This window comes from Lytechinus pictus, unplaced genomic scaffold (assembly GCF_037042905.1).
Source record: "Lytechinus pictus isolate F3 Inbred unplaced genomic scaffold, Lp3.0 scaffold_19, whole genome shotgun sequence".
Lineage (NCBI taxonomy): Eukaryota > Metazoa > Echinodermata > Echinoidea > Temnopleuroida > Toxopneustidae > Lytechinus > Lytechinus pictus.
In genome coordinates, this window is record NW_026974140.1 from 11,038,201 (window position 1) to 11,303,318 (window position 265,118).

At 36.3% G+C, this 265,118-nt stretch overlaps 5 protein-coding genes and 2 long non-coding RNA genes across 10 annotated transcripts; 5 read left to right on the top strand and 2 right to left on the bottom strand.

The window, feature by feature from the left end:
- Positions 1-8,426: 8,426 nt before the first annotated feature.
- LOC129260908 (UDP-glucuronosyltransferase 2C1-like) lies at positions 8,427-23,892 on the top strand. Its single transcript, XM_054898912.2, has 4 exons — positions 8,427-8,507; positions 9,161-9,395; positions 14,427-14,646; positions 23,152-23,892. Exons 1-4 carry the CDS (start codon positions 8,427-8,429, stop codon positions 23,537-23,539), a joined length of 924 nt encoding a protein of 307 aa, XP_054754887.2. The 3' UTR covers positions 23,540-23,892.
- Positions 23,893-49,139: 25,247 nt separating this feature from the next.
- Positions 49,140-59,683, top strand: LOC129260907 (centrosomal protein of 135 kDa-like). 3 transcript variants are annotated; one of them, XM_064114547.1, is made up of 6 exons: positions 49,163-49,228; positions 53,135-53,294; positions 54,162-54,349; positions 55,365-55,517; positions 55,945-56,104; positions 56,783-57,237. In XM_064114547.1, the coding sequence occupies exons 3-6, from the start codon at positions 54,191-54,193 to the stop codon at positions 57,031-57,033; spliced, it is 723 nt and encodes a 240-aa protein (XP_063970617.1). In that variant the 5' UTR covers positions 49,163-49,228; positions 53,135-53,294; positions 54,162-54,190; the 3' UTR covers positions 57,034-57,237. The 3 variants fall into 3 exon arrangements, with proteins under 3 accessions (XP_054754886.2, XP_063970617.1, XP_054754885.2); XM_054898911.2 differs by lacking the exon at positions 53,135-53,294 and having other exon boundaries at positions 49,140-49,228; positions 56,783-59,683; XM_054898910.2 differs by lacking the exon at positions 49,163-49,228 and having other exon boundaries at positions 52,807-53,294.
- Positions 59,684-60,593: 910 nt separating this feature from the next.
- LOC129256431 (uncharacterized) lies at positions 60,594-65,716 on the top strand. Its single transcript, XR_010296734.1, has 3 exons — positions 60,594-60,647; positions 63,611-63,727; positions 64,287-65,716. It is a non-coding gene; the product is annotated as an uncharacterized LOC129256431 (long non-coding RNA).
- Positions 65,717-70,246: 4,530 nt separating this feature from the next.
- On the top strand, positions 70,247-105,904 carry LOC129260906 (testis-specific gene 10 protein-like). Of its 2 annotated transcripts, XM_064114548.1 has the most exons (22): positions 70,247-70,726; positions 73,659-73,787; positions 75,985-76,266; positions 77,992-78,142; positions 79,111-79,400; positions 80,119-80,265; positions 81,091-81,183; positions 83,903-83,965; positions 85,265-85,438; positions 86,433-86,510; positions 87,339-87,490; positions 88,668-88,783; positions 89,616-89,826; positions 90,553-90,721; positions 94,075-94,185; positions 95,309-95,494; positions 96,815-97,024; positions 97,808-98,010; positions 98,975-99,079; positions 99,458-99,747; positions 102,713-102,755; positions 103,100-105,904. In XM_064114548.1, exons 1-21 carry the CDS (start codon positions 70,679-70,681, stop codon positions 102,715-102,717), a joined length of 3,213 nt encoding a protein of 1,070 aa, XP_063970618.1. In that variant the 5' UTR covers positions 70,247-70,678; the 3' UTR covers positions 102,718-102,755; positions 103,100-105,904. The 2 variants fall into 2 exon arrangements, with proteins under 2 accessions (XP_063970618.1, XP_063970619.1); XM_064114549.1 differs by lacking the exons at positions 70,247-70,726; positions 73,659-73,787 and adding an exon at positions 74,772-74,861.
- A 2,307-nt stretch (positions 105,905-108,211) lies between these two features.
- On the bottom strand, positions 108,212-118,156 carry LOC135157747 (uncharacterized). The gene is made up of 2 exons (XR_010296735.1): positions 117,740-118,156; positions 108,212-110,218 (listed from the first exon to the last, which is right to left on the bottom strand). It is a non-coding gene; the product is annotated as an uncharacterized LOC135157747 (long non-coding RNA).
- A 2,609-nt stretch (positions 118,157-120,765) lies between these two features.
- LOC129260667 (cAMP-dependent protein kinase regulatory subunit-like) lies at positions 120,766-131,025 on the top strand. The gene is made up of 7 exons (XM_054898620.2): positions 120,766-120,978; positions 121,525-121,809; positions 122,720-122,897; positions 123,826-123,930; positions 125,203-125,387; positions 125,646-125,892; positions 130,437-131,025. The coding sequence occupies exons 1-7, from the start codon at positions 120,766-120,768 to the stop codon at positions 130,736-130,738; spliced, it is 1,515 nt and encodes a 504-aa protein (XP_054754595.2). The 3' UTR covers positions 130,739-131,025.
- Positions 131,026-132,151: 1,126 nt separating this feature from the next.
- LOC129260665 (gamma-aminobutyric acid receptor subunit alpha-2-like) lies at positions 132,152-166,034 on the bottom strand. Its single transcript, XM_054898619.2, has 9 exons — positions 165,934-166,034; positions 165,161-165,369; positions 147,057-147,124; positions 143,590-143,813; positions 140,399-140,481; positions 137,850-138,002; positions 136,821-136,973; positions 135,041-135,264; positions 132,152-133,786 (listed from the first exon to the last, which is right to left on the bottom strand). The coding sequence occupies exons 1-9, from the start codon at positions 166,032-166,034 to the stop codon at positions 133,460-133,462; spliced, it is 1,542 nt and encodes a 513-aa protein (XP_054754594.1). The 3' UTR covers positions 132,152-133,459.
- Between the last annotated feature and the right edge of the window lie 99,084 nt (positions 166,035-265,118).

Sequence of the window (265,118 nt, forward strand, 5' to 3'; positions counted from 1 at the left end):
TTGCCTCCATTTTTTTTTCTTGTAAAAGTGACGTGATATTTATATTACGTATTTGAGAGGTGGGGTTGGTATATAGTTTTTGGTCCACATCACAAAGCAAGGTCGCTTTCTGCATTTACATACCCTTGCTCTTGTGTCTCATTTATTATTATTTTTTTTTTAACACTAGACTATTTTACACATGTGCAAACAATTTTAAAAATGGCCATAATGACCAAAACTTACCATTGGTATTCATTGAATTCCAACAACCAGAAGTTAGCTACAGTTGTTAGATTGTGAACTTGATTTGCTTTCAAACATCCACATACAAATCGCACTCATCGCACTCATGCCTATTCGCTATTTGTATACTACTACTACTGACACTCCTAACATGCCTACAAGTGCTACTGCTGCTACTCCTACTCCTGCTGCTGATGCTACAACTACTACTTCTAATGCTACTACTGCTACTACTACTACTACTACTACTACTACTACTACTACTACTACTACTACTACTACTACTACTGCTACTACTACTACAACTACTACTATTACTACTACTACTACAAATACTACTGACACTCTTACCATGCCTACAACAAGTGATATACATCTTCTACTCCTACTCCTCCTCCTCCTCCTCCTCCTCCTACTACTACTACTACTACTACTACTACTACTACTACTACTACTACTACTACTACAAATACTACTGACACTCTTACCATGCCTACAACGAGTGATATACTGCTTCTACTCCTACTCCTCCTCCTCCTCCTCCTCCTCCTCCTACTACTACTACTACTACTACTACTACTACTACTACTACTACTACTACTACTACTACTACAAATACTACTGACACTCTTACCATGCCTACAACAAGTGATATACTGCTTCTACTCCTACTCCTCCTCCTCCTCCTCCTACTACTACTACTACTACTACTACTACTACTACTACTACTACTACTACTACTACTACTACTACTACTACTACTCCTCCTCCTCCTCCTCCTCCTCCTACTACTACTACTACTACTACTACTACTACTACTACTACTACTACTACTATTACTAATACTACTGCAAATACTACTGACACTTTTTCCATGCCTACAACAAGTGCTCATGCTGCTACTCCTACTCCTGCTGCTGCTGCTACTACTACTACTACTACTACTACTACTGCTGCTGCTACTCCTGCTGCTGCTACTATTACTACTACTACTACTACTACTACTACTACTACTGCTGCTGCTGCTACTACTCCTGCTGCTGCTGCTGCTACTACTACTACTACTACTACTACAACAACAACAACTACTACTACTCCTACTATACTACTACTGCTACTACTACTTCTACTACTACTACTACTACTACTACTACTACTACTACTACTACTACTACTACTACTAATAATAATAATAATACTACTACTACAACAACAACAACTACTTCTACTACTACTACTACTACTACTTCTACTACTACTACAACAACAACTACTACTACTACTACTACTACTACTACTACTACTACTGCTGCTACTCCTACTCCTGCTGCTGCTACTACTACTTCTACGACTACAACAACTACTACTGCTACTACTTCTACTTCTACTACTACTACTACTACCACTACTACCACTACTACTACTTTTACTACTACTACTACTACTACTACTACTACTACTACTACTACTACTACTACTACTACAACTACTACAACTTCTACTATTACTACTACTACTACTACTATACTACTACTACTACAAGCATGGGCGGAAATCCCAGGGGGGACAGGGGGACGCGTCCCCCTACCATTTTGGAAAGGGGGGGGGACATAATATCAAATGTCCCCCTACTATTTGTGGTCTTTTATTATGGAAAAAATACATAATTCAAAATCGAAATTATACACATGGGCATTTTCACGGTAACTGACATTACAAGGCACAATTTTACACACTTTTCATTGTGTGTATGATTATCTCTAAAACAACAAATGATGGGAATTTTGCTTTAAAGCAAACCATCTTTCGAAATATATATAAACAGATAGCTTTTGTTAAGAACTTGGATAGGAAAAAAAGACATACCGGCCCGACTATTCTCGAACTCGCATCTAGCCCTATATGCCAGCCAAAGAGTGGTGACATTGATGGCCATTGTCAATTTCATAACTAATAAAAATGACGAAAAAAAAAAATCACCTCTGGATACTTATAAGTAAATTTAGTGCATAGATAGTAGACGAGAATGTTCTATACCCCGTAAGAACATACCTTTGTTAAACAAATTCATTTTCCCTTAATTCCACATTTACTTGGAATATAAGAATATTTTCTATGTTCGCGTACTCAGTAAAGAGAATAGTTTTCATGAGTTATGATGAATCCTTCGCTATGAGTTTGAACTATATTTAATCCCCAAAATTTGTTTTTAAATACTCTATTAACGAGACTTTTATATTCCATTTATACACGAAATTCCTGCCGTGGGATGGGTCATCATAGTCAGGCGCGGATGCGGGGGGGGGGGGGGCACTGGAGGCACGTGCCCCCCCCCCCCCCTTGAGAAGCAAAATTTGTAATGTAAAAATGCCTTTAAAACTGAAGACCTTTTTTTTTTTGCTTGTCAATTTTGTTTCGGGTATAAAAGTTCCTTAATTTGTGATTTTTGGGGCTTGTCAAAATTTTCCTCCGAAAGTTTGCCCCCCCCCCCTTTTGGAAAATCGTGGATCCGCCCAGAAATCATAGGTAGATCAAGGGGGCGAAGAGGTGGCCCGCCCCCTATTGGCGGCACAAAATAGGAAGGTGAGGAGAAAAATAAGAAGAAAGATAGGACTAGGAAGAAAATTAAATGATGGAAGGGGAGGGTAATAATTGGAAAAAAAGAGAAAACTTTCAGGTCATGATATAAATATAAAAAAATCGCTCGCGCTTTGCATTAATACACAGCCATCTCTTTATTTCAAAACGTGCTTATTTTTTCACTTTTTAGATCGCAATATATAAAATCAAATCATTCATTTAGGAAGATATCCATCTTTTTCCTTATTATTTTGTAGGTTTAAATCTTAAAAAAAAGAATAGCTCGCGCTTTGAGCTCGCATTGCTTATTGAAATAAACTACTTGTTCTTTATTTCAAAAGTGCTTGAAAGATCCAGTTTTCAGATCTGAATATTAAAAAATATTCATTTCGCGCTTCACGCTCGCATCAGTAATTATGGTTGAGTCAGATACTATTCTGTTCATTGCTCTAAGGTGAAAAGAAGATGACTTTTTTGGTCGGAAAATAAAAAGAATCAGGATACGCTTTGCGCTCACATTAATCAAAATTTAGTGAGATAGCTACCCTGTCCTTGATTTTAAAATATGCTAATAATACAAATTTTTAGGCCGGAAATGACATATCTTAAGCACACACTTCGAGTTCGAATCTAAAATTGTTTAGTAAAATTTCTATCCTGTTCATGATTTGAAAAAGTGTTACGATTGTCCAGTTTTTAGGTTGGAAATACAAACTTTCAGCTCGCGCTTCGCGCCCTCATTAATTGTTTAGATTCCTATCCTGTTCGTTTTTTAGGTGCCAGGTAAAAATGGCAGAGGTAATAATGGCAGAGGTAAAAATGGCAGAGGTAAAAATGGCAGAGGTAAAAATGGCAGAAGTAAAAATGGCAGAGGTAATAATGGCAGAGGTAAAAATGGCAGAGGTAAAAACGGCAGAGGTAAAAAGAGCAGAGGCATAAATGACAAGAGGTAAAATGGAAGATGTGATAATGGCAGGGGTAATAGTGGCCGAGGTACACTATTAGAAAAAACAGTAGATTCTACAGAAAAATTAAAAAACAGGTTTTACAGAAAAAAAAACAATAATTTTCTACAGTTTTACAGAACAGATGTTTTAAAAAGGGGAAAACAGTTTTATTACAATAAATTTGTAAGGGTACGCGCACAAAATACCAATTTTCTGTAATTTTACACAAGTGCATGTAAGATTACACAGTGCAGTAAGATTACAGGTGTTCTCCAGACTCTGTTGCAGGAATTTTTTATTTTTAAGTATAAAATTTATAACAGTGTAAAAAATGGCGGAGTTGAAAATGGCAAAGGTAAAGATGGCAGAGGCAAAAATGAAAGAGATATTGGGTGCTGGTTTGTTAAAAAGCCGAGAAAAAAGTTTTCACTCCAAAATGAAAGGGGATTTGGTTAAGGAGGAAAATTACACAAAAAATTATTTCAACTAAATGAAGTTCTTTTAGGTCAGAAAAAGAATTACAACAAAAATAATAACAATAAGATAATAAACAATGTTTTTTCTTCTGTTTGAAAAATAACAGAGATTTGTATCAAATCTCTACATTTGAGCATACCAAGCTAATTACCAAGAGGGTGCTGCTTATGGTGTACAAAATACCCAACAGCACTTCCGCTTCCAAGGGTTATGACCATCAAGCCGTTTATATCATATTGGATGCAGTGGTAAAGGTTCAGGGTCTTCTTTTATGCAAAGAATCTGAACCAGACAGTCCCCCTCGATCGACCCCAAATTGGTTTACCAGTCAAAACAAGATTATTATTGATTTTCATAATCAGTTACATATTCAGTTCCAAGCCTGGGAACGCATGCTTAATATTGTCATTCAAATATTCAAAAAGAATACCAGTAGTACAGACGACATTACAAATAACGAAATAATATTTAACCACAATCTTTCGTGACAATTTCAACGTCTAAGCTTTCCCCGCTATGTTCTATATGTTTTTCCCTGCCCCCTAACCCTCTCTGTCTCTCCACCTCTCTTATGTCAACTCTTCCTCCTTTTTGCATCGGTAAACCTGGCAAAACTTTAGATATAAAAAACCAGCCAGACAAATGTTGTAAAATGATGAATGAGAATAGTGCAGTTTCATTTGGCTCCTGATAAATTGAATGAAAAAATATCTGTCGTTTGATTTCTTTTTAAAAAGCGTTCACGGTACACCTCCAACGAATTCGTAAATAGCATTGTTAGGCCGATGAAGACATAATGATATGATGAAATGTCTAACCGTGACATGCACTTCTAAATTAATATATGTACGTGCGGGGGCTTTTTGACAATTCATTGCATGGGGGTTTAAGACTGGCCATATTTTACCTAGAGCTGTCAGCTATTATTTAGTTGAATTCCTATTCTGTTCATGATTCGAAAAAGTATTACGAATGTCCCAGTCTTTAGGTAATTCCTATCCTGTTCATGATTTGAAAAAGTGTCACGAATGTCTAGTTTTTAGGTTGGAAAATCAACAACTTTCAGCTCGCGCTTCGCGCTCGTATTAATGGTTTAGGTAGGTTCGATCTAGTTCATGATCTCAAAAAATGTTCAGAATGTTCAATTTCCAGGTCACAATTTCTGAAATATCAACATACTTGGGCTAGCGCTTCGCGCTCGCATTATTTATTGAGGCCTTTCATCTTTAGTTAGGAATACCTCCCTTCTTCGAAATATGTACTGTATATATATTTACATACATACATACATACATATATATCATATTTTAAGTGCGCTTTTTGCCTTTTTCCCCTGTGTTCCTCTCCCACTTTAAAATTTTGCCCCGCCGCTCCTGATTTTTTCCTCTTTCTTCATATTTCTATAAATTTGGTCAAATATAAAGCGTGAGAAATGACTTGCGGACAGAACGTCGCTGGTGTTTCATGACAATACAAATCTTGTAGCTTCTTTCTTGTGCCAAGCTTTGATCGAAAGCTTGGTGCAATTAAAGTGATATTATAAGAAGCTACATAGGCGACGTAAGCGGGGGGGGGGGTGGGGCGAGGGTCCTGTCCCCCCTAAATTTGAGGTGTTTTTTTTTAATTTTATTTGTTTTTGCTTGTCAAATTTTTTTCCTGTGTCCAACCATAAATTCCAGGTAGACCCCCCCTAAATTGTTTGGCTTCCGCCGCCAATGAGAAGCTATACGACCAATTTTGAGTCATTCATTCACTTCTAAATAAAATATATATATAGGGCCTTCATGTGTGTTATTAAATGTCAGCCAGGTGCGGATCCAGGAATTTCCAGGGGGGCACTTTTGTCCAGAAAAATTTGACAAGCAAAAATTAAAAAAAGGGTTAGCACTTGCACATATACGGTACTTTCGACCACTTTTTTTTGGCTCTCAAAGGGGGGGGGGGGTCATGAGCCGGGTGTGCCCCCCCCCCCGGATCCGTGCTAAAGCACCCCTCCCTCGAGCTTAAGGTCAGTTTGGTGCCCCCTCATAACGAGTCAAGTTGATGCCCCCTAAGTTTAATTTGCCCACCCTCTCCCCCCATGTGACACATGAATGCGCTCCCGGTCAAACATCGAATTGGCACCCCAAAGGTCGAGCATCATTTCTGCTCCTCGCTAGGTCAAACTTCAAATTGCGGGCGCGCCCATGCACGCTCTTTTATTATTATTATTATTTCATCTCCCCCTCTTTTCCCCCTTCATTTTCCTTCTCCCCCCCCCCCTTTATTCCCTCTTCCTTGTTTCCTTTTCTCATATACTCTTCCCCATTTTTTGCGATCTCTTCTTCCTACGTTTTTTTCTCTCCCTTTTATTTTCATATATTTCCTCCTTTTTCGACTACCCGGGTCCCGTGCCCCAACGCCCCCCCCCCAAAAAAAAAATATGCGCATAGTGTGTGTCTCAATAAGGTGTCACTGAGAGTTCCCTGTGTTTTTGGCAGCCTTATTGTTGGACTTAGTTTTCTTGTATTGATACATTCATTTTGATTTCTACTTGATTAATCAAATGGGGGTTCGAAGAGCATGCAGCAGTGTTTACCTCCACCCCCCATCACCCTAGTCGCCAATCCCATCCTATTTCTTGCTTGGTTATGAAGACCAAGACAAACCAGCCATATTGGTGGATATATCGACGTTCACACCACGAATAGCACAAAGGGAGCACGCAGTGTGAATAGGGCTTCATGGCTCCACACAGCAGCAATCGGCAACTGTATCTGTTCTGTGGGTGCGGTTGACTTGGAGGAGCCAATTGGTTGAAAAGGACGACTGGAATATCACATTCTTGCTGTAGGGGTGATAATGGTGCATGAACAGCCTACTGGAACAAATCGCCTGGTCGGAACAAATCGACTATGACGATCGCATCACACAACAAAATTCGGAACTAATCGGCGGGTAAAAGAGCCGCCGATTAGTACCTCCGGCCCCGATCGACTACCCGGTCCAAATCGCCTGTGACACCGGCTCCAATAAACAGTCGAATAATAAAAAGTCCAGGTAAAAAGTTCAGAGTTCTCGGATCGGATTACATTGTCATGTTTTCATGTGTCAATTATTCTCTGTCAATTAACAACTATCGTAGCACACTCACTTTACTGTTATTTGGCTTACCAACACAAATACTGTTTAAGTCCGCAAAACAGTACAAAACTGTCACCTACACAAATCTAACTTGCCCACAATTACTAAATTTTGCGAAAATATTCACTCCGTCATGACCCTTTTATGAAAGCTGAAACATACATTGCGCCTTATGTGGCTTAAACTTTATGACGTCACAATGGTTACCATGGTTATTAGTAAGTATTTGACTCAAATTTTGCTTAATGAAATAAAAAAAAATACTTAGATGTGATTTGAATACGAGTTTAATCATTATGCTTAGCCAAGTAAAATGCTAAGAAAAACTTTCTTTCTTCTTTCTAAGGAAAACACCGACCCAGTGCCGCGTATTCTTGTTCACATTTTCAATGCATCTGTAAGGATAGAAAGGGTAAAGTTAATTCAAATTCACATGAAAGGTAAAAGGCATGATAATGGTGAATAAAACTCAAACCCCGTTTATCCACATTTTCTAAGGTTAGAAAAATTATTAAAAGAATAAATTAAACATATCTATGGCTTCAGCAAAAACATATCAACTACGTAATGTCAATGAATGGTGGTTAATAAATGAGCTACATCCATTGAATAAATTCTCACCCACGTTTTTATCTTTCTGGATTTTTTCAAGGCCTTCGATACCACTCATCATAATATCGTTTTTTTCTATGAATCATCACACTGTTCTCCCTCGCAAACTTTTTTTCATTACGATATTCAGCATGTTCAGGGAAACTGAAATCTTCTGGGTTTATATTGTAAATAACGACTCATCTATCTTCTATCCAAGAGCTCTGTACGATATCACCGGAAAATATAGCTACGCTAGCCTAATTTTTTCTTACCGATAATTTCAATGGCTCCATTTATGAGAAAGCGGCATTTTATGGTCTTTCACCATAGACAAACTCTATAAATGGAATGCGTAATGGCAGTGGCGGACCGTGACCCGGAGGAGACAAAGCATTGGGGGGGGGGCACAGTATTGTTCACAAACAATACAGTGCCCCTCCAATCAATTCTCTCCTCCGGGTCACGGTCCGCCACTGCGTAATGGGGAAAATTCCATCAAAGACACACATGCACCAGAAGGGTGGAATTCTTGGAAATAACTGGAGATATTCAGCATGTTCAGTAAAATATATTCTATGACCTTTCAGATTCAGCACTCTCTAAATAAATTCATCAGGAACTCGTTTCATAAAGACTTGTTATTGTAACAAATGCAACATTTCTATATCAAATTTGCCATCAGCCAATCAGATAGAAGGATTTCAGTAGCTTTTAACTGCTATTGCAAATTTGATTTTATAACAAGCTTTATGAAACGGGACCCTGATCTAGATTTCTTTTCCTCTTACTCTTCCGAACAGAAATCGTGTCAATTGGGCTAATATCCGTCATTTTTCACAACTTTAATAATATCTATAGGGTTTTCATATTTTGTTAACAACTCGTTATATTCATAATTCATGGAAATCACTATTGATTTTTATTCTTTTATGTTTTGTTGTGTTCTTCGTAGTATTTCGGGAGCAAAAATAGTAACTTCTAGTCGTTTAATGTACTTAAATGTGAGGCCATCTTGATTCCGAGCTCCTCGAGTCTTTGCACCCCCCCCCCCTCTTCACCTTCAGACTATTCTATTTGTACGATTTCACCGCTGTATCCAACTTGGCTGTATCATCAACTTTAGAATAGAATGCCATGTTTGAATTTTTAATAAAATTGTCGGCATAACGGTTATGCCATCTATCAACTCCTATATGTTTTTTTCTTTTGTGCAGACATGGGCAGCGCTTATGGATTCAACTGGCCATCATGGAGCAGTACTGTTCACACTCGGTACATATGCTGGTTCAGCTTCGACGTTACCTCTGTATGAGATGGAAAAGCTGTCTCGGGCATTCAGTGCTATTCCTCAGCTTGTCATCTGGCAAATGAAGGGAAAACCACCCCCAGAACTTCAAGTAGGAGAGAATACCAAAATCATGTCATGGGTACCACAGAATGATTTGTTAGGTAAGGCAGAAGAGTATAGTGTCTTTTCAACCAAGGCTACAATATCGAAGAAGACGGAGGAGAGAGATGGGGCTTATTTATGATCTCTGCATACCATTGCTAGGGTGTAATATCAGCAGGATCTAAGTAATTAATCAAAATGGAAGATAAAAAAATTATAAGAAAAAAGTGGATGATAATAGAAAATTAAAACGAATTATTTCGAAATGAATGAAATTATTCAACATGAAAGAAAAGTATGCCCTAATGATTAAAAAAAAATAGAGGGAAATCGATAGGGCCAATAATGAAGGCGAAATAATGACTTTACTTGGAAACGTAATAGACCTTGATAAGCATTCTGATACCCCCCCCCCAAACAAATACCCTAATATTTCATTAAAACATAAAGGATATGTTTTTCAAACTTCCGATTTCCTGTCAGGACGATGATAGCTTGTAACATGATGATACGTGGCATGGTGCCAATTTGCCATGAATAATAACTCTTTATGACGTAGGTACGTGTCATGTAGCTAACCATAATACTAACAGTGTATTTACCTTGGTAGTTATTACCATGGGTGGTAGGGTTCATGGTTTCCAGTGGCATACCGTGGGTCACGGCATTGGGGGGCACCAGCAAAAATTTTGAGTCACTTAGTGAGCGCGCGAAGCTCGCTCAGTTGCCAGGTATACTGACCCAATAGAGATATTATTTTTTTTTTATATTCAGACCTTAAAAGGGACATTATAAGCAATTTTATGCAATCATGATACGTACCTATCTTGCTAAACAAACAACGCGAGCGCGAAGCGCGGGCTGACATTTTTGTATATATTGACCCCAAACAGGGGCATTTTAAGGACTATATTTTAGGAATCCATTAAGAGTATACATGTCACCATTGTCATCTAATGCGAGTGCCAAGCGCTTGCTGATTTTGTTAGAATTATGTACATCTAAATACATGAAGCACTTTTTGTAGTCATTGTAATCATGATTATCACGCATCTCACAAATCAAATATTGCGAGCGCGAAGCGCGAGCTGAAAATCTAGGAACTTCAGACCTGAAGAGGGGCATTATAAGGCTTGTTTGTAGGGATTCTCGAAGACCATGCGTATTTCACTAACCAAATGATGCGAGCGCGAAGCGCAAGCTGAAATTTGTGATATTCAGATTAGAAAAGGGGGCATTTTAAAGACTGATTTTAGGAATTCATGAAGAGCAGACATATCTCACCAATCCACTAATGCGAATGTAAGCACGGACAGGAAATGTTTTATATTAAGTCCTTAAAATGGGGCAATCACTTTAAGTAGTCATGAAAAAGAAGCATATATCACTACATAATAATTCGAAGTGCGAGGATATATATATTTGGTGTATATTGACTTGAAATCGGGAGGTTTTAGTACAACAGGAAAATTATATATCTCGTTAAACAGACAAAGCGGGCACCAGGAAAAATGAAGACATAGGCCCTGAGCAAATTATGTTTCATAAAGTTATGATTTTTTTATTTAATAAAAAATTATAATATAATATAACATTATAATGAACAATAATTTCTTCTTTCCCACTACGTTTTTTCCCCTTTCTCCCTCTTTTCCTCCTTTCCCCTTTTTTTGCCAGCCGATTGGGGGGGGGGGCACGTGCCCCCCCCATGCCCCCCGTAGTTACGCCACTGATGGTTTCACAAACCTTTGTGGTGAGTTGGGTCCAGTAAATGCATCACGCGTTGTCCCGTTTCATAATAAATAATAAGTTTGCCTTTGTGGCAACTTCCATGAACATGATGAAGCATGGCACTGCAGACAATCACAATATAACATATGGAAACGGTCTTCAGATTATGCTGTTTTGACACACACTACCGCGTACTCATGAGAACACTTTTGGGAACATAGATAATGTATTGTTAATGCCCTTCATAACAATGAAGTCTTTGTCGGGGTTGGTGAATCGAAACAGCAGTTTCGTCCTGGTGGGTGTTTCATAAAGCTGTTCGTAAGTTAAGAGCGACTTTAAGAACGACTGGTGATCCTTTCATTTGGTATATGGTATATGCATTGGCAATGGTTAAGCGCATAAAAAAAGATCACCAGTCGTTCTTAAAGTTACTTTTAACTTGCGAACAGCTTTATGAAACGGCCCCCTGGACTCTGTTCGACAAACGACATATTTGCGCTTTTTCGTCAGCTCCGAAACTGTTGTTCAGATTCACCACTTTTCGACAAAGACCTCCCAGCTTCCATTGTGATTTAACTTGCATTTTAAATGCATTTGCTATGTTGTAGGATTCGTTCTGAATCGCGATGCGAAAATTCCCAACTAACCGTCTGGATCGACTATAATATAGGGCGTGCAAGAAACTTGCGTTCAATTCGAAAACAAGCAAAACAAGGAAGAAAAAGAAAATAATAGGAAAGGGAAAGAGTAAAATATTTTAACAGGGCCCTGGGAACGATTTTTTTACAGGGGGTGCTGATGTTAATTTGACAAGCGAAAAAAAGAAGAAAAAAGGGTTTCACTACAAAATGTACGTTATTCATTTTGGTCCCGAGAAATTTGACAGGCTTCCCAGGGCCATGTAATATAATACCTTGTGAATATTATGACAAAATTCACCTACTTTGATTTCTGTAGTAAAAATTTAAAAATATTTGCTCACTCGCTTTTTATCTCGCATCGTTTTCGAACTTTTCTCCATCTGCCATATCTAACCCCCTCAAAAATTGTGGCTCATTACGCCACTGCATGCGCGAATGAATTTCCCATTGTTTTGCCTTCTCATGCATTGTTTCACACTGATATCCTATGTTGATTTGTGCATGGAACATTCTTTGGTTCACAATAGATTGCCAAGAGGTGATTTCCTGACCTGATTTCTCGTAGCCTTTTGGACAAAAGGCCCCGTGACTTAGCTATATTAATCGTCAAGTAGTGACTGAAATGAGACTAGCGGTCGAAGACTGTCTGAGGGCCACAAAGAGGAGGAAGGGCCCCCTCCTACAAGGGCCCTTACATTTTCCCTGGAGCAGTGGCGTACCGTGGGTCACGGCATGGGGGCCAGCAAAATTCTGAGTCACTTCGCGCGCTCAGTTCCCAGGTATACTGACCTAATAGAGACATTTTAAGGACAGCGCATTAAACGGATATGTATCTGACTGATCAAAAAATGCGAGCGCGTAGCGCGAGCTGAAATTTTTTGATATTCAGACCTAAAAAGGGACATTATAATCAAATTTTTGTAATCAGGATACGTACCTGTCTCGCAAAACAAACAATGCGAGCGCGAAGCGCCAGCTAAAATTTTTGTATATATTTTGTTAGAATTACATCCGAACGCATGAAGCACTTGTAGTCATTGTCATCATGTTTAACAAACGCATCTCACTAATCAAATTCATTTATTGAAAAACCTTTATACAGGAAAAACATGCTCAGATAATATATACAGTGTTTTCAATATAGTCCTGTTGACATAGGAAATATCTAACAACATACATAAAAATGCATTAAACAATTCATATTCAGATATTGCGAGCGCGAACTGAAAATGAGGAAATTCAGACCTGAAGAGGGGCATTCCAAGGCTTGTTTGTAGGAATTCACTAAGACCGTACGTATTTCACTAACCAAATGATGCGAGCGCGAAGTGCGAGCTAAAAATTGTTGATATTCAGATCAGAAAGACATTTTAAGGACTGAATTTAGAAATTCATGAAGAGCAGACATATCTCACCAATCCACCAATGCGCACGTAAGCACAGACATGAAATGTTTTATATTAAGACCCTAAAATGGGATAATCAATTTAAGTAGTCATAAAAAAGAAGCATATGTCACTACATAAAACAATAATAACTCGAAGTGCAAGAAAATTATTTGGTGTATATTGACTTATATATCTCTTTTAACATACGATGCGAGCACCAGGAACAATGAAGACATAGGCCCTGAGCAAAATTATGTTTCATAAAAGTTATGAAAAACGTTTCTTATGTAATATAAAATAACATAATTATTATATAATATAACATGATTAGAACAATAATTTCTTCTTTCCCACTACGTTTCTCTCCATTTCTCCTTCTTTTTCTCATTTTCCCCGTTTTTTTTTGGCCAGCCGATAGGGGGAGGGGCACGTGCCTCCCATGCCCCCCGTAGTTACGCCACTGACCTGGAGGTAGAAATTGAATGCGATAGTTCCCCTGGAAAGATCAAACCTCAAGATGTTGATGGATCTGAATCCACCGACGCGACAGTCGTAACCCCGCAACTCTGGTGCGGGTGTGGGAGGGGGTTCTTCCTTCTTTGCCTGTCCCTCTTTCAGTCAATCCAAAGCAGTTTTTCTTACCATTTCTTGATTACATAAATCCCTTTTTTCTCTCTCTGTATTTACCTTTATGGGTCAAACATAACCCCAGAAAATATGTCATACTGAGATTATTTGGAATGTGTACCATATCTAGAAAATTACGCTGTGTGTATCACAAATCTAAAGATTAATACAGATAAGTGATTATAATAATGATGATGATGATGATAATAATAATAACAAATATTTTTTTAGCGCTTAATACGCATTGTTTCTAAGCACTGTTATACTGATAATTTTAAGTACTTAAGAACATCAGGATTGTTGAAATGTTATCCCCTATTGTTAGTCAGAATGTTCTTTTTATCATTAATTTAATCGATCAACAACCCTTATGAATTAAAATAAATAAAAAAATACTTCAGAAAAAAGAGTTTTTAAATTGACATCAATGTGTGGCAAAAACAGTCACTCATGACATATTGCCAAATAAAAACAACGAATAGATATTTCAGATAAAGTTTTTTCACCCACATAATTTTTGGGTTGTTTTGGGGGTTGGAATATAAATTTGATACAAATTTGGAATATTCGAATATCATCGCTTTGACATATTCATGCTCTAATAATGTGGCTCAATTTATTGATACTGATCTACATGTATATTAACCAAATTTCTCGATCTATTTTGATTTTTTCTTTAATATTTGTCTCTGTGTATTAGGGCACCCCAATATGAAGGCGATGGTCTTTCACGGTGGTAATAATGGAATGTACGAAGCCCTTTACCATGGTGTGCCTATGGTAGTCATGCCTCTCATCTTCGACCATCCCGACGTCGCAACCCGTGTCGTCGACCGCGGAATGGGCATTGAGGTCAATTTCTTTTCATTCACCAGCGAAGAACTTGCGAAAGCCATTAATGACGTCATCCACAATTCAAGGTAAGAGATGCATTAATAAACAAAGCAGTAAATATCGTGCCCATGCATCTATGGATGTAAACTGGGTTCCAGAAGAAACTAATCAAACTTAACAAGCGCAATACACATAGTCCAATCATTCAAAATGAACAAAATTTTGACACAGGCTAGATTCAGTGACTTTTACGAAGCATATGTCAATAATTAAGAGATTGGGCCAATAACAGAGAGGCTGTAGCCCCTCAATTTATTGGTTCCTGAATCCAAAGTCACAAAATGGCAATGAGATGGGATCAAGCCAAATGGTCACTACTTGACTGAGAAGCACTGTTACTATGGTAACTGTCGAATAAAACGGATCACAAGTCCTGTCTAAGGGATGGAGGCACTGTCACATCTCAGTCTTTAGACAAATCCTTTCATGAAACGTTCCACAGATTCGACCACCGTCTTGTAGGGGAAAAATGTTAATGAAACGTTCCCCATGAAAGTGTGAAGTTAATTAGAATGGCAGTTGATGTTTTCAATGAACTAAGGTCCACCGGTTCGAATCCAAGCCATGGCGTTTGTATCAAGATTCAAGGTAATTGATTGTCAAGTAAAATCAGAAAATAACTCTAGAGTCGGCTCACACATTAATGTTAAACTACTCTTAAGGAGTCTTTATGGGCGGAGTGGAATTGAAAGAGGAATCTGCATGGAAAGCATTTCAAGAGAAGATAACGAGAACGTGTTATGAACGGGCAGAGCAGACGAGAAATGATGTGATAAGGGGGAAATGGACAGTGTTTAATTGATTGAGTGATAGATGGGGCTTTCAAATATATTGTTGCACTGTTCAATTCACTTCAATTCAATGAATGGTTTATTCAGCACTAAAATTCAATACATGATTTACAGCCACAAGACTGAAACTATTCATGTTCACAATAAAAATGTATAAAGTTCATCAATGGGCAATATTAAGACAAAAAAAAACCTGATCATACAGGTACATGGAGAAGTTATGGTAAGCTAAAAAACATAAATATATACATTTCTTAACAGTCTTATAATAAAGCTATTCAAAATTTAAAAAAAGTTTCGACAAACTACTTCTAAATGTCTATCCTCGTTCCGATCCGAGTACTTAAAGACTGATATTACACTTTAAAGTTTCGCTTAATTTCACAAAACAGTTATCTGTACATCCTTGGTCTGTATGCAAATGAGGGGACTGATGACGTCACCCCACTCACTTTTTCATTGTACTTTATTGAATGAAATGTTTTGATTTTCTTATTGTCTAGTAAAACAAAGTTTTATTGATTGGCCGTTGACGCGTGATGAGCAACTGATGTCATGAATGTTATAGATGATTTCTGATTAATACACAATTGTATCGAAATGAAAACATATCATTGTTATGATTGTTGTCGTTTCTTGTTTTGTTTTGCATCGACGGATAAGATTGACAACCGTGCCATCGATGCGTTAACTCTGAGATATCGTCGGTTATCCATTTTTAAAATCAATTTTCTTGAGGATGATCAGTGTTTTGCTACATTTAAATCGACAACATGGCCACACAGTTTTGGACACAATCATGATAGCCCATTTTCAATACTGTCTTCAACGCGAGAACGTCCTCATCCTAAAATTCAAAACGATGTATTCGCAGAGGACCCGACGGTATATGAGATACCCGTCGTAAAAGCATCTCTCGTTCGAAAGCAATCTATTCTCCTTGGGAGGGGGAGGGTATAACTGATCAAGACTCTTCGTCTTGTGATTCACTGTCATCGGATGATGTGATTTACTGCCATTTCTGCTTTCTGATACAAGGGTCACACTCGTACCCCGAACCAGTGGCGTACTGATGGGGGGGGGGGGGCTTGGGGGCTCTTGCCCCCCTCCCAAATCTCTCACGGTCGAGAAGAAACGAAAAGGAAAGAAAGAAGGGTGAAATATGATATTATTTTCTGAATATTATGTCAAAATCTATCACAAAATTTGATCTTATAACAATAATGTCGAAATTTTTGCTCGCTCGCAACTTTTTTTTCCATATTACGCGATTCGCTATACCCAGCCCTCTCAATTTTTTTGCTCATTACGCCACTGCCTCGAACGAAAGGGGTCTGAAAGAAATGTAGTTCATATCATATCACTTATACTCCGAAGATGTGGAATTCCATGGCGGAGAGTGTTGTAAATCTTAGGGAGATATACCTCTTCAACCGTTCTCATTTACGAACATATTTACAATTTCACCATGCTCACGGAGAATCGTTCAAACCAATAAGAAAAGAAAAAAAAAATCGCCGACCATGTACGTAGATGTACGCTGTTACCAGGGTGCACGAGATGTCGTTGGAGTCGTTGTCGTTTTCTGGAGGTTTTTTCAGAAATTTATAATAGAAAGGTAATGCAGTGACAGAATCGGTTTGGTAAGCCGGGGAACTATTTCTCTTTTTCCAAGGTTGCAGGCCTGTCCATGCTCATACTGTTCAGTGAGCAGTGGACTAATGAGCCAAACATTTTGAGGGGGCGAGATATTGCGTATAATCATCCTCCCTTTCACTGTATGAATAGATTTTGATTCATTTCTTTTAAATCGCTTAAACGATTTAATTACTAAAAGAATATAGACAAATTAACATGCAAAATATTGAACGTAATAGAATCGGATGTTTAAAAAAGGGAGAAAAAAATCGCAGCAAATAAAGCCTACATAGAGATAACATAAATGAAAAGGGAAGGAAAAAATGAATAAAATAATATGAAAAGATTAAACGACGCTTTTTCAATTTTTCTTTTAAAAATCTGTTTCTCTCTTCCTCCATATTTGAGTATTTTTGTCTTCTCCACCCATCCCACACAACTTGAGAAACTGAAATCATAAGGGCTCACCCCCCCCCCACAAAGGCCCAACTCACTGTTAGTAAGCCTCGGGAACGAGTTGACTGATTAAGTCGTGAGAACGTAAGTAAATCGAGTGAACAAATTTGTATGTCGAGTTATATAAGTCGATGAAATAACTAATCGAGGGAATTAGTATTTCGTGCAAGTTGGAAGGAATTCTTGGGAAACTGCATACGGTGGCTCAGTATATATACAGTGGTGCTAAAAAGCTAGTGAACCCCACCAGAATATTTACATATTTCAAGTCTAGTTCTGCCATGGTTAGATATTTAATTGTGAAGTCAGGTGATAAAATATCAAAGTTTGTTTCTCCGGGCTCGCCGAATATTGTAGTGTTGCTTACATTCAACTCTCAGCATGAAGGGGTGAATCTTCTGGTGTGGTTCCTTTTTAGCACCACTGAATATCAGTTGACAGAATAACCGGGTGTATCAAGCAAAGGAGATATCACCTCTATATAATCCCTCTGCAAGTAGCTTCCTATTATGTTGCTGGACAGGGAGTATGGTTCATTCTTTTGTACTAGTTGTTTACTTAGTACATACCTGACTGCTCTCAAATGATTTTAATCTGTTATATTCCAGTCCCCCAAAATAATGGTATTTCACTCTACTCGGTAATTGAAGGGAAAGTTAGTCATTCAGCATGATTTGGGTAATTGCCAAATTTTACATATAATGCGTCGGCGCAAAGTTCAACAAACTTTCTCATAGAGAGAGGGTCCCGAAGGAGGGTGCTGAAAATAATCATGGTCCTGGTATCCATTAATAATCAACTTTATAATCCCAAACTTTCCGAATCCATTCATTCGGTGGCGAGCCTTTGGAATCTGATTTTAGGCTTCAATCAATTTTTGTAGTGCACTTTTAAAACGCTGTTCGACATTTTAAGCACGTTGACTGTGACTCTTAACATCTCTTGTAAGCATTTAAACATTTTTTTTTTACTTTTGAATAAGATTTTTAAAAAGTTTTAACAATAATATTGTCGGGCTCAAACAACGTGCTTAAGATTTTAATCGAACGTTTTAACAGCGTGATCAAGAACAGTTCTAATATTTTTTTATCCATTCATTGTTTTACTGTATTTGTTTTGAATTAATTGGCAGCACTGTCTGATAACATGTTTTTATGCTCCGTTTTGAGTTTTTACAATGAGTAATTTTATCTTTAAAGGACTAGTCCAGCCGGCCTAAATAAAGTGCATATGAATATAAACAGAAATTTAAACAAGTATACAACACTGAAAATTTCATCAAAATAGGATGTAAAATAAGAAAGTTATGACATTTTTAATTTTCGTTTAATTCCGGGGGGGGGGGGGGCACTTCCATTGACCAGTGGATACCATGCGTGACCATGGGGTTTCGAAAAGTACCCTAAACAAGTATTTTCCATGTTCTGAAAATGCACTCATATTAACAAGTATTGGCGTGTGAAACCCTAACCTTAACAAGTATTGGGAACAAAACGGTACCCTTGACAGTATATTCCATGAATTGACCCCCTAAACAAGTACAACGATATCATATAAATATTGTTATGTCACGGACGTGATCACGGACATCGGCTTTACCTTTACTTTCATCGGGTTTAGTACCACCCATATATCGGACCCTAAACACGTAGTGTTGGGGCAAAAAGTACATCCTCTATAAAACATTTTAGTTTTTTTTATACCCTCGCAAATTGGACCGTAAACAGGTAGTTTCCTAGCGAAATATATACCCTTTTTTCATTATCTTAGTGTTTTTCACACCCTTAATTACGTTACGTACGTAACGTGCCCTATCTTGAAAAAGAGATCCTCAGTTTTTGGTCACGCATGGTATCCACTCGTCAAAGGAAGTGGCCAACGGGTTTAATTTTACAGAAAAACTTTGTATGCAAATTAATGAGGGGACTGATGACGTCATCCACTCACTATTTCTTTTGTATTGCATTTTATGAAATAATGTTCTCCTCATTGTCCCGTGAAAGTTCTATTCCTCCATGAACATTGGGTGTTACCATTGTTTTTACTTTTTATGGCTTAGTCAAGTAGGTCCTGATCGAATGTCAATATGTAAAACTAAAAAAATATTGTATGAAAACAAATCAAACTAGAATTTAATTCGTCATGCGGACGAATTAGGTGGTCTGTTCTTATTGTCGGCATCATGATCACTATCTCCATGTTCATGTAGATCAATATGATCATCATGATGACAACGGAATGTTCATTATGGATGGAATAGTTGTGAAAGACGGGAGATGAGGGGAGATGATAAAGCACTGCATGTGAAAAGGTCCGACTGACAATTGAAGTATGAAAAAAGTATAATCTATTTTATCTTGCTAAATTTTAACTTTTATACCTTTTAATTGTCATAAAGGATCATGTACGAGGTGGTAAAAAGAAAAAAAAAAGAAAAAAATCATCTTGTTCACCCCAGGGGCGGTATTCTGAAAATCGTGTTAACTTTGGTGTTAAATATCGTGTTATCTTTCTGATTTAACACGCCCCTAACATACCCCCAAATCGGTATTCTGAAAACCGTGTTATCTGCGTGTTATCTCATTTCGTGTTATCTTCGGCTCCTCCCACTCTGCATCTATTTAATCCAATCAAATGCGCTGTTACAGAAACAAATCGCGCAAAATTTTCAGGAAAAAGGGGAGTGCGCGCTCGGTGACACGAAGCTTGCATTGTGACATCATTTTTGAAAGCGCATACAGCTAAATAAAAAATAGAACAAGAAAGAGACGTCGGGAGGGGTGATTGTGACAATGTGAAAGAATGGATTATTTCAGACAGCATGGATACAAAATTATGACAGGAGACAGAGGCCTCGATCGATTGTGGAACAGGCAGGGGACGATCGCCCCTAAAATATGTGGGCAAGCATAATTCATACATGCCCCCAATAATTTTAAGTACTTGAAAATATAAATATGCAATGTAAATTTTGAAAAGCATGAAAAGCACTTCAAGAAAAATTAAACCTGACATAGAAATATCAAACATACAAAATTGTATTTTTTAATTAACATTTGATGCGTATAGCGATCAGCCCCCCCCCCCCAAAAAAAAAAAAAAACCTTTTGCCCCCTCCCCTATCCAAAGCATATAGATTGACTGGCGGGATAGATGAATTAAGGATAACCTAGAAGCATTGAGAGTCAAAAGAAGTGTAATCATTGGAACTATATAACCATTGAAAAAGGGGGGGAAAATTGTGAATATTATAGAAGAGTTCCCCAATCGCCAATTCTATTCCTTTTAATTTCTGTTTGTGACTTTTTTTAAGACGTTTTAAATTTTATTCCTCTCCTTCTGTCTTTTTTTTATTATGGCAAAAAGTAACTAAATAAATAACTCATGGGCATTTATGATAGTGATTTTTAATTAATACAAATTAAAGATGCGTTTGAAGTGTATTTTCACAGAAAATTCCAAAGAAATTGTTGTTTATTCATTGTTAGTAGAGAGACAGGTAGATGGAAAATAAAGCTGGAAAAATGAAAGAAAATTACAATAAATTCTGCCAGACGATAGTTATATGCCCGTTTATGTTCTTTTTGATGTTTGCGTCTGCTAAAAAAAGTGCAGCCATCGTCATTCCCAACTTAACCTCTCCTTAACGCAGTGTTAAATGTTCGCGTTATCTTTGAACAAAATGTTAGCTAACACCATTTTCAGAATACCAAATTTCGTGTTATCTTCCTCCCTAACACCGCGTATGGGGGTTGCGCGTTGCGCTCTGCGTATTTCATGACCTGCGCGGTGTTACCACTTGGGCCACGTGTTTTTCATGCTAACACGATTTTCAGAATACCAATCGTGTTAGCTAACACCGTTTTTGTGCTAACACGGTTTTCAGAATACCGCCCCAGGAATCGAACCTGCGCCCCCGAGGACGCTAGTCAAGTGCGTTATCCATTGAGCCACGATATTCCCCATAGTAATTGTACGTTTCCATAGAGATTACACGTAAGGAAATTTGAGAATTGCAAATCCAATTTTGCAAGCGAAAAACGGGCATGATCCCGGCATCTGATCAAAAAATGGAGGGCACACTTCCGAAAGCTTAGAATCTCAGCTACAACTTACCAAAAGCTCAGGGATAACTGATAAGAAAAAATGGAGATATAGCTCACGAAAAAGAGGAATGTAGAATCTAGTTTTCAGAAAAAGTCATGTCCCATAGAGATTACACGCAAAATGAGGAAACATGACATGCCTCTTTTCATCGCTGTTTTACGCTGTTTTAAAATGAAAATTCATGGCTACTAAGAGAAAGAATACATTCTAAACTACAACATATCGAAATCTGGGCGAAAAACAATCAATATTTCCGGAGTTATGATCAAATTTACATAAATTTGATGACGTCATTTTTGAAAAAATGAAATTTTCAGTTTAGGCGCAAATTTGATGACGTCATGACCAAATTGAGGGACAATGGTGACATGAAATCAAATCTACAACTCATACTCTATCGATATATGAAAAAAAAATTGGGGTCAACGGACTATTTAAAGAGCTACAGTGAATTTTCAATAGACATGTTTTTGCCCATATATGGCCTGTAGTGAGTGAGAGCTCGCGCGCACACGTGCTGCAAACTTTAACGGGTGTTAATTTCGTTATTAATGGTTGTAGAAGGTTAATCAAGGTATCAAATTGCTCAGAATTTTAACATCAATGCATGCAATGGTATAAAAATAACGGTGTTTCTGCGTTGCGTTAAGGAGTTACGCGCGGAAACGCGCGCGCATACAGTGCGCTCGCGCAAATTTTTGAAATGCTTAAAATGACCTGAAACGTACCCAAAAATTTTTATAGGCCATTTGGAGAATTTTTTTTGCTTTGACGCGCGCGTCATGACCTTTACATGACTTTTGATGACATTGACAAATGACCTTTAACCTTAGTTTATTTGATATGAATATGGTTGATTACCGTTATGTTGATATGATCAAATTGAGAATTTTACAAAATGGCGCGTAGATGACGTCATCGTAATCAGATGACCTTGAAAAGCTTAGTATGCCGTCTCTATGATAGACTCTATATATGACAAAAAAATCTGCCAATTCGGAGAAAAGTTGGCGACAAACAGGTGCTAAAAATAAATAAATAAAGAAAATTCTGACGAAATTAAGAGGTGATCTGTCATTGACAGACCACCTAAATAGTGAGGGAAGTCATCGACTCTTTCATGTGCATGTCATTGTTGCGCATAACTGTTTTGAGAAAAATATAAAATGTCATAACATTCTTATTTTACATCTGATTTTCATGAAATTTTCAGCGTTATGCTTGTTAGATTTCACTATTGATTCAAATCAACATTTTTCTGGGGTGGACTTATTACTTGAAAGATGTTTAATAAGGTTATGTTAAATGCCCATTCAGACGCGATTCTATTTGGGCTTGCAGTCATGATGTGTAAATCAGTGCACATTACATGGCACAAACATACTTAAAAAAATAAATCATGTCAGCTCACTATGAGTACAGTTCAAGACATGATGTAACAGATATATTGATGGCACTATAACAGATCTCGAGTCAACATTGATAAAAAGAATTGATGAATATAATTGTAATAGAGTTACTTTTCTCGTTTTTTTACAGCTACAAAGAGAACGTCCTTCGATGGTCTTCCATCTTTAAAGCCAATCCTCAGCGCCCAATGGAGAGAGCTGTCTATTGGATCGAGCATGTCTTAAAGTATGGTGGAGATTACCTTCGAACGTCTCGAACGGATCTCTATATGTGGCAGGTCTATTCGATCGATGTCTACGCCTTTCTCCTCTTCGTCATCTATCTGTGCTACCGAGTCCTCAAATTCATTTACATCAGGCAGTATTTTCGAATTGTGTGGAGCCGGTTTTGCATCATCATAGGTTATCCGCTTCGGAGGGTTTGTCCGGCGTCCCTCCGATTACAACTCAACATGAGTGGCAATCTTGGTAGGCGATTCTGGAGAAGGCATCCTCCTCGGGAGAACGGAAAAGTGTGAATTCTGTTCTGAGTTGTTAAACTCTGGTAATTTTTTAGAGCCCATTTTTAGACAAGAAACAGTTTTATGTTTTAAGAATTTCGCCCAAGTTAAATTATGTCTCAGCTAAGGCCAGTCCATCAGATGAGACGATTGTTTGTGTTTTCCAAAGATGCCATTGATTTTCATATTATCATGCTTGACTTGTCTTAATATTATTTGTATGAAAAGAATACCAGGGGCCGCTTCATAAAAGCTGTAAATTACGCTTGATTTTACTGGCCGTTTCTTGCGGGGGAATATTATACCCCTAAATGTGACTGTTGAATAGTCGTGCGTAAACTAGTCTGTAACTTACGAAAAGCTCTATGAAACTCTCCTACCTGGCAATACTGCCTTTTGCAAATGAAAAAAAAAAGGAGAAACTCCCCGATCGATTATAATCCCGGCCTGTCTATGACATTTGCATGTAGGCGAATTGAGGTAGCCGGTATACGTAATTTCCAATATCAATACCCAATGAATATAATGTATATATGTGTCTAATTGGCGATGGTAGGTTGATCAATTTGCGAAAACGGTACCAAGGATTATGTTTAATATTGAACCCATAGTTTCAAGTGAGAGGCTTCCTGCAGTTCCTTTGCTATATTATGCTCAACTTCAACATTGCTTGGGTGATATATAGCTGGTTTATTAACACGATTCGGTAGATAGGGACAGACTGTGGTAAAATTACGATCAATCGATATTTAGTGTTCTGAATATTGAGCTAGCGATGGTTCGTTCGATCACCAACCCAAACACACTATGTTGATATACTTTGAACAACTTCACAACTCCAGTAAACTGAAATCGCGAAAATCCTACTTTTTTCATTTGTCCTCTTTATACTGTTATCATTATTATAATTATTATTATTATTATCATTGTTATTATTATTATTATGATTATTATGATGATGATGATGATGATTATTATTATTATTACTGTTATTTCTTTTTATAATTGCTATCATTATAATTATTATTTATTATTATTATTATCATCATAATTATAATTAGGATTATCGTTATAGGGTGGTCCCTAAGACTCAGTTTCTGAAATCTTGGATCGAATGGGCCGACCTTGCCGAAATCCCTTGCCTTTATTCCTCGGTTGAAGTCTTTCCCTAGAACTTAATGCAATTTGATGTAATATTTGTGAAATATTGTACTTTTATGCTTATGATTTCATCATGCACCTTATTTCATGCACGAATGATCTGCAATTATTTCCAAAAGCATGTGATTATTAGATTTCGAGTATGGAACATTCCGCATAAAACTATTAATACAGACTGAAAGGAATGTATGTCGTATAATGAAAGGTATACTTATGAAACATGCTATTGATATCGATAGATATAAACTATTGTTGAAGGCATGTTGAGGTACATTATGTGAATTGTGTGTTTCGATCAAGATTTTTAGCATTATTGGGTCACGTGGGGAGATGCTATATAAACTTAATTAAATCTGTAAATATTTACCAACGAATCGTGTATTATTATATTCCACCGAACATTCTTGTTTTTATGCAATATTCGTCTTTAACCCAACCTTTAAGTGTAACTTTCGAGGCTGTGCATGTTTAAAGGTCAAGTCCACCCCAGAAAAATGTTGATTTGAATAAACAGAAAAAACCTAACTAGCCCAACACTGAACATTTCATCAAAATCGGATGTAAAATAAGAAAGTTATGGCATTTTAAAGTTTCGATTATTTTTAACAAAACAGTGATATGCACAACTGAGTGGCATGCAAATGACATAGTCGATTTCTTTTGTTTTTTATTGTTTGAATTATACAATATTTCATTTTTTACGGATTTGACAATAAGGACCAACTTGACTGAACCATATAGTATTAAGCAATGCTAATTCCACATGTTCAGGGAGGAATTATTCGTTGTTTCACTTGGCAATGAGGAGAAAATTAGAATATTTCATATTTCATATAATAAAATACAAAAGAAATAGTGAGTGGATGACGTCATCAATCTCTTCATTTGCATACAGACCAGGATGTGCATATAGCTGTTTTGTGAAATTAAGCGAAACTTTAAAATGTCATAACTTTCTTATTTTACATCCGATTTTGATGAAATTTTCAGTGTTATGCTTGTTGGATTTTTCTCTTTTTATTCAAATCAACTTTTTGTTGGAGTGGACTTGTCCTTTAAAAAGAAAATATCGCACGAAAGAAATATAAGAAAGATGACACTGCTCTCGCAAAGTTAACAGACAACTATGCATACTAGACGGTTGGTCTCATATGACTGCATGGATTTAAACCCGTCTCCGACATGGCTAGGCCGACGGTTCCTTGTTTTTGGTTACTTTCACTTTTCTTATAAAATCATGATTGCGCTTTTTTATAAATGCCTTCCAAGGAGATTCATTCTAACATAATTCAGTGAACATCACCGTGACGTAAAGTAGTATTAATTATTAGTTTAAAAGTAAACAACAACATTAGGGCTCCCAAACTCTTTTCTGCTCTTACGTGACATCTCGTTTGTATCGTGTTGTACTTCCAATGCAGTCTGTTTGTATCTCCATGCTTTCACATTCTATATACTCCTCTATATACGACAAGGGTACGCTAGATGCAAATATTAGTTTTGTCACATTACAATATGTTTTAAATCAAATTTATATTTTGAAGTATTTTTAACGTGATAAAAGTCTCTATTAAATATGATTTGTCATATAAGTGCACCCAACTGATAATCTAGTAATTTTAAGTACATGCGGTTTATTTTAAATGACATTTAAAACAAATTTTGTTTGAAATATATTTGAAGCAAAAAAAAATATTAGGATAGGGCCTACACGTCTAAACCTGTGCCATTGGCGAAGTTTGAAAGCACATAAATGCGAATAAAGATGTGTATTCCATGTTGTGTGTACGTATCACAAATAAGGCCTTAGGTGGCAAACTTAAGATGTCTCCATTTGCTAGCCGAAATTTGACTTGATTCATAATTATAATTATCAATGCTAGGGATGCCAAATACCATTTTAATATCAACAAGAATTCTTAGAAATGAAATTGTTGAAATGTCCGAACCCCGTTTTAGAGATTTTTGCGAATCTTTGAAGCATGATATGAAAAGGCACACTGTGATTGAAAGTCATGTTGCGTAATGATTTCATAACTTTCTACAACGAGTGCAGGGTCCGATTTCATAAAGACATGTTATATTAATTTTAATAGACGGAAAATTTCTTTTGCAAGTTAACTATATCAGCCAATTTTAATATTGAATGATTTCAGTAGCTTTAAACTGTAATTGCTTATTATACAGCATGTTTGATGAAATGGGCCTCAGATGTGTCTTTACGGATATAGGCCTACTCAAATCTTTACAAAGGAGATTTTTATTTTTACTTTTAAAAGGGAGACAAAATCAGACCATATTTAACGTTTTAATTTATTTATTCAACAGCAACATAATCGTTGAAGAGAGATGTGTGTGCAAGGTATATGTGTTTCCCTATTTCTTCAGATATGAAGGGTTGTAAAAATATACTTCAGAACTTTGAGGCTTTGAAAGTTTGGTATGCAATGTTTGGCTATTTTTTATATTACAGCATGCAGTTTTTGAATTTTGCTCTTCTTTGTTACTCGATTTTTTCCTAAAAACTTTGCAGGTCGTGATTACTTCGCGATTTTCTTTCCTTTTCGTAAAAGTGCAATAAAAATCTTCAAGACTAGATATTCAAAGGCTGCATTAGCTGTCATTTTTTATTAATGAAAGCGTTATTAATTGTAAATGACCAAACCATTTGGCTGCGACTTATGTTTTTAATAAACTTTGAATTGAATTGATGATGATGATGATCCACAGCATTTATATTGCGCCATATTTCTGTTAAAAAACATTCATAGCCGCAGGCTCATCCAAGTAAGCTAAGTATTACACATCTGCTGAAATAAGTAAGTTTTGAGAGACGATTTGAAGTGTTCAGTGTTTTCACTGTTGAATTATGAATATGTGTAATTAAGTGAATTATTATGTACTGCCTGGTGATTGATACACACAAGGATATGGTAAAGACTCTTGTTTTTTTTATTTACTTCATGTTTACTTCTGATTCGATAGTAGACTTGATTTATGAGTCTCTCTATGACGATGCTGAAATTAATACATCTCTCTAACATATTATGCGTGTCTCAACTACCAGAATAGAAGAACTGTTTCTGCCTCACTGCCTTATCATTTTAAAGACTACGCATTTGGCAAGTGATCTTACAAGCCATGGTATATTTACTTGCCATAAGTATTGTAACACGCAATCACACCCGAACACATCGTAAGTACTAATTGGGATGATTAGCAACTTACCTTTTCAAGGCTATAACTAATTATGCGGGAATGCGGTATGTAACCACACAAGCGCAACGCTGTTTTTTGTTGTTGTTTTTTACAAAAAATCAAACAAAAATAGATAGTGAAATTTTTTTTTTTTTAAGGGAACAAGTGTTAAAGCCTGAGGTAAAAACGTTTTGGTGCTAGAGATTCACATTTGAGGCAAGAAGCCTTGATTTATCGCCATTGCTTTTCAGGGGAACGTTGCAGAAAGATTTGTAATCAAACGCAAATTGATTTTAAACCAATCAAAAAGCGCTCATTCGGGGCTTGTGCTTAACATTTTTTAGTTGCGCGAAACTCTCTGCAACGGACCCCTGATGCAGATATGCCTAAATCATCCCTTTTAACAATGCATACCTGTCAAGTAATACTACTGATTTACTACTGAAAAATGAGAAAAATACCGATGGTTTCATGCAAAATACTGATTTCGAAAGTAACAGTTTTGTGTTGTCCTATATGATGTTTCGTTGAAAATACTGCATATTTCCTCGCCGAAATACTGATTTTCAGCTTTTAAAATACTAAGATGTTCTTGTCCATGTTTGCAGCTCTGACAATGGTTGCATCATCAATTCCTTCCATGGGCTGCATTCTTAGTTAAATAGGAAATCTTCAATAATAAGTAGGCAATATTTACATTCCAAAAGTTAGACGTGTTTTACTTATACTGAGAAAAGAAAACAGAAAAAAACATCAATAGCAAGTTGTCCTTTTACCATGTTGCAATTATAATAGTTTGGGAAGGTATATTGAATGAGATGCGAAGGAGTGACGTATTTTTAAGACTTGCATTCCCGGCATGCATTATTATGTATTGACGCATTCAATGAGCTCATTAAAATGACGGTCTTTGGCCTATATACTGATGTCATTTACTTGTTGTTTATACGTTATTATGTGATCATGAAGAGAAATAAAAAATATATGAAGACGAATTCATTATCCGAGTATGGTCTCATTTATATTGTGAATGTTAGCAACCACTGTTGCTTTATGACTTTCCACACTGATTAATACTACAGTCAGACCAACAAAATTGACTATAAACCGGTCGATATAACGTCATTGGAAATAACGTGATAAATTTGATCGGCCGTTGAGTCAGTCTCTGATTCACCCCGATCGGCTGCTCGAAGGAATAAAAGTTTTTTTTTTTTTTTTTTTTTGGGGGGGGGGTGTCCTAACGACTGAAGGTTAAATACTATTTGTCTTTATTTAGAAACATTTCTAGGTATCCCATAATACGAGCGCGGGTTGTGTGTTCTGACTTGTATATACTGACCTTGCAATGTGACATTTTAAGCACTGTTGAAATTTATGAACACAATATCTCAATAAACAAAAAATGCAAGCGCAAAGCGCAAGCTGATGATTCTTTTTTATTTGACGTAATGACTGGATCCTTTTGTCATCAGTACCAGAATGTAACTAAAAATAATGATGCGAGCGCGAAGCGCGAGTAAAATTTAGATACACTGATCAGACCTGACAAGTGTGTAAGGGTGAACAGGTTATGCCTACCTATCTCACTTAACATATGGTGCGAGCGCAAAGAGTGAACTGATTTTTTTTTTAATATTTAACCCCGATAAGAGGATATTCTATGCTTGAGGGCCATGTAACCCCTCAAAGTTTCACGACCAAGAAAAAAAAGAAAAGGGTGAAATATGACAAAATTCCCTGAAAAGTAGGGGTCTATGTCAAAATCTATCACAAAATTATGTTCTAGTATTAACAGGTCAAAATTTTGCACCGCTTGCTTTTCTTCCTCGCAGATTTTAAGAAATGTTGTTCCTTAAGGCATGTCTACCCCCTCATTCCTGGCTCATCATGCTACTGGTCTCTGTAAGTCTTTTTGCCCTAGACAATGCCAAACACATGAAAATCGTACGACAACCGTAAATAGTATTTTTTAGGCTTCGTCAGGCATCAGCTCCCTATCACCCTCTCATTCTCATTTACCTTGCAACGCACCACGGCAGCTCTGTTCACTTATTATGATACCCTCGCAAATTGTTACAATAACATATTATGCATTTCACAGTAAACCTTTGAGTGACGGTGAGGGCTCTTCCCTTTCATAGATAGGGAATGCCGTTTTATTTTCTTTATACATAATACAGACTTTTCTAATTACTTGAATTAACCCACATGAATTTTCTCAAGACTACTATTATAATAAGTGAAGGTGGCGTTTACCCCCGCCACGTCGCATTGCCTTTACTTGCCACCACTTTCGCAATCATCACGGACGCTAATATTAGGGTCCCCTTACACAAAAGTTGACGCTTAATCATACACTTGATTTTTAAGATTGATTGTACATTATAGTCAATAGAATCAAACGTAGAAAATTGCTCTACAATCAATGCTAAGATTTGTGTTATAGGGGCGTTACAGGCCCTACAGATCTGCTTTTCGTGTGCAAAATTCTTTCCCGCGACACCCGCGCGCCATACATGCATGTATTACGACTGATGGCTGGAGATATTCGAAATGCAGGACCTAAAATGGAATATGACATGGATAATAAAGTGGTTTTTCAAACAAATCGAGTACATATTGAGTGAGGAAAAACTTACTAAATTAAGTCTTAGATATAGATCATTACAGTCCATCGAATCGATATTGCATTTAATGTGGATTATTGGTGGATGACTGGCAATTGATTCCATGGGTCAGATCAACTCTGTAGCCGAACCCATTTCGCATATGTACACAGCGTATGCAATACGTTTGCATGCGGGTTTCTTTTGTTTCTTTTGTTCACTCCTTCTACACAAACGATACGCCTCTAGCACACGATGTAAAGGATTTTTTGTTTTACTTTCCCCGGAAATGGGGGTAGATTCAAATTCCGGGGGGACCACCTCCATTGATGAGTGGATACCAGGCACGACCGTGGGGTTTCGAAAAGTACCCTAAACAAGGGAAGCAAGTCTTTTCCAGATTATGAAAATGCATCTTTTAACAATTATTTGGCTTGTGAAGCCCTACAAGTATTGGAAATATATCCCTTTTTCAGTATTTTAATCATCGTTTTTGACACCTTTATAACGTAACATAGGCCTATACGTAACGTACTTACCCACTCTTTCCCTTTTTACGCGTTGTTGCGCCTGGTATCCACTCTTCAATGAAAGTGGGCCCCGCGGGCGGCCTCTCGAGCTATGGGAGGAACCAAATGTGGATTTGGAAAGTCGTCCTAAATCGGATATATCGCTGTTACAATAGTAACAACCAGAATTTTGCACACGAAACGCAAATTGAATGTTTCCGTTCCAGATGCGAAACGAAAAAAAAAATCTCATGTCACACAATTTGCATTGCAGGACAGAGTTTTAAGACCATGACGACGGGCCCAAAAGTCTCTTCTAAAATCAACTTACGTCGTAAATAGGCGTTCGCGTTCTTCCAACGAAAGGTCGGGACTATTACTACCTGGAACGGCAATGCCGACACCGCCACCCTGCCTGGTGCGTTGACATACTTAAGAAATTCTGTAGTTAATTACTTAATATATGGACCGCATTTATTGACCCTTGCCTTTGTGAAAAGACTTAGTCTGCCCAAAGAGAAGAAACCGTGGCATTGAAAACAAGAACAAGATACCGGGTAGCTCAAGCACTAAACAACAAATGCATGTGCCTTTAATGTCAACATCATTAATATCTAAACCTATTGAAATTGAAAAAATGCCAGATTTATGGCTGCCAACATGTAGCATGTATGTAAAGCTTTAACGACTTATCCAAACTTATCGAATTGAAACAGCGCCATACTTACATGTATGGCTTCCATCATGCAACATGTATGTACTTTTAAACAAAATATCCAAACTTATGGAATTGAAACAGTGCCAGACTTATGGCTTCACACATGTAACCTGTATGTTATATAAATCCAGGTATTATTTTTTTTTTTTTTTTTTTGTGTGTAAGCGTATAAGCAAAATATCCAAACTTATAGAATTGAAACAGTGCCAGACTTATGGCTTCACACATGTAACCTGTATGTTATATAAATCCAGGTATTATTATTATTTTTTGTGTGTAAACGTATAAGCAAAATATCCAAACTTATGGAATTGAAACAGTGCCAGACTTATGGCTTCACACATGTAACCTGTATGTTATATAAATCCAGGTATTATTATTATTATTCTCAACTTATCTAACTGAAACAGTGCCAGACTTATGGCTTCTAACATATAAGATGTATGTACACTTTTAAAATCTTTAACCCAACAATGAACGGTATTATTACAACTTAAACTTGAAAGTGGCCATACAATACAAGCTACCCGTTTTCCCTGGCCTATGAAGCTTGTTCAGGGAACAGGAAAAACAACATGTTGGGACTCCCGCCACTAATGTTGGTTTTCCAAGTATTTGGTGCGTCCGTGGGGACATAACTCTGGCCATCCAATACAAGCTACCCCTTCTCCAAAGCCTATGAAACTTGTTCAGGGAACAGGAAAAACAACATGTTGGGACTCCCGCCACTAATGTTGGTTTTCCAAGTATTTGGTGCGTCCGTGGGGACGTAACTCTGGCCCAGTCAGTCGGCAAGCCCTGAAAAAGTAGCTTCTTTTATCCAAGTGATATCCATGACTCGAGGGTTTTTGCATAGTTAATGAGCTTGGTGCGAACCAAAACACCTCTTTTTATTCGGCCATTGCTGCTCTAAATATTGACAAAATTTCATGTTTTTGGTATCTTTGTAAAGAAGAAGAATCATTCTTTCAGGTCATGTGTTTGGATTTTTAAAAGGATGTTGTAATAAAGGAAAAACTTTTGATCTAAAACATGAAACAAAATATTTTTTTCATGCAACAAAAGTTGTTGTTTTCACACTTAATTTCTGTTTGGGCACAAATGATTTTTAGATCATGATAAAGCTGAAGATCTGATCTTTAATATGATATAATTTTTATAAGAATATGTATTTTAGATGGGTCAGCAGCCAGCATTTCATAGGCCAAGTACATTTTGCAGCTCAAAAACAAGAATACTGCGCTCTGATTGGTCATAGAGACCACAAACCCACGCAAATTCCAATGTTCCCCACACGGAGCCTCTGCAAGGTCACACTACCATGTGGTAATCTCTTCAAATTACCCGCGCCTGTTTATTTTTAAAACAGTATTCAGCCAGTCAGAACTCTGGATTTTATGTTACTCAGATATTTCAGAAATCTCGTCTTGCATCTTGATGGAAAAAGCTGGCTGCTGACCCATCTAAAAGATGCCACATATCAAGAGTGACATTGTAAGAAAGTATAGAGTTTGAGCTTTCTGATGATATAAATAATGTTGGTGCCTAAAACACAAAATGTTGCACAATTTGCAAGTGAAAACAGAGGAAGAAAATTCTGTTTGATGCATCTTTTAAGGTAAAAAAATCACTTATTTATCAAAATATTTCATTCAAAAGAAATGACCAATATAAAAGAGTAACATTTATTCTTGCCCATGGTACAAATATATTCAATATTACTCAAGGAAAAAGTGGTTAAATTCTTTGAAAAAGAAAGTCTCACAATTCACGAGATTTTACAGGGACATGAATTCAGCCACGAGAGGACTTGGATAAATCTTGCTCATTTGCTCAACACAGGGGCTTGCCGACTGACTGTTGTACGACGATTAGATTGGGGGAGGCCACATGATGCAAAGCATCGGTTAACGATCCCGTTCATCTGTTTGCGTAGGATGGGAGCCCCACGCTGATGTTGGAAAAGGCATCCCGGGTTGGTACCTCGCGACCTAACGTAATGATACATTGCTTTCACCGCATGTTGCTGAGCCCGTGAACTTGACGGGTACAAGATATGGCTTTTGGTCGGTGTTGTGCGTGAAAGAACGGAATGTGACCAACATTTCGTGCAGCTGATTGTTGCGTGAGACAAATTGAATATCCGACAATTGCAAGACTGAGCTGCTTTCAGCTTGTGTTGATCGAGGGTACAAGTTCTCCTATTCGGGCCAGTGCATAGAAGGCCAAGGTGAAGGCAGCAGCAAAAAGCAATCTGTCATATTGAAGGGGGACAACATTTCCAAGCACTTGCAAAAGGCGCACCAAGATAGCTTCAGTTATAGGACATCGTTGGGCCCGTTTTGCCCCCTGCAAAGCTTTTCTCACGAGAACCGTTTTGGATGGATCGATACTTGTATAGATTTGGTGAATGCATGAGATTGCCGAAATATGTGAGGAGATGGTGCTATAAGCTATAGCCATTTCGTGTGAAGGTATGCCACGTAATACGCCACATCAATGGCTGGCACTGGTAAAACTAAGGGGGCGCGTAGATGTGCCTCTTGGAAAGCCAAAAATTCTTGCCAAACCTTAGTGTACAAGCGATGTGTCGCCCCTGACAGCGATTGTGTGAGCAAGCCCATTAGGGCCGCAGTAAATGTGTTTGAAGCGCTTCCGCTGGGAGCGAAGTGGGCTCGGGCTCTGCTGTCGGATGCATCCTTTTGAAGCTTGCGACCTGTAGGCGAGATAGAGCATCAGCCTGATTATTGAATAAACCTGGAATGTGTTTTGCCCGAAACAAATATTATGCGTAAGTGTATACAGCACTAGTATACGGATCATGTGCATGATGCATGCATTATGAGCAGTTTGCTTATTGATCACATGGACAATAACTTCATTATCTGTATTGAAGGAGATGCAGTAGTTGGCTAGTAATTTCCCCCATGTGATTACTGCAAAAATCGGATAGAGCTCCAACTCGTTAATATGACATTGTTTTGCTGCGTGTTGCCATTTCCCAAAGAACCATTTATCTCCCAAAATAGCAGCGTAACCATGGAGTGATGATGCATCAGTGTACATATTAAGATGAGTACTGCTCAACCACTCATGATAAGAAGAAAGTCTTGCCTTTATACTCCCTGAGGAATTTTAGCCACATGTCCATGTCCTCCCTTGCGCCCACTGTCAGCCGGATTTTGTTATTTTTTCTAGTTATTCCCATTGTTCTATCTATTAGGCGTCTTACAAAACGTTTTCCTGCTGGAATAACAGATGTAACAAATTGCAACGTGCCTATAAGGGACTGCAGATTCTGCAGTGTAATTTTCTTTTTAGTACGATGGAATTGCAGCAACTCTTCACAGCGCTGGAGCTAGTCTTCCGGCAGACGAGCTTCCATATGGTTGGTGTCTAATGTAATACCTAAAAATTGCATGTCCTGCCCCGGGCCAATTGTTTTTCCAGCTGCGAGTGGAATACCAGCTGCTTCGCGCATGTTTTTGAAGTCCTGAAGTATTTGCTCGCAACGAGCTTGTGTTTGCTCGATAAACAGGAAATCGTCCAAAACATGTACGACAGCTGAAGCATCCAGTTTCTTGTATGCCGCCCATTCAATAGCTGTACTTAGTTCTTCGAAAATCTTACAGCTTTCAGCTAGTCCCATAGGCAGGCATGTATCATAGTAAAAAGCACCCTTCCACTGCATACCCAAATAGCAATGCTAGTCTGGGTGGACCGGCACTATGCGAAAAGCAGACTCTATGTCGGTCTTCGCCATGAAAGAATGCTTACCTAACTGAATAATATGCCGTACTGCCTCTATAGCATAATGAACCGACGTGTGCTGTGAAGCGATGCTGTCATTCACGGAAGTCCCTTGGCGGGAGCTCAAGTGTTGTATAAGCCTGTAAGAGCCAGGGGATTTCTTTCGAATGAGTCCTTTTGGGCTGACATGGAAAGAAGGCAAAGGAGGGAATGGAAATAGGCCTGTTATGCGCTGTTTAGAAATGTCTGCTTGGAGTTTATTATCCACAATATCTGGTTGTTCCCTTGCAGATTGTTAATTCTTAACACTACACTTTGTCTGAGTCATGTTTATGTGTAAGTGGAAACCTGACGTAAAGCCATCTATTAAGTATTGTAGTTTGTCATGGTTATAACCTTGAATAATTTGTGCAAGAACATGCATGGGGCGGACTGGACTACCACCGAGGCCTGTTTGTCGCGAATCGCGGTCGACCGACTGGGGTATTGTTTGGTGACTGTTGGAAGGGACTATTGTTTGGGCCTTTGATAGCTCTTTGGAAGGGGGCAGAATACCGAAATCGGGGGGCCCCAAATCTTTGAAAAGCATATGGTTGCTGTCGCTGACCTGATAACGGAGGTGTGAACGTTGGGCAGTCAACCCTTGGATGAGAGCCCCCGCATTTCTCACAAGCATGCTGATATCTACAAGGTAATATACAGGGCACCCTCTTTTGATAGTTGAAGCAAAAGCCTCCTCTGCTTGGCCTGCCTCTTACTGACCTTTGCTGGTCCTTATAACTGGCTTCTTGCCATAGCTCCCACTCAATTTGATGCCATTGCCCTCCAGCCGACCAGCCCCAGCTGCTCGAAGCTGCCGGAACCTGGTGTCATAATATGCCCAGTCCGCCCCTTGCTTTGCGAGCTTACGTATGGTTGACAAATACTGCAATAGCACACTGGACTCCTGCGGGTTCCGTTCGCACCGGACCGCCATAAACAGCGTAAAGCTGTCTGTCCACTGCGCTACCGTGATCTGTTTTTTTTGTTTGTTTCATTGCCCATTGTAGAGCCGGAACCCCTTCCCGCTGCGTCATCTGCAGTTGGCATCATCAGCCATATCTGTACCCAAGATCTGTGCCATTTCTATGAACTGATCTCCTAAGATTTTCTCCCACACTCTGGGGGGCACTCGATTTGCCAAAGGAATAGCTGTAGAAATGAACGCAGTTGATGGCGGAGGGGTTACGGCATTACCCTGGGCAACGGCCATTGCGGGGATGACGTTTATAGGTGGGCACGCACCAAAAGCCTCAGAAACTGCTGAATTAGTCTGGGACGTCAGATCTACCTCAAGTTCATGTGCTAACTGAAGAGAATTGGAGAGAGGAGCTAACTCTTGCATCCTGTTGTCAAAGGCTGAGCCTGTCTCATCATCGCTGGTTGCCTGTCTGAACCTGCCAGGAAGGTTGTAGTTGATGGTGCCTTCGAGGGGTTGGAGGGGTTGACCCGTTTTCTCGTTGTCCGAGTGGAGGCCGGGGTTGGCACGGCATCGGTGTCCGCGGTAGCTGGCTCCCCGCTGCTCCTCCGCTTCTCTGCAGAGTGTGTGGATGAGGGGTTGACCCGCCTTTTTGCTGACCGGCTGGCCTTGCATGGCCTTCGGCATTTTGCTTGGCCCTCTGAAGAGAAAACACCGAAAGAAAAGAAACCACCAAAACTGGCACTTGCAAGGAGCCTAACACTTCCCCTTTTCTTACCTATTCACTTCTATTTCTTCTGTTTGTTTGTTCTGTTTTTGTTTTGTTTTTTTATATTATACATGTTCTATTGCATAATTATGTTCCCCCCTTTTTTTTTTTTTTTTTTTTAATTCAGTACTACTTCTATTACTATCCTTAAGTCCTAATATATTCATTTAGTTTGCTATGTTCATGTCTAATCAAATACCTTACTTATGTCACATAGGCCTATCAATACTTACACACCCACACACACACCCCTACAGACAAAACATGCCTGCAGGCCTATCCATATTTTTTTTTTTTTTTTTTTTTTGTACGTGCCTGTTACCTGTGTGCCTATTGAGTTATTTAGGATAATGGCCATTCAGAGTAACCCCAAATTGAAGCAGTTCAGGCACCCTCCTTCCCTGACGCACCCCTCCCCCTTTTTTTTTTAATCATCCATCCTGGTCTGTTTCCCCGGCAACGAACTCCTGTTGCCTATTTTGACAACCACCATGTCGTTGTAACACTTCATCCCTTGGCAACAATACCGATATACCAGGACACCCATCAAACAGCTGGAACTACCCAATACCTGTTCCAGCGCCACTGGCACTATCATTGCCTTTTCATCCCCTTATTGTGCCATCTATTTGTTTCATGTCTTTTATATATTTATTTTATTATCATCATTATTTTTTTATTTTTTTATTTTTATTATTATTTATTTACTTCTTATTTATTTACCCATATTATTTTCCATTTTATTTTTATTTTTATTATTATTTTTTCCCCCAGCACTTATCCCATTCAGGGATACCACAATATCTTGCTGCATTATTTGCAGCCACCACTCACAATGCAAACGGGCCAATGCCTCACAAAGCTGCATAATACCGGCCCCAAGGAACCGTAATGGCACTTTGCACCTTAACAGGTGCACAGGAGAGGAGGTGCCCAAACACAATAAAGCTGCTAGGACCACTTGTCCCGTACACAGCCACACCACAATCTTACATGTATCTTCCTATTTTGTATATCTGTATTATTATTATTTATATGTTATCATTATTTTTTTAATATCAATTATCGTGATTTCGATCTTCTGCCTCTATCCAAGCATAATGGGGGGGGGGGGGTGAGGGTAGGGAACAGTCGATCCTGCCTGAGCTTCAATTAAATCACTTTGTTTCTAATGGACAATGAGCCCTTATTTGATGCCTACACAGATATGTTGTAATTGTGAACCGGAAAAATTGCTAAGGAATGAAGTTATGGAGTTATATGCGCATGCGCATACATTGATGGTCTCGGCTGCAGCTAAAGCTAAGCCCAGCTCGAAAATCATGCCTATCTTGCATAAAAAGCTGTTTTTGCCAAAACAGTTATTATTAGTATGAAAACTGTAGTCACCTGCGATGCACCGTACGATGATAGTTTCGCAAGTATATATACATGAGGCATTGCGCACTATGCTCCCAATTACGGTAACAGATGTGCTTAGAACTTAATTATTTGAAAATTTCAGCTTCGCCCTTGGAATATTCATAATTTAGTTAGGGTCGTTACTGCAAAATCCTTTAAAAAATGTCTTGATCAAAAATTCAACTCTCGCTTTCGGCATGAACGTGATGAATTCATTTTCTATTGAGAAGCATGACCTCTTTATTGATTCTGACACAGGCGCTTAATTGTCCCCTTTTCAAATCAGTTTATAAAAAAATTATCAGTTCGCGCTTAACTCTTGCATCAATTGTACTCATCATGATCATGTTTACAAAAAGCACGTGCACAGAATGTCCTGTTTTCAGGTCGATATAAATTTAATTTAGATAAGATAGTACCAGGCCCGTAGACAGGAAGCGTCCCGAGGACCCCCCCCCCCTCCACCACAGCAAAAAAAAAAAAGGGGGGGGAGAAAAAAAGAAAAAAGAGAAGGAGAAAAGAAAAGAACGAAATAATGTAAGACGGATATAATTGGAAAATAAAAAATACAAAAATCAGGTTACCATAAACAAGCAAGAAATTTTCTAGCGCTTCGCGCTTACATTACCTTAAGTGACACAATGCTCTACTCAAGAAGATAACACGGGATGTTAGCTCGAGCTATTTTGAAATTGGATAGCCGGGGGGACTGTCCCCCTCCCTCAGATATCGGCCGTTGATCGCGTGATCGCGACGAAAATTGATACGCACATCACCCATAACGTAATCTCAACAATTCGATTGTCAATATTGTACCAAAATTATTCAAATTTATTTTTAATTAATTGATTATGCTAATTTATATCAACAATTTTCTGCTTGCACTTCGCGCTGGCATATTGTTTAATCAGATACCCATCCTGTAAAAAAATGCTCAGAATATCCCATTTCTAAGTCTGCTACAGTCTCATTTCAGTTCGCGCTTCACGCTCGTAAACTTTGTTCTTTATTAAAATGTGCATAGACTGAGTATAGGTTGGAATAACAAAATGTGTAACCTGCTCATGGAGTGCCGTGGCCGAGTGGTCTAAGGCGCGTGACAATACATGGAAAGTCCGGAGATCGATACCCGGCTGTGGAACCTATATCCATGAGCAAGGCATTTAATCGACAGCGCTCTTTTATCCTGCATTCAAATAAATGGAAATGCTAAACGCATGTTTGGTAACTAGGTGTGCACTTTTTTTTTGGTAACCTCGCGCTTAGCGCTCGCATCATTATTGTTTAGTTATCGATTCCAATCCTGATCATGGTTACAAAAAGTGCTTAGAACGTCAAGTTTTCAGGACAGAATAAAAAAATAAGCTCGAGCTTCATTCTTGCATTTTTATTTATTTATTATTTTTTTTTTCTTTGGGGGGGGGGGGGGTGAGTTGGTGAGCCACTCATGAGCCACTGCAAACAGTCCTAATTAACAGGTCCTATTTCACGACAGTACATTACAAATATCAGCCCGTGCGTCTTGCTCGCATTATTTATATATGCTATATGAGATACCTTATCTTGTTCTTAAGAAAATTAAGTTACGATATACTTAAAACTTCAGCCTTTAGTTAGCTTTTAGCGGCCGATCGGGAAAAATGTGGATTAAAATATTTTCCCTCCTCCCTCCCTCCTAACGGAACTGAACACTAAGGTACTAGCAGGGACCTGGGAACGATTTTTTAAGTGGGGGTGCTGAAATCTCTCCTCAAAGGTGGGGGACACAATTGAGTTTTCCATAATTACACACACACACACACACACACCTCTAAGGGCACCACACACACACATATATATATATGGATATATATATATACACATATATATATATATGACAGTCACTTCTTATAAAAGAACATAGATATATAATTAGATAACTCGAGCGCGAAGCGCGAGCTCTTTTTGTTTGGGGGGGATTTCATGTATTTTGTTCTACAAAGCGTCGTTAATTTTCATTACATTTCTGTCATTTATCATACCTACCACTAGCTTTCCAGGAGGTACTGCCTATGGAAAATAACACATGCAGCACCCCTAAATATTGGGAGTGCTTCACCCCCAGAATCCCCGCTTCCCAGGGCCATGGGGCAGGACGAAAAAGACTGTGAAATTTGATTTCTATTGTCTGACTTGTAATTGTTTATACAAAACACGGGCGGTCGTGCGCGCGCACACTTGATTCGACATAAAACCTGGAAGTTTCAAGTCCAACCACACCCATGTCCCTCCCTGCTAATATCAAGTTAGTGTAAACTAAGGTTATCACGTATCGCCTGCGACCACGTCTGTATCGGAGCGCCGGAGCTTGATTGAGTCGCGTTATAGGATGGATGTTATTGGAATATGTGAAAGACTATGTAAATGATTTGCGATTGTCGGATGTACAGTGATAATTATGTACATTATAACATATTAAAAAAAATACGCTTACCAGGTCCATGGGTACGGGCCTCACTAGAAAAGTCAACTTGTTTAGCTCCCCCCCCCCGCACAAATGATTCAAGGGCGTTTACTGAATTTAAATCAAAATGCAGTATATGCAGGTATCTCTTCACCTTGCCTTCATTTCCCTGCTATCGAGTTTCTCCCTTCGCTTCTGGTTTTCTTTTCTTTTTTTGTGTGTGGAACCATTTTGTTTTGCAGACTGCCCCCTGTCGAGTTACAAGCAACAACAAAAAAGAAGCGAAAAAAGGGAAAGAAAAAGAAGAGGAAAAAGGAAAGAGAGAAAAAAGGTGGAAGGGGATAAAGAAGAAAGAGTTGAAGAGAAAGGGGAAAACAAAAACTGGACTGCAGACTGTCGGAAAAAAATTATGTCGGGCACACGGGGCTGTTCCAACTGATTCGGTTTTTTAGTTCCACCATCTTTGTCGGTAAATGTCAATTAAACTGTACACTTTTATCGGTAAATTGTGATTTTTACGCAATGCGACTTTTAGAGCTCTCTGTACCGATAGTGAGGACGGATTGGGCTGACCAGGGACATGAAAAAGTTAAAGAACAACTTTTAGGTAACATAATTATAACAATAAAAAATTCGCGCGTAGCGCTCGCATAATTTTTTTAGTTGGTTACCTAAAATAAATGTCTAGTTTTCAGGTGGAAATATCAAAAATTTTCAGCTCGCACTTCGCGCTCGCGTCAATAAATTGATTAGTTAGAAACCAATTTGTTCACGGTTACAAAAAGTGCTTATTATATCCAGTTCTTAGGCCGGAATATCAAAAATTTCAGCTCGCGCTTCGTGCTCATATATAACTTTTGAGATATATCCATCCTGTTCATGGTTAAATAAAGTGCTTAGAATGTCCGGTTTTCAGGTCGGAATATAAAAAATATCAAAAATATATCATTAAAAACCAATTTGTTCACGGTTACAAAAATTGCTTAGAATAACAAGTTCTTAGGTCGGAATATCAAAAATTTCAGCTCGAGCTTCGCACTTGCATAAAATTCCATCCGGTTCATAATTAAATGAAGTTTTCGGGTCGAAATGTAAAAAAAAATTTAGCTCGCGCTTCGCGCTCACACCAATTAATTGTTAGAATGTCCACTTTTCAGGGGGAATATCTCAAATTTTCAGCTCGCTCTTCGCGCTCGCATCAATTAATTATTCAGTTAGAAACCACTTTGATCATGGTTACTAAAAGTCCTTAGAATGTCCAGTTCTTAAGTCGGAATATCAAAAGTTTTAGCTCGCGCTTCCCGCCCGCACGACTGTTCAGAAACCCATCCTGTAACTGCTTAAAATGTCTAGTGTCCAGTTAGGAATATAAAAATTTTTAGCTCGCGCTTCGCGCTCGCATAATTAATTAAGGAAGATACCCATCCTTTTCATAATTAAGTGCACAAAATGAATCGTTTTCGGTCTAATTTTTTAGAAAAAATTTAGCTCGCGCTTCGCGCTCGCAATTATTAGTTTTATATTATTATTTTTAACTGATTTCAATGTCAAATACCTCTTCTATAACGTCTTCAAATGAGCAGAATTGGGAACATAATGTAAACACCTTTAAAGAGGAATAAAAGAAGTATTTTAATATAAACATTGCAATTACCACTTGCTAAGAAATATATCGATCACGATCCAATACATTTCATTTCTGGAATGATATACAAAAAAAGAATTAATTTCGACAATAAAGTGCAATCGCCCGATAGCAAATATCAGTAGTAGCAAGATCCAGACTGTTTCATTGGGCACCCCCTGGGTAACCTTTCCCACCTTCAGTGCCACTGCCAGACCTACACATCTAAACGTGTATGGGGGGTGCGCTGCAAAATGCAGGACAACGAGGACTGCGAGGTGCCCAAATATCCTCGTGTATTGGTAATTTCATGACCGAATTTATAATTTCTGCACGTTTCACATCATGTAAAAAGGCTAAATAATAATTGAAAAAAAAAATCGCTCGCTTCGCTCGTTCGAAAATTAAAAACTGTGAAGTTGGTATTTGGGCAATGATTATCAGCCCCCCTTGAATTTTTTTGCCTATATACGTCCATGCCTACCACCTCCCCCCCCCCCACCTTGCTCATCCTTGTCGATTGCCCCCCCCCCCCTGACGAAATATGCCAGGTACGCCACTGCACTGTCCCCTGATTATGTGCCTCTATGGTGTATGCCAGATTGTGGAAAGGTCTTGCTTGCTTGCTTGAAGAAGTACTCTCCCAAAAAGCGTACACGCTGTCCTGTCTTTACAGTTTTAGTGAACTATTTAATTCATTCATGAACATGAGACAAAATTAACTCTTACAAGTCAGTCTGTCTGAGCCTCTGAGGTGGATGAAATATGTTTATCTTATTCATGCACCTCCATGGTCTACACATTGTGAATAGATCTATGACGTGTTTTAATATGGAAGGATATTTTTTTCCCCGACACTGTTTTAAAACATGAACATCTCTTAAATTTCACAAAAGTTTTTGTAAATATTGTTCCTTATCTACTCTCAAATGTCAAAATCTCATCAAAGTTACACTCCGTAATTCCGAAGATTCGTTATTCCGAAGGTTCGTTATTCCGAAGGTTCGTTATTCCGAAGGTTCGTAATTCCGAAACACGTAAATTGCCTATACCTCGATGTTCGCTAATCCGAAAACGAAAAACGGTTCGTTAATCCGAACATTTGTGGCGTTATTCCGAATGTTCGTCAGTCCGAAAACGAAATAAGGTTCGTTGTTCCGAAGGTTCGTTAATCTGAAAACAAAATAAGGTTCTTTATTCCGAAGGTTCGTTAATCCGAAAACAAAATAAGGTTCTTTATTCCGAAGGTTCGTTAATCCGAAAAATTAAATAATTGGTGGCGAAGCCGGGTAAGCGTGGTGGCGCATACATTCGTAATTCCGAAGCTTCGTTATTCCGAAGGTTCGTATTTCCGAAGGTTCGTTATTCCGAAGGTTCGTTAGTCCGAAAACGAAATGAGGTTTGTTATTCCGAAGGTTCGTTAATCCGAAAAAGAAATGAGGTTCGTAATTCCGAAGGTTCGTTAGTCCGAAAACTAAATGATTAACTAACCTTATTTCGTTTTCGGATTAACGAACCTTCGGAACATCGAACCTTATTTCGTTTTCGGATTATCGAACCTTCGGAATAGCGCCACAAATGTTCGGATTAACGAACCCTTTAACGTTTTCGGATTAACGAACATCGAGGTATAGGCAATTTACGTGTTTCGGAATTACGAACCTTCGGAATAAAGAACCTTCGGAATTACGAACCTTCGGAATTACGAAGTGTAACCGCGTGGTGGAGGGGGGGGGGGGAAACACCGTTGCTGTTCAATTTTTATGAGGATGGGGAGGCAAATAAAAGAAGGGCAGCCGAGCAAAGTAGAGTAAAGAAGAGCGAAGCCTTTTTGAAATGATATCTTATGGTTTATCGGCTTATTTTATTCTATATATAAGGGTGGTTATCTCGACAAACCTTGATAACTTTTTATGACCACCTAATTCCAATATTGTATCTTTTTATTGTCATTTGTATCTGTTTAATACTTGTTTTACATGTACTTTACATTTTCTTGCCTTATTATTGTACATTGTATTTGTTATTACTGTATTCTATACTCTGTATTGATTTTTATTGGAATTGAATAAAACATTGAATTGAATTGAAAAATGGTTAGATATATATTTAGGCTTTATTTTTCGCGAGAGAGTGTAACGAGCGAGCGGTTTGGAAAAAAATTCAAACCTGATGTTATAAAACCCGTTTTTTGGTCAATTACTGTTAAAATGGCATCCTTGTGAGGTGTTGCGAGCGTGAATTGCAAGCTCAAACTATTGAACATATCAATAAGAAATGAAAATAAAATATTATGAGCAGTTTTTGCAATAATTGAAAAGATGTGCATCTAACTGAAGAATTAACACGAGCGCGAAGTGCGAGCTGAAATATACTGACCAGAAAAGAAACCTATTAAGGACGGCCTTTAGTGACTCATGAATAGGATACATTGAATAATGCGAGTGCGAAGCGCAATCCTGAAAACAGGACATTCTAAGCCTTTTTTATAACCATAAACGGTGAGTACCTTACTAAACAATAACTGATAACAATAACCAAAAAATTCGGATTTTCTAATCTAAAATGTATACTTTAAAAGGGTATTTCATTTCGAAATAAAGGCGCAGTTCATTTTGGAAAAAACAAGGGAATTTCCCATTTTGGAAAAATAGTATTTCGTTCCTACGGGGATTTTTTTTTTGTTGGGGGTGGAAGTGCCCCCTGCCCCCCCCCCCCCGCTTTCACTGCCCCCTTTGGAAGGGGATGATCTATCGTTACCAGGGGCGTTTACGTACGCAGAATTCTCTCAAAGGGATGATTATTTATGAGGCTAGTTCATGTTTTATGTATTTCTCTCATCGCTAGACCTGCAAATATTTGTTTTATTATTCATTTTATTTATACGGTTTAAACATAAATAAATGTACATGATACAAAGGTACAAGGATCAAACTGAACATGTTTATAATAAGTACAACTTTAAAACAAATTCAGACTATTGAATATCAAACAAATAGAATATAAATGTATTCAACGAGAAAACTACTATTAACCTATTAACGAAAACCAGTATAAGAGCAGAATTATTATCATATAAGTTATCAAATCAAATATCGATAGGGGCGTGTTGATGCATTTTGAAATTGTTTTGTAAAAGTTCAAAATGTCTACTGAAAGATCAATTCTTGATTAATGTTTACCACTTATAAACCTTTAAAAAAATCGCTCTGCGCGGTGGGGGGGGGGTGATTGTTTGGACCAGAATAGGGGTGATAAAGACCCCTTTTTTGCCGGGTTGGGGCAAAAAAAGCCAGCCGCAGCCATCGTAGCCAGCTTTTCGGAATGAGGGGGGGGGGGAGGGGTATTTCGCATTAAATTTGTATGTGTATTTATACAGATGTGGATCAGACCTGAAAAGGAAAATTTTGAGACCTGAATATAATAAGTACTTCAAAGAACGAACCTTATTTCATTTTCGGATTAACGAACCTCATTTCGTGTTCGGACTAACGAACCTTCGGAATTACGAACCTCTTTTCGTTTTCGGACTAACGAACCTTCGGAATTACGAAGCTCTTTTCGTTTCGGACTAACGAACCTTCGGAATTACGAACCTTACTTCGTTTTCAGACTAACGAACCTTCGAAATTACGAACCTTCGGAATAACTAACCTTTGGAATATTCGAACCTTTGGAATAACTAACCTTTGGAATATTCGAACCTTTGGAATAACTAACCTTTGGAATATTCGAACCTTCGGAATAACGAAGCGTTGGAATTACGAATGTATGCGAAAATGGATAGTGAAGGAAAAAGCAAGTTCACTTGCATTTTTACACCACTGAGTCTTCTTCTTCTACTACTACCATTACTACTACTACTACTACTATATTACTACTACTACTTCTACTACTACTACTACTACGGCGGCGGTGGATCCAGGGGGCCAGGAGGCCCGCCCCTCCCCCTATTGGCGGAGCAAAAAAAAAGGGGGGGAATGAATAAAAAAAAGTAAAAGGGAAGGGGGAAAAAGAGAAAAGGATAATTAGAGGAGGATGACGATTAAATAAAATAAGAAGAGGGGAAGACTTGGGAAATAAAAAGATCTTTCATGTCACTATATTACATTTTTGCTCGCGCTTCGCGCTCGCATTGCCTGATCGATGATACATATCTTGCTCAATATGATTAAAATGTCAAGTTTGAAGTCAACATACATAACATTTTCAACTCGGACATCGTGCTTTCATTATTTTGCTTGATTTACAAATTAATTTGAAAAAAAGGTGCTTCGTAAAATGTCCATTTTATGGTATGAATATCAACATTTTCAGCTTGCGCTGCGCGCTTGCATTATTTAATATTTTATTTGTCAAGTACCTATATCTTCTTCGCGCATTCTATAAAGTTAAAAAAATATCCCTTTGAGTTATATATACCTCTATATTAATTCTATAACAACCTTCTTAAAATTCCCTTTTCATGACAGTTTATAATGAACATTTTCAACTCGTGACCCATGCATCATATTTAATAATTACGAAAGTGCTTAAAGTGTCCAGTTTTCAGGCCTTGATATCAACAAATTTCGCGCTCTCATTAGGCTTATGAGAATAATAAACAAGATAATAATATTTTTACAAATTCCTATATAATCCAAGTGTCCCTTTTTTAGAATGGAATATCGACAAGTTCCATCTCGCGATTAGGAAGAGGAATAGGTAGATATCATTTTCATATAAAGAAGAATGTTCTTAGAATATCCCGGTCCTAGGTCGAAATTATAATAAAAAATATCAGCTCTCGCTTCGCTCTCGCATCATTTATTAAGTGCAATCCATATCTACTTCGCAATTTCCCTACACAGTGCTTGAAATAGTGCTTAAATTGACCCTTTTCAGATCGGAATGTCATATATCTTCAGCTAACGCTTTGCGCTCGCATTATTGATTTTCATGATAAAAATGTACATGTATTTAGAATGTCCAGATTCTTGGTGTAAATATAAAATATGCGCAAGCATGTTCATTGAGATACGCAACTTGTTCTTTATTCAAAACGTGCTGGAATTATTCAGTTTCAAATCAGTATATCAGAAATTTCTGCTCGCGCTTCGCGCTCGCATTATGAGGAAAATACCCAATTGCCCAGTTTTAATGATTTACAAAGCATGGATAGAGTGTCCCGTTCTTAGGTCTAAAACACAATTTTCCCGCTCGAATCAAGCGTTTAGTTATATACCTATCCTGTTCATGATTAAAAAAGTTCATGGAATTACATTTTTTAGGTAAAAACGTCAAAAAATTTCAGCTCGCGCTTCGCGCACACATAATTTGGTCGTTGAAATATGTTTTGTCTTCATGGCTAACTGCATTCCCGAGCAGGTCCCTTTTCGATCACGCTGGAATTTAATACTTTCTGCTCGCGCTTCGTGCTCGCAGTAATAACTTAGTTAGATAAGCATCTTGTTCAGGATCAGAAACATTGCCCAAAATGTCAAATTTTTAGAACAAAGTACATGAAATTTTCAAAAATTTTAGCTCGCGCTTGCGCAATATAAAAAAAAGGCATATAGGATTATTATATATCATTGTTGTTTTAAAAGAATAGCGCTATTACTGTTACGACTACCCCAGGCCTTCAAGAAACAAACAAAAATCAATTTTGAGCGGCTGATCGGGGAAAATATGGGTGAAAAAAAAAATCGGGCCCCCGGCCCATATTTGCGAAAGCTGGATCTGCCCCTGTACTAACACTACTACTATTACCTGGTACTATCTCGTCTGAATTATTTCTACCTGAAAATGGGACATTCTAAGCACATCCTGGCTTTTTGCAAACATGACCACGGTGAGTACAATCAAAGCTGATATTTTGATATATTAAAACCCCCCGGGGGGGGGGGCAATCGACCAAAAAAGTGGTAGTAGTTTGCCGCGGGCGAGACAAAAAACGGGGGCCTTGGAGCGGGCTTATTGTAAAAAGGAGGGTCCTCGGAACCGGCTTCGGAACTACCAATGTTTGTGAAAACGGGGGTCCTTGGAACGGATCGCCAGCGTGTGCAGTGCATCCCTATATGGAACGGGCATGCAGCTAGCGCGGCCTCCGCCGGGTGCGCTCGCGCAGAGGCGATGGTCGGACAGCGCTCTGCGGCAGCTTTTCACCAAAATTGCAGCTCATTGTAGCAGATCAATGCGACCGGAGCGGCGTAATGAAAAATATGCGAAGCTTTGGAGCGGATTTTCTTCTTTTTTCTCGATAAGAAGAAAATGCTATGCTTTGGAGCGGCTTTCTTTGTTCTTTTTCTCAATAAGACAAAAATGCTATGCCTTGGAACGGAAATTTGAGTGTAAAAATGGGGGTCCCCTCCGCGGCACATACCCACTATGCATTATATACTGTGTGCCCCCCCCCCCCCCCGGGATTAAAACGGGGCAATTTCAGGGACTGTACCGTGTTTGCCGATAGATGGCGTTTACATATCGACAAATTAATTCGGCGGATAATTCGAAAGCATAAATTTTACGAGAAAGAGAGATGCCGATGACAAGCTTCAAATCAAGGAAATCTGACTGATTTAATGCGTGAGTAAAAATTCGTGGCGTTTTTTTATTATTAAGTAATGCCAGCTCGGTGATATGATGAGGCAAATTAAGGTAATGAAAGTGTATGCAAAATGTGTGAAAAATGGTGTGTCAAATCGCCAAGCCTTAATTTATTTATGTGTCTGTCCGCCCGTTACAGAGAACGGGCTTTTGAAGGTTCTTCTCGCCCCAACTCTAGGCATCGGATGTTGCTTGTCACCGCTCATCAAATTACTCTGGAAAGACGCGTCGTGCGCGCCCTTAATAGCAATCTGAATAAAAACAAAGACAAGTTTAATCACCGATAGTGGTTTAGCCTGAGGAGCTTGAATTTTAAAGAATATCATGTTGGAAAGAGTTCCCCTAGACCAAAAGCTTCGGTCTCTGTTAATGTTATGTTGGTTGTTCAGCTGAATTTGTTGGCCGTTGGCTTCACTCACCAAATAAAGAGACAGAAGTTCTAGTGCGATCTGTACAGGGGACTCAATGGCCATATGTTTATGTGTATTAAGTTTGGATAAAACAGGGCAGTGAAGTTGCGCGACAGCCGAGGTAAGTCACTGTTTTTGTTCCTTTTTAAGTTTTAACTTGATTTTCCCCGTTTTTTGGCAATTAATGCCAAGACACGCAAGAAGGAATATTAATTTGCATTTCGGTCGTGTTAATTTTCAAAAGTTTGATTCATTAACCCTTTCCATGCGTACTTCGCACGTATGCACACTTGGTGCCGTGCGAACTTCGCATTTCACGCTCAAGCAAACAATGCATTGTTTCCCTCCCTGAAAAGAATTCAGCACAGAGGGGTTCGTGGCCCAGCGCACAAAGAGTTAAAGACAAAAATTGAAGAGCCCCGACGGTGGGATTTTGCATTGTAAGTCCCCTAATGGTGGCTGCACGATAGCGAGCCATCTGTGTACGAGGAGAAATTTAAAAAATAAAAACATGTTAAAAAACTCAATGAGAATTTGTATTTTAATTATGCCAGATATAAATTGGCAATAATACTCTGGTCCACCACTATCAGATGTAATTATTACTACAGAAAAGGTAGAAAAGAAAGTTCTTAACTCTTTGCCCGCCACGTACGCTATCCCCCCTGCGCCACATTAATTTTGGGGTGCCACATTCAGAGGGGGTTTGCGTGCACTGTCTTATATTCAACTCGCAATAACTTTTTACTGGTTTGTCGTATTGAAAAAAATTGTGTAGCAAAGTTTTAGAGAAATGAATACTCTTGCCAATGGCATCATTTTTGCTATGTATAAAATCATAGATTTTGAGAATTTCAACTTTACATTCTGTTTCCAATTTTTCGTTTACGAGGGTATTTTATACCTCTTATATTCAATACTTCCTAATGAAGGTTAAATTTCTAAGTTAGTCCATTGAAAAGATGTGTTCTTTAGCTTTCATTACATACCAAATCCATGTCTTTATGGTCATTATGAGCTAAGCAGTTTAGGATTGAAATGGGGCATTCAAAGAGAGTAAACTGACAATGAACTAAACTCTTCTATTGAAATTGTCCCTGGCTTCTTCTCAATAGACTTCCCGTCCTGGGAGACTTCGCATCTATTGATACTTTGATCCCCTTATTGTTATAGGGAGGTGGTATTTTGTATCATTCTTTTATTACAAGGAAAGCAGTGCAAGCTATTGAAAGCTCATCGAAATATATCCTAAAGCAGTTAAAAAAACTAAATTTTACGCGAAAAATGTCTATGTAAACAACGTCGGCGAAAGCTATAACACGAAAGCTAGATTCGTAAACAATGCAATACACGCGTCGCTATTGTATGTGTGTGCACACAATTACAATTAAATGCGTTCCGTATGCATTGTGCGAACTGTGACTTGAGTCGTCGTTGGCAGTCCGCTGTATGTGCCGCGAGTCGTCCGTGGCGGGCAAAGAGTTAAACTGAATGGAAGCAAATCTCCAGGTCCAGATGAAATGCATACAAGTCTGTTGAAGGAAACTGCTCGTTCCATTTCTGTTCCACTACAAATCATCTTTGAGAAGTCATTTGATGAAGGCATGCTTTATAGTGATTGGAAAGTCGGTAACATAACTCTGCTATACAAAAAGGGAAGTGGCCATGCGTTTTTATGTTGGGCCCACACAGCTTGTATCGTTACATTTGCGTGACAAGCATAGCACAGAAATGATTAATAGTATAAAACTTTAAATACATGTGCTACATGGGTATATTTGGTATCACATTAAAGGGATTGGGAATCTTTATACCAATTACTTTAAAGAAAAAGAAATGCCTGAGGCTGAGATTGACCTCGGAAAATATGACGTATTTCCGGCAGTTCGTGTTGAGTGTCATCTGCTGAACCCAGCACTGCGGCTGGTGTTGACGATCTACGTGCAATTTCCCCATTCACCAACACCAACCCCCAGGGATTGGGTAAAATCACGATTTCAAGTTCGGTGTTGGTGTTGGCAATCTCAAGCTCGTGAACAGGCGGCGAACACGATGAGATATCCCCGTAAAATTAGCTTTTACAGTTAAGATGAGTACAAATCATTTGAGCTGTATATATTTTGATGAAGAATAATGTTCACTCTTTCGAATTCTTGAATTAATTAAAACATTGGTATTCTGTACGATGAGAATTTAATGCATTTCTCTCCGATTTCATTTTCGTCGTTGAGACTTCTCGCGTGAAGTTGAGATGATTTAGCAGCGCAGAGGCAGGACGTCATGTGCTATCGATAACGCAATCGGTATCATTCCTCTGAACCCAGCTTGGTGTTGGAGCTCGGTTCAGCGGCCTTTTTACGCTCTCAACACCAAACACTGAACTTGAAATCACCCATTGTCTTTTTCATCTTTATAAATTATTTACCTAATATTTTGGATAATTCTGTGTATATTTTTGCCGACGATACCAAAATCATCGGTGATGTCAGTTCTGATGTTAAGCAAAAAAGACTCTTCAAGCCGATCTTACGCATGCTGTCGAATGGAGTGAAACCTGGCAACTCAAGTTTAATACTAAAAATGCAAGGTTCTACATATTGGAAAGAACAATTCAAGAAGTGTTTATTCTATGAATGGAGATGAATTAGAACCATGTCAGCAGGAGAAAAATCTCGGTGTTATGGATGAAGAGCTCAATTTTCACCAACATGTCTCAGCAGCTGTTTTGAAAGATAACCAAATACTTGGAATAATACACAGGACTTTTTCTCAAATAACCTCTGAAATATTACCAATTTTGTTTGTAACTCTGGTTCGACCTCATCTGGAATATGGGAACATTTTATGGCATGTGAGATTAAAAATGGATGCAGACAAAGTAGAGAAGGTGCAAAGGAGAGCTACTCGCATTATGAGGGGGTGTTTCATGAAAGTTGTCAGCACTGACTAAATTGTCAGTGCTGACTATTTCAGTTACATGTAAGTCCTTGCTTTTGATTGGCCTAGAAGCCCTGGCCTCTGACTGTTACTATGGTAACTGTTGGAGAAAGATGTCTTGTCAGTGCTGACAACTTTCTTGTAACGGTCTCCAGAGCTTACCGTATGAGCGACGTCTAGAGAGACGTCTAGAGAGACTAAACCTTAACTCACTGTTTTATAGAAGAGGAGATATGAATACTGTTTACAAACTGTTAAATGGAAAGTTTGGGATCTCGAGTGACACATTCTTCACACCAGCAATCCATTCAGCAATAGAGCGCACAAGTTCAAACCTTTCACACGACGATCTCGGTTGGAAGGAGTAAATTTTTTTGTCAAAGAGTAATTTCTGACTGGAACATACTGCCTACAGAAGTAGTGGAAGCTAAATCAGTGGAAAGGTTTAAACATCTGTTGGATAAATTTTGGTGAGGGGAAAGATTTAAAACCTCCATTTCTCAACGCACGTAAAGTTTCACAAGTTTAAACTGTCTAGATAACCATCAATTACCAGAAGTAAAGACCGGAAAACCTACAGGAGAAGTCCTTCATTTCCGTACCTGATGTGATATCCTGAGTCTGGGCTGAGACTGAGACTCTGAGTAGGCTCTGTCTCTTTGGACTCCCTGGCTCTGCCTAGCCTAATGCGTATGAAGGTACGAAAAAACTGTTATTTTTATATGAAAAATGATAGGTTTCTTACCAGATCGTGTAGATCCCTTGATCCATTCGTAAACACCACAAATACAATAGGCTTGACCCTTCACCGCTTTTTTATGACGTAGCTTTGATAAGCATTGTTACGAATGCCGTTTTGAAGAACAATTTATAGATAAAAATTATTATTTGACAAATAATAAAATTTGAAACTTAATTATAAATAATTATTATTGTAATAAAAATTCACAAAATATCAACCAAAATTACGAATACGAAATGAATGGCAATATTCCACAATACTGTAGACTAAATATGGTCATTATATTCTCTAGAAAGTGTATTGTTAGACCCATTGTCATTGCAATCCTAATAACTAGTTGAATGGAAACTGGTTCAGGAAGCCATTTCGGAGGATAGCTTTGCTAGCGTTCCCATCTGATCACCCAAAGGTGGTTTTTAAACACCATGTAAAGCGGTCTTTTCAATACAGGAACACTCTCATTGGGGTGACTTGTTTCGTGTAGCCATTCTACACAGTGTGTGGAGTAGCGCACCAAACAAAATGTGCAAAGATATGTTGTGTGCTCACCTACCCTTAAACTAGTAAATGAGGCAAAGCGGTCGTGTAAACCTCATCGCGAGGTGGTTTTCCAAAGTGGTTTGGAAGGCTTCCAGTGTTCCTTTACACATTAAACTAGTTTCCACTAAACTGGTTTTTACTAAACTAGTTTTAGGACTAATGAGAATGGGATCTTATTCCGTATAAACTCATTTTGAAATCGTCACCACACCTGGCATTAATATCTTTAGGATTTCTTTACTCTGAGCATTTTCCTTTGCTTATATTTTATTATTTTATTTAGGAATGTTGAGATGAGCGAGACAAGCTGCAATGACGACCGCACCTGAGAGAAAGTACACTGCGCTACGGAAGAGGCTAGATCAGCTAGGCTACCGCCAGGCCTTGGGTATAGAGTCTGTGCCTCTTGTCGAGAAGCTGTTTAGTGACCTGATTCACACTACAGAAAGTCTAAAGAATGCCAAGTTACAGGTAACATATTTTCTTTATCAGGAGAAACCATCAAGATAAAGATTTGAATTTTCTGGGTCCTTTAGTAAGTTACACAGTCTGCAAAAGTTAGCAGTTGATTATGCAGTTGGTTTGCATGATAATGATTAACAAATACAATTCTTCATTAAAATCAGGGCCCCGTCTTACAAAGAGTTGCGATTGATCCAATCAATCGCAACTATGGATGGCCAGTAACGTCAACATCTACTAAAAAGTACTATGCATGTTTGTTCAAAGTATTATCTAGCTATGATGTATATTCATGCATTCATTGTTTTCTTGAAAGTTCACTGTGCTTCTCTCCGGTTACAAAGGACATTGTGCAAATTTCCTGTAGAAAAAATTATGACATTGATTGATTTCCATAGAGTTACAATTGAATGGATCATTCGTAACTCTTTGTAAGACAAGGCCTTTATAGTTATAATACCCTGAAGACCCTCATTTTATAGTCTTTCAACTTAGATGTCCTGCTCCACAGATTTCCTTATTCTGAACTTGGCTTTAATTTAAACTCTGGTCCTAACTTTTTGTTTTAATTGTGTCATAAATCTCAAAGAGTAGAATTCATTCTGTTCATTCATTACTGTTTTGAATAATAGCTCTCATAGTTTTTTTCTTCATTTATGCTGAGAAAAAAAAATGATTTTAGAAACATACACTGTTATTATAATTTTAGCATTTGGAGCTTCTCTCATAATTTTACAACTGACTTAGACCATGTCTAAGATATACTTGACTTCAAAACGGAAAAAAAATAAACGGGGGCTCCGGGCAAATTTTCCCCAGAAGTGCTTTGAGGGCCCTGGAAAATTCCCATTTACTGCAATATTAAAGCTTATCCAATGTTGTATGGAGCTTAAACAGTCAATAGCTGAATATCCATGCACATGATGCATTTTTATCTATGCAGTAAGTGCACATCCAATTTCAAAAGATATATTTGACCTGTGGCATCTACATCCACAAAACCTTTGACATTCATTGATTTTAGGCAAACAAGAGTGTAAGAGAAAAGGGGAATTGGGAGGATCAGATTGAGCCATATCGCAGCGAGAACGCAAAGCTACACCGGGAGAATAATGAGCTACACTCACAACATATCCGGCTAAAAGATGAGTTTGATGCTAGATCCAAAGACCACAAGGTATCGTAGTTTGATCACACAATTCAAAATATTATAGGAAATTAAGTTACAAGTAGCAGTCTTAATTAATTGGGAAGTCCCCCCATCCAGCCAAAAAGTTGATTTGAATGAAAATAGTAAATCACTCGAGCACACTGCAGACATATTACTTTTCAACAGATTTGTTTGAATATGCTCATCTTGTTAGGTATGAAAAGGATGGAACTGATTGTACAGGCAGATTGTATCACCCACTCACGAATCATTTCAATTTCTTCGTTTGATTCCTCCCTGAACATAAGGATTGTCATTCTTGAAACTGATTTTGATCAGATGAAGATCTTGCTTATTATCAAATTGTATAATTCATATGATGTTGTATAGGTAGGCTTGATTTTGAATTTATATTTTGATATAAATTCATATTTTGACTTCTTTCCATTTTCAGAGCACGATAAGGAAACTTGAGCATGAGAATGCAGATCTGCGCTTTCTGAATTCACAGTATGTCCACAAAGTCCGAGCAATTGAGAAGGAATGCAAGGCAAAGAATGATCGTATAGGTGACCTCCAAGAGAAAAATTTCCATGCTGTGGTTCAAACTCCAGGTATTCTTTCATGTTGCTTGTGGCTTCAAAAATGGTTGACTCAATACTCTTGTCATACTTGGGTAATGTTATACACAGTAAAGTATTGGATATAAGGGCTGATTTTATGCTTGATTACATACATGTAGAGACCCAAATTGTGAAATGTTTTTCTTTTGCATTTCAACATTTTTAATACCATATTTCAGTAGAGCATGGTGAAATACCTCCAAAATTGCAATTTGGTGGAAATCAGTGCATGGAGCTCCAGGATATGAACTCATGAATACATAATTGCCCCTCTAAAATCAATGTATAATTGGCCTAGTTCTAAATGTCATACCATACCAGTCCAATAATGCGTACACTTTGTATGGGGCTGAATGATGGTCATATCTTGGGCCTCCATAGGGACCAGTTCCCACCTAATTTGGGTTGTGGGTGTTATTCATCATGTCCCACCAAATGGTATAAAAAATACAAGTTTGCTCAAAACAAATTCATAGACCCTTCGATGATCTTGAATCTGTACGAAAATCTCCACCTTCAGGAAATCGTAGGATAGGCAGGATATCATTGCCCTATGGTGATCGTAGACCTGATGTTAATAGGAAATTAAATACATGCATTACATGATAGTGGTGCAATCGGGAGAATAGAATTTTAACTTGAATTCCTCTGTTTTTTTTTTTTACCAAGGTGGCCGCAAGAAGAACATTCCATTTAGAAGGCAACGTATGGATATTGATTGCTCTGTCCCTCCGGCCGATTTCTACCCCACCACCCCTTCTCCCGGAGTGGATGATCCCTATGTTGCTGACCTTATTCACGTTGCTGATGAGAAGCTTGATATAATGCAGAGAGAGGTTGATGGTATGAGGGACCAACATGAAGCAGACCAAAGAGCAATTAAGAGCCTTAGGAAACAGGTGAGTTACATTCTTTCTTGAGTCGCCTATTGCCACTACCCACCAAAGGTGTTTGCTGCAGGCATTTTGTTTTAGGGTCATTCGTCTAGTCATTTGTTCATCTACGCCTATCTCATTCTTATTCTCACATTGACATATAAACCATTCAACAAACTCAATTCAGATTTGGATCATGCATATACACATACATGTACGTAGGATGGGTGATGATTTCATCAGGGTTATTTTTTTTTTTTGTGGTGAGTATCAAGGTCGAGGCTCGAAGACGTCAAGACAAGTATGTACAATGTCAGAGGTACATGTACAGTACCTGGAAATATCTCGAAATGGTTTGTACTTGCAATAATTCATTAAATCTATTAAACAAATCAGATATAAAGTAAGATTATACATAATTCATACCCATAGAAACCCTGTTTTTGTAACAATACTTTGGTAAATTTTGGGCAATGAGTACTTGTCAGCCATGATGAACTTTCATTATCTGACAGTTACTGTAGTAACAAGCAGATACCTTTGCTTCTCAGCCAATCAAACCAAGGGAAGTTGTCTGATCTGACGACTGGTCTGATGACAAATTTATGTTGATGAAATGCTCCCATGGTTATGTAAAGTGTTCAGACTTCAAAATTAATGTACCAAAACACAAATATTTTACTCTAATTTCAAATCATGATTTTTGAGAGAGCTGGATGAGAAGATTAACAGAAAAACAGTTTAATCTGTTCTGAAGTTTAGCTATGAATTTGTTTTTATTATTTGTATGGATTGTCATTGTGCAGGGGAAAAAGAAAGCCTCGTTCTAAATGTACGTACATTGCCTTTTTCATGAAGCAATCGCTTGGCACTTGTTTATCATGCAAATGTAACATCTAGTTCTGTGCAAAAATTATGTGCTCAGTGGGGAGGTCAAAATGCATTTATTTCAATTCAGTTTTAGTTTGTGACTTGAATATATCATCCTGCTAAAAAGACCACTTCTGTGAGCCAATCACAGTTGAATTCTTTGATAGTGATGCACATTGCACTCTGCATGGTTTAATAATTGACTACCATATTTCATTATTTTTTAATTGGTGATTTTTTTTTTACCTGATTGCTAAGAAAGCATGAATGCATGTAAGCAAGCAACCAGAGGACCAATGGCTTAAAGTCCTCTTTGAATGACCTGGTACTGAGGATTAAAGGAGAATGAAACCTTTGGATCAAGATAGCTTGTGTGAAAACAGAAAAATTCAAGAGACAGATCAACGAAAGTTTGAGAAAAATCGGACAAATAATGAGAAAGTTACGAGCATTTGAATATTGCAATCGCTAATGCCATGAAGATTCTCCCATTGGCAATGCAACAAAGATGTGTGATGTCACATGTGAACAACTTTCCCTTTGATGGACCATAAACTACCACCAAAATGTTCCTTTTTGCTCTTTCTTATGGTGATACAAACTCTTTATCCACGATGTATTCTTTAAAAATCTGTTTACATGCCCTCCTATAAAAAGAATACATGATCTACTTGTAGATGTGATAAAAGAGGCAGTTTAAGTGAAAAATATACTAAAGTAATGGGGAGAGTTGTTAAAAAGTGACATCACACACATATATGTCGCATTGCCAATATGAGGATCTCCATAGCATTAGTGATCACAATATTCAAATGCTCATAACTTTCTCATTATTTGTCTGATTTTTCTCAAACTTTTGTAGATCTGTTTCTTTGATTTTTCTGTTTTCATACAAGCTATCTTGTTCCAAAGGTTTCATTCACCTTTAAATTCCCTTACCAAAGGGCACTAGCACACCAAGTGGGAATCAAATCCGGGTCACTGGAATACGAATCCCCCGCTCTACCGACTGAGCTTTGTAATTTCTATATCATCCATCATATCTTTAAAAAAATTTCATTTGTCAGTTTATATCAAGAAAGTCTTCTCTTTAATAATTTGAGAGCCTGAGATTGTAAGAAAGTTTCCATGGGAGTAGGAGGTCTACTCTTAATAATTTGACAGCCTGAGATTGTTTGAAAGTTTCCATGGAAGTACATGTAGGAGGTCAATTCTCCTGTCAACCAGTGGTGTTTTCCTGATAAGTTGGCCCTCTGGAAAAGCTCTCCTCTCAGAAAATTGTCTGTCATGTGGAGGGAGGGGAGCCATGTTCTCAGGAAGTTCTTTGGTGGAAATAAGTTTTCCTCTCACAGGAGTAATTAGTTCTGAAGCTATTCATGATTTATGTAACAGTTTAGATGAATGTACATATATACGCGCAAGTAAAATAAGTATGATTGTACTCGTGCTACATGTACACTGTAAAATATATTGGGTAAAATTTTAATCAGCACGAGGGTAATTATGTGTCCAATCAATTTGGAGCAGTATTTTACCCTATACGGGAAGCAAGATTAAAAAATAAGCAGCAATTACTTTAGAATGGGCAAATTTTCATCATGTTGGATGAATAAAAATGCCCAATGTTGGTCGGACACATAATTACCCTCATGGAGCATTTTTACCCAATATTTTTAAGAGTGTACATGTAGGGCCTATGTCTGTATAAACATGTCATATCACATAAGTTTTCTTTGTTTTTCAGCAAAATATGTTGACAAGTTCAGTAATGTCTATTCAAATTTTGTCCTCCAAGACCAAGAATAAAAAAGAAGATTGATCACTGATTTCATGTGTAAGATTTTTGCTGCGACTTATTTTGTTATCAAGGGAACATACATGAAATAAGGTAACTCTGCCTTAGAAGTAATTTCTTTTAGGAACACAGAAATATGTTTGACTTACAGGACATATATGTTTTGAATAATCTGGGGCCCGTAACACAAAGCTTAGCAATGATCATAGAACATTTTTCTATGATTGATTGCATTGACTGCAATGTGCAATCAATCATGAAAATCAAGCGTACAATTAATCGCTAACCTTTGTGTTACGGCACCCAGGTCTAAAAATGGCTTGACTTTCGTCATTATTTGACTTATGACAAGTTTACTTACATGTAGGCAGAGTTACCTGTAACTACATGATTTTGTGTAATAAAATAAGAAAAGGAAAGTGGTGACAGGACTTCATCTGCCCCCTATTGCATATTCATGACATCATGCATATTAATGTTTTCACAATTACAATTTTGCTTAACTTTTAAAATTCAATAACTTTGTTATTTGTTATAAGATTTTTTAATGATTTTTTTTTGCATTTCACTTGGTGAAGAATTATTTTCAGCCAGTAGTACCCCTTCATGATTCAAAATGTAATTTATGATCGTACCAAGACTAGCTGATATGCATAACAAGATTTGGTGTCTCAATTTGACCATTAACATCACCATTGATGTCTTGTCTTGCCCATTGTCTGTCTAGTTGAGTTTTGAACCCTGGACTTCAGCTTAGGAGTCTTATGGGGCGTTGCAAGAAAGTTACGTTGCAATTGATTGCAAATCGACTGCAACTTTGCAGCCGATCCCGATTGACTGCAACTAGCAATCAATCGCCAATTTGCGTTGCAAGAAAACAGCTTGCGATTGAACGCAAGTTGCAGCTGATTTGCAGCTGTAAACAGGGTCTGCAGCACAAGACTAGCCGAAAAAGCAAAATATTGGCTTGCAACAATCTTGAACCTGGAAGAGAGTAAGTAGAAAATATTCATTTTTCAGACAATTCTTTCTCCATTATGTATGTTTTCAGAGAATTTATATATTTTAGACCTATGCCAGGGAAAAAATTATTTTGATAAAAGTGAAAATGTATCTTTATCGCCGGTCGAAATTTCACCTTCAACAAATTTTCTACTGCACACTTTTAATCCCAGTCCCACACTTGACTTTTTGTGTCGGTAATGCACGGTTGTATCAACAACATGCAACACGGCAGGTCATTGCCGGTGCAGTGCTGTTAAAAATCACCCTGAAGCAAGTAAATGTGTAGGCTCTAATTATGTATGAAACATCGAAAATGACCTTTAAAGATAATTTTTGTTCCTATTGGAAATGATTTTTAAATTATATCGGTTTCAACGGCGAATAGCCATCCAGTAAATAGAAATAAAACTAAAAGACTTAATTCCATTAATTTACCTTCTATTTTTTTTTCCACAAGAAAAAAAAATCCTCTCCATTTGTCTCTTATTCTTAAGAGTCTGTCTAACGTTAACCTCCCTTTTAGGACTTTCCTTGGCCTGGCCTGGGATAAAGTGAAAATATTGCTGTTTCGACTTTTGTCTTTGGAGGATTTAAAAAAAAATTATTATTATTATTTTTTTTTATTTAGGCCTAGCCCCCTATTTCATTTTATTTATTTATTATTATTATTATTATTTTTTTTTTTGGGGGGGGGTTCTCCAGACTCCACATATCTCGCCAGACAAGAAAAAAAAGGAAAAAAGTATAGGGCCAGGGGTCTACATGTATTGGGCTACTTTTCAGAATCTATTGGCCACATCTGCCTCATTCTTGGGGAAGTTTTAACATTGAATAGGGAGTTGCCCGCCCGGGGCTCTTTTTAAAATTTCTTACGGGCAGATTGCACAAGTCAAGAAGTTCTTTGCAAGGGCAGTCTATTTGTGTCCTTGATATGTAATGATGTGCCGTATGAGTCACATTTTTAATATCCATCACATATAAATATAAAAAGATATACATGTAAGCCTAAATACATCTATTTTTTAGATTCAATATGTACGTATACTATGCGGGGGGGGGGGGGAGGTACTTAGATTTGGTTTGGACAAAGGTGTGCGGCTGAATGTTTGAAACCCGTACCCATATTTACAGGTCATTTTGGCTAAAAAGGTACCCATTATTGGGGATTCAATGCAGGGGAGGATCCAGGATTTCCAAAAGGGGGGGGGGCACATTTTTGCCTGGAAAACTTGACAAAAAAAAAAGAAAAAGGTTATCGCCCAAAATGTAAGGTAATTTTGTATTTGCACCTAAGACATTGGAGTAGAATATGGACCCATGTTTAAGGCCAGTATCTAAAAATTGGGCCATGTTTAGGGATTTTCCAGCACAAATCCATACCCCATGTTTAGGGATTTCTTCAAAAAAGGCGACCCATTCCAGCGGCACATCCCCATATGCATTATTTCGTGAGTAACCCCCCCCCCCCCCCCCCCGGGCTACTATGTAACTGACTCTAGTCTTAACTTGATTTTTATGCAAGCACATGAGGTGCTATATAGATGACAGATTTTTTTTTCACTTTAAATTATTTAATGGATGATTACAATGCTTTTCCAGGTGCTTACAGTAAAATGGTGTCTCATATGGTGCATCATTATTAATATTGAATGCATAATCATGATTTTTTTTTTTACATCCTTTTACATCAAGCACAATACTCGGGGGGGGGGGGGGGCATATGGTCCCCCTTGACATTTTCAGAATAAATCTGCCACTCAAAATTGTATTACTGCACCATTGACTGACGTTTTACTTTCAAGTCTCACACAACTTTTGAGACCAAATTTGCAATTCCCAGGTACAGGGTCAGGAAATTTTGCAACATTGTGTTTGTTTAAAGGAGAATGAAACCCTTGAAACCAGCTGAATCCATATCAAAGAGAAAAATCAAAGAAACATATTGTTGAAAGTTTGAGGAAGATTGAATGAATAATAAGAAAGTTATGAGCATTTGAATATTGAGATCACTAATGCCATGTAGATCCTCCCATTGGCAATGCGACCAAGATATGTGATGTCACACACGTACAACTCCCTCATTACTTTAGTACTTATTTCACTTATATTCTCACTTTTATAGAGTCTATCACAAGGTGAGATGTTCTCTTTATGAGAGGACAAGTACAGAGGTTTCACAATATTATATCATTGATGAATCGTTTGTCATATGATTAGAATGAGCAAAAAGAGATGTTTTGGGGTATATTTTCAGTGTCCAAAAGGGGAGAGTTGTTCATCTGTGACATCATAGATCTTGGTCGCATTGCCAATGGGAGGATCTCCATAGCATTAGTGATCTCAACATTCAAACGCTCATAACTCTTCTATTGCTAGTCCTATTTTACTCAAACTTTTGTTGATCTTATTCTTTGATTTTTCTGCTTTCACAAAAGCTAACTTGCTCCAAGAGTTTCATTCTCCTTTAAGTACATGTCAGACAAAAACATGATTACATGTAAAAAGTCAATATTCATAATTTTTTTATTGACAATAGAAATTTAATGTCACTGATGAACTTTGTCTTGAAAATAACAATTAAAAGAAATACATTTAAGAAGTTAAGAAAAAATATTTTAAAAAAAACATGAAAGGAATTTATTTTTATACCAGATTTTTTAAAGTAAAGTTGTTAGGAATGCTCTAGAAAGGAATATGTACACCAAAGTTTAGCATTCTATTACGAGCTTTTTTTAGTAAATTAAAGCGAAAGGTATGATTTCATAATTTTTTTAATTGCACCGCCCATGGATGAGGAACCATAGTGCCCCTCCCCAGGCCAGAAGCGACTTTAATCAAAACACCCTGGGACTACTATAATGATTAACACCCTGGCAACTGAGCTTAACTTGTATATTAATTTCATGAACATGTTTTATCTCTTTGCTTTTTGCTTTTAATTGCTTACTACAGTTATGATGCCAAAGAAGTCTGGAATAAACAAGAAACCTCCAAACCACCATAACTGTGTCTGCTACAATGTGTGTTCTTGCAACCAGCTGATTGATTCATTTTATCAACTCTCAAATGGTAGGTTACATGTAAACTGTATTATTAATAATTCACCATGATCGTAATGCGGATGGGGGTAAAATCTGAACACATTAACCCAAGGATAATGCAAAATGAAAAAGGCAAATACAAATCTCTATCTTGACTTGGACTTCTCAGCAATGAAGACACCCCCATTGATGGGGGGGGGGGAGGGGGTGGTTGTTGTGCTCATCCAATGTGTACTGTATGAAATTGTGAATTTTGCTTTCATTGATTTAATTTATTGCATATTTTAATTTCCATGATTCATTTATTTGGGGAAAAACAATCAGTTTTCACACTTTTAGATTACATCATGGCAAATTGCCAATTATTATGGTCTCAGGAGTAAGCCACTATCCCTCTATCATATCATCTTGTCGTTGCAAACAACGCCCTTACCAGCAGGCATAGGGGCATTTCTGCACTGATGGGGTGCACAAAAATGTTTTGCTAAGGGCGTTCTTGCACTGAAAGGACAAAATTTGAACTAACCAAAGCTATGTATGGTTATGGGCTTGCATTATTTCCTATATTATTATTTTTTTATGAACAGGTTGATTATCAGAACTGAATTCAGAGCTGCTCCTGTCTGTAGTAACATCTTATTAGAGTGGACTTCAGAATGAGGGTGTTGCTGGTTTAAAAACTTCACTCCATGGAGCTCTCCAAAGTCATCTCAAATTAGACTGCTTCTGGAAACCAAATTTGTTCCTTCAAGCAGAGAAGCTTGTGGCTTTCCTGACTGGACTTCTATGGATTCTTCTTGCCAACATTAAGGACTGTGGGCTGACATTCAGTGGTAAAACACTTGATGAAGATGATATGAATTTTTATTTGATATAAATGAATCTCAGAAGTAATTCCTCAGGAGTAAGAAACAATGAAAATTAAAAATAAAAGGTCAATCAATAATGAATGTCTTGAGCAGTGTTCTTTTTGTGCATAGATCAATGGATCTTTTCATTTCCAAGCAGGGATGTAGTCAATGCTGACCTCGAGACAACATTTTGCTGGCCTTGGTCCGAGTCACTGTACAGAATCTATGGGAAGTTCTCTCAAGCTGCCTCATGACTCGGAAGAATCAGCCTCGACCTCATCCCTGTATGCAAGTGTGATATATATCTACCATGCAATCTCATGATTAAAGAGAGAGAAACAAGAGAGCTTCAGATTTTGAAGTGTAGCAATCTCCTGAAATGTATGTTTTATTTGAAAATCAAACTAAAATAACTTAATTGGGCATGTTATTCATTATGATATTTATGAATGAAAGCATTGAAGCAATTTGGTGCTCTTGCAAAACAAATTCTGAGTTGTATTTACTGCAAACCCTCAGAAATATTGATAAACATTTGCCAGTGCATGAAGTGTTTTAATGAAGAGTGGCTTTTTTGTGCCTATGGAGAATTGATATTTCTTCAATATTTTTTTATACAAATTATTTCAGAAATCACAATTTGAATATTCCATGACCTCTGATAACAAGAGCAGAATATTTTTGGTGATTAATTGACACACTTTAAAATGATATTAGGAGAGAATGTAGTGAAATTGTGTGAAAATAATGGCATAATTGCTGAAGAGGCCTATAAGATTGAAAATAACATTATTTCAAGTTTTTCTTGAAAAAAACCCATGGAAAATTGAAAATGGCATAATTTACACAATTTTTCAAAACAAAATACAAAAAGAAAATTTTTGCAGAATTTTTAGTACACAAGCCTATGGACAATCAATTGAACGTAAATCAAACGCAAATTTTGCGCATCCTCCAAAATCTCACATAAGTTACGTTCGATTTGCAATCAATTGCAAAGCTTGCGCTTGATCTACGTTCAATTGATCAAACGCAACTTCTTCTTGCAACAGGATTGAACGTAACTTGCGTTCAATTGCAGATTTGCGTTTAATCGGAGGACTTACGCTCAATTTTGGGAGTTGCGTTCGATTTGCGTTCAATCGCAAGTTTCTTGCAACACCCCAATAGTCAGGCACATTAGACTTGTCAGTCATTCATAGCACCTCCAGCCCCACTAATATATTGTTTATATTCTTCTGTTTACAGCAACATAGTGATAAATATCTTTTTAACCCTAACTACATGTAGGCCATTTTATTGTTATTATTTTTATTATTGATTAATTAATTAATTAATCAATCAATTCATTCATTCATTCATTTTATTATTATTGTTTTATTTAATTAATTAATTTATTTATTTATTTACTTACTTACTTATTTATTTTTATTTATTTATTATATTATTATTTTTTTTTTGTTGGGGGGGGTGATCAACTCCCAACCTTCCCCCTCCCGAGATCTTAGCCGCCGATCACGTGAGCGCCGCAAATAATTGCACGATTTTAGTGTGATATGTAAATCAACAAAGCTGTGTTGTTAATTTTGGGGCTTTTTATGTTGATGTATGTCTGTGTTTAATTCTTTACATGTAAACAAAGTTTTTAGAATGCAGATGTCGCATTCCGAACAATTATGTTTAAAATGAACTAGGTTTGAAGATAAATACCAGTTGTGGACTTGTGGTAATGATCTCAAATGAGTTCGAACAGAATCCAATGAAATTACCAGCAAAGTGTTTGTGATATGTATAAATATAAAATATGTGCCAAACAGCTCTTAGAAGAACATGCGTTATTGCTGAGAAATTTGCAAAATGAGCACGGAATTCCATCAAATGTCGGGTTAACATGTATTTCGAAGCAATATTAATACACTGTCCCACATGCTTTTCATCAAAATTATCGATTTTGAGCTAATATTTCATTATTTTACAAAGATTAGTTTACATTAATTTTTGTACCAGATCTATGTGTAGGATGATACTTTGACAATTAACTTGAATTTCAAAGACTTGCATGAAATAATTGTTCGCTGCAACTACTGTCTTTTACCTTTAAAATGAATTTCTTATCTGTTTTATTTGTAGGTTTTAATTTTAAAATCCCTTCCCGGCCGGCGGCCGTCACAAATTTTATTTAGAAAGACTTGATAGTAAAACTAAAAAGTAAGCAAGCGGTGTAGTAAAAATCGCCGCATTAATATGTCATTTGTTAATCTAAGGTTTGGGTAAATGTAATCATGTAAATAGATAAAATGAGATCTTTATATGGTTTTCATTGTCGGACAGACGGTCATCACTCTCAGCATGCGATAAATATTTAATTCTTTTATTTTGGAGAGTGTGTTTGGTTTCACGGTACACCATCTATTCTTTCGTGGGCATATGTTGGTCCTGAAAAGGACCACCCAAACTCGACGTTTCGACAAGGGTGTTTTTGTCATCTTCAGGAGAATGAGCCAAAATTTGTGAAAACAGACCTTCTCTGTCAGGGTGTCGCATGTATCTTTTATTTTGCTTGTTTGAAAGTATACATGTATGATGAAGAAAAGGAGAAGAAATAGTAAAGAAACAGACCCTGTCCCAACAAACAATATTCAAATTAAAAAAAACAGTGAAAAAAAAATATGTGAGGTGACGGAAAGAATAGGAAATGACTTAGTGAAGAGGAATAAGTACATTGTAAGTAATAACAATGAGGAAGAATAGATTAGAAAAATATATTTAGGGCCTGATCGAAGTTGGTCTCTCTGATAAAAGAAACATCTTCAAAAACAAGCATGAACAGAAGAGAAGAAGAAAAAAAAAATTGTGAATGATGGGGGGGGGGGGATGAGAATGAGAAGAAAAGTAGAGGAGTAAAAATTCAAGAGAAATGACAAGCAGCAAAAGAGGGAGGATTAGGAGAATGAATTTATAAGTGATATGATATCGGGGAAAATATTGTGAAAACAAATTTCAGGAACAGAAGAGAATGAGAAGAAGAAACGAATATCAGGGAGTAACCTGCGAGCTCCCTGCGAACATGAAGCAATATGCAACAGAAGAGGAGAATAAAGAAAAGCGGAGAATGAAATTGTAAATGATGATCAAAAGGATGGGGGAAGAAATATTACAAAAATGCAGGAATAGAAGAGAAGTTGAAGAAGAAATAAAAATGCAAAGGATATCTTGTAATGGTAGGATAGAGAAAAAAGAAGATTGCGAATTCCAGGAAACAACAAAACTTTAAAAAATAGACATGCGGGGGGGGGGGAGAAATGATGACTACACTGTATAGGGTAAAATTTTAGCACGAGGGTTATGTGTCCAACAAATTTGGGGCAGTATTTTATTCAATGCGGGAAGCATATTGTCCAGTAAGGTTAAAATATAAGCAGCAATTACTTAAGAAACTGAAAGGCAAAATTTTCATCACACTGGATAAATAAAATTGCCCGAAAGAAATGCCCAAAGTTGGTTGGACAAATAATTACCCCATGGAGCATTTTTACCCAATATTTTTTTTTAGAGTAGATGAATCTATTGTGTATGGACTCTGGAGACAACATCTTGAACATGTAAATAAAAAAAAATCAAATAATCGCAGAAAAATGAAAGAAGAAAATAAAGGTGGGATGAGAAAGCCAAGATGAGTTTTTGAAATTTTTAAATCAAAGAAATGATGTAGGACGAAATAATTATTTTGCAAATTTTGGAAATTTTCCGGGAAATTTCATGTACCTGAAAAAGGAACATTCTTAGGACTCGTTTGTAGGAATCAGTTAAAATACATATTTTACCAATCAAATAATGCGAGCGCGAAGCACCAGCTGAAATACTTTGATATTTATAACGTAAAACGGGACGTGTTACGCTCTTTGTGCAATCATAAACAGGATCCTTATCTTACCAAATGAACAATGTGAGCGCAAGGTGCGAGCTGAAATATTCACATCAAATGCTGTTACAATATCTTTGAAAACCTATCTTCTATCTATCTTCTATCTTCAGTCAATTACAAGCCCCCTTATTCTAGGTGAGTAGGTCGATACAATTAAAACAAAATGACGCCCCTAATTTCAAGACCATATTAGAATTAATCCCTAGATATTTTTACAACCCTTTTTTTCCTCTTTTTACGGTTTCACCATTTTTTTCCTCTCTTATTTTCTCTATTTCCCTCCCCGTTTTGATATACCTACTGTATTTCGCTTACCAGGGCGGGCGGGGTGAACTCCCAATACTTTTGAAGTGATTGTGCTCCTAATGTTTTACGTCTATTTTCTTCCCGGGGGGCCACTTCCACTGACGAGTTAGTCTAGTTCTAGACGATTTTAAACGAATCTATTTGCACCACGATATAATACGTTCTATTCCGTGCGTACGCCCAGCCGAGTGTGCGCGCAAAACCGAGAACCTGTACTCCTCGGACTATTTGCACCACGATATAATACGTTCTATTCCGTGCGTACGCCCAGCCGAGTGTGCGCGCAAAACCGAGAACCTGTACTCCTCGGAGTACAGGTTCTCGGTTTTGCGCGCACACTCGGCTGGGCGTACGCACGGAATAGAACGTATTATATCGTGGTGCAAATAGATTCGTTTAAAAGAACCTGTACTCCTCGGAGTACAGGTTCTCGGTTTTGCGCGCACACTCGGCTGGGCGTACGCACGGAATAGAACGTATTATATCGTGGTGCAAATAGATTCGTTTAAAATCGTCTAGAACTAGACTACTGACGAGTGGATACCATGCGCGACCATGGGGTCTCGAAAAGCACCCTAAACACGTATTTTCCATATTCTGAAAATGCACCCCTTAACAAGTATTGGCGTGTGAAACCCTACCCTTAACAAGTATTGGAAACAAACGATACTCTTTGCAAGTATTCCCTGAAATGAACCCCTAAACAAGTACAGGAATATTTTATTATGTCACGGGTCCTTCGGTCGTCGGTTTTACCTTTACACATCATTTGGTTTAGTACGACCCCACCTTCCACACCTCGTGCAAATCGGACTCTAAACACGTAGTGTTGGGGCAAAAAGGACATCCTTTATAAAACATTTTAGTAGGTCCATGGTTTTATCATCCCCGCAAATTTGACCCTAAACACGTAACTTTTCTAGCGAAATAGATACCTTTTTTCATTATTTTTGTGTTTTTGACACCCTTATGCCCTATCTTGAAAAAAGACATCCTTTTTACGTGTTTTTTGGGTCGCGCATGGTATCAACTCGTCTCAATGTAAGTGGCCTCCCGGGATTTTTTTACATTACATTTGTCAATTTTTTTTTATTTATCACAAAATTTTTAAAAGTAAGTGGTGCTCACTCAAGGGGAAACATGTCGGCATTTATGTTGTAATAAACATGTACCAGTATAAAGATATGGAAAGGACTCAGGATATCACAAATATTATTTTGTTTTTTAGTTTTTTTTTGTGGTATACTTCTTTTTATACAATGCATAAGAAGAGTGGAAGAGGCCGCTATTACTGCAGAACCAAAAATTTGGAATATTAATTTTGTTTTTACCAGGGAATTAGTTTTACCATGCGTTGGGTCCCCCCTCGAAATTCCAGTTATGTAATATTTACGAACTACTCACCAGATTAGTTGATCAAGAAACTGATAAATATAAAAGAGTTGCTAGGCAAGTGTAAACATTTATATGCAAATGATTTCATGCTGGCTGCGCTGCGAATTTCGATGAATTTAATTTAGCGAATATTTTGTTCCATTCAGGATTTTTCTTTTAATAGCGATAGACGTCGCGTCATAAATCATCACTTTTGTTGGAGACCATCGAAGCGTGGACGGGTGTCCTTGTAAGAGATACGAATGAATGAAGAGAAATAGAGAGAGAGCTAGAGAGAATTCAATGGATCTTTTTTTACTTTACAATGGGAAAGGCTTGGGTCAAAGGGCACACCGCGATCGTTGAATGAATGCGGTGGTGGAAATTCAGTTAGGATTTGAATGCAAATACAAATACTACGAGATCAGCTGTAGCTTGCGATCGCCTTGTCGGCTGCTAGTACTACAACGCTCTTGGTCGATTCAAATGTCTTTTTTTATGGATATAGATATAGGAGCTTAAAATGTCAGGACGACACGGGAGCGGAAGAAAATCCAAATCGAGGACTAGGGTGAGATAAATTGCTGTTGCTTTATTGCTGGGTGAAGTTTTGATCATTCTTTGAATTGACTTAGCTGTATTACACACGTAGAAGAACATGAAAAACATGTCGGCAGGGACGCTTACTGAACCACAGGCTAGTAACGGTTCGATGCGATGGCAGGTGTTTTTCTGCTTGACTATTCACTGTTCACCTTTTTTAGTTCTACTTCCCATGGTCATACAATATGGCTAGCATCGAATTTATTTTATGAATTGTAGATATAACATCACTCAATCATGTTGATTTTTTTTGCCTTGCATTGCAAGAAAATTCCTCTTCATTTACTGGAAAAAAAATGGTTATGAATTTATTTCATGAATTGTAGATCTATATAACATCACTAAATAATGTTGAATTTTTTTTGCCTTGCATTGCAAGAAAATTCCTCTTCATGAGACTTGAGTCTGAGAAGCGTTCCCCCCCTCTTTCAACATGCCTCAATCTGATACAAAATATGATTGGATAAGGAAGAAGAGGATGTGGGGTGGGGTGTTATTTTCTACATCTGCCATTTTACCCTACTTCATTAGATATGCATCATTGAGAGAAAATAAAGGTGCAGCAAGGCAATTAAATGGGAATAATTAAATGGGAAGCTACCACTTTTGGTTTTAGGACTCTTATTCAGATCCAGATAAAAAGGCCCGAATTCACAAAGGTGGTTTTTAAAACCCATGGTTGAGTCCATGGTTTATGCAGATTTCCTGTATAAATTACGCTTATTTTACCACGTATGTTAAAAAATGTCCAATGCTGATGCACGTTTTTGTCACAGTGAGCCAAATTGACGCCTGTGAATTGCGGTGGTTATCCACGCTATTTTATTCACGAGTCCACTGTTTTTATTCATGAGTCCACTCTTCAAACAGTGGACTTGTGAATAAAATAGCGTATCTAACCATGGTAACAGGCGTCAATTTGGCGCACTGACAAAAGCGCGCATCAGCATAGGATATCTTTAATACACGCACCCGATACGCGCTAAATTAAGCGTAATTTATACAGGAAATCTGCATAAACCATGGATTCAACCGTGGGTTTTCAAAACCACCTTTGTGAATTCGGGCCAAAGGGTCCGTCTGAGTATGTTATACTGTATGCCCAGTTTCTGAAATGATTTGGGTCATATGAACTTTTTTCATGGAATATGACCATTTTAATCAGAACTTGGAAATCAGATTGAAACATATCCATTGAAAAATAACAGCTAATAATTTGTTAATATTTTATTTTGTGACATGTGACCAGCTGCCAATATGTCATGTGATATATTATTAACCATTTAATTTCAATTTTAAAATAGACCACTTTTACATGTTAAAGGAGAATGAAACCCTTGAAACCAGCTGAATCCATATCAAAGAGAAAAATCAAAGAAACATATTGTTGAAAGTTTGAGGAAGATTGAATGAATAATAAGAAAGTTATGAGCATTTGAAAATTGAGATCACTAATGCCATGTAGATCCTCCCATTGGCAATGCAACCAAGATATGTGATGTCACACACGTACAACTGTCCCTCATTACTTTAGTACTTATTTCACTTATATTCTCACTTTTATAGAGTCTATCACAAGGTGAGGTGTTCTCTTTATGAGAGGACAAGTACAGAGGTTTCACAACATTATATCAATGATGAATCATTTGTCATATGATTAGAATGAGCAAAAATAGATGTTTTGGGGTACATTTTCAGTGTCCAAAAAGGGAGAGTTGTCCAGTTTTGGACACTGAAAATATACCCCAAAACATCTCTTTTTGCTCATTCTAATCATATGACAAACGATTCATCAATGATATAATGTTGTGAAACCTCTGTACTTGTCCTCTCATAAAGAGAACACCTCACCTTGTGATAGACTCTATAAAAGTGAGAATATAAGTGAAATAAGTACTGGAGTAATGAGGGAGTTGTACGTGTGTGACATCACAGATCTTGGTCGCATTGCCAATGGGAGGATCTACATGGCATTAGTGATCTCAATATTCAAATGCTCATAACTTTCTTATTATTCATTCAATCTTCCTCAAACTTTCAACAATATGTTTCTTTGATTTTTCTCTTTTATATGGATTCAGATGGTTTCAAGGGTTTCATTCTCCTTTAATATGTGAAAATGAGCATTCACTAAATCATTCTGGTATTAGCAAAATGAGTGGGATTTTTTCATTGGGCAGACCTATATCAAAAGTGTGATATATAAAACTCACATGCAGGTGCTTTGTTGCTCTGTTGATGACTTACAGCAATTTTGGGATTTTGGTACAATTACACCACTTAATTCTCTTCTATTCTTCTTTCATTGACTACTTGTACAGCCATGTGTGTAGGTATCGACCTCCAGGATACCATCAGGCCTATTGTCATTCGCATCACTTTTATTATTAAATGTGTTTGTATTACATGTATGTTGTGCTCTACTACAATGTAGTTGTATTTTGAAAACTTGAAGGTATATCTGTATTTTGAATGTACATGTATTTCAGAATGTATTTTCATCAGATTGTGGAAGCAATTAAACTGGTACAAAATTTTAGAACATGTCCTAGAATTTTTATGTTGCTATCATTAGGACACATGCCTGATGCTATATATGTAGGATTTTTAAAATCAGTGATTACATGTATATTATGGGAAAAAATCACACAAGTTAAATTGTTTTTTATTGATATTTCTCTCAATTTCAATTTGGTTTTAACTTTAATACCAGTACAACCTGCTAATAAAACACAACAAATGAGAATTTTTTCTCAAACTCTGATTTAAAGAAAAGCACATCAGATGCTGCATACATTAGGCATATTCCTTTCCTGAATTTCATTTTGTTAAATCCATTCTGTTTGATTTTGTCTTCAATTTTTAACCATCATTTTCATGTTTTTCTTGTCTGTGTTTAGGTTGACAATCGAGATCAAGAAATAACCCGTTTGAGTCGTCAACTAGAAGGTGGTCGACCCCTTGATGTGATGTCAAATGAAGCCAAGAATCGTAGCAATGAAAGGCTTATATCCCATCTTAATATACAGGTAGGTTTATATTCATTTAGTGTGATGTCAAATGAAGCCAAGAATCGTAGCAATGAAAGGCTTATATCCCAACTTAATATACAGTGCGTCCCAGAAAAAACGAAACCGAGATTAAGCGATGATTTATCATAACTTAATCACAAATACAATAGACAAATGACCTACCAATGTAAAGCTTAGAATCTCTGCTTTCATCTGATATTACTTAGATTATTCCCCATTCACGCATGAGTGAGCGAAAACAATTTGAAGAAAGGATACCAAAAACTCATTTGGCGGGGGGTATCTGAATTTCAAAAAGAAAATCACATGCCTAAAAAGTTCAATATCTGCTCTTTTATTTGATACCTTAATCACAAAAAATGGTCAAGAAGTAAAAAATTTATGTTCCCTCGAAACAATGCTTGTATTTCCATTATTTCATTAAATAAACGTGTTTTCATCGGTTTCCCACAAAAGCTATCGCATGGTTAACAAAAGACTTAATGCATGGCTGATCGTCAACAAAACGGAGTGTCAAGTGAGTTTGAACGCTAGCCTGTAGAACCTCTTAATTTTATGAAATTATTGAAATTCAAGCCTTATTTCAAATAACCATAGCTTTGTTATTTCTTGACCATTTTCTGTAATTGAGGTATCAAATTAAAGAGCAGATATTGAACTTTTTAAAAATGTGGTTTTCTTTTTGAAACCCAGATACACCCCGCCAAATGACTTTGTGGTATCCCCTCTTCAAATTGTTTTTGCTCACTCATGCATGATTGAGGAATAATCTAAGTAATTTCAGATTAAAGAGGAGATTCTAAGCTTTACAATGGTAGGTCATTTGTCTATTGTATTTGTGATTAAGTTATGATAAATCATCGCTAAATCTCGGTTTCGTTTTTTGTGGGACGCACTGTACAGGTAGGTATATATTCATTTAGTGTGATGTCAAATGAAGCCAAGAATCATAGCAATGAAAGGCTTATATCCCATCTTAATATACAGGTAGGTTTATATTCATTTAGTGTGATGTCAAATGAAGCCAAGAATCATAGCAATGAAAGGCTTATATCCCATCTTAATATACAGGTAGGTTTATATGCACTTAGGCTACAGCAATGTGGTTTACTTTTCCAAACACATTTGGTCTACTATCTAGTTGATCTAATTGCAACGAAAGGTTTGTTTCCTTAGTTTCAGGTAGGTTTATATAATGTCTACAAGCAGCATTTTCAGATGGTCTAGTACCACATCGGCTAATCCCGTTTGGTCTACACTGCATTTGGTCTTTTACCCACTAAGTCAATTCTCACTTAGTCTAATACTCAGTTCTAATTTCTACTTAATGTACTAAATATTGTTGTGCTCGAAAGTTAGTGAAACCCACCACAAAATGCACTCCTTCATTCTCAGTTGAATGAAGACAAAAAATTTACAATGCCCAGTGAGCAAAGAGAAACAAACTTTATTGAATGTATTTTTTATCACCTGACTTCACATTTCTAAAACGTGGCCGAACTTGAACACTTAAAATATGTTCATTTTCTGGTGGGGTTCACTCACTTTTGAGCACCACTGTATACTTATTATTTTCTACTTTGTCAAATCGAAAATTTGGTTCTGAAACAGTTATTTTTATACACCACTTAGTACGATGGTATAAGATAAAGAGGATATTAGGCAAAATGTGTATAGCCTAACTGGAAAGTAGACAAAATGTTTAATTGACTAAATGACAATTAAACCAGACTGGTTGGAGTGTAGATGCAGGATTAGACCATGTGGGATGAGACCAGGGTCCCATAACAAAAAGGATAGCGATTGATCGTACGCTTGATTTTCACGATTAATTATCAATGCAATCAATTATAAAAAGAAAGGTTCTACGATCATCGCTAAGCTTTGTGTTACGGTCTCCAGCTATTTACAACTATTGTTAATTTGCCATTATGACAACTTCCTCAGAAACTTTGATTGTGATTGGCAGCTAAGTAAGCAGTCACCATAATGGCACAGTTACCCTAATTGTAACTCTTTATGAAACAGCTCATGGTCGTCTTCTCCAACTTCTCATAGACCATGCCAGCAAAATCATAGTAGAACATTTCTATATGAATTAATCTGTTTTAAGGGCAACTCCAGCCCAGTAATAGTTAATTTGCTTAAAGATTAAAGAAACCAAGAAACATATATATTTCTTATATTGGAATAGATTGAGTACCTTCAGCAAGCCAACCGTGAGCTTGACCGAGAGTTGAAGGACACACGCCTGGCACGCGAGTCGGCCATTGAGGAAAACATCGTGCTTAAAGGCCGTAATGATGAGCTTGCAGGAGAGCTACGTGATGTGGACAGATTGGCCAAACGGTTACAGGCGGATAAGGACAGTGTGGTGGCTGTTGCTGATAAGGATCTGTTTGAGGCTAAAGCAGAGATCAGAGGGTCAACAAGGGAGATTAAAGATCTTGAGGTGGAAGTAGAACAACTGAGACAGGTAAGCATTATTGCTTACTGAAATATATTGGTCTATGTAATCGTCGTATGGGGATTACAGAATTTAGATGTCCACAGGTTTATTAAAGGGATGCTCTTGGCTGAAAATAATCTGATTAAAACAGATAAAGAAAAATCAGACAAACAAAACTCTGACAATTTGATCAAAATCGGACAAGGAATAACAAAGTTATGGCATTTTAAAGATTTGCATTATTCCGGTTAAACAGTTCTTGGCATGTATTCATGAATATTCAATGAGAAAATTGATGATGTCATCCCACTTGTTCTTTTGTATTTTATTATATGAAATTAGGTTTATTCAAATCTTTTCTACCAAGAACTGAAAAAATTGGATTGGCAACTGATTTAGTGCATGAGATATTCATTGCTGTAACTTATTTCATTATAAAGGAGACACATTATTCACACATGAATGTAAAAATGAGGCAATTATGATTTCATGTAATAACATTAGAAAAAGGAAAGTGGGGATGTGACATCATCAGCCCATCTAATGAATATTCATAATGATGTGCATATAACTATTTTCACAAAATACTGCTAAATTTTAAAATTCAATAACTTTATTATTTGTTGTCTGATTTTGATGAAATTTTCAGCATTTTGCTCTGTAAATTTTACTCTATTTATTTAGATATTAATATTTTCAGACCGGAGTACCCCTTTAAAGGCTAAATCTGTGATTCCTCGGAATTCAATTGCCGTTTTTAGTCAGTCTTAAGTCATTGTGAAGCATCGCCCTGAAGACCAGATCAAAATAAAAATAATGACATTCAGAATGTGGACACTCATTTGTTAATTCCTTAAAATGCTATAACGCCTTATTGGGTAATAATTATGGATAATGGAGCGCCAGGATTGTTTTCTCATTCATTCCATTTAAGTTTATTTCCACAAATCTAACATTACAAAACTTTGATATGATAATGCTAAACAGCATTTACATACATACGATAAATATGAAATATGATTAACAAGCATTCACAATTAATATGCTACATGAATGGAGTGCATAAAACATAAAAGTAGAGGAAACCTTAGAAGCAAACTGCTTGTAGATAAGGTTCCCTTTTTTTATATTACTTTTTACAATTCCTTATTTTAATGCACGTTACAACACAATTGTGATGTAATCATCTGACATACGTAAGCGCTATGTAGATGTAGAAACCAATTTTCATTCGATGGTCAGATTGTTATTCTACTCTGTTGCAATTTATTTTAAATATAATGCTGCACTTTACTACTTCTGTCTAAGGCACTCTTTATGCATTTCAGGAACTAATCATCCCAGGTACCCATTCACTTCACCTGGGTTGAGTACAGCACAAAGTAGATCAATATCTGGCTGAAATAAATTACACCATTCCTAAGATTGGAAGTGGGGGCCCTCTATTCCAAAAGCAACATTCATCTAAGGACCAGACTACAATTGTTCCCCATTTTCTTTCTGATTGTGTAATATCATAATGGCATTGCACCAATACACAGCAAGATTCCTAACTTTCTTGCAAGACTAATGATAAGTTTTATGTTTTGTATTTGTATGTTTATAGGAGAGTAAGAATTTGTTTAATTGTAATATTTAAATTCATTTGCAACTCGTTTTGTGAACTATAATGTAATAATGACATTGAGTCAATAGAGGAGGAGATCATGCACTTCGTTTCAAGATTAATGTCTTGTATTTGTATGTGTTAAGGAGAGGAAGAATCTTCTTGATGATATTGATTCACTGAGGACAGAGGGTGCGGTCAAACAGCAGGAAAACAAGAGACTTCAGAATCTAACAGATAAGATACAAGAAGACAAGCGAAAACTTAGCCATCAGGTCAACAAACTCACTGCAAATGGTAAGAGGAAAATAATTCTCTGCTTTGATCGTCAATGTAAACCCATTTATGGCTCATTCGGTAATGCGTCTGCCCGTCGAACCAAAGATCGTGGGTTCGAGTCCACCCCGGGCGGACAACTGAAGCCAGTGCGTTGTGTGTAAACGTCTCTCCCATGTTTCATAGATGCAGGCTATGTTACAGTGGAAAACACTCCGTCCCTCGGATAGGAAGTTAAATGGAGGCCCTGTGTAGGGGAGAGTCACCACCTTTGCACGTTAAGAACCCACTGCACTATTCGTATAAGAGTAGGGGGAAACCCCGGTGTAGTGGTCCACCTGCACTCCCCCCCAATCAGTTATATCGGGAGGAGAGACCTGCGGGTCACAGTGATTCAGTTCGCTTTGCGCCTCCCAGGCACAGGTGACGCCAGACAAATAATAGTAATAATGTTTCAAGCCTCAATTGATTAACTTTTCTTCAAACCAGCAGCATCAAGATTTTTGTTATTACCATTGCTTCATTTTCATTTTTAAGTTCAGGTGGCAAATAATGAAGAAGTAAGAAATTGTCCTGTTAGCATGGGGAAATAGCGACTTTGAATTTTAATTGCATTGCCAAATTATCTCGAAAAGGATTGGGCTGTCTGGAAGGTATTTTACATGTAAGAAGGGCTGGGGGTTGACATGAAATGCCCCTTCTATCTTTGGCTGCTGAACACAGGGTCACAATGAAGCTCAGCTATCACCATGCACTTTCCTCACAACATCAGTTACAAGCATGTATAATAATTTTTGTCAGATAATCGTTTACTGATTTATTTTCTTTTTTAATTATGCAAAATTGATGCATGAAAATGATTATTGAAATGTGAACAAAGAATTTCACTAATATTTTTTCGTAGCTGTAATCTTTACAACGCTCTTAAATGTTTTCCTTGTGTATCTCTATGCTTATTCAAACTTTTTCTTGTTGTGACATCATTCCAGAACGTGAATTGGTTCTAGAGCTTGAGAGGATGCGGAAGAAAGTGGGTGGAGTCAAATCCAAGAAGGACGGACATTCCACCAAGGTAGAGAATTACATGAAAGCCCTGGAGGAAGAGAGAGATTACTACAAGGGGGAAGTGGAGGTATTGAATAGGATTCTACGTACCAGAGAGTTACCCTCCTCTACCCCATCAAGCAGGGAGAGGAGCCCCAAGAGGACTGGTAGTCCAGGGAAAGGAAGCAGGACTACTAGTCCTAGCCGGTCATCTGCCAAGGATGCAAAGAATAAGGTACAGACAAGCCAAATCATTTCTTGTTTGTTTATTTATTTATTATTATTATTATTATGAATATTATTATTATCATTATTAATTTTCTCAATATTATTGTCATAATTAAAAAGAAGTCCATCGCTTAAAAAAGATTGAGGTGAATAACAAAGAAGAAAAAAATTCAAGGAAGCCTAATGCTGAAATCAGTATCAGATATAAAACAACAAAGAAATTACATTTCAAAATTTTGCTTAATTTTAACAAAGCAGTTCCATAAACGTTCCAGTCAATGTGCAAACGAGGGAACCTCAGACGTTTCCCGTTCTCAGTTTCTTTAGTATTGTTATATGAAATATGGAATATTTTTATTTTTTCTGCACTATGGTGTGAAGCAATGTTTGATTCCTCCCTGAACATATGGAATTGACATTGTCAACATACATGTATGGTGATTCAATGATAATAATTATAAACACTTTTGATTAATATATGCAGTACGATTAGAAGTTAACTCTATTTTGCTGGAGTTAGGTTCACTGGACATGAAAGTAATTGTCGGGGACTGTAGATATATATTTTTTTCTCCTAACAATTTGGATTTTTTGGATATCTGAAGAGTAACCATTTCTACTGGAACTTTCAACTGTATTATTCTTTCGCAATAATAACGAATTAAAATAACTATTGTTTATTGTCTGCACCTTTCCTGAAACTTACCTCTTCCCTCTAATAACAGAGTGCAACCCACTATGAAGCAATCATAAGGGTACTAGAAGATGAGAAGAACTTTTACAAGAGGGAATATGAAACCCTCAAGGTACTACGAGCCGCTCAGAAGGCCAGTCCAGCTAAGAAGGATCTTACCTCATCATTCAGAGACATGGTATATTATTTCCAATAATCCTGTATTCTCTGGTGTCTTGTGTGACCCAGATTTAAGATTTATTTCATGTTATATTTTATGTGAATTGTACTACACATATGACAAAGTAGTTTGTGGTTATGGATAGGGGGAGTGGGGGGGGGGGGGTAAACACCATGTAATTGGTGTTCATTCTTGTAATTGACCATGGTGCATTTCATTGAGGTTTAAGTCTGACTAAAAAAAAAATCATGCTTAATATTGATGATGATAAGAGGCATTTGATAATGCACCATCTATCTAGAAATAATCTATTCTGAGGGTCATTATTATTATCACCCCGCCTTTTAAGCTCGAGCTGCCTTCCAGTGCGCTACATTTGAGGAATTGATGTGGCTGGGTACCCATTCACGTCACCTAGGTTGAGTGCAGCACAATAAAACCACTACACCCCTATTAGACGATTAAATTTGCTTTTCTCATCATTGCATCGGATAGACCAAGTTCATCAGATGTGCTCGGACATGTATATTAATTAATCAATGACATCGCACATCAAATTTCTTGTTTGCGTTGGCACTTAATTGTAGGCAAAACTTTAAGTCATTTAATCCCTCTGCAGCACTCCTGTCCTTTGGCAAGGAGTTTTTCTACATTTGCCACTCTCCACCCAGGTGTACTAAAATGTGTACCCTATAGGAAGGAATTACTCACTGATCAAGGTAGCCATGCTAAGGCCAGGGTAATAATGTGCAGCGCTTTGAAACTTCGTATTCAGCACTGTATATATATTGCACTTAATTAATATTAATCAATACATTGTGTATTCTGTTTTCTCTTTTTCAGAGTATTGCTGATGAATCTGAGTTAGTGAATCTTAAGAGAGAGAGGGATGATCTTCAATCACTCGTTGATAAGTTTGAGAGACATATGTCTGAGGTAAAGAGTTTATATAAAATATCCAGCAGCCTATTGATTTTGAGGTCAAAAGGTCAAGATCACACTGACATGTTCTCATCTTACCCTTCTGAAGTCCTTGTAAACGCGATAACTTTAGTTTAACTTAACCTAGGCTCATATAATTAGGTGTGTATGATACTAGCATGGATCCCAGGAAGCCTATTGATTTTGAGGTCAAAAGGTCAAGGTTACACTGACATGTTTTTCATCTTACCCTTCTGAAGTCCTTGTAAACGCGATAACTTTAGTTTAACCCTAACTAGGCTGGGCTTTTTTGGCTGTTCTGTGGCCGGGGGGGGGGTTGATTCAACCCCCCCCTGAGATCTCGGCCGCCGATCGCGTGAGCGCCGCAAAAATTTGCACGCTGGTAGTGTGCGATGTAATCTACAAGGCTGTATGGTAAAATTTTCCAAAATAATGAGATTTTATTTTATATGAATTAATTATGCTAATTTATGCATAAATCATACTTTTTGCTCTAATTCACTAAATAAAGCTCCTAGAATGCTAATTTTTGGTAAAAATATTCTTTGTAGCATTCTTAACAATGGCAATTGAAAAAAACTTCGGTTTGGAAATCAATTTCTTATGTATTTTATTGTTTTATGAATTTCTTATGTATTTCTTTGTTTTTCAACCTTTTGTTTTTCTTTGTTTTTTTCACCAGATTTATTGCACAACCTTTTTGAAGCATAATTATGCTAAAATCAATTGCTTTCAGCTGTTTAAAGTAGAAATAATCATATCTTTATGAATAAGATGAGAAAACTCAATTTGCATTGACTTTGTACACAAAATCACGTTTTGGAACAATTTTTGGTCTGACATGCACTTACAAAATGTTGCGTAATTTCGAAACCGTGTACCCGGGCGTCGTAAATTTGGTCTCAAAAGATGCGCGAGACTTAAAAGTATAAACTCTGCGAGTGGCGCGGTCAAAAAATTTCGCGCGGCGGAATGATCGCAGAAAATGTTGAGGGGGGGGTTGATTCAACCCCCCCCGGCCATTTTAGGGTTAACTTAACCTATGCTCATATAATTTGGTGTGTATGATACTAGCATGAATCCCAGGAAACCTATGGATTTTGAGATCAAAAGGTCAAGGTCACAGTGACATGTTTTCATCTTACCCTTCTGCAGTCCTTGTGAACGCGATAACTTTAGTTTAACTTAACCTAGGCTCATATAATTAGGTGTGTATGATACTAGCATGGATCCCAGGAAGCCTATTGATTTTGAGGTCAAAAGGTCAAAGGTCAAGGTCACACTGACATGTTTTCATCTTACCCTTCTGGGGTCCGTTTCATAAAGGACTTGCAACTGTTGTAACTTTGCCATTATGGCGGCTACCATGGAAACCTTGATCCTGATTGGCTGCTGAGCCCTGTTACCATGGTAGTTGCCATTATGACAAAGTTACAACAGTTGCAAGTCCTTTATGAAACGGGCCCCTGAATTCCTTGTAAATGCGATAACTTCAGTTTAACTTAACCTAGGCTCATATAATTAGGTGTGTATGATACTAGCATGGATCCCAGGAAGCCTATTGATTTTGAGGTCAAAAGGTCAAGGTTACACTGACATGTTTTTCATCTTACCCTTCTGAAGTCCTTGTAAACGCGATAACTTTAGTTTAACTTAACCTATGCTCATATAATTTGGTGTGTATGATACTAGCATGTATCCCAGGAAGCCTATTGATTTTGAGGTCAAAAGGTCAAAGGTCAAGGTCACACTGACATGTTTTCATCTTACCCTTCTGCAGTCCTTGTGAACGCGATAAGTTCAGTTTAACTTATACTAGGCTCATATAATTTGGTGTGTATGATACTAGCATGGATCCCAGGAAGCCTATTGATTTAAGGTAAAAAGGAAGTCACACTGACATGTTTTTCATCTTACCCTTCTGAAGTCCTTGTAAACGCGATAACTTTAGTTTAACGTAACCTAGGCTCATGTAATTTGGTTTAACGTAACCTAGGCTCATGTAATTTGGTGTGTATAATACTAGCATGGATCCCAGGAAGCCTATTGATTTTAAGGTCTAAAGGTCAAAGGTCAAGATCACAGTAACATGTTTTCCTTTTACCCTTCTGTAGTTCTTGTTAATGCGATAACTTTAGTTGAACTTAACCTAGGCTCATTTAATTTGGTGTGTATGATACTAGCATGGATCCCAGGAAGCCTATTGATTTTGAGGTCAAAGGGTCAAGATCACAGTAACATGTTTTCATTTTACCCTTCTGAAGTCATTGTTAATGCGATAACTTTAGTTGAACTTAACCTAGGCTCATATAATTTGGTGTGTATGATACTAGCAATTCTATCGATTTTGAGGTCAGAAGGTCAAAGGTGAAGTCGCCACCTTCCACTTTTCTTGCTTGACCAATAACTCCATTTCCGCGTTACAGACGGGCGTATTATGTGCTCGCCTTAGCGACACTCTTGTTTTGTGGAGTGATAAAAGAAGAGAAAAAAAGGCCTGCTTTTATATTAAAATCATTTTTTCCAAATTATTTGTCATGCAACTACTCAAAATGGTATAACTTATATATACACTTTCCTTTTTGTATGATTTTCATTCACTTCTCATCTTTTGTTTCTATTTGCAAATTTTATTGAAAGATGTTGCAATAAATGCAATTGTTTTTGTACTAGTTTTCATATTTTTTCACATGTATTATGTTTCTTATTACAGATTCAAACTAATGTAAAGGTCCTCACCTCAGAAAGAGATAAAGTCAACTTATTATACCAACAAGTAAGTGAGAATTTAGTGTCATATAGTTATAGGAAATTCAAACACTATGAGAGATCAGTTTTATTGATAACCATGATGCAGAGAAAGAGGAGAACTGTAAAAAGTTTAAAAGCTTGCAAAGGTTGAATTTATGTTTAAAAAATGAGTCAGAAATTGACATTATTGTTATAGAATTGAAGACTTTAGTGGACAGCTTTCCATTTGTTTTCACCTGTTGCATGATTTGTCTGTCTCATTCTGAAATGGTTTTGTGTGGACACAATGTACATGTATGCAATGTAGAAATAATGTTCCCATGGCATGATGCAAAGAGGATGACCGATCTTTACCATGAAATATGATGATAAAAATCTTCACATTAAAGTGCATATAACATATTGAAAGTTGTCTTCATTAGCCTGCCATTTCAAAACAACAATTGTAGGCAAGTATTGCTGTATAAGCCAAACTGATACATTCCAGAACTCTCTCATTTGTTAATTCGGTTTGATGAAACATGTCTCTCTTTATCTGTACTGGCTGCTGCATTGAAATTTCCCCACTTGTTTCTAGAACAAATAGATACAAATTTTTTTATACTTCTCAACTAAGCTCAAATACTTCTGATACATGAACATATTTCTAACATTCCATATGACTCTTCTGAATTTTTGAGATTTTTAGGGCAAGTCCACGTTTCTATTAGGCACATTTATATGTTACAGAACAAATGGGAAATATTTCTTAGTGTTAAAAAAATCTCCAAAGCTAATGAGAGGGGCTTGATTTTTTTACCGCACAAGCTGCAAAAATAGGTTTTCAATGCTATGGATTTGGTGAACCTGGATTAAAGGTAAAAGAAAGTATTAGCAGCAAAAAATTATTTCATCAGAAAGTCTTTAAAATCAAGTTTGATTGTCACTATATTATCATATATATAGATCTGGAACATTGAGGTAAACTGATTTTTGTGAAATCTTAGCTGAACACCTATAATTCTGATGATCACTAGCACAAAAAGGCATATGTGGGACAGTGGATTATTATTACTTGCAAAAATACCTGACATTCGACGGAATTCCGTGCTTATTTCGCTTATTTCTCAGCAATTACATATTTTCTTCCAACTTCATTTGGCATATATTTTGTATTTATACATACAAACACTTGGGTGGTTATTTTATTGGATTCTGTTCAAACTCATTTGGAAATCATCATCACAACTGGTATTATCTTTCATAGGTAATCCTTGGATTAATTTAAGACCTGGATTAATTATTTGTAGTAAAAGTAAAAAAAATCTTTTGATATGTTATCCAGGCAAATGTTGAGTTACAGAGATTGAGACAAGAAGTTCTCAAGACCCCCCAGTCCTCCCGAGCATCTCTGGCAGCTCAGTCCATTTTGAGGAGGGTTGAAAATGAAAGGGACGATGCCATCGCTGATTTACGCCGCATGACAACAGAGAGGGATAGCCTGAGAGAAAGACTAAAGGTAAGAAAAACAGGATGTTCAGTAGGCCTCATCACGTACATGTCCATTCACCAGCTATCGTGTGATATTTCTCCTGTCCATATTCATGCAAAGGAAAGATGGTACTCACACACATTCATGTATATAGTCACGCATGTTAAATGCAATGTTGGGCAATATCAAAATATTACCAACCTTTTTGTATTGCCGGACCCCCGTTTTTCTCCCTTTCTACTTCCCTTCTTGTACCACTCAAGCCATAATCATTTGAGAGAATTACAAATTTTCCTATAAAGGAGCACAAAGTTGAGACAATTCATTCTAAGAATATGCTGTATATAGCTGGTTGGATGTACTATGGAATTGCTCCTATACAAAATCCCACTGAACAGCTCTATAACATACTACCATCAGTGTGCATGGCCTTCTGGAAACGAGTACTTTGATAGTTTGATTGCTCCAATAGACAATCGACCAGTTTAGTTTAATTCTTTGTTTCATTCTGGTGCTGTGATGATGTATAAATCAGGCGTACACAAAAAGGCAGGACTGTAGCCTGAGTTTTATGTTGGCTGGGGGGTTACCCAAAGTTAAAATCATTGGAACAGATTTTTTTGGTGGCATTTAGGCCTACCTGGCACAACGTATCATGAAATGAGGACTGATATGGGCAAGTAGACACATAATTACCCTCACTCAGTTACACAGACCCCACATATTTAATTTTCTGATTGACATATAAATTATGATTATGTGGGCGTGATACGTGAGCTGAGTTTCATTGATCTGAAAAAGGGACTTTTTGTAGCATTTGAAGGTTTCAGTTATCATAAATTCTGAAAACAAGGTGCTTGATATAATGTATGATATTGAAAGTAGAATGCAATTCAGTTATTTTGAATATGAAGAGTTAATGGTACATATGGTTTTATGAAGCCTATGGGAACGTCTACATGCCTGTCACAAAGCAAAACACAGAACTTAAAATCCTTCATTATGAAACTCTTCTTATCAGATATCAACAGACACTCACCTGAGTGATAAGGCAAGGTTAGAGCAGAGGGTAGAGGATCTTGAACACCTTTTATTAGGGGTAAGTAACAAATTAACACATTCCTTTCATAACTCTTCAAGGGTTGGCATCATCAATCGACAGGAGTTTGATGTAGCATGTTTATCTATAACAGGTTTTCTCAATCCAATGCAGTGAAATCAATATGTATAACATTGTTTGAAATACTAAAATGAATGATCCAGCAAACTCATAAGATATCTTCCCTTAAATCAATATCATTATTTTCATATAATCCACATCATAACAGTTTTAAAACATAAATGCTTGTACAATGTAGTAGAAATGAAACGGAACACTGACATTACCAAACCTAAGAGAGGCTTTGATAACATGTAATTTACACTATCTAGTCTGAAAAATTGCATAAGTGTATTTAATTTATGAGATGTTACCTGAAAGATATACATTGCCTGGATATGATGGCGCTATTGGACGGTTTTGTTGTGTGCTGTACTTGCCGCCTTCTTCACTATGAAGATAATCAATGTCAATCCTCAGCCAGTCGCGCAGCAGATGCACACATTCACAGTACACATACGCTATGCTGCTGTTCGCTGCACTGGCATTGGTCCAAACATCTTCTGACATCACTTCACACAGTAGAAGAAGGTGAAGCCAATATGCCAGGATCTTTAAACAGCTGCCGAAGCATACTCAAACTGAGAATTGTCGGGAGTTTGGGCATTCAGAACATGGCATCTCCGTAAGAGTCATATAACATTGGTGCCAATGGGCAGCTGGCACCGCGTGCAGTGGCTACATATGTCCAACAGCGCCCTCTTGAATCCCAGGAATGTATACCTTTTACTTTACTGATTTTCATCTTCCATATTGTTGTTGTTTCAGGCGGAGCAGGAGCGTAATAGTAGTCAGTCAAGGGTGTCATCTATGCAGGCTATGATTAATACTCTAGAGGAACAGGTTCGTACCCAGGTCTTTAGGATAGAAGAAGCTAAAGAGGATGCATCATCAAGCAAAGCACAAGCATCCAAACTCAGGTAATAATATATCTCTAATGCTTTGTCTCAATAAGGCAACAAAATTTTTATTTGTGTATTTGTGTAACCACACCGATCCTAAAATCACCCCCAACTCTGAATAATGTTTTTACAGCGATCGTTGTGCTAGCATTCTTAATTTTTTAATGTGAGAAAGTATGCAATTGCACTAGAGCCGCTTTTTACCATACACACACACAAATCAAAGGGAGATGGTCTATTCAACAGGACGTGGTACATACATTACTTTTAGACTTTGTTCTAACTATGCTGTGGAAATGTCAAAATTTCAATCTGTTTTCTTATTTTTTAAATTTTGGCCATCTCCACGGTGATTGAATTTTTATCGTAGTACCATTTGCTCAAAATTTTGTTAGTAAAATTAAGATAGGCGTACCTAACCTTATTTTAGGGAGCTGATAATGCCAGTATAATTTTTCTTGGCCTAATGTAGTCTTCCAACTTCTGTCTTATCTTTAAAACTCACACATTCTAAAGCGGACTCCTTTAGTTGATGTTTTAATTCAAACTGTTTCTACTGTCTGCAGCGAATGTGGCTAGTTTTAACATTATTGACAAGATTTTTGCAAAGTCATTGGTTGTAGTATTCTATCATGTGGTCAGTATAGTATACAGTCTGACCTCTGTAACTTCGAGGGAGGTTTCCAAATTTTTGCACATAGCTTTTACTAAACTGATGTATGTTTCGATTCATCCTGGAAGAAAGTCAAAAGAAAATAAATCTATTCATCTGGACTTACTGTTTTTGAAACTGAGACATTCATGTCCGATCCGGGACGCTTCTGTAGCTCGTCTGAATTGGCTTTCACTACCTATCTATCAAGATCCTATATTATGTACAGTATTGTACAAAGCCAAATGAGCATACTTTTTATTTGAGAATGTAAGGCACCTGTAGATAAAAATGCAGTGGAAGTCCTTGAGTATTTTGTTAAAAACCATGATCAAAAGAATATAGGAGAGTGTTTCATCATTGCTTTGTATCTGACAATGTAATTGATCAAAGAGCACATGTGTCTGACCCTTACTTTGGTAACTGTTGGTGAAAAAAAACCCTAGCTTATTGAAAATCTGACAAGTCCTTTCATTCAACTCTCCCCAGGTTTATTATTTCTTGTGTTTTAAAGATCACTTATTCTATCTTGTTTACTCCCAGACTGATAGCAGATCAGACAGAGCATTCAGTAGAAGAATATCAGAGACGTCTTCACATCAAGTCAAATGATTTACAGATTGCAGAGGAGAGGATTGTAAGGCTGGAAGAACGGATCAGTAAGTTCAGTTTCCTCAATAAGTGCTTTGAAACCCCTGTCTGTGACCTCACTTGATAAACTTTCTTGGACATGAACAAGAACAATTTGAGCATTCTTTTGCCACCATTATCATACCTCTGACGTAATTGTCAAATTTTCTCTGATTCAGCAGGGAATACTTTTCCTGGCTTTGCATCTCAATTCACTCCACATTTTTTACTGACTTCTACATATAATGTCTTCTGTTTTGTAGATTTTTATACCCCCGCCAAATAATGTTTGTAGGGGGTATATAGGAATAAGTGTTCGGTCGGGCAGCTGGTTGATCGGTTGGTCCGTTGCAAATCTTGTGGATCTATCTACTTCCTCAATTTTTAACCAATTCTCATGAAAATTTGCTCTCACATTGGTCATGAGCTAAAGATGTACAGGATACATTTTTCCATGTGTCGGAAATTGTGTTGCCATGGTAACAACAAATATGTGAAAAATTAAGCAAAAATCTTGCTATTTGAGTCTTTGGTAAAAATAGGCAAGACATTTTTCCATGTTTTGAAACTGTTGCCATAGTAACAATGTATGGGGGGTATTAATCACCTTCAGTGATAGTTCTTGTTTTATGTAGGACTATGCAGAACAATGCAGTTACAATCTTTTCTCTTTTGACACAAAATACTAATCATATTTGGGGTGCAAAAGTATTCCCTGTTCATAATCACTTGCCTGAAAATCAGATTGTGTGTGATTGAAATAAACCTCATTGATTTATTGGTAATATTTCCTGGAAGATGAATGCATGTAGTTCATTATGAAAATAAGAATTCGTTTATCAACATTTTTTTCCCAATCAGCTGATATGAACGCCAACAATGCTCTTCTGCGAGAGGAAATAAATGAACTCCGAGGGACAGTATCATCCATTGACAGGGAGAAGGATGCCCTCCAGATTGCAGTGGATGAGAAAACAGAAAGATCCCTTGATCTTGAGAGAGAACTAATGGACAGAGGTCGAACTATCGCTGACCTCAGGGCAACGGTCACTGACCTGGAGGCAAGATTAGAGTAAGTTTAGAAGGGTTTACACCTATTATTATGTGCCCCTTCATTTTTTCAAAGATAAGACATTGAAGCTCGTAAAGTTCATAAAGTTTATTTCCACATTCATACATGTCAATGACATTATTACAGTAGGAAATTACAAAACATCAGTATACAAAGCAATAAATATTCAAAATACTTTGATTCTAAAAGACAATACAGAAAGATATATATATAATATATGTATATATGTATATATAATATATAGAATGTGGGGGGCATAGCAGCAAAGGTCAAAGACCTATCAAGATATTGAAGAGTGTAAAAGGTCCAAAGAGAGTTGTTTCATAACAACCTTGTGAATATTAGACTCATTTTGATATTTTGCAGGAAATTGAATTTTTGTAACTTTCTTCCTTTTGTCAAAGTAGGGCAGAATAGCACTCACTACTCATCCCCCATAAAAGACAAGACTGTGTGGCTTGAGGTGTTTGAGTTTAGCATTTCATGCTACTGGTGTTCCTGGGGAGCATTTTATGAAAGGACTTGTCAGACGTTTCATTCGACAAGTCCCATTTAATCTGACAGTTGCCATAGTAACAGTACCTCTCAGCCAATTAAAATCAAGGAAAGTTGTCAGTTCTGACAGCTTGACAGACAAAGCTGTTGCACAAATGTTCCCCTGCTTATCAGTGTATTCAAATTAAAGATTTAACCAGGTTATTTCTATCTTTTTTTAAACTTCATCAGACAAGCAATAAATGATCTTGGAAGCAAAGATCGTGAGATCCGTAGCTTGCGTCGTCAGCTGGACTCTACGCGTGACGAGCTTACTGACGCCTCCAGAGGGCGGGATGTCACCATACGGGAAAACCGCAGACTGCAGGAAGATCTAGCGACCATGACCAGAGAAAACCAGGTCAGAGTGGAAATATGATCTCATTCTCAAATATCAAGTTAAATGTTTATTTTTATCAATATTCTGTAATAAAAATATACATAAAGAATGAGATATCATCCTATGTACATGTGCATTCAAAATATAGATAATGTGAAGAAAGCTGTGTAGTGATCCAAATATCCACTATCATACAATCAAGGTGTGGGCTGCAGATAAAGGCTTATCTGTGCTGTTACCCTAAATGTAAGCAACGTTTTTGATGTGACGAGATTACAACCAGTGGTTGCAAAGCTCCTTACCACATATATCCTCTTGTCTTGTTTCACTCCTTGCTTAATTATTTATTTTTTATTTGTGATAATGTTGATATTAAAGGGATACTCAAGGCTGAGAATAGTAATATCTAAATAAATAGAGTAAAATTCACAGAGCAAAATTCTAATAATTTCATTTAACCCTAATTCTCCCGGGGGGGGGGGGCCATAATGGCCCCCCCCCCTCGACAATTTTCGCGATATATCTGCTGCGCAATTTTTTTTGACCTCGCCGCTCAGTGACTTTTTACTTTCAAGTCTCGCGCAAATTTTGAGACCAGATTTGTGACGCCCGGGTACGCGGTTACGACATTACGCAACATTATGTAATTGCATGTCAGACCCAAAATTGCTCATAAACGTGATTTCATGTACAAATCCAATGCAAATTGTGTATTTAGCCAAAATTCATAAATGTATCATTATTTCTACTTTTACTGATTAAACTTAATTAATTTTGCCTTGTTTATGATCAGAATTAAATCTGGAACCATTTCCATTGAAAAAACAATAAAAAACAAAAAGTAAAAAAACAAAGAAATACATAAGAAATTCATAAAACAATAAAATACATAAGAAATTGATTTCCAAACCAAAGTTTTTTTTAATTGCGATTGTTAAGAATGCTACAAAGAATATTTTTACCAAAAATTAGCATTCTAGGAGCTTTATTTAGTGAATTAGAGCAAAAAGTATGATTTATGCATAAATTAGCATAATTAATTCATATAAAATAAAATCTCATTATTTTGGAAAATTTTACCATACAGCCTTGTCGATTACATCGCACACTACCAGCGTGCAAATTTTTGCGTCGCTCGCGCGATCAGCGGCTGAGATCTTAGGGGGGGGGCCATAATGGCCCCCCCCCCCCCCCCCCCCCCCCCGGGAAGGACAAGAATCAAAATACCCCGGGAGATTGAGGGTTAAATCGGATAACAAATTACGAAGTTATTGAATTTTAAAGTTTAGAAATATTTTGTGAAAACAGAAGCATGAGATGATGTCACATCCCCACTTTCCTTTTTCTTATGTTATTACATGAAATCATAATTGTTTCATTTTTCATACATGTGTAGATGATTGATGCAATAAAATGCAGCAATAAATAACTGTTGCACTTAATCAGTTGTCAATCCAACTGTTGTGGTATTTGGTAGAAAAAAATTTGATAAACCCAATTTCATATAACAAAATACAAAAGAACAAGTGGGGATATGACATTGTCAGCCCATCCAATAGATATTCATGAAGACATGCCTAGAACTGTTCCACAAAAATAATGCAAATCTTTAAAATTCAATAACTTTGTTATTTGTTATCCGATTTTGATCAATTTTCAGCATTTTACTCTGTGAATTTCACTCTATTTATTCATTACGAAAATACCCCATTTGAGGCGTCACCGCAGTTCGGATCGCAAACTGCGGTTTTAGACCCCATTTTTCATTTGAAACTCTCATTTTTCATTTGAACATTTCCAAGCCCCGATAAACCCATCTTGGCCAGGTAATCCCTGTTGTCTCAATTTCACCTCCACAGGCCAGTAAAGCCAAGGACGAAATGATAAACAACAGCTGTGCTATTACGTAAGACTTCTCTGCCTGTAGAAGGACCTTCGGAATGAAATTATTGTATTCGATATTTAATCACGTTTCCACAGGCATATTGTATTCAGACATCCAATATTAGTCCTTTTTCAATTTCGAACGAAGAAAATCGACCTTGAAATAAGGAAAATAAGAAAAATTACGGTATGCTTTGCATGCAGGGACCGCCCTCAGCGCTGCGATGCATCCCATATTTTCTGTCCGTCCAGCAAGAAAATATGGGATGCATGCCGTTCACTCGCGCAGCCAGACAGAAAGAAAGAAGGAAAGAAAGAAAGAAAGAAAGAAAGAAAGAAAGAAAGAAAGAAAGAAAGAAAGAAAGAAAGAAAGAAAGAAAGAAAGAAAGAAAGAAAGAAAGAAAGAAAGAAAGAAAGAAAGAAAGAAAGAAAGAAAGAAAGAAAGAAAGAAAGAAAGAAAGAAAGAAAGAAAGAAAGAAAGAAAGAAAGAAAGAAAGAAAGAAAGAAAGAAAGAAAGAAAGAAAGAAAGAAAGAAAGAAAGAAAGAAAGAAAGAAAGAAAGAAGAAGAAAAAAGTTGCACTTCACCGCGTGTATACACGGAACTCCATAGCAGGCTCTTAGACACGTTGCAATCCATCGTGTGTGGCCCCCTGCTGTGACTGTATGTGCTGGGCTGTTGTGTTATCTTCGGACCGAGGTCAAGAAACAGGTGTTTTGATACTTAAATTGCTTGCTTGGGGCCTATAGTACTTGGAGAAGAGAATTGGTGAAAAAGAAACTGGGGTATAGTGTTCTCAAATGGAGGTTTTTCGTCATGTTGAAATATGAATATCTCCAGCCTGGAGCATCCCTTGAAGAGAACAACAATAAATCAAATTTGAGAGGAATCGGGTGGGGGTGCTTTGCAGCCACTCTTTGTAGACTCACTTTATCAGATGCATTATTTATGTTTAGCGAAACAACCTAGCTTCAGCCTCCACACCTTGATTATGAAGGTAGATATTCACCAGACTATGACACCTCGAAATTACTCTTTATTCAGGATTGAGAGATCAGTGGTATGCTTGATAGTGAAGCCATTGGCATATATAGGAAGAGCTCTTACAATAACACAAATGGCCTGGAGTCAGGTGTAAATTAAACTCTCTTACGGTAAACTTTCAATGTATCAGCTCATTTGGCTCTGAAATCATTCTTTACTGTCTCGGAAGGGTAAATAAAACAGTTGTCTTCACCATTCAAGACTAGGAAAGGGCAATGTTAACATAAAAACATACAGGAAATTTTGACATATTTAGCTTCCAATAATCTTAGCACAGAGTTAGACCATGGTATTAGCTTCAGGTATCTGATACACACCAAATGTCACTTGATATGAAAGAGCCTATTCTGAAGGAAAATAAAGAAGCTATCTGACATCTGTACTATCACAATGCCATGTCATTTACCCAGTGTTGTACAATGATTTCCACCTTTCTGTTTACTTGCAGACTGTTAATCATGAGTTAGAAAGCACATTAGAAGAGAAGGCATCACTCAAGACCCAAGTCCAGGAATACATCGCTGAAGTAGCTCGAATTGAAGACATGCTGGCAGGAAAGGTAAGGTCTTTCTCAAAGATTACACTAGGATCATTCAATTCTTAAGAAGAAAATATGATTCTCCTGGTAAAAGATGCCTAAAACATTTCTTTTCAACTTTTCCTTATATTCCTCATAATTTGTTAATATAACCTTGAGCACTCGACAAAGTGGATTTGGCACTATTCAAGTCCAATATGCTATTACTATAGGTTATGAAAGTAGCAGTGTTATGTAATTAATAATTAATGGAAAGTATAATTATTGATTCATTTATACTTTCCTGGAAAAGGCAGATTTATTTTGTTTATATATTACAAGCAGTTGATCTAATTTCTCAAATAGGTTATGAAAGTAGCAGTGTTATGTCATAATTCATGAAAGTAGAATTATTGATTCATTTATACTTTCCTGAAAAGGCAGGTTTGTTTTGTTTACATACTATTAGCGGTTGATCTAAATCTCATTTATTTAGACTATTACCCAAAGAGTCTAATTTCCACTTCGTATATATAACCATTTGGAATAACTGGTTTTAGACAAAGAGGATACTAGATAAAATGGGTAAAGGCTGACTGGAAATGAGTCAAAGTTTGAAATGGTTTAAATGGCAATCAGACTAAATGGATAGTAGACAAACTGGTTGTAGAGGAAATAGGATTAGACCATATGATATGAGATCAAATAGAAGAAAGATAAAAGGTTACACACCTAAAGCAGAAACAGATGCTTTTGTAGGGGATTTTACCCAATGCCTATGATCCACTGCCTAGATACTCCTCTATTATAGAAATATAGATAGTTTATTCTATTCCATAGCTTAATGATAATAATAGTCAGTTCTTGTATAGCGCATAACACATTATGAATAACGTCTCTATGCGCTTCCAAAGGACTTGAATATTATTACCCCGGCTGTAGCTCAAGCAGCCTTTCCAGCACTTGGCATTTCAAGGAATGAATTCCTGCCAGGTACCTGGGTTGAGTGCAGCACAATGTGGGTACATTTCTTGCTGACGGAAACTACGCCATGGCTGGGATTTGAAACTCACTGTGTTTCAAAGTCCAGAGACTAATCCACTGGGCCACAACGCTCCACGATTAGACCGTGACATCTCTCTTATTTTTCTTTGTTCTTTGTCAGGATCGAGAGAATCGTGATCTACTCGACAACTATCGAACGGTGTCGGCGGAGGCACAACGATGGGAGACGGAGGCTACAGAGAGGACTAGTGAGACGTCTAACATGAGACTTGAATTGATGGCTAAGGAGACGGAGATGAAGAGGCTTAGAGAGAGGGTGGATGAGACAGAGAGAGAAATTCATGAGGTGAGACGTGGATAGTAATTATAGTATATTGGATGGCTCAGAATGGAATACAAGAAATATTCGGGAAAATATTCCATGAATCGCAGATGAGCGGAATATTGGCCCTAACGAGTTGAATATTTCTGGTATTTCATGAAATAACGCCATCCAATATAATTATTATCATCTTTCCCGACCCCCCCCCCCAAAAAAAAAAAGAGGGAGAAATTTGATATATCACGTCATATCACTTATCACTTTATGCCATTATCACTTCATAGGATCATTTTTGGTCGTTGACATGCGACTTGCATGGAGTTCATTATGACGTCATGGAGCGTACAGATGTAGTTGTGCTCTATGCTGTGCATCGCATTGCTTTCATTTTTGTACGCGTTGTATATTTCACGCATTCGCGCACGCGCCCTAAACTGTTGAATAAGCTCTCATATTCAATAGCAAATTTTGTACAGGAGCCTATGGGATATTCATCGGATTTCGGTCCTTTTAAGGGATATTCTCTGATATTGCACGGGCAATTGATGCAGACCAAAATACGCGTTTTTAATGCATCGCTAGAACACTATATATAGATGATAATTATATTATATTGGATGACTCAGTATGGGATACCATAGATATTCCTTGAGTTATATATTTGAACGAATGAAGCATAGGGGGAATGCCTCTTATTTTGGTGCATAAGCTCTGATATAACAAATGCAGACCAAATTGTGTTTTGTCAATGCACTGCTAATAGGCCCCTTACCTGTATCATTATGACAAATGCACAATGTCCATGGTGACACTAAATGGTCGCATTACAAATGTGCACATGTGATATGATGCATTGCATGGCACAACTTTATTAGCAAGTTGTAGCACTTTGATTCAGACTTTATCATAACTTTTTATCCGTAGATGTGATAGATTGTGCGTGGGGATCGATCGCCACTCACGATATTGGAGCATTCAGGGGAGCATTTCATCTACATAATTTTCTGTAAAGTTGTCGGCTCTGACAATTTTACCTTATTTTGATTGGCTGAGAAGCACTATTACCATGGTAACATTTAGATAAACTGGGACAAGTCAGATAAAACGTCTGAAAAGTTCTATTTTATCCGACAGTTATAGTAACAGTGCATCTCGGCCGATCACAAGCAACAAAAGATGTCAGATCTAACAAATTGTCAGACAAACGTGTTGATGAAACGGTCCCCTGATGTTCAAGGATGGTGTCGCCTCTGGCTACACCACAGTAACCCTAACACAAGTGACAATAATTTGAAAGTCTTTGCTCATGCCTTTCCCTTCTCTTTATTCGTCCTCTTTTACCAGCATCTATCTAGCCAGCAGACATATGAGATGCAGATCTCCAATCTAACCCGTTCCCTGTCCAACATGGAAGGCAATGTAAGAGATCTACAGGATGAGAAAGACTCTGTGGTCCAGGATCTAGCTGCTGTAAGGGAGCTCTGTGTCAAGCTAGACTCTACCAAGGAATCTCTCTCTAGGCAGCTCACCACAAAGAACATTGACTTTGAACAGGTATAGTATCAGGAAGCAGTTTTAGACACTCTCACTTTAATCCTCAAGTACAGGATAATAGGCTCACTAAACCAAATCAGCATCCAACATATATGCAACTACAATTTATTTTGGGAAATCCTGTAATAATCAACATATCCTATGCTCTTTACTCACATCTCTACCTCCGTCCATCAGTTCATTAACTACTTGAGCCATAATATAAGGAAAGCATATGCATCTCTATTGTTAAATGGGAAGTTCACCCCGACAAAAGTTTATTGTAAAAAGACCAGAAAAAATAATAAATATTGGTGAAGGTTTGAGGAATATCCATCAAAGATTAAGAAAGTTATTAGAATTTTAAAATTTTATTTTGTGATGTCACATACGAGCAACTGCCCCATTGTCATGTGACATAAACTGCATAAATTTCAATGTTTTAATGGATCATGATGACTAAAAATTTGTTTCTTTCAGGGGCAGGTGTGAAATGATTTTGTCTGTTGATATTGAAGGTACAATAAAAACCATTTTCAATCTTTTGAGAAAATGACATTTCATTGAATTTTTACCACAGGGAATATGGGGAAGCTGCTCGCATAAGACGTCAAAATCAAGCAATTAAACTTCCTATATCTTTTTAGATCTTTGATGGATTTTCTTTCAACCTCCAGTATTTTATTATTTTTTGCAACTTTTTTCAGGGTGAACTTCCCCTTTAACACTTATTTGAATTTGATAATAGATTGAAAGAGAAAGAGAGATAGAGATTACATATTTGCCATATCCTATCCCTTACAGGCTGAAGCAAGAACAGAAGATCTAAAGCGAGAAGTGGAGATGTTGAGAAGCCAACTAGGCACTGAACGGACGACGGTCAGGAACCTAGAGATGCTGATAGCAGGAAACAGAGAAAAGGAATTTCAGGCACAACTAGACAATCAAGAACAAAGATCTGAGCTACAGCTCATCAAAGATCGCTTAGCTCTAGCAGACAGTAAGATGTGAGTATTCTCATATTGTGCTTACCAAAGTAAGTGACCATCTGCTATCACAGTGAGGAACTCTGTAACCATTTTATAGCCATGTTCTCTCCCTTTTTTAATAGCCGTTTTGTAGCTGGTTGTAGCCCTTATAAAAATGGCTAGAAAAATGACAAGTTTGTCCATTTAGATTCTCCTTATGGGCAATTCCAAAAAATGATCAACCTTTTGCACTTCGCTTCATAAACTGACCAAGTTATGGTCCTTTCAGAACATTACAGGCTGTCAAAAGAACAAGAAATAAGAGACAATTTCTTGAAGGTCCCACATATAGGGGGTCGGACAAATATATTTGATGGAATTTCCCTATGTTTTAAGAACCCGAAACCGGTACAAAACTATGAATGTCTTCAGTTTTGCACTGTTTTTGTGACTGTAAAATGAGTTATAATATCCAAGTTCTTTGGAAGCACATAGAGACGTTCTATCACAGTATGAGTGATACACTATAAGCGCTGCAAGAATTGTGATTATTATCGTTAAAAACTTGTTCTTATATTTTTCTGATCTCTGATGTTCCATGTTTGTTAGCATTGAAAAATAACTTAAGAATCCTTTCTGCCAACACAATCCCTCAATCAAGGGTGCACCATATTACAAAGATGTGTCTTATGTGTTCTCTTCCTCCTCCTCTCGCCTGCCTGCCACACACGCGGTCTTGTTTTGTTGGAATATAGTCAATCCTGTCTATAAAGGCCAGAAAAAAGTAGCAACTGTGGACAGATGGTCTTTACAGACAAGTTTTTACTATTGACTGGTGGCCACCAAGACAGGTTTAACTGTATTACTAATTACATGTATATTGATGCCTATTTCTAAATGAGGGATATTTTCCTTCTTATTTGTTTTTAATTTTATTTTAATTTAACCGTCCTTATTGATGATGATGATCTCTTTTTGTATTTTTGTTTGTTGCAATTGTTAGACAAACTCAGTCTCGAGAGATCCAGACGTTACGATCAAGATCATCCCAACAAGAGTCTGAATTAGAGAGGGCTCGTAGACAGTTGACTAGTGAAAGATTTGAGAAGTAAGTAGTGCTGCCCTTGTGGGGTTTTAAAGGTTGATGATACTGCCAATTGAGGAAAATAAGATTTAGTTGGAAAAAAAAATGCTATGTGTACCAAATGATTTTTATCCTTAATTGTCATGGCAAGTGGTGCATTTTCTTTTTATTTTAGCCGTGTTAATTTCATTAAAGCTAATATTTCTTAGCTGTGTCAATGAAAGTAAACATAACTTATAATTGATAAAGTTCTTTTTAGAATATTCCACCATTAAGGTGCTTTTGCAATGATGTGGATGATGATGATCCCAGTAGTGATATATAAGGCACCTAAGACCTAACATCTAAGCTATACAAATTATCAAGGTCATCAGATTATTATTTCAACCATTTTTCTAACAGAGAGCGGCTTGGTCAAGAGATGCGTCGCAGCACATCACACACCATGTCTACCTCCAACGTCAGCGCCCCCAACGTAAGCTTCGAGAACCAGAGGACCTCCACCCTCAGAACCACAACCCTTAGCAGCTCCTCCACCTCCAGGCGTACCTCTAGCAGCCCCCAGCAGCAGGGTGGGGGACGTTCCACCACCCCTATCAGTCAGATCATCTCCCCTGAACGCTCCTTGAGGAAGTCACCAGAGAGGTCCATTCTGAAGAGCTCTTCATATAGATCCAGGTCACCAGAGAGAAGTATGTCCAGGCTTGGTTTCAGTAGTAGTACTTACAATGATGTAGAGGGTAATGATTGGTTGTCTGATACTAGTTTAACAGGTAAACACGATGATGGAGAAGGACCAAACATCTTTAGGCCTCTCAGGGCTTCGTCTAGATTGGTGAGTTTGGGAATGATATTACCTGAAGCCTCCATAAAGTTCCTGCTCACCCAAAGCAGTCAATCTTCAGTCTGCTGCCAAAGCCTGTATCCTCCATCAAGTGTGCATCGTCTAATGTTTCATGGGCAAAATTTGTTGGGGACATTCATATGCAATCATCAGAACTACCACAATGCTTTCCATTTGTTTCACCAAACGAAAAAAAATGCAACCGGTGTATCATTACATGGTCATCAGTCATCACATTGGTAATAAAATAAAAGTACTTGACGTTTGATGTGGGTGTTAGTGTCGAGAACCTGACTGCGTAACTTAGCTCCATCATCAAATGTTGGTTTACAAGTATGATACCAATCGCAGTATTGATTAACTCTCAATACCTCGGGACTTCCATCTCGGCGCTCGCGTCATTTTGAGTTCCATGCTGTGTCTGGTATGAACATCCTCTAAACGCTAACACTAGGGACCTGGAACACAGAATTTAGTAATTGATTGTACAATAGATTTGTTCGCTTGATTGTAGTTAATGATCAATGTGATAATTTATGAGAATCGGCCCTATGATGAAGTGCTAAGCATCGTGTTGAGGGGCCCAACTGAACATACATGTACCAAACTTGAAATTACTCAGTATTTCTCTTCTCTTCATAAAAACATTTCAAACTGTATAGGCATACTGACACTCTAAAAAATCACATATACAATTATTCTTCCTCAATTTATCTTTCAGTATTTTACTTCTTGTTATACAGTGTTAGAGCTGTGTCTTTCATTTTCTCAATATCATTTTTTCATTGAATTCTTGTTTTATGAAAATGCTCATGTACAGTATTCTGTAATGAAGAACAAATTATTGACATCTCTCTTTACACTTTTCATTGCTTCACCATAACAGTTTCTTAAAGGTCCTGTTTCAAATATCTCCCCTAATTTGATGTACAATATTGAGTCGTTATTTTAGTAGTTATAAAATTCATATTATTTGGAGCATTTTGGGTGTATAATCAATATTGTATTGTTTGTTACAGAATACTCATTCTCATTCAGTCTTACTGAGAACATTTAAACTCTGGATGAATTACTGTTTTTTTTTTTTTATAGTTGTTTGTAAAGTAATGCACAATTTTACAAATGGAAGAAATATGCCAAGCTAATGCCATGGGTTAATTAATCACATAAATTATTTTAAAGGGATGAATCAAGTTTGTTCAAAGTAGAACAATTTGCTTCTGCTGGACCATGGTCAGTATTCACAATTGAGATCCTTGATTGACCTGGCTATGCAAAATACTTATACTTGTATTTAGATCACTTATAACCATTATGACATCATGAAGTCTAGGCCAAATAATGAGTATGTACTATCCACCTGTGCGCTGCTTGTATGACTGCGCATTTGTACATTTGTGAACCTCACATGAGCCAGACTTACGCCAGGTAGGGGCTGACTTTCTACTGAGCCAAAAATGACAATTTAATAGCAAGATGGTTTATGGTTAAGTATTCTAAAAGCAGAATACTGAGTAAAATAATTGAAATTTTGGCTTAAGTATTGTATTGAAATCAACAATACCTAAAGTTTTGAGATAACTTGGAAAACATTGTCTATCTAACATAAAATGAATGAATGACAAATTGGCATACACTGTTTTAGAGCAGATCATGCAAAGGGACAAGTGCTACCTGATGCCCATCGATGCAAATTAAATCATGATGGAAGTTTGTGCATGACTAGAAGTCATTTGTGAAACATCACCTTTGTCTATGATCACAATTTCTTTCTTCATTTGATGTCGGCTTTCAAAATTCTCATGTTTTTTATCAGATGTTTCATCCTATTTTTGGAGAGGACATCCTACCCCCCAAAAAAAAAAAATGTTTGCATCTCTATTTGAACTTTGACCCGAGGAGAAAAAGAAACAATTTACTTGTCCATTGTTGCATCACCATTTGTTTTTGTAAAAAAAAAGTATGACAAGAAACAAAAGAAAGCAAGCATCCCCTATAAAAAATCTTTTGACAATTGACCCCCGCAAAAAAAAAACTTTTGCAATTAATTTTTACAAAATGAAAGAAAAAAAAATCTGCAAGGTCATGTATTCTGTTTGCTGCTTATCTATGTAATTATTATTTGACCTGTTATGATGTATTGCAAGAAACTTGCAATTAATCATGTCTATTTTAGGTCTAAATATATTTATATATTATGCTATTGATTTTAAATTTGCAGTTGATTGTGGTTGGCTTCTTGTAACAACATATAAATTGATATTAATAGAATCAATATGTTTATAACAAATTTCCAATGACGTTCATTCCAAATTGGTGAACTCATTCTTAATAGGTTTAGTCTCAACATTTTATAGTCACTCTTTCTACAAGCAGATGGTCTATTTCTCAGTTTAATACGATGTTGGCTAAACCCATTTGGTCTACTACCAATTTGATCTAATTGCTGTTAAGTATACTCTTCACTTGTAATACCCACTGTGTCCAATTGATTACTTTGTCAGATGAAAATTTGCTTCATGAACAGTTCATATAAACTAAATGGTGCTAGGCAAATTGGCTATTACATGGAGTGGGTATAGACTTTATTAGAAATGAGACAAAACTAGTAAATATGGTAAATGGTAATAAGACCAATTGGTTGGTAGAATACTAGTAATTGGTTGTACAGAGAACAGGATTAGATATTGTGGGATGAGACAAAATGGAAAGTAAGCAAATCAAGTGTAGACCAATCAACAATTGCTATTATCAAGTTCATAGTAAGTACTATTTATAGCATCTTTATTTTCTTCCATGTTCTCTTCCAACAGGATGACAGAAGATGACTGAGTGAAGATGCTTCTTCCAGTTACTGTAAGTACATGTATATTTGTTAATCAAAGACACACTGTGTATTTATATATACAGTCTCATAGCTAGACCATTTTTAGTGCTAGGCAATGTACAATGTAAGTGGTGAAGCATATCACGCAAAGTATACTGAGCAGAGCGCTCACCCCATTACTGTGGTTCCAGGGTTTTAGGAATTTGAGAAGCTGCAATCATCAAATTGCGAGGTAAATTCTGTTTTGAATTTAATACCAATAGAGCTTTCATATTTTTGCATATTTCTCAAGCAATTTAGGGGGAATTTGTGCCAAGTGGCCTACAATTTATTAATTCATTTCATTTTCCTTTTATTTTTTTCTTTCCAACAGGACAACATTCCAGAAGAACATAATCTTTGCTACTTTTAGTTGTTGGGCCAATTTTTACCACTACCATCTTGCCATTCAAACCTTAATGCCAGTGACGTTTCAAGTATTTCTCATAAATATCACATGAAATTTTAGGTGCTCTTGGCACAATGTAAATTTTTAATATTGTGTAAAATTAAATTGTATTTAATTTATTGATTTTGATAGGAGTGATGGTTATGAGCTATCAAACAACTACCGTAGTTCTGTGATTTATAGTTTTGAATTAATGTTGCAAAATACTAGTAGGTATTATTCTATGAATTTAGTTTCCATTGGACATCTATTTTTCAATATGAGATTTGGCATGCACTTTTAGAATTGTTCAGTGTAATGAATTATTGAATATTGCAATGGATGTATTTTAGATGATACCTTAGTGTCTTAGTAATGGGACTTTAATTATTCAAAGCACAAAGTGTTCAATGTACATGCAGCATTTTGTAGCAAGCTGTCCTTAATGATCAAACCATACAAAAATCATACTCAAACAACAGTTGTAATGTTGTGTATAAAGTCAAAGGCAATCACATTACATCTGTCTTCTTTCATACCTTTGATTTCTTGTACATCTTATGACATAAATCTACTAATGAAAAATTATATAATTGCATTAATTTGGTATTATTTTCTAATATTGGGGTAATAACTGGGGGAATGTCATAAATCTATGTGTATAATACACACTCCTGGTTTATTAACTGATGACCCTCATCAAAGGAAATAATGTCCCTGTTCTAATGTAAAAGGAAGTGTATTTCTTATAACCCTTATCAAAATTTGTAAAATATTGAATTTTCTATTTAGATATTTTTTGGAAATGAAAATTTTTATCTATGAAAATGAGATTTCAATTACAGGCAGTTGGAATACAAATGAGGGACAATCTGAACACAACTAAAAAATAATCATAAGTCATGTTTGATGTTGAGTGTACCTTACAATCAGCATTATGAAACACCAATATGAACACCTTTATGATTTACCACCAACATGTAATATTTGGGGGATAGTAGGAAAGAATGAACGTGGAGGCTGTTATACAGGGTATTTATTGATATTTCTATTGACCATGTTCACCTTGTCAGTGTGTGCCTCTTATTCTTTTTATGGAGTAAGTATCATGGCACAGTTTCATTTATGTTGAAATTGTCTGACAATTTCAGTGAAATTCTTAGATTCACTGAGATGCACTAGTCTGTTGGTGTTAACCAGTTTTTTAAGGCAACAATTGCAAATGGCTTTTATGGCTTTCTTCCCACATACTGTCAAAATTTTGAATCACCTACCAGGACCTGTTGTAATAGGAACAAACCCAGCTGTATTTAGAGAGGCTGCACTGCCATTCATCCGCGCGATGCAGCCTCCTGTTGGGTCTCTTATGCTGAAAACCTAGAGGCAGTTTTTACTTGCACGGTGCACATTCACTTTTAATGTATATAAGTGAAATTTCAAATTACTTTACCATGGCACCTCGCACTGATACACAGAATGTTTTCATCCCGGGATAGCTTGGAAGCTGCTGAAAGGGATTACTTTTCAAGGTTCCAGCGAAACAGTTTTTTATATAAATATGCTATGAGTGGGCAAGCTCATGATGATGTAATATCCCCAACTATCATTCTTATTTCACTATTCCAATTTTTCTGCTTCAAGAAAATAAAAACAGGATTGAGTCCTCTTTTACTGTGTAAGATCATCACTGCTAAGACCTAAAAATGCCGTTTCTTTTTAAAAAATTGAAAGTGACAGTATTTTTCTCTATTTTCTGTTTTTATATCAATCAATATACCATTAGGGTGAACTTCCCCTGTAAACTCACACTATAAAATCAAATTTCTTCCGTCCTCTGTATTAAATTCAACCTATTCCGAATAGAAATTAAATGTATGCACGTTATTCTTCAGCGTGCTATTTAAATGCCAAGTCTACACGATTAGTGTGTTGCATAAGAGAAGCCTGCATTATGGCATCAAAATATCAGGGCTTCTTGAATAATGTTCCTCCTTCTGTTTATCTCCAAATTGATGATTTATTGAATCCATTTTCAATTTGTTGGGGCTCTTTTACAACCGAAGGGGGCTAGGTTTTAAAAAAAGTTTTGTGCCAGATTCGTCCACTCGGTAGCCTCATACCCCCCTTAGTTTGTGAGACACTTTTTATTCATGAATTGAATGTGTGCCTCGTAAGAACTAAACTCATTTTAATCACTCTACTTTGTCTTGTCAGGGCCGTGTTGCATACATGATTATGGTATTGCCATTCAGTGGTAACTTGCATGGAATTCTTGGCTTTGATTGGCTATTGAGCAGTTACCATTGAAAGACAAAGTGACCATAATAATGATTTTTATGCGAAAGGGCCCTGGGGGGTGTTTCACAAAGATTTAAGTATGAGTTACTAGAGTCGCACTTAAATGCCTAGTTGCTTGCGTTATAAAAGGCATAACCGCATCGGTCAGATCATGCGAAGAGGACGTGCACTACTGCGTATTGAGCAATTAGATTGCGCATTGCATTTGAGATACACGTTGGCATTTAAGTGCGATTTAAATCATACTTAAATCTTTTTGAAACTCCCCCAGGACCATTTATATTTAGATTTATCCTTTTCAATTTTTATGGGTTGTAAATATCAGAATCATACAATGTAAACAGATTGTATATATGTATGTGTATGAATTTGTACATAAGTTTTTTTAATGCCAGTGTACACTGTACAAGAGTATTGTATGGTATCTTCATCAATAAATTGCAGTGAATTTTATTACTACTCGACCAAATGTAAGTTATGTTGTACTTTTGGCTTGGGTGCACTTTTGTAAGAGAGAGAAAAAAGATTTTTTCGAGTAAGTATTGTACTGTGCATGTACATTAACCACTATAACAGACAATATACTTCAATCTCTTTCTCTCTCTTTGCCTATTTCTCTTTCTTTGTCTCTCTGCCCCCCTTCTCCCACAAACAGCCACCCCCACACATTACTACAATTCTTTCCTCTTCTTCAAGATTAACCGAGTGAAAACCATTCCTGTTCTTAAAGGTCAAGTTCACCCCAGAAATATATTGATTTGAATCAATAGAGAAAATTGATCAAGCATAACGCTGAAAATTTCTATCAAATTTGGAGTAAAAGAGTTGACATTTTAAAGTTTTGCCTTTTTTCACAAAAAATAATTATATGCACAACTCGGTGACGTGCAAATGATGTTCCTCACTTAATTTCAATCTTTACAGATTTGACAATAAGGCCCGGGGGAGGGGGGGGGGGGCCACTTACATTGACGAGTAGATACCATGCGCGACCAAAAAAACACGTAAAAAGGATATCTTTTTCAAGATAGGGTACGTTACGTACGTAACGTGATAAGGGTGTCAAAAACACAAAAATAATGAAAAAAGGGTATCTATTTCGCTAGGAAAGCTACGTGTTTAGGGTCAAATTTGCGGGGAAGATGAAACAAAATTAAAATGTTTTCTAAAGGATGTCCTTTTTGCCCCAACACAACGTGGTTAGAGTCCGATTTGCGAGGGGTGTGGAAGGTGGGGCCGTACTAAATCAAATGGTGTGTAAAGGTACGACCGACGGACCAGTGACATAACAATAAAATATCGCTGTACTTGTTTAGGGGTTCATTTTAGGGAATACTTGCCAAGAGTATCGTTTTGTTTTCAATACTTGTTAAGGGTAGGGTTTCAGAAGCCAATACTTGTTAACCCTAATTCTCCCGGGGGGGGCCATAATGGCCCCCCCCTCGACAATTTTCGCGATATATCCGCTGCGCAAAATTTTTTGACCTCGCCGCTCACTGACTTTTTACTTTTAAGTCTCGCGCAAATTTTGAGACCAAATTTGTGACACGCGGTTACGACATTACGCAACATTATGTAAGTGCATGTCAGACCCAAAATTGCTCATAAACGTGATTTCATGTACAAATCCAATGCAAATTGTGTATTTAGCCAAAATTCATAAATGTATCATTATTTCTACTTTTACTGATTGAATTTAATTAATTTTGCCTTGCTTATGATCAGAATTAAGTCTGGAACGATTTCCATTGAAAAAACAATAAAAAACAAAAAGTAAAAAAAACAAGGAAATACATAAGAAATTCATAAAACAATAAAATACATAAGAAATTGATTTCCGAACCGAAGTTTTTTTTAATTGCGATTGTTAAGAATGCTACAAAGAATATTTTAACCAAAAATTAGCATTCTAGGAGCTTTATTTAGTGAATTAGAGCAAAAAGTATGATTTATGCATAAATTAGCATAATTAATTCATATAAAATAAAATCTCATTATTTTGGAAAATTTTACCATACAGCCTTGTAGATTACATCGCACACAACCAGCATGCAAATTTTTGCGTCGCTCGAGCGATCAGCGGCCGAGATCTTAAGGGGGGGCCATAATGGCCCCCCCCCCCCCCGGGAATGACAAGAATCAAAATACCCCGGGTGATTGAGGGTTAAGGGGTGCATTTTCAGAATGTGGAAAATACGTGTTTAGGGTGCTTTTCGAGACCCCATGGTCGCGCATGGTATCCACTCGTCAATGGAAGTGGCCCCTTGGGAATAAGGCCCAACTTGAGTGAATCATAAAATGTTAAAACAATGGTAATACCACATGTTCAGGGAGGAATTAAACTTTCTTTCACATGACAATGAGAAAATGGGATGATATAATAAAATACAAAAGAAATAGTGAGTGGCTGATGTCATCAGGCCTCCATTTGTATACCGACCAGGATGTGCAGATACATGTAGCTGTTTCATGAAATTAAGTGTCTTAAATAACTTTTCTTATTTTACATCCGATTTTTATGAAATTTATGCTTGTTGATTTTTCTTTTTTAATTCAAATCAACTTTTTGTTGGGATGGACTTGTCTTTTAAATCTAAAAAAAAAATCAGGAATAATGCCAAGCTGTTTTTTTCTCACTTTTTACCAAATTTTACAAAGAACCCTTTTCAAACATTAATGACTACCGGTATACACAATTTACTCTGTAGCAGACAGAAGTACAAATGATCTCACAACAAAGGACAATAAAACCATTGAAAATTCTTTTAAATATCAGATGAGAAATTATTCTTTGAAAAACAATGTTTCATGGAAATGTATGCATAAATGACAAATAATTTGATTTTCACCATGTCCAAATTTAAATCTTCCTACAGTATACATGTATTTCTCAGAACACCATTCTGGTCTGTTCCATAAAGCTGTACAGTGACTTGAACTTGTTCTCGTGCAAGACACCTACACATTTCCCAAGCATTGAAGTGGCACTCAATTAACCTTAATTATACAGTGCGTCCCACAAGAAACGAAACCGAGATTTATCGATGATTTATCATAACTTAATCACAAATACAATAGACAAATGACCTACCATTGTAAAGCTTAGAATCTCCTCTTTCATCTTAAATTACTTAGATTATTTCTCATTCACGCATGAGTGAGCAAAAACAATTTGAAGAGGGGATTCCAAAAAGTCATTTGGCGGGCTGTATCGGGGTTCCAAAAAAAAACCCACATTTTTAAAAAGTTCAATATTTGCTCTTTAATTTGATACCTCAATTACAGAAAATGGTCAAGAAATAACAAAGTTCTGGTTATTTGAAAATTAGGCTTAAATTTCAATAATTTCATAAAATGAAGAGGTTTTACAGGCTAGCTTTCAAACTTGCCCGACACTCCGTTTTGTTGACGATCAGCCATGCATTAAGTCTTTTGTTAACCGTGCGATAGCTTCTGTGGGAAACCGGTGAAAACACGTTTATTTAATGAAATTATGGAAATACAAGCATTGTTTCGAGGGAACATAACTTTTTAACTTCTTGATTTTTTGTGATTAAGGTATCAAATAAAAGAGCAGATATTGAACTTTTTAGGCATGTGATTTTCTTTTTGAAATTCAGATACCCCCCGCCAAATGAGTTTTTGGTAACCTTTCTTCAAATTGTTTTTGCTCACTCATGCGTGAATGAGGAATAATCGAAGTAATATCAGATGAAAGAGGAGATTCTAAGCTTTACATTGATAGGTCATTTGTCTATTGTACTTATGATTAAGTTATGATAAATCATTGCTAAATCTCGGTTTCGTTTTTTGTGGGACGCACTGTATATTAACCAATAATAAACTTTGCATTAAAAAAAATGCTTTTTAAGACCAAGAATTTCAATCAACAACATCATACAGTCGACTATACCGAGGTTGATCTTCTTTAACGAGTTGAATGATCTCCTTAGCCAGAGCAAAGAAATTGATATCAAAATTAGATTAAACTATTGACTTAGAGTTTGAAATTAGAAACTTTTGTAGCAATCAGGTAAAAATTCACCACCATCTCCCATCTCAAATGCAAAGCTAAACTCTTCTACATAAAACACTATTGTTTTGGAATGAAGGAGATCAATGTCTTCACAAGGAGCTTGTTACATATATGATGATGTATTAATCCACAAAATCTTCATTAATTTGACATGGATAAAGAAAGAAAATTTACATAACAAGGGATTTGTTCAGCTTGAATATCTACTAGACTTGACTAAATCATATAAAACAAATTAAACCTGTATTGAACATAACCTTAGTGGAATAACCATTTAAGAACTGGGGTACTCCCATGAATAACTCAGAGAATCCCCCTCTTTTGGTCGGGTTAAAAATTATCTGATCATCTAATATGAAATTTTACCTAAAAGTTCATGAAATCCCCAAACTCAAAGTGTTATGTGGGCAGGTACAGTGTAGGCCTCTTATTGAAAGGGACAACAGCTCACTTCAACATTGTCATGGCTTCACCGAGCCCAAAGGAGTATCCGCACCAGTCCAGTGTGATGATCAATTAATAATTATAAGCTTTCACAGTTCACAGGAAGTCATTTGGCATGACATTTTTCAAGCTCACAATGATGATGTTCAATGATTTTTTTTGTCTTCACTTATACCGTACTCAAAGCATTGCACTGCCATCAGTCATGTTAGTTGTAATTTTTGATTCCCAGCACTCATGATTGTAAGCCAGTCTGGTCTTCTTCCTCTAGAATGTAGGTACGGTACCTGAAAAATATAAGTTTGCATGAAGCAAGATTTTATGTCAATAGTCCATATACATGAAAAGATAACATGTATTTTTCCAGTGTATACATGTAGTGCTCATCTGCTCGAGGGACTCTGAGCTTTGCTTTTGTTCCCACAGTCCCACATACACTATGGCAAAAAATTATGGGGTCTTGACTTACACTGTGGGAAAACACCAAGCCATGACCAGAGGGGTGCCTCATAAAGATTTAAGTATGACTTTAAGTCATGCTTAACGCTGATGTGCACATATGTAACATGTAATTAATTAATACACAGTAGTGCAGGTCCTCTTAGCATTATTTGACCAACCGCACGTGGTGATGCCTTTTATTCAGAATGCAACTTGAAATTTAAGTGTGATTCTAAGTCATACTTGACTCTTTGATGTGTGAACATTGCCCTGGTGTGAATGTCATTATCACCCTTGTCTTGGACATTATGGCAACTAACAAGGTAACACTCGACAGACCTCAGCAGTCAATCACAATCATGGAAATTGTAATAATGGCAAAGTTACCATGGTTAAGTTGTTTAGTCTTTATGAAACAGGCTCTACTACTATATGTCCAACAGTATATGAGTTATAACTTCAATTAAAATGTAGAAATTTTAATGAACAGAATAGAAAGAGGACAGGGGCTAGCTTGCACAGAGTCTCAATTCTTCCAAAATGCTTCACTCATTTTGCCCATGTCCTTGCTTTAAATTGGCTGACTTAATAAGTTACTTATCATGAATGTACATCTAAGTTATGTTAGACCTCTACAGATCTAATCATAATGAACGAGTTTTACTCTCCAAGCCAAAAGGCAAAACAATGACAATGAGGTCAATGGATAGTGATAGCACTTGTTCACTGCAACCATCCTGCCTGTGGGGAATCTACAAGTAGGACTATGGTATGCCAATGCTGTACATAGCACACACTTTAAAAATCATTAAAATATCACTTTTGTGACCAAAATTACTAATTTCCATACAGTTGCAATTTATTTTTCAATAGTAACTTGGGAATAATTTTTGTATTCACTAGAGCGCTCAAAAACTTGAATTTTGGGCATATTTTTGTGTACGCCCTCTATTGGTGGAAAGTAATATGGCAAGAAAATTTTCATTTTTTTAATCTCTATTTGTAATTAAGAAAAAAATAATTTAAAGAATCAAATTTATATAAGAGCCAAGTTATATGATGAATAGCTGTATTGGAAACTGACAGTGTAAGAAAATCTAGTATTTGTCCCATAGAAAAAGAGAAAATAAGCCGAAATTGCCACCCTTATTTTGCCACACCCATCCTGCCTGTGGGGAATCTACAGGTAGGACTATGGCATGCCAATGCTGTACAGAGCACACACTTTAAAAAATCATTAAAATATCACTTTTGGGTCATTCCATCTGGATTCACCCAGTGGTTGCACCCGACCGTCTCGGAATTCGTTGTAATTTGGTACACATAAAATTCACCATGGCCCACATACAAAACAAAAAAAATAAGTCCAATTGGTCCGTCGGTTCTCGCGCTACGGCCCGCCCTTTTCTCCTTGTTTTGACAAAAATGGGCGTGACCTTCAACTTTCGATGGCCACTGCGTCGTAACGTGTTGACCAATTTTCATGAAACTGGTACCATTTGTTAGGAAATTCAGAGAGGAATCCAAAACATGCATCAAATAATGTATTGGAGCGATTTATAAGGTCGTGACCTTTGACCTTTTTTTAACTTGATTTTCGTGTATGTTAATTATTTGTATGATATTGACAAAATATGTTAAAACCAAAGATGATATTTTATTTCTTCACCTTTTAAAACTCTTCCAAAGATACCATGAAATTTCACTCTAGTCCCACATACTAATATTCATGTTAGTAAAAGTGTTTAACAGTTACATGATTTCTTCCAATCTTAAGTTACAGTATGCATGCACATGAAAAGAAATTAAGCTCATCAGTTCACAAATGAAACATTAAACATTTATGCTCATGAATAGGTATCTGTTTAGGCATTTTGATGTTCAGCAATATATATCATATATACAAGGCTCGACATTAGCGGTGGCCCGGGGCCACCAGAAATTCACCTCGGGCAACCATTATTGAAAAAATATTAAGTTTTGGTGGCCCGAATCGGGCAACCAATAATTTTCAGAATAGTGCAATTTTTCTCCCCATTTTGCACGCATTTATCAACTTTCTACAGTTCAAATTGCAAGCCAGTTCGTCATGCGCCCTTTTTGTTGATCTACACACAAACACACACACAAAATTGGCCTTCCGCTATAGCATTAAGTAGCTTTTATCCAGCCGGCCGCGCCGGCCGGCTGGCGTGAGCATTGCATGCTTCAAGCAACTGTGAGTCAGCAGCCTATTCAGACTCAGGGAGCTGCAATACGAAATGTTGCAGCTAAGAAATCTTCCACAGAACTGTGAAAATCCAAGTCAAAGTCACATTTTACACCAATGAAAAGCCCTTCTACAGACCTTTTTGACAAAATCTGGTGTATCCTGATTATTTTCAAGCATTTAAAAGAGGAATCATGACCTCTCTTTTGACTCAAAAAGACCGATTTCCAAATGAAAATAATGCACATAAAAACACATAGGTGAGTACATCACAGTCCCACGTGTGCATTTGTATGTATGTTGTTACTTGGTTTCTTTCGAAGCTGTGTCTTTTCCGGTCTTTTCTAGCCAAAAATAAACAGACAGTTACTTTCTTTCTTGTTTATAAATGACTTCTTAAACAACTCTTGAGAAAGTAAATACTTTGGGAAGGCATTTCATTAATATGAAATGTGAATTTTTCCAACATTTTGGCAAATATAGGGAAGGAATTTTCTCACACTTTTTTTTTGCCGTTTTATTATTTTCTTTATTTTTTTGACAGTGTTTTAAAAACCATTTATACCCATTTATTAATTTTTTAATGTTTTTCTTTATATTTTTCGGGCCACCAAACTTTAATATCGGGCCACCAAAAAAAATTATTTGAAGGTTTTGGTGGCCCGAACGGGCCACCACCAAAAAAAGTTAATGTGGAGCCTTGATATATATATATATATATATATATATATTCTTGTTTAATGGTAAAGTGTTTACTTTTATCATCAAATTGTTGAGTATATGCCTATTTACTAACAAGAATATATATATATATATATATATATATATATATGATATATATTGCTGAACATCAAAATGCCTAAACAGATACCTATTCATGAGCATAAATGTTTAATGTTTCATTTGTGAACTGATGAGCTTAATTTACTTAAGATTGGAAGAAATCATGTAACTGGTAAACACTTTACTAACATAAATATCAGTATGTGGGACTAGAGTGAAATTTCATGGTATCTTTGGAAGTGTTTTAAAAGGTGAAGAAATAAAATATCATCATTGATTTTAACATATTTTGTCAATATCATACTAATAGTTAACATACATGAAAATCAAGTTAAAAAATTATTTGTCCGGGGGTCAAACTCAAGGTCAAAGTAAAGGTCAAAGGTCACGACCTTATAAATCGCTCCAATACATTATTTGATGCATGTTTTGGATTCCTCTCTGAATTTCCTAATAAATGGTACCTGTTTCATGAAAATTGATCAACACGTTACGACGCAGTGGCCATTGAAAGTTGAAGGTCACGCCCATTTTTGTCAAAACAAGGAGAAAAGGGCGGGCCGTAGCGCGAGAACCGACGGACCAATTGGACTTATTTTTTTTGTTTTGTGCGTGGGCCATGGTGAATTTTATGTGTACCAATTTACAACGAATTCCGAGAGGGTCGGGTGCAAAATTGCACATTCATTGGGTGAATTGGCATGGAATGACCCTTTTGTGACCAAAATGACTAATTTCCATACAGTTGCAATTCATTTTTTAATAGTAACTTGGGAATAATTTTTGTATTCACTAGACACGTACGTGCATAGCGCCAACTTAATGTGTTCCGCCATCTTGCTTGTTGGTTGCCGATAAAATGCGCATTTTCAGATTTTTTAACGCTCAGTTATTATCCATGACTGAAACATTGACCAATCAAAAACTAAGATTCTACAAGAAATATGAATATTCATATACGAAAGTATAAACATAGATAATTCAGTTTTATGTGAAATTTAAACCCAATACTTCAAAATATGGTTAGTTTTATGTCTCTAAAATGACCCTTAAAACCAGAATTTTATTAGTAAAAAATAAAGGTTTTCCCAAGTTGCCATGGTAACGCGGTCTGAGATATAAAAGCTTAGCAAACACTTCATTTCAGTGATCGAGGATGTATTTGTTTACGGTATACGTCTACATAAATTATAACATTTTTTTCCAGACCATGGATGAACTTTCAAAAAGAGACATTTTAGGCAAGTTTTTACGATTTCCGGCAATTTTCTGACACAGGCACTTTGAAGAGGTAATTTTTACAGAATTAGAAGAAGACATCATGGATTTTCCTAATTATCACGACGGATATGCAACTTACTTGTAAACAAATCAAACAAAGTCTATGATACATTTTCGATAATGCAAAAAGAGACATTCAAGTCTCTGATTGAGAGCCGCAGATTGAACATTCGCACGGCGCAATGGTAGCGTTTTCGCCGAATTCGTCGGGGCGAAAACTCCAAGAGAGCCGTACCACTCACCAGTCCCGAACGCTGCGCTGTATGTTTGATGATTTATCTGGTGCCATTTCGTGCTTATAAATTTGTTTTTTCTACAATGCCACTATCTCATTAAAATTGTTTGTCATGATAACATTGGAAATATTATCGTTTAATGGCCCAAAGGATCGACTGTAATAAAAGATACTTTGAAATATTGTCAGAGAGTGATTAGTTAGGTGATGTTTATGGTCAGAATTTAGTCATGGCTTCGGGTGAACTTACGCGAACGCGGTCACTTGCTCACGGGGCGAGTCGGCCTGGCCCTTTGGTGGAAGGCCGTTAGGCAACGTGCAGTGCAGCTAGAGCAGAGTTGGGGATTTATAGGTATAAAAATACTTTGAAATAAGTAATCTGCAAATATTTTTGTCTTATCCCTTTGGATTACTTAGATAAGAAATTCAAATTCTCAAAGTTTAAATCAAATTTTAGACAGTGACAACAAAGAGTGGTGCTGTATGGGGGGGGGGGGGGGTGGGGTCTTGCATGCCCCCAATTCACGAACAAGAAAAAAAAGGAAAAGGTAAGAGAATCTTGCGAAATTGTTCAATTGGATTTTTGTAACCAAAAGTCAAAATTATGCTTATGTCGCTTGCTTGCAACTATATATTTTATAAATTTTGCCTGATACGCCATATCGTAGTACCCTCAATTATTTTCACTTGTTACGCCACTGACATGACTGATATAACATCTACTAGTTTATGATAACATTATTTGGTTGCGGGATCAAAGCATCAGCTATATAGCTAAACATTTATACTTTATGCCTGTTCAACTTCCAATACAGGTTTAGGCCTGTATTTATGAGATGTTAAGATCTATGGGTGCCTTTATTATTTTCATTTTCAATTAAAACAATTATTAATTATGTATTAATTTAGTATTAACCTCGATGATACATTTTATTGTATTAAATCGTACAATTTCTGTTGTATTAAGCCCCTTATTAAGCCCTTTTAAAAACATGCTCAGTATAAGCAGACCCCCCCCCCCATATATAAAGACAATAGAAGTGTATATAGAATTAATTGAACCCCCCCCCCTTATTGAGGACAAAATGAAAAAAAAATACTCAAAATAATCGACCGCCCCCCCCCCCCCTTTGACGAGGCAGCTGTCGGTGGCCTGATGTCTTCATTGACTTCTTTTTGCTTGTAAAAATAATATTAAAGAAATAGGGGCTACTCTAAGTGTCCCCTGTGAAAATTGATTTGGATCTGCAAGTGCATGAGGCTGCGCCCCCTCCAACGTCATAGCTACCCCATATCTTTAGGTTCTAGCTCTCATATTTTTCAGCTCCCTGGTTTTTTGGAAGAAAAAAAAACGAGGCGAAAGAAAAGAGTGAAATAAATGAAATACGATTAATCAAAGTTTGAGTTGTTTGAAAGAATGATACTTATCAGAGAAACTAAATTAAATTCTACAACCATGAAGAATAACAGCAATCTTGATAAATTCTGTTTTTTTTCAAAATCAGAACCAATCAACCTTTTTCTGATTATTCTGTCACTTTCCATATTTTGGAGAAAAAAATAAGTGTTCATCGACGCCCTGTACTGCATGATGAAACTGTATCCCCACTCGGCCCTCGTAACCCCCCCCCCCCTCTCTCCCTCTCCCCCTCCCCCACCACAATGCCCCTTGCTCATTTCTCTTATCTCACCTTGACCTTAATTAATTAATCTTAACTATTTGGCGGTACAGTCAAACGTGACTGGTCGCCATCATAGTTTCATCCCCAACAAACAAGGAACAAACAATAACAATTCTGTTTTTCGACCCAACATCATTCCTTTCAATACGCGTAAGACTATACGTGGGCATGCACAAACAACGTGGGTTAACAAAAACTGACCCGCGTTTGGACTAAAATTGTGATTAAAATAAAAATGTTATAAATATGAAAAAAATATGTGTATAATGGAGGATATCTGATAAACGGAAAAACATCAATCGCTAATTCATAAAAATGCTGGAAAAGATTTGACAGAGGTTTTTAACAACGGTAATCAAGGGGAGTTAGTGTATGGGTGAATGGCGTTCGAGCTTTAGCCGAGCGTTAGCCGGAGAGGGCGCGGGCCAAATCTGCCTGAATCTGGCAATATGGCGTCGTCCATTAAGCTGACGTTAGCCAGCGGCGACTGCACGTACGTGTAGAGCGCTCAAAAACTTGAATTTTTGGGCATATTTTTGTGTACGCCCTCTATTGGTGGAAAGTAATATGGCAAGAAAATTTTCATTTTTTTAATCTCTATTTGTAATTAAGAAAAAAATAATTTAAAGAATCAAATTTATATAAGAGCCAAGTTATATGATGAATAGCTGTATTGGAAACTGACAGTGTAAGAAAATCTAGTATTTGTCCCATAGAAAAAGAGAAAATAAGCCAAAATTGCCACCCTTATTTTGCCACACATGGAGATGTAAAACTGAGAACAAGGTTATGTCACATAACCTTGTTCATTGATTGAGTGCTACTGGCTGCGCTGCTAGCTGGGGCCTGGGCCATTGATGATGCAAAGCCAAAGCCCAAAGCCAGACAAAGTCTCATTCAGTCAGTGGAGAATATCCTGACCGAAATAGATTGAATTTTTGGTCTATAGTATAATATGTTACTTGTTAGCGCTAGGCCTCTGACTGCATGAGCACTGGACTGTATAACAGATCTGTGTATAAGTATAGTGTGTGGCATGCATGTGGCACAGGCGCACATCACTACGCCATTGCTACACAACGCTAACAAAATATTAAATATGTGGGGCAACGTTTTGTTTAAAAAAGACACAGGCAACTAGAGCAACCCCTAGCAACTGCAACTCCTGGCCACTTACCTCCATGAAAATAGGTTAATGGCCTCCTTGTCGTTGATGCATTGTCTGAAAGCGGTTAGCAATGGTTAATGTCGTATCAATAAACCTCTCTACACAATTTTCGAGGCAAGTCTGAGTTCGACTGTCCAATTTTGAGCCTGGTTTATCGACACACTTGTCCCAACAAGCATCTGTGAAATTATGAACTTGTTGTTGAAATTTCGCCTTTTGGGTTTCCTGTGCAATAAACATTTTGAGTTCAGCATCTACTCCTTCCCCTCCAGCAGGCATGGCTGGTCCGCCGTCGCTAAAATTCATGTTGTAAAAGTTAAAATTGCATCAATTACGACAGGGTCAGGAAACCTCAGCTCAGTCACCTCTCGAGAACACTGAAACTCGTATCGGACGTCGGGGCCGACGGGGCGCGCGGCGCGGCGCGGCGCGCTCGCTCGATCGCATGCATAATTATGTACTGTATATGGCGCGCCACATGTCCCATAAAAGCGGAACTGAGTTTTTCGCTGATAAACGAGGTTTAATCACTTGAAAAAACTCAGATTATCAATAAATTTAACTCGGTTTACTAGTATCGGCGAAAACGTAGTTTTTCACTCGATAAACTTAGTTCTTTTAAATGTCTTTTGATATACGGGGTGTCTCCGATAAACTTAGTTTTTAACTTTAAAGATATAGTTTTTCGATAAATTTAGTTTTTCATTTGAAAAAGAAATTTTCTCAAAAACTTTTCAACTGAAAAATAGGGTTTTTCTTAATAAATTGAGATTTTCAAGTGATAAACTGAGTCTATCGGTAAAAAAACTGTGTTAAAGAGCGAAAACTAAGTTTCTTTAAATCGGAAAACTCAGTTTATCGAATTTGAAGGTGGGGCACTGGACTCGAAGCGAGGGGTGGGGGCTGCAAAACAAGTTTTTGCCCCTTCCCTATGCTGCATTTATATTCCAATATGACAATTTGGCATTTTGAGCACACTTTTAAATAACGAATGAGCTGTGTATCTAAATAAACAAAATAATGCGAGCATGAAGATCACATTGATCATTAAGCACTGTTTAACATGTATATAGGGCCATTAAGAAGAGGGCATTTTTGTTACTAGAAATGAAGCTATGGGCGGCGGAACGTATTTTCAAATGGGCATTTTGGTGCAAACGGATATTTTTACGTACTTTATTTCATCTTTAAAGGGATTTCTGATTGATTAGATATACATTTATGCTTATCTGCGAGCGAGCATACATAGTGAGCAAAAATTAAATCTGAAGTTGTAAAACTCGCTTATGGTAGGGCATCCCTTGCGAAATGTTGCAAGCGCGAATCGCGAGCTGAAACTATTAGACATTTCATTTAATAAGACATGAAATTAAACATTCTGAGCATTTTTTTCAATCGTGAAAATATTTTTCTATCTAGCAGTTAGATAGAAAAATCTTATTTCGTTAGTAACTAAAGAATTAACGCGAGCTGAAATTTATACAAACTAGAAAAGTAAGCTGTTAAGGACTGCATATAGGGACTCATGAATAGGATATCTCACCAATCGAATTATGTGGGCGCGAAGGGCAAGCTGAAAATTTGTGATAGGCCATTCCAACCTGAAAACTGGACATTCTATTTTGTTGCCAGGAACAGAATGGGTACCTTACTAAACAATAATTGACGCGAGCGCGAAACGCGAGCCAAAAATTTGTGATTTTTCCAACCTGAAAACTGGACTTTTTAAGTATTTAAAAAAAAAAAAAAAAATGATGCGAGCGCCAAGCGCGAGCCAAGAAGTTTGTGACTTTTATAAACCTAAAATGTATTATGTTTGACTTCAAAAAGGGTATTTCATTTTGAAAAAGGGCACATTTCATTAAAAAAAGGAAGTTTCCATTTTGAAAAAGGTTTTCCTACGGGAATTTTTTCTGGGGCAAATGCCCCTAACCCCCCCCCCGCAGTTCAACCGCCCCTGAGTGAAGCAAGCGCGATGTGCGAGCAGAATTTTGTTGGGGGATTTAGCTCTTGGAACTTGACATTCGAATAAAACTCCTTTTGTAATCATGATAACAGGATGAGTATCTAACCAAACAATGCAAATGCAAAGCGTTGAAAATATCTTATTATACATGTATAGGCCTTGTGGCGTACTGACATAAAAGTGGATATTTCAAAGATTGTTAGTTGGAATTCAGTAATGGGATATATCTCTCTAATGAAATGATGCGAGCGCGTAGAGCGAGCTGAACATTTTTTCGATATTCATCACTTTTTGTAATCATGAACAGGATGAGTAACTCGCTGAACCAAAACTACGAAAATCATCATGAGCATGATTGCTTTTAAATTGAATAAAAAACAGGAAATACTTTTCTTTTTAAAAAATACCCTTCTTCCCTGATCTTTCCTTTTTTCTTTTATCTTTGCTCTTTTTTTTCTTAGCAAACGGCGGGGTTCCGCGGAACCCAGGGAACCCCCCCTGGCGATACGCCCCTGAGGGGGACACGATTCAGGAGATGGGGGACATCATATAGAATGGCCCCCTCATGATTTGAAATAAAAGAAAATTTCTGCTTGCTTTTGGAGTTTTCATCATCTTGATATCAAGAATTGTATTTCTTGATGTAAAAAAAAACTGTTTAAAGGTCTTGTCATACGTGTGAATGTTGTCGCTCATATCATGCAAAGTTACTGCGCACCTAAATCATGTGAATGCGCATGTCCAGTGTTACGTCATGCGTAACAACGTATCAAGTTTATATCGAACAACGTAGAAAAATTACTTTAGAGACGCTAGGCAGAACTTTGCTAGAAAGCTGAAATGCAGACATTTATCCTATAGTTCACTTAAAAAAATAGAATTTAGGCTTGAAGTACTGACCATAGTCAAGTCAGCTTCATCTTACAAATCATTTTTTTTTAATAGGAAAATCAGAATAAAGGAAGAATATTGGCTTAATTCTTCCGTAACTTTCTAAAGAATACTCTTGAGAATTGATTTTATAGAACAAAACTAAAACAAATTTAATAATAATAAAAAACAAGCCATCATGGATGACGACCCATTCCAAGATGAGGACAAGCTCGATGACCTCGCTGCAGAGGATATCATGATGATAATGAATCCTGAATTGAAGAGGAGAAGGGGTGGGGCGACGACCAAGACATTAGAAGAAGCCAGTGCTATCATCCAGGCTCACGTTGAGAAGGTTTCTCCGGAAGGGATGCCGGGTGATGCCAAAAAAGATGCCGAAAATCAGGAGGTTAGATTATCAATTTTTATCATATCGTTGTAACCTTTATTTTTTCATTCTAGTCAATTTCATTTATTCAAAGTTTTGATTAAAGCTGCTTTAGATAGATAGTGGAAAAACAAGCCAATACAATAGTTATGAAGTGAGCCAGTCATCATGCCGGCCATGTCACATATTATATATATTGGTTTTCTCTATTTACTCTTTAAAATACAAGTAGAGCATAGTTTCAGTGAACAGCTTAATTTACTTGTCGTTTTTTGTTAACGTTATTTCGTAGCTGCGTTTTCTTTGAAAAACTGACAAGTTCACGTATCTCAAATAAACCTTAACCGGTAATATGTGAAATAAAAATGCCTATTTCAATCGGGAATTATGTTTGAAAAAAACAAAATCAGCGATTGTTAAAACGAAATATACTTTCTATATTTCCTCCCATTCCAGGAATGAGTTTGTTTAGTACCATACGTAATAAGTCACTGAACCATATTATGTGAAACATACTATACTTGGTTGCTAACCGGTTGATACAATGATTTTTTTATTATTAATCAGGAAGTATATCGAACACCTTTACAACGCTTCCGTGCCATCGCCAACACAGTCAAGCACAATCTGAAGTGGTCAAAGCTTCTTTCTAGTGAGGAAGATTCCAAGTCATTCACGGTTCGTCAAGCTGATGGGACGGAGGAAAACACCCTTACCTTCGATGTCAATGCATTCAAATCAAACGTCCAGTCGATGAGTACATTGCCCCCGATGGCTAAGAACATCATGATCAAGAATTCATGGGAGAGAACGAAAGACGAGCTCCAGTATCTCTTTGGCTTCGTTGATAGGGTATGATTTCATTTTTAATTGCGACCCCGAGCCCCGGCCTGCTTTCAGATTTTTTTTGGTCCCTCCCGTTCTCTCCCCCTTTTCGCTCAGAGATGTACGGAGGATTCAAATACAGAGTAATTGTATTGCCTAATGCCCGTCATGAAAAAGAACAACATATAATTATTTGTCAAAAATTGATGAATCCTTGATTCTGGAAAAACGATATATTCGCATTATTTATATATCTGCTGTGAAACTAGGACAAGACTTCTGTTCCGGTTCACCAACTTTCATCAAAGACTTCTTAGTTGTTGTTTGTCACTTTGACCGGCATTTGACAATACATTTACTCAGTTCTAGAATTCTCCGTACGTCACTGAGAAAGAAAAAATCTCTTCTGCAAGAGTTCAATAAATCTTTAATCACACGTTAATCACACATTTTACTTTCTGAAGGATATATATAATTTTGTGATATAGATTTTGACATGATATGAGATAAAGATATTTTGTTTTATCGTGTTTTTTTTTTTTTTTTTTTTTGGGGGGGGGGGTCGGGGCATAGCCTTTACCCTGTACGCCAGTGCTCTACCGGGCTCCCTTCTCTCTCGAATTCAATAAATCGTACATTCTCTGTAATACTCAATACTATAATGAGAGATAGTTTTACTCTTATTTAATGTAATATTAGCATGAATATAAATGGGTGGTGGGGGGGGGGTGGGAATAGATTATAGGTTGCAACCCATCCACTGGCTTGCTTTCAGTCGGCCTATACGCCTATATCGGCCTATATAATAATATTATGCGTTTTTCCCCATCCGTTCTCCAAGCAATCCCTATAGGCCTGCCATAGCGTCATTCAGTTGCCAACTCATATATTTTGGATATGTTATTCTATTCCTTCCTTTGATTTATTCTTTGTTTAGTTGAAATGTTTCGATCGATACTCAACGACAATCCGACATGAATTAGCTGCTGTGATCTACTATGATTCCTTTGAGGCTGGTCGAGTGATCGTTCGTCAAGGACATCCTGGTCTTGCTTTCTATTTCATTCTCTCTGGATCCGTCATCGTTGAAGTCAGTGAGACTGATAAAAGGACGGGTGAGAGATTACAAGAAGTAGCGCCAGATTTTTGTCTCATGTATGATTTTACCTATGTCAAGCAAATATCATCCCATTTGGTGGTCGTACGCATTTGGGGGGGGGGGGGAAGGGGCAGGGAGCAGTTGCCCCCATAAATTTTTAAAGCTTACATTTTTTGAACGAAATCCATTCATTTCACTTTATAAAAAAATGCAAAAGCGCCCCATGACAAGATCGGTTGCTATGCTCCCTCGCTTTCGAGTTTCTCTGAAAAGTTTTTCATGACTTTTGTTTTCCTTCTGCTAATTTCAAATGTTTTATTTTATTATAAATGGGATTTTAATTCTATTGGATTACACTATGATCTTTCAATGTTGGTTTTCATTTTACTTTCCTGATCTTTTTGATAGCTTATATAACTCCTGAAAAAGAAGCGTGGAACTATTTTTTAATATTGCAACAATGTTCTTGAATAAAAAAAGTTCAATATCAAGACTATTTTTAAGTAAGAAAAATGACGATGATGTATCTCCGTATTCTGAACAAATGATAAATGGAATAGATAATCAAAAAATAAAAGAAATAAAAAGAAAGGAGACGTTGAAACATCATTAAGTCCATCCCCTTCCCCCCTTTTTTTGGAGAGGGTTAGGAGGAAATTAGGTCACCTGGCGCCTTTCCTATACGAGAAACACCTCCCCTCCCCACTTCTAGGCCTCCACAATCAATATTTCTTCACGGACTTATTTGTATACATGAACATTTTCCTAGCGATATCCAAGCTATACATTATCCGAATTTGATTGAATCATGATGTGGAATATTTAGAAATGGAAATTGTAATCAATCACTCTCTATATTCTGCAATTAATAATGCATTATTTTAACCATGGACCTATTGTTTTTACTCACGATGCAAATGGTAAATTCGTTACTATGGTTACAGGTGAAACAAACACGAGACAGATGGGGGAAACCTATGCAGGGGCAAGTTTTGGAGAACTTGCTCTACTTCATGGTACGAAACGTGGTGCTTCTATTAGATGTAAAGGTAAGAAATGGCAACATGTCGTTAATAGATTTAAGATTGTACTCAAGACTAGAGAAGGAAGTAATTTGCTAACTCATCAAAAAGAATTAATGTAACATAAATTTAATAGAATGGGTCTAGCAGAAGAACTAACATTCACCAATATTTTATGAAAACGATCTTATCGTCAGGGTGAACTCCTTTAAAAAGAAGTTGGGCTGGTTTAATTTTTTTTAAAGAAATATTTACTTCGACGTCACATTTCTATTCTGTTTAGTTTGAAGGTTCTGAATGTCGTCCATTTCAGTTTCAATGAGGGCTCTGCTTCATGTTTTCTTTTGATTTAATATGTAGAAGTTCTGTACAATTCAGCTTATGCTGCGAACAGTCTTAAAATAAAATACCATTATTGGTATTATCCAGTGACCATCGGAGAAGGTTTTAGGTCGCATGAATAATAAATCTATAACTGATTTTAATAAATCTATAAGTAATATTAAATAAAAAATAAGTGAATTATTGAACCTGATTGAGGGTCTCTTTCTGGTGGTTACCGATATGTTATTACTGAATTTCAATGGTTAATAATTATAGAATGATATCATAATAAACACACACACCGTCCCAAAAACATTCCCAAGAGCTAACACAGCAACAGTTCCTTTAGATAAAGAAAAACTTCAAATACATGTAAAAACAAATTATACAAATAGATTGTAAATTACTAAATATAAAAGGGTATACCAATTAATCTAATATAAATTTGAAAAGAATTTGCAGTCGATTTTAAATACCTTTCAAATGGTACTCCCGCAGCAGGCCAGGGTGTCATTCCATACAAGCTTTTTATTATAACAAATACACATTTTACGTATTCACAAGTTTACTATCAGCCAATCAAATAATAAATAATAATATAGGATTTATATAGCGAACGTATACACCTTGATAGGTGCTCAATGCGCTCCTATATTACCCCGGCTAAGCTAGTCTACCGATTCTGGTGCGCACAGCTTTTTGAGGAATTACTTCCTGCCGGTACCCATTTACCTCACCTGGGTCGAGTGCAGCACAGTGTGGATACATTTCTTGCTGAAGGAAAACACGCCATGGCTAGGATTCGAACTCACGATCCTCTGTTTGAAAGGCGAGAGTCAGAACCACTAGACCACGACGCCTCCATGATTAGAATGATTTCAGTAGCTTTTATCTCTTATTATAATAAGTTTTATGAAATGGACCAGTATCGGCTTTGTCAAAACGTGCCTTATTAATTTCTATTTTTTTTTGTAGTTGACTCTGAATTTCTTCGTTTGGATAAACCCGATTTTGACATGGTTCTACGTCGTAGTTATCAGCAGGAATGGGACAATAGATTCAAAGCATTGAGTTCACTCTCAACGTTTAGTGAATGGACAGACGATGAATTAATAGCTACCAACGATAGAGCAAAGGTTATTGAATATCAATCGAACGCCGTAAGTTCTCTGTCTTCTTTGTATCCATTAACAATATTAAAGAGCCAGATGACGGACGGGGCTAAAGTTTTGACCTGTTTGATACAATTTTAAAAAATAGGTTTTGACATGGTATTCAGAAAATAATACAATAATTACTATTTCCGTTTCTTTTCTTCCATTTTCTCCTTTTCTTGGTCGGGGGGGGGGTTGCCCTCAAGCCCCCCCCCCCCTCCATCTGCACTTTAATAATACGAATTTCCCCACCTATTAATTCAGGTCATCGTGAGTGACCTGCAAGAGGCACCTGACGATGTCTACTTCATCATGTCTGGCGATGTCAAGATCGTCAGGGAGGTGGTCCTCCTACAGAACAAACTACCATTCGGTAGAGTCAAGCTAACTCCACCTCCCCTTGATGCAAACCATGGGGTGTCACCCGACTTTAAACTCGAGAAATACCAGAAACTGGTTCGCAAGCTTCTGCATATTGCCACCATTGGGAAGGGGGACTTCTTCGGGGTTGGTAAGTGGATATTTTATTTGGATAGGGCCTAGATCGCTGTTTTAACCTCTTACAAAATGTTCTTTACGAATTTCGGTGGTATTTTTCTGGCGGTAACTAGAAGACGATATCATTCCAATTTATTGTGGAAACGGTACCACATTCCGATTTGCCGATTTTCTTGTCATTATTCATACTGAAAAAATTCCCATAGTTCCTGTGAAGATGACGAGCCGCCCACCACGTGTAAGTAATATTTATCTATTGTTTCATGGCTATACATAGCGAGAGTTCAGGGGTTAGTGCATATGAAATTTAGGAGGGGATTAAAGGGGGGTATTTAGGTTTTCATGGTTCTCAAATCTACGTATATCGATGGTGGTTAATCTTGAGCTCTCTCATATTAGGTAATATTTTTGTTAATACCTAGTTTCCACTGTCCCGATTCACGCCACGATTGAAGCGGTGGTCACTCTCCACATGGCCTGCTACGCAACCGCGTCCAGAAAAAGCGTCGAAAAGGGTCCCGTTTCAGGCACTCAGGCGTCGTCGACGTCTTTGGCAACAAGGGTTGCATTTCAGCACCATTCGCTGGTAAATCGCCGATTAGGGTAGCCTTTTCTCTCTCTTCACGTCATTTAGGGTTACCAATTTGGTTATGAAGATAACGCCATTTAGGGGTGCAAATTTGGGCAAATTTGAGGAGACCCTGGAGCAGACCTATAAACACCATGAAGGGGGTGATTTTAAAGGATAAAGAATAATCCTCGCACACGCTAGCGCGCCAGTCCTAGCTAGTCTCTTACACCTGCCTCTATACTATTACTAGGCAGCACGCGTTACCTAAACCACATGCCACACGTTGCAAAGGATGCTATGCTATTATGTTCCGGGCCTGTTTGAAGCGACTATGCCTGGCTTGCAAGGATGCAAACAAATAAATATGATTAATGTATGTATTTTTTCAACACATTAACAGGTAAGGATTCCATTCTTTAAAGTTTTGATAAGATTAGTAAAACGAATGGTTAATGATGCATCAGTCAGTCAATTAGGCAAGCAACATTTTTCACTTACATTCATCAATTTAGGCTAAAAGAAAAAGATGGCTATTCAAAGTGGCTGAGAGAGGTGTCCTTGAGAGTAATCATGTTGGCCTTACTTTCAATAACTTCAAAAAATTGAATTTATACCTGCTGTATTCATGGGCGGAAATCTCTCCTTGAAGGTAGGGGGGACCCCGGGGGGGGGGGGACACAATGAGTTTTCCGTTTTTATGTTCTACAGAATTACAAACTCAAACACATACACACATACATACATACATATATATATATATATATGTATACATATTTCGAAGAGGGGAGGTATTCCTAACTAAAGATTAAAGGCCTCAATAAATAATGCGTGCGCGAAGCGCGAGCCCAAATATGTTGATATTTCATAAATTGTGACCAGGAAATTGAACATTCTGAACATTTTTTGTGATCATGAACTAGATTCGAACCTACCTATACCATTAATGCGAGCGCGAAGCGCGAGCTGAAAGTTTTTGATTTTCCAACCTAAAAACTAGAGATTCTTAACAGTTTTATAAAAATCATGAACAGGATAGGAATCTAATAAAATAATGCCAGCGCGAAGCGCGAGCTGAAGGTTTTTGATTTTCCAACCTAAAACTGGACATTCTTAGCACTGAATAATGAACGGAATAGGAATCTAAACAATGAATGTGAGCGCGTAGCGCGAGCTTAAAGTTTTTTATTTTCCAACCTATATAAACTGGACATTCATAGCACCTTAAAGGTCAAGTCCATCCCAGAAAAATGAAGATTTGAATGAATAGAGAAAAATCAAACTAGCATAACGCTGAAAATTTCATCAAAATCGGATGTAAAATAAGAAAGTTATGACATTTTAAAATTTCATTTATTTTTCACAAAACAGTGATATGCACAACTCAGTGACATGCAAATGAGACAGTCGATGATGTCCCTCACTCACTATTTCTTTTGTTTTTATTGTTTGAATTATAAAATATTTCATTTTTTACAGATTTGACAATAAGGACCACCTTGACTGAACCATATAGTATTGAAACAAAGCTAATTCTACATATTCATGGAGGATTTAATCTTTGTTTTACTTGACAATGAGGAGAAAATAAGAATATTTCATATAATAAAATAAAAAAGAAAAAGTGAGTGGATGACGTCATCGGTCTCCTTATTTGCATACTGACCAGGATGTTTAGAATATAACTGTTTTGTGAAATTAAGCGAAACTTTAAAATGTCATAACTTTCTTATTTTACATCCGATTTTGATGAAATTTTCAGTGTTATGTTTGTTGGATTTTTCTCCTTTTATTCAAATCAACTTTTTTTAGGGGTGGACTTGTCCTTTAAAAGAATATGAACAGGATAGGAATCTAATCAATTAATGCGAGCGCGAAGCGCGAGCTGAAAGTTTTTGATTTTCCAACCTATACTAGACATTCTTATTACTTAAAAAAATATGAACAGGATAGGAATCTAAACAATTAATGCGAGCGCGAAGCAAGAGGTGAAAGTTTTTGATTTTCCAACCTAAATACTAGACATTCTTAGTACTTAAAAAAAAATTATGAACAGGATAGGAATCTAAACAATTAATGCGGGTACGAAGCGCGAGCTGAAAGTTTGTATTTTCCAACCTAAAAACTGGACAGTCGTAATACTTTTTCAAATCATGAATAGGATAGGAATTTTACTAAACAATAATAGATTCGAGCGCGAAATGTGTGCTGAAGATATGTCATTTCCGGCCTAAAATTGGTATTATTAGTATATTTTAAAATCAAGGACAGGGTAGCTATCTAACTAAATTTTAATTAATGTGAGCGCGAAGCGTATCCTGATATTTTTTTTCCGACCCCAAAAGTCATCTTCTTTTCACCTTATAGCAATGAACAGGATAGTATCTGACTCAACCATATTACTGATGCGAGCGCGAAATGATTTTTTTTTATATTCAGATCTGAAAACTGGATCTTTCAAGCACTTTTGAAATAAAGAACAAGCAGTTTATCTATATAAGCAATGCAAGCGCAAAGCGCGAGCTATTTTTTTATTCAGATTTAAACCTACAAATTATGAAAGAGATGGATATCTTCCTATAAATGATTTGATTTCATATATTTCGATCTAAAAAGTGAAAAAAAAATCAAGCACGTTTTTTTTTTAAATGAAGAGATGGCTGTGTATTAATGCAATGCGCGAGCGAATTATATATTTTTATATACTATGACCTGAAAGTTTTCTTTTTTCCAGTTGTTCCCCTCCCCTTCTATCACTTAATTTTCATCCTCGTCCTATCTTTCTTCTTATTTTTCTCCTCACCTTTCTATTTCGCGCCGCCAATAGGGGGCAGACCGCCGCTTTGCCCCCTTGATATACTATGATGACCCCTCCCACGGCAGGAATTTTGTGTAAAAATGGAATATAAAAGTCTCGTTAATAGAGTATTTAAAAAAAAAATTTGGGGGGATTAAACGTAGTTAAAATTCACTGCGAATGATTAATCATAACTCATGAAAACTATTCATTTTAATGAGTACGCGAACAATGAAGACGGACAGTCAACCTGCCCGAAACGTCGATGCTCTCTACTGCTTCTGCTTATCATCTCTACTCGCCGACTCAAGCAAGCACCTCCTCATCCATCCTACTACTCAAGCTTTTTCAACTCATCAATCTCTTCTGGTTTACAGTCCTTTTCAGGACTACATTCAAGAAAGATTACTCTACTCTCAAATTTCCACTTTCTCGCCTATCCATTTCGTTTTCTTTTTCTTTTTCTTCTTCTATAATACTCCACATGGTGTACCGTAAACCACATTAGCGATCATTTTTATTAGTTATGAAATTGACAATAGCCATCGATGTCATCAATGTCATCACTCTTTGGCTGGCATATAGGGCTAGATGCGAGTTCGAGAATAGTCGGGCTGGTATGCCTTTTCTTTTCCTATCCAAGTTCTTAACAAAAAATTTATGTTTATATATATTTCGAAATTCGAAGATATATGTGTATAATTTCGATTTTGAATTATGTATTTTTTCCATAATAAAAAACCTCAAATAGTAGGGGGACATTTGATATTATGTCCCCCCCCCCTTTCCAAAATGGTAGGGGGGACGCGTCCCCCTTCCCCCCTGGGATTTCCGCTCATGGCTGTATTTAACATCAGTCATCTGTATGGAATCAAATTAATCGATTTCGATGTTTACGCCACTTAAGGTGGCTTTTCACATGGGTTACGCCATTTAGGGTTACAAATTTAGTTAATGTAGTTACGCCATTTAGGGTGCATATTTTGAGGTTGATGGACACGGGTGGTACGTAGAATTCCATGTGTTACGAAAAGGCCAATCGTATCGTTCGTAACGGATCACACGACAGAGGGAACGAGGAATAATTGCATACAGTTTCCTTCAAAATAATTTATTTATTTAGTGTCCAGTAGACTTTCATAAATGCATTTATGACGAACTTCTCTTTCTTTCCCAACCTCCGATTTGACAGGCGAAGATCTACGTAAGACGCATTTGATCTCCCTACACAAGGCCGAAGTCATGCTCGTATCGAGAGTGGCATTTATGCGTCATGACCGTGGCAAATGCCTCCTTCCGATGAAGCAAGAAGTCGAGGAGCTCTTTCCGACATACGACGAGACCTTCGCCGGCTACCTCGTCGACAAGAGATGGCGTGCTTACAAACGAAATCTGGTGAAAGAGGTTGCTAGCAGACGACAGTTTCCACATAAAACCACCATTGAAGATGTTCCTCTTATTCTTCGGCGGGAAAACTCACTGTCAACGAAATAATGACTTGCTAGGTCTTATGAATAGAATTGAATTGTATCTAGCGATGTAAACCTTGTTAGGCAGAAAAAGATACTTCATGGAATGATGCGATCGATTGCAAAGTGTATATCAATTCCTGTTGTCATGGTTATTTACCTTTAAAAAAGAATGTGTCATAAAAATCTTGAATTTCCACGATTTAAAAGTCACACAGTCATGACAGTGTGATAAGAAATTTTTGTATATGAAAATAAAAACTCAGGAGGATATAGAAGAGTTGAATAATTGGAAGAGGTAAACAGGTGCAATCGGCATAAAACAACTTGATATAGCTGCGTATCATATTCGTATTGCAATATGAAAAAATATCTTTATTCATTTAAAAAATCATGTATTTGTATTCATCGTTAAAATCAATTTACATACATTATCTGGTCTTACTTTCTTATTCATGCAATTGATACTTATACATTTCTATTTTAACATGTTTATAATTCTATTTATTTGAACTTTTTGTTAACATATTGATTGTTGCATGGAAGTCCTTTATGTGAATAAATATTTTAAAAAACAGAAAGATATAATGAAAATGAAAGTAACAAACAGTCAACAGCGTTGTTTGCTCTTTATTTTTTGAAAGGTCTTTTATCAATCCTGCCAATAGAATAACATTTTCATGTATTTTTCATCGCAATGCTATAGGTCCATATCGTATATTATCATGGATATCATGAATGTTGTATACCCATCAATAATATAGGCATTGGCGTGTTACCATGGTTGATTGGGGAAACTGTCGGTGATAGTTGCCGTAAATGATCCTCCATTCACCTTTGTATTTTAACTTAAGTTTTTTTCCGCAGATAATATATAGACATCTCCAAGAATATAATATTCGAGAATGTATAGAAATTCGATGATCAACTGCACTGCACAATTCTATCAAGACATTAATTGTGAAAGAAAAACTGTCATGACATATTCTTATGAGTCATCAAAATCACGGTAGAGGAAGGCGGGGCAAGTTGTGACACTTTTTGCATTTTGCCTGCTAGAATCGATATGACTAATAATATTGTAGAAATAAATACTTAGCCTTTAGATTTGATTCTTGGGAGATATTTTTCACCTATATATAACTTTCTACCCCGACACTGAAAGTCATTGTGACCTTTGTAAAAAAACGAAATGGCTCAACTTGCCCCATCTATGGGGTAAATTGTGCCACCTTCTGGGGTAAGTTGAGCCACAAAAACTATGTACAAAATGTATGCGGGAAGAGCCATCATGTCAATTTTTTATTTTAAGTCTTTTCACTTGTTAGTTCTCTATAAATACTAACATCCTCTAAAAGTAAAAGAATTTGTCATGTGATATTGCTCCTTTCTGCCTGCATATCAATGACTTTTCACGTTTTTTTTTTATATTATTATTAAATATTACCATAAGAATTACTATGGCTCAACTTGCCCATGTTGGCTGGCTCAAATTACCCCAGTCCGAACTTAATGCGATATTTTCACATCCACACGTTTCTTATGCATCCATCATCTAAAAGACTATGACAAGAATGAGAATCCATACCTGGACTAACAATATTGTTCTTATTTCTTTATTATATTCAATGATGTGTGCGGGTAAAAAACACTTATCTATTTCACACCCTTTTTTACTTTTTTGGCTGAAATTTGTATTTTTCCCTCTAAAAAATACTTTTTGCTTCAAAGTTGAAAACAATGTGGTGAGGTTAAGGGTTATGTAATGGGTCATCAATACATTACACCACCACAATGTCTGACTCATTCATTAAATAATCATGCATAGGACATTACTCGCTTCTCAGGAGAAGAAAACAATTCTGCATAGCCACGAGGAGACGCCACGAAGGGGGGGGGGGTAATTTAGAAGCGACCGCCCTATGTTTTTTTTCTTCAATAATTGAAGAAAAAAAATGGAGAGAAAATATGGAAAGGGAAAGGAAAGAAAAAGAGCATAAAGAGAGCGTTTTGCATCGTTTATCTCAATAATGCCCCAATTAATTCAATTTAAAAATCAAAATCACTTTAAGGTCATCTTGCCCCCCCCCCTCCACCCATTGAGATACCCCGTAGAACCCCTGTTACATGCTCTTAAATTTAGTTTTAAAATTTTGACATGCACTCATGCCTACGTCATGTAAGTGTTAACAATACAATATATTATTACACACAAGACTATACGTTTATGGGCCGCATTTCATAAAAAGTCGCTATGATAACAAGTTTTGCTAGAATGTCAACTCCCATGACAACAGTGAGAATGCTGCTTTTAAATTGGTTCTTCCAATGAAAAGTGATATTCCAGCAAGATCTTAGCAACCTTTTTCTTTTGAAATGGAGCCCTGGAATCTAATTCGTAATCATGATATATACACATGTCTTGTTTTCTCCCCATTATTGTTCCACAATGAATAAGTGTACAAGCATTACGGTTAGACTCGTTTTCGCAATCTTGAATAGTACTTTTCAGTATATATAATCTCTACAAATTACAGAATGATATTTACATATACCAGATGAACTCCGAAGATACTACATTTTTATTACGCTTTTACTAATGACTAATATATTGTAAGAAACTCATTGAAAATGATATAGTGCATGAATTTCTGGTAAACTTTCATGAAGGTAGATGAATTCAGGATAGGATTTTTTTCTAAGATATTCATTCAGTTGTGCAGATATAGTAGTCTTTGTAATTGAATTAATAATCAAGGGTGAAAACACACCAGTAGAGTAGATTCATGAGAAGAAACCCAAGAGGGAAACCAATTCTAGCCAACTCATCAATTTTACTAACGCTGTTGAACGGTTTCTGATCTTTGCTCCGCCGGAGTCTGCTCTCCCTGTATTCGGCATTTCCCGTGATGCAGTTGAGTATGTCAGAACATAGGTTGTTCGAGTGATCCGAGAATCGCCGATCTTCGTCCGAAGGTGTCCGAGATACCTTGCCCTGGTACCTCGTAAATCCTCGGATGAGAGAGAAGCGCTTTTTCTTCCTTCTCATCAACGAGGCTTCAACTTTTTCCACCTTTGATTGGTAGTTCGGGGGAGAAAAAGAATGAAGGAATTAAAAATAGAGGGGAATTCAGTGAACATGATAAATATCGAGTTATAGTTCTTGCACTATGAATATATAAATATTTGTTTAAAGAGCCCCTTTAAGTTTGGGAAAGTCGTCCAAAAGCGTCAGTTATACTTTTCGATTCATTACTGCACAATAACGAAAGATCATAAAAATGTTGCTGCGTGTATCAATATGGATGATACTAACACAAAGCCATGTTCTAGTGGATCTATTTTACGATTTTATAGGAACATAATTATCTTCGGATCGGTTGTTCGATCAAAAAAAAATACGCGTACTTTTCTTCTCGAACTTTGTTCGTTATTTAGTTTTTAACGGTGTTCTCATCGAAAAAGAATATATGAGACAAAATTTCAGGATATGATGTTTGTAAATATAGCGTTCTTATTTCCAGTTACGTAAGACTTGTAAGATATAAGTGCCAAAAAAATTATAATACAAAACCGTACAGAGAGATAGTGCCAGATGTATAAAAAGAATAAAAATTCTAATTTTTATGTCAAACTGACAATTTTTGAGGTGCATCAATAACGAATTTGCTCTACCATTTGTCCTATATTTATTAATAAGGAATCCGTGGTTTTCTCGACAAAGGACCCCACCCCTATAATAATGAATAGCATTACAAAACATACCACAGCAAATATTAAATAAGAAAGTAAAAAAGGGGCCTAAGCTTTCGATCCTAGCAGAATCTTCGTCGGAGGCAAAATGACAAACATATAAAGTGGAACAACCATAATATAGACCACAAACAAGCTACAGCAACACTAGAAACAAGGGGACAAAAGGGGCATTAGTGAGTAGAGAAGACCTTATATTAAATAATCTGCATTGGCGCGAGTGGAGTAGCTCATGCACAATGACATTACATTTGCGGCCAATTTGAAATCACAATTTATTGGTAAAGTGATTTTCAGTCACAACTTTTAACAATTCATAACTCCCTCATGTCCGTGTTCGTCCAAATTGTCACAAATCAGCTTATCAAACATTTTTCTTGCAGTTCCGAAACAACATTCTCTTGAACAAATTTTTCGGAATTTTGAAGATGAAAGTGGGGATAAAATACGAATAATGCGGCAAGCAGTAAAGGGGTTGGTGTATGATAATTGTTTTCGACAAAACTTCAAAAAGTTTCAAAGGAAAACTTGATTTGTTTATTTCTGGTCGTGATTTTTAAAACAGATTATTTACCTGGGCTTGTGCGATGTCATCCTCCTCATCATCAGCCATTCCGGGTAGCATACCCGTCCTCCTCTTCGTGAAGTAATTTACCGTGGCGAACTCGATGATGGCTCCGAGGACGAAGGCAAAACATAACATGATAAACCAGTCAATGGCCTTAGGATATCCAACCTTCGGAAGCACGGCTCGGGCACTCCATCCAAGGGTCGTGATCGTTAGGGTGGTCATTGTCCCTTTGTGATTAAAGAATGGAACATAAAACAGCATGGGTTTAGTAACAAGACCATTGTGCTGTCATTTCAGAAGAAAATACAGACGCACCACTTTCTCTTAACATCCTTAGTTATACTCATTTTCGTTTATCAATTTTCATACATAATTTTTCACATTCATTTTAACTTCACAACAAAGAAAATATTATTTTATACGATTTTCATGGAAACGAAAAGTTTTTGTGTTATGTTCATTCTGTTTTTATATCTACAGTTCAATCTATTTCAATATTTCCGGAATCACTCCATTTTTTTAGCTTTACTTAAAAAAAGAAAGATAATTCATATGAAACATACTCATTTCGGTAACCGTGGTAACCATACACATTGATTTATCTGTATTATGTCGAATGTGTTGTATTATAATTCGTATTGCCTTTTGTGTACTGTTTTAGTAATTGATTTGGTATTGGTTTTTAGTCGAAAAGAAACAAATTTGTTTAAACCACAAGTCATAACGCATAAAAATAACTGGGCTAGAAGTATTGCCAGTCATTGACTAACTGCAAATTGTATTAGGCCTATGTTTATACTCTATGTTTGTTCTTTTCCAATAAATTTTCTATCTAAACAAATTTTGAATGCGTTTTATTGCAAGTTTCAGGATGATTTAGTGTCTGAAAATGCCACATGTTTCATTTGCTACAAAAAAATCAATTCTAATCAAGTGTGTTTCCTGGCTTTCTCTGTGTTCCCCTGAAATCGGCCCTTCAAGAAACAATCGAAACTCGACTACAAGAGGGGAAAATCCATAACTGCGCTTCTTGAATCAATTCTTATTAGCTTTGCCGGGAACCATTGAGTTGGCCTGTATCACTTTCTGTGACACCCTTGGTGCGAGTAACAACACCAGAAGTCAAAACAGTTGTGCCAAGGGCTGCCGAAGGGTAAATCATTGATTACACTTCCGATGCGCTCGAAAAACAGATTTCTTCTCGGTTTTACATGAGATGAAGTGAGGGACATGCTTTAGTCACACTAGTGAAACTGACTCCAAACCGAACGATGGTATGACATTGGACATAACGTAATAGCTTTGATCGTTCAGGAATCCGGTTGGTTAGTCTGTCTGTTGCCTAACCCAGCTCTTGTATCATGGCTAGAAGGGTTATGCAATTCCATCAAAAGTTACAAAAGGGAATCGTCACTGACTATAGACAGATAGGGCAAAAATGGCGACGAATCGTATGTGAAAGCGACTTTGAAACTGACGATAAACAGAGCCACAAGGAGTTTTAAAACAATAACATTTAGGGGGAAAAAGAAGACAGGAAAAACAGAATATTATTGAATTTCAATTGTCCACCGGAAAATGATATATAGCGGCTATATAGAAAATACTTTCTCTTATGCAGAATATCTTTAGGGTACAGCACCAAACTTGTTTAATTAGTGCGTACAAAAACGTGAAAATGACAATGAAAATGTGATTTTCTGCATGTTCTACGGCTTCAGCTGCCCTCTTCAAAATAAAATCCAAAGCCCCTGTCTATAAGGAAGGCCAAGGCTCTACTTACCGAGGGCCACTCGAGCAGGTGTAGCTTCACGGTTCAACCAGAATGAAACCCATGAAAGACCCACTATCATTACACACGGGAAATAAGTCTGGATGAGGAAAAATCCAATATGGCGCTCCAATCTAAACTCCACTGTCAATACGGTTCGGTTACCTGATGTGGGCAAAAGTTTTGATATTGCATTTAATAATCAGAAGAATGATTTGAAAAAGAAATCTCAACAGGTCACTTCAAAGGAACATTTAGTAATCTTAAATCTACAATTATTGTTACTTTTGCTGTTTTGAATTGATTTATTTTATCATGATCGCAAGAGGTTCCTTGACACAGTTCATTAAAGAGTTTAAAAATACAATGATATACATAAAGAATTCACAAAACAAAATTAAATGGAAATCATGATTTAGCAATTTTTTTGTAGGTATTTGTAAGAAATGTCAAAATTAATATTTTCACCCAAAATTATCTTTCTACCAGCTATTAGTGTATTATGAATAAAAACATGTGTCAAAGGTTATTGAAGAAATAATTATGTCATTGATGAGGAATTGGGAAAATAAATAAGCACGATACAGCAAAACTTCGGGCCTTATTCCAAGCAATAATGATGATGATGATGATGATGATGATAATAATGATAATAGATTGCTCACATGTGCTTATCTGCGTTAGCGATTTATTGTGGTCATTTCTATATTAGATGACTTGACAAAGTTCACTTTAATATGTAACTTTACTAGATCTAGAGTGATTATGGGGATAAAATAAGAATTAATCTTGATTTACATTCTTTCTCATGAAATCAGTGTTTAGTGCAACCATGGCAACTACTTTCATGAATCTTTAATACAACGTTTTTAAGATATACGATATTACCATGGAGCTATTAATAGCTCCATGATATTACCCTGTCTTTAGCGCGGCTACCCTATAAATACGAGGTGTTCTCGGGGCATGCAAAGAATTCCATCCTTCCTACAAGGTACCCGCTATACACGTGGGTGGAGAGTGGCAAAGATGCTTCCTTACCAACCCTATTCGATGGTTTGATCCAACTCTTTCCCTCCCATCCAGTGAGATTAAACTGAGCTAAGATGAGTTCATCCGAAGTATCGATAGCCAGTGATTCATTCGGAGCAGGGTATTTCCATGCATAGATCACATCCTCTTCAGAATAGCTATCTAAACATAGGGAGGGAAGGGAGAGAGAATTAGAGACACGGAAAGAGAGATTTTGATTGTTTAAAATCGAATATTTACAGCGAAATATGATTTAAAAATAACGAAATATCTTTAGATAAAAGTACATTCATCTTAGTATTAATTGTACTGTACTTTTCGATTAATCTCACAAACATCTACATGATCGTTGGAGCATTGTGGCCCAGTGGATAAGTCTCCGGACTTTGAAACAGAGGGTCGTGGGTTCAAATCCCAGCCATGGCGTAGGTTCCTTCAGCAAGTTATTCATCCACATTGTGCTGCACTCAACCCAGGGGAGGTGAATGGGTGAATTTATTATTATGATCATGTAGGAACTTCCTACATGATCATGAAAATGTGGTCTAGGGAATCGATCTTCAAGATCGATTCCTTATTCCAGACCATTTTTTTAAATCCACAAAACTATTAAGATTCTAGTCATAAAAAGTATGTTGTAAAGAAATATTCATTGAATGAATTTATTTTCATTTTCCATTGCGTATTTCATTTTCCCTATATTAGACTTTGCAAAGGAAAAAATAAAATATTTTCTCATAGTAGGAATAACTTTTTATGATACAAGATATCTACAAAAATCACCCCAATAACACATTCAAAATGGACATTTTAAGAGAGGAATGCAAAGCTTACATAATGAATGGCAGCATCCCTGCCTCCTCAAAAATGAATTACATAATTTTTAGAAAATAGAAGGAAATAAAGGAATAGAATATTAAAACACAATGTTGTAGTGTGTATGAATATTTATATTTTTTGATAATTAGTAAAAAGAGAAGTGGTAAAAATAAACCACGTTGAATTGATGTAATTCGGCCAATATTGCAATAATCCAAATATTTTTCATATATACCATGTTGCAATGGTATAATTTCGACGATCATAATATACACTGTATGCCATGCAACAGTGGTATAATTTCGACTCTTTACCACGCTGCAGTGGTATAATTTCGACTATATACAGAATACCATGCCATTGTCATGATTGCCGACCAACATGCTTTCTCTGGAGATAACGCCCTGAATGATAATACCGAGGAGCTTCATACAGACTCACGAAAACAAACAAATATGGGAGGGAATGAAATTGGAAAATTATCAAGCTGCTTGCTGCGGGCTAGAGAGAACATCATGAAAACAATCAGTGGGATTCTTGGCCCCTTTTGATGCTTTCTTGATGATAGAAATGGAGAGGCTTTTATCGGAAATCAATCGAAATGACATGTTGATTGATTTTTAAGGAACGCGGACGAGGGGTATAAGGCAAGGGATGCAGTGGGATAACAAGAAATAATGCCTGCCTTGTCCAGTGTCTTGGTATCACTCCGCGGTCTTGAGCGGACCACTTCATGTAATTCTTAAGAGAATGCTTCTTACTTCTCCTCTTTTTGTGTCACAGTCACACCCATCAAACCGAAACCAGACCGATCAAAGCTCTTACGTTATTTTGAAAGGGATTTCATCGGTCGGTTTGGAGTCGGTTTCGTTGGTGTGACTGTATAGCATTTGTATGTAAAACCAAACCACGTAACGAAAACGTTGTTATAAATCAAACTCATTTCAATCCTTTCCATTATCCCTTTCCATCAGTATAAATCTTCTTTGATAATAAACCATTCTTCTCATGGAGCCATATGCAATCAATATCATGTATTTTTTGTTGTTTATTTACTGAGGAGCACTTTTATTTATTCGCCAATTATCATTTCCTTTAGCACTTTCCATTCTTCATCTTATTCTCTCTACAAGTTCATTCCCAACACACTACATTATATTTTTATGTTATCTGTCTCGTTTATTAGTGTACAGCATCTGAATCTTCATTTGATGTGAAACTACTAAAGCCAATTTAATTGAAAGGGTAAATATGTAAGGTTGATAACTATAGTTTAGATGATAATGTAGATTTTCTTTTTTAATTGATTCTCCAGATTTTACTCTTCCGGGCCCGTCTTACAAAGAGTTATGATTAATCCGATTAAGCGCAACTATGGAAAGCCAGCAACGTCAACACATGAAGTACATGTTTGTAAAAGAAATATTTTTAGATGTGATGTATAATCATACGTTCATTGTTTTCTTGAAAATTCAGTGTGCTTCTCTTTGTTTACAAAGTACATCATGCAAATTTCCTGGAGAAAAACATATGACATTGTTGGATTTCCATAAGGTTGATCGGATCAATCGTGACTCTTTGTAAGACGGGGCCCAAGATCTCAATCTATTTCTTTCTTTTCCATTTTTCAAATAATCAGAGTTACAATACATTTGCAGAGGTTAAAAAGGAGAGAAATAATGACAGCAATTGGAACAAACTTATCCTTTTCCCTTTTTTCGGATGTATATGATACTCACTGCTTCCGAAAGAGAGTGGGCAAACTTGAGTGTCCATCGGGTATTTCCGTAGGTCCATGATGCATTGCGCCACCACCGTCAACCTGCGTAAAAAAAATCATGGTGGAGATGATTAGGACGAAGGTGCCATGAGCCTAATAACATCAGGAGCAGCGGCGTAACAGGGGTCGGTGGCCAGGGGGGGCAAGAGCCAAAAATTTCCCGGTCATATCATGGTATGAACAGGCGTAATGGTGTAATGAGGCGACTATTTTGAGAAGGCCAGAATATATCTTTTAAAAAAGTTGCGAGCGAGCGAAGCGAGCGAGCAAAAATTTTCACCTTTTTAATACAAAAATCAAATTTTGTGATAGATTTTGACATGATATCCAGAGAATAATATATTTCATTCTTCTCTCTTTAGATTCCTTTTTTGTCACGGTGGTCTGTACGCCACTGTGAACAGAATTCGTTGCGGCAGTAGCGTGAAGAGTAAAAACCAAAACAAAACAAAAAAACAACGAGGGGCGCAGTATAGCACATGTGCTAAAAAGCTGCTTTATATATAAGTCCCGAGCGAGCGAAGCGAGCGAGAAAAAAATCAACTTTTCATGAGAATCTAACTTTGAGCTATTGTTTGACATTATTTTCAGTAATTAAAATCATATCCTTCAATTTTCCTTTGCTTTTCTTTCCTCCTTTTTTTGTTGTTCTTGTCTGTAGAACTTTTTGGGGCCATGGCCCAACCCTTCCATACGCGTTTGGGGTCCGGGGCGGAGCCCCCGGAACTTCTTGATATCAAAGCCATTTAAACCTCGCAGATTTCCGCAATTTTAATCAAATCGCGGGCATATACAGAATTTAGCTTTTACACAACACATTTATTAAACCCAGTTGCATAATGAACCAAATATTTTGAGGGGGCAAAACATAGCAATGTGGGAAAATTTTGTAAAAAGTCGCCAGCGTGCAAAGCGAGCTGGAAAAAAAAATGCCTACCGAAATTAAATTCTAATTATGTGATAGATTTTTCCATTATATTCAGCAAATAACAAATTTCATTGTTTCCATTCATTTCATTAAACGTTGTCTCCTATAATTTTTTTAGTTCCTCTTGGGTGTGGAACCACGACCCCCCCCTCCTCCTGTATGCCAGTGATTGAACGTGATTGAACGGGGGCGTTATAGAGCCATTTGAAGGTTATAGATGAAGAGCCCCCTACTGCGTGGGGTCTGGGGCAAAGCACCGGTAGCTTATTTGCATAAAATTTAGCAAGCTTGTAGCACAATGTTGTATGCAGTCCATCTTTCTTCCCGCTCTTTAATTTCAATCATCGGCAGCCCGGTCGTGTTATTTTTTTTTTCTTGTCCCTTTTCTTTGTTTTCCAATTTAGCTTTTGAATAATTACATTCTACCTTCGTTTCCCGCTAGTGTTTGCCATTTTGCCATCTTAAAATTTATTTCCCACCGTGCTATTGCATTACATAGGCCTATTTCTCAATGATTTGTTCTTTCTCAAATGTTCTTCTTTCGTACATTTTCCCGCTTTCCTTCCTTTCCCATTAAAAAATGTTTTTTCTTCGTTTTCTTTTCACTTTTCTTTTTCCCTTTCCTTCTTTCCTTTTCCCCTTTCCTTCCCCTTTCCCTTTCTTTCTCCCTCCTTTTTTTCTTTTTCCCGTTTTTCTTTTATTTTCCCGGTGAAATCCGCCAGGGGGGGCAACTTGCCCCCCCTGCCCCCCCGCCTGTTACGCCACTGATCAGGAGGGCTAAAGATATTCGTTCGACCCAACCTATTCGAATTTTTTCAATTTGATATTGCTGATTGACAAAAGTGTATGAATATGATTTAAAATCTAACACTGATTCTAGAAATGATTCTAGAAATGGTAACTACTGCACTTCCTTTGCCCAAATTGGGAAGATATATCAATGAATTGGAACTATTTTTTGACTGGCGGAAGAATTGGGGCTATTTTACTGTTTCAGTTGATGAATTTGATCCCATCATAGTTATCTTCATAAATGGCGATTTATCTTTAAAATGAGCTGGCTACGATACCCTTCTCTGGTCAGATATGGAATGTCAGATATATATCCTATCCAAAGGTAGTAAACATTCGACCCTCTAATTTCACATTTATTTTTTATGAATTTTTCTTAATATTTTAAAACACAAGTCTATGGGGAAAGTTTTACGCGCGTGACACCACGAGATGAAAACTTTGATCATGCTATTATTTTTAGGTTTCTCTGTCTTTAATACCACAGTCACATTGGCGTGACCGACCAGAGGGCGAACAATTAAAGACACACTATAGGTCAGTTTGGAGTCAGTTTCGATCATGATTGTGTCTGTGGCATCAAAAAGAGTCCTGTTAATCAATCAAACACAAAAATGCCTTAAAAATGTTTTTAAAACGAGTAAGATGGGTGGAAAGCACTGTTAGTCATCAGTAATTTTCCACCATAACGTATCTCCCATCTCGTCAAGTAGATGGCACTTAAAACTTCAGTACAGTCCACATACTAAGCTATACAACGAACATGACGAGTAGCCCTGTTAGAAAGAACATACACTGTTAAAAATAAAACTGTAAAAACAGTAATTATTACTGGCAGCGGGGACTCACAAACAGTATGAACAGTTAAAAAACAATGGGCTGTAAAAATGCAAAAATATTGGATAACTCTTACAAAATCGCACCATTTCAACATTCATTTAACATGAAAATCGCCGTTAATTTACAAATACGAACACTATTTATACGATAGGTGCACGGCAATCAACGAAAAAACACGATGGTTCGTTGGTATTTTTACAAAGATGATTATATATACTTTGTTATACATTTAACTTGTAATTCTACGTTACATATCACTGCATATAGTACGTTTGGTTTGTTGAATCATTGTGTCGTCTGTTATCAAAAATGTAAACATCCTATGAATTTACGATTTTTATCTGTAAAATTACTAGTATTTTTAACAGTGTAAATTCATTCACTGTGATCACAGTGTGTTCACATAATGATAGCGGACGATGTGAAAATATTATTCACATGCACTGTTGAAATGCCAAATTTAAAAGTGTGAAGGGGATTTCAAATTGTGTTCCACACTGTGAACACTATGTTCACAGTAGGGAGGAAACAGACCCCGATATAATCACCCCTCTTCCCAAAATATTAATAATTAAAAAAAACGATCTCACCTCGATGTGTATAATATATTTCCCTCTGGTGATATCCGGAACATCCTATTTGGTGTGGTCACACTGTGCTTGATAGCTTCCTTGCCGTTATAGAAGTAAGTATCCGGATACCAGATCGTATCTAACATGACCGTGTTCAGACGGAGCTCATCGAAGGTAGTGACGTTGAACTTTAACCTTGGGTCATTCCACCTCTGACGGAAGAACATATCAATCTGAAACTCCTGAAATAGGGAGAAAGAGGGGTTTTATGCATGGGGGTAAGGTCCACACAGAAACAAGGATTGTTTCCAACTTGTGTTTACTGATCAAGTACGTAGGACCTATTTTTCTCATTATTTTTGTTTAAATGTTAGATGCCTAGCTGGTCTTGTCAGTTTCATTGCCCTCATTTTTCTAAGAAATTGATAAAAACAAACAAAAATCCTCCATCAAAATAAATGTACAATAGGATTGTCGCCGTATTTTTACATTGTTATTTTGTATAATTTTTTCATTCGATGGAAGATTGCCTTTTTAAACTTTCAACTCTCCAACAATTTAGATATTCATATTTCATAATAAGGATATTTCGGTTGTGACATCACGATCTCCCTCATTTGCTTACTGCCTCCGTTTAGTATCTACATGTAAAACAACAACACCACCAACAAAAAACTTTAAGCGGCTCAAATCGTTTTCACTACAGTGGTTGAGCCTATAATGTATAGACGGTTTTCTCTATGACAGGGGAAATCCAGCTTTATTTGGTCTGTACTTAAAAAGGATCGGTGTTATTCTACTTGCTTGAATGAAACACGACAAGAAATATTGATATAATTTTTATACCAAAAATATAGGGCATGAAGATAGTCTCAAATCAAGACAAAGATTGTGGTCTATACAAAGGTATATCCTGTACATAGAACGAATCTCGCTAAGTCGAACGAATACTCATATTTCTGGAAATAAATAGTGCCTCTTTTTTTAGCTATATAGTCTGGATATATTTTTGAAAAATTGAAAACCTACTTGAGGCAAACATCGTACAGCTTTTCGTGATTATTAAGCATTGAGGAAATGGGCTCACGAACTTAAAGTTCAAGTCTACCTCATTCGAATTAATAGAGAAAATCCAAAATAGCATAGCGCTGAAAATTTTATCAAAATCGGATGTAAGATAAGAAAGCTACGATATTTTAGAGTTTCGCTTGATTTTTACAAAACAGTGAGATGCACAACTCAGTGACATGCACATGAGATGGTCGATGATGTCCCTCACTCTCTATATTTCTTTTGATTTCTATTGTTTGAATTATACCATATTTCATTTTTTTTTACAGATTTGACAGTATACCAACTTGACTGAAGCATGTAGTATCAAACAATGCTACTTCCACACGATCATGGAGGAATTAATCGTTGTTCCACTTGACAATGAGGAGAAAATTAGGATATATCATATTTGATATAATAAAATACAAAAGAAATAGTGAGTGGGTGATGTCATCAGTCTCCTCACTAGCATACCGACTAGGATGTGCATAAAATTAATGTTTTGTGAAATTAAGCGAAACTTTATAACTGTCATAACTTTCTTATTTTACATCCGATTTTGATGAAATTTTCAGAGTTATGCTTGTTGGATTTTTCTATTTTTATTCAAATCAACTTTTGTTGGGGTGGACTTGTCATTCATTCAATGAATGATAAAATTACCAATTTATGTCACTTTCGTTAAATTGTTTTCTCTAATGATAATCTGTGTTCCAAATAAAGACATTCATCAGAAAACAATTCACCAACTTTAATTCTAAACAAAAAAAAACAATATAAAGAATGAAATACAAGGACATTATCAATTTTATGCGCATCGACGAAGGCTACCAATGTGGGGAGTGGATCTCGGTCATGTTCGATTTATTCCTGATGGAATATTTCAATCTAAATGGATATGTGATTGTTTTGGCAATAGGGTTGGGCTAGGATAAGCTTGTGGTAGACTGTATAACCATATAAACTCTGATAGATTTTCAAATCAAAATATAGATTATGTATATGTACGTAATGTATGCTTAGAAGTTACTTGTTGCAATTCAACGATGTTTATGCTATATCGTTTTTTTCTAGTTTTACCTCAACCGCGTCCGCCATGCTTGGATAATACTTATTAGCCTATAACATTGGGCCTTCGGCTTCGCTGTAGTTACCCTTTTTTTGTTGCTTTAATGGTTTGAAAAATATTTCCCTTTAAATCTTACACATTCTGTTTTTGAAACAAGGACAAGCTCGGGGGGGGGGGTGGGAGTAAGGGGCTTATCCAAAGTTTTGGAAGGAGGGAACAGAACTATGACATACCCCTGTTATATAGAAGTCTTGAATTACGTAAATAGACTCAACTTGGCAAAGATAATCGCTATAAACGCTCGATCGGAAAGTCTAAATTCAGGGTGGATTGAGGCAGCATTCGCGCTCTGGCTTGGAACTATATGATGATTATTGTCAATGTTGAGTCGCATGACCATTAAAAATCATATTTTTAATATAAAAATATTCATTGAAAGACGTACAGTACTTCCAACTATTTATATTTGTCAGTCGCTAGCTCCGTTCGTTGACGATACTAAAATAAAGTCAAACTGTCTATAGCAGTCACGTGCTCATAGCAGACACTAACATTTTTTATAGTTATTGCTGGTAATGTGACAAAATTGTGCATTATTTACAGTAATATTCGGCAGATGTGGTGATTAGAGCAATTTGGATTTTATATTTTTTTCTCGGCTTATAATTTTCGATCATGAAAATGTATTTCTTAAAAAATATCTCCTCCTTCGTATCATCCGCTGTGATGATATTAAGATACAGGAGGTTTTAGAAAGCAATCGAGTTTAGAAAAAGCCAGAGACAATAATAAAACAAGTTTTAAGAAGTCTAGGCTCTGATGTATTTTGATGACGATGAAATAAAACTGCAATTTTTGCTGCATTCGCTCATTCCACTATATACGGAGGATACACCATGTACACTGGAAGGTAGTAGGAATACAAGCAAAATCAGCAATATTGATCGTCCAGTGACATCTCTAATAATATAGCGACCTTTTACCCCTCGAGTTTCGAATTTTATACAGCAGATTTTTTATTATTATTATTTTTGGGGAGGGGGAGGGTTCATCTCATCCCCTGCCGCCCCCCCCCCCCCCCCCGTGGGACCACAGATCTCACGAAAACGCCGCTCATCATCGGGGAAAGAAAATTATAGCCTTCCTTAATTCCCACCGAGAAAGTTAAATATAATAACAATTCCCACCGAGAAAGATAAATATAATAACAATGTACTATTAAAATGATTTCAGAGCACCTTCATGCATATTACGCTATATTATTATTGCATAGCTTAGAAATCAACCGGGTTCTAGTTTCACTTCCTTTTAAGAATTAAGTTTAATCTCCAATAATTGTTTGGTTCTCCGCCCCTTAACTTACCATATCAATCTCAATAACTGGTCCAATACTTAGTACAAAGATATCAGATCTCACAATCACGGGCGTTCCTGTAGAAAACAATAAGAATTAAAATAAAAACTTTAAAAATGATTCGTCGTATACCTTTGAAACTAATCACCAATCAATGTTCTCTGCTCTCAAACATTATAAAAATAATCATTTCACTTTCCTACAGGATTAATCGCACTTAACCTCTTTGTCATCTGCTCATCCGACTATATTTGTATTCTAAATCATGACCTTGAAAGTAAAACGACAAAAGTCTACGCAATGTTTATATTGCCAAGACTTAATTTCCGTCATAAAAAGTCGACATGGATCACAAATCACTGGTAATTTACTTTCAGAATACATTAATGGCCCGATTGCCTTCAGGCAAACCCTTCGCCCAGACAAGACAGGCTAGTCTCGATTCCATGTATACAACTTGCCGCAGATGTGTTACAGGTGTTGTATTTGGTTAAAACATGGATCCTAAATTGGGCCTAAATTATGATTAATTAAACCTAGCTTTTTTTTTACATAGATTTCGAATGGTTGAATGTAAAATCTGCAATATTGATCGTCCAGTGACAACTCATGGAGGGATATCAAGATCAAATCAAACCTAAAATCAAGACGAGGGATAACCTAAATTACCGCCCTTTCACACGGTTAAAAAAAATCGTAATTTGAATGATGATTCCAGTGAAAAATAAGGCTAATATCGAATTTTCAGCACGTGTGAAACCGAACTAGAACATATAAGCCCCCATCACACTTATTCCGAATCAAGCAGAATTGGCCGGAATGAAAGGACTATTGTTCTACCACCAGTTAGTCATTTAAATCTACTTCGAACACCGTTCGAAAATACCCCTCGAATTCGGGACGGCCAAAAGAAATGACAAATTTTTTTCGAATGCACTCAGAATGCAGTCAAAATATTTAGAATGCGCCTATAGAATGTCCAAGAATGTAGCATTAATTATCAATCTGACTCCATTGTGGTTCATTTTGACTAGTGTATGATGATTCACCTGGTCAATTTGCTAAATTTAAAGTCCAGTTTGGTGAATTCATAAGTTCCTCCAAAAAATTTCTAGATTTTTTGAATTTTTTTTTTCGTTCCAGCTTCTGCTTGATTCCTGCTGATTCCGAATAAGTGTGATGGGGGCTTTAGAATCACGAACACTAATCACAATCACGAATTCGATTTCTACTCCGGAGGTGAATTCCAGTTAAGTTTCACTCAAATTACGGTACGAATTTTATGTGTGAAAGGCTTGACCTCCAAAATATATTTTGGGGGCGGAGCTTACGTGACCTTTTAAGCATTGTATTGCGGAAATAAAAGAAAGTGCATTGTATTTGCGACGCAGTGCTTTGATTGACAAGTCACCAAGGACACATACAGCCTTCGCTCGGGAATTTGAATTCATATCACAGTTTTCGAGCGAGCGTGTGAAAGGTCCGATGATTCTATACGAATGGCGGATCATCATTTCAATGATGATTCAAGATTCACGTGTGAAAAGTCCCTTAGGAAAATCAAATCATACTTTATCAACATGACTGACTAATCCTCCATTGAATGAAGAAATACAGGTTGAATTTCACTCAGGAGCAGCTTAATCAGTCTCTCCTGCAAATCTTCCTGTCACATTGTTTTCGTTGAACTCAAATATACCCACTCCATGCCCTTGTTTATAAAGCTCCCTATTAAACGTAGGGCCTTTTCACACGTGAATATTGAATCATCATTGTAATGATGATTACAAGTCGTCTTTAGAATCATTGGATCTTTCACATGGGAAATTCGTACCGTAATTTGAGTGAAACTTAACTGGATTAGCGTTCGTGATTCGAGTTTGGTTTCACACGTGCTAAATATTTGTCATTAGCCTTATTTTTCACTGGAATCATCATTCAAATTACGATTAGTTTACGGTGTGAAAGCCTGGATACAGTGATGGTCTAACTCCCTCTGAAAACCATTAACACTAAATTTAGTTTGCCGTAATATAGCGATGCATTTAAATTGTGTATATCCTATTAGATGAAAAGGTGCGAATTTTATTTGATCTCTAGAGGAAGACTGGGTAGTTCAAGTTCTTCCCCTCTACCTTCATGACTTCCAGGATTCTTAAGGTCATGAAGGACATATTTTGTAGCAGGGTCTCTTTCAATAACACTGCCGGTTTGTTACATGAAGAATTACATTTGAACGCAGCTCAACAAATCGAACGCAAAGTCCCGAACGTGTTTTCCGATTTGTCGAAAATCAGGGTGCGTTTGATCTTTCTGAGAATTACGATTGATCTCAACTCTTAATGCAACGTGACCCAGGTCAATCCACGAGCGAAGTCAGAAGAGGCTAGCCATTGATAATAAACGAGGCATGAAAATGAGATATAATGTGACCAGACGGCCTCCAGGCTACTCCGATATTCGATGCAGAGAACGCTCTCGACTAGGTCAAGAACCTATCCCATACGAAAGAGTGAAGAGAAAGGTATGGGGGTATAGATTGCTTTGTTAATGAAAGTCCTCGCGGTGGAACCAGAATAAACGATACCTCCCACGTCTACGATTGGTCCCTAACCAGCTTTTAAATCGCTTGAAAATGCACTAATCAGGATGATAATGATAATATTGGGGGCAAACTATAATTTGTATGAACCCCAACATTCTTCTTCCTGACTTGTCTCCACTAGTAAGAGGCCACTTGGTCAAATTATAATAATATGCAACCAAGATATACTTATCTTGTATATGTATAAGTTAAATTTTAAATATTTTTCATTTTCGGCACAATGAATCATTAAGATTGAGCAATGAAGCTGCAAATCTTGGCTTGTCAATATTCAGTCAATGATTCAATCGAGACGCAAGTGGTTGTTAAAATGGCCTCGTTCAAAATCCAGACCTGGGGCCCGTTTCATAAATGACTTACAACTGTTGTAACTTTGCCATTATGGCAACTACCGTGGTAACAGGGCTCAGCAGCCGATCAGAATCAAGGTTTCCATGGTAGTTGCCATAATGGCAAAGTTACAATAGTTGTATACTCTTTATGAAACGGTCCCAAGTTCTAAAGCAATCCTAAAGAAAAATGGTGGCACGATCATCATAAACCTGCAGTAGATCTTTTAAATCATCAATAAGTAACGTAACAGGGCTCCGTAACACAAAGATTAACGATTGATCGCTTATTTGAAAGAGCAGTTTTGATTGGTTCCTAGTCAGTCTACTGAGCAAAATGCACATGTAACTATGATCTTGATAGGCGAATTCATTTAGCGACTAATCGCTAACCATTGTGTTACAGGTCCCAGGAAGTAGTGGAGATGAAGGACGAGAGCAAGGGGTGGGGAGGGGTGATTTCATATCTACTGTAGAAAGCATTATTTAACGATGAGTGCGTCCTTACTCACCCCAACTCCGAAACACAAACAACCCCCCCCCCAAAAAAAAAAAAAAAAAAAAAAAAAAAACCGACAAAGCAATATAACAAGACATATAACATTCAGTATACACCACCAACAACAATAACAAAATTCCCCGATGTCGATAGAATTATCATCATTTTGCTTAGTTGTATAATACAATGTCACATCAGGGTGTTTTAAAAGATATAGGCCAACGATGATCATTCCCATTTCCTTCCAAGCAATGAATTTTATTTTCATGAATTTAAAAACACTCATATTTTATTCGTAATGTGGCTAGTGCACGTCTTCACAATTCACTGCCAGAATCCACACGTATCATGAGTGTTAACCTCAGAAATGAATAATTCAAAATTAACCTTTAAGAGAGGATATAATTTACACCATTTGTCTTCTTATCAGAATATAATTGCCCAGTCTTGTCTCCATGTTTCCCTTCCGAAGTCTGTATGCTCTGCATACCCTATTTTTAAAGGGCAACGCTAGGTTTGTGGAAGCTATTATGAACATAATTTCATTTGTTTAATTCATATTGCGGTGACATGTATTGTAGGCCTATTAAGATGGATCGAAAAGAACCACGAAATGTAAACATGTAAATTAATTATATTTCCATCAAAGTCTTTGTGACTATTGTGCCCTTTCTTCCATCTGTCGTTTGAAGTGCATAAATACAATTTTGACATGTCTCACTTTTTAGATACTGCTTCATGTATGATTATGGACGTTAAAGATCTCTCTGCCCCCTCTCTCTTTCACTCTCTGTTTTCTTCTTCATCTTTATCTATTGTAAACATCTTGTTCACCTCCTCATGGCTTATAATCCTCTTCAATTCATTATCTTCTTCATGTATTTGTCACCTTCACCTATATATTTCATATCCATCAAATTTATTATCTGCTTTCTATATAAATCAATCTATTCAAATATGTATATGTATAATCACCGGCGCGAATCCAAGTGGTGGAACTATTCTTCAAGGGGGGGGGGGTGATCTATTGTTTCATCCCCCACTTGAATATAATGACGTCACGGATTTACACCAACGTGTATAATTCACCAATTTGCCCATCTACCTACCTATCTATCTATCTATCTATCAATCTATCTATTTATCTATCTAAAAGATCTATCTATCTATCTATCCATCCATCCGTCTATTTTTTTGTCTTTTTATTTGGACATCTCTTAACATTAATTTACCCATTTATCATTTTAACTATATGTCTATTCATCATACCCCATACTCCTCTTCTAACTATCTCCCAAGGTATGCTTTCATACAGCCTATTACATTTTTCATAGTATAATCACATTTAAAACTATCGTGTCTGCGTGTATATCGCCCCTCTCGTTGATGGAGAATAGCCTTCAGCCGTGTCTAGGTGACGTCATAAACGAAATCATGTCTTTCATAGCATCGTGCATTTTCCTTTCGTCAAATGGTTAAAGAAATTAATATGAAAGAATTGATACCATAATTGCTCTCTCGTTTTTTAAATTCATATCCTCATGAATTTTCATTTTAACATTTAAAAAGTCTGCCATTTTGTTTGTGTGTGCGTGTGAGTGTGTTAGGGTGTATGTGTGGGGGGAGGTGGGTGTGATTTATGCACTTCATATTCACGAATCTCACGAACAAATATTGAATATCACGTAAATAATCAAAAAGTACAGTAATTTTGTTAATAACCTACACTTTGCACTTTATCCATGAATGTTATGATTAATCCAGTAAACTTGAAATATTTATCAGTTATGAATCTTTTACTGGAATTCTGTGAAAATTGCAAATTTAAGTAGAAACTTATTCTCTGGACGCAGTTTCACTTGGAAAGCACGTGCTGGTGTTTCAATCGCCTGATGAAGCCAACAGTGGTTGGTGAAACGTCGTGACTACAGAGAATTGTGATTTTCTACTTCACAATTTTCACAAAATTCCAGTAAAAGATTCATAAATGATTGATACTTTGCACTTCATATTTACATAGTTTTTATTTTGTTTTATGGATACTAGCTAATATCTCTCAAGATGCGCCAATTGAACTGACATCATTGCCATTTAGAAATTGTACTGAAATCACCATCTGACAAATAAGGCAGATATTATTGCTTCCTCTCTAAAATTGTATCAATATATTATAATGATCTATTTGATTATGTGTTATACTGGCTTTTTTAGTGCAGGTTATACTGGCTGCCATCTTTAGATCTTATCCAGCCGTGTTTGACATTACCTTTAAGCCTGGAGTCAGAGAGTGATCCCTGTTAACACCGGGTGGGCTGCGGGCCTTCTACCATCCTATCACTTTATCCTTCTCATTTTATTTTATTTTTATTCCTCTCGCCTTTTCTCTCTCTTTCTCTGAAATTTCAAACAAATAGATTGGAACTGAGGAATGATTTAGTTGAGCAGGTGCTCCTTGAGCTCATGTTTTTCATTCATTTCCGATATTATCCCGATCGCCTATCGTCCTATGTATCCTTTCCTTGGAGTGGTGAAGGCGGTAGGGGGGGGGGTATTTGAGGATAAAGCGATACGTGAATTAGTCCCCTAAGCCATTTCAAAGGAAATTGTATGAGGGTGTGGGAGAGAGAAAATGTAGGGGCGGGGGAAGCCGGAGGGGGATTTGGGGACATATAGACTGTGACTGATACCCCTTTCATAAACATATCCTCCAATTAGCCGCCTAATAGTAATGCGGATAATTCAATAAAACTTGCGTTCACAAACTCCGAAAATTATCCGCATTATTTTTACGAGCGCCCGTCCTGAAAAAGGCGGATAATCGTCATGACAACTGGACACGCCCCCTCCGATGCGGTTGTGTTGGAAAATGGTGACCTTGTGACCGCACCATGGCAATTATCCGCATTATTTGGAAATACGTTCATAAACTCAAAATCTTGTCCCGATGCTGCTATTATGCGGATAATTGCAGCATCAAAATAATGCGGATAACTCTGGTCCTCCTCCGATTTTACGACCAAATCATGCTGCTATTAGCCGCATAATTGGGTTTATGAAAGGGGTCGCAAATTACTATGAATACCACTACTAATTAAACTACAACAATGACTACTACTGCTACTACTACTACTACTACTACTAATATTACTACTCATGCTACTATCAGTAGCGCAACGAGTAAAACCAAATAAGGGGGCTAGATATGGCGTATAGTGAAAATTAATAAAAAGCTGCGAGCGAAAAAGACCCTTTCAATACAAAAATCTATATTTTGACAGATTTTGACATAATAGTATTATATTTACACTAATCCTTTCAAGTTATTTTCCCCTTTTTTTCTTTATAGACGTGAATTTCTTTTTGGAAGAGGGGTTGGGGATTGGGGCAGGGTCCCAAGACCGCCATCTCTACGCCAGTGACTTCTACCATATGATACTGGTTCTTAGTCATTGATATTTCTACAATGTAGGAATAACATGAATCGTTTTGACTTTTGTTTTCATCCCTTTTATGGATCGCAACTATGCTGATAGCGAGATGATAAATTATTCAAGAAAGACTCCCTGGTGTGTCACTTTGAATTAATTTCATTTTCAATACTCAATTGTTCTGCTATATTATAGCAAGACATTATGAAAACAAAAATCATCACCATGACCACGATGTTGAAATTTGTAATGGTGATGACTATGGATGATTCGTTTGCCCATTAGATTAAATGCGCTTAAATTCGAATCTGTTCTAATTAACAGAGAAATGAAGTTATGATATCGAAGTGACAAACATTTTTTTTCAAAAAGAAGAAGAAACAAATTTGAAAAAAGAAGAAAAAAAAAGAAAACCAGAACCATTAATTACCCATACCACCTCGTGCATAACATCAAACAGTTTGCTGCAAAACTTACAAATGACTTTTATTCATATAATTATTTGATTCTAACGCTGTTTGCGTTTTTCTAATAATTTGAATGATAATTACGTTGGAATGTATACATTGTCTAATTTCTATGACAATGTTAATTTAGGTATACTATGCAGACCTGAAAAAATGGTCATACATACTATTTGTAAGTATTTATGAACGGAAAATATTTCCCACACAAAATTGTAATGTGAGAGCGAAGCGTGATCTGAAATACCTACCTGAAAAATGGAAATTTCAAACGCATATGGTATTCATGAATAGAATGTTAGGAACGACAAGTGCGAGAAGAAACCTTTTGGTGTACATTGTATATTTACTTCAGAATATTACAATGAGGATCATTCAAATTCATGGATGGACAGGTATTATCTCTCTAAACATAATAATGTGAGCGCAAAGTCAAATCCGATATTGTTATACATGTAGAGGTTTACTTTGATCACAATGGTTTGAACAGGATGAAAATATCTCTTGAAAAAATACGGCGATCGGGAGCTGTTCGTTTTCATTTTGATTGTTAGCCTATACTGACTAGAAAATGTTAACTTCAATCACTTTTTGTAATCGTGCGAGGTAAAACAGAGTGAGGAGAAGGGGGAATAAGAACAGGGAGAGAGATGGGGTCAGAGAAGGGAAGGGAGAGAGAGAAAAACAAACAGAGAGAGAGAGAGAAAGAGAGAGAGGGGGAGGAGGGGGGGGGGGGTAAAGGATCGACGCGAAGCATATTCCAATACACCCCTTCTAGTAATCGATTCAGTCGCGTCATTGACATAGATCTACATGCCTACCACGGCATAAAGCTGTCTCATCCAATTTTCTCGAAGTGTTGGATACAAATTGTAGTGAATTGCCATCCGGGATCTCACTTAATCTGCAGTATAGTCGCACGAGTCCTTACTGGGGTTAAAGTAAATAAGGACGGCTCCATGTTCCGTCAATTGTGTTCAATCAAAAACTGATGAACCATTACAAGCAAGAATGTGTTGAGCCAGTGGAGCGATGAGGGGACTTGTTTTGGAAGCATGGGATAGGAGTGCAGATTTTTAAGCAGAACCCCTTTTTATATGGGCTCATTAAACCAGTGTCTGAATATCAGATACGCCTTCTTTATGCCTCATCTACCATAGCTATCAAAAGAAGGTATAAAGGCAAACCTGCAATCAATTTAAGTCACCCTATTGTAGATCATAGGCCTGTAGTTTGTTCTTTCTGCAGGTTCTGTGAGATCGGAGAGGAAGGGGGTAATGGGACACTCTCGATCTGTGGATAGATATTTAAGAACTATGTAGGTGAGCCTGACGATGAATAAATTCATTTGTGAGTTTTAACTTCTTGGGAGACCTCCCTAAATCTGAAACAAATTGGAGCAGAAGAAGTCTAAAAAAAATGTATATTTTCAATCCAATCCAATAGTCATTTGATATAGTACCTTTTTCTTTCGGTCACATAGTGTTGCACACACACTATTCCATGTTCGGGCCTCTTAAACAATAATTCAACACCTCAGAATGATCAGCTTTACAGTCCATGCAATCCATTGTCCTCTAAGGAAAATATATGAGATTTAATGGCTTTCTTAAATGGTCAATAGAGGAGGCCGTCTTCACTGCAGAAGGTTCTACAGCAACCACAGGGAAGGGAGTTTCACCTGCAGGTCTCTTGAGAAGGTGCTGAATAAGGTATATTGATGATAATGAAGGAGAATTGCGGGCTTGAGAACGACGAATTAGAACGATATCAATGTATTCTGGACTTTGGTGATTGAGAGACTTGAAAAAGCAAAATTTTGAAGGCTATTTTGTGTCTCCCAGGCAAACAATGGAGTTGCAGTCAGAGAGGTCCTATGCGAGTCCGAAGTGGAGCAGAGAAGACAAGCCTAGAAGCCGAGTTCTGTAGTCTCTAAAAAGTCGGTGTAAGTTCTTCTGGCTAAGAACACTGAAGAGACTTTTGCAGTAGTCCAGTCTCGAAAAAGCAAGAGACTTGACAGCAACATGGCATGTTTGCTTATCAATGAAACGCCTCACTCTCCAGAGGTTAGGAATGTGATACTTGTCGTTTCTGCAGACCAAAGTGAGGTGATGGCTGATATTCGCAGAAAGCTCAAATGTTATTCCGAGATTGCGAATACACTTATTTGGCTGGAAAGATTTCTCATTGCTTGTCAGTCTGACATCCTTCGTGATAGATGATGTGGCGAAGCAGAAGCAAGAATTCAGTCTTTGCACAATTGAGTTTGAGCTTACTTGACCATGTAGACTGCATCCAGTCATGAATTTCAGTGATACAGCAGCTGAGTTTGTGAACAGAAGTATCAACTGCTACTGGGTCAGTTGGAAGAAAGTATGGTGTAGATCTGAATTTCATCTGCATACCTATTGGATCAATTTTAATTGAGAATAGAAAGTCCCTTTGGAAAAAAACATATGAAGAACATGTGAATTTTTAAAGGGGGTAAGAGAATCTGAAACCTTCTGAAAACAACAACATTAAATTCAATCATAATTCTGTAATAAAAAATCTTTATGCAAGAAAGCATGGAAAGTGTTCTCATAATAAATTAAACAAATACATTTTCTAAATTTCACATAAAAGTTCAGCGCCGGACTCTTGTAGGAAATAAAACTGTATTCATTATCTCGGACAAATCGGTGCCAGCTCTATTCTCCATAGAGAGCCTTCGTCTGTATCATCACTACAAAAACTTGTCAATTTTTTCTTCTTAACTCCTCGTCGCGACATTCCTCAACCCCTCACTACAATGGCTATACTGACACCCAAATGTTTTAATTCTCGTAACATTATCACTTGCTACAAAAGGCAAACAATCACATTAGCGATATTTACAAATTCAACAATGTTTCCGAGGCGACGAGGCAGTAGGAGAAAGATGGGATGATATCCAATTTCAAAAGAAAAAAAAAAGCCTCGGACGATCCCTCCGGTTGGAGGATCAATAACAACTTAAGTCGTTTCCTAGCGAGACACCGAGAGATAGAGATGGATTGAGAAATTGAGGAGGAGCAAAATGAAGAGATCAGAAATGACGAAGGAGAGAAAGGTTACGTGAGAAAAATTGTGTGGGAAAATAGAGTGGGACAGAGCGAGAGAGGGAGAGAGAGAGAGAGAGCGAAAGGGGGGGGGGGGTGTTGGTAAGTGAGAGATCCAAAATGTATAGCACAGTAGGCCATGCCCTGAAGTTAGCAAAGGCAATGGTCCGCTGAACGCTGGTTTTAAATTAAGCTGTTTGAGCCTATGCTAAAATTATGGAAAGCCAAGGATGTCAAATCAAAAAAATATGTAATAAATATTTCATATTTTTATATACTATTTCCTTTTTAAAATGGTATAGGGTAAAGAAATTAATTTAGTTATCATTGCCAAACAATGTTTAATCTTTGGTTACTTGTGCTGATAATAATTGTTGACTATAATTTTATCACACTTGGCCATCCACAGTTAAACTAAATAATTCGACCACAGTTGAAGTTAAACCGGCCTAATAAATGAAGCGCGTTCTTATCGCACCAACTCCCCCATGTAATGTGTGTTCATATCTTACGAAGATAGCTTTCATTATCTTTAAGATTACATCCTATCTTTTAATCGATATCACTTGGTATCAAAATCACTCTAAACCTATCTATGTTCTTTTTTTATTCTATGTATTTTCATTTCAACTATTTTTTAAATAAATATGCATTCATCTTAGCAAAAGGAAACGTTATGCTTCAGAAGGAAATGATCAAACCAGTTTGCACTTCAATTTGGAAGGGGAGCACATTCTAATTTAAAGTTGTTATAATAAGAATAACGCAATACACAGACACGACAACCCATGTTTCTGCTATACTGATCTTGTAATTGTTGGGGCTGGTAGTGGTCGTTGACGTTGCATGATGTTTACATAGTTTGTATAATTTTACATTATTTTGTCCTCTTATCTTATTTCAAGACGGGGTTAAGTGCACTTACAACTCAAAGGTCGTGGGGGCGTCGTGGTCTAGTGGTTATGCCTCTCGTCTTCCAACCTGAAGGACGGGGGGTTCGATTCCTAGCCATGCTTTCCCTCGTCAAGAAATTTACCCACATTGTGCTGCCTTTAACCCAGGTGAGGTGAATGGGTACCCGGTAGGAGGAAATTCCTTGAATGCTTCAGCGCCTACAGGCAGCCGAGCTGTTCTCCCAGCTGGACCCGCCGCGGCGGGTCAAGCTGGGAGAACAGTTATCGGAACTGACGTGGCTACCCTGGGTAAATATACCATTATGATTGTCATCATTATTATGCTCTAATTGTCTCGACTATGATAAGTAGGTCACCATCGGTTCTGTGATGTACTCGGGTATTTAGTATCCAGTGATACTACGTGCAATCACTTGTCGCAGGACACGTGTCATACAGACCTTGGTCTGACCTCAGGTGGATTTGAAGTTAAAAGGGCATGAGTGTAAAGGCATCCACATGACTATTTGTACTCCTCCGAGTGAATGGGTGTGTGGGTGTGTGTGTGTCAGGTGGTATCTCAGACCTTCCAAGTCGTTCCAGAATGAACGACGTTTTCTGACGACCGTTGGCTGATTAAATAGACGCTTGTTTGCACTGCAATTTGCCTCTCAAAAGACCGCGATCGAACATCCATTCCGCCATTTTGATTTTCACTCCCTGTCATCTTCACGCGCTCTTTATTTCTTTTTTCTAAAGTCGATCATCTTTTAATCTCTTTAATCATGAAAAACTTTGCAATATTAATCTCCTGCAGACACAATAACACAAAACAAAAACGAAATTGCGGCATTAGGTAATTAATCATATTTTCCTCACTAAATAATGCTCACCATAAGAAAATGATAACAAATAATATTGATGTCAAAGTAAATTTTCATCTCGTGATTTTATCATGTTTATTCTAACGTGCATGTTACTGAACAGTTGAGGTAGAAAGAGAGAAAGGACAGAAAAGAAGGGGAAAGAAGACGAGGGAAATATAAAAAAAGAAAGAAAATTCGATTGTGGAGAGAGAGGAAGAGAGAGAAAGGGAGAGAGAGAGAAAGAGAGAGACAGAGGAGAGGGGCGGGATGAGACAGATATTGGATTAAAGATTGGAGTTACTGACACCAGCCAAATGAAATCTTTCCATTCTATTCGTCCCTCCACTCATTCTTTTCGTGTCTCCTAAAAGTGCTTTTAACTTGATTAAAAACATACAATTGTCTCTGTATTCTTCATGACGGGAGATGCCTACGGGAAATATGTTGTTTAAATATTACGTGACGACAATAATTCGCTGCTTGTCCACTCTAGATGAGAGAGAAAATGAAATTGTAGCCAAACATGAGCGGGATCCTGAGACCCATATTTTAGCTTTTCTTGAATGCATAAACTAGATGTTAGTGAAACACACAACAGGATATGGCGTTGTGTGTAAACAAATATACAAATCAATGATATCTCGAAAATGCGGATTTCTTTCGATGGAGCAGCGACGAAAATCTCAATATTCAAACATGTTGAACATACTATGTAACGGTGCAACATGATACATTCTTCTTGGTTTGCCTTTTTCTCACCCTCTCCATAATGCTTTATCAAATTCCGTATTTCAGTGAGTTAACATTGTCATTACATGAATCTTAATGAATAGGGGTAGACTATGTACGATCGCCCTGTTTTAGAGGCTTGCTTACCATTTGAAGGTGTCGAATGAAAATCACAATGTATACACTTATTGATGTCAGTCTCGTAAGAGGATATGTGAGATGATTATCGAGCAAAGTTTGTGGGTCTTAATGCATATCCTCCATTATCAAATTGACAGACAAGGACTCTGTTGAAGCAGCGCACAGTGGGCCAGAATGAGTTGAAAGTGCGCCAAAATTATATTCCGAGTTGTATTTTTACTTTAACATGTTAAGGGTATTTTGGGGCGTAGAATCGACTGAACATAATTTAAAGCCGATTTGACGTCAACTTGATGCCAAATTTTGATAGGCTACTTAAAACCTATCTGTGAAAAGACAAATACGCTAAACAGGTGTGTAGTATATAAACTTTGTGTTATGTGCTACTTTCAATTCAATTCAATTCTTTTTATTTCATTTCAATTCAAAACACAATACAAAGTAATATAAAACAATACAAATACAAGTACAATTTTACAGAAGGGCATTCTTACTTCGTAAAACAGACCAAAAAAAAAAAAACCAGTATAATATAGAGCATAAATGGAAATGAGGGGGATCCACTAAAAAGCAAAGCTTGTAAAGTGTGGATCCCCCTTGGAAATGAAGAAAATATAATCGACTTATTATATGCGTACATGCATGTATTACAGGAAAGAAAAAGAGAAAAAAAAGAAATCATATTGATGGAAACATAATTACTGAACAAATGCAAAGCTTTTCACACTTTCAGATTGACCAGAGTGAATGTTGGTTTATGCTTCTCACATGCCTGAAAAGTGTGTATGAGATGCCGAAAATAATTTTATGGCATCAAAATGATCATTAATTAGATTTATTAAAAACAATAATAAAAAATAAATAAAAAATATGAAAAATATTAACCGGGCTTTATCAAGCTGTGTTGACTTGTGTAAAACGCAGAGTATATAACACGACGAATGTATCACTATGAGGAGGGTTTTTGGCTGAAATTATTCTACAAGTAAGTTTTATCTCTGGAAGAGTTGTGGTTATAGCCCTTATTTGCGTTAGCAACCTTTACTATGTTTACATTAGGCCCGGAATTCATGTCATTTTCATGGAATGGAAGGGGGGAATCGTCCTCGCTGTGCAAAAGCGAACGGCAATGTACACCTATACTACGACGACTGCGCGGTATAAAAATGACCGTTTTTTGAACAGGTTTTTGGGGGTGTTGTGTCAAGTAAAATCGGCTCTAACATAAAAACGGGCAAAAACGGGCAGATAAATTTGGTATCGACTTTAAGCTTAGACATCGGGAAAAATGATGCTGAATTTAGACGGAAATCCACGGAAATCCAAACGTTTCTAATGTAAATGCAAAAAACATGGATTTTCAGCCTATTTCGAGGAATAATCATCCTATAAACCTCCTGAAAGGTGTCTTTTATCTACTTTGAACCCTTTCACACGAAAAAAGAATATATCAGGATTATGTGGGAGCCATTTCAGATTCCTACATAAAAAACTTTCCGTGAAATGGCCTGTTTTTCAACTAGGTTGTCAAATACGCGAGATTTCGCCAAATGTCACATTTTACGATTTGAGGTAGAAAATTAACAACCTTTACGCAAATTCCGGAATGAAATATTTTGCTGAAGTATTCTTCATAGTGTTGTCTTTCAGCTGGGCATGACAAAAATTAAAAATCTGAAATTGCCCAAAATGACTTTTGGCGCACTTTTGTTTCGCCCCGGCCCACTGCAGCGCCCAGAGACGATAGGTCATTCATTATTCCTTACTTCTTTATTGTCGATCGGCTAATGAAACACTTGGAGCAAGTTAGCATTTGTGAAAGCACAAAAATCAAAGAATAAGATCAACAAAAATTTGAGTAAAATAGGACTAGCAATAGAAGAGTTATGAGCATTTGAATGTCGAGATCACTAATGCTATGGAGATCCTCCCATTGGCAATGCGGCCAAGATCTATGATGTCACAGATGAACAACTCTCCCCTTTTGGACACTGAAAATATATCCCAAAATATATCTTTTTGCTCATTCTAATCATATGACAAACGATTCATCAATGATATAATGTTGTGAAACCTCTGTACTTGTCCTCTCATAAAGGGAACACCTCACCTTGTGATAGACTCTATAAAAGTGAGAATATAAGTGAAATAAGTACTAAAGTAATCAGGGAGTTGTACGTGTGTGACATCACAGATCTTGGTCGCATTGCCAATGGCAGGATCTACATGGCATTAGTGATCTCAATATTCAAATGCTCATAACTTTCTTCTTATTCATTCAATCTTCTTCAAACTTTCAACAATATGTTTCTTTGATTTTTCTCTTTGATATGGATTCAGCTGGTTTCAAGGGTTTCATTCTCCTTTAATCATATCTTCTGTGAAATAGGAAATAATTTCATTATGGCCCAAATTTTATGAATATCGGACTACAGATACAAAAAGATAACCTTTACTTAATTTATTCCTCTTTCAAATGACGTATAGTTTGTCAAATTAGCAGGACTTTGGTCATGCAAAGTTCCATTCCTATAGAATACGGTAAGAACATGAGCCAAGACAGTAGTGTTTCTTACTGCAACAATATCCAAGTCTCAATGATCACCACAATACATCTTACATTTCTAAGACACTGCCGGCGAAATTTATACTTTAGACATGTTAGAGTTCGCCCCGGGGCTCCTATATATCGTGCCCTATATCTGTGAATTGGAACAGCAATCAATAATTCGTTAACTTTGGTTCATTGAGGCTAACTGAGAAAATATTAGATGTTCGAGACTGGGTGGAACAGATGCATGAAAGAAAACAATGGGGGATCGATGCTCAGGCTACCAAATATGTGCTCCTTATATTAAAAATAAATAAGGGAGGTTTTGGTTGGGCATTGGGTTGGAAGATTGAGGTAGTTATGTCTTCTGTTAAAGTGCAATTTAGTGATGTGTAATTTAACCACAAGGCGGTTGCTGTAGCGTTTATACCCTTTTTCCAGCTCCGTTTCATTGCGGGATAGCTAATTGTATCCAATATATTTGGCAATAGGAGTAACGCCCCTTTCTCTGATAAACATGGTTAGAAGTATAATTACTGACAAAGGCAAGCCAAGCGATTATTGTAAAGAGAGCATAATGTGTTTGATAAAACGTACACAAATATTAGCCTTTTTCGTTCCATTTCATGTCTATTTTAACAATTCTGCGAAACCGCGCCCTCTTCTGACCGAGATGTTAACTCCAATCAATGTTGTATCCAATGCACCAGTGTACAGCGAAGCGTCACCTCACTGTTCATGCGCTATATTGTTTATGTATCTCATTGTTTTTTTTCTTCAAATTATGTGTCAAAATTTGATTCACCTGGATTCTGGCATGAATGAATAAATCTTGTTTTCAATACAAATAAGGAATTACCCAGAAGAAAATTAACAACATCAATACCAGGAGTTTGTCACGCTATTAATGTGTGATACTTATCGATATATTTTAAATCTCGAACTTGTGGCATAACATTTTTGTAATAATTTTTCATCACACAAAGAAATCAAATCTGGATAAAGAAATATTACGTTTTGTCTTATTATTGATTTGATTGCGTGAAATTGAACTATGAGTAAACTTAGTCCTGTTAAAAAGTCTTATAGTACAACGCTTTCGAATGTTAGCATACGTAAACAATATTTTGCTTAAGTAAACAAGTAAGGCGAATACGAGCATTAAAATGAATTCTGTCAGATTTATAAATCAACATAATTCACAGAGATACTTTTCTTTTAAGAGTCATTCCAGTATCGAAAACATGTTCTTCTTCACGGAAACCCAACCTTCATACAACACCATGGTAACATGGCGCTACTTACTATGGTTACACGTATATTCAACGGACGTAAGGTTGCAACATGCAAATTATTCGCCACCGACACTTTAAGAAAAACAAAACTTGCATTGGTAAAGTTATAACATTGTTGAAAGTCGCGTCTTCATGAATGATAAAGCCGTTTGTGATTTTAAGTAAGACGAGGATCAGGAAAGAAGAAAAAAAATCAAAGGGTAGAAAGATCGATAGGTAGGTAAATAGAAAGACAGATGGGTATACGTATAGCTAGGATTGATGGACAAATTATGAAGAAAACATTATACTCCCGGACAGCTATACACAAGAGTAATACCATGAGTATGATGTGAGATGGAAAGAGAGTAGTGAGTTGTCCTATGTATGAAAGAAATATATATTTGGGAAAAAAGGAGGGAAATAGACGGAGAAAGAGCACATTATTACAGAAAAGAGGACAACGAATAAAAAAGGGAGACGGAAAAGTGAGACATAATGGTTGGGACAGGCATAAACTGAACGAAAGAGAGATAAGAAGAGAAACATAATGACACGGGATAATGAAACACTCTCTTGAAAAGTGCGGGAATATCATCTAGATACTATTACGCACTTGAAAGGGCCAGTATAGGTAGGAGAGTAACTCGAACTTGGAAACCAAAAGATTAAGGTATGCAGAGAACCTCAATCGAACGCTAAACGAGGGATTGGTGTAACTTTCACTGATCGAGATCCAAGTGTGTTTTTGAAGCAAAAGGTCCACTTTCCCGCCAATCCCCACGGCGGAGGCGAAATGGATGCCGAAACATCATAGGCACTGATTTTAAAGTGCTTGTCAGCGCATCCCTCGCCCCATAGGGGGATACGACTCGTCGTCGCTACAACGATACACTTCCGCTGTGCATATAGGGCGATCAATAATATTATGACATCTTGATTTTACGAGAGATACTCTGTATTGAGTACATTCAAATGTCTATTGTAAACGGTCGTGATTGTAAGGTGTTAATGACAGTGACCCCCCCCCAAAAAAAAATGGAGGGCATATATTGCATCAAGACTATTGAAAGAAAGACATTTTGTCATTCAACCTATCATAATAAAGATAAATAGGAAGGAGGAGGAGAAAGAGAAAGAGGAGGAGGGGGAAGGGGGAAAAGAAGGAGGAAGATAAGAAGGAGGATAAGAATTGAAAAAAAAATGAAGACGAAGAGAGAAAGAGGGACGGAGCATGCTGCCTATTAATATTACCTCGTATATTAGGTCTAAGGTTCTTGTCGTAGCCAGCTATAAGCTCGTTTAAGATCCTGGAGATGTTCTCACGGGCCTGCTCCTCCTTCTCCAATTCAAGATCCATCTCACTCTTTAGATCGACATCATCACCGATGTCGGCTACCGTGAAACCGTCTTCGAATCCGACTTCGTACTCATCAGGAACCGTCTGGGCCAGACAGAAGTTTCTGAAATGGAGGAACAAATCGGCGGTTTTATTCGTGTTTATGGTCTTCTATAGGCCTGTGCGTTAAATAGGCCTGCCTCCATAGGCTTCCTACAGTGTGAATTTTGGCAGGCCTATATACTTTATTTTGAATTGAATTACATGAAACATACGATGTTACTGAAAATTACTAATAATTTATGATTTTTTTTTTTTTCAAAAGGAATCTATCCCCTCTCATAAACGTCGATATCACAAACTGATACCTATGGTACAAATCTCAATCTCAATCAATTTAGATACTTTTATTATTACCCTTCCTATTTTTTCAACTCGATAAACGACACTGAATGATTAACATGGTAGCATTTGACAGTTGGCACGGTTGGCAAGGTCGAAACTCTCAAATTCTTATTCCTTGTTCATTAACAGAGTTGAGGAGATGAACATGGGCGAATCAATGACAACTGAGGACCTACTCTAAAACTACTGCTACAGTCATATCAGTGAAACCGACCCCAGATCGTCTGAAGATTTCATGTTATTACCAATGACAGACAATTGGTTGGTTTGGAGGCGGTTTCACTGGTGTAACTGTGCATCGCCTGTGACGTCTGAAGAGCCGATCTCAACCTGACACTCGAATGCAATCAATAAAGTGGCGAGGGGGAAAAACTCCGACACCATTAGTTATATTGAAAATCTGATTTATGATGAATCAGAATTAAACATACCCATAAACATAAGGGAAGCAATAAAACAGATGCTGCAACTTTAGCCTACGCATTACGAGAAAAACTCGGACATAAATCAGAGTTCTGCAAATGGACATATTGACATTTGGACTGGAGAGAGAGAGACCCCGTATAGTTGTCGACACAATTTGGAGTATGTCATGTGGTGGAGTATGTCTAATCATTTAGAAACTTGTTATTAATATTGTACTCATGAAATATCAAATAATTCGTTATATAATGACAGTATGATTGAAATAGCTCCAGTGGGGATATGATAAATCTGACGATACCAGTTTATTAGATTATATTAAAGGGATGGTCCGGGCTGAAAATATTTATATCTTAATACATAGAGTAGAATACACTGAGCAAAATGCCGAAAATTTCATCAAAATCGGATAACAAATAATAGAGTTGTTGAAGTTTAAAGTTTAGCAATATTTTGTGAAAACAGTCGTCATGAATATTCATTAGGTGGGCTGATGATGTCACATCTCCCCATTCCGTTTTCTTATGTTATTACATAAAATCCTATTTTTTTCATTATTTCATACTTGTGTGAATAATATGTCTCCCATATAATGAAATAAGTAACAGCAATGAATATCTAATGCACTAAATCAGTTGTCAATCTAATTTTCTAGTTCTTGGAGGAAAAAATTTGAATAAACCTAATTTCATATAATAAAATACAAAAGAACAAGTGGGGATGTGACATCATCAGCCCACCTAATGAATATTCATGACGACTGTTTTCACAAAATATTGCTAAACTTTAAAATTCAATTACTTTGTTATTTGTTATCCGAATTTGATGAAATTTTTAGCAATTTGCTCAGTGAATTCTACTCTATTTATTAAGCTATAAATACTTTCAGCCCGGACCATCCCTTTAATAACACGGAGACAGACCACTGATAGACCTATCAAAGACGCGTGCGCTCGCAATGGACTTTTTCTGCTGTATGCGAAAAACAAGACAAAAAACAAACAAACAAAACAAAACAAAACAAGATGAAAAAATTGTACATTGTGAGAAAAAACACAAGTATGTATTAGAACACTTTTACTTTAATTATTTGGAATACTTTATTGTTGTTACGCTTATCAAACCTAAAGGGGAAAGTTTGTCATGTATTTTGGCTAATTTCTGGATTTAATGTATCATGTACTCTTTGTTTATATTGCTCAACCACAATTTGCCAAATATCTGAATATAGATCTGAATCGAGAGAGAATATGAATGTGTTGTCGATTCCATCTCATGCATGGCTTCTCACTAGAAGCATATTAGATTGGCATTATAGGAATTAGTGATTGTATCGATGTCTCAATTAAACCCTCAATCAGTATTCCCTTAACGAAAAACCTTGCCCGAATGTCATTCGTTTATCCCATGAATTCACATTTCAAAACAAAGCAAAGTAGAAAAATAGAATCATAACATCAAAAAAAAGTATAAAGATAGGGAAAAGGGACGGAAGACATCGGTGTTTATTCTGCGCTAGGACCTTAGTAGTCACAGTGCATTGTCATATAATTTCGAATATTTTTCGTTTCACTAATGACATACGAAATGCGTGACTAAACTCTAGAAGTGAATTATCTTATTAATCATTTTGAATAAAGGTAAGTGTTTACATTTCAGTCACGTTTTCATTAATCATAAATAAGAAGAAACTCGGATAAAATCATGTCCCATCCGGCACTCCCATGTTGTCAAATCAATCTATCGACCGACCGACCATCCAACCAATTAACCATTCAATCAAATAATAATTCACGAAATTCAGATTCGGTAAATTCGCAAATATCTCATGTCCCCCCTCACACACACAAACACACACATTCACACGTACTAAATTATACCGAATATACTTGTCGGTTTCGGATCAACGGCAAATCGGTTTAAAGATTACGTGACCCATCGTGCTTCTGCGGTCACACCAACGAAAACCGACTCCGAACCGACATGCAGTATGTCACAATAAATAACGCAATTTAAGACTTGGTCGGTCTGAGGTTGGTCAAGTCGATGTAACTTGAATGACACAAGATATGAATACGGGTGATGGATCGTCTCGTCGATAAAACTGTGTCTGGTGATTGCAAGACTATATACAACCTCAGTCACATCTATGAAACTGGCACCAACCCGATTTACTAACAAGCACTGGACAGGGAAGTATAGGTCTACTGGCGAATTGAAGAATCTGGAATCGGCCTAAAGACGGATACCCGTGTGGCTTAGTCTGAGTAAAAGTGATATAGCGTCCCATATATATGAAAAGTACACCTCGCTTGAAACGCCGGTATCTAAATATAGTTAGCTGCTGAAAGGCCATTGGGTGATTTGTCACCTAAACAGATGAGGATTGTAATGATGACATGATTGCAAGAATTCTGAACGATTGACATAACCTAAATACAGTCCCATATATTGATATTTGAGTTGGATGGCGCCATGCTTCATACGATCATCAAATGAGGAAAAATCTATTGCACAATTCGATAGCCAGTCATCAATTTTCTGATGGTTAGCTGTGCTCTATATAAAACAGGTTGGTTTTCCATTTTGCTCAAGAAAATTGTCTTGGTTTTCAGATTTTGGAAAATTTAGTGATTTCGAAATCGTGTCTCATTCCATCATTCTTACTAGACATTGACAGTCTTACTTAAAACTTATGTTATACAGTTCGACTCCTTTTTATTTGTTTATAAACCAGAAAACCCAAACTTTCATGCACTTCTTTTTATAGGGCGAATCATTTATAGTTAGTCATTATACAGTTAGGTAATTGATATTGATTTATATTCAATTTTGGTGATTAAGTTCCAAGCTCATTTTGTTCAATTGCAAAATTTAGCAAGTGGAAAGAAGCTTATCGGGTGAGACACTATATCCCTTCACAAGAATAGATATGATTAGTGAGTGAATTTATGTATTTGTATGTGTTTGAGAAAGAGGGTATGTGTGCGAGAGAGAGAGAGTGAGAAATCGAGGGAGGGGGAGAGCGAGCGAGAAGAGAATAAAACTGATCACGTGACACATTGCCTTGGGCCAATAGGAAGACGCGACCTCTCTTGTACTTTTTTTTATGAGATCACTATTGTCACATAATTGTATGTGTTTTGGGGTACTAACGGGTGTGAATGCATTATGAGTATGACATGAAACAGTGTAATTGGATAATAGGAGGAATTCGAAAACGGATTGTAGTGTCTCGAAATAAGTGAGCAAAATAATTACCGTTTGTGATAGTGATGGGACAAATGTTGTCTCCGATTCTCAGGTGAATTCGACCTTTCCGAAGCGAAAGATAATGCTACCTTCAAACCAGCGAAAAGTTGGGTTATTTTCGTCATCAGAAACAAACACTATGTCATTTAAAATAGGAATATTTGGCTAAAAAAATAAAATCAACGAAGTGTAATTCCTTTTCGGTACAGGACTGTGTGCATTTACATATATTCTTAAAATGTATTTTTACACTTTTCGGTACGCATAAAATATAACGTGCAACCGGTGCAACATAATAGTGCAATGCACTTTTAAACGACATACAATTGCTATTGTCAAGGTTGAAAATGACTTACAAAAGTGAATCTGCAATCCATCAGTAAAAGTACAGCAAGAATAAGAGGCATATGTTGAATAAGTATGATATCTACATGCACTATCATGAGAACGGGGAGAAAAATATGATGCATAGTTTTCTTTTAACCTTTTTTAAAAACATCTTTGCTCAGTATTTTGCAAGAACTGTAATAAGTTAGTAATCTGAAAGTAATGATTATTATGCAACATTAAAAAAATGAAAGTCAATATTACATCTATGTTTCCGGTAGAATCTTTGCTTCTTATTCACATTTCAACTTGTTAAATGTTATTATTTTTTGTTTGGTATGAACCTTATCTTACAGTCCGACATAGCACACTGTTCAACTCAATGCCCTCGAGGATCAATTGAATGGAAGTACATGTATATAGATTGAAATACATTTGAGATGATACATTACCCCACCATGAACGAGAAGATAAATATGCATTGATACTGGCGAAGTTATCGATTATTCTCCAACGAAGGTCAAGTCCTTTGAAACGGGCGGAGAACTGCAATTAATCGCTCTAATACCTAGAATTTCTTTGGCGCAGCATGGCACGTTGTGACAAAATCGGTATTTCGTTATTTCCTTCGTTCGCCTTTCATTCTCCATTCACTTGACTGAATATTGATCGATACCGTTTAAACTTGATCGTGATAATTAGATATTTTGAGCACGTGTAGCTTTTAGCGAAAAGTGCTAGCTGTCTGCTCGCTACTATGTGCATCGTTTGACTTTGGAATAACAGGCCATCGGTAACATGATATTGAAGTTCGCATTATTATTAATGGCGGCACTGAATAAATTCTAAATTAAAATTATTAACATTATTAATCATAATATGATAGTATGGTTTATTGAAAGATTTGATAGCTTTTCTGTTTTCCTCATCATATATCTGAAAGGTTTATTGAATACTATCCTAGCAAATTGTTGAGCATCATATTTCTTTTTTAATAAGATAATGACAGTTTTGATCTTTGTTGTTTGATAAACCATTCTTATCTCATAATCATACCAGTTAATAGAACGAGTCATGTTTAATTTATTTTTTGGGTTTTTAAGTTCTGCCATGACTCATGACCTTAAAAAAAAGGATTCATGATATCAACTAACAATATACAAATATAGTTATTTACTTCCACCATCAAAGGCGAGTAGATGTAGGAGACAGGTAAGGAATATGTCTGGCTTATGTTACATCAAACGCATCAAATCAACAATACTCTTTTTGTCGAGATACTTACAAACTTGATTCTTATGAAAAAAATAATTTACACGCGTGCATGCCTCTAATTTACTGTAGAAAATGTACATGCAGACGTCCCCCCCCCTTTCGTCAACTTCTTCCTTTTCTCCTGTCATTTCCCCCTCTTCTTCTCTTCCCTCCTCCTTCTTCTTCTTTTTCCTCTTCTTCTTCTTCCTCTTCTTCTTCTTCTTCTTTTTCTTCTTTTTCTTTTTCTCCTTCTTCTTCTTGTTCTTGTTCTTCTTCTCCTCCTCTTCCTCCTTCTTCTTCTCCTCCTTCTTCTTCTTCTTTATCTTCTTCTTCTTCTTCCTCTTCTTCTTCTTTTTCTTCTTCTTTTTCTTCTTCTTTTTCTTCTTCTTTTTTTTTGTTCTTCTTCTTTCTCTCATTCTCCTCCTCCCGTTCATCTTTATCATTCTTTGTATACGTCACATAGCTTGATATAATGTTCCCTAATTTACTAACACAGTTTTTATGTTTGATAATGTTCTTGGCTGTTCTTGGTCTTCTCTTTAGTCTCCATGACCTCCCTCTATTTCCCCCTCTCTCAACTTTCCCCATTCTGCAATACATATCTACTACTATCTCCCCCTGTTCCTTCACTTTTCTTTCTCCCATTCATCTCTTTGTATTCATGAAATGCATAGATCTCGACGAAAGTTGATTTCCATAATTATTGATACCATTCAATCATTAAGCCAAACAAATCTATTTACTGTACTGATAGCTATGGGTTTTTTTTTAATTGTAGTGAATTGTAAATTGGCCATTTCAGCCCTGCTGCTGGCCAATATTTATATGTGCGTATACCAATAAATAAAATAAAATAATCAATGATAAAAACATCATCATAGATGTTTCACTACATACTAGATGTCTCTCAGGAACGCGCTAGTATTCATTGTAATTGTGATTATTGTGATTATAAAGTCAATACTTTGTTCTGAGACCTTGATTAACCTAATTTTCCTGATTGAGCACGACAGAGAGATAAAAGAAAATAATGGAAACGCTCCTGGACACCTGCAATAGCATGTTTTACGTTCTAATAAAATTGTCAGGTAGTCAATTTCTCTTCTTTACTTATCCGTTGACACACATGATTTTACATACTGGACAAAGATACAAAAAAAAATGATTGGAGATGCTACTATACTATTTATCTTAAGGAGTTAAAGCAGAAGCATTGCATACAGTCAGTGTCATGTGCACGTTGAAAAACATCAGTTGAACTCTTCTTGTTGAATGATAAGTGAAAAAACGTGATCAGTACAATCACCGAACATTAAACACAGAATGCTGCAGTTTGATCTTGCATGCCAACCAAATTATATACATTCATTTTCGCTCCTCTTTACAAAAGTCATGACAAAATATTTGCCAACTAATGAAATACGGTAAGCTTCCAAGTATACTTGTCTTCTCTTTTAAAGATCCCGGCCATCGTAATTTTCAACCCCCCCCCCCCCAAGGAAAAAAAATGAATAAAAACTAACGATGTATGTGTGAAGACTATAATTATTAGGGCACATCGTCCTATATACCGTATAGGGCATCCACTGTGTGACTATGCTCCATAAACTGATCGCAAGGCAGTTCTTCTTGATTGTTCGAAACTTAAATCTGTTGAATATAGGTATTCTGTCCATTGCAACTCTTATTATGTTCATATGGTTTTTCAAAATTAAAATCAACAACAACAAAATATCTCTACATTCTTCTCTCCATCTTTTAATGTTAATATTCCTAATCCCGTCTGCCTTTGCTTTTGGGATGGTTGAGCTAATGATCAAATTATGTTACAGATGTCACATGTCGGCTGAAAACCCTCTTTATCCAGTTAGACAAGAAGAAGAAAAAATGACACTCGAACTTGCATAAGATGGCGTTTTATGCCAAGATGTTTTTGTATAATCTCAAAGAATGCATGGTTCCAAAGACAGGAAACAGTGGTACAAGTTGAAGTCTCGCTTTAAGAGGACAGCCCATTTAAAAATGAAAGTAAATTAATTTCTAATCGCCTTCGGGATTGTCTGATGAATATCATCCCTCGACTGCTGTTTCATTTTGGATGTCGACTTAACCCCTTCCAACCCGAACATCGCCGATGCCATGTGGAGAGACTCGGAGGAAAGGGTCTTGGGGGAGGGATGGGTTAAACGTCATCTTGGACAGTGACTACAGGGGGAAGAACATATGGGGGTCAAGATAGTGATGGTAAGCTTGATGGGATGATTGCATTGTTGAAGTGAGACCAGGAATTGGTAATCATCAAGGGGAATCAAAGTCCAGAAGCCACTCTTGTACAGCGATTAATAGATGGAATAGTGAAAGACGAGAGAGAGTGATAGAGAGAGAGAGAGAGAGAGGGGGGGGGGAGGGGAGCACTGGCGCACGAATGAGGGGGGGGGGGCTCTTGCCCCATTTTCTCACAACCAAGAAATAAAAGAGAAAAGAAAAGAGAGAATGGTGAGAAGAGTGAAATATTATATTATTTTCTGAATATTATGTCAACACTTCAATCACAAAATTGGATATCTGTAATGAAAATGTCGAAATTTTTGCACCCTCTCTTCGCTCGCGTGCAACTTCTCATGAATTGTATGCGATATACCATATCTAGCCCCTCACACTTTTTGGCTTATTACGCCACTGAGAGAGAGATAGGGAGAGAGGGGGATGAAAACATGACAAAGGTTGCCAATGACATTTACCTTTCAGGTAGGTTTACGAATTAGGTACATGAAATATGCATCTAGCGTTTTAGGTTGGGCGACTGGAAGGCTTGCATACGTAATTTGATACAAAATATTCTACATAAGTAGGCCTTACCGTTTTTCTTAAAGGAACAAGAGGCTTATATTAAAATCTGACACGAATGATAGACAGTGTCATAAAAAAAGAAATAAAGATAGCTTGCAAGGAGGACGTTTAATAGCATATACAGAGAGCCTTAAATAAGATAGGATAAATTATAATAGAATTAGTTGATACAATTTTCTGTGACTTTTGATAGTTTCAAAGTTATTTCCTTTTCCCGCCTTTTCAATTTGTCATCTTATCTTCTAATACACTGTGCGAATACGTTAACCAAGAAAATGATAGATCTACTGGTCGTGAATACGGGCAATTCAGTTGGAAAAATAGATTTGCACATGGTATGAAAACAACTACAAAACTCATCTTACCTGTAATTTTCTGTCATGAAAAATATATCAAGCTTCAATAATTAAGATTTTGTTTGCATGTACAGTAGGTAACGTTGCCGAACAAATATACCTAGAAGGATATTATACTGCACATTGATTTTGTACTGTTTAGGGTCTACTCCTTCGATGGACTTCGTTTTTCTATTAATACCTTGGCAATCACCTTTGTTAATAAATTTATCCCGGCTCATTTCTCATAACTGTAGCATTTCCGTTTTACCACTGGCAGCATTGTACTGTGCTCATAAACTCGGACCCCAATCATTGAACTCCAATCGACGGACACACTACCACCCCCAATAAAACAGTATAATCACAGTAATACAGTAATATTACTGATTTCGTCCATAGGGTATATGAGGCAGCAATCAGCAATTCACTCATTTCCGTCTAAGAATTTGAACAAAGAAAGCATATAGATTATGATGATTATACGTATTGTTTTTGGGGTTTACTCAATAGAGAGCATTTCAGGAAACACAATGTAATTTTCACTGACTTTGATGTTATAAGCTACTGAAATCCATGTATCTGATTGGCTTAGATAAAAAAGTAAGTGGAAATGACTGACTATTTATTTCAAGAAATGCTCCCCTATTGTTCCCTTTTAGTCAGTTTGCGCCTTTCCTGATTTAAAAAACAATCTTCTATACTAGTCGCTTAAACACAACGAGTCGTAACACTATCCTTCCAGTTGCATTAAATAAACAGTGCTTTTATAAATAATTTCTTTGCTGAATTTCCAATCCATCTCCATCCCACGTATTCCCAGTCTGATCGTCTAGTAAGGTTCATAAGAATTAGAGTTGAATGAACCCTATAGTAAACTGGGTTGCATTTTACCCGTTTGCATATTTCTTAAAAGCCCACGGAATCAAATGATTTGTCAATGCCACTAATAGGAAGGAAACCAGCTTAAAGTTCTCCTTCTTAACTTGGGAAGGAAACTATTATTTATCACAGAACTGTATACTGGACTTTGTACATGCTTTGAATCGACATTTTGTAAATTTCAAGGAAAAAAAATCAAAACATGCCACTAATTAATTAGAAGTGTATTTTTCAATTGCGAAAGTACATGTAAAGTGGGGCTTACACTACACTCTCGTAACTAAATGGTTTAAAGATAAATTATCATAGACTTGAATTTATTCTTCAGTTTTCTTTTGATATCAGATTTTAATTCAAATTTTAAAGTTTTAGATTTAACTATTTACAGATTTATTGTCAACCCAGTGTTCGGCGTCACTATATTCACAATCAATTTATTCGAAATTTAGAGTGCTCCTTTTCTTAATTGTTTAAATATAAATTACCGGATTTGAGACAATAATGTTATTCGATACCTTAGAAAATCACATTTTGGTAACAGTTGGTTCTTGGTTTTAGAATGAAAAGAAACATCCTCATATTCTGGTACGCTTCTTATACGGCCACTGTATATGTTGGTTTTGACTTGACGCTTACTTGCATTCAGATATTCATGAGCAATCCTGCTGCACAATTTCTGCCAGAACATCCAATGGAGGAAATGAAAAACGCGAGTTCCATTTCAACTGAAAACATTTAGCTATAAAAAAAATACCTTACGACTGAATATGGTAAATGCAAAACACATTGGCCATCCGAGCATAATTCCTTTATCAGTGAGTATGAGAAACATTAGAACCAATCATGCTAAAGTCCTAAAATCACAGAGTAAATTGTCCCATCTATATACAAAAAGCACAACTGACATGATAATGTCAGGTCTTCAAGCATTGGCGTACAGGGGGAGGGGGTGGGGGCGTTCATGCTCTCCCCAAACTCACACGACCAGGAAAATAAAGAAAATGAAAAAGAAGAACAAGAAATGGGAAATAAGAAAATACGATGCTATTTTCTGAATGCCATCTGTTACAAATTTAGATTTCAGAAAGGTCAACATTTTTCTATCTCGCTTCACTCGCTCGGTACATTTAAGAATTTTTTGTCACACACGCCATGTCATGACCCCTCAAATTTTGGGCTCATTACAGCACTGTCTCCAAGCACAATTATTTTGTTGCTTACAGTAAAAGTCCTTTCGCAATTATACAATGTGGGATGAACCGTAATCAAGATCGGGTTTACACATAACCTAACTTAATATGTGACATGGCACTAGCGGATCGATGGGGGGGGGGGGGGGGTTGCTGGCTTGGAGGGCAACGGACCCCTACAAGTTCCATCACGAAGAAATAAAATGAAATAAAATTCTTACTTTTTGAAATATGAAAATATGTCAAAATCTAACACAAAATTATATGTTTATTTTTCAATGGATACATTTTTCGCTCACTAGCGACTTAAAAAAATATTGTCCTATTTACAGCTATACGCGATGTTGTCCCTCACCAATTTTTGGCCACTCCGCCAATAATACACGGTCTGCTTATTTTAGAGTCAGTTTGGTGATTTGTGTCGGAGGTTGCGCCCCCTTGATTTCTATAATGATCCTTCACTTTTCTCTGTCATCTTTCCCTATCGTTTTGTGTATTCTCAACTGCTTTTATTTTTATTTTTTTACTTTCCTAGCTCGGCTTAAAGATTGTGTCCCTCTTGCATTAATATTTTCGATTCTGTTCAATTACAGTGATGCATCTCTTTTGTAAATCGATATCATTTATGTATGACCTGTGTATTCTGTTCATCAATGTATTGTCCTATGCCTTTTTGCTTTTGTATTTTTTCACTTTTATCTTCCTCTGCATTGTAATAAATCGTCAGCATTAAATTCAGAACATATATGATTGGATGGGTAGGAAGGTGAGAAGGAGGGGGGCCTGAGGGGGGGGGTGGTGTTTTACCCAAAATTACCTTCACAACGGGCCTGAAGGGCCATGGGCTTGAGGGTTCAGAGGAATCATTATACGTGCATTAATATATATATATTTTTTAATTATCATGAAAAATGTTGTCATTGACGCTCCTCGGTTAATTAACGTAAACCATAATTTCATCAATACCAAATAAGAAAAAGGAAAAAAAATGAAGATAAGGTGAAAATGCATTTTTAATCGCGCCATTCCGCCTATGCATGTTCATGACTAAAACAAAGAACATGGAAATATGATACAATACTTTCGGCATATTGAAAATTCTTTTAAACAACTGAAAAAAAATATTACTAGCTACCGTAAAACCATGGATGTATTATTGCATTTGGGGATTTTTGAAACAAAGTCAATACAATTACAACCAATTTGATCAAGTCTTAGGACTATGTCAACCCCAAAACAAAATGACATACAAGGAATGAAACCCAAATGTATTTTGCCTAAGGGGGGGGGGGCATGGAGCCATGATGTCTGGAACACGTGTTCACCTATGTTTGAGAATCAAGAAAGCAGAATGAATTCTAATAATATTCGTTTTATTACACTACCCACAGGCAAAACAGTTTCATATTTTTCTAAGAAGTGCTTCTACATCAGAATGATCTCGTGGATTTAAAAAAATTGTAATATAGTTTTGTTTCTTCTCTCTGTGCATCATGCATCTGCACCACCACCTCCTATCGCTGTCTATCTTTCTCTCCTCTTCTCTCTCGTTCACTCTCTCTTTCTAATTATTTCTTTCCCCTTCCCTCCTAGCTATATACTTGCCCCTTTTCGTTTTTAACCACGGCATCTAAAGCATTTTTGATTCTCTTCCTCCGTCATTCCTCAATGCCCAATACGACTATCTCTCTCCCTTTTTTGCCTTTTGTGTCATCCATCATTCTAGTCTGCATTGCTCAACAACACATACACTCACAAATCTTTTTAATAAAAGAGCAAACCCAATTTTTTATATTAAAAAAAATCACATTGTATAATTATGTACAATATTTTTCATCTAAGTACATGTTTTAGGAAGCAAGATGTAAATTGAAGAACAATGGTGAACAATCCTCGATTTTTCGACATTCCAATAGGCCTATAATTTATTAATCGCCTTTTCAAAATAAACTCAGGATTCGCGATGATGGTACCCCTATAATGGCTTTTTCATTACACGGGGTGGTCATTAGCTATCAAGGTGGTATCTAGTTACATAAGGACACCATCCACGTGGTCAAACGCCATGCTCTATGCTGAAGAGAAGGGCGTGTTCATATGATGTTTTATTCATCGATCAATTTGGACTGTCTTGGCGAATTAGTTGCGCATGTTATTTTGAGATCGTTACCAATGCAATATCAGTGAAAAAAAATATATCAGCGTGACGAAATTTATTTCAGTTGAATCTAGCGCAGTTTCTGTAACAAGGGGGTGTGAATAGAATCAGAGAGAGAAACACGTGATGATTTAAAAATAAAGATACAAGACTCCTTTCAAGCTCAATTCAACCACGGTCATTGTTTCAAACAGAGCACAATTTTAGTTTAATCTTTAAACATAGCGAGCAGCTTTTTCTAAGAAATTGCGGATGAAAATAAAAATAAATAAATATGATGTGAACCAATAACAGTGAGGTGGTTGTCATGAAACCATGCACATTGTCTCCATTGGGAACACATAGGCCATCAGTCAGAAAGAAAACAAAAAGAAAGAAGGGGTAGGAAAAATGAAAGAAAGAAAGACGCAAATAAAAAAGGAAAGAGAACGAGAAAGAAGGAAAATCGACAAAGCAAAAACCAAATGGAGACGAACATAAAAAACAAATCATTAAAACAAAAAGACAGAGAGAGAGAGAGAGCGAAAGAAAGAAAGAAAGAAAGGATGGATTACAAAATATATAAACCATGGAAGAAAAACGAAGAACGAAAAAAAAATCAAAGAAATGGATTTTAAATGAAAAGAAAACGAAGATGACCATGTACAGACGATGGCAGAGGTAATACCGAGTGAAATAAATTGTGGAAGGATATCACCTTGATAAAAGGAAAAATATTCACAGAAATTCATATTAAAAGCGAAGGAGATGACATTTGTTATAATGGTCAGTGACCCTCATATGGTTTGCACAGTTTTATCCAATAGCCAAACAAATACACGTGAAGATGGAAGCAAATATAGTTCATAATCCTTTGACATTCGAATTTCACCGACAACGAACATTTACTATAAGCATTTGGAAAGCACTTAAGACCGGGACACGAGCAATGTAAAAAGAAATGGAGGCATTTTTCATCTTCGACAGCTGCCACTTTGTATCTTCATCGCCAGATGAATCGGTAACTTGAATTTTAAATCACAAACATTGAGGCACATAGGGCATGAAAGCAGATGATGTTCGGATATTTTATTCGTAACGAATATAGCTGGAATAAGTCCGTTGAACGGAAGTTACCCATCATTAGTTACATAATTTCCATTTAGTGCATTCTAAATCATGACGATCAGTGGTCGAATTAACAATAACATATTAATTTTCCGATGAATAATGCATAGCTGGAACGACAAAAAAAAGGAAAGGGTAGTTTTATACACCAAAGTACTTTGCTCCTCTCCGTCGTGAAGATCCTAAACTTAGACCCCTTTTGATTGACCACAAATGGAACATTTGGCTAATTTTCTTAAGTTTCTCTTTCTCTACATAAAAGATGAAACCCTCTCGGAACACGTCCTGCATACGGTATAGACCATATAGCAAAGCTAGTTTCTCTTCAACCATGTCAACGCCCAAGTTGCCACACCCTTTCCGGCAGAACATTGAAAACGAATATCTCAGACTTCCTCTTAAGCAAAATATCTTGTATTGCAAGATAGTTTCGGTATTTTTAAGGTTTTATTTGAATATTTCCTTTCCATTTATCTGTCCTTCTCAAACGCAACTTTCGCCAGTTATCATCATCACATAGGGCCCTAAAAGCATCTGCTAATAATGGAAATATTTACATCTTTACCGTATATTATTCCACTTTATTCTACACCACATGATCTATGATCCCTCTGATTTCTCTTCCAACCTTTTAAACGTATCTCTCATTCCTGCTGTTTCCGAACTGAAAAGGATGATTCCCAGCATCTGTTCTCAGCTAGTTGTATGGGTTTCTACGATCGATATCTTGAATAATGCAACATCAAGAGCATACTTGAACCCATTTCCTTTAGAGTTTTGACATTTGTATTTTTCCTTCCCCTTCAGGACTTAGCCAAAAAAGGGTTCTTGTTGCGATAGAGATATCTTAAGGGGCCAGTTTTTGGAACTGAGGCAGAAGCGAAACTGAGAGCGTTCTCCTCTGTAAGAAATACATCTATAATACGTATTATCATCACCATCAGACTTTACAAGCTTACGTTCAAATGGAAAGCAAAATGTGTCCTTTAAAGGGTAAGGGACACCCTCAGTGACCTGTAATGCAACATAAGGACCTTTAGATTTTATAATCACTTGTCAAAATGTTACTTTATCACTTTCATGGGAAAATAGATAAGATCATTTTACGGCTGATTAATCTAATATTCATGAAAAACTCCTGTTTGACGTGAATTTTACAAGTGGTTCTTAATGCCCCGTCAAAGTGCGTTTCGTACCCATCTCCTGAAATGTATGAACAAGCTGAATGACGGTATACTCAACGGGACTTAGTTATTTCTTATATATTAACCCCCCAAATAGGGTCTACATTAACTAAAAGAGGTTGAAAGTATACTCAACAGGACTTAAGTGATGTTTTATGTATTAACTAGAAATAAGTCGACGAAGGAATATGCTAGATAAGCCTGCATAATTGTTTTCATTTTTTCTGGAGGCGCACGCAGGTGCGGAGCTCCATTATGTTGTAACTCCCATACAGATGGGTGGGGAGGGGTTGGTTCTACAAATTTTCCACGAATGTTCCATGACCAAAAAAGAAAATGAATAAATAAAAGAGAAGGGAGAAAAGGGAAAATAAAGGAAAGGGAAGGGGAAAGATATCATTGTTTTTAAAGAAATATTATGTCACAATCTATCATAAATGTAAGTTTCTATTGGAAAAAGATCAAATGTTGATATCTCGCTTCGCCCGAAAACTTGTACGAAATTCCGTTACATATTGTTTCTCCTCATATTTTTAGGCTCATTACCCTATACCCCCGGGATGTTATATATATTTCAGCAGCGTAAGTCCGGTCAACTACACTGACGGGATAAGGTTGATCTCTCAAATACGAATAAATAACCAACATTTATATACTTGGCAATTCAAAAACTTCTCAGTACCGTGTTTCTTTGCTAGATCCTGAATACATAAAATGGTCCAATTTCAACACTTGAATGCCGCAATTTGTATACCAAAACCGGTAACTGATCACCATTGACCAGGATCGTATTTGACATCGTGCATTATTATGACTAGCTCTGTTGGTAAAGGGATCGAAAAGAATACTGATACACTGTTGACTGAAGAGAAAGAAAAAAACCCAAAATGTGTGCAAAATGTAATTTAATTTCAACCAGAAAACGATGAAAAAAGAAAATGAGTGTGTTTACAAAAATAAACATGACTGTATACTTCCTCAGAAATATACTACACCGCAGATTCTTTAAATGACGAACGATAAAGAAACTCAACACCTCAATTTCAGTGTGAAACAATATTACATTTTGCTGCGTCGTGAATAGAAAATGTACATATCAAACGCAAACAAAATGACATAATTATGAATTATATAATTGTGATTACACATTGACCACACCACCTTCACCACCACCAAGATCAGCCGGTAAATTGCAAATTCGTCCACTTACCACATGGTCTACCATCATTTAGTCTAATGCCATTCCGTCCATCAACATTTCGTCTAACAACCATTTAGTCCAATAACCATTTGCTCCAATTATCACTTCATCTAATCACCATTTCGTCTAAAATCATTTTGTCTAATAACCAGTTGGTCTAATACCCCTTTTCTTTTCATTCATTTTGCACAATTAACACTTTAGTTTAATTAGACCAAATGGTATATGGACTAAATGGCTATTGGACCAACTGGTTATTAGACGGAATGGCATTAGACTAAATGAAAGTAGACCATGTGGTGAGTAGACGAACTGATGATAGACCAAATGGTAGTAGACGAGTTGGCAATTGGACGAATTGGCATTAGACGAATTAGAAATAAACCGATCAGCCGATATATGAGCAGCGGGTCTTGACAGGTGTATGACCTTTGGTGTTAACATTTACTGGGTAAGGCATGCTTAGAATGACATGGAACATAAACAACTTGTCCTCATTCTAACAATGTTTTTCTTTTATTCATCGTCTCATAGTTGACGTTAAAGGAAGAATGTTGAGGTAGAATGAGATATATGTTTTTCATTTTTACATGAAGTTAGGTTGGATAAGGCTAGTGTCCTCTTTTAAAGTTTGCTATAATTTCACTATTTCTCTCTCTCAAAAAAAAATGAACATAGATTTTATCTTTAAATCAATTATAGTGTGTGTGTGTATTTGAGTTTTGTCAGACGTGTATCAATCAGATATGATTATTTACGTCTGGGACCGACCTCTAACGTCACCATCCGAAAGACGTGACCAGGGCTCGAACCTCTGCATCAATTTGTAACTTCCCCACAGCTTGGATTACAGGCGCACGCCACAACGCCCAATTATAGTAAATTGATAACGATGTATATACTGTACATTCACACTGTAAAAATTAAGTGCTAATTTAGCACTTACAGTGCTTGTATAGTGACTGCACTACGAGTGCTGATATAAACTAGAATATCAGCACTCGTAGTGCAGTCACTATACAAGCACTGTAAGTGCTAAATTAGCACTTCATTTTTTACAGTGCAGGGACTGATATTTCATTGTACTTTCCTTTAAAAAGTTTGAATTAACTGGAAGGTTATTGAAATGTATCAATGTTCACGTACATATTTTAATATAGCATGGCGTTATTTTTAGAATAATATTAGAAAAGGCTGCAAATAGGTGACATTAAGCCACTTTTAAAAAACTTATCACCAATTTTCACATGGAAGTATTCATGCACGCAATACTAGTCAGCATTTGATATAGATATGAACAGTTTTGGCACATAAAGTGAACAAATTTTATTTGCGATCTTGCTTAAGAAAGCGTCGAAAACTTCTCAGCAATCGCTAATTCTAAATCGCAAAGAAATGTAGGGAGCTCATCACTAGCGACAAATTATTATTGTAGTCTCATTCTACCAAATATTATGTATGCGAAAAAAGTATAATATATAAAATGCAATTTGAACAACTACATATAAATCCCAAGTCATGCTCAAATTAATTGGATGTATCCAATATGGATCTGAATACAAAGTCATTCATGTGACGTGATTTCAATGGACTGAATGGAATTCCAAGGTTATGACGTTTGAAACTTTGAATACACAATCACTCCAAACCCAGCATTACACAGCATCACTTTATTCAAGCACCAACTGTAATCAATATTTGGCCCCAATCTATATCAAATGATTTTGAATATTGTAACACATTATTGTAAAACAATTTTAAAATTCTAATTCTATTCGCACGAAATTTTTGTGACGCCACAGAAGCATTCCCTACAGTGATTCTTGATAATATTAACTTGTGGTAAGAATCTGGTAAATTTCTATAAAGAGTAGAAGTTGGATAATTTTCAACTCTCTGTGGATACACAAGGTTTGAAACTTAAGATGGGAGAGTAACCTACGCCACCAACGTCATGAAAAATATTTGCCACTCTTATTTGGTTGGGAGTGGGACTTGCGGTTGCTAAGCTTAGAAAAAAAAATGACTTGTTCAACTCTTATCAAGAAAGACGTAAGTTTTGCATTTTTTTTTAAATCAACGCCATTTGTTTGCTTAAAATGTACAGCTGCATTCTTTTCAAAGAAGACATATCGACTAAAATCCCGTCATGATTTAATACTGATCAAATAACTTATAAACAGATAACCCGCCCTACATCGTAAATCACCTGAATATATTCTAATACTTGATACATTGCACCTCTTTCGAAAATGCATTTTCCTTTCTATCTAAAAAGCAAAGTTTTTATCACATTGATTAAATAAGAATCAAAGGTGATGTTCAAAGCTTTTATCCAATTTCATATCCATTACAGGAACGTATTGATATTAAGGTTAAAGAAGAATGACAAAAAGAAACCACATGCGCTGCTTATCAGCATTAATGCGTATAAAATCTACGCGTATCATGTGCTTATGGTTCGACCTACCAAGTCGTATAGGGTCTATGGACTTAAAGGGATGGTCCGGGCTGAAAGTATGTATAGCTTAATAAATAGAGTAGAATTCACTGAGCAAAATGCTGAAAATTTCATCAAAATTGGATAACAAATAACAAAGTTATAGAATTTTAAAGTTTAGCAATATTTTGTGAAAACAGTCGTCATGAATATTCATTAGTGGGCTGATGATGTCACATCTCCACTTGTTCTTTTGTATTTTATTATATGAAAATAGGTTTATTCAAATTTTTTCCTCCAAGAACTAGAAGAATTGGATTGCCAACTGATTTAGTGCATTAGATATTTATTGCTGCAACTTATTTCATTATAAGGGAGACATGTTATTCACACAAGTATGAAATAATGAAAAAATATGATTTTATGTAATAACATAAGAAAACGGAAAGTGGAGATGTGACATCATCAGCCCACCTAATTAATATTCATGACGACTGTTTTCACAAAATATTGCTAAACTTTAAATTCCAATAACTTTATTATTTGTTATCAGATTTTGATGAAATATTCGGCATTTTGCTCAGTGAATTCTACTCTATGTATTAAGATCAGCCCGGACCATCCCTTTAACGCTTTAAATGTAAAAATTGTATTACATTATCTTTTTCAGTTTTTTAAGTTCATATAATTTCAGAACAAAGATGTTTATTTGTTTAATAGTATTTCAGGTCAAGCTAAATTACTTTTTAAAGGAGGTATTTGCATTGCATAATGCATTATATGGATTTTTCAAGATGTCAAAATCATGGGGGGGGGGGGAATCGATATGCTTACTCCCTCAAATGGACGCCTCCGATCGCAGACAAAACCAAGTATATTCCTTAAACACTATTCCAGTCTTGATCAGTCTCCCTGGATGCCTATTCATTTACACTTGTTCTATTATTAAACCAACACCGCTTGTCTTTAGAATTAATAATATATGAAAGAGAAGTGTCAAGTGGGAATAAATTTTAATCTGTTGTGGAATTATTACTTTTATTTTTCATTCATTTATCTTACTCCTTTATTTACTTTTATTTCATCTATTTATATATTTATTTATCTATTAATATTTTTCGGGGGGGTGGAGGGTGTATTTTATCTCTTATTCAGTCTTTTACTAGTTTTCTCGGTATACATGCATTCCGTAGTCTAGAAGGGGTATTTTTTTTACTGAATTTTCTGTATCAGTCTGCCTGTCTTTCTTTAATTCTTCTTATCCAAGCACTATCTCTATATCTAATTCATCCCACTCCCTCTCATTATTTCTTTCTTTTTCTTTCTTTGTTTCCTTCCTTTCTTTCTTTCTTTCTTTCTTTCTTTCTTTCTTTCTTTCTTTCTTTCTTTCTTTCTTTCTTTCTTTCTTTCTTTCTTTCTTTCTTTCTTTCTTTCTTTCTTTCTTTCTTTCTTTCTTTCTTCCTTCCTTCCTTCCTTCCTTCCTTCCTTCCTTCCTTCCTTCCTTCCTTCCTTCCTTCCTTCCTTCCTTCCTTCCTTCCTTCCTTCCTTCCTTCCTTCCTTCCTTCCTTCCTTCTTTCTTTCTTTCTTTCTTTCTTTCTTTCTTTCTTTCTTTCTTTCTTTCTTTCTTTCTTTCTTTCTTTCTTTCTTTCTTTCTTTCTTTCTTTCTTTCTTTCTTTCTTTCTTTCTTTCTTTCTTTCTTTCTTTCTTTCCTTCTTTCTTTCTTTCTTTCTTTCTTTATTTTTCTCTTTCTCTCCTCCTCCCTCTCTCCCCACTCATCTCTCTTTCTCATATTCTCCTTTCTATCTGTCATTGGCTTGTCTTTACACTCCATCATTATACAGGTACCCTAATTTAGATGATAACTACCATTAGAAGATACACATCAATTAGGTAATCAAATAAAACTCACAAAGGAATCGTTCAATTTGAAGCCCAAGCTTTGAATTCTATTTTACGCTTAGTTGGGTGTTCAAAATGGCTTCTATAATCATGATATTAAATTCTAAGAGATCGATGTAATTTGCTTTCATATCACCGGGGCGCTTTATTCACGGTGTGTTTGTTTAAAACAAGGTCATCTCATCGATTTACTGCTGTACTTATTGTTATTATAATTTTGTCATTTGAATTAAATCTTACAATGAAAATGGAACGTTGATCAATGATATTGCAATTCATTAATTTGTATGAACAAGATGAAAAGAGTTGGACTCTGGGAACGAAAATGGCAAGGAAAATTAGGATCTCAAGACAGCTGATATATAATAATTCTCATTTTTCGAATACATACCACTTTGAAGGCATATCAAAATTATAGATAGACATAATGAAAACAACACTGTCATTTTTATGTATGAACATTCATGACAAGGCAGGGAAATTTGAAAAAAAAAGGATATTAGAGACATTACACCACATCAAATTTTAATCTGACAAAGTCTGCCCTTTATATAAAAACAAAAATAATTAGTCATAAAGAATATGTTAGAACTATTGTTTTGCAAGGAAGTAATACCTTAATCTGATTATGTTAATAGCTCTTCTGAAAAGAAGGAGAGAAGTTAAGCCAAAAACATGAAATAATCAAAGAGAACAAATTCATCAAAAAGTTGATAACTTTATGTTTCCTCTACACATATTTGATATGCCATACTGGATCCTAAACCTCTAGTAAAAAATATCTAAACTTGTCCTTTATTGCTTCAGTCCACAAATGGGATCCACATAAATGACACTAAAATATCTTCGCTCTGATAGTTTACCAAGGGGATGCACACTTTACAAGCATTGCTTTTAGTGGATCCCCTCATTTCCATTTATGCTAAATTTTATATTGTTTTTATTTACGAGGTAAGAATGTTTATATGTAAAATTGTACCCGAATTATATCACTTTTATGTTTGAATGGAAATGAAATAAGAAACTGAAGAAAAAAACCAGCATGCATATCTATATAGCTATACACCAATGGTATTATAATGTCACATACACACCCATCAAACCGACTCCAGACCGATCAAAGCTATTACTTTATTACCAATGACATACAATCGGTCGGTTTGGAGTCAGTTTCATTGGTGTGACTGTACAATACACATATTCATAAGCAAACGCTAAATTTCTCGGATTTCGCCCCTGACACTTACAAAGCTCATCATCACCATCCATCAGAATGATTTCACTCCTCATGAGCTAAAGCCCCTTGGCTCTTCTTTACCTTATCATAACAATTATCAGCCAATAATGCTCCCTAGATCTTCTAGGGAATAATCATCATTAAAATCACATCATTAGGAACGCATCCGGTTTTTTATGTTGTTGTTGTTGTTTGTTTTTGCTTTTCTTGCCTAACTGACAGCTTTCTCACGAGTTCATCAAGCTCCTCGATTCCTCTCTACGGCGTTAAGTTTTAGTAGGCCTATTAAAGTCCTTTGATAAGCTACGAAAATACTGATATCTAAATGATATAACACTCTTTAACTTTCGTACCTTATTTCAGGTGCAATTTTGCACCATAAGAAATGAGAAAGGTGCACAGATACACCATTGTTTACACCCGGGAACGCTCCATTTCAGCCTGAGAAGTGAAACTTTGTGGAATGGTGTGAAATGTTACTTATACTGCATCCTTATGTGTAAAAAGGTTCTTAAGGTGCAATTAATTTGTCCCAAAGTAGCTGTCATTTTTAAATGATACAAATTGCACCTTTTTCTCAGTGTCCGGCTATGTGACGACACGGGCTACATAGAATTTATTACCAAATTGCATGGGGTTAATACTGATCTTGGCCTCTTTAAATATGAAACTAGAAAGATATAAATTGAACATCCCTTTCTTAAGTCTTTATTTTCGACATAATCAAACAGGAGATAAAGGCGTTTTCGGGTTACCAGGTTACACTTTTCACGTCTATAAACACCCCAATATATTGCTTACATTGTTGTCAACGAGGGGGGGGGGGCGTTATTCCTCCTCCCATACTTCTATTTGTAGGTATATTCATCTATCAATTATACATAGATGACACTACAAGAAACATTAAAGAGACATGTAATCCCATTTCCTAAACTTACTTCTTAAATATACCAGTTCAATCAATTATTTGCTATGTAATAACACATAACATGTTTTCAGAATTTATGCTTTAGGGACTATCTACCGAAGATGTGAAAACATCACTCAAATTTAAAGAAAAAAACCCAAAACATTGTATTCTCATAATGACAGCATACCCATTCGATTATCTTCTCTTCCACCTTACCATTCTAAATAAGATGCTTTCGAAGGATGGTAGATGCGCGGAAGGTTAATGATGACGTCACAACGTGCATCGCGCAATCATTTCCTATCGCCCTCCTTCCTTCCGTCCGTGCTTCAAAAGTTTGCCATTATGAGATAAATTTTCATTACCAATTTTTTAATTTTCTCGATGATATACCATACCATTGCCTGTTAAAGTGGAAATGTTATGATCATGGATGTACAACTAGAACAATTCCCTACTATCGTGACTAGTAAGAACCCCCCACACCACCCCCATCACCCCCTATCCCCCGCTCTTCTTCCACTGCAACCACCATACCAATCCTTATCAGTGCTGTGACTATTATCCCATATCCGATCCTCTATTGGTATTCACCGACCCATTACATCCACAACATTAGAAGGAGGATGCCTTTAAATCAACATCAATTATGCCTGGTCAATGAAGATAATTAAATGATCCAACCAAGCAAATGACCGAGAGAGGAAAAAAGCGGAGGAAATATGCCAACCTCAATTCAATCAATGGTTTTCTGCTACTTGACTGTTGACTCGTATAGTCTTCTCTTTCAGCCGAAATTTGATGTTTGGGTCGATTAAGGATTACAAATGAATTCATTTTTTTATGTTTCCTTTAAAATACAAGCAACGTCAGCTTTCTGCCAGCTGAATATCTTTCCGAGATTATATTGTTCATTATTCTACCAATTATCTATGGCTGAGTTTTTAAAATGATATCGGTAGGAAACAAGAGCTTGTAATTCAAACCTATTTCCAAGGAATGCTTGGAATATAATGACGATGACCTTCACTGATAAAGGGTAAAATCTATTCATATCTCCTATTAAAATACATAATTAATCAGTAAACAGGATTGCTTATTTATACCACTGTTTTGAATTATGTATTTTTATCGTCATTGACGAGATACATCGAATCAGGAAATGAAATAACCCAAAGAACCCGAATGTTCATCAAATCTATATATCGGGATTTTGTTCATTTTTTTGTAATAAGAGTTATGAACTGGATTCGGAAGCTTGCGTTATGAATAATATATTCAAGAGTAATTTGAGTTTGTCTTGGAAATTTCAACATTGTTCAACCAGTCAAAATTAATAAATATGATCAGAAGATAACAATTAAGCTGCATGTGTTTAGCGACCATCCAAGCTAGAAAGAACAGCATAAAGGGAGCATAATACAGTTTGTGACTCTGTGTATCTTTGAATGTGTTCACAGTGTGGAATACAATCACCTTCATATGGTTATCTTTGAGTATTGAATATAAACTACATGCACTACGTGGATACACTCTGGAACACAACATGAGATATATTCCCTATATTTTACACTGTGTTCTTCATTGCAGTGTTTTCACAATGAGGATCACACATCACACTGTGAAATCACGTTCACACTGTTGACTTTGATCATTGAGTGTGAACTGCATAGTCATGATAGTCCACTATGTGAACACACTGTGTATGGGTGATATTGTGCTCTTTCGAGCAATACATCGTTTTTTGCCTTCACACTGTGATATTTGAGCGTTAAAGGTATGCTCCGGGCTGAAAATAATTCGATATAAACAGATAAAGAAAAATCAGACAAACAAAACACCGAAATTTGATCAAAATCGGACAAGGAATAACAAAGTTATGGCATTTTAGAGATTTGCATTATTCCGGTGAAACAGTTCTTTACATGTCTTCATGAATATTCAGTGAGCAAATTGATGATGTCATATTCCCCCTTGTTCTTTTGTATCTTATCATATGAAATCAGGATTATTCAATTTTTTTCTACCAAAAACTGTAAAAAAAAAAAAAGAAAGATTCATAATGCATTAGATATTCATTACTGCAACTTGTTTAGGAAACGCATTGTTCACACATGTATGAAAAAATGAAGCAATTATGATTTCATGTGATAACATAAGAAAAATGAAAGTGGGGATGTGACATCATCAGCCCACCTTTTGAATATTCATGATGATGTGCATATAACTATTTTCACAAAATATTGCGAAACTTTAAAATTCAATAAATTTGTTATTTTTTATCCGATTTTGATGAAATTTTCAGCATTTTTCTGTGAATTTTACATTTTTATTTCGATATAAATATTTTCAGCCCGGAGCATCCCTTTAAGTGTGAGTTGCGTAGTCCACAATATAAACACACGGGTGGTATACTGATAATGAAAAAAAGAATAAAATACTCACGTCAGAGAAACTCTCCGTATCTAAATAATAATAGGGAAGCACTCTAAAAAGGGTATACTTTTACTCTCTAAGGGATTTAATGAGGACAACGCATTTGAGTGAAAAAGGGAGTAATCAGTTTACACTCGACAGAAAATTTTTAATTGCTTCAGTGACACACACACAAACACACCCTCTCCCACACCCTCAAACACACACCCCAGACCGATCAATACAATTACTTTGTTTCTAATCGGATACTATTCGTCGGTTGAGATCGGTTTCTCAAATACTAAAGGGTGACAAATTTATATGAACAGTTTGAATTATTGTTCAGAATTATTGTTGTACATATTGCTTAATGCTATACAGTCGCTGTCACACCAACGAAATCGGTCCAAAGCGATTGATGGCATACCATTCGAAATATCGTATATAGCGTTGATCAGTCTGGGGTCTAGTTCGATCGCGTAACTGATATGATTTAAAAGAAAAATTTGAAAAAAAGTAATAAAATGAATTGTTAAAAAAACAATACAATCCTGGGGCCCGTTGCATAGAACTTTTGCCATAAAAAACCCTGGCAATATTTTTGCCAGAGTTTTTTAATGTGTAATTTTCAATGGCATAATTTTGTTTGCCAGAGTGTTTTTTTATTTTCCAGAGTTTTTTTAATGGAAAAAGTTTTATGCAACGGGCCTCAGGAAGCGTTAATAATTTTTAGTGATAATGCTATAATGCTTTGTCTTAAAATTCGTCGTTTTGTGATAGCCACAGAACATCAGATGCGTATGAGCGCCTATTACGGGGTGTTATATCACCATATGGTCTTTACTACAAACCGGTGAATATAAAAGATATTACATGTCCACCAATACCTTTGCATTAGCATATGAGTTGTCCCTGTCACTTTTCATTGCGTAGCTGTCAGAAAGTGATATGCCAACACAAAGACAGTTTCAATGTAATTATACAGCAGTCCTATTGTCGTTATGGGGAAGCATTTTGTAGGCAAATGAAAATGCCAGGTGGCATGGCGTTGCAAGGTTGAAATGAATGTTTTATTCTGAATGCGATTGTAATATAATTGTGATAGGATATCCGTATGAGCGACAGTGTGAGGACTACCTTTGTGAATATTTTTGACACCGGCGCGCCGGTCTCTATGCACCTAATGCTGCTCAGAGCGCAAGGCATGGGTGCTGGTTAAATTTAATATTATACTTACAAGAGAGAAAAGACTTAATATGCTGTTGATGCTAAATATTTGATTTGATTAAATCAGGACAAAACTCAAATATATACATGCCATCGGTTGCAAACAGTGTTTAGGAAAACCCATTCAAGTTTGCACCCGAGATATAAACGATAAAACGGAATACATAATACTTCATAAAGATGGCATGAAACACAACTAAATATCAAGGGAGGACATAGGTTATGGTTCGCACCAGGAAATAAACATTAAATCTTTATAATACTTAGATTGCTTGATGATAACTTTTAAAATGTCTAATTGGTTGTCGTTCATCGGAGCTGGTTTGTGACAAAAATGAAATTACGACTCTAAAAATAATAAGAATAAGAAAAATGAAGATAGCACCATATAAGAATATATATTCAAATGCATGAATGGGTGAAGTTTGAAGCAATTTTCAGTACAGTATATATGAATGTGTTATAAAACCGGGATCGATGTCGGGTTCTGATAAATTAATCACGATTCACGTTTCTTTAGTTTTCTTTCTTTAAATTTACCCCCGCACACCATTTAATTGACACCTTTGCTCAAATATATACACCGAGTGCAATTAATCGATGGTTCTAATTTGGTTTCAAGATATTACATAGTGAGTGTGGGAAAAGAGATCGGGATACGGGAGGGAGGGAATGGGGGGGGGGGGTTGAAATAGAAAATGAAAGAAAGAGAAGAAGAAGAGACAAAATAAAAGATTGACGGGAGAAAGAGAAGACAGTTTTGAGAATAGGAAAGGGGAAAATAAAAACAAATGGAAAGAAAGATAGGAGATATAGGAGGGAGGGGGAGAGAGACAACGAAATCATAGGACGAGGGAGGAAGATAGAGATGAAGGGATGAAGAGAGAGAGAGAGAGAGATTTATTTTTAGGTGAGAGGAATGAGAAGAGAATGTAATAGGATTAATTTTAGATTAAAATAATATATTTTTTTTGTATAGGCTTCACTTAAATATCACGACAAATGCTATATGCTTATTGCCTTGATTTATGGTATAAGCAAACAAGAAGTTGTCAGGAAATATTTTAGATGAACACCTAATCCATCAGAAAATGTGTTTATATCATCTGTCCAGTGGGTCACGCTTCTCAAGACAAGACATTTCCTTCTACTGTTCCCCGAAAATAAGAGTTGGTTCTGACCAGTACCATGGACCCTAGTCGGAGGTTCAAGTACGACCAAACATATTTTGGTACGAGCAAACATATTTTGACTCCAGTGTCTATGCTTGTCTATTCCCCTTAAAAATGATAATACTGATGATTATAACAATAATGTTAATAATGGCAAAAAAACAATGATAACGATGATAATGATGATGATGGTGAAAATGAAAACAAAATCAACACGCTTACAATCTCGGAGTCATTATTTTGACTTTCTGAGGTAAACGGGTCAGACCTCCAAAATAGCGTTGCCTCCAAATAAATAATCCCAATACATGTATTTTTAAATATCAATAAATACGGAAACTCACAATATGTCTTCACCCACCACGATAGGTTCCAATGACACTGACAAAATAAGAACATCAGGGGCTGAGAATCTGGAATACCTAATTTTATTTATAATATCCCCTTAAATCAATGTATGAAATAAGGCCACTTCGCTGCATTTTTTTTTTTGGGGGGGGTGGTTACTTCATATAAGTATGGAAAATGATTTTAGACCTGCTTAACGTCTTCTTTTGAAGACCTTGTCATGTGACTTAATTCTTATTTCCCTTACATACAATGTCAGAAGAAGTCACTTTATAATGATTTCATATATTTTTCTGTAACGAACATCTTCTTCCTGCATTCAATGTATCACATTATGCATACCATAAAATTACACGTCGGGTAATCAAACCAGTACCTCAGTGCACATAGTCTACCTTCTTAATTAAGATGATCATCATGATGATGATGATTAATGGAAATGCAAAAATTTCAATCTGTTACTCTTTTATTTTTTTCTCACCAAAGCCTGTCAGTTACGAGTGTTTTTACTATAAATTCTTATAGAAAACTTGATTTGTATTGTATTAAACCATTTATAATTAATATAGGTCTATTCCTTTCAGGTTTTATTTAATGATTTGAAATCACGTTGATATATTAAAGACCAGGAAGGTACAAAGTTGCAGTTTTTAAAGGTGAGTTCTTAACGTCTTCTCTTAGATTGTAGATTTAAAAAGAAAATTATATACACTTAAATGATTAATACTTGTATTGAATCGCAGGTAAATTACATGTATCTTGACATTTCAGCTGTTTTTTATTAAGACAAAAAAATATTGATATCGATTTCAAAATTTAAGCTACCCCTTTTTCCAGTGTAGATGTATGTCATGGTAATTTACCTGCTATCGGGATTATTATCCAGTAAATTTGTAATCGGCCCTAAATGTCATTGTATAGAATTTTGTAACTTTAAACGTAATTGCAGGACCAAGTTTCTGATTGAATAACGCATAACGTTTCAACAGGCGCCGATTAACAGTCTTGATCAAAATGCCAGTCGTACATCATTTCATATAGCATAAAGCCTTACCAAGAAAAACAATATATTACACCAGGTGTATTTCTTTATTCTTGTTCAATATCTCATCAATCTAATTGTCATCTGTATTCTGCAAAACACCTGAAATTATCACTTTCTATTTGCCAGATTATGAATCACACCTTAATTGTTTTTACATGGAGGTTACGACTCAAGGGCCTTGTTTGTCTTCATACGACATCGTCGTAATATCTATTGGGCTATTACAGATGAATTATGTATAACTAAACATTATCTAGAATTCACATTGTGATATTATACACTTCATAATTCAAACTGTGAATGTTATATTGCTATATCGACGAAGCGCTGTAAATATATTACAAAAAGTAATCATGTCGTTATTTTTTCTTTAGAAAGTAATAGAAAACTAAAAGCAGGATAAGACGAAAAGTGACATTAGCAAATAAGATCACAAATGATGATGATGATGATGATACTATAATAATAATAGGAAGAAGAAGATGGAAAAAAAGAAAAAGAAGAAAAGGAGGAGGGGCTGAAGAAGAAGGAAAGCACGAGAAAAAAGGAAGACGATGACAAAGAAGGAGGAGATGAAGAACAGAACTGTCAATCTGTAAAATAAAAAATTAGTAATTCAGAAGCTCAAACTCACAATCTTGAGATAAGATAAAAGTGGTCATTTATTATTAATTTCTTTGTAGATGTAGTATAAAAGGTGCACAGTGTGCAAATAAGCTTTCTTCTTTTCTTCTCAGAGCAAGAGACAACTAGAAGGCCGAGGTAAAAAGAGGAAGAGAAAATGGGGAGAAGATTAGAATGAAGGCGTGATGGGGAAGGATAGAAGCTTATGCATACACAAATCTTTAGCCTGCTGAAACCAGACATATACAAATTATGAATCAAGAGAGCTACATTACTGTCCCAGACAAGCACTTAATGCTCACGCATCTCTAATTGTCTATCAATACATTCCAGGGATTCAATTACAAAATAAATAATTCTCTTTCCCCCTTATTCAGCGTCGATAATTGCTTCTGACATGCATGTCAGCGAATGGAATTAAGCGATGTATACAACTTCCATCTGTGCCTCTTTGTGCTTAATGCGAATAGTGGCGAAACGTGACGGGTGGTTAAATTCAAATTACAATTTTACAATACCACACTTCTATGTCCATTTTGACTACTACTGTCATTCATAATTGATTAAAATATATTATGTGTACCCGGACTTATATCATTGAAAAAAGCGAAGCATTGTTTTTTTTATCGATTACAAATGAACCGTTCAAATTAAATGGCCTATATACATAATCGATTCCTTTCTGATACTGACCTCAATACACGTGTCATCATTTTTTTCCTTGATGATCCCAGCTTCGATAACTACATTAATATAATTATAATCGTATTTTGAATAGATTCATTGATCGGTCTATTTCGGTGTAATTGATATTTCTACGAGTGTATTTGAATTTTGATTGACACCTGCTAATCACTCATACCCCTTTCATATTGCGCTTTTCACCGGCGAACTTCACCGGCGAAGTTCGCCAGCGAAGGGGGAAAGTGTCCAGTATGAAAGGTACACAGGAGAACTTCACCGGTGAAGTTCGCCGGCGAACTTCGCAGGTGAAACAGTTTCGCCGGCGAAATTCTCCACCTCTAGAGGTGGAGAAGTGGTGAAAAGGCCAGTATGAAAGCAAACCGGAGAACTTCTCCTCTTTAATGACGTCAGAGGTCAATTTTTTTTCTCTCCCGAAGTCCCCTGTACCGAGATTCCGCGCGCGATAGTTGCAAGCTCAGTTGAATGCTATGGCCAAGTAGATACCCTCGAACATAATTTTTTTTACTAACAATATTTATTAAAAAGCACTTTTTACATGTATAAAATGCGCTAAAATATAAAAACAAGGTGATATTGTTTGTTTTTATCGTAATACTTCCAAAATATGTTGTAATTAATTTTTTTTATACCTTTTTGTAATAGGTAAGAAGTAATGTTTACAATTTTCTTTCGTTTGTTCTGCAATCGCCCGTTGTATTTCGCCGGGGAAGAAATGTCAGTGCGAAAGGGTACATTTTTTCTTCGCCGGGGAAGTGAGGAATGCGAGGCGGAAAAGTTCGCCGGCGAAGTTCGCCGGTGAAAAATAAAGAGGGCAGTATGAAAGGGGAATTATTACAGAACTGGAAACATTCATCAACCCCTAGACACATTAAAATACTAAACAAAACAAAAACCAAACAAAATAACCAAACAAAACAAAACAAGGTGCCGCCTTATGTTTGGTCATAAATATTATGTCATACTCCAATAAGGCAATTTGAAAACAGGAATAGCAAAGTTGCTTTTGCCCTTAATTTGCCCCTAAACTCTAATCGCGAGAAGCATATTGACTTGAACACTGAATTTCTAAGCCCCGTGTTATCATAATTTTTATTGAACATATCTGCTTATCTGCTAATATTCCTTGAATTTTATATTTGTTTTGTATTATTTTGTACTTCTTGTTATGAACAAAATATTGGCGAATGCCAGTGATGTTCTAATAAATTAAATTCAATTCAATTCATATCATTTATTTATCTCATTTAACAGCAACTGCCAGTGCAAAGCGCGAGCGAAATTATGAATTTAATATAATGACCTAAAAATTTATGTTAGTGGCTAATATTGAGATGGGAGGTAATAGTGAATGGATCAGAAAAATTTCCAAAATTTGAAAAGTGAATATGCTGTTTTGGAGCTCTTAACAGCTTTAGTAGGATGCTTGTGACAGCATTTTCAGTTTTCAGAATTTCTGGGGGGGGGGGGGCAACGTTCCTGACGGGAGAGGGGGGCATTTGCCCCCTTCCCCCCTCCCTTGGTGCCGCCACTGGACAGAGGAAGTGGCAGTTAACGCGAATACACTAAACAAATAATGCACTATCTATGTTTACATACTTAACCATGATTCTAATCCCTCCCACTATTTCCCAATGATTGGTAACATGAATGCTTTCCAGTTACACCAACGAAACCGACTCCAACCCGATCGATGGTGTACAATTAATTTTGATCGCTCTGGAGTCGGCTTGCTGATGTGACTGGATCATTATATGGGGTAGTATTACGACTCAGATGTATATACTCTTATCATATATTAGAAATCGCAGGTGCAATACAGTCCAGGTTGGGCAAGCTCATTAACGTGAAATATAATTCGTAGATGGTCTGTTATGGTTTGGATAGATTAAGTATAATTATGATGGGCGCACTTCTCGTAAGTGCTCATGGTGTAACCCATACTCTACACACCTGAGACCCGTTGCATATAAGTTACCATTATGGTAATTTAGCCATCCAATGGTAAATCGTCTGGAATCCATGATTTTGATTGGTTTGTGATCAGCATTACCATGGTAGTTACCACTGGATGGCAAAGTTACTATAATAGTAACCTTTATGCTATGATGCACTGATGTAGCATTACACATTCTCTTTCTCAACCCACCTCTATTTCTATACATCTACCTGTAGTTATGCGCATAGGCCTACATTTAGGTATTTCGCGTTCTCTCTCACTCTCTTTTCCTTAAGCTCATTTCTTGTTCTCGATTTCCTATAAAACAAACAACTCTCTCGCTCTCTTTTCTCTATCTAAATCTACCCATCCCCTCCCTACCGATACACGCTATTGTCATAGCTCATCTTTTACATATCTTGCCCTTCTATGAAAATTATTTCCAAAATATATATTTCGTTTCTTCCTTCCTTCCTTTAGCCTTGCTCTATTTCTAAGAACACCTTGTTGCGCGGGGTTTATAAAACAAGCCTCATTGCTTGGAAACCATGGCATCGGCGAAGGGTATTTCACATTTCCCATCCCTTGACAAAGTGCCGCTGTTTGTCATTAGTGGCATTTCTAGGTTTCTATATTCCTCATATTGCAAGGCAAAATCAAATCAGAAGCGACATGAAGATTGATGGGACCGAAACATGATATCAGTCAGAGCATACAATACAGTTCAACACTGAACCACATAATGGTTTCCTTTTCCTTTTATGTCGTCTCAATGGGGCTCTATGTATCTCGGCATTCATGAATTAGTAACCTGAGTCGACAAAATAATCTCAGACTCGTCCAAATGGCATGGTTAATGTAGCTCTGCATACAGAGCTGTCAATGTCACTGCAGCATAAATGTGTGTATCAAAATGAATAAGATCATAAGATCGCTATATAGTATCAGACCGTTAGAGGATATAACATTACATTATTTTTGTCGGAAGTGTAACGAGACAATCGCAAGAATGAAATCCGGGGAGAATAATTATTATGGAAGTTGTAATTAAATTTGATAGTTTAATATTTCAAAGTTTTTTTAAAAAGAGGCTAGGTATCACTTAGGGGCCATTTTTTCTTCATTCTAATCTAATATGATTATCATGGTTGTGATTATTATATTGAAAAGTTTTAAATTAAAATACGCAACATAAGTCGCATTTGATGACAAGTGGACCGCATTTATATAGGGACAAAAATACTTTGTTCAACTGCCCCAAACGTCATATACACTCTTCCCCTTTTGAATGCCTCCAAAACATGCCTGCCGCACTCAGAAATAAAGTCGAGTTGACTTAGTGAGCCCCCACAAAGAGGCTGTCATAACGTGGTATCTCTTACGAGAAAGCGAAGTGGCCGATGGCTACACCGCAGGCGTATTGAAGAGAGGTACTTCAGAGAGTATGCTAATGGCACTCGACCGCTAGACCATAAAAACTAGAGTATCTCGTCTGGGCTTTCAGCGTCTCCTCCACCTCTACATTGCATTTATGTTTACAATGTTGAAAGGGAGTCTCCCAGTCTTTGATATACTACCATACCATATACACAACCACCGACAATAAGACAATTATTTTGCTCATTACACTCTAAAAACACTGAGCAAAATTTTACCCAATATTGGGTAGAAAGGGAACATGCTTGTTTGCTAGGTATTATTTTTACCCCATATTGGGCAAAGCATCTTTAAAGGGTAAATTTCAACGGAACATTGCGTAAAATTTAAAAAAATAGTTAGTTTCTTTTTACCAAACCAACATGCAGGTTCCCATTTACCCAATATTGGGTAAACCTTTTTTTTTAAGTGTTAAGGGGAAGAACTCCATTCCAACAAAAAACAATTTGAATAAGAGGGAAAAAAAACGAGCATTAGGTTGAAAATTTCATCCAAATCGGATGTAAAATAAGAAACCTATGACATTTAGAAGTTTCGGGATAATCTTCCCCAAAAAATTTATTTTCACAACACATTACGCAATGATGATGTAATTCACTGTTTATTTTGTATTAATATTTTATTTCTTCCAGATGTGAGTACAAAGGGACTTTATATTGAATCGCAATTCGTTACAACGATGTGACGATGGTATTTCAAGGATGAATCAAAGTTATAATGACGAGCAAATTTCAATATTTCATATTGCATTGTAGTAAGATACAAAATAAATGTTGTGAGTGTGACGCCATTGGCTCATTCATTTCCATATACCCATGTAGGTGTTTTATGAAATTAAGCAAAAGGACCAAATAAGAACATAATCTTGGAAAAAGAGCAGTATTGTGGGTTTCGGTGTGGGTGTATTGATGGATGTGTGTGGAAGGGTGTGTGTGTTGTAGGTATGGTAGGTAATACAGTTCGCTACGCTACATAGTCTGTCTTATGCTACGGTACCTTTGACCAAACGCTCCTTACAACTATTTGTATTTTAGAAAGAACATTATACGCCTTTTACCATTGTTTTTCATTAGATACACATGGTCAAAAGAATTTTAATGAAATAAAGCATTATAGGAATGCACTCTGTAGGTGCGAGATATAGACAGCTTCATGGGCGGAAATCTGTCCCGAAAGGTAGGGGGGACCACAGGGGCGGATCCACCCTTCGCCAATAGGGGGGGGGGCGATTTTTTTTCTCAGCCATATGTTAATCCCCGATAGGCCGCTCGAAGATGATTTTTGTTTGTTTTCATTGAAGGGGTAATCATCATCACTTCTTAGCCCTATTCGTATAAATCAACATAAATATATAATATCAGAATCCTTATTTATATAATGCGAGCGCGAAGCGCGAGCAAATTTTTTTGGGTGGAAATTTTATGTCTTTTTTCCTAAAATATGAACATTCTAGGCAATGTTTGTTATCCTGAAAAAGAAGTATATTCAACTAAATAATTACTACGAACACGAAGTGCGAGCAGAAATGAACTGATGGAAATTAAAGGTACATGTTAAAGACTGCTTGCAGTTAGCCATGAAGGCGTTACATATATCAACAATCAAATAATGCGAGCGCAAAGCACGAGCTGAAATTTTTACCTAAACAATGGAAATTCTACGCACTTTTGGTAACTTTAACATAATAGGTATATGATAGGTATAAAATTGATGCGGAGCGCGAGCGGAAACTATGACATTTAGACCTAAGAACGAGACACTCTATTCATGTTCTGTAAATCATGAAAAGGATGAGTAATTGGGGGTCTTCCTTACATTAATAATGCGAGTACACAGTGCAGCCAGAAAATGTTTATATACGTTTAATTTGAACTCATCGAAAAGGTACTAATTAAGCAGGGGCGGATCCAGCCTTCGCCAGTAGCTATAATTTCCCCGATCGGCCGCTCGAAGATGATTTTTGGTTTTTTTGAAGGGGTAGTCCTACAGTCACTTCTTGACTTTATTAAAAGTAAAAAAAGTCACTTAAACATAACCATAATCCTTATTTATATAATGCGAGCGCGGAGCGTGAGCTAATTTTTTTTTGGAATTACTATGTATTTTTACTAAAATTTTGAACATTCCGGGCAATGTTTGCTTTCTTAATTAAGATGTGTATGTAAATGAATAATTACGAACGTGAAGCGCGAGCAAAAATGAACTGATGGAAAAGGTACCTGTTAAAGACTGCCTGCAGTTAGCCATGAAGACGTTACATATTTCAAAAAATCATATGATGCGAGCGCAACGCGCGAGCTGAATTTTTTTTACATTTTTACGTACGTAAGGAATGAAAATTCTAAGCTTTTTTGTAATTTAAACAGAAAAGTATATAACTGAACAATTGATGCGAGCGCGAAGTGCAAGCGAAAAAAATCGAGATTTAGACCTAAAAACGGGAGACTCTATTCATGTTTTGTCAATCATGAAAAGGATGAGTAATAGGGGATCTGTGTACATTAATAATGCGGGCACTATATAAGCGCGAGCAGAAATTTTTTGATATTGTGATCTGAAACTGGATAATGATTTGAATAGAGAACAAGTTGAATATCTGAATAAGCATGCTCGTGTTCCAGATTTAGACCTAGAGTCTAGGCATTCTACACATCTTTTATCATGAAAAATCAGAGCGAGCGCGAAGCGCGACCTTAAACTATATGATATTCCAATCTGAAAAAAGAGTCAATTTCAGCTATATATTTCAAGCACTCTGTAAGAAAATTGTGAGGTGGATATGGATCGCACTTAATAGAGAGCTGATATTTTTAATTATCATTTGAGTTTTGACATAGGACCGGGACATCCTAAGGACATGTCATTTGAAAATGATGACTATCTTTCTATTCCTCTTGCTAAGCGCGAGATGAAACAAAAGGGACAATTTAATAATTAAATCAATATCTTATTTATCAATGCCTAATGAGGGCGAGAAATCTGATGATATTATGGCCTGAAAACTGGACATTTAGTCAAGCACTTTTGCAATTATGAATAGAATGCATCAGTTAAAATATTGTTAACCATGAATGCGAGAGCCAAAATCTTTGATAAACTGTTATGAAAATCAATATTGAGACATACATAACTCGCCAATCAAAATGCGAGCGAGTAGCGCTATCTGATACGTTTTGACAATCAGACTTGAAAAGGGATATTTTTCTAACTAAATAAATGGAATACACGAATATAATAGGTACTTAATAAATCGAAATTTGCGAGCGCTCAGCGCGAGCAGAAAATGTCAATATTCAGACCATAAAGCTGTCATTTTAACAGAGCACTTTTTAAAAATCAGTTTGTAAATCACAAAAAATAATGAAAGTTCGATTTCTGAGGTGAAATGTGTAATGTATATTGACTGCCAAACTTGATATTTAAGCTCCATATTGAACAATCACCTAACAGGCAATGCGAGCGCGATGCGCGACCGAAAATTTTATATAGTGACATGAAAGATTCTTTTGGTCTTCCCCTCATCTTATTTTATTCACTCTGGAAAATTTGACAAGCAAAAAAACTTTTTCACCCAAAATGTAAGGTCATTTAGTCCAAAATACATGTATTGTTTCGAATGTGAATGATGCATTTTTTTTTATCATAAAAGACCCAAAATAGTAGGGGGGACATTTGATATTGTGTCCCCCCTACCAAAAATAGTAGGGGGGACACGTCCCCCCTGTCCCCCCTGGGATTTCCGCCCATGGACAGCTACCTCAATGCACATGCCAAGCTGAGAACATCTATCATATTCCACATTTATGAGAAATCAAAGTGGAATTTGAACTAATCTATCAGAATGTTCGTTTAGACACCTTGATCGATGTTGACTGCGTTAAATCCCCGGCAATTTACGACCATATTGAATCCAATTTGAATGGAGACACTCATAACGTACATTCGGAGCTGTCGCGTCTTTCCAAATAACCAATTCATCAATGCATTTGCTACGAATTTAGGCTTGTAAACATGAACGGTATACCGCAAATCAGTATGCATACGGAAAATGCATTTAGAAAAATAAAAGGACATTTCTTCACAATAATTTATTGAAAAAGGAATAGTCACATGAATGCATGCATGGATGTATGGTTAACTTGAACGGTCTATTTATCGAAAAATATTACCAACCCAATCTTTAACTGATCGACATACAAAGCAAATATTTTGCGATCAATTTTATTCTCTATATACTGGCATTGTAATCAAGTGCATTCTGCATAATTCAGGAAATTATTTTTTGTGCATAAACTTATAAGAACTCTGATATATTTCAACAATGAAAAAAAAATTGACTAAATAGAAACAAATTGTTTGTGCATAAACTTAGACGAACTTTCAACAATGAAAAGAATGGAGTAAATCGAAAAAGGATTAGGCCAATATAAAAGTATTTTTTTTGTTTCAATTTCTTTTTCCCCCACAGTAAGGCGTTTAATTCAATAAAGCTTCAGATTACATTTGCCTTCATAGTCATGCAATGTACAAAGATAATCAGCTAGTGAGTGTTCAACAGTAATACAACAATAAATGATGACATACAATATTGTCATGAAATTAGTTATTATCAGTACAAAATACATAAACTAAAACATACAAGCCATAATTACATAATTATAATTTATGTAGAGAACCAGAGATAAGGATCCAAACCGTATCTAACAAACCGATTACAAATCTTTTCGACATTAGCCGAAAAGGTTAATGAAATCTGACCAACATTTTTCAAAAGAAACTTGCTTCATATTTTCACATGAAAGTAAGGTTTTATTAATGTCAACAGTCAACAGTTACTAATGTCAACAGTATATACTTTAATTTCATGGTTAAAATGAGGTTGTATATTAATATAGTAGGCATGTCGTGGTCTGCTTGCTCTGAGTCCTTTTATCAAACAGAGGGTCAGGATTTCAAACCCCAGCCATGACATGTTTTCCTTCAGCGAGAAATCTATCCGCATTGTGCTGCTCTCGACCCAGGTGAGGTGAACCTGGCAGGATTAATGCACCGAGATCTGCTGAAGAAGCGGCATCTTGAGCTAAAGCCGGTAAAATCTTTGCATCATCTGGAAAAAGCGCTAAATTGATGCAGTTATCATTATTATTATTAATGATTTATAGAACTAATAAGTAATGTGTGGTCGTTTAAGTGCTTTGGTGCAACCCCTAAAATTGTTTGCAAGGTTTTTATTTTAAAAAAGTTGCATGCCCTATAGTTCTAACTATATTTTTCAATATTTTTTGACGATTTTTTCAATGAGATCAAAATTTGAATACACCCCCTTTCCCCTAGCATATCTGATCCGTGATATGAGCAAACTCTCATCAATGAAGATCAATTCTCTTTGATATAAAATCCACAATGAAATCATTGTCTTTCTAAAGTTATATTTCTATTCCCATGTTTCCCAAGTAAGGGGTAACTATCATTTCAATTATCAAAACGACTGCAGAATAGCTATAGAAATAACTAATTGGAAATTCAAATGCCCTCAATGCATACCGATGCCCGAGGTAATAGCGTCTGATCCATTATACGTACATCTGTTTTTAAAGTCCTTTGAAATAGGCTGATAACTATCTATGGGTTCACAACACTAGCTATAATAAAAGGATGAAAAGAATAATAATTGTAATTACACGCGTCATCCACTTCCGATTATGAATGGTATGGAGGTAATTATCATGAACCTGAATATTCATAATGAAATTACTGTGTTTCTATCGATTCACTAAGAGAACTTGCAATAGTAATTTTGTCTTTTCTTATCATGCTGATAAGGTTTGAAATGAAATAAAATGCTCTAGTTCTCATACCAAATTCTTCCCTGTTGATCTTTGAATATAACATAATAAACGAATAGACTTTCTGAAAAATAAAAACGGACATGCTTTGTTCAAATATGGGATTTTCTGGTCATTAGATGAAGGCCTATCACATAAACAGTAATGGGACTCGGGTCTTATCTGATGAATCCTCCCCCAATATATATATATATATACTTCGGGAATTCTATCCTTGTATAGAGTGCTCGATGTCCTTATTTGAATAATAAAAACAAGTTCACAAGGTTGACTGGAGTTTCATCAAATTTAATTGCAACTCGGAGTTTCACGCAACCTACGTGAGGTGCGATCTTTAGTTGTATTTATTATTATTATTATATATATATATATATATATATATCATGGATAAAATTATCAGGTTGTAATTCAAGTGTTGTAGTCTAATTACATAAGAATACTGCTGCCCAATCAAAGTGGTGGATAGTGAATCACGTGGTCATTAGATTTACCCATCGATCGCAATATGATGTTGTTTTTTATGTTCTCTCAATCGAGTAGTTTTTTTTTATATCTTTAAAGTCACAATAAGCGTGATCTTTATTTGGAGTATGCGAAAGTGAAAGAGTTTTGCACTACATACCATCTTTGTTTGTAGTTCTTTTGTTTAAAGTAGTTTCTACTATCTTGCTTAAAGGTTCGTAACACTTTGTTCTATATTACCCACACGCGCACTCAAATAAGCATTGACAAGCGCTCATTATTATGATGGCGATTAAAATAAAAAAAATGAGTTTTATTTTATAGCTTCATATTTCCGATTAATTTCAGTTAATGCAGCTGTAATATGTAATGAAATGTATGAATGTTTCAAAATTAAAGCATGTCCTTACATTGCCTTATCATGAATTCTGTAAAACCATACACAAAAACTCCAGCTTTAACGGCCAATGGTGTATAATAATTTATGCCGCCTGTGGTGCATGTCTGTAACTTGATCCTGCATCGATTTTTCGAAGCCGTGTAATGCCATGTAATTCATGGAGGAAAGTCTTTGAAACTCAGCAAATTAAAGTCTAATTTCGGGACCAGTCAATGCTTCTTTCACTCTCCCCATTACACGCACACACATCGTCGCGCACAATAACAAGAAGTCGATGGTGACCCATTCGCTCTGCCATCCGTCCGACGTACTGTATAGATCAAAAGTGCACTAACCCCGGAGAGGGAGTTCAACTTTTTAGAAACTCATATATACAACCTGGTACTTCTGTAACATAAAATGAACACACCCTCATTAACAATCATACACTACACACACATACACTTGCTCCACACACACTCTCTTTCTGTCTCTTACTTTCACATACTCACCCATACAAGCACACATACTACCCTTCAATATGAAACCCCACCTTCAAGTTGAAATTTCTGCATTTTAGCATACCAACCTGACATCCAAGGGGTGCAGCGACCCCGCATCCCAGTGTCATGATTATGACGAGTGTGTTTCACTTCGTTCACGCGGGCAAACCCAATTCACATATTCATTCGATATCAAATGTCATTCAATTCCATAAAATGACCTACGGTAATGTTAAACACCATGTAACAGTATCGTAGAATATCCACTAAACTGCGATTATCCGATAAACATGGTATTCTATGATTTTAATGTAATGGTCCTAGATTTTTTATTTTATATGATTGTACCTTCGTTTCGGCCTCATGATACTGATTGTAACCTTTGATACAAGAAGAGTACATAGTACTTTACTGTTCTTAGATGTGAAGTTAATAGATCTGATGATCCGATCATAAATTCATAAATATACATTTTTGACTGATTAAATCGTGCCTATTGTTTTTCTTATGTGCATGAACAGAAAAAAAATTGTGCTTATAATTGCTGAAAGAAAAGAAAAATAAAATCTTTGAGGGAGTTCTATAATTGTAAAACTGCTGTATTATATTTTTGCTATTCGGTTATTTGTTAGCATCATCAGACTTGAATTGAACTTAGAGTGCTATAGGGAACGTATTTCAGTAAGCTAAGATCAGGTTCTGTTCTTTTTTCCCCTTTTTGGTATGTTTACTTCTAAACAAAAAAAATGCTTCACTTTTTTTTTTTGGGGGGGGGGGCAGGGAAAGGGATGCTTTGTAATTACAGTTCATGTTAAGAAAAAAAAATGAAAAGAAAAGAAAAGAAGACTAATTTCAGGAACAAGGGTTCCAGAGTGTTAATGGTGACTTATGATTATACTGAAATATCTTGTTGCTCGTAAAATAACCCATCGCCGCATTGGTAAGATAATTAGAGAGAACGCACTTATATAACCGCATATCAATCGATGTTAATATCATGCCTTGAATATCATTTGATGCTTTAATAAGCTTGAGTTTAAGTCACACAATCAAATATTAGTGAATATGTTTAAGTTAAAATTAGACAGGCGGTATGAAAACTTTTCAGTTGATACTGATTGTAAAGGGAAGAAAGTGAGACAAGGTTGAGTCTAAACCATATCTTTAGAAGATATTAACCAATTATCACGGTGTTACAAACTAACACCAGATGCTGTTATGAGAGTACCCCGAGGGCCACTTCCATTGACAAGTGGATACCATGCACGACCATGGGGTCTCGAAAAGCCGCCCTAAACACGTATTTTCCATTTTCTGAAAATGCACCCCTTAACAAGTATTGAATTAGAAAATTTATATCTAACTAAGATGTGAACCTACCGATATTCCTACCCAATAATTTAACAGATCATATATTTTTAGATAAATTCTTTTGATTTAAAATCAATTATAGATAATATATTTTTGATCAAATATCTTTAATGTGATTTTTTCCTCCAATCGGAGCATGTAAACAAGCGACTGGTGAACTAGAGATGATGTTTATCTAAGTTAGATCTGAAACTACTAATATCGAACAATATTTCATTGAGACACCATCTTCGTTATAAAAAAGAAGAATATTTTCTGTTTTCTTTTTCAAGAGACTCCTGTTTTCGATAATTTTTTATATTTTATATTTTAGGTATTTCATTTATTTCATAATAAATCAAAGGGGAATAGGGGGAGCATGCACAATTTCGAAAGAAATCCACTCTAAAGTGGGAGCATCTTAGTTCAGTGGTACTGACTCTCGGCTTGCATTGATGGGGTAGCGGGTTCTCAACTACGGTGATAATATCGTTCAAGAAGAAATTTACGCACATTTGGCTGCACTCGACTCAGGTGAGGGTAAGAGGGCAGGACGGAATTCCTCAAAAAGCTATGAGCACCCAAAATCGGCAGTTAAGGTGAATATTTGCACAATTATTAAGAAAGAATGAAAATATGACTGTATAAAAACAACACATTCCTGCTCTCAATTTTTCCTGTTTCTGTTCGGACAAAAACCCAATGTTTATTCGAAATAACTACAATGCTATCTACAAAAAAAAATCAAATTCTTATAATGATGTTTATACTGTAACTTTAAAACAATAATTGCTTCATTTTTTTTGTGCGAACAGAGTCCAATATTGTACCAATAACAAATGGCTTGTTTAGAACCTTGTACGATTATTAGTAATCACCTTTATTTTTCAGAATTCCCTCTCGATTTATTGCATATACTCTTTGAATTTGATTAAAAAACATGTCTGGTTTGATATGGAATATTGAGAGCATTGAGAGTATATTGGGCGACTCTTATTCCATAACCCAATTCTCTTAACCTTGTCAATCATCCTACTTACCATGCATACCCTTAAAAGAAAACTCTTAAAATCAAATATTTATCCATCAAACCATTGTGACTTTTCACTTCATTACACAAGTCGTGTCTTGGAGACACACTATTTCACCATTCTCTTCATTTCAAAAGCAGTTAGATCAAGGATAATAATAAAAAGACCTTCAAGCGATTTCAAGTGTTAATGTTTTTTATTCTCTTGCTCACGTTCTTTAGATATGGTTTCAAGCTGCAATAAACACTGCTTTTTGTATAACACACGTCTTTGAGATCATATGATTTGTTTGAGGGGGAAATAGACCAAGGATATTACACGCTCCATGATTTAACAAACGGAAACGTATTCAGTGATATCATTGTTTATCAATTCTAAAACCTCAGGTTCTTATTGCAATAAAGTAATGATAATCCTAAGACTAACTTTGATCTGTTGATAGCAAAATCATTCTATACACATTTCAAAATTTACAATGCAATCATCATTGCTCGTGTCGCATAGCAACAAGGCAATAACTCAACATTGTTTTGAATTAACATTATTCATGATTATAAGGCAAGGTATTAACAGGCAGTCGGTCATTCATACATGATCATTCTGAATATGATAAAGAACATAACATTATTATGTCTTTCATGTGCGATGTAACTCAATTCATTCCATTGTCACATTGTCATGTTTTATTATTCCAATTATCACTGAAAGATAAACCATTGCAAGTAAATTGATACGAATCAAGCGCATATCGTTCCTGACCAAAATAAGAATGTCCTGTCTTTATATATTCATTCGAGTTCGATTCGGTCCACTTCATACAATTATTGTAGAAAAGGTGGCAGCTGTTTAAATCAATATTAAAAACCAGCAAAAATTATCTTGCATTAGAACAAATTACAGTTACTTTTGTTAATTCGTTGTTATGACTTTGATGAGAAATGCTTGGAAATAATAATATTAACTAATATTATCAATGGCGTATACATGTGAGGTCTTGTGGTGTGCCCCCCTAAAAAGGTGAAAGAAAAGAACAAAAATATATAATTTTCTAACTATACCGTCAAAATCTCTAAAAAAATTACGTTCGTATTACTATATTTCTTGCTCGCTTCGCTCGCTCGTGACATCAACATTTTGTTTGTCTCATTCGCAATGTTTGGCCCCTTGAAAAGTTTTTGCTTTTCACGCCATTGGATGAGAGAAGTGTATATTGTTGTAGATCATCAAAATGTGTTTTTCTTTCGCTACATCATTGAATGCAAAAACCCAGTGTTAGAAAAAAATGAGTTCGTTCCATTGCAAAAAAGTATGTCATATTGCTCAAAAAGGGGGAAGAACAAAAACAAAACACATATTTTGCTAGGATTGAGCCTAATGCCAAAATGATTTAAAAAAAACCTGAACGTTATTTTCGGTGAGAGACGTGCAAACTTGAGTTATTCATAATTCGTACAACTTTGCGAGTGTAAGGATACTAATTTAGGTTAGACTTGTTCGCCTATGATGCCCCCCCCAAAAAAAAAAAAAATCAATTACCAAGACAGTAGAATGAGAAATATCAAACATTACAAGTCAAGTAAACTTATTTTAGTCCCTCAATGATGAGATATTGACAGGCTGTGTCCGGAAAAATAACGTTACCCCTTCCAATATTACCTAACACCCATTTAATTTGGCGGTCGGTGACATGGTATTCGGAAGTTCATCAGTTTTCGTATCCACAAAATGACCGATCAAGCATCTCCGAAAACAAATATCAAAGGTATCAAAAGTAGATTTATTTTATAGCTATCCATTTGGCAGATGATCCACGCTATAGTCTCTCTGAATATGAAAAAAGGTCAGTGGTTTCTTCATATAGCTAGCCCTACATAATTTTATGTTTGCTATCGAGGGCCAAACACGACGGCAGACGTCAAGGTTATTGGGCACACGTGGTGGTCGAGGAAATAAGAATGCCGGCGGCAAAATTTATGATTCATCCGTGAACGAGATTCCAACTGATAAGCAAGAGAGCGTATAAATACACAAGAGTTTTCTGATCTCGACGAACACATGGTGACCATGGATTTTCTTTTAAGTTCACTTTCTGAATAATCTTTAAATAACCCGTATCATTTTCATTTTAAGGGATACACGATGCATGTAATTCATTTTATTTTAATTTGGAATATTTCATTCATTCTCCTCAATATTTCGCAGCTGTATGGCGTATATTGTCAGCATGCGTGGCAGAAAACTTATCCTAATCCAGATGTTGAATTTACGTGTGTAGCAATATAATTGTAAAGTTCTTAGAAACAGTGACGTAATGATACGAACAATTTGATTGGTTGATATCTCGATGCTGTTCACTGTTTTGGACGATTTTCAAGTGAGAGGAGCAAGCGAGCCAGAAAATCAGAAATTTGAAATTAATTAAATTTACAAAATATTATTTAGTTTTGGCTTGTCACAGTATCTTGTATTGGTCAAAATGAAAGAAACGTCGGTAAAAGTCTGGGAAATATTAACACAATGGTACTACTACTACTACTACTACTACTACTACTACTACTACTACTATATACTACTACTACTACTACTTCTACTACTACTACTACTACTACTACTACTACTACTACTACTACATGTACTACTACTACCTGACTACTACTTCTTATACTACTACTACTACATGTACTACTCCTACTGCTTCTTCTTATACTACTACTACTACTACTACTACTACTACTAATACTACTACTTCAATTTCTACTACTTTTACTACTATTACACTGCAACTTTTACATTTTAATTCTACTGCAGAAAGAGTAGAAGTAGCAGTAGCAGCAACAGTAGTAATATAGTTTCAGTATAGTATAAGTATGAATTAGGAGTTGGAGTAGGAGAAGGAGTTCGAGGGGGTGGACGAGGAGTATAATTGCAATAGGTATAGTACTATTAGTAGAAGAGCCGGCAATCACAAGCTGAAATTGCGTCATCATATTTATCAACAGAATATCATTACATAATTACAACATTCAACACCACTACCACCACCTGACCACCAACACCACCAACACCATCATCATCATCATCATCAATGTCATCATCAATGTCATCATCACCGTCATCATCATCATCATCATTATCATCATCATCATCATCCTCATCATCACCGTCATCACCATCATCATCATCATCACCATCATCATCATCATCATCATCATCACCATCATCATCATCATCACCGTCATCATCATCATCATCACCGTCATCATCATCATCATCATCATCATCACAATAGTATATCATAATTGTTGTAATAATTATCATAATCATATTATAACCATCATAATCTGCATCATTTGGTTTTATCTGTTATACATCGAGAATGGATGCAACTCCTACTTTTTGACAACATGAAAATTGCAGCACTACTCTGTCACCTTACCCTTCTTTAACTATCACACAATCTTAACTACCCGTCTGTACTTATATCAATATGTTTATTATCTTCTCTGAATATGCCAGTTTTACATGTCATGCCTCTCTTCATAAAGAAGATCCAAGCAATCATTTTTAGCAAATAGAATCTCCATTTCACCGAGCCCCTGTAATTATAATCAACAATATACCTCATTTATACTTTACTTTACCATACTTATACAGACAGATCCAAGCTATATACCTTTTATACTGTGTTATTGCGTAATTATAATATCACATTCACATATATAATTACGCGTTTATGCTATAGTTTACCCTCGGGCGCACTTTGCATATCGACACGTTTTTTTTTATTACCAATCATTGGATTCACTCACTCTTTTGAATAATATGGATTTTGACCAGGAAAGATCGCCATCGATTAACAAAACAGCCGAAATCCCTTGTAAAATCATAGTGCATAGCTTCCTAACAAAACACATCTTTTCAGTAAAGGCTTATCACTATTCTCATACCAAAAATAGCAGTTATTTTATTGCGCTAAACACTACCACCACATATTACGGTAGTTGCAGAAATCGCATGTACCCAAGTGTTCATAATAAGTTAAAGGTTCGATGTCACAAGCACATACTTACCATTATGGATAAATATCAAATGTTGCCTTGGTTACCGGTAAAGGTTGCAAAATAATTATTATTCTTACCTCGTCAAATGAAGAAAGATAGCAACACATAACGTGGCCAGCCTTGTTTTTGTTGCCATCTCGACTCGTTTCTGCCTTGTCTTTTAGTAACGACCGAAACACCTGCTAATGCCGGTACGTTGGAAATGAGTTCCGACCTGATTATCCGCGCTCCGTTAAGGCTCTGACATCAAGGTATATAGTCCGACCACGGATTGTTTATAACACTTCTTCGGATTTGAAGAGGATAACGGAAAATGAAAAACAAAGTTGGAGACGATCAAGTCGGAGTCGATCAGGATATATACTTGATTGTGGCGATAAATCACATTCCCCCTTATCTTGACATTGGAAGTATAGTCTGTAGTTCAGATGTTATGCGATATCACTCTGTAACTGTCGCATGCAGCTATGGCTAATTCAAACGAGACCGTGAATCACTCTTTAAGTCTGAGGGCACCTTCGACCTTTGACCTGCCACCTTTGGATCCACAGCTTCTGATTTTGTAGCCTGCATCTGCTTGGGCACTATTGGCGCTTGAACTTACCGAGAGGGCTGGGGGAAAGATAGCTTTGTTATTTTTTCCCCGCCGCTCTGGCAGAAAAGGCGAAATGAGCGCTGTCTATTTCGTGTGCCTAGCAGACGATACTTGTTCGTGACCAGGTGACGGAGAGAGAGAGAAGAAGAGAATGCTAACGCGGGAAACGCAATGCATGATGGGAACGCGTTCTGTTTTATTTTTCGATGTAATCATCAAACAAGGCGGAAACAAAATCAAGCATGCGGTTTCATTTTTCTGAAAAAGCACCTATGCAAATCCTCAATCTATCTTTGCAATGTTCCAGCACTCGAGCAATTTCTGTATTAAGAGATGATCTTTGAAATAAAACGTTATTTTTTTCCGAGGCTCATTCAAATTCTGAGCAAATTAGCAGACACAATATAGTAATAAAACCACATAACAATTATTTAAAAATTTCGTAATTATCATAAAGTCATGGCTTATTACCTTGTAAATAAATGCAAAATGTGGTGTATATCTAACGTGTCTGATATTCTTCTTGTTAAAAGTCGGTAGAAATTAAAATGAATTGTGTTCATTTTATGATAGACACATTGGCTGCACTTCACACCTCAATCATTCCACCTCCGTGTAATCATTCCAACAGAGCACTTTCTATTCTCCATCTGAAGTTGTTTGCCTGAAGATAGTGGTATCCATTTCATGTTGGCTATATCCTTATGAATTACAAGCTTTCTCTTGCACAGTCATCTTAAGATTCCAGCTCATCAAACAATGCTATACCCGAAAATAGATAGCCCCGTCGGCATGTATGACTTACCTCATGCATGCTAGCCTGAATTCAGTCTTGCATGGTTGCACCACTGTTCAAGGTTTCAATAGGATCTCTAAATGTCTTTGATAACTGACTATTATTGATAAAACAGTAACGATTTTTAATGATGTTGGCTCATTGCTTCATTAAGCAATCGGTGCGAAATCATCCGAAAATACTTAATCAATCATATATTAATGAAATGAATTGGATAGTATTTGTAAACATAATTTCAAAAAGAAAATCAATATTTCTTTTAAATACACAATATCCACCTTAAACATGCATCCCAAAAATGAAACATATAGGCCCACATAACGAAAGAAAATGAAGTGTGAATGTCTATAATTCAATTGCATAACAACAATAGGCATATATTAATAGAGATAATAAAATAACCCTAAAGTTACTATTGGTTTCTCTGATGGGGAAAAAAAGAAGAGACAGAAACAAATATTGCGAGTCTATTTCTGTTTTTTAAGCTAAACTATGTCATGATCTATAACTTTTATTAAGGTTATGGTATGTCATGACATGGTAAAGCTTATTGCAACTAAATACTAGTAATACAACTTTGTTTATTTTTACAGTCGCTAATTTTAAGGTGTGGCTATCTTTATTCCTCGAATTGTTTCTTTGTCAGCATATTAACTAAGAAACTGGTCATCATCTATGACCGGGGAAAACTATAAACTAGGGTGATGATATACCACAGAAAAACCTTTGGTAGTTTGATGATAATAATAATGATGAAATTAACATAAACAAATAAAATAATAATTTTTGTCGAAACTTAAAAAAGGCAAATAGGGGTTAGTGTCCTGCGAATATTAACGTCTTTAAACATGATGGTCTGTGTTGAGTACAATCAATAATTATAGAACGAAGGGCATGTACTTGTATATAAGCTTGAAGGCTCTTACATTTTGTTCCATCATCGATGTCCTCTTTGCTCGAATACAAAACTATTCAACCTCGCACCAAGCTGGTCCGCAGCTTGGAGCATTAGGCAGTTAGGAGCAAGGTGCAGCTTTGAATTTTTCTGGTTTTGAGCACTTGTATAGGTTCAACTTCGTACCTTTCCGACGAGAGGGGACGAGAGGTTCACAAAGGCGTCCTTTAAATGGTGTTCTTTGTGTTGCAATGCTAATGGTCAGACAAACTTTCTTATAATGTTATTTTAAATTTGAGAGAATCACAATGGTTTTAAAGACTCTCAATTTATTTTGTTGTTTGCCAAGAAAACCGGTTCAAATGAAGCGAAACTTAAGTCACCGTGAGATAGACCTTGTAATATAAGTTATTTCGAATATGAACCACCACAGCGTATATCTCATATAAAACTAAATACCTGCATATAGTTTCGATTTTAGTTTCATACGGTCATAATGCAATATCATTTTTAAGATAAAGGGATGTATTGGAATGTAAAATTGAAATGTAGTTAAGAATACCTCTGAAAGGAGGCTAGGTTTTGGTAAGCAATAATGATGGGGCCGAGCGCCAATAATGGCAAACGCGTGAATCGCTGGCGATTGATTTAATCAAACGAACAGTCTCCAAAATGACTTCTCCGAGACACTCCAGCAAAAGAGCTATAGCTGATTGTCAACATTGGAAGCGGATGGAGGCGGGCATCTCTCCGCGACCGTTCTCGATAAGACGATCGAGGTAGATACCAAGCACTGAGGACTTTTGTCAACCCATCAATATGTGCTGTTTTGTTTTACCCCTCCCTCTCACCATGGAGCTAACACCTCACTTCCTCTTCCCCACACTCTCTCTTTCTCATTCTCGGGGGGGGGGGGGGGCACTCAAGGGTATTATAGCACACACGCTCGAACAGAAAAAATGCACAACAAATCTGAGCTTTGTTGAGGGCGATGTTCTTTTGATGAGTTTAGGTATATAAAAAAATTGTCTATGTATGTCTATCTCTATTTATTTCTCTTTGTCTTTCACTCTTTCTCTGTCTCCTTCTTGCACTCTCTCACATACATTCTTTCGCTTTCCTTCCCTCTGTTTATAAGACAGTGTAGGTCACACCCTCTACCATCGTCATTACCGTTTGTCTTCACCCACCCCCTCTCCATCCATCTTATTACCCCCCCCCCATCCCTACCCATTGGGTTCCGTCATCACAAGGCGGTATGGCGGTAGGTAAACACAGTGTATGGGATATAACACGCATGAGTGGTCTAGGGAGAGGACCATTACATGGGAATGTATATTGGCTTTCCATCAGAATGATGAGTACAGACAGACAGAGGAGTTCAACGATAAACAAAAAGGTTCTTACACCTCAAATCTTCAGGTTAATTGGGTTACAACCACCTTGTTTACTTCCAGTTTGGTTTTATACCAAAATGACTTTCTATATTTCGCCTCATAATCTTTTGGTCTAATTACCACTTGGTCTTTTTACAATTTCGTCTAATTCCAAGTTAAGCTTGACCCATTTCGTCCATTATCAGATCGGTTTACCACCATGCACACGCCAATAAGTTTACCAAGCCCAAATAGGAATACTAAATGAAAATCCGATTAAATTGATATTAGACCAAATTAAGTGTAGATCGATTGCTAATTACATCAAATTGGTAGTAGACGGAATGGATTTAGCCCACGTCGTATTAAACTAACTGAGACTAAGTCTAATGATTATGTATAGACCAATTGAAAAATGAAATACATTATAAACCAACCTTCAGACGGGTCGAGTGGTTTGCATTGAAATATAACGTAAACTAGGGGTCGAATATCTTTTGAAAAATACACGTTTTCCTATACGTATTCTATTCTTCTCTTTCCGTTTAATTCAGCAGATAATCCTGTTAGAGCACGGTGATTAATCTTTTTTTATTTTTTCTAGTCAGGGTGCCGTGTCATAAAACCTTGTTACAATATTGTGCAATCTTTATAACAACTTTACTATCAGCCAACATATGCCTTATTTCTATAACAAGATCATCATCTGCCAATCAAATTGGAGGATTTTAGTAACTTTTAACTGTTATTGCAAATTTGTTATAACAAGTTTTATGAAACGGGACCTATATTGGGCGTTGTGGCGTGCGCCTGTAATCCAAGCTATGTGGGTAAGTTACAATTATTTTGATGCAGAGGTTCGAGCCCTGGTCACGTATTTCGGATGGTGACGTTTAAGGTTGGTCCCAGACGTAAATAATCATATATGATTGATACACGTCTGACAAAACTCAAATACACACACAGTGCAGAAAGTTTTACAATCAAACTTAACTCTAAAAGGATCATTCCCAACTTCGTCAGTGGCCCCTAGAATGCTAACCTTCGAGTAGCTGATATTCACTTTACTGATGATTGTGGGAATCCAGATGCCATGTCGATCGGGATATGAATAATCAAACGAATGTGTTATTGTAAAATCTTGAAAATGGGATTTATATCAGTTTTCTCAAAAGTTTCCATAATTATTTTATAAGCATACCACTCATTAGACGGTGGAGGAATAACATAAGTCAACTAAAGAAAAGAAATGTGCCTTTGGAGTTTAAGAAAAGTAAATAAAAGAGGGAAAGAATATGATAGTTTATATCTATCTGTCTATTATTCGATATCCTGACAATTCAATGCAAACAATACTTAAGTGTGCATATAGAACAAAAACACGAGGAAAGTGGCAGTGCAGGGATTTGGTGTCGAAAAGAGATACACATTACTTTCATAATATGAGTAGTATTGGATGTAGAAAAACTTAACAAATAAGATCGTCGCACAAGGATAGCCCCAAATCATATATTTTACGCATGGCCTAGCATCAGAATACACGGTGGGGAGAAAACCGGTCATCCATTAGCTTGACACCAACTTCATGATGTCTTTATTTCTTTTCCCATACGTAATCCTATTACAGATGCCTTTTATCGGCGAACTGGTGACTTTTCTGAATCGCGTGAATAAGGTAGATGCGGTTAACATGTTGGATCTTCAGAAATGTCAAGTTCGGAAATATTCACCACTCACTGGAATATGGTTATTGGCATCCTGTCACACATTGCCCAAAGTTATGAAGGTGAACAGGCAGCATTTGAGATATATCAATATATATGTTTCATTTTCACCTGCTTTTTCTGACTTAAGTGATCCATGTTTTTTTTTTCATGAACACTTATTCTGCGATGAGATTTTACGCTTAATAAAAAGTTAACCCAATATTGGGTAAAATGAGAACATGCATGTTTGTTGGGTAAAAAGATACCAAATATTATGTAAATTTTACTCAATGTTGCGTTGGAATTTACCCTCCAAAAATGCATTTTGCCCAATATTGGGGGAAAAAAAGCAAATATGCATGTTCCCTTTCTACCCCACAATATTAGGTAAATTTTTACTCTCTGTTTTTAGAGTATAGACAAGTGTAATTTTACACTTTTCTGGATCTTGTTTCATGAAGACTTGTTATAACAACAAATGCGCAATTTATAACACATTTACTATCAGACATTCAGATGGAAGGCATTCTTTATAAACCTTGCTATATATTTGAGCTCAGAGATGACGTCATCATTAGGTTGTCTAGCGCCCCCAATCAAAATATCCTGACGCCGCCCGTGGTCCCCGCCATCTTTTCTCCTGTTGCAATGACGAACTCATCTTTCTCAAAGGTAGGAAAAATCACCACCCTCTCGATAAAACCATCAACATCAGGGAAAGAAGAAGAGAATAAAAAACAAGTGTTTGCACGATGTTGCGTGCCCTTAAAATCGTCCTGTTGAATTGAAATGGATAATTGAGTATTGATTCTTGATTTCTGAAAATAGATTGCTTTCGTCGCCTTTAGAAGGGCAGCATACCGTCAATTATGCTAATCAACTCAGATCTCAGCCTGGCCTTGGATGGTGGTAACTCAAGAACCCCTGGGAAACATAAGTCGTCAATTTGGAAAGTCAGAGGTACTTTTTTTATTTTTTAAGACAGCGGTGTCTGATCCACTCGAACTCCTCTTCAGCATTTTATCCTCTTGTTTACAACGTCACGTTCTTTGATAAAGAATATATCATCTTTCCCTGTAAACATAAATCACAGCATAATACAACATCATAAAGGGATACATAGGGTGAATATGTCCATACTTTAAAGAGAAACGACAAAACAAACAATTAAAAAAAAAGAAGTTGTATTTTTCTATATTGCTCTTTTTTATTACTTGACGAGTAAACAAACAAATAACGGGGAAAACACACAAAAAAAACGTAATCAGAAAAAATAGCGTAAAAAGAAGATTGCATAGTGGTGATAAAATAGAGCATTTGTTAAAGCAATGGTAATTAAATGAATTACAGATTAAATATTACAAATTAAATTGAAAATGATGACCTTAAATATATATAAGACATGAATGGTGTATTCTAATAAAGATTTTAAGAAATGGTCAAATTGTCTCTAGTTAATCCTAATAATAAATAAATTGTGATGATATGAATGATACATAAATGATAATGGTACGAAATTTGCTTTATTTGATGTCACATCTGTTCTTTCTGTAAATGCATCATAAATACTATGCTATTAAGAGTATAGTAACGCAGTATTTATCATACAAATAAGTTACTAATCTTATGTAGCCCTCTCCATTATTGACTCTCGAGAGAGCTCCCCCTCACCCTCCACTCTCTCCCTATAACTTTCCCTCTTCTCATTCAGATTTGTTTGCAAGAGATGAAACGAGTCCATCCCAATTCTTTGATAATGTCACCCCATCCTTGGTCTTAGAGGGGGTATTCATAATCATTTTCTCTTCTCTTTCTCTTTCTTCATGGGGTTAATTGAGAATACTTGCAAAGCCAAGGAAATGTGATCTATACTTCAAGAAGACTTATTACTCAAAGAGAAGAAGGACCTGAAAAGCTACCTGGAAAATGTTAGGGTTGGATTACGCCATGCGGATTGTCCTGAACATTGCCCGGGGTTATATCCTTATTATGAACTGTTAGAGATATTCTTCACCTTTTCATACTTTTTTTATTCATGAATATTTCTCGAAAGGTGTTCTCTCTCTTTTCTTCTCCTGTTTATATTTCACCCATCTTTACCCGTTTCTTCCATTGGCTTTAATCTCTAGACTCTCTCTCCCCCTGTGTCTCCCCCTCTCTCTCTATTCCTTTCTCTCACTCTCTATCCACATTTCTCCTTCTCTCTCTTCTTCATGAAATTCCGTATTCTGTTCCTTTTTTGACGGTTAGTTTCTTAATTTGTGTTATTTTTAGGGATCATCTTACTAATGTTCAAACATAACTGAGAATCCAAATAAGGGTATAAATGAAGTAGTCTATTATGTCAACCCTAGAGAGATATTGGAAAGATAACCCAAACAAGTTTGACCCATACTTGAGATGTGATGGAGCGGTAAAGAGGGACAAATAAGCTATGCTTCCAGTCTCTACATCCAAGTATACACAAGCAAGTAAAACGTACTGTATTATATTAAACCATCGGTATTCAAAACAGTGGAACATAGGTGCTATGAAGAACCCCCAATTTTCACAATACTTATTTGAGGGGCATTTCATAGATTTTTTAAAGCAGTATTATAATTCAATTCTTAAAAATGATAGTCCTGAATATAGTTCTTTTGACCAGAATATTCGAATTGTTTACAAAAGTTCAATTGAGTGCCCTTCCCATAAATCTTTTTTTTTATATTAGAATTAACCTCTTTAATGGCCAGTCGAGATCCGATATGAATGTGATAGGATGTACAGCAATGTGAATAATTGGGATAATCATAACCCTATATGTGTCATCAAGACCATAAATATGCACCCAGCAAGGTATGAGTGAACGTGATGCCATGTGATCACGTGACATTAGTAGAACCTTTTAAATGACTGAAACACCAATAGAGAGGTGATTTTAAAGCAACATTTTAGAAGTCATGTTCTGTAATGACTTTGAAGTTGAAAATTTTGAACGTGAATTATTATATTATCATGATGCAGTAAATTATTTTCTGAAAAAAAAATCAAACGATCGAAGCGCCCCCAAACGATTTGAAAATGAATAATATTTTTCTTTTAATAAACTTAATATGTAAAATATCAATTAGGCAATATCTTAAAAGAGATTTTTTTTAAATTTAGCAACTAAAGACCATCGAAAAGTCAGGTCTGATTTGTTAGCAAGTGGAACGTTGTAAAATCATGAAATTAGCCTCATTATCAATATTGTTTCTATTCTAATTAGTTTTATTAGCATCAATATAATTATTATTATCCTTACTAATCATGTCATATTTTTTTACTGTCTTGTCACTGCTATTGTTGTTATTGTTACTTCAGATGATATTAGTCAGCAGTAAACACTATTGTACGGATACAAGTACGATTATCAACAACATCAACAACAAATTTTTTTATTTCAAGTCAAACTGTTTTCGGACCAAGGAAAGGAAAATTTATTTAGTAAAGCTCAATTAAATAAACCACTTGAGTGCAATCTTATATCTCGCATGAGCTTCAAAAATAAATCGAAATACTACTTTCAATTATCAATTTACTGTGCACTCAATTTACACCTTACCTCGACATGCAAATACACCCTTTTCTTTATTAAAAAATGAAGCAAAATTGATTTCATATTCATGAATAACAATTTATCCGGAAGACCTAACAATTACCAAGACAGGCATTGGAACTAAATATCGATAGTTTACAATACAATAGAGAGCTTTTGCTTAATTTACACACAATCTAACTGACCCTTACGCCCAATTTAATTTTTTGCATGGTTTCGGGAAGAAAATTAAGCCGTGGGAAATCCGATTAAGTTTTTAGCGATATTAAAAGCAATATGAAGAGTTGAATATCCTGATGTACAGGCTAAATCAAGTGATGAAGAAGAGAGAGGAAAAACCCTCAACGCATAGCTTGCTATATAAGTGACATTGCAAAGATACATTCAGTTCAAGACTAATAGACTTATTTCATATCTAATTTAGATAAGTAAAATGAACCAATTTTCTCGATTCCGACAAAAGGAAACCAGTTGGTAAAATACTGCGTATTCACCCTCATAAAATGCAAGCGAATACAAAGAGGTATTGAAGTCATGCATCTTTTACATCATTAATGTCGATACTGGTGATGTTTTCTACCCTTTTACATTCTTAATATTTCGTAATATTTTTCACCTAAAGTACTTCTAATGTATTACTGCTGTTTTTTGTTTTAATAATCCTTTTCCCCAAAATATATCATCTTCTTTTGATGTTACTAGATCATTTTCCTCTTCATTACATTTATTCCCCTTTTCTTCTTCTTGTTCATATTCTTGTTGTTCTTTTTCTTGCTCTTATCTTCTTATTCTTCTTATTCTTCATCTTCTTCTTCTTCTACTTCTTCTACTTCTTATTCTTCTCCTTCTTGTTCTTCTTCTTGTTTTTCTTCTTCTTTTTTTAATTCCGTTCTTCTTCCTATTGTATTTCATCATCATTTCCAATCCCCCTCAAAGTAATCCAAATCTTAGCCTCAGTGTTCATCGGCTTCCTCCTGTTTTCTCCTTCTCATTTTTAATTTCCTGTCCTTAACTGGATATTTCACGATGTCACAGAATCCCTATTGGCCATTGGTGTAAGGCAATGATGGTTAGTATGAATGAAAGGTGCCCCCTTTGTTATGGTTGCGAAAGATGAAATCGGGGAGGGGGTATAAAGAGGGAGAGTGAGTGGGATGTCGAATGGTAATACGAGGATGATAGTGAAAGTGCATTATTTTTTTTTTGTTCAAAGCAAATGTTCTGGTAATACTGAGGCTGTTCTCAGTATGAATTACTCTAGATTCGATCTCCTTCCATCCGGTTCCTCCCCCCCCCCTTCTCCGTACCCTCCCTCAGAAGCCCTTCCCCATTTTCGGCAACAATAAAAAAATATTGATAGGACGACAAACGCCCACACTGTTAGAGCCCCTCCCCGTGCCGTCATAGCTCCTAGAAATTGACGACACTCATAATTATGTGGTAAATAGTAAATAAAAGCTGCCACATGTACTGAAAATGTGAACTAAACAATAAATCATATAGATGCTGATATGATAAACTATTTCAACTCATGACATTTTCACTCTTCAAATTTATACATTTTTCTCCCTCTGTTTGTTTTACCGCCCATGCGATGCTCACATGCATGACTAGCCCGTATTATAAGCCTATATTGACTCGAATGTTCAATTTTTCATGAAAATAAAAACATATCTTATTGGTTTGTCATTGAAATCCCCCACATACAATAAATGATTGATACTTCTTTTTAAGGGGTGAAGTCACAGACAATAACACAGCTTGAATATTATTCTCACAGTAACTGCCATAAAATAATTGTAATGGCCGATCCGTCATTATGGTCATGTTATGTTCTTTTCATACCTCATTGGATACATCAGTGTGACATTATGCATCTAGTCTGCAAACATGAAAGGCACTTAACATATTTACACACATCTACTCTTTTTTACAAAGCCGTTCGAACTCGAGACTAGACTGAAATATATCCTGCTTTTAATTCCTAAGAAGACGGAGAAAATTGAATGTTTTGCACAAACATGAATAAATAAAAATGCTGAACGAAAATTTGAATATACATTTAAACCAAGTATTTTTTTACTCGACATTTCACCCTAACTTATAAAATAAGTTATAATTTATTCCTTCAATTCAATTCTAATTGGTCATTGGATACTTTGTTATTTTTGTGTTCACTCATGCTTATTTTTTCAACTTTATATTTTAATCTAGTTATTGTTTGTTCACCATGTATGTATTATTATGAATTGTAATTGAAAACAAGAGTGGAAAAATAAATTCAAATAAAATAAAATAAATCAATATCTCTGCGCATTATTGCAAACATTGCTCTTAAAAGCAGTGGCGACAAGTTGAGTCTACTTCAAAGCATGAAGTTATGCAGTAAACTACACTCTAAAAATATATTGGGTAAAAGTGCTCCATGCGGGTAATTATGTGTCGAACCAACATTGGGCATTTTTATTTATCCAGTGTGATAAAAATTTTGCCCAATCTGAAGTAATTGCTGCTTATTTTTTTTTAATTTACTGGACAATATGCTTCCCGCATTATGTGAAATACTGCTCCAAATTGGTTGGACACATAATTACCCTCGTGGTGGTAAAATTTTTACCCAATATTTTTTAGTGTAGCTTTCAAAAAATCTCTATTTAAAACTGTCATTAGGGCTATGTCCTGTATACAAATGTATAGGGATGTATTTAACTTTGCAAAATAACGTCTCTCTCAATTTATCTCGTCCCCTTGTAGCCCCCATCTCTACCCCCTGTGCGTGTTTCTATAAGGATACCTTACGTGCAATCTACTCAGATCGGTCCCGAAATGGAAGCCTAATGAACTCATTACAAACCGATAATACTGTGAGTTGTCGTGTGCATCATGGTATGTATTTCAATCTGTACACCTCTTTCATATCCCATAACGCACTTCATTGTCCTAACTGCTCCTAAAGGCACCTCTTAGACGCTTTAGGGGTGATGTTGGTTTGTAACTAAGGCGTAACTAAGGAGGCCCAATGATAAATCCTTTCTGCCTCCCCCGAGATGGTTTAAGAAGGTTTAAAGCATAAAATGCCATCGTTATTTTTAGTTCAAGCTACGTACTACTCATACTCATACTTTCCGAATACTTACCCAGAATGTAACATTCGGATATGTAGTTTCAAAACCGAAATAGATCAATCATTTCTGGTTTAATTTTTCAACGTTCATATCCACAACAATTACCCAGAAATTAATATATTTTAGATATCATGGTTCAAGCATTTCTTCACTTTCAATAAACAAGTGTTTAAATTTCAAACCAAATAATTAATGACTAGTTGAAGGGAACGTACATTTATCTAGACTACTATAAAGCACATGGCTCCATGAAAATTAAGAGGTTCTATGAATTTATTGCAATATGCACCATGCCACCATCCTAGCACCATCCCACTGGAAATAAACAATGATTATATTCGAACTGAATAAGTTTAATTTGCATTGCAAATAATTACACCTGATATTAAACATGATCATGATCATGTATTCTGTCACTCCTTCCTTCGAAAATGTAACCTGTTATTAGAAATAATTATAGACATACCATTAGGTTGGCAGGTGAGTATAAACGATGGTTTTATTGCAATTAGTGTTTAGAAAATGTGGGGGAAATGCTTAATGATCAGAAGAAAAAAAAATCGTCCTACAACTTTATCATTACAATGTCATACAGCAGACCTAAATCCCGAATTGATCATGTTATCGGACTTTGTATTTAGAGTGACTGCTTCAATAGTACCAGTATAGTATCTCAGCCAACAATAATTTACGTCATTATGATCTTAAGGTGAAACATGATCCAATAATCTGCTTGAGAAATAATCGTAATTTTCACTCCTACACATTCATGACCAATACAAGAATACGCTCATGTGGCATAATTTCTGGACAGAGTTTTAATTCTCGCTTTGTTTAGTGTTTCATGTATATAGAAGACTGCAGCTAGTGAGTTAGATTAATAACGAATGTTATCATTACTATTCTCTTATGACCTTGTAACAACGTAGACATTCAGTATGTAAATTGTAAGCATGAAAAACCGCAGGAAGGCAAAGTCAAACGGTATTGCTTCTTTGCGGTTTCTGAACATTTGTGGTGCGATTCACGTAGTTATGTAATAATTTGAATCCGGGGGGGGGGGGTGTTTCATGAAAGTTGTCAGCGCTGACTAAATTGTCAGAGCTCACAATTTCAGTGAAATCCTTGGTTTTGATTGGCTGAAAGGCACTAACCTCTGACTGTTACCATGGTACTGTTGGAGAAAGATAAGTTGTCAGTGCTGACAACTTCATGAAACGGTCCCCAGGTCTTATTTATCTCGAAAATGGGCGTTAGCAGAAATTATTATTTTTTTTGGGGGGGGGGGGCAAGTCGTGTAATTTTATTTTCGAAGAAACTAAAAAAAAAACGAGTATAGGCAGAGCGGCCGAGCTTGTCATTGAGGTGCTTTTGTATTTTAAAAGTAAAATTGAAGGATTTCGGGCACATATATATATAGTGTAACTAGTATGGTAAATCCGCTAGGGGTGAGGGGGAAAAACATAATACTATATAGTAGAAATAAGACATGTATATATGAAAAGGGAGAAGCATATAGCCTAAAAGGGTAGAGTAAATATGGAAGCTGAGATTGTGTGAGAGAGGGGAAATGTATATGAAGAAATTATAGTACACATGTAACTAAACAAAACAAATATGTAGTAAATCTAAGAGAGGTGAGTGGAGAAAAAAACCAAAATAATATATATATATTACATCGCCTGAATGTGGAAAGCAAAAGTGGGAGCTGAGCTTGTATGAGATATGGTAGGAATGTAGAGGAAGAAACTATAATATAACAAATCTAAAAGAGCTGAGGGGGAAAAAAATATATATAAAGTGGATAGAAAAGACTAATCAGTCGTTCCCCTCTTGGATGTTCATGTTGGGTGGTGCGAAGTCGTCTCATCCAGAACTTCTCTCTGCTAGTACGGACTGAGTCAGGACGGGTACCTAAAGATTCGATGCCCTGTAGCATCATGTCAGTGATGGTGTGGTTGGGAAGGTTAAAATGGCGGCCAACTGGAGTGTCCAGCTTTGCTGTGTTGACGGTGGATCTGTGCCCGTAGAATCATTTGAGTGTGGTCTTGGTTTCCCCTATGTATTGCAACGTTGCCAGAACTGGCATAATTATGCTTTCTGGCATAATTTCGACCCTTTCAGCATAATTCATTATGCCGGCATACTTCTGGCATAATTAGACTTTTTTTCTGGCATAATTTCGACCCTTTCAGCATAATTTGGGGCATAATTAGGCTGTTTTAAGCAAAGAATCTTGCATAAAAATAGCATATTTAGCATATTTGATCTATTTGAAGATTGAAGACCTTTTTTTTTTTTTTTTTTTGCTTACGAAATCCTTTATTTGTGATTGAAGACCTTTTTTTTTATTTTTTTTTTTTTTTTTTTTTTGCTTGTCAATTTTTCTTTTGGTACGAAATCCTTTACCGTATTTGTGATTGAAGACCTTTTTTTTTTTTTTTTTTTTTTTTTTTTTTTTTTTTTTTTGCTTGTCAACTTTTTTTAGCGGACGGTTTTGCCCCCCCTGTGGAAAATCCTAGGGTCCAAAACGGTTTGGCATAATTTTTCGTGATTTAGCATAATTTCGCTGCTTCTCTGGCATAATTTGATTTTTTTCACTGGCCACACTGATGTATTGTACCCTACAAACTCTGCAAGTGATGAGTAGTGCATGTGATGTTGCCCTTGGTTTGGTGAGAAAGGCTGGTAGAGTTGCTGGTACCATGCTGTATGGGAGAAGAATGGTTAGTGAGGGGGGGGGGGGCACTTCAGCACGAGATTGGGTGGGCGTCGGTATGCTAGAAGGGGAGTATCGGGAACGGCCTGTTGGAGACGATCAGAAGTGTAATGTGGTAGTTATCACACAGGATTTTACGGAGAGGGGGTCGATTGGGATGGAAGGCGGTCACAAGCGGTATTCTGTCAGTAGTCTCCTTGCCACTTTTTGGAATTTCAATGACATTATGAAGAGCAATATGCCAACTTGCCTTGAGAGAAAAGTCCTTAACCAATGTGTTCTATCGGCATGTGACCTATGGTTTCGAAAACTGGTCTGTATAACAAAGAAAATGGAACAGAAGTAAAAAATCACTCAACACAGTATGGAACGTATAATGCTACGGATATCGAAACGTGACAGGAAAACCATTCAATGGATTATGGGGGGGGGGTGTCCTCGAAACTAGTGCAAATTTCAACTCGATTTTAATCAAACTTATTTCAAAAATCAAAACTATAGATTTATTCAAAAGAAGTTATTAACTTAGGATTATCAGCTTTTTGTTACACTTTCGGTCACTTAAAACCGTTGAATTTTTCTCCAAAAAATGTACGTTTCCCTCATTGGCCATAACGCTACTGTTTATCACAGATTTGTTGGTAATAACACTTGAATAAAAAAAAAACCACACGAAACAGTACACAAAGCCAACTTTGACTAATTTCTCCATATGACCGGGCATCAAGAGTTCACTCATATAAACAGATCTAATGTTTTAATGAATTATTCAAACAAGCTATGGCACTTGTCGAACTAGATTTATTTCAATTCTTCGAAATGATCTGCATTCTGAATGACCAAACAGTACATGATCCGACTGATTATTCAGGTATATGATTCTTTTGTTCAGGGACATCTGCGTTCTACCCACCAGTGCATTTGTTGAAACAATCAAATACTGTATAATTATTGATATCAAAAGACTATAAGAAAAAATGTTTATTTCACTCGTGATTTGATGACCTACTACACAACAAGAACATCATCCACTTTCCACGTATGTCTGCTACATGTTAACGTTTCCCACGCAACTTTATGAGGTGTTGCAAGAATATTTGAAATCAATCATATATTCCATTGCCAAATCTAAAACTAATAGATCCATTTTAACTAAATCAAATAAAACTGAACTTCTTGCTAAAAAAATTTGTTTAGCATTTGAGTGCTAGTTAGTCAATGGCTCGCCGCTTTACCCGTGTCACTCAATTTCGGACGACTTTCGTACTACCATAATATCACAGCAAAAACTGTGGTGTTAACCGGTGTACATAGAGGACCACACCAGTTATTTTACACCGGTGTTAAAATGAAAGTGTTAGTTTAACACCTATAGGTGTTATTACAACACCTTTGGTCGTTACATTTACACTCTTTGGTGTTATGTTCAATCTCTAGGGTGTAATTTTAACACCTCAGGGTGTGGTCCTCTATTAACACCAACTGGTGTCAGTTTTAACACCACAGTTTTTACAGTAACCTGAATTTTTGTTATCTCAAAATGTGATCAGCTTTTCTTTTATCAAGATCATGTTTGTGGGAAACAATAAATGAAAATTTATATAAAATGAGTCGAAGTATGTGATAAGAAAGGAAATGTACAGTGTAAAGTATTTTCATTTTACAAATTACAAATTAGCTAAAAAAAGGGCCTGCTCAAGTTGGGAAATACTAAAAATCACAATGATTTATATAAACAAGTGGGACGCTTCTAGCAGTCTCACCTGCATAAAGCTGTGGTCACATCCCGTCGTATTTGCACGTGCGCGCAGTCTACGTGCGAAAACGTGGGCAAAAATCGGGAAATTCGTACGTCACGCACGTGGTGAGTACCGACTCGGTACGGATTTGGCAGTGCGCAGACACGACGCAGAACTTTTAGTGCAGGAGGAAATTTCGCTGCGTGCAGGCTACGTTCGAGCTACGGATTTGCCCCACGTGCGCGCTCGCACGCCCTCGGTACTGCCAAAGTACGCACAACGCACCGACTCCGTGAGACTTTTTAGATATTCGCCGCGGCCACTTCCTGTACCGAAGGTGCACTTAGCAAGTGCGCGTTGCCGCACGGATAATTGCGTGACCCGTGCTTACTCGGCACTTTCCCAATGTAATTATTCAAATGAACGTGAAGAACTCACGTGCACGTGCGGAGTAAGCATGTGATCAGCACTTACAATTCGATATAGCACCAGTGCTGCTGTTGTAAACAGCTAATGAATAATTATTCACAGAAGAAAATACTAATGTAATAATAAATTACTATGTCCATTGATCCAAAATGACCTTTGACCGTGATCATGTGACCTAAGACATGTGCAAAACAATCATTCATACTTGATTACCCTTATGTCGATGTTTCATGTGCTAGATCCATACACTTTCTAAGTTATGATGCCAATTCAACACATACTCTCAACACGGCCAGATTTCATTGACCTTTAAATGACCTTTGATCATGGCCATGTTCCTGAAGCGTGCACATGGTATTCAGGGAAACTTTGCTGCTCTTATGTCCAAGTTTCATGAACTAGGTCCATAAACGTTTAAAGTGACATATATGATGACCATTCCACAAATACCCCAAACATTACCAAAGTATATTGACTCTAAATGACCTTTGACCTTGGTCATGTGACCTGAAACTCGCACAGGATGATCAAGGATACTTGATTGCTCTTATGTCCACGTTTCATGGACAAGATCCATAAATTTCAAAGTTATGATAACAATTCCTCAAATACCCCCAACATGACCAAAGCTCGTTAACCCTAGGTGACCGTTGACCTTGGTCATGTGACCTGAAACTCGCACATGATATTCAGGGATGCATGGTTGCTCTTATGTCCACAAGTTTGACGAACTAGATCCATAAATTTTAAAGTTATGATGACAATTCCTCATATAATCCAACATGGCCAAAGTTCGTTGACAGTAAGTGACTTTTGACCTCGGTCATGTGACCTGAAACTCGCACAGGATGTTCAAAGATACTTGATTGCTCTTTTGTCCACGTTTCATGAACTAGATCCATAAATTTCAAAGTTATAATAACAATTCCTAAAAAAAAAAACCAACATGGCCAAAGTTCGTTGAACCTAAGTGACCTTTGACCTTGGTCATGTGGCCTGAAACTCGCACATAATATTTAAGGATACATGGGTGCTCTTATGTCCAAGTTTCATGAACTAGATTCATAAACTTGTTAAGTTTTGATGACAATTTCTCAAATAACCCCAACGTGGCCAAAGTTCGCTGACCATAACTTATTAAGTGACCTTTGACTTTAATTATGTGACCTGAAACTCAAGAAGGATCTTCAGTTATACACTATTACCCTTATGATTTTGTTTCGTGAACTAGGTTCATATACTTTCTAAGTTATGATAACATTTGAAAAACTTAACCTTGGTTAAGATTTCGATATTAATTCCCCCAACATGGTTTTAGTTCATTGACCCTAAATGACCTTTGACCTTGGTCATGTGACCTGAAACTCAGGCAAGATGATTAGTAATACTTGATTACCCTTATGTCCTAGTGTCATGAACTAGGTCCATATACTTTCTAAGTTACGATGACATTTCAAAAACTTAACCTTGCTTAAGATTTCAATGTTGACGACGCCGCCGCCGCCGCCGTCGGAAAAGCGGCGCCTATAGTCTCGCTCTGCTATGCAGGCGGGACAAAAAACAGCATTTGCACTTAATTTAAGTGTCACACTTTAACGTATCTTTCGCAAACATATCGCCCGGGGGGATCTAGGACAAATACATACTTATATGAACCGTTTAAAGAACTTTTATAAAGCATCTATCTGGACTAATGTGGAAAGACAAGGTACTCCTCCTTGGCGCTGAAGGAAAGCGTGTGGAAATGAAGAAAATTTTTTGAACAGAACCACTTAAAGCTTGTAAAAAATCGCTTATTCGTTAAAGTATGACAGACCATCAGTTGTTTCTTTAACAATAAAATACAATTTAAAAATTAGAGGGATATAAGAGATAGAGAGGAAGGAGAGAGAGAGAGAGAGAGATATATATATATATATATATATATATATATATATATATAGGGAGGGGGGGGGGTAAGAAGACATGACAAAAAAGAGTGACATGCCGGAAAGATGAAAAACAAATCATGGAGTGCAGGTACACAGCAAAAACCGTGGTGTCAACTGGTGTACATAGAGGACTACACCCGTTATTTCACACCGGTGTTAAATTGACAGTGTTAGTTTAACACCTATAGGTGTTATCACAACACATTTGGTTGTTATATTTACACTCTTTGGTGTTATGTTCAATCTCTAGGGTGTAATTTTAACATTTCAGGGTGTGGTCCTCTATTAATACCAACTGGTGTCCGTTTTAACACCACAGTTTTACAGTGTAATAAAGAAAATTGGTATACAAGAATTATCGCCCACTCCCTCCGTCAAAACTGTAAGAAATTATAAACTAGAATACCACTTCGTAACGTCAGTATCAGAAAATGCAGTTAAAACAGCAACAAAATGAATAGGTTTGAATTTGATAGCTTGTTCTAATTATTTGCATTTCAGAGCTTATAGCGTCGAAAGAATAAAACCTCCTGGGTTATAAGGTTTAAGAAAGTTTCATGAAAAGAGAACACGTAGTTTGATCAGTCCAATTCATTCCATGGCCTCAATTTTCTCCAGGGGAGAAGGAATAATAAGGGAGAGGATCAACTATGAAAAGAATAGCGGGATAAAGACATGAGTCTCCCGAAGGAATCAGATGGATACACTTCGTAATTCCGAAGGTTCGTAATTCCGAAGGTTCTTTATTCCGAAGGTTCGTAATTCCGAAACACGTAAATTGCCTATACCTCGATGTTCGTTAATCCGAAAACGAAAAAGGGTTCGTTAATCCGAACATTTGTGGCGTTATTCCGAAAACGAAATAAGGTTCGTTGTTCCGAAGGTTTGTTAATCAGAAAACGAAATAAGGTTCGTTGTTCCAAAGGTTTGTTAATCCGAAAACGAAATAAGGTTGCTTTTGTTCCGAAGGTTCGTTAATCCGAAAAATGAAAACTGGGAAAGCAGAGGAAGGGCAAGTGTGGTGGTGGGGGGACACCGTTGCTGTTCAATTGTTATGATGATGGGAAGGCAAGGGCGGCCGAATGAATTTTCGTTTTTGGGGTCAATTACTGTTAAAATGTCATTATTGCGAGATGTTGCGAGCGTGAATCACAAGCTCAAACTTTAGGGCATTTCAATAAGAAATTAAAATAAAAAAATTCGAGCAGGTTTCTGCTATCATTAAACCATTTAGGTCCATGAATTAACTAAAGAGTTAACACGAGCGCAAAGCGCGAGCTTAAATATACTGACCAGAAAAGGAACCTGTTAAGGACTGCATTTAGTGACCTCTTTAGGATACATGATTATTTTATCAATCGAATAATGCGAGTGCGAAACGCGAGCTGAACAAATTTAATATTTCAGCCTGAAAGTTAATCTAAAATGTATACTTTAAAAAGAGTATTTATTTTGAAAAAAGGGAATTTCCCATTTTGGAAAAATAGCAAATAACATTTCCCTGTTATTTATTTTGGGGGTGCAAGTGTCCCCTGCCCCCCCCCCCCCCCGGCGGATCCAACTTTTGCCAATAGGGGGGGGGGGCGAATTTTTTTCACCCATAATTTCCCCGACCGTCAGCTCAAATTTTTTTTTGAAAATATGATGGGCAATATGTTTGTGATCTTCAAAACAAGATGCCTATGTAACTAGATAACAACTGCGAGCAAGAAGCGCGAGCAGAAATTTTAAATATAAGCTCTGACCTGATCTAAAAGGGACATGTTAAGGAATTTTTGCAGTTAGCCATGAAGACGATACATGTTTCAACCAGGGGCGGCGGAAAGTATTTTCCTTTGGGGGAGGCAAAGCCAAAAAAGGTGCACTTATATGCCAAATCGGGCATTTTGGTGCAAACGGATATTTTCACCATGAGATTATCATCTGTGTAAAGTTGTATGTTTTGTCGTAATTAAGTTGAGCAAAGTTTTTAAATTGATTTTTGATTGATAAGATATATATTCAGGTTTTATTTTCGCGAGCAAGCGGTTTGGAAAAAATCTAATCTGAAGTTGTAAAACTCGCTTTTTGGTCAATTTATTATGGATCTAATTACTGTTTAAAGGGCATCCTTGTGAGATATTGCGAGCGAATCACGAGTTCAAACTTTGGAAAATTCATGAAGGCATAATAAGACATAATAATAATATTGGTATTATCTAAGGAAAGCCACTTCAGTTCTGAAAACTGTTCTCCCAGCGGGCCCTATAGTTACCCCGGCTTTAGCTGGGCTGCCTAGGCGCCCAAAGGAAGGCATATAATTAATTTCTTCCTACCGGGTACCCATTCACCTCAACCGGGTTGAGTGCAGCACAGTGTGAATAAATTTTTTGTTGAAGGAAATTACGCCATGGCTGGGATTCGAACCTACGACCCTCTGTTTCATAGTCAGAAGACTAATCCACTGGTCCACAACGCCCCACATAAAAAGTGAACATTCCGATAATTTTTTGTAATCATGAAAAAATGACATTGTTAACACTAGGCGTAACGATCAATACAATTTTTATTAACATTTATACTCTTTATCACCATTTTTATTATGATCATCATTTGGGATTATCATGATCATCATTAGTATTATTTTAATTTTTATTACCAGCAGAAGCTCTTATTAAAAATGACATCCCCTCCAATACAAATCCTATTATCTGGAGGTTACTCGCACGCGACCAACACACTTAATCCCCTGCATCTTTAAACCATTTGCTTGGGCAGCAATTGCTCAGATAAAATCAAAATTAAGCGTATGCTTGATCCGGCCGCCTATTCTTACTGCAATACATGCTTTGGCCACAACACACACATGTATCATCGTTCGTTATTTTATTATTGCATAATATCATGTTATATTGTAAGGACAACACCGTTCTTGTTACCAAAATGAATTAATTTCATTTTCGGAATTACGAACCTCATTTCGTTTTCGGACTAACGAACCTTCGGAATTACGAACCTCATTTCGTTTTCAGATTAACGAACCTTCGGAATAACGAACATTCTGAATATCCGAACCTTCGGAATAACGAAGCTTCGGAATTACGAGTGTATGCGGAATCGGATATCGCATTGGATTCTGGGATATGACAAAGCCTCATAGGATGAGGAGCGATATCAATGCAATTTCTCGGTTTATTTCTCCTTTTAAATACTGAGTGGTGATGATGATCATTGTTAGTTTTCCAGCGAGTCCATGTGCACTGACAGGTATCATTGGAAAATGTAATTGAACGTGTTCAAAAGATAATTCCAGTCGATTCGATTAAACAAGAATAAGTAGATAAACAAACATAGAATTGAATTGAATCTATTCAAACCAGTCAACAAAAAAGTACAAATGGTTACATAACAAATAACTGAACAAATGACAGGTTTGGGACCCCAAAGAAGCACAGCTTGTAATCAAGGGATTGATAATTATACATGAAAATAACACAATTCAACGAGACCATTTCATTAAATGGTAACGTATTCAACTGCAAAAAAAAGTGGGGAACTCGGAGCCAAATGATTTGAATTTGTTACATAATTATATTGTAGCTTTCTTTTGAAGAACTTGTAGTTTACGTACATGAGTCCTATATGTATTCCCTCAAGCAATATCGCAATACATTAAATGTGGCACAATTAGAGCATTATATAAAGAAACCAATGTTCGTTGAGGTAAGAAATATCGTACTTTTGATATCACACCAACATTACGAGATACTTTAAAACATACATTATTAAGGTGATAATTCCATGACAAATGTTCATCAACTGTGACACCAAGAAATTGCACACTAATCTTGAAATGAATTAAATTTGTCGACCACCAACTATTATTGGCTCTGTACTATCAATGATCCTCTTCCACTTTGTTCTAAATAAAACACATTTTGTTTTGCTTGTATTCAGTAAGAGCTTATTACAACAAAATCAGACAAAAACATGACAAATTTTAATAATAATCCTTTTTGCTTTACCGAACTAGAATTGTCAACACATTCTTATAAGCAAGGTAATTATTTTTATTCTTCTCATTTTTACATTTAATTTACGTACAATATAATTTATATTTATGATTAATAGATTTTAAGAGACTCTGAGTAATCTATGGTTTTCTACATTTGCGTTTCTTATTTAGTTTAACGATGGGGAAATGAATATCATACAACCGAGAAAAGATAGACAAAAAATAATTATAAGACCCATTTGCATTTGTCATAGTGTAAAGAAATGACCAATCAATAGCAATCAGATCTTGTCTAAAACTTTCTATTCTTATGTCTGTAATCAAACGCTTGTAGACCTCACAACTCGTTTTGACAGAGATAAAAGCCGGCTCTTTTGATGCTGAATATTGGCATATGATCAGACAAGTCTGAGCAGAGTATACCACTTTCAAGAGCATCTTGCACACAATTTGTGAATATATTATCTATGAGTGTTGAAGAATAAGAATTAATACGTGTAGGTTTTGTAATAAGACAAATGATATAAAGAGATCAACAAATTTTTTTACTAGATCATCAGACTCATAATGCATCAAATTAGTATTAAATTCGCCCATGATATAACTATTGTTATTTTCACTACTAAGAACTTGCAAGTCCTGTTCAAAGTCAAAATGATAAATATCGATCCCCAAAGAGACAAAGCGGAACAAATTTATTCATTTGTTTTTACTTTATTTATCCACTTTTAAAAATATTATATATAGTTGCCCGAAATCAGCATAGCTGTTTTTCAGCGAGGCCGTGATTAAAAGAAAATACAAGAATACCAAATTTATAAAAAGCAAAATATTCAAGTATAAACAAAATATAAAAATGATGACTAAAACATAATCAAAATGGTTTAAAAACATAAACAAAAAGAAAAATACAGAAACGTTAGCAAATAAAAGTAACATAAAAGGAAATAAATCATATCAACATAAATGGAAAAGTAAAACAATGTTCAATAATAACAGAAAGAAAATAGTGAAGCAATGTTATCGATTTTGTTGATTTGTATGCTGAAAAATTTAGTGTCACTAATCATTCTAATGTTGCCGGTAAAGAGTTGAAAAGTTTGGATGCGTAATGACATGGTTTAAGGGAGTAATTTATTTCGTCTAATTTCTGCTTCTTCTTTCGCAATCAATATGCTTGCTGAAACGACACTGTTATTATTATCTTGGTCAGGTTAAAACATGAATTGGCTACGGTATCTAAGTTTTATTGAGTGTCGAAAACTGACAATGCATACAAGTTATTCCAGAGCATGTTTGTAACAACTTGAAATGTCTAATTTTGTTCGTAACACCAATTCCATCAAGCTTATATTCTTTATCTTAAGTAGACATGGGTCGAATTACAAGTAAAAGCGTCTTGTGGGATGTAGCCATAGTTTCCATGGTTACTGACGTGATTGTGCATACCGATGTTTTTGGCACTTCATATTGCTTAAATGCAACAATGAACACTATATATCAATGACGTAATGAACCCAAAATTTTGAGGGGGCGGTGTGCTAAGAATGCGGGAAAATTTTGACGTTTTTTATAAGAATCAAACTTGTAATAGATTTTTACATTATCATCATCTAGTTTCGTATTTTACCCATTTTCTTTGCCTTCCTTTCTTTTTATCGTCCTCCTCCTACATAAATGTACATGCATCTCTCCACTTCTGTCGTAACATAATAATGTTGTGAAGGACAGAACAGTTTTAAATTGTTGAGGGTAATGGCGCTGATTTTTTAATAAATGGATTCTATAATTTCAACCGTTAAAAACAAGAAAACTATTTTAAAAACTTTATGAATTCATTTACATCTATTCTCCTTGTTCTCTATTCATAAATTCTTCTACGTCAAAAATGAATCGTAAATGTGGCCAAAAACGGGACGCAGAGTGTCATGAAAATAACACTTTGTTAATTCTTTGTTTCTTTTCCTCCCGCTCTCTTTACTTCCTCCTTCTCTGTTCTTTTCTTCTTTCTCTTTCTCTTTCATCCTTTCGCTCCATCAACTCTATTCGTTTATTTCCCCCATCTCTCTGTGTCCTCCTTCTCCTCTGTCACTCCCATGTCAGCTCATTCTGCTCTCTTCCCCACTCTCTCTCTATCCCTCTCTCACACACCATGTACCCCTCATAATCCCCCACCAGTCCCATGAGGTGATTCCGCTCGCATCATCACGTTATTTCCCCATTAACCCCCGTGCCTTGTTCTGTCAGTGACTATCTGATGTTGACGAATCGAGGAAACGACTCTCTGATTGTGACACTGGTCATTTCCTACGAGCATTCCTCAGATCTTCAACAATCCTCAACATCACGCATCTATTCTTCCATCTAATCCTTTGCAATAGCCATCGCTCCTCGATCACTGCAACAAAACCCAATCAAAATGGATAGATGCCCTATCACCTTCCTACCGTTAAGATATGTTTGGAGCTACATGATGCTTTACGGGTCCTCAGGTTCGGATTCCATTCCTCAGTTTCATGTATTTTTTATCATTTCATATAGCTTAGGGGATGTGTTTTACTTGATAATTCGTTACTTTGTTTTCAATACGTAAGACAACCCATGTATGTAAGGAAAGGGTCCGTTCCGTAACGATGGTTGCAAATAATTATCAAATGAACAAGTTTTCACCAAGCATTTATATAGATAACTATAATAATAATAATAATGATAATAAAGGTATATTTACCCAGGGTAGCCACTTCAGTTCCGAAAGCTGTTCTCCCAGCGGGCCCTGCTATTATTACCCGGCTAAGCTAGGCTACCTATTCGGTGCACACAGCTTTTTTTAGGAAACAAATGTTATCTATTAATAGATTGAGACTAACAAAAAAAAAACTAATATTCTAGTCTGACCAGCGGAACCGACATACAAACAGAGTGATGATGCCATTAAAAGTTAGGTAGGCCCAATATTTATAGTTTTGATCGATATGATGCTGGCTGTGTTGGTGTAACTGGGGCGTTACAGATCCGTGACAGCTAATGTATATCAACAGCTTTATTTACATTACACTGTAAAACAGTACTTTAATACGTGAAAATCGTAACTTTTTCAGCCAGATATCACAATGAAAAAGCGTAAAATCTACAAAAACCCAAATAAATGGTGAATATAATGTTAAATCCCCAATTTGCTACGGTAAACCATAACAGTCGTAGTAGAAAGCTAGGGCAATTTTCTGACAATTTACTGCGCTACCTTCCACCGGATTAACTTTCACGGTTTACTGTAGAAAAAAACAAATGGATGGGGGGAGATTACAGTGTGTATACCCACTTATATTGGAGACCCGTCCTTTTGACATATTAGACCCGCTTTTTGGAATGATGCATAGTAAATCGAAATTTGAAATAAGAAATGCGATGATTTTGATTCCGTCTGTTGAATTTCCCTTACCCATTGCCCCAATTCGACTAACCCAATTAATCACCAAATAGGTACTTATGAAAATCCATTAACATATAATGAAATGCTTATATACATGTATTGGAAATTTGTGAAAATTATTCAGTGAAATGTCTGTTTTTTTTCTTCTTGTGATTCTTCCGTTAACGTTATTTCTTAGAGACACCATGGATTATATATAAGGGATGTGTCTTGATTTTGCTTTGATATCAATCATATCATCCTACCGTTACCTATCAATATTACCCGAGGTAAAGTAAGATCCTCTTTAATCACGAGCTTATTCCTAATCCATCTTCTCTTCTTTTTTTCGAAGTTGGAACATGGAAATGTCAACGAAAATTAGGAATGGGGTGCTCGAAAATGACGGTTTACAAAAAGCCCCTCATATCATATGGAAAAATTGCCCTTAACTCAAGATTTCGTTCACAATTAGGGGCGGCACCGGGTATTTTCATAGGGGGTGGGGTGCCAAATGACCTTATTTTTCTTCGTAGTTTAATTTACTGGGTAATGCAGAGTTATACGATCTATACCTTCCATTTTCATGCTTAATTTTTTTTCTCCCTTCCTTTATATATATATTTTTTGTTTACATGAACAGTTGAAATAATAGGCTGTCGCCCCTTCCCCCTGGCACCCCTGTTTACAACTACCACATAATGATACAAGGTTGGGGTGGGGCTTCCATTAATACAGATTATAGAGTCAGCCGATATAATCATGTCGACCTAAAGCGGCTTCTTCAATCATTTTGTCTCTCAATCTTAGAGTGAGTATACACTCTTTTTACGCCACAGTCACATCCATCAAACCGAATTCAAACTGAACAATGATATGCCATTGGAAATAACGACATCGCTGTGATCGGTCTGGAATCGGTTTGATTGATATGACTGTAGCATGAGTGAAGATGGATGACTGAGTACACAAAACTGATTTAGTATTCAATCACGAAATGGAAAGGCGCCTACCAAACTGAATCAACTGATACAGCATCTCCTAGCCGCATCCTTTATTCTTCTTATCTCTTTGATGTAACCCTCTATTCTTTCCTCACTTTCACGCATGGTGGGTTGGCTAAGAGCAAAATTTGGAGGATTTTGGCGGCAGAGCAAGGTGACCCCTTCATCAATTAGTTTAGGTATTGATTTAGATGTTGTCGATGACTGATTGTATTCTTAATACGATTACGCCGAAGGTATCGGTCCGTGATGTCAATAATTTACCCCCTTTTCTTCATGTTGCTCTGTATGGGGCATTGCAAGAAATTTACAATCAAGTGCAAATGAAGCTCAAGTCCCAAATTAAAGTTATAAAGTAAAAATAATGTGAAATTATAAAGTTTTATTTCATTTTTTATATTGACACATTTATATCAAATGAATGTTGATACGTGTTGAAATATATTTTAACAATTGCTCGAAAAATTGTTAAAGCTAACCAAGTCATTGATAATAATGTACCAATGTGTTTTAACTATTTTTTAATGAGTGTGTATTCGCGTTTTTTTTCTTCATTTTTCAGTATTCATTGTCAAAATAGTCACTTCGTATATATCAACAAGTTCATAGTATTTCTTTATTATCACCACTTTACCATTCTCTCTGTATCAGTCATTTTTATATATTTACTGTTAGTTTTTAATATTTTTTGTTGTTGATATCTTTATATAAATTTTTAAAATGCAAACGATGTTACCCATGTAATCTCAAAGACAGGGTCACAACTTTTCGATCGGGAAAGTTTAAACTTTAAATTTCACCCCTCCTCTAGAGACAAAATTGTAGACGAGCTTAAAATACAAAATAGTTACATTACTCCTTTCTATTACAAACAAATGAATGAAATTAATAGTTGCAAGTTGAAGAATATAACCCTTTGATAAGATGGATATTCAGTCCATCTCTTCATTTCTTCTGTTATCACTGTAATTATTAGTATTTTAACTACTTTCTCTTATTTTTGTTGTCGCTTATTCGCTACTTGTTTTAAGCTCGTCTTCCGTGTCCGTCTCCATTTTTGTATATAGTTGTATATATAGTTTGTTCATAATTAGTATTGAAACTAAGTTTAGGGACTTGCCTTCTATACAAGCTTTGCTTTTCTTGGCAAGTCCCTCCGTTCATTTCTGCATTCTTTTCATAAATAAAATTATTGCAACACACTTTGGTTTTGTTTAATTTATATTCAATATTTGTTACGAAATGTCATTGATCTGTCTGTATTATATTGAATACGTATTGTAAATTTGATTATATTTTGAAAATTTTGTTGAACGGAAATAAATAAATCTAAATCTAAATCTTCTTGAACTATGGTTTTATTCCCTCCACATAGGGTCAGCGCTGCAGCAGGGGCCAACCAAATCCCTATCATTTTCAAAAAGAGACAAAAGGAGTAGGCAGAGGGGGCAAAGGAGGAACAAAATGAAAAAAAAAAGATAAATAAGAGCATTTCATCATCAATATGGATTTGGCGCTTTAGAAATACTCTATATAATCATTATTATTATTTTTAGATAGGGATCGTGCAGCTATATATTATAAATTACCCATGTTATTCAATTGTAAAATCGTCTTGCTCCACTATCAACTACAACATTGGTAGCGCCCCTACCTCGACAGACACCCTCCTATAAATTGACGAGAATCCGGTGAAGCGGGAAGGGGCGGCCTAATGCCATCAGCTCATCATCTTCTTTTACTTTTATTGTCTATGGTATAGTTCTCCGTCATCACACGTAGTAGTAGGACGAAATGTCTTTGTGCACCGTATAGAAAAATGCGATTAATGTGTATAGGGTTTTGTTGGTACAAAGCCGATCAAACTCGAGCCCTGTTTCACATCAATGTTCAGTGTTCCTGGTAGAACAGTTTGACTTTGTTTCTCATTCCTGATTATGCTCTAGTCACAGCTACAGTCCGAAGCGGGCAGTAAACCAATCATTGGTAATAACCTCTTTTTTTTTAGGTCGAGAGTCGGTTTCACGATGTGTGAAAGGAATAAAATTTATCTCTGCTATAGGAAATTGTCAACCATTTACTGCTGTTCTGTTTTTGTTGTATTTGTTTAGTAGTATTAGTTGTCCTTATGTTTAAGTGTTTCGAATAAAAAAGGAGTGATATATTGATGAATGATGTAAGAGTTTATGATCTTCGACAGTAGTGATAAACTTTGCTGCTATCTAGTACTTTCTCAAACAATTTGTAAATTGCGATTACATTCCTCAAATTTAAGAGAATATTTGGAGTATATATAAGCTGGTATTTCATGTTTTTACACAGGTATTTTTTAATCAGATATTCCAATAATTCAACTAAAACAAGGTTCAAGTGTTATCCCAAAAATTTGAAATTCAAACATACAAATACTTTTCATTCCAATTTTATCTAACAGAGTTACCGAAACAAACTATTGCATCTAATATTCATCATATACACCATTTAAAATATTTTCATCCATCCATATTATGTAATTGAGCATTATCATCCCTTGACTCCCTTAAGCATTCCATCAATCAACCGTTATTACTATCATGTGTTATGAACGATGCGATACAACTGAATTTAATTTCGATTCAAAGTTCAATAACTAATCCTAACGTTTGTGACATGCCTACTAACAATTGTCATTAAGGTATCACAATAGAATAACCGTGTACTGGGATCATTCATTCTCGAAAAGGCTCCCCATTTCTTTTTGTCATGTTAAATATAATATACTATCAATTACTAGTATACCAGAAAATTATTGTATATTATTATTGTATATTATTGTAAATTATTGTATAATCAACATACATAATGTATTACGCATTCAGAGGAAGTGAGAATTTGTTATTTATCTCCCTTGCATTGAGAGTTTAATCTAAAAAGAGCTAATTTGTATTCCCTTTTCTTTAATTCCGCGCAATAGAAAATTGCCTTTTGACTAAGTTATCACAATGGAAGTTTTATTGAGAAGGTAACTATTCTCATAATACTTTCAACAGATGCTTCGAATTTTTATAATGATAAATTATTTTTTCTGTTAGGTGAATGAAAAGATAAATATGTTTTACCATGATAAAGAGCTTTTCGTTTGGCATGCCTACGAAAGTAAGAAAGTAATAATAATAATGATAATAAAAATAATAATAATAATAATAATAATACAAATGATGATAATCATAATAATAATAATAATAAGAAGAAAAACAACAATAATGTCATATCTTACCCAGGGTAGCCACTTCAGTTCCGAAAACTGTTATCCCAGCGGCCCATGATTATGTTATATTACCCCAGCTTTAGCACGGCTACCTTGATCGGGCCCTCGAGCGTTCGAGGAATTTATTCCTACCGGGTAGCCATTCGCCTCACCTGGATTGAGTGCAACGCAGTGTGGGTAAATTTCTTGCTGAAGGAAAACCCACCATGGTTGTTAATCGAACCCACGTCCCTCAGATTGAAATACGAGAGTTTTAACCACGCCCCCGATACTGAAAGTGATACTTTAAAATTTGTTGTCATTTTAGTCATATAGTTTTACGGGTGTACACAAGCACCTTCATTCCATGCTTCTGGTGTTTTACACCTTCTTCCATATACATCATTTAAATATTGTTTTCCTATTTATTGTTTTGTAATACATTGATTTGTACACTGTAAGTGTACAGTATATAAAAAAAAATGATGAAATGTTGATCGGAGAAAAATAAATGTTTATTTGAATTGAATTGTTTAGGTCTTTTTGTTTCATTTTGTTTGTTTTCTTTCTTGTTGGGAGGGGGATGTGCTCTGGTCAACAACGCTTAAAACAAAGTATTTGGAATAGACCGCGAATGTGTGGCTTAGGAGGTTGAGTTTTATATAATATATTTTTCAATCAAATTTTCTCGTATCAAAATAATATGCAAATACAGGACACCTTCAAATCTAATCACTGTTTCTACAGCGTAAACCAGAAAGAATAGAAGATACTCCTCTGAGTGAAATGCCAACTTGCTAATTGTCTTTGACATTCTTTTCAACTGGTAATGACCATCTTATCTAGTTTTCTTTTTTCCTGCAAAATGTTTTTACTCTTTACGCTGTTTATGATTAATAATAATAATAATAATAATAGGCATTTATATATAGCGCCATCTATCTAGAAATATTCTATTCCGAGGCGCGTTATTATTATTAAGATATTCATCTTAGTTTTTTTATAACTGAATGGGACAAGTAAGTATTTTCACGATGGTGATATAATTTTGCGGTCACAAGTAGTGACAGAACTTTGATCATAATTATGTTTCAGTCTAAACATTCTCATTTTTCTCTTTGCCGAAAACATATACAAGTCTTCACGCAAAGTAGAATAGATAACAAAAAACTTCATTGAGATTACACTCTCTCCTAAAACAAGTCAGAACGAACTGGTGTAATCATTTCGATTTGTAGCATCGGACCACGTGGTTGTTTTCCCAAGTTGTTTTTCTTTCATTTACATCTTCTGAAGGAGCATCTGCCTTGCAATTCTGTAACGGAAATTAAGACATCCCTCCAACAGCAAAAATACAGCTATAATGAACAAGAATAATGTAACATCGAGCACCACTGCAAGGCCATTTCAGGCCCCTTGTTACAAAATAATATATCCTTTATCTCTTGTCGGAGAAAAAGGATGATGATCAGAGAGAGTGGGGAAGAGAGCGAGAAGAGGAAGGATATACAGCAAGTAGGCTTAAGCAGACAGTAAAAAGCGGGAATGCGAAATTTGTGTAGGTTATGATGAGCGCATGCGTATTAGAGACAGTCCGATGTCGCCTGGCAGCAATAGGTTTTATGGAGTGGTGTCGTAAGTAACGTAAGTTTAGCACTGTGTTATGAATGCTGCATCGTGAATACGCCGGTGGCCCATCAACTCTCCCCCGTACCTACCCGAGCCACGACGTACACATACTCACCGACTTTTATTATTTTTTTTCCCTCCATGGCGCTCGGAGATTGGAAACGCACTGGCGGTGTGGACTGTGGATAAAAGACTTCGAAATATATATAAAAAGCCAACATTGGATTTTTGTTTGTGATTATCATCTGGATAAATATGACCCTGCTATTTGTTTTAATATCACCGTTGCTTTTCTTTATTTCACTTCGTATGGGCTCTGGACTCGTACAATGCAGGTAAGAGATTGATAAAACAGAACCAATGTTCTAGTATGTTCACATCGGGGTAAGATGAGTAAATTGATGGGTTACTCCCCCCGTCCATGTATTATGATGAAGAATGTTGATATTACAAAGAAACAAACATTCAAGCGCTACTTATTTTATAGTCAAGTTGACAATATATAATATTATGTACGTAAGAAATGTATTTATTTGACGGGAATAATGTAACCAAAGCTGTTTGTTTTCACTGTTTAAAACACAGAGCAACTGAGGCGCGGAAAATGGACAATAGCCGTCGAATAGCAAACATAACAGCCGCCATTAAAGACATGCTTCATCCCGATGATTATGATATCAGATTAAGGCCTAGGTTTGGAGGTAAGTACTGGATCTATCAGCATTGATCGAAATCATGTTTACAATGTAAGACAAGTGGTGGTGCATGTATGCTAGTTTTCACTTCTGAATAATTGCTAATAAAAGCTCTCCCCTGGCTCCCCGGGTCTTGGGGCATAAATAATGCAGATCGTTCAGTGCAGGTGCGTTCCTTAAAGCATTATGTCTAGCTATATGCTTGTGTTTGTTTTATACCTTGTCTGCTTATCTTGCTTTCATGCACATGTCACCTTAACCGTCATATGCCATTAAACTAAAATTTACAGACGTTTTTTTTCTATTGTAGTCCTACATGTAAACTATGTACACAATCTGATGTAAATGTATAATGAAAACATAATCATAGCATGTGGGCTACAATAAACAACAAAAGAGACTCCATCAAATCTTTGCACGTTGTGTCATCTTTAAAGCTATATTTTCATTACGATTACTGAATCGTGACACACAAAAGTGTTCAATTTAAAACGGGTATTACAATGCACAGTAGTATGTTTACGTTTCAATTCAGATATGAGTACGTGTATAATATTACGTAAGAAAATTTATGAAATTATATTCTCATGTATGCGTGTATGTTCAATGAATTTCTATTATTGCTTTGAAACAACGAAAAATCCAACAGAGATATTGACACTAAAGAAATAAATAATGATTATAATGATAATGAAAATAATGATAATAATATTAATAATAATGAAAATATAATAATAATCATGATAATATTAATAGTGATAATAATAATAATAACGATAATAATAATAATGATGATAATAATAATGATGATGATAATGATAATAATAATAACAATAATAATAATAATAATAATACTAATAATACAAATAATAATGATAATGATATATTAAGAACAAATTATTAATAATATTGTTGTTGTTGTTATTTTCATTGTTGTTATGCATTACTATTGTTACTATTATTATTCCTCTGATCGGGATCGAGACTGTATATTTTCCTTGAATTACTTTGCTCTATAACAAAAAGCACCAAGTAATTTCAAGTGCAACTAAGAACTTTCTACAACTAATCTCCGTGAGCTTTTCTTATCAGAATGGTTGTGCCTAAGATAGCTGCTTTCTGGATATCATACAATACAGGCTTTCATTTCCTTATCACCATTCCTGAATGCCCAATTATTACTATTGTTATCATCATTATTATTATTGTTATAATGATAACAACAACAACAGTAATACTATTGATAACAATAACAATAATAATGATGATGATGATTATAATAATAACAATTATAATGATTATAATGAAGATGATGATAATAATTGTTAGATTTATATAGCCCTTATTTGCTTAAGGATACAAAGCGCTTGCTGTTATTACCCCGGTTTTAGCTCGAGCTTCCATCACCAGCGCTCAGTGCATGCAAGGAATTACTCCTGCCAGGTACCCATTCACCTCACCTGGGTCGAATGCAGCACAGTGTGGATACAATTCTTGCTGAAAGAACACACGCCATGGCTAGGATTTGAACCCACGGCCCTCTGATAGGCGAAAGTTAGAACCACTAGATCTATTATCATTATTAGTATCATTATTATTATTACTACTATTATTTTATCTATTTATTTTACTATTACAACAACAGCAACCACTGCTGCTACTACTACTACTACTACTACTACTACTACTACTACTACTATTATTATTACTACTACTACTACTGCTGCTGCTGCTGCTGCTACTGCTGCTGCTGCTGCTGCTAATACTACTTCTACTACTACTACTACTACTACTACTACTATAATACTACTACTACTACAACTACTGCTGCTGCTACTACTGCTGCTGCTGCTGCTGCTACTACTTCTCCTTCTACTACTACTACTACTACTACTACTACTACCACTACTACTTCTACTACTAAAACTACTACTACTACTACAACTACTACTACTACTACTATAACTACTACTAATAATAATAATTCTAGTACTATTAGAACCTACCACTACTACTACTTCTTTATATTAACTCTTCTTCTCCTTCTTGTTCTTCCTCATCATCTTCTACTACTACTGTTTCCTTTTCTTCTTTTTTTTTCTTCTTCTTCTTTCTCTTCTCCTTCTTCTTCTTTTCTTCTTCTTATTTTTCTTCTCCTTTTTTTTCTTTTTTCCCTCTTCTTCTTCTCCTTCTTCTCTTTCCTCCTCCTCCTCTTCATTTTTTCCTTCTTCTTCTTCTTCCTTTTCTTCTCTTCTTCTTCTTCTTCTACTTCTTCTTCTTCTATTACTTCTTCTTGTTCTATTACTTCTTCTTGTTCTTCTATTATTATGAACAAAAAACAACTCGAGGTCAATTTTCGCTCTCTCTTCTGGGTAGTGATTCTGAAATAAAGTACCGGTTGAAATTAAATTGAAAAATACAGAAAAGGTTTTAGGAATACTCTAAAAAAATATTTGCTATCATAAACTCACACCACCTACACATACTCTACATAATTACTGCAGTTAAGAAACTTGAAAGAATATGTTACTGATAACCATTTACAAGGAGTATATTGTAATTTAATTTTGTTTTGTTTTTTGTTCTTCTTAAATATGCATTTGTTATATAATTGTAGGGCCAGACTTTACTCACTTGTGCTATTTTCTGGTCTCATTTACCATTGTATATTTCTTACATGTATGTGTAACTATTATGCAATTCGTTTCATAACCTGTGAACATGTGAATATTGTTGGCAAATATTTAAATAAATCAAATCAAATCAAATTGTTATTATTATTATTATTATAACTGCCATTATTATTATCATTATTTTTTCAATATCATTATTATTGTTATTATAGTTATCATAATTTCTATACTAGTATTTTATTCTCACTGTTCGTCATTTTCTTTCATCTTTCAAGTACTGCTGTGTCATCATTACTTTTTAAATCTTCCTTATATATACATGTTCTTATTCTCATCATGCTCGTGGCGATCGTCAAATACAGTACAGCCATGATGCAGATGATTCATAAGAATATGGTCATAGTTGTTTTTAGTTGAAGTTTTAATAGATAAATCATATTTGAAGAGGGCGCTCTATTTTCTCACTGTGATTACATACATGGAGCACGTTCCGCCTTCATCTTCATGTTCTTATTGAGTCTACATAATTGCTTATAAAGTTGTAAATTGTCATTTATCAGAATGTCAGCGGAACTAGAATATTATAAAGGAAGTATATCATTTATAGGGTATGCACCTTTTTCACCATTAATGTGACTCAAACACCAATAATGGCATACATAAAGAAAGAGAGTAAATTTGTAGAAGAAAAAAGTTATAAAAGATAAGAAAAAGAAAATAAGTGTAGAATTCCTGATCAACCTTTATATTTAAGAAATTATAACCAAAGTAGTTATTTTTAATAAAACATGTCATTCAGATAAGGAAACTGATCTGCAAAACTTTTTAGACTTAATAATAATGTCATGTGTGAATTTCCCTTGGAACTTCTTAAACCTCATCAAACATAATGGGTATTTAATTTTTCATAATTCTGCGCTTCTTTTTACAATGCAAAATTAATAATTATCATCTATTAAGTATTCTTGGTATTTGACTGTAAGATGTTACCCACCCCACCCCCGATATTATTGAAACATCGAAGGATATGTTTGTGATTATTCTAGTCTTAATAATGAATCGAGTGATATTTTCTTACAGGAAAACACAGCTAAAAAGCTAAGTAAAATCTTCTGTTGAGTCTTTCGAAATGGGTTTTGGGGGAATTTGTTAGGAAAAAAATAATCTAAAATTCTTGCTCTTCACTTTTGGATGATAATCATTATTCCCTCGATGCAAGAGAGCAACCCAAGAGAATGATCAATAGAGAGATCATTTTAGTATGATTTTGTATATTATATTAAAATCACACTCCGTGACAATGCGCGAATGAAGCAATGTATTTTTGTTCCTCTTAATGAGGTGATATTGGTCACGTGATCTAAAACTGCTGTAATTAACGATGCATCTCCCCAAACCTCCCGAAAATTACAAAACGGCTTTATATTTTTCAAAATATGTTTCGCTTATTTGGCATTCCTTACTTCTGTAACTTTATAACCCCCTGCGCTTCAGAATAGTTTAACTAGATCATGGATGCTCTATTTCCATATCATATTATTATCCTTAGTCATTATTACTTTACTGGTTAAGTTAGTATTTGATTTGATTTTTGTTCATTGAATATAAAATAAAAAGAATGGATACCACCTTTGATACCAATCATTTATTAATAATACTTATTGAAAAGGGTGTAACATGACGAATACGATTATTGTACCGTTTTTCGTTTCAGCAACATCAAAATGTAACAGTTGATAAATTGATTAATATTTAGACCTTAAGATATTACCTGACATTTTAAAAATCAATAAGGGGCGTGGCATGTGACGCGTGACTAGCATGACTAATTGCTTCTCATTAAAACGCGAGATCACGACCTATAAGAGCCAAATCGATTTTAATCTTAAGAGCTTAATGGGCTTTATCAAGGTTATTTCTATGTACAATTGATCGATCATGAAAAGTGTAGGTTAGTTGGGTCATCGTAGAAGGATCTCTTGTAGCAAGTGCTCTATTAGGAAGTCCCATGTCAGATCAAGTGCGTTATAGATATACCTAACACTCTTTCTTTGTAATGATAATAATGACACAGCATTTATTATGCGCCATCTATCTAGTAAACTATTCCGAGGCGCAGAGGGATGGAGGGATTACGGGGAGAAAAAACATAAACATACAGTATTCAACAAAAGTAAGAAGAAAACAGAAAGGATTTTAAATACTTTTTAAATGCTTCAAGCGATTCAATTGTTCGGATCCTCAGTGGTAGAGCATTCTAGAGAGATGGAGCTGAAGAGGCAAATGCCTTTTCTCCTAGGGTTAAATTTGTTCTCTATACATTTAGCTGTTTGTTAGTGGAGGAACGGAGATTTCTTGCGGGAGTGTATTTTGTGATGAGGTTTTGAAGGTATACAGGGGACAGACCATGTAATGCTTTCCATGTGTGGAGTAAGAGTTTGAATTCTATTCTTTTAGATACGGGTAACCAGTGAAGACTTTTAAGAATTGGAGTGATATGGGTGAAACGAGATGTTCCACTGAGGACCCGAGCAGCAGAATTTTGAGCACGTTGCAGCCTGGCAAGTTGATATGATGTAGTCTTAAACAATAAAGCATTGCCACAATCAATACGAGATAATACATATGAGTGAATCACAGATGCTGCAACTTTGGGTGAGAGAGACTTCCTAATGCTATGAATATTACGTAATTGTAAATATACCGATCGGCAAGTAGCAGTAATATGTAATGACATTGTTAACTCAGAGTCAAAATGAACTCCGAGATTCCTACAACTGGACAGAGATTGTACTTCAACACACCCTATACGCATTGACTTAGTACAAACTTTAGCACCCAGGCTTTTAGAGGCAAAAATCATGAATTCACTCTATATCGTCATTCAATTTCAGTTTGTTCTCAATCATCCATTCCCTCATCAATGCAGGCTTCAAGTTTACGTCTGGAAGTGGCCTCATTTAAAGGATCAGATGGATCGAACGATGTGTAGAGTTGGTTGTCATCTGCGTAAAGATGTATACTGATGCCGTGTGATCTCGCAATCTTGGCAAGAGGGCTGGCATAAATGGTAAAGAACGACGGGCCCAGAACGGATCCCTGCGGCACGCCGTACGGAAGTTCAGCTACAGATGACAAGCAATCACCGATCTTAACAATCTGCGAGCGGTTGCTTAGATACGATACGAATCCATGCAAGTGCAGATTCAGTCAATCCTATCGAGCGAAACCGTCTGATAAGAATATTTCTGTCGTTATAGTGTCGAAGGCCACCGACATGTCGAGAAGAACCAAGAAGACAGCCCTTTTCTGGTCAAGTGATCGGATGATATCATTGTGAACCTTGATAAGGGCAGATTCGGTGCTATGGTGCTTCTTATAAGCTGACTGTAATGGTTCACAAAGATCATTAAGATCTAGATGACCTTGAAGACGCCGGGCAACAACTCTTTCCAAGACTTTGGAGATAAACTTCAGATTAGACACTGGTCGATAGTTCTTTAGGTTATCAGGTTCTAGCCTTGCCTTCTTCAGAAGTGGTCGAGCAACTGCCTCCTTGAAAGAGTCAGGGAAAATACCTGTTTGTGACTTATTCACAATGAGTGTTATGCTTAGCAGAATAAGACGTAAAAGTTTTTTTTTCAAAATCCAGGTAGGAATTGGATCTTGTGAACTACAAGTGGATGGAGAGTTATGAATAATCCTTTTTACTTCATCCTCAGAAGCCACGTCAAATGTGTCAAGAAGTTGGTCATTTTCAGCAGAATGATCAGTTGTTATATTTGTGCCGGTCACCACTTCAGCATCAAGTCCTACTCGAATATCCTTTATCTTTGTAGAAAAGTGTAGGCAAAACTTTTCTGCAAGTTCTTGGTCATTACGATGTGTAGGAAGAATAGATTTGACCCGCTTGTGAGTCATCTTGTCTATAACCCTATACACTTCTCTTTGACCACAGCACTCGGCGATCTCTTTCTCATAATAAGAGGCTTTTGCATGTTTTATCATTTCCAAGACTACCTGGCGTTGAGTCTTGAAGCACTGTCTATCCACTTCAAGTCTAGTCTTTCTCCATCTCCTTTCTAACCTCCTCCTCAGCTTCTTTGCTGCTATTATCTCTTCTGAATACCAAGGATTTGGTGGATGTGTAGCAACGACACAACGCTTAACAGGGGCATGCTCAATAAGAATGTCTGAGAGAGTTCCGTCGTATTGGTCAATCAACTTGTTGATGTCAGTCACTGGTTCCAGAAGAAGGTCAGACGAGTCCAGGTCTTCAGCAAAGGCATTATGATCTATTGCCTTCAGTTTTCGGTACACCATTTCTTTACGACCTGATATGGGCTTACAGATCTGAAGATCACAGTGTGCTGCTGCATGATCACTATAAGGAAGGTAGAGACTTATACTGACTTAACAATATCATCATCACTTCTACATAAGATGTAGTCCAAGATGTGCCCACTTGTATGAGTATAGTCACATACATTTTGAAGAAGGTCGTGAGACTTCAGAATGTCAGCAAATTTCTTGGTGTTAGCATTAGCTTGGTCATCCCAGTGTATATTGAAGTCAACGGCTATCACAAGCTTAAAAGGAGAAGTCGATAAGACAGACAAGTAATCAGCAAAGTCCTCAAGAAACATTGATGTTCTTGTCCTGTTCCTCCGACTGTATGGTGGCCTATAGATTACTACCAACTTAACAGAGACAGAAGAGCCATTATCAGGCGAGATATCACAGCACATACTTTCAAAACTGGCAAAAGTATGGGTCGATGACGTTACGAGGTTGAGTGAATCTCGATGGAGAATGCCAATTCCTCCTCCAGTACGATTCAGACGAGGGGTGTGCTGGAACTTATATCCTGGAAGCGTAAGATCAGCTATGACTTTATTGTGCTTTCCGTCATTGGACAACCATGTATCTGTTAAACAGACAACATCAAAGTCATGTTCAATAAAGTGGTCAGTCAAAAGATCAGTCTTATTACCAATAGACTGCGCGTTGAGAAGACAAAGCTTGGTGATCTGCCTCTGGTCACTTCCATCTGGTCTTTTAGTTGATAATGAGTTAGGTTCCATCGGAAGATAATTTCTTTTCCTATTTATTTTGACACCACCTCTGGTCCCTCTCACTGTGGGGTTCTTAGCGTTGATACCAAGGGACTTCACAATGGTCCAAACATCAGGGGAGACGTAGCCATTATGATCAAGATCCAAAAGGGCTGCCCTGTTGTAGTGTATTCTTTGCGGAGTTCCCAATTCATCATTCCTTTCACTTTTCAAGCCATCTTTATCCACTGGGCCAGGGTTTGCCTCAATATCTCCCGCTACTAGTAATGATTCATTAAATGTTGCAGTAGAATTGTTGTAGTAGTATATTATCTTTCCATTGTACTTGAGTGGGTGTGATCTATTGTTCACCCTATTCAATGATGAGGAGATTAGCTTTGGGGGAAAATCCTCGATGAAAGAACCACGCAAGAAGAAAAGGAGCAATATACTGAGGAATCCCATTGTCAAATTCTTGGAAGAAAGAGGAGATGATCAGAGTACTACATCCACTATTGTGTTTCCAACATCTTACAACAATGCAACATAGAAGAAAGGATCACGGAGTACATGACTGAGCAGCAAGCAGTATGGCTACTATCAGCTATTACAGCCGAAGTGAGCAAGATGAAAAATAAGACCAAGGTATAAGTGATGTTTTTCGCTGAAACCAAGTTCAAACTTTGTCCAGCCGATTCCAAGATGTATAGTTGACAATCTGATAACATTCATGAAACATATAGAACAACAAATTCCATTCAAAATACTTTAAGAAGAGAGAGAGTTCCAGAGCTGCTCCTCCCTCAATGAGCGCTATGGTAAAAACAAATCAAAGAGATAATAACAATTATAATAATAATAATAATAATAATAATAAAGATCAAAGGTTCTTTGAAGTAGCGGATTCTGGAGGGATGTATACCCCACGAAAACATTCTGATCTTTTTCATCACTTTTTCCTCAATATGTTTTCTCCAATTATTGAACTCCTTATTTTTTCAAATTCTGCATTAAAAATGGCTACGCAGCATGTGAAATAAAATCATTGAAGTTGGCATTTTTATTCTCTTTGGGGTATATGCAATTTGACTTTATGAAGACCGCTCTCATAACGGTTCAAACCTCACATAAGTATTTTGTTACCAGGTCGTGATGATAATTACATAACTTAATAACGTGGATCCGCTTATTACATAATTTTACAAGATAAAATATAGTAAACATCGTTTTGATGAGGCATCACTATGATCAGGGCTCTTTGAAACAGTTCAACACTCGTTTATCTTTTCTCGTTATAACTATCCAGAGGTACCCTTTCAAGAGTTTTTTTTTATTTCCCCATAGACATGACAACTCCGCTTTATGATATAACGAAGAAAATACATACTATCACTATTATAATTATAATCATAATTATTATCAATATTATCATTATTATTATCATTATTATTATTTGTTATTATTGTTATCATTATTATTATTTTCATTATCATTTTTATCATTATCATTATTTGTTTTATTATTATCATTATTATTATTATTATTGTTATTACAGACCGGTCCTGGGTACATGTAGCTTGGTCGGGGAGGGAGACCCTCGGGTCACAGTTATCAGTTTTCCCAAACCCAGGCAGCTACCCTACATGTTCCAACCCATGGTTCTGTTTTCATTCATATATTGTACATTGTAATTGCCGAATTGATAATAATAATAATATAGGTATATTTACCCAGGGAAGCTACTTCAGTTCTTAAAACTGTTCTCCCAGCGGGCCCTGCTATTATTGAATTATTAAATTGATAAATAAATATAATAGGTTAATAAATGAATAAATTACACATTTTATAACTCTTTCTTTGTCCCGTATTTGGAACCATGTAAGTTTCTTCTAAGAAGCAGAAAGAGTTCTAAACCTTAGAATATGTTTGGTAGTTTATGTGTAAAGAACCCTGCACAAAATAACTAGGGTTCTTCATACCGTCAAGTACCTCATAGGCTGTATAAAAAACCTTATTAATAGGGTTCTTATCAGAACCAAAAATTACTGTTTAGAATCCTTTTCTGCTTTTTGAAGACTAAAATGTTCTTATCTCGGAACAAAGAAAGACGAACCGCTCTTTTCAGCACTTTTATTCTTTCTTAAAGTCCACATTTCGTCTCATATTTATGAATATGTTATACTCAATCACTTTATTACTATCGTAAGCATGTGCCATTGGGAGGGGTCCATGTAGTGGTTCTGTGGTTGAACGGTTGTCACATGAAAGTAAAAGACCAATTGTTCTCTTTTGTATTGTATTTAATGGAAAATGTCCCCCTCTTTAGCAGATATAGCTGACATTCGAATACCGCTTCATTTTAAAGAAGATAACTGATTATAATGTAATAACGAAGTCTGTACCTATTTAGCATGAGATATTGTTGCTTTTTATTACGTCAATATGTGTAATTCATGTCCCGGAATTTCACCCGAAAGTGCCCCAAATCAATGAAAACTGACAAAATTTTCCTTATTTGGACAAACTACACAATAATGTTTTGTTCTTGATGTTTTCTAAATGAATCGTTACAGACTTGTTTGGTCGTTCCTACATTTCTTAGATTCAAATACTCAATTACATTCTCCTTCTAATAAGAAAAGATCATTTATTTTACTATTATGATTACGATAACACAGTAAAAAAAAAAATCCACTATTTTCAATGATACTGAGCCCCCCCCCCCCCAACAAAAAGAGTGAGGAATACTTTTTCACAGATAGTATAATCAATGAACGATATTCCATCACTGGTTCTATTACCGATGACTCAATCATATATATTTTTTGCATCCATTGCTCGTTATCAAATAATGATAATATGATATTTCAACAATTCGTACATATATGACACATACTGATATTCTACTACTTCAATTAGGCCTTCCATTGCACATCAGAGCGCCAGACCCACCTCAAATATTAGACTATTCAATTTGGAATTGGGTCTCACAAATTGGAAATTTTCTGCAATGTGAGTAGATCATAAAGGTCTCCTAGCCTCTTAACTCTAATAAAATGTGTACGGAACTTTCAATCGAACCAAAAACAAACGCTCAATTCAGTCTCTCTCAACATTGTTTTTTACATGTTCGATTTTCAATATTAAAATACAAGGTGGGTGTTTCATAAAGCTGTTCGTAGGTAAGAGCGACCTTAAGAACGACTGGTGATCCTTTCTTACGCTCTAAATAATCACCAATTAACATTAAATGGTGAATATCATGTATCACAAGAAAGGATCACCACTCGTACTTACGAAGAGCTTTATGAAACACCGACAAGCACTGAGATGAGTCCTCCCATTTGTTAGATAGTAACATTTGTTTCAATGGAAACAAACTACACAAAACAATAATACGTTAAGTTCATGCGTCCCAAAATTCGACATTTATCATAAAGATAAAGCCTATGAAAATTTCCATTATTTTATCGATATTAAAAAAAAATTATGTCTGTTTCACGCATACGTAAACTTTGCAATTTTTAATCGTTAGTTTCTTGCATTGTACAGTCACAGATTAAGTCTGATTTTGAGTTCAATTATTGTAAATTATTTACTTTTTTACCAATCCTCCTCCAAATTAGATGTATACCGATACAAGTATTTAGTATTACTATCTATAGAAGGGCTGACATATATATCAAGTAGCTTAAAAAAATCGTGGCGTATGAAGCGCCAAATTGTGTGCTGAAAGTATTTTTATTATTTAATTCAAATAATGGCCATTGTTGAACAATAAAAATGTAGATTGTTCTATAAATGAACTTATCTCTACACAAAATGTTAGTAGGCCACAACTCTATCTCGAACTATTAAAACACCATATCTGGTTTGCCATATACATGCCATTGCAAATTCATTGATAACTTTAAAAGCAGTGTGATTAAAATCCAAATGAAAAGAATAAAAACCTAAAAACAAATAGATTATGGTTTGATATGATGAAATCCATACTTTACATGATTGTTACACCACATTTAATAATATGAACGGAATCTAATTGCGAAATGACCTGTAAACAGTTTAATCGATTTTACATGGTTTTAGTTGCACTAAATCAAGCGTTATCCAACTGAAATCCCAATCGTCTGCTCTACTCTACACAAATGCAACTGCTAATCAATCTACGGTAAAGTAGGACTGAAAATCAGGGCGTGTCTGTCACGCGTGGATCAGTTTTACCCCCTCGTCTGAGTTTAATAGAGGTGTAACCCAAGACGATGATAATAGTACGACTCCCCGAACATAATCATATTTTAATGAATTGGAGTGTCTGTGATATGAATGTTTATGAATAGAGTGTCTACTTTCAAATGCAACACTTTATCATTTTTCATGTCTACTTGAAAATTGATTTGTAGCTTAGTAGCGTCAGAAAACTATCATGGACTCTCTGAACGAAATGACCAATGTATCAGTGATTATGTCTAGTGGTCGGATCCAATGGGGGATACTTTGAAAAAAGACAAAAACTGTTTTTTTTTTTTTTTTGGGGGGGGCACCGTCTTGGCCTGGCTTTTTGACGGTCACAATTTTTGACAGGAAAATTCGCAAATGTGAAATTTGACCTTCCATATTTCTTGCCAGATGCTTTTTGAAGAAAAACTTGCCCCACGAGAAGTAAATCCTTGATTTTGACCAATCATTTTCAAGAATGAAACTATATATACATTTGTGGATTTTTCTTGGAAATTGTTGGTTCTAAAAAAGTAATAATGTAAACGCCATTTAAGTGCTAAGATGATCATGTTTGCATATGGTTATAAAAAAAAGTCCTGTCACTTTTCTGCTTCAGAATTTCAGAATGACGACTAAAAATCCTTTAATTTGATCGTTAATTTAACCAAATAACATTATGTACATGTATATTAATCAATAATTAAAACTTTGTATTATTTTCTTGCTGTTATCATATTTTGATGCCCATATACGCATGGTTCTAGTTCGTCATGTTAGTTGAAGTCATGAGTGCCAAGATTGTAGTTTAATGTTGTCGTTCTTTTCCTTCATGTCGGCATTTGCACAAACTGATTTTCTTTTTCAATTTTTCTCAAATATCCGTTCATTTCTCGTCATTGTTGTTTTATATAAAATACTTACCCCTAAAACAATGAAGGGAGTAGTTTTAGAGGAATGACTGACATAATGATTCTATCCAGATAACATGGCCTACCTTTCTGTTTGCTTTCACTTCAAATACTAATATCTGGGTACAGTGGCGTAAAAAAAAAGGTCTTCAAGCTCGTCAGGGGGGCAATAAAGGTCTTCAAGCTCGTCAGGGGGGGCAGGTATATGACTTTTGTATGGGATGTGGCTCGTCAGGGGGGGGGGGGGGCAGAGTGCCCCCCCCCCCTGCCCCCCCCCCCCCCGTAGGTACGCTAGTGTCTGGGTACATAAAAACAGTTGACAGTTGATGAATTGTAAATATTTCCATTAATTATAAGAAAGACAATAGTTTAACTCATTGATGTATTGCGAAGTATTTACTCTATAAATGCCTTCCTTTTCAATTTAAATTTGACCTAGCTATTGTTTGCATTCATGTATAGAGAACCAAGAAAAAGAAAAGTTTTCCACGGACTTATATATTTTTCATATGTCCCAATGCAAAATGTCGGAAACCTAATTGGAATTGCTAACAATAATCCTGAACCCGTTTCAAATATATTAATAATAAATTTGTCTTTACCAAAATTGCCAGTTTATTTATTTTTCTTATACAAGTACGCGATTTATGAGAAACGTCAAGAAACTACGGTTGATATTTTTTTCAAGAACCAGTGGTACAATATAGGGGTTCCTTTTTACTTTCATAACATATCTTGAGAAGCTAGATAGGATCGAGCTCTCCACCAATGGGTGCACATAACTTGTCGAAGCATCATTAACAACAAAAAGACAAAAACAACATCATGATCACCAATAAAAAAAATAAATATCATTGCTTTCAACAGTATAAATTTGCAACCTGTTGCCATTGCTAAAATAATGTATTTTGAAATAGGGCGCGTAAAAAATTTTGATTCCTAAATGCATTTCTCAAGACAATGAATTAATAAATCACGCATTCATCAAATTTGACCTTGACCATGTTTGCACCTAACCTATTTGCGTTATTATTACAATCGAAATGCGACATTGGGAGTGCTTTGCTCGAAGCTACTTCGTAACATTATTAACAGGGGAAATAAGCTTTCGGCCCACATTTTAATGAAATGTTTGCATTTCGTGACCTTTCAATGAAACTGTAGGTAGTTGGATGTAATACAATAGGTTATGAAAGAAATGCTACAAACCAATGGCAATTATATCAACAATGGTACAAACATGAATTGAAAATTTGATAAAACGAGATCAAAAGAAATACCGTGATAATTTTATTTTTGTTTCATACAATGATGAAAAAAGTATTTTGTGCCTACAAACTTTTATCATAAATCAGTATCATTGAAAACCTTAGCTTAATACCAAAAGAAGTGACTTGATATAAATAAACTTCTTTTAAGTAACTGCGGTTTAAGAAATGCAATTCTGTATGAAGTTTATATTTTATTTACATGAAAAGGAAAGAAATACATTGCTACATTTTTATTATTTATGTTTCGATCCCATGCTATCGAATAAATGTTCGTGTGAAATGGCGAAATGAAACCCACTTCATCGTATTTCATTTGACATATCATCCACAAAGTAGCAGTTTTGGGACTTTCATTTTGTAACGATTTGGAACAGTTTTTTTAGTTTTTAGTTTTTACATTATTGACGGATACCCAAATTAAAGATAAGCTTTGAAAGCAATAGGCCAGAACAATAAAAAATATGCAGTCTCTAGACAAGTTAAAACAAAGTTTTTCACGCAATTTTCATAACAAACTTCTAACAAAGAAAGGTATCACTACCCTTTTCCAGTCTAGGCGTCAATAATCCTTTCCTTGCTTTTTAATACTGATGGTCCTTCTAAAATTAGTGTGATCCTATATGATTAGATATTAAAGGATTTCAATATCTGAAAGGTTCAATAGGTACTTTCGACCTGTGTGAACCCTACGTGGTTCACTTCGCTGAATGGGAGGGACGGATGGGGGGGGGGCATTGCAGATATGAAGAATCATTTTAGTATGGGAACATTTACTTTCATAGTAATATTGAAACGAAAGGGAATTTATCTAATGCAGCACTTGGAAGTTCCAGGCTATCGTTGATTTGGGGTAGGGATTTTATTATGTACCCGGTAACATTTCTCTCCAAGAATTTGTAGCCATATAAAATTATTTCAATTATAGCATACATTTTAAAAGAAAAGCAGTCCAAAAGATCAAGAGTTGGTCCTTCAAAAATGTTTTCCCAGGATTTTTTAGGGCCGGTATTTTAGATCTTCTTTTTTTGCATCGGTTCGTGGCCGCGTTATGGAAGTGTTGTAGAACCGTCGTGGTGTAGTGGTTTCGCAATCACTACGTAGACTGGAGATGTCATTCCAATGTATTAAAAACAATGAAAAATTAGTTATATATATATATACTGTATATATTGTGAAAGAAATGGATGAAGAGAACAATGGTAGGCGTATCTTAAATCAAGGTTCCCCAGAGCTATCTGCCCTTTGGAAAAATTGGTGATGCCGAAAAAATGTATCTTGCCAAAGCTGTTGTACATATATGACTTCATATATATATATATAATTTCATGAGACGAAATTCAGACAAACGCCAGGATGGGGGGGGGGGGGGGACTTAAACCTTTGATCATGTATCATTATGAAAGAAGAAACTGTTCCCGGTCAAAACATCACCCTTTAAAGTACTTTCGTATCGATCCCTCTGCTGTAACCCAGTATGAATACCCGTGTCGAATAATGGAACAAATGTCAAAACGCCAATTGCTTGACAGATTTCCATTCTGAAGGGTGTATAGTGCCTATTTGGGCCCAGATATAGTTCTGAATTAGATTCGTCTGAAAGCTTTAGATCCCTGTGGTAAATCCGAGGACGTCTTGAAATGGATCGGTAGATTAATGGGGTTATAAAAATAGATGGAGAGAAATGACTCGATACCAATACATGTGTGATGTGAACGCATAAATGATTTCTAATTGAATAAATTTGGATTAATGGGGAAAGGTGGGCAAAAAAACGTACGTATGTGAGTGTGTGCGTGTGAGAGACCGTTTGAATTATTTTGTAATTCTTGTGTGTGTGTTTTAAGAATCAATGTAATGCCGAAAAAACCCAAAACCCCTTAATCAAAAGAAAACTATGATTTTGTCATCCATTTCTTTTTATCAGCCCTTTGTTTTTGGAGACTTTGAAGAGTTCAACTTGTATTTTTATAATACTATTTTATTTCATAAATATTGATTTAAGATCTATTATTGAGTAATTTTTGGGGGGGATAGGCTTGGTAATTTGATATTAATGAAATCACACATACACAAAAATATTGCTTTAAACGATGAAAAGGAGTGCTTTGTTTGTCTGACAGGAGGGGCAAGGGATGGGGGAGGGAAAGAGGGGGGGGGGGTAGTGGATACAAATGATAATTCCCATAGTTCATTGAACATCCTGTTATTCTAGGGTTTCAATATGTTACAGTTTCTTCCATCCCTCTCCAGTTACATGATATAAAATATAAGAATATAGTCGGTGGTTAAACACAGGATAAGATCTTATAAAACAATATGAGCTTTGATTTGATATTGTTCATATGGATGAAAACACATAGGAAGAAAAAAAAATCGTGCATCCACTTTCATAAAATCATAATTTTCTTAATTTTCTGGGGGAGATTACATTACATATAATTGTATATAATGAAATTAAGGTACTGTTTCCGGTCATAATATATTTCACTTTTTTGTTTTCTCGCTCGATTTTTCGGGGCGTCATTTTTATAACAATTCGCGGACACAGTGGGATCTAGCAGCCCAGTTTTTATTAAAGAAATCAAATCAGTGTTAACCTATGTCTCTAACCATTTTACTTAATTTATGTTAAATATTTTTGTGGAGTTGATGATAAGGAAGCTTTTGATTAAATCACAGAAGGATTCATTAAGCCATATCAATTTTCTGATGAGGGCGGGCTTTGCATTTAAGCATGCGTACAGTATAATGATATGTTATATTGCCGCTCTCATTTTATGATAAACAGGTCAAAGAGAAAAACAAGAGGAACATATTGAAATGCTTTTAAGAATTGCACACGCATGAATCAATTATTTGGAGAATTAGGAAATAAATGTTTTATTTTCCATAGATGTTTATATATTTTTTCCTTTGTGGTTTGCTTACAGGTCCTGCTATCGACATAGGTATAGACATCGAGATAGTATCAATAAACAGCATTTCAGAAGTTAATATGGTAAGTATTCTGATTTTATGTTGATATTGTTTTCCACTATCAGTTTGATCTGAAATATATATACGCCAAACTGAATATATTACTTTATGCCATGCCTAAACTTCTTTAAATGAATATAGTTAATAACCGATCAAAGTGTTTAATACAAATTCTTATATCACTTGCAGGTTTTTAAAATATTATTAAGTTTACATGTTTAGCATTTATATTTTTAAAATGGTTATCATCGTTTTCAAATACTTTACAGTCTATATTAATAACATACATTAAATAATTCTAAAATGCCAACCATATTGATTTCAAGGAAAAAGCCCAGTGATGGATACATGGAAATTACTGCAGAACTGTATTTTGAAACTTAGCCATATCTCTACGTTCAAGCAGAGAGAGAAAGAGAGAGAGAGAGAGAGAGAGGGGGAGAGAGAGGCTGAAAATAGGGAAGAAATTGATGAAAGGTATACAGAAAGAAAAGAAACATAGGAACAAAAAAAAAGAAATGCAAGAATGAAAAAAGTATAAGAATGGCTATCTTAAGTTGCCTTTATACATGTTTTATATATATATACATTTTTAAATATATTCACATTCACTTTCCTTTTCTAGAAGTTATGTTATAGTCGACGTTCCCTGTAATAAAACACTCCTAATATCATGTAAATCATTTATTAATGTTTGCAGGGCTTTATTCCAAAAACATCGTAATCATGGGCTCAGATTATGATGTTTCGGAGCTTAAGCCCCTTTAAATGAATATAAACACACTTGTAACAAGTTGCATATTTCGTCGGAATTGCTTTTGCCACTTTCGGAGAAATACCCCCGTGTTCAATTTGTTTGATAAATTTGTACTTCACTTCACTAAATTCCATTTTTCTTCGTTCATGTTGACATAGCAAACATTGTACTTCATTGATCATTTCCCAAGAGTACTTGGAGTAAGTTTGTTCGAAGTTAAAAGCATACACCACTGCCAAAGATATGGATTAGATGTACAAAAACTAATTAAATGCATCCAGCATCATAATTTAAAACATATATGAGCTACAGCCTCCAAAGCGTCGTATTGGCCATTAAGTATCCAAAGTATGACTATGCGTGCTTTTGTTCTGCTTCATAATGTATTTTTTTAAGCAATCAATATTTGTTTTTGTTATTGTTTGTGTTGGTATTATTGTTCACATTCATGCTACATTTATTTTATTGATGACTTAATGATCATGAAAAATTATATTTTCGATGCCTAGAGAGAAAGAGAGAGAGATAGAGAAAAAAAAAACTTTATGAAATTTTGCTATTTTTATTGTCTATGCAAATAAAAAATGTTATTTTCATGTGTTTTATTGGAGTTAATATATTAGAGAAAGTATAATATCATCATGATAAACAACAGAGAGAGGGAGAGAGAGAGGGGGTGGTTTGCCTTGCTATGTTTATGCCTTACTGTGACAACTCTTATGAATTATGTATATAAGTATATATATTATACACCTGGAACACATTAAGGTCTATTGAGCAAAAGACTGTTATTTCATCTCATGTATCTATGAATAATGCGCATACAAGCCATTTACTGCGGTGTTCCTTTTCTCCCCGCTATGCTCCATTTTAAACCGGCGACTTTAATGCACGGGTAACAATTCATCAACAATTCAGGTATACTGTATTATTCATATCCCATGAGTCGTTTCGATACAATGCTTTAAGCTATATAAAATAATATACCCATTTAAGTCATAATCCATTACATGGAATTGAAGTTTGACGCTTTTAAGCCGTTAGTCACCCTTGATACGCATGCATATCGTTTTAAGTAACATATGGTCGTATGTCTAACTCTCTTTTTGAACGGTGTCATTATTTCAGTTAATTTGAAGTTTGTATGTTTTAAGTTGTGTGTTTTTTTAATGTGAGTGGATGATAGATAGATGACAATATATATAACTTTTTATTTTTACTGACGAGTTACCCCCTTTCAATTACCATAACTTGAAAAGATATTTTTGTTTCCTGCTTCTGTTTTATTTCTTTTTCATTTCCAGTTCATCCTCCCATAAATCATCGAGTTGAAATAAGCAGTTATCCATTCGGGTGGGTAGGACTGTTTTTCTGCGTTGGTAGAAGGCCTATGTCACTGAAAATTTATATATGATAGTTTAACCTCCTCATAAACAGCACACTCACACCCACACCCACCATTAACCCCACTTCACACACCAAATACACATTTATTCACACTCCTTACGTACGCACACACCTTAACACCGCAAAGACCCACACACTAACTGACAGAGACGGTTACGTAATTATAGGACGAAGTATCTGAAAAATTAAATAAAAAAATCAAA

What these genes read in the sequence shown, in the direction of transcription:
- LOC129260908 (XM_054898912.2), top strand. Translation starts at nt 8,427, where the DNA reads ATGGGGAAAATTCCATCAAAGACACACATGCACCAGAAGGGTGGAATT. An exon ending in GGAGATATTCAGCATGTTCA is followed by an intron (nt 8,508 to 9,160) that starts GTAAAATATATT and finishes TCTTTTGTGCAG; the next exon opens with ACATGGGCAGCGCTTATGGA. An exon ending in GACGTCATCCACAATTCAAG is followed by an intron (nt 14,647 to 23,151) that starts GTAAGAGATGCA and finishes GTTTTTTTACAG; the next exon opens with CTACAAAGAGAACGTCCTTC.
- LOC129260906 (XM_064114548.1), top strand. Translation starts at nt 70,679, where the DNA reads ATGTCAGGACGACACGGGAGCGGAAGAAAATCCAAATCGAGGACTAGG. An exon ending in CAACAAACTCACTGCAAATG is followed by an intron (nt 78,143 to 79,110) that starts GTAAGAGGAAAA and finishes ACATCATTCCAG; the next exon opens with AACGTGAATTGGTTCTAGAG. An exon ending in AGAACATTGACTTTGAACAG is followed by an intron (nt 97,025 to 97,807) that starts GTATAGTATCAG and finishes TATCCCTTACAG; the next exon opens with GCTGAAGCAAGAACAGAAGA.
- LOC129260667 (XM_054898620.2), top strand. Translation starts at nt 120,766, where the DNA reads ATGGATGACGACCCATTCCAAGATGAGGACAAGCTCGATGACCTCGCT. An exon ending in AAGATGCCGAAAATCAGGAG is followed by an intron (nt 120,979 to 121,524) that starts GTTAGATTATCA and finishes ATTATTAATCAG; the next exon opens with GAAGTATATCGAACACCTTT. An exon ending in TGCTTCTATTAGATGTAAAG is followed by an intron (nt 123,931 to 125,202) that starts GTAAGAAATGGC and finishes TTTTTTTTGTAG; the next exon opens with TTGACTCTGAATTTCTTCGT.
- LOC129260907 (XM_054898911.2), top strand. Translation starts at nt 54,191, where the DNA reads ATGACGACCGCACCTGAGAGAAAGTACACTGCGCTACGGAAGAGGCTA. An exon ending in TAAAGAATGCCAAGTTACAG is followed by an intron (nt 54,350 to 55,364) that starts GTAACATATTTT and finishes CATTGATTTTAG; the next exon opens with GCAAACAAGAGTGTAAGAGA. An exon ending in CTAGATCCAAAGACCACAAG is followed by an intron (nt 55,518 to 55,944) that starts GTATCGTAGTTT and finishes TTCCATTTTCAG; the next exon opens with AGCACGATAAGGAAACTTGA.
- LOC129260665 (XM_054898619.2), bottom strand. Translation starts at nt 166,034, where the DNA reads ATGGTGTCGGAGTTTTTCCCCCTCGCCACTTTATTGATTGCATTCGAG. An exon ending in GGCGATGCACAGTTACACCA is followed by an intron (nt 165,370 to 165,933) that starts GTGAAACCGCCT and finishes CCTCCATTTCAG; the next exon opens with AAACTTCTGTCTGGCCCAGA. An exon ending in CCCACTCTCTTTCGGAAGCA is followed by an intron (nt 138,003 to 140,398) that starts GTGAGTATCATA and finishes CCCTATGTTTAG; the next exon opens with ATAGCTATTCTGAAGAGGAT.